Here is a 288,358-nt window from a genome sequence, read left to right as displayed (position 1 = left end):
TCATTTACATATACATAAATGATATACAGTTGGACTTTACACCATTGTGACATCGGCGTGTTGATCAATCAGGCGCGTAGCAAGCCATGATATACAGTTGGACTTTACACCATTGTGACATCGCTGTGTTGATCAATCAGGCGAGTAGCAAGCCAATTTTTGTCGTGTAAGCCCATTAGGTTGCAAAGCGTAGTATTAAGGGCTTGCCCAACCTTTCCAGCAACAATCATGTGCAAGCCCGGGCTTTTTTATTGTGGTAGCTATACGCCCCTGTCAGTACAGCAATTCCTCCATATCATTGCAAAGACGCTGTTCTCTGGCTGTTTGCCAGTCTCGGGAATTTGATTTCAGTTTCTCTAGCACCACATAATTTTGTCACGCGTTTTCAATACCCCCACGAGATTGTCACACCTCACTAGTCCGAATTTTCTGTACGTTCAAAGATAAGAATCCCAAGGTATCCTTTTTAAATTAAATGACGTTATTTGTTTCAGCCATTATTGGTCGGGTTTTGATGTTGGAGGTCAGCACCTATGTCAACTATCTGTGACTGACTCACTGACTAGGGACAAAATCAAAAAATGAAAAAGACGGGCAGCATACAGAAAAATGGCAGCATACAATGCCATGTCTTAGTCCAGTTCCTCATCATAATCCACATCAACCAATTTATCTCTCTGTAGTGTGTTTACTTTTTATTGGTGTAACGGTAACACTTAATTAAACAACAACACTAACACTACTACTATCACTACCACCACCAACACTACTAACACTGACACTACTACTATCACTACCACCAGAAACACTACTAACACTGACACTACTACTATCACTACCACCACCAACACTACTACTGACACTGCTATCACTACCACCACTAACACTGACGCTACTACTGCCACCACCAGAAAACACTACTAACACCATCACTACCACCACCCACCACCTAGCACTAACTGCTGCTACTGCCACCACCACCACCAACACTACTAACACTGACACTACTACTATCACTACCACCACTAACACTACTAACACTGACACTACTACTATCACTACCACCACCAACACTACTAACACAGACACTACTACTATCACTACCACCACCAACACTACTAACACTAACACTACTACTATCACTACCACCACCAACACTACTAACACTAACACTACTACTATCACTACTACTACTACACTACTCACTACTCACCACCACCACTACTACTAACACTACTGCTACTAACTACTAACACTACTACTATCACTACCACCACCACTACTACTACTACACTACTGACACTACTACTACTATCACTACCACCACCAACACTACTAACACTAACACTACTACTATCACTACCACCAGAAACACTACTAACACTAACACTACTACTATCACTACCACCACCAACACTACTAACACTGACACTACTACTATCACTACCACCACCAACACTACTAACACTAACACTACTACTATCACTACCACCACCAACACTACTAACACTAACACTACTACCACCACCAACACACTACTAACACTAACACTACTACTATCACTACCACCACCTAACACACTACTACCACCAACACTAACACTATCACTACTACCACTAACACTACTAACACTAACACTACTACTATCACTACCACCACCAACACTACAACACTACTACCACACTAACACTACACTACTACTATCACTACTAACACTAACACTACTACTATCACACACCACTAACACTAACACTACTACTATCACTACCACCACCAACACTACTAACACTAACACTACTACTATCACTACCACCACTAACACTACTAACACTAACACTACTACTATCACTACCACCACCAACACTACTAACACTAACACTACTACTATCACTACCACCACCAACACTACTAACACTAACACTACTACTATCACTACCACCACCAACACTACTAACACTAACACTACTACTATCACTACCACCACCAACACTACTAACACCAACACTACTACTATCACTACCACCACCAACACTACTAACACTGACACTACTACTATCACTACCACCACCAACACTACTAACACCAACACTACTAACATTGACACTAACAATACTACTATTACTACTATTATCACAACTACAGCTGCTACTGCTGCTACTACTACTACTACTACTACTACTACTACTACTACTACTACTACTACTACAACTACTACTATTACTACTATTATAGCAACTACAGCTACTACTACTACTACTACTACAACTACTACTATTACTACTCCTACTGCTGCTGCTGCTGCCACTATCTCAACCACTACCACGGCTACGTTTGGTTTTAAAATAAATGATCTAATATCTCAAACAGGCGTTCAAAACTGCAACGAAATGGTGTTTCTTGAACAACCAGTCCACTTACTACACTTCTAAAAGTACAAGCAACAGCATCAGTTCAGTTCATTCAAGTGTCAATACAAACAGTAGTTACACCATGCTCCGGTTACATGGCAAGTTTTTTATCAGCACGCCGGCAAATGCTGGTATTTCTCGAGAAACACAGTTCAGTTCCCGAAGAACCTGCAGGAAAGTGTGTCAAGTCAGTCTTCTGTACAACGAGCCGACCAGGGAAAGTGTGAAGCCTCGTTATACTGCTACGCTATAAGCCGCCTTAAATAACAAACTAAATTCATAATTCATTATAGCACAACCTTAAGCGATGTTTTCAGCAAGATCACATTGTGCACATATTTCTTTCTTAGTCCAGAAACACCACTGCAAAAACTGAATGTGATTCTTTATAGGTAAACATAAATAAACATTAATTGTGTCAGATCATGTTGGTATTTTGCAATTAAAATAGCACAAGCATTTATCTTCGCAACGCCTTCCTACAATACGCCATAATTAGGTATGTTGTATACATATCTGTAAGCCTTCCTACAATCCGCCATAATTAGCTATGTTGTATACATATCTGTAGGCCTTCCTCCAATACGCCATAATTAGGTATGTTGTACACATATCTGTAGGCCTTCCTACAATACGCCATAATTAGGTATGTTGTATACATATCTGTAGGCCTTCCTACAATCCGCCATAATTAGGTATGTTGTATACATATCTGTAGGCCTTCCTACAATACGCCATAATTAGCTATGTTGTATACATATCTGTAGGCCTTCCTACAATACGCCATAATTAGCTATGTTGTATACATATCTGTAGGCCTTCCTACAATACGCCATAATTAGGTATGTTGTATACATATCTGTAGGCCTTCCTACAATACGCCATAATTAGGTATGTTGTATACATATCTGTAGGCCTTCCTACAATACGCCATAATTAGGTATGTTGTTGTATACATATCTGTAGGCCTTCCTACAATACGCCATAATTAGCTATGTTGTATACATATCTGTAGGCCTTCCTACAAAACGACACAATTAGGCATGTTGTATACATATCTGTACGTCTTCCTACAAAACGACACAATTAGGTATGTTGTATACACATCTCAGTACGTCTTCCTACAATACGCCATAATTAGGTATGTTGTATACATATCTGTAGGCCTTCCTACAATCCGCGACACAATTAGGTATGTTGTATACATATCTGTAGGCCTTCCTACAATCCGCCATAATTAGGTATGTTGTATACATATCTGTAGGCCTTCCTACAATCCGCCATAATTAGCTATGTTGTATACATATCTGTAGGCCTTCCTACGCCATAATTAGGTATGTTGTATACATATCTGTAGGCTACAATCCGCCATAATTAGGTATGTTGTATACATATCTGTAGGCCTTCCTACAATACGCCATAATTAGGTATGTTGTATACATATCTGTAGGCCTTCCTACAATCCGCCATAATTAGGTATGTTGTATACATATCTGTAGGCCTTCCTACAATACGCCATAATTAGGTATGTTGTATACATATCTGTAGGCCTTCCTACAATACGCCATAATTAGGTATGTTGTATACATATCTGTAGGCCTTCCTACAATACGCCATAATTAGGTATGTTGTATACATATCTGTAGGCCTTCCTACAATCCGCCATAATTAGGTATGTTGTATACATATCTGTAGGCCTTCCTACAATCCGCCATAATTAGGTATGTTGTATACATATCTGTAGGCCTTCCTACAATCCGCCATAATTAGGTATGTTGTATACATATCTGTAGGCCTTCCTACAACCACAATACGCCATAATACAATCTGTATACATAGGTACGCCATAATTAGGTATGTTGTATACATATCTGTAGGCCTTCCTACAAAACGACACAATTAGGCATGTTGTATACATATCTGTACGCCTTCCTACAAAACGACACAATTAGGTATGTTGTATACATATCTGTACGTCTTCATACAAAACGACACAATTAGGTATGTTGTATACACATCTCAGTACGTCTTCCTACAATACGCCATAATTAGGTATTTGTATTTATATCTGTACGCCTTCCTACAATCCGCCATAATTAGGTATGTTGTATACATATCTGTATGCCTTCCTACAATCCGCCATAATTAGGTATGTTGTATATTTTTGCATTTAAACATTATTTATATAGCTCACATATCCACGCAACTAGTACATGTTGTGTATTCACGAGAATTGTTTGCATATTTGACACTCATAATACGCCATAACTAGTGTTATTTGAAAACAAGTCAAATTGAAACACACCAATGCTGTTGAGGGTGAACTATAAAAACAGCTGAAGCAGCTGGAGTTTCCAGGGCGGCATAGGTCCTCAGTAAAATATACTTGTCTTCGCCTATGGAAATTAAAGAGGAAATTTACATGGGGGATGGAATATTCTCCATGACTGATGAGAGTTGATGGACTTTGGATAGACGGCGATGTTGATGATGTATGTCAGAGTATACAGACGTTCTGTCGTCGCTAACTCCGCCAAGCGGGCAGTTGGTTTATCTACACTCATCATATTATCCGGTAGTTGCAAATATGCCTGGCTGACATTAAATTGCACTACCTCAGATCAACCACTTTACGACAACATGCTACTCTGACTAGGATCCATCACTTTACGACAACATGCTAATCTGACTAGGATCCATCACTTTACGACAACATGCTACTCTGACTAGGATCCATCACTTTACGACAACATGCTACTCTGACTAGGATCTATCACTTTATGACAATATGCTACTCTGACTAGGATCCATCACTTTACGACAATATGCTACTCTGACTAGGATCTATCACTTTACGACAATATGCTACTCTGACTAGGATCCATCACTTTACGACAATATGCTACTCTGACTAGGATCTATCACTTTACTGCACAACATGCTACTCTTGACTAGGATCTATCACTTTACGACAATATGCTAATCTGACTAGGATCTATCACTTTACCACAACATGCTACTCTGACTAGGATCCATCACTTTACGACAACATGCTAATCTGACTAGGATCCATCACTTTACGACAACATGCTAATCTGACTAGGATCCATCACTTTACGACAATATGCTACTCTGACTAGGATCCATCACTTTACGACAACATGCTACTCTGACTAGGATCTATCACTTTACGACAACATGCTACTCTGACTAGGATCCATCACTTTACGACAATATGCTACTCTGACTAGGATCTATCACTTTACGACAACATGCTACTCTGACTAGGATCCATCACTTTACGACAACATGCTACTCTGACTAGGATCTATCACTTTACGACAACATGCTACTCTGACTAGGATCTATCACTTTACGACAATATGCTAATCTGACTAGGATCTATCACTTTACGACAACATGCTACTCTGACTAGGATCCATCACTTTACGACAACATGCTACTCTGACTAGGATCCATCACTTTACGACAATATGCTACTCTGACTAGGATCCATCACTTTACGATAATATGCTACTCTGACTAGGATCCATCACTTTACGACAATATGCTAATCTGACTAGGATCTATCACTTTACGACAACATGCTACTCTGACTAGGATCTATCACTTTACGACAACATGCTACTCTGACTAGGATCTATCACTTTACGACAACATGCTACTCTGACTAGGATCCATCACTTTACGACAATATGCTACTCTGACTAGGATCCAACATACGCTAATCTGACTAGGATCTATCACTTTACGACAACATGCTTCTCTGACTAGGATCTATCACTTTACGACAATATGCTACTCTGACTAGGATCCATCACTTGACGACAACATGCTACTCTGACTAGGATCTATCACTTTACGACAACATGCTAATCTGACTAGGATCCATCACTTTACGACAACATGCTACTCTGACTAGGATCCATCACTTTACGACAACATGCTAATCTGACTAGGATCCATCACTTTACGACAACATGCTAATCTGACTAGGATCCATCACTTTATGACTATAGACGAGATGATGACTTATGAAGAGATGATGATGAGATTGATATCCACCACTTTGTAACGGGATGATAATCTGACTGGGAATCACCACTTTATGACAAAATGATAATCTGACTGGTATTATTGTTCTGCCGAACCATCAAGCAAGACTGAATGTTCAGATCAGACCCAAATAATGTCTTACATTCTCCACTTTCAAAAAAGGGGAAGTGTTATTCTTTGTTATCTGTTTATGGTTCCACATTTCCCCAGTACTCTTGGAACGCTGAACCTGAACTGCGAACTGTTTGAGCAGCAAATATGACATCCATGTAACTTTGTCTCATGCAAATGTGAACTCAAAGCAGTCATATGAACAAAAACATGTCACTGCTAGTCAGGGTTCACACAAGTTTCCCTGAGAACAAGCAGTGCTCTTGGAGAGTGGATGCCACAAAGCAGAGGAAGTAGCATACTGCATATGTGTGGCATGGTGCCCGGTAACAGTGGCGCCAGGATAACAACTTAGTCACGTGAATCTCCCAACTCATCGGGGCTCCTTTTCAAATTTCAATAGGTTTATTTGTTACTATCAGCGGTTGCTGAGCGGGTTAGGCGGCTGACTTTGTGTGCTGGCGATTAGGTGCCTGATTCTGAGGGTGTGGGTTCAAATACAGGATCGGGCTCAACCCAACAAAAAATACACGAATTTGTTCTTTACTGAGAAAGTGCAATCCCAAATATAACACATGTTACAGCAAAATAAAACATATTCAGGGACTAAGCGTTAGTCTAGGGCTGAGCATGGAGTTGCTTGGTTTTGTTGGTTTAATGGGGGTTGGGGTTTGGGGAGTGGGGGTTCCAGGAAAAAATACTGGTTTTACTTCTTGTAATAAAGTACATGATGTATAAATACATGTATATTCGTTTCTACAGCTCCGAGTGTACTTTGCCCTTAAGATATATCAGGTGTTTGAAACCAGCATAAAGGCACATTGATTTTGCAATGACAATGCATTTCAAGTTTACCTGCAAGCCACTAATGATTCATCGGGTTTGTCTGAGACGGGGTACGCCAATCTCCTATTCTCACGAAAGGACAGAGCCTTCTTCGTGAACTGAGGTCTCGTGACGTTGCATGTCGTTGTGTGCACTGACAAAGGTACGCTATGCACCATCTCAAACCAGATAATGCAGCGACACATTAGGCGCGTTAGTTACTTCAAATGGATACTACGATAGGGGATTCAACAAGCTTGAGTAGGAACCATAAAAACATAAATGGATGATCCACCATTGAGTGCATGAGCCCATCTTACCAGCTCCCTGGAACCCTATGTTCAACATGTAACTCATCGTCTTCTATTATGTAAATTCCCTATAACCCTATATCATATATAACCCAATTCCCTTAAATCCTGTGCCCACATTGCAACCCCAACCAGAACATTTCCTTAAACCTCGTGCCCATCAGAACCCCACTCCTTCCCATTTTCAAGAACCCATCTAATCTTATCCTGTACGTTTCCTATCAACCTGTGTAACCTCTTCTTCTAATGCCACTAGGAACCCATGCCCGCCCTACGAGCAACGAGTGCGGTCCACTCTTCAACCTGAAGCAAACAAAGCCATCAAGTGGACTGCTGTCCTCAATGTTGATTTTCGGAGAATCTCCCAGATCGTACAGCTATAGATAAGGGCAGGAACACTTTAGACAACACATTTGCCCAAAACCTTACGCCGCCTATCAACAAATGCCCCAGCTCCAAGCTTTGCAATATGACATAACATAGGCTCTTTAGAAACAGCAACACGACGTTAAAAATAAGCCAGTACGCAAGGCTTCACATGATGAAAGGAAAAGAGGCCCTTTTCTACAATGCTTCACTCTCCTCGTGGACACCCGGCAACCTCCGCTTCTGGTTCAAGGCGACGTGTGGTGCTGGACACCAGGTGTTCTGGCGTTGTTGATAATGGAGAGTAGCTGCGAGAGTCCTTACTGAAAATGTCACATCATCGGTTGTCTGGTCCAGACACATCATTTACAGCTGTCGTCGTATAGTTGGAATATTGCTGGTTGTGGAGGATACACTAAGAAACAAACATGATATTTCCATTTGACCTTCTCAGTCATACTCTCTCTAAAACAATTTCCTTGTCACTTTTGCTTTTCCTCCGCGTCCGCTCTGTTGCTGCTGGGTGACGGCGATGAACCACTTACAGTTTATCGGAAAGTGATGCCTTGCTGTAGATCAGGCAAAATCCCACAAACTGTCAGTCACATTGTAAATAACATATAACTCATAACGAATATACATGTCTGTCAAAACGTGGCGGGATAGTTGTAGGTCACGAATTACAACACAATTTGTCTGTTGTAGTTACTTAGTGCATACAACAATACACACCTGTCGAAACATGACGTCATAGTTGTACATGAGGGTGCCTTAGTACAGAAAAACCTTAGCGTTACGCATGGCGTACGTCACTGTGTAAAGGCATGGGAGTTAGACCACCTTAAACCTAAGATCGTTTTGTACGTCACCCAGGTATAATAAGATATAGCGTCAGTAGGAACGTGAAGTCCTAGATCGCGTATAACATAACAAATATGGACTGTTACTGACCGAATCATGCAACATGTAACATTGGCGTCCAAATAATCAAAAGAACCAATAAATGCTCCATTCATAATCGTTGTATAAGTGTTGAACTGAGAGTTGCAAATTCAGCAACCTTGGCTAAAAGGCGAATTTCTTGCTCATGTCTCTTTACTTTCATTGGATGGAAAAGACAAAGTAGGGGTGATGATTAAACGAATGGACAGCCGAAAGTCCGAGGTCATACCATGTGTTCATGAAATCCTTGACCATGTCCGACAGTAGGACGAGGACAAAGAAATGTAGTCTTTGTAGCGGGGTTCAATACCAACTGTTTTGGGCTTCCATGTGAACTGATATAAGAATTTATCAATAAGTTACTTCATGTTATGTAATAGGACTGACAGAGGCACAGATAAGCTGCCTATCTGCGTAAATTACGCAAATATTTATGTGAAAACTCAATTTATCAAGTCTATTGCGTACAAGTACGCTTGAAGCTTTGTAAATACTCAATAAATGTGATCTTGACAACTTTCAGTCTTTGTTATCGTTGCTCATATCACAGATCAAACATAAATAACAAATACTAAAATTTAAACTTTATCATATTTTAAATATTAATGGGAAATGGCAAAATGCCCAATTGAGTTTGAGTGAGATTAGTTCAATTTATTTGGTTACTCAAAGGAAAATTAGGATGCCCAATTGAGATGAACACAAGCGAGAGTATAACTCAATGACCCAAGAAGTTATCTGTAGCTCTGGGACTGGTTGAGGAAATGTGTTTGATAAATACTAGAGCCGATACTATCCCGGGACGAGATTTACGAAGTTTAGAGTTCAGTAGCTGTAATTGTTCAGTATGTTTAGCAACATCTGGAATATTATACCTGCGCTTGTTGACACAAAACCATCTAACAGCCTTGGAAAATTCAGGCATTCATCCCCGCGACGCCTATATGTGCCGCCTATATGTGTCGAGTGTATCCTGTTCTCTCCAGTGGTGTGTGCAATATGGTACAGAATGTGGAGAGTGTGGAGTTGAATTGACACTGGGTCAACGAACCTACGAGGAAAAGTTGGTTGTTTTGGCGTCCTCATCTCTTTCATTTTAGACATCAGGTGTGACTTGTCAAAATACGCACCCACAAGGCCTCAACAAAGAACTTACTTGTTGTGCGGTGTTCTTTGTTGCTGGGTGTTTGTTGCACAACGACACTCTCGGCAATATTATATGGATTAAAAGGAATCAATCCAGTGTAAACAATTCAGACAGAATCAGACAATCCAGTGTAAACAGTCCAGTCAGAATCAGACAATCCAGTGAAAACAGTCCAGTCAGAATCAGACAATCCAGAGTAAACAATCCAGTCAGAATCAGACAATCCAGTGAAAACAGTCCAGTCAGAATCAGACAATCCAGTGAAAACAGTCCAGTCAGAATCAGACAACCCAGTGAAAACAGCCCAGTCAGAATCAGACAATCCAGTGAAAACAGTCCAGTCAGAATCAGACAATCCAGTGTAAACAGTCCAGTCAGAATCAGACAATCCAGTGTAAACAGTCCAGACAGAATCAGACAATCCAGTGTAAACAGTCCAGACAGAATCAGACAATCCAGTGAAAACAGTCCAGGCAGAATCAGACAATCCAGTGAAAACAGTCCAGTCAGAATCAGACAATCTAGAGTAAACAATCCAGTCAGAATCAGACAATCCAGTGTAAACAGTCCCGTCAGAATCAGACAATCCAGTGAAAACAGTCCAGTCAGAATCCGACAATCCAGAGTAAACAATCCAGTCAGAATCCGACAATCCAGAGTAAACAATCCAGTCAGAATCAGACAATCCAGTGTAAACAGTCCAGTCAGAATCAGACAATCCAGTGTAAAGTATCCAGTCAGAATCAGACAATTCAGTGTAAAGAATCCAGTCAGAATCAGACAATCCAGTGTAAACAATCCAGTCAGAATCAGACAATCCAGTGTAAACAGTCCAGTCAGAATCAGACAATCCAGTGTAAACAGTCCAGTCAGAATGAGACAATCCAGTGTAAACAGTCCAGTCAAAATCAGACAATCCAGTGTAAACAATCCAGTCAGAATCAGACAATCCAGTGTAAACAACCCAGTCAGAATCAGACAATCCAGTGTAAACAGTCCAGACAGAATCAGACAATCCAGTGTAAACAGTCCAGACAGAATCAGACAATCCAGTGTAAACAGTCCAGTCAGAATCAGACAATCCAGTGTAAACAGTCCAGACAGAATCAGACAATCCAGTGTAAACAGTCCAGTCAGAATCAGACAATCAGACATGGTTGACATCGTGCTCACAGTTCTGCGAAAACTGGATACGACGACTTGCATCAGCTTCGTCTTCGTGTCCCTACTGGTAGATCCCTATTTCAGTCAAATAGATTGTTTGCAGACTGCCGTCAAGTACCTGGGAAATATTGCTTAATGCAATCAATCAATCAATCAATCAATCAATCAACCAATCAGTCAATCTTCGTATTTTCAATAACACGTCACTGAAACTGATTTAGATGAAATTTGTCGCCAAATATATACTCAGCAGCCAAAAAAACACCGTCAGTACGAATTCAAAATTAGATAAGCACTGTAATCAAATCATTACAGAAATAGACATATAAAGCGGATCAAAAACGTTTTTTGTGTAAAATATCTTGACACATCAATAATTAACTCAGCACAATTCCAAGACATTATGTGATCGTTTGCGGGCCATTCAAACCCTTGACTTCAGTATCTAGTGTGTCCACCACGAGCGACAATAACTGCAGCACAGTGTCTATGCATGGAGTGCACCAATCGATTGATGAAGGCCATTGGCACCTGAAACCACACTCTGAGAAAGGCCTGGCGCAATAAATCGGCTGTGTTCGGCCTTGGTTTGACATTATTCAGTCGCTTCTGAATTCCATCCCAAAGATGTTCAATTGGGTTTAAATCAGGACTAAGGGCTGACCACTGCATAATGTTGACACCATTCTGCTGTAGGAAGTCCCGTGTAGCTCTGGCAGTATGGGCCCGGGCGTTATCATACTGGAAAATGTTGTTCCGGTGTCGTGCGAAATGTGGTATGACTAGGGGTCTGAGAGCTTGGTCGATGTAGCGCACCGTTGTGATGCCGCCTCCTCTCTCTGGACCAAGGTTCTGGAACACCAGAGGAACCACTCTCTGGTTCAGGCCTATTCCACCCCATACCATGATGCTTGCACCTCCCCATGAGTCTCTTTCCATAACACATTGGTCTGAGTAACGCTGGCCACGTCGTCGCCATATTCTTGTTCTGCCATCTGCAGTTGATACACAGTACCGACTCTCATCTGTGAACAGAACAGTTCTCCATTGCCTGTATCGCCAGTTTTTGGTGTTGTAGAGCAAACTGTAGACGTTCACGCCGATGACGAGGGGTGAGGATAGGTCCACGGTAAGGTCTACGGCAATGGAGGTTCCCGCCGTTAAGACGTAGGCGTACTGTATCAGTACTGATTGGTTTTCCGTGTGTTCCCACTGTCTGGCGTGCTGTTTCAAATGCCTGCATGAAGTGATTCTGTACATGCTGTCGCACAACATGGCGGTCTTGTCGTCTTGTGGTTACCCTTGGTCTGCCAGTACGGGGGCGATCATGTGTGGTGTTGGTGGCACGGAAACGTTGCTGCAGCCTGTAGATGGTCCGAACGTTGACCTGGAAGTGATTGGCAACAGCTTGTGCAGTGAGGCCAGCTTCAAGTCTTCCTAGCGCCTGGTTCCTCTGAGCTATCGTGAGTCGCGGCATCCTGCTGACGTTGTCATGTGAATGTTTCAACCAGGTTTGGGGGCGCATTTTATAGGGTTGGTCCTTGTGAACAGCACGTGCAGCATGAGTTGCATGAAAAACATGGAGAACACCGTACATCTCCGTGATCAGGTTGCGTTTTTGAGACCATTTCCTGGGTTCAATTCTGAGTTTGGGAAGGAATGTCTTTGCTCAGATAAAGTTGGAGATGTTGTCAAAAATATACAATCAAAACATTAAATGAGTTTACAGTTATACGTTTATGTGAAGGAAAATTCCAAACTGACGTTTCTTTTGCTGCTTAGTATACTTACAGGTCACACGCAGGAAATGATCATATGAACTTATGATTGGTCGGGGATTTTGCACTAAGATCTGCACTATGGAAAGGCTGTTTCGTCATTTGACTTAGTAGTTATTTTGTAAAATGAATCATATCTATTTGGCTCATTATGCACCATGACACAACACTCAAATGCACGGTCTTTTGTCAACATCACAACGCTGTAAATGTGCCAACAGCACAACGCTGATCTGTCGGAATTTGTGATTGTGTCAATAGCACAATGCTTAAATGCCAGAAATTTAACGTGTCAACAACACAACGCCGAACTGTCAGGAATGTAAATGTGTGAATAGCACAACGCTGATTTGTTCAAAGTAGATCTGTTAGGAATGTACATGTGTCAATAGCTCAACGCTGATTTGTACAACGTAGATCTGTTAGGAATGTAAATGTGTCAATAGCTCAACGCTGATTTGTACAACGTAGATCTGTTAGGAATGTAAATGTGTCAATACCACAACGCTGATCTGTCATGAATGTAAATGTGTCAACAGTACAACGCTGTACTGCCAGAATGTGTAATTGTGTCAACAGTACACCGCTGATCTGAATGGTCGTGTAAAGAATCAAAAGAAGTTGTTATCCATGAAAACGTGTCATGTATTCAAGTATGTACCCAAAAAGAGACGGCGGTGTGCCCCTATTGGCTCAACTTTCACTTTCGAGTTCTAAGAAAGACCCGACAGTTACCTTATTCAGCTCACCGTTGTATTAGTTATTGATGATTCCGAGAACCCGGTGTGGTGTTACAAAGCAGTCGCCTCCCCTAACGTTAAATCAGGGTCACGGGCTCCCGTCTCCATCGCTCACAAGATTTGGAATAGATTCGGCTACCTTCATGTTTTGTAAAACCGGAAATCCAGTTTACCACTTTGTGGAAGGGTAAATGTTGTACGATAAGATAAACCACTATGTTTAATGGCAGAGAGTTTCTAGGACTTCTATCCTGACCCACAACGGGACACACATGTGGTCTCACCTTAAGCAAGTGAGTTTGTTCACAATTGCCTCTGTTCACCCAGCAGAAAATGGGTACCCGGTGGCATAAGTCATATGACTACTAACCTTCTAGCGCCTCACAGACAGCTTGGGTTATCTGGGGTGGTAATGTCCAGCATGTTGTAGCACTTAGAGCATGTCCCTGCGGTGTGGAGGTCAGCGCTGTATAAGTGGCCAAATTGTTATTATTAATGGACACATTGACATCGCGAAGTGTTATATTTTCATTCTCAGTAAGACCACGAGTGAGTGAGTGAGTTTAAGTTTTACGCCGCTTTTAGCAATATTCCAGCAATATCTCGGCGGGGGACTCCAGAAATGGGCTTTACACATTGTACCCATGTGGGGAAGTTAGACCAAGACATTACCTTGGGTAGAAACAAGATGTTGATGTTAAGCTGTCGAATACTTGGCCCATATTAAAAAACACCCCAATACACAGTCAAGCAGAAACGTCATGTTGTGTAACAATGGTGGAGCAAACGCCGTAATGTAATACGTCAGACCACCATGCAAGCTGAATACACTGCCATTCCCCACACTACTCCAGATTGTAATAGATATGTAGTCCATTTCGCTCAAGAGATTTCAGCGACCAATGTCAGGTACTGAAACATGACCTCATTTGCGTGATTCATGTAGGATTTGACAATAGGTCATTAACCTTGTTGATTGTAACAATAGAGTATATCTGCAGGGTTCTCCAGACCAGCTCAGTGACCTCAGTACCGAAAAAACAACATAAACTCAAATCAATATTTCATATTTTTATTTCAGTCACATCCTTCTTACACAGAACGGCAGCACAGTCGCGGGAATATTGAACACAATAAGGGAGTCGCCAGTGCAAACGAATTTAGATTATATTAGTCATACTACTAATAATAGTAAAAGATCAACATAAGCCATGATACAAGCATGAATGCAAAAATATGGACGGAAATGAAAAATGAAAATTTCATTAAGCCTGCCCTATTCAAATCTGACTTACATTATATGCAGGGTTCTTCCATGCAAAGTTCCATAGTCCCAAAGTTAAGTCGAAATGCTGTAAAGATATAGAAATGGAGGTATGTGCCATGTTTAAAACTGGCTTTTATTGAACCAAAGAGGCATCATTGCAAGAGAATGTTTGTATGAGTTGCTTTGGCTTCGTGGCTTCAGGGGAGATTACGGTAATATATATACAGTATATATACTGAATAGAAGGGTACGGCGCATGACACGTATGAAAGTTATAAAAAGTGTATCATGCATATCAGTTGATTCCTTCAGCAGCCATACTGACACCTAGGCAAGTGTTTGATCGTAGATTTGTTCTCCAAATTAGAATTAAATCTCTAATCAGGTTGTACGGTGAAACATCCAGTGTTTTCCGGGAATGTACATAACAGTGTTTTCGCTGAAGTACTGTTACGACCTCACAGTTGTCTACATAGAAGGGCAATCAGTGCCTATCAGTATCATTCTGTGTTATACCATGGAGAAGTGTTTACTGCCCAAATACAGATGTTTGTCCCACAATTTCGAGAACCTTACAAAAATAGTGGATACAGGCTCGAGAGCTTCAGTTAACCAGATAAATATCTGACACGGTTAGAACTTGGGGAGTATTAGCTTAGGTAGATAGGGATGTACTTGTAGAACTTGTTCACCTGTTGATTGAACCGGGCTACATTCAGTGTGGAAAGTGAGGTTATCAATGTTAAAGCTTAGCTCAGTTGCTCTGTCAGAATGAAATAGAGCGTTGGCGCTGTCAAAGTAACTTGGCGGATATTTACGTGTTAGATCCGCTGTATCAATGTACTTTTAAATCCTCGTAGAACCATTATAATGTCGAACCCATTGGAGAGTTCCGCCTTCTCAAGTCTCGGAAACGTTCAAGTGGTGTTTACATCATGGCGGTAAGATAGTGGTTGACAGTACGTTCTAGCTGACGCACGATCAGGACAACATATGGGAACATGAGTACTGCAATGTTTATCTCAGACAAATAGAACAGCCGATACAGTGCTTAGTAACAGTACATGGGACATGGTGGGGTATGTCTGCGAGTAAGCACAATCGTAGCAACGGTGGTGTATGTCTGGGGGTAAGCACATGGCAACGGTGGGGTATGTCTGGGGGTAAGCACATGGGGGAACACGGGGAACGGTGGTGTATGTCTGGGGGTAAGCACATGGCAACGGTGGTGTATGTCTGGGGGTAAGCACATGGGAGACACGGGGAACGGTGGTGTATGTCTGGGGGTAAGCACATGGGGGACACGGGGAACGGTGGTGTATGTCTGGGGTAAGTGGGGGTAAGCACATGGGCAACGGTGGTGTATGTCTGGGGGTAAGCACATGGGGAACACGGGGAACGGTGGTGTATGTCTGGGGTAAGCACATGGGGAACACGGGGAACGGTGGTGTATGTCTTGGGGTAAGTACACGGCAACGGTGGTGTATGTCTGGGGGTAAACACACGGGGGAACACGGGGAACGGTGGTGTATGTCTGGGGGGTAAGCACATGGGGAACACGGGGAACGGTGGTGTATGTCTGGGGGTAAGCACATGGGGGACACGGGGAACGGTGGTTTATGTCTGGGGGTAAGCACATGGCAACGGTGGTGTATGTCTGGGGTAAGCACATGGGGACACGGGGAACGGTGGTGTATGTCTGGGGGTAAGCACGGCAACGGTGGTGTATGTCTGGAGGTAAGCACATGGGGACACGGGGAATGGTGGTGTATGTCTGGGGGTAAAGCACATGGCAACGGTGGTGTGTCTGGGGTAGCACAGGGGACACGGGGAACGGTGGTGTATGTCTGGGGTAAGCACATGGGGACACGGGGAACGGTGGGTATGTCTGGGGTAAGCACATGGGGAACACGGGGAACGGTGGTGTATGTCTGGGGGTAAGCACATGGGGACACGGGGAACGGTGGTGTATGTCTGGGGGTAAGCACATGGCAACGGTGGTGTATGTCTGGAGGTAAGCACATGGGGGACACGGGGAACGGTGGTTTATGTCTGGGGGTAAGCACATGGGGACACGGGGAACGGTGGTTTATGTCTGGGGGGTACACATGGCAACGGTGGGTATGTCTGGGGGTAAGCACATGGGGACACGGGGAACGGTGGGGTATGTCTGGGGGTAAGCACATGGCAACGGTGGTGTATGTCTGGGGGTAAGCACATGGGAGACACGGGGAACGGTGGTGTATGTCTGGGGGTAAGCACATGGCAACGGTGGGGTATGTCTGGGGGTAAGCACATGGGGAACACGGGAACGGTGGTGTATGTCTGGGGGTAAGCACATGGCAACGGTGGGGTATGTCTGGGGGTAAACACATCGCAACGGTGGTGTATATCTGGGGGTAAGCACATTGCAACACATGGGGAGCTTCAGCGTCTAATATGGCTCTAATAGGGTACCTAGCGGGAGTTAACTTTGACGCTGTTATAGGGTACCCGACTGCAGTTAACACTGACACTCTAGTAGGGTCCCCAGCGGCAGTTAACATTGACAGTCCCCATCACAAGTCGTATATAGAGATGTCGGATACGGATACAAAGGTAAAGTTGAGATCTTACTGATGGACACACTAGTGGTGAATCTACATCAGTTATACTGTCATGTTCTGTCATTATAGAAGTCACAACCAAGTCAACAGTGCATTTCAATTCTATATTTAAACTATTTGTAGGAGGAAATAGCACTGATAAAAAGTCATCCTGACTCTTAATTATGCAAATTAAGGTTTGTAGAACGTCCATGTCGAGAACACGACAGACCGTGCACAGTTTGCAGCTCGACGAGTGATCCAAATCTGTGACACTACTGGATTCTAACACACTAACGAAAACATCATTTATTCGTGTGACCCAATAACACGGTGAGAGGTCTCCTCTCTATTTCTCGATACTGTACTTCCCAGAGTATAGCGTACTATAGGTGACAGTCGGTCGTGATATAGTTGTCAGTAAAACTTACTTGAGGTCGCAACAATCCGCGTTGAACTTAATGAAAAATCCCATGAATTGTTACATATTTGAGATACGGATCTTAAGTGAATTCGAAGAAAAACGATCCCTCTTCCAATCCCAACAGTAACATACAAAGTGCGTTACTAGCCACATACGATTACAGCATAATGTCATGCGCTGCTGAATTCCAATGTTGAGTCACGAGGACACCGGACGTATATACAATCTTAAATACAGTACAGCCGTGTATTGATACTACCGGGTACACTTAACACTAGGTCAACCCGGAAGTGTTGATCAAAACGCTCATGTGAAGTAAGATTTGAGATTTAAACAGTTTTCTGATAAAAACGTATGTAATTATAACGAATGATCGATGGACAGTGCAGAAACAACATGCGTTAAGTTATATTTGGAAATCCTGTTTTTTCATCATTTCAATTAATGGAAGTGACAGTCAACGCGATCGTGATTTCTCTTTGGAAAGCATGGGGAATATTTTTGTACTTTACCCCAAACGAAACACCCTAGTGACGGTTAGTTTGGGCTATTTTAGAAACTGGCGAGTAAGTTTGGTTTCACACTGCTTTTAACAAGATTCCTGCCATATCACAACGAGGGCCACCAGAAACGGGCTTCACACATTGCACCCACGTGGGGATCGAACCCACGGTCTGTGACGAGCGAACAGTGTGTTTACAAGGCCTCCCCGCTGCTCCTTAGAAACTAAATTAACCTGAACATTTTATAGACTTGACCATAGGCGGATCCAGAAATTTTCAAAAGGGTGTGTGTGGTGTGGTGTGGTGTGGTGTGTGTGTGTGCGTGCGTGCGTGTGTGTTCAGGGGGATCTGCCATTGCAAACATTAACTTCAATGTGGTCTTTAGTGATTTTCAAAAGGGGGGCGAATCCCCCACCCCACCCCAGCCACTGTTGGCGGTATTATATGTAGCATAAACATATGCCCAGCGTCAGTGATTCGACTCCTCAAACGGGAACACTTTCAGGAGACCATTTATTGTGATACCAGCCAGAAACGGCGTAGGCCATACTCACTCATTCATGCGAGTAACGGGTGATTATGGCGAAGTCTACCGATGACTGACTTTCTTACATTATTGTTATCATGCTTGACAACGAGCATAAACATATGTGATGTTATCACCTAAACCACATACATACTGCATACGACATCGAACATGAACATATTGCTGAAACACACGTATTAGTGATACACGACTGCATGGTCAGTAGTTAGCAGACCTTTCCAATATAACAGCCACGAATATGACTGACTGACTGACTGAGTTTGGTTTTACGCCGCTTTTAGCAATATTCCAGCAACATCACGGCGGGGGACACCAGAAATGGGCTTCACACATTGTGCCCATGTGGGGATTCGAACCCGGGTCTTCGGCGTGACGAGCCAACGCTTTAACCATTAGGATACCCCACCGCCCCACGAATATTAGCCAGTAATGTTTAACGCCGCAGTCAGCATAGGTAAATGGAGATAAATAACAGCGGCCCAAAAATAAGGTTTGATTTGGACTAGACATACTGTTGACTGAAAGCCAGCGTGGATACAGGTAGACCTGTACCACTCTCAAACTTGACAGTCCAGATTGCCTAAATCACCTGATCTCCCAAACTGTCAAACCTAGCTACGGCAAATAGTGGATCCTAAAGGTGTACTCTCGAGGATTTCTCCATGAAGCACGAGATAAGGGGGCAATGTAAGGGGAACCATCGCAAGGACCACATAGCGTTTGTCTTGATGTTAATCACTGGTTTGTGTGGTTTGACCAATTACAAGTCGTCATGAACAGAAAAGAATATCGCTGTTTAAAAAGAAACCAACAACGAAACATTATCGATAGGGTTAGTTTCGTCATGAAAGAACTCTCAAGAAATGTCAGGTCTATCGGCATGCGAGGGGGTTCGAATCCCACATAACCGATACAATCAGCCCGGATGTAGCCCGCTTCAGGCTTGATATTGTTAGATACTGCGTCACGTGAACCTTGTGGCTGTCTGGGTATTCCCACTTTCCAAATCTAAAAGGGACTTGGGACATATCTATTGATATTGCCTTTTCAAGGAAATACAATGCGCTCTCGGGTTAAACTAAAAATATGTTTGCGTAATACGACAGAACACGTTCCTGAATTTCCGAAAAGAGGTGTGTTACGTAAGAACAACATCAGCTGTACTGCCGCAAGTTTCTGCACAAGGATGTACGTTTTCACGGGGACTGATTAAGAACTCGATGGGACTAAATGTGTACCTTTACTACCTGCATCCTTCTACAAGGCACATTTCTCTGTAGTCGACGCCGCCCGCCCTGTGTAAACGCTATCTGTGTCAGCTTTGCCCACTGGTACATGTTTGAGCAAGATTGTGTTTTTTATACTCTCTCTTGAAATGAATAGTCCACATGAGTACCATGTGTGATGTCTATTTCTGATGTGCCTCGCCGTCATATCGCTGAGGTATTGCTGAAAAGAATAATAATACTCACTCACTCACTCTTCTTAATTAAAAAGGAAAACAGTTTGAGCTAGTTTTTCCTGGCATTTACCTCACGTGGTATTTGTAATCTAGTCCAGCTATAATCTATGGTAGAGATAAATTAATACATGACTGGCCATGCAGCGGATATGCCACAAACAGAGTTAGTTAGATAGGTTAGTGTGTCTCACAGTCCCTGAACTACATTATTTTCCCTACTGCCCAGCCCTCCCTGCAGTGCTAAAGCCCTAAATGAAGCAAGTCTAGATTTTCTCAGGTTCAGATTCTGAATCTCCCATCTCACTGGAGCTCCTTTTCAATTTAAATATGTCTGTTTGTTACTATCACATGATATATTTTTCAGAGACGAAGTTTGTCTGATGGTAGATTGAGACACGCAGATCTATAAGAGGTTCACACTTCGGCAAGTAAGAATGCATGTAAATACAAGTGCTTCAATTATTGCTGCAAGCATGTGTATAGATCACTTGGGTACAGTCGGGGTAGAAATCGATAGCATGCGGTCATATTTAGCTGTGAACTTGGTCAAAACGTAAGAAATACCAGATTACAACTTCTTTCAGTTTGCGTTGGCGATGGAGGTTAGCTGCGCATGCTGCTAAATATAGCCTTTAGCAGTCGAGTGTCACGATGACCACACGATCCAAACTCAATGACGACTTTTTCGCTAGAAAACTGGATCTTTCCAGAAAAAAGCGTACTTTGCTATTTCTGTCATTCATGTTAGTCAAATTAATCATCCCCTGAAAATCTTGTTTTTACCTTTGAAGTGGAAGCACTCCTGCAGATATCTTTGTTAAATTAATCACCGCGACATTTCCTGACTATTTCGGCATGAACCACAGACCTGTTCAAATATTAAGGCATGCATAGTAACACAATCACACATCATTATGGCATGCATAGTTACACAATCAAACATCATTGCGGCATGTATAGTAACACAATCACACATCATTCCAGCATGTATAGTAACACAATCACACATCATTGCAGCATGTATAGTAACACAATCACACATCATTGCGGCATGTATAGTAAGACAATCACACATCACTGCAGCATGCATAGTTACACAATCACACATCATTGAAGCATGTACAGTAACACAATCACATCATTACGGCATGTATAGTTACACAATCACACATCACTGCGGCATGCATGGTATCACAATCACACATCATTGCAGCATGTTTAGTAACACAAACACACATCATTGCAGCATGTATAGTAACACAATCACACATCATTGCAGCATGTATAGTAACACAATCACACATCATTTCAGCATGTATAGTAACACAATCACACATCATTGCAGCATGTATAGTAACACAATCACACATCATTGCAGCATGTATAGTAACACAATCACACATCATTGCGGCATGTATAGTAACACAATCACACATCATTTCAGCATGTATAGTAACACAATCACACATCATTGCGGCATGTATAGTAACACAATCACACATCATTTCAGCATGTATAGTAACACAATCACACATCATTGCAGCATGTATGGTAACACAATCACACATCATTTGCAGCATGTATAGTAACACAATCACACATCATTGCAGCATGTATCAGTAACACAATCACACATCACACATCATTCAGCATGTATAGTAACACAATCACACATCATTGCAGCATGTATAGTAACACAATCACACATCATTGCAGCATGTATAGTAACACAATCACACATCAGTCACACATCATTGTGGCATCACACATCATTTCATATGTATAGTAACACAATCACACATCATTACAGCATGTATAGTAACACAATCACACATCATTGCAGCATGTATAGTAACACAATCACACATCATTGCGGCATGTATAGTAACACAATCACACATCATTGCGGCATGTATAGTAACACAATCACACATCATTACGGCATCACACATCATAGTAACACAATCACACATCATTGCGGCATGCATACACAGTAACACAATCAACATCATTGCGGCATGTATAGTAACACAATCACACATCATTGCGGCATGTATAGTAACACAATCACACATCATTGCGGCATGTATAGTAACACAATCACACATCATTGCGGCATGCATAGTAACACAATCACACATCATTGCGGCATGCATAGTAACACAATCACACATCATTGCAGCATGCATAGTAACACAATCACACATCATTGCGGCATAACACAATCACACATCATTGCGGCATGCATAGGTAACACAAATCACACACATCATCACACATCATGCGGCATGCATAGTAACACTCAAATTATTTGCGGCATGCATAGTAACACAATCACACATCATTGCGGCATGCATAGTAACACAATCACATCACACATCATAGTAACGGCATCACATCATTGCGGCATGCATAACACAATCAAATCAAATTATTGTAACACGGCATGCATGGTAACACAATCACACATCATTGCGGCATGCATAGTAACACAATCACTCATTATTACGGCATGCATAGTAACACAATCACACATCATTGCGGCATGCATAGTAACTAAATCACACATTATTGCGGCATGCATGGTAACACAATCAAATTATTGCGGCATGCATGGTAACACAATCACACATCATTGCGGCATGCACAATAGTAACACAATCACACATCACACATCATTGGCATGCATAGTAACTAATCACAATTATCACACATGCATTGCGGCATGCATAGTAACACAATCACACATCATTGCGGCATGCATGGTAACACAATCAAATTATTGCGGCATGCATCACACATCATAGAGGCATGCAATCACACATCAAATTGCGGCATGCATAGTAACACAATCACACATCATTGCGGCATGCATGGTAACACAATCAACATTATTGCGGCATGCATGGTAACACAATCACATTGCGGCATGCATGGTAATTGCGGCATGCATGGTAACTAAATCACACATCATTGCGGCATGCATGGTAACACTCAAATTATTGCGGCATGCATGGTAACACAATCACACATCATAGAGGCATGCATGGTAACACAATCAAATTATTGCGGCATGCATAGTAACACAATCACACATCATTGCGGCATGCATAGTAACTAAATCACACATCACTGCGGCATGCACAGTAACACAATCACACATCATTGCGGCATGCACAGTAACTAAATCACACATCATTACGGCATGCATAGTAACACAATCACACATCATTGCGGCATCCATAACACAATCAAATTATTGCGGCATGCGTGGTAACACAATCACACATTATTGCGGCATGCATGGTACCACAGTAGAATAAAACAGGAACACCTAGTTCGTCAAACAGTTCTTAAATACGAATCAATCATAAGACCTGTAAAGATCCGGATTAGCATTGTTTTTCCCCATGCCTGTCGTCAAGAAGCGACTAACGGGGCAAGAGATAAGGCTTGCTCACCTGGTTGATACGTGTCAATGTATCTCAACTGTGATGCTCTTAATGTCAATCACTGAGTATGTCTAGTCCAGACACAGATATTTATTATATATCCATGTAAACTTAGGATAGAAATACAGGGGTGCAATACGGATGACGTGGTCAAATTCCGTATTGAACCCCACATTCCGTATTGAACCCCAGCCGATTTGTTCTATTAAGTAACAGATTAATGCAAGATAAGAGGGTATATAGTAAATATAGAACGTCATACCAGTGCTTTTGGATGTTTTGTATTGAACTCGAAGAAGTCACGGGAGAAGAGAAACAACGATTTGGAAGAACTGTACTGTATGTACACATAGACAGCTGTCATACAGCAGCAGTATGTCAACAAACAAAAGAACAAGAATCAATTAAAAAATGAATAAAATGACAACCAAACATATACAGAAATTTAAAAATAAAAAAACTTTATTAATACTACGAATTTAAATATGGGACGCAGTGTAGCAGATTCTGACTGTATTTGCGCACTGCTGTTATCGTCGCTAAGAATCGCCTAGCTGTTATTAATTTTGAACGGTTGCCTATTTCTTGGAAATCACCCTTTGCCCTGCATACATACGCCTTCATCTAATCTGATACGACAGGTGGTAGGCGACGCAAAAGCACTTCTCAGCTACCGACTCAAGTTGGATTTTTTATTAAAGTATGTTAAACAAAATTGGCGGAAGTTTAATGATAATATTCACGGATCGGCAGGGAAGGGCATCTTATTGCCAGTCAATTTAGTTTCAATGAATACGGCACACCTTAAAATCAGACGGATACGACAATTACAATGCCTAACGTGTGTGAGTGGATACATGTTGCAATGACATACACCTTATTGCGGCACCTCTCCCATATCAGGATCGACATACGTGGCCACAACTTTTATACAACGTGGTATCGCATAGTACTCACAAAACAGTCATACAAACAATACAGGAATAGCCCTAAAAACAAAATAAAACAGACATAAATTCGAGTGTAGATCTATCGTTACTGACTGCGACGTTGAGTCGATAGGCGAGGCAGTGCCGAGACTATTTTTAGCTCAGCGCACTTTTCTCACACGTCAAAGGCACAGCAACAAATCTACAGAATTATTAATCCTTGGCAGGTCTAAAAACATTTCTCCGATATCGAAGCCCATTCATTTTAGACTGAGCGACCACATCTTTTTCTTTTGCTTTCGGGAAGCTATCAAAACGTGTCGGAGATTTAGCATGAAACCCACTTGCCATATTGCGGTGAGCGCACATGCGCAGTAGCGGCCTTTCTGCGAAATCGGGATTTCCCAATAACTGCTAAAGGATTTCCTCGAAATGTCTCTAGGTAGTTTCACTGGTGAGCGGTGTTATTGATAGAGCGTCCACAGCGATGGAAACGGTCAGTATGAATTTAACTCTGACTGAGTTCTCATCTCTGAAGTCGATCAAGACGGGTAGTCGAGCAGTACATTGTGTATCGGAATGCCCCCTTCAAGCTGCGACCCAGTTCACAAGGCAATGTGTAACACCCTCGACAGAGACTTGGGCCGCGCGGACTTAACCGAGTGGGGCAGTTGTGTTGATGTTCACATCCATGACATAACGAAATCTTCACGCAGAACTCTGGCGAGTCCAACACGAGAGCCACAGAAGAGAGCAACTGATGTATCGAAAGAAAATAAGGATTATGTTTATCAAAAAGTGACATCTGAAACAGACTTCAACATCGTCTTAAAGAGTTTGTGCGATGCAAAAGACAGCTGCTGGTATTATGGCGATTGTTCCAGTGCGGAGGCAAAGACTGTCCTCAAGCACCAACCTAGAGGTACGTTTATTATCAGGAACAGCTCTGATTCAAAATATTTATTTGCTCTGAGTGTGAAAACAGAGAGAGGACCGACGAGTGTGAGAATTCGGTATTCTCGTGGTTTATTTCAGCTGGACTGCGAGGACCATTTAAAGAACAAATTACCAAAGTGTGAAAGTGTGGTGGGACTTGTAAATTTCCATATAGCTCTGAGTAAAAGTGAGGTGTTCAAGGATTGTCGATGGTTGGAGAAATCAGGAAGCAGAGACATGCCAGTGTACCTCACACAACCGAGACGGAACCAGGTCCCCTCTCTGCAGCATCTATGTAGACTTCAAGTGAACTCCTCGATGACAGATTTACACTTCCCAGAAAGATCGACTCGAAGACTTCCTTTGCCCAAGACTATGAAAACCTTCCTGGAGGATTACCCTTACACTATATGAAAGACGTAAGGACTTCAGACTTCTAGTTATTGTGATCATTATGTTGTTGTTAAAGACTCCTGATGATAAGGTGCGAGTCAATAGGAGCAATCGGCGGTGGACTATGATTCTTCGAAAACAGTCAGATCCAGGAACTCTTCCCAGAATACACGTAATTATGTCACACGATGTAAATGCAGAGAGACGCATGGAATATGTGTAGAGATAAGCAGACGGTACGATGTACAGACAACCACGAGGGTACAGTGTACGGACAACCATTGGAGTAGTGTACGGACGTATTAACGTACTAACGAGATGGGATATGTTTCTGTACAGAGGGGATACTATGTGGTACAGTACGTGTCTACAAACACCAGGTGTTCAGACTCCTATCTAACGAGAGACCATGTGTTTTTCACTGATGTGGATACGTAGTCCATGACAACCCCCTGAGGTAATATACGTGCGTACGTCTGTCCTCATCACCCATCAATACACGAACACTGGTCAACCTCATTGCTAGATTCAATCAAAATAAGCAGACAATCGACCATGATAGTACACGGGTGCCCCTTAAAGCCACCTTAAAGCACTCCATTGTAAACTTGCCATTTCATTTTAATTTATATTGTATCGGGAATGTTGTAAATGCTATTGAACCACATTGTACATATTTACTTCGTGTGTAACTGTCAGTGCATGTATAATGAGACGCGAGAATGAAAATGCTCTTTGCCGTCGTTGTCACAAATAGTCGATGTGGTCAGACGCGAGATTGAAAATGCTTGTTGTGGTCGTTGCTAGGTGGATGAGTGTTTTGGTGGTGTTTTGATGTTTATGAATGTATGGAGATGTGAATCACTTGAAATTAAAAACAAGAAACATGTCACTTCATTATCTTATTATTTCAATTCCGCTATGGTACGGCGTGGATTCGTGTTCGTCCTTCCGTCAGCGAGGTGATTAACATAGCGATGACCATACACAGTACTGAAAACTGTATATATACTGTACAGTGTACAGACCTATTAACGTACTAATATATAATCTAGTTTCATGGTACCGAGTAGAGCATACAAAAATACTAGTAAATGTGGATAAGGTAGGGCACAGGGTGAAATTAGATTTACAAGTGTTAACCGTTAGTGGTTACCTCGTAGTCACTTTTATAAGAGCTGATACCAATATGACAGTCCCTTTAAATGGCCACGTTACGTCAATCGATCCGCGGCTGGGTATGGCCTGCCTTTTATGGTATCGTCCTGGGTGTACTACGGCGAATGTTGCATGTGCGTCACAACTAATTATATATACATCCGAAACATCCTAGTGTCCCTGTTGCTATGACAGTGTGAGCACCATCAATTCAGGGTGGACACATGGTGGGGTGTATTATTATCCTTGTTGCTATCACAACAGAGCCGGGGTGTCCAGTCTGAAAACTTGTCACCTACATTCGCGATTTGTAACAAATATACTCTTTACTATCGTGCGAACACAATCCGAGGCAAAGCCACACACAGCCAATAAAATCGGGTTGTAATTAAAGAAATAAAGTTTTGATTAGGGTCGGGTAAGTTCTTTACAATATAGTTTACAAGTGACACGTCGTACGACTGTGCACAATGTTATACTTTATACAATGCGTGTATCTGTTGTGAATAGACACTAAATAATGATTGCCAACGGTCTTATGTAGGCTATGCGATTATTTAATCTTTCAGGTAAACTGTGATGGTCACTACAAAGAAAAATTAAATCATAAAAGCTTAATCATTTTTCTTTTTATACTATTACGTCGAGTAATTGTCAGCTTTTTAACATATTATCAATTACAATTCATGACTGACTTTGCGAATAGATATGAGCTTATGACAGTTTAGTGTCTAAACCCGTGGAGATCCGGGTTATAATGGGCTTGCAGCAACCCATGCTTGCCAAGAAGGGAGGGTGGTCCGACTTGTTGATTTGGTTGATTCATGTTACCGTCTCTCAATTACGTAACTCGATGACCATACTGTCAGTCACTGGATTGTCTGTTCCGGACTCAGCTATTGACATGGAGCTGAAATATTGTGCGGCGCAAAACGACAAACAGTGTAGTGCATTTCCAGGGGTCATGGTGGAGACTATCACCTAAACGGATTCTAGGGGCGGTGGGGTAGCCTAGTGGTTAAAGCGTTCGCTCATCAGGCTGATAACCCGGGTTCGATTCCCCTCATGGGTACAGTGTGTCACTTTGAAGCGTAATTCTGGTATCCCCGCCGTAGTATTGATGTAATATTGCGAAAAGCGGCGTAAACGTATGCTCACTAACTAGACGGTTCCTCGATTCGCTATTTCTTGTATAACAGGATATGAAACCCTTTAAGCCTTTAGCTCAAGGTTAGGTATTCTTACTAACCCATCCGGGAAAAGGTGCAGGCTTATATATGGAATTACATAGAAGCTTGAGTACGCCTGCACGAACCCCAGCGTATCCGGCATTGGAGAGCATCCTTAAAGATGGATAGTATGAGATGGAGGATATGACGAACAACGACTCCGTCTGATTCAGTTGCTATCGGCAAATGTGAATACACGAATCACAACACACGTGTATGGCAGAAAAACCGTATTTCACAAAATTCATACATAATTATTTTAAGTAACAAATTTGACTGCGAAGAAACAAACGGATTTTACACGATTGAGATGATTTCACGAATGTGCATTTCGTTGGCTTGTGATATGTGAATAATACTATACTTACAGGGCTGAGAAACACACACGCACAAACACACACACACATACATTCATACATACATGTAAAAACTGTAAATATGTGTACAGCACCGACAAGGATTACAGGTATTTTATGTATACATGAACAGGTATATACTAAAGTTTATTACGGGCAGGCGGTGTAAGTCGGGCTGAGTGCTGAGTGCTGAGTGGACTGGTTCTGGCCAATCACACCGCTCCGCTGAGTTGTCTATGTACAAGGAAGTGAGGGAATCCCTGGGAGGGTACACAACCGGAGGGGTGGGGCGTCCTATGTGTTGGAGTGAAACGTCAATGTTACAGAAAATTAACGATCTGAAGTGATTGTGTGTGGACTTGAATGACGCAACGGGAAAGAGAATATTAACCAGTGCTTGTCCGTATTCACCAATGAATGACGATACAATGTGACCACAAACTACATGTATCAACGCATGTTAGAATATAATCATTTGATACGAAGCGATAAAAGTTACAAGACTGAGATAATTAGCTTATTTGAGCGGCTAAGATAACGGAGACCTCGCCACTCTTCACACCTCTAACAATATATCACGTGTTATCACCCCTGCGGTTAGAGGTCAGTTACTTTTCTGAGAACGCCCTGAAGATAGTGTTTATGCTACCTTCAGTTTCAATGCTATATTTCTAAGAAAAGGCTCTGCATAAAAAACCAGCTGACTTGGTCGCCATGATACTCCTTTGTAAGCGTGTGTATGTGCCTACCATACACGACAGTATTGTACAGGCACAACTTTGCTTGGAGTTAGCCGTATTGTCGGGATTAGTAGCACTCATCCCCACAGAACAGATTATCCGTAAATTACTCATAGCTCGTTGCTTATTCCCAAATAAGCCTACCGGAATTACCGAGATTATTTGTCCCGGATGAATTAATTGTGTACCTTTCAAGCCTTAGAGGACGGTGGGGTAGCCTAGTGGTTAAGGCGTTCGCTCGTCACGCTGAAGACCCGGGTTCGATTCCCACATGGGCACATTGTGTGAAGCCCATTTTTTATGTCCCCCACCGTGATTTGCTGGAATATTGCTAAAAGCGGCTTAAAACCAAACTCACTCACTCCGACCCTTAAAATACGTTATTTGTCGGATTAATCATCGTCTTTTTCTCGAGAAATTGTAGAACAAAATGGTTCCTGATCTCATGCATGGCACCCCTACAAAGTAACCTGTTGTTTGAACGTCATCACATTAAACAGCCACGATGTCATGATAAATTGACACCATCTTCAATTATTGTCAACATTACGTTATATGACCAGCATTTAAGCAAACAATGAAAACAATGGGCCAAGTGTTCTAATGCTCAGGGTAAATCATTATTGATAATTTAAGCTATATCCGTTTCCTTATTGGTGGTGTATGCTTATTTCACACGCTATTTCACAAGCTATAATTTGTAATAACTGCCTCACTTCACGATGATATCGGGATTTTCCGCAAACGTATTTGAGTTATAAGCTATATCACAGTGTTCCGTTATCTGCCGAATTCATAGTATTCACGTGACACCGTGTATGACGCTGGTCTGAGCGAGCGCTCTAGGAAAACCACCACGTTATATCCGCGACAGACAGGTATCGTGTGAAACTGATATAAATCCTGTTGAATGACGTTTTCTGTGGCAGTCGATCACCACTGGAATACAATGTGGGTTGAGGAAGGTATTTCTCAGATGTTATGGTACTTATTAGTTTATCATTGTGTTTTAGAGGGTGGCGAAGGGAGAGGTTGCACTGAAAGTTTTCAAACCTAATTATAACTGTTATCAACTGTAATGTAACGAATCATTTGAAAAGATTTTTTATTGATTGTATGTTATAGAGTACAGACATACACTTGCCATGCAGCTTTAAAAACACAATTTCGATAATCCACATTATATATTTCGTTGACTGAGCATGTTATATAGTACCTTAAGAAACAACTGCACTATTTATGTTCCGTTGTTTGAGAAACGGAATTTCAGAACGGCATGATATGACAAAGACATTGTCACATTTGTGTGTTTTGAGATCAGGTATATCATGTAATGACAATAAACACGACATTGAGAACACGATAACAAAACACACTTACGTATAGAAGTATAGAAAGCACGTCCTTTTTCATAGAAAATGCGTATATCGTACGTACTATGGATTTCAACAGGGAGTTTACATATGTTTGTATATTACATTAGTGCAACTAAAGTAGTATATCTAAATCTTCACGGTGCATAAGACATATGAAATGACAGCAGATTGGCTGTTGTTATGATGGACCTCAGTACAGCCACGAGCTTCGGGCTTGACTAGCACATGATGCTGGCACAGTGATAAATATTGTGAATAGCGGAGTGACCCAACTCACTTTAGTCATATATATTGTTGAATATGCCTCGATTTGAAACTGCGATAATTCATATGTTACAAATATAAAGCGTCGAGCAGAGATTAGTACAGAAACTTAACGGACCCCAACTTACCATTGTAACAAACTGTTTTCATACACACTCTGCATAGTCAAAGAACGTTGTTAGAAGGCCCCCAAGCTGCAGAGTGCCGTGCGCAGTTGTTCCCCTTATTCGAAATGGATCGGCTAGGCATCTACGTTTCTTGGTCATCCTGTTCACAGATAGCACCAGTGATTACAAACCTGACACATTCCTATCAGCAAGCTTTCATGTCGCGGGGCGGTGGGGTAGCCTAGTGGTTAAAGCGTTCGCTCGTCACTCCTAAGACCCAGGTTCGATTCCCCACATGGGTACAATATGTGTAGCCCATTTCTGATGTCCCCCGTCGTGATATTGCTGGACTATTGCCAAAAGCGGCGTAAAACTAAACACACTCACACATGACGCGTCAGAAATACTGCAAGAAGCGGCGCTACACAAGGCTACTCCAGTACCCAGCTTGCTACCCACCACTGCCTACCTCCAGTTGCGCAGCTACTACAACAGGGGTCTGTCGTTCTGAGTAAACAATGAAATGTTATCGCCCTCTGTGGTTACAATAACCGGGAAAGGTACAAGTGTCACAGGGCGAGTTTATGGAACTTTGTTTTGAAAAGGTATTATATTTTAAAGATAATAGCTTTTCGGCTATTTCACGTTTGTAAAGCGTTGAGTTTCGTCTCGTAATTTAGACTACTTCACACTGTGCAATAACAATCTTTATTATGACAACCTTCATTGGTTAACGTATGTCATATTTGGGATCACACTTTCGCAGTAAAGTACAGATTCTAGTACTTTTGATGGGTTGAGTCCATCCGAGATTCGAACCCACACAGCCACAATCAGGCACCTGATTGGCCATCCTCTAGGCTATGTCTGCCATCACATCAATTAGTCTAAGGTAATGCTACTGTTTCCATGTCTGTCCATTGCCTATAACTATATAAATGTTCACATCTATACTGTCTTACAGCCTGGCACTCCGACTGCACCTGTATGTACGGCCGTGAGTAGGATAACCCTGCTTGCTGGACTAGTCCCATCGTAGTAAAGTTATGATCACTGCTGGAATGTAATCTATGACCAACTAAACAAGTTAGGACTTAACGTATTCGTCTTTCCGAAAAGTGTTGTTAGGGCATCATTTTCTTTATGTGTTTCACGTAGCCACCAAGTTCTGAACATGGGTCGGTCGGTCGTGAAAAAACTTTAAAAAACTTAATAAAGACAAAATTATCTGAATAATGTTCTTGATTCTCATTTTGTAATTCTTATTACAATTTTTTGAACTTGTGGCAGCGTCTGATTAAAAGATAAACATTTTATATGACGTAGCGGGACGTTTTAGGTTTGAGTCGGCGGTGTTGGAATGAAAACAGTTTTTTGGGGTGGTCGGCAATAAAATTAGAAGGGTCGGTTGGACGATAAGAAACACAAAAAATAAAAATACTGCCCTTATCTCCCTTTGAAAAGTAATTTAGAGTTAAGTCCCCTTAACGTCATCCACCTCAGCAGAGTATTCCCAGAAAATGGCGTCTGACGTGATACATCTAGATGAACAATTTCATGAAATGACAGTAAAGGAGTTACGTCACTACAACGTATAATGCTGAGCTACCCCTGTCGACGTGTGCGTGTTGACACAATTATCCCCAAACAAACAGATGGAGTGTGTTTAAAGTATAGTAGTTGCATAGCTAAATTAACATTGAGGGACAATAGCCATAACTTTCAATATTCTTACTGTACGGCTTATGTCTGTATATATGGCGGTGTCTGTCTGTCATAACACAATAATTACCGATTGTGTCGGCATTATATACACCACCCTAAAGCTATAGTGGAATGGCCTTTTCGACATTAAATGTCACTCCACTCATCTTCAACATGTCACGCCACTAATCTTCTACGTGGCATGTACAGTAAGCGGATACGGGTGTTGGATCGTGTATATATTGCCAGAGGAAACCCTTTGATCAGGTGACACAATGTTAACTCTGATCTTTATAACATGTTATATGAACAGTAAGCGGATCCGGGTGTTTGATTATTTTTACGTGGAACCGTCATCTTCCAACAAAACCAACTTCTCTGTTATAAAAGCAATGGTACCACGATCTTTGAGTAGCGAACTATGAGGCCTGCTGTGCGGGTGAAACACGAGGTTAGTCCGTCAGATATTTGAATATCATAAATAAATAACAAACAAACGAGGTAGGTTTGTTTATTATCGATTTATTCATGCACTATATGTTACGTTGGTCGACAATCCTTACATGACCGAAAACCGAATACACAAGGATACTGACAATAAACGGCACCCAGTGAACAAAGTCCACTTGAGGAAACAAGCGGTTCTGTGCTTTACTGGAAACGGTATTCGTCCTCATGTAATTACCAGCGCTAGGATTTGCTTTTCCTGGTAAATACTGACAAGGAAATCAGTTTTACCTTATCGAGCCACACAGGTGCTTCTTAGAAATAAGTGCGAGCTCTTTGAAAATAGCAACACCGTGTGACCGAACTTTACCACGTGACATCTATTTGCCTGGTGATTTCTGAATTTAATGCGTAGTTTGTTTCGTTTGTTGCGTTCACGTATACATAATCAAACTAATCACACATCATATCATACTAGCATGGTCATAAATACCCGGACAAAAGACATTATGCATTGGAATTTATCAATACATTACAAATGTTATCATTATGCTCAAAAGAGTCGCCGAAACTCGATGATATGAGAGATGTCTTGGTAGACGGAATGCAATGTGTACGAATTAGTGTGCATATCGATTAACACCAAACAACCTCCGTGGCTGACGACAGTGGTATAGGAAGTATACTGTACAAGTTAACGTTGAACACTCGTCTTAAATGACATACACTAGGAATTTTACTTTAAGAGAGGGTTTGTACATTTGTTTTTCGAAACTTGAAATTTCAAGTATTTACCCGTTGCTTCGAGTATTTTCTTGTTACTTCAAGTTTTTGAAAGAAAGTTGAAGGAACGAGAAAATTCTCGAAGCAACGATATATTAATCGAAGTAACGAAAAATAATTGACGTAACGAAAAAATACTCGTACGTTGAAACGAGTGAGTACTCGAAATTTCTTGTTTTTCAAAGAAACTCGCAGCAACGATAAATTAATCGAAGCAACGAAAAAATAATTGATGTAACGAGAAAATACTCAAAGCAACGAGTAAATACTCGCAGCAACGAGAATTGTCCTTGAATAAATATTTTGTGGTACAAAAGTGGCAGCATGAGGCTTTCGTGTGTCAGAACATTATACATTGAGAAATATAATGTTATATGCTTTTTGTTGCTATAACTTTTTGCCTGTGTGAACAAACCCGTCGCTTCAACGTTCGAATCACATCCCTATATTTATGTTCAGTAGAGCTGGTAGTGAAATTCCTGATTGAGAGCAGCGGTTCCAAGGAACTTGACACCATATATGGTCATTATACTTAAAAGGGACATGTACGTTCTAATTTTGATGCTTATGAAATCAGCCCGTGTCATGACGAACAAACTCTCAGTCGTATACAAAGCATGATTTGGGGATATGACTGCATACATTCGGAACTAGATGCTCAGCGTGAACATAGTCCGACGTCATGTTTGAGAAAGCGAGCTCCGTCTGTGTACGCAGCCATTATTACACACAGATGTAGATAAAGCGATAGGCCTACTGTATTTGTGTGTGGCATCCTGTTTCTCTTAGCTTTTCAGCCAGTGCAATATTATTGATCATGGAAAAGTTCGAATATGTGTAACATATATATTACTTGTGAGGCCTGCGTTGCTGAGGCTGGTCCGGATGTTCAGACTGGGTGCTTAGATACGCCATGGGTGGAGTCACTGTCTACACAGTACATGTAGGCGGTATCAACTGTAGGTTGATGCTTAACGCCGCATGCAGTAGGTTGTTATTTGTGTTACGGCGACCTGGCAATAATCCAGTCTGGACCAGATAATCGAGTGATTGATATTGAAAGCAATAATCCACGCAGTCGACGTGTGCGTGTTGACACAAGTATGCCCAAACAAACAGATGGAGTGTGTTTAAAGTATAGTAGCTGCATAGCTAAATTAACATTGAGGAACAATAGCCATAACTTTCAATATTCTTACTGTACGGCTTATGTCTGTATATATGGCGGTGTCTGTCATAACACAATAATTACCGATTGTGTCGGCAATATATACAACACCCTAAAGCTATAGTGGAATGGCCTTTTCGACATTAAATGTCACTCCACTCATCTTCAACATGTCACGCCACTAATCTTCTACGTGGCATGTACAGTAAGCGGATACGGATGTTGGATCGTGTATATATTTGCCAGACGAAACCCTTTGATCAGGTGACACAATGTTAACTCCGATCTTTATAACATGTTATATGAACAGTAAGCGGATCCGGGTGTTTGATTATTTTTACGTGGAACCGTCATCTTCCAACAAAACCAACTTCTCTGTTATAAAAGCAATGGCACTGACAATAAACGGCGCATTGTGAACAAAGTCCACTTGAAGAAACAAGCGGTTCTGTGTATTACTGGAAACGGTATTCGTCCTCATGTACATACCATGTCTAGGATATGCTTTTCCTGGTAAATACTGACAAGGAAATCAGTTTTACCTTATCGAGCCACACAGGTGCTTCTTAGAAATAAGTGCGAGCTCTTTGAAAATAGCAACACCATGTGACCGAACTTTACCACGTGACATTTATTTGCCTGGTGATTTCTGAATTTAATGCGTAGTTTGTTTCGTTTGTTGCGTTCACGTATACATAATCAAACTAATCACACGTCATTTCATACTAGCATGGTCATAAATACCCGGACAAAAGACATTATGCATTGGAATTTATCCATACATTACAAATGTTATCATCATGCTCAAAAACGTCGCCGAAACTCGATGATATGAGAGGTAGACGGAATGCAATGTGTACGAATTAGTGTGCATGTCGATTAACACCAAACAACCTCCGTGGCTGGCGACAGTGGTATAGGAAGTATACTGTACAAGTTAACGTTGAACACTCGTCTTAAATGACATACACTAGGAATTTTACTTTAAGACAGGGTTTGTACATTTGTTTTTCGAAAACTTGAAATTTCAAGTATTTACCCGTTGCTTCGAGTATTTTCTTGTTACTTCAAGTTTTTGAAAGAAAGTTGAAGGAACGAGAAAATTCTCGAAGCAACGATAAATTAATCGAAGTAACGAAAAATAATTGACGTAACGAAAACATACTCGTAGAAACGAGTGAGTACTCGAAATTTCTTGTTTTTCAAAGAAACTCGCAGCAACGATAAATTAATCGAAGCAACGAAAAAATAATTGAAGTAACGAGAAAATACTCGCAGCAACGACTGACTGACTGACTGGCTGACTGAGTTAGGTTTTACGCCGCTTTTAGCAATATTCCAGCAACATCACGGCGGGGGACACCAGAAATGGGCTTCACACAATGTACCCATGTGGGGAATCGAACCCGGGTCTTCGGGATGACGAGCCAAAGCTTTAACCACTAGGCTACCCCACCGCCCCGCAGCAACGAGAATTTTCGCTGAAAAATATTTTGTGGTACAAAAGTGGCAGCATGAGGCTTTCGTGTGTCAGAACATTATACATTGAGAAATATAATATTATATGCTTTTTGTTGCTATAACTTTTCGCCTGTGTGAACAAACCCGTCGCTTCAACGTTCGAATCACATCCCTATATTTATGTTCAGTCGAACTGGTAGTAAAATTCGTGCTTGAGAGCAGCGATTCCAAGGAACTTGACACCATATATGGTCATTATACTTAAAAGGGACATGTACGTTCTAATTTTGATGCTTATGAAATCAGCCCGTGTCATGACGAACAAACTCTCAGTCGTATACAAAGCATGATTTGGGGATATGACTGCATACATTCGGAACTAGATGCTCAGCGTGAACATAGTCCGACATCATGTTTGAGAAAGCGAGCTCCGTCTGTGTACGCAGCCATTATTACACACAGATGTAGATAAAGCGATAGGCCTACTGTATTTGTGTGGTGCATCCTGTTTCTCTTAGCTTGTCAGCCAGTGCAATATTATTGATCATGGAAAAGTTCGAATTTTTGTAACTATTGCATCAGACTTATATTGACTTGTGAGGCCTGCGTTGCTGAGGCTGGTCCGGTTGTTCAGACTGGGTGCTTAGATACGCCATGGGTGGAGTCACTGTCTACACAGTACATGTAGGCGGTATCGACTGTAGGTTGATGCTTAACGCCGCATGCAGTAGGTTGTTATTTGTGTTACGGCGACCTGGCAATAATCCAGTCTGGACCAGATAATCGAGTGATTGATATTGAAAGCAATAATCCACGCAGTCGTGAGGCCATGACGTAACCGAGTCCCCGAGTGGGTCATTGTAACCCCCACTTGAGATACCGGGTACCTGTGCCCCCCTAGGATGTGCATGATGTATATATAGAGTCGGCGTGATCAATAGAATGTAAATGTCATACATGATCTGGAGGTCTTTAGGGTATAATGACAAACAGGGTATACAAGATATGTAGGCTACTTTATATAGAGGATAGATCTGCTTGATATATATGTACTACAAGATATATGGGGTCTACAATATTGATGATTTATAGAGTGTTTTGATACATGACGTCTACATGATATACAGATAATTATTATAACTATATAATGGTTTTGCCTGACATACATGATACATAGGGTCTGTGTGATATACAAGACATACATGTTCTCCGTGATATATAGGATCTGTATCATATACACGATACGTTAGGTTTATATGATACAAAGGATATGGATGCTCTAAAGGAATTTATCGGATGTTTGGGATACGCTTGACATGTGGGTCTATGTAGACTAAGGCTTAGTCTCTGAATATATATAATTTTGATAGTAACAAACAAGCCTATTTAAATTGAAAAGGAGCCCTAGAGACACTTCGTTTAGGGCTTTAGCACTACGGGGAAGGCTAGGCTGTAGGGAAAATAATGTGGTTCAGGGACTGTGAGACAGACTAGGGTCTATGTTATGTACATGGTCGACATGATATAGGGGATATATAGCGTAAATGATATCTACTTTACATATAGTACATACATTATGTAGATCAGCTCTGTGCTGCCAGCTATGAATGATTATGTTAGAATGGGTTGTTACGTAGTGTTTTCCTTACATATTATCAATTCGGAACAAACCTGCCTAAATGTACTTGAACGGAAATCCCACAAAAAACAATACGATTCGCTTCCAAAATGACTTGCCTGAAATTATGTGGAATCACGTGCTCAGCTTTGCGATCGCACGTGCACTGGAATACAAACACAGATTTTGCTAAATAGGAAAACGCATTACCGGACAACGCTTCGTCCCTTACGGCAGTACTGACGCGCAACTGCTCACGTAACGCCGGTATTGACGTCATGGGCTGACCTTCCCCTTCACCAGACTTGAACCCGAACAAACACAATTGGGATGAGTTGGGGGGACAAGTACGACAGCAGATGAATCAACCCCAGACCTTGCAAGAACTTAGGCAGTTACTCGTTGACCAATCGTGACGACTTTTGGGTAGAGTGTTCCGACAGGTTCTCCTGTGAACGGAGGGCGGTGTGTTACCATCAAGGCCGCCAAAGGCTGACACACTCGTAACTTATTTCTTCTGTTCCAACATTTTATCAGTGTTATATTTACGTAAAGGAGTTGAAACGTCATTTATTACATTCCCAATTATGCCACAATCCACTTTTTTCATCCAATTCGTCTGTATTTCTACTTTGACGACAGCAGCACGATAAACCTATATTTTCATAATAATGCACACACTACTCCCATTCTAAGAATCAAGTTAACAAGCGTAAAGATGACAGTTAACGTCCCTCATACAGAACAAGGAACTTCTAGACTTCCAGAAAGTACATACTTTGACCAGAAGGGTGGACATGACCGTCCCAACGATAAAACGGTACCTGACCTAAACTATCTGGTTACCCTAGGATTACTAGAAATAACAGGTATAAAAACACCCTGGAAATACGTTTAGATCGGTAACACCAAAATCGCCCCCTAAATAATACTTCTGGCGAAACTAAGTTTCGACCTGACCTGTCAGTAATAGAACGACCCACGAGGGCATAGCAGTGCCTTTGCTCGAAAGGGTCCCGATTTTTATATCCGATGTGCGGACATCGAAGGAGACAATCTGCCCTGGCCAGTTGGAGCCTTTAAAAGCACCAGGAAATAACTGCGATTGTGTTTTCTAAAATAAAAAAAACACAACTAGCAAACTAGTAACTAAACGACAAGGGGAGCTGAGAGGACTGGGATATAGAGCTCAATATATGCTACCCAAGGTACCAATAAACATTTACAATCAAATATCTACACTTTGTACCATAAATACATAAACATGTCTATACAACATAGATAATCCCACTAAAGCGTGATAATCAAAGTTACTGAAACGTCTTCAACACATGAAAAAGCTAGCCCATCCATTTATAATTATAATTTATATCAAAATAATGCATGATGGGAGTGTGCAAGGTTTTGTTTTACTTTTCTAATAGTGATGTAAACGCAATTTTTATCTATGTCCGGTCTCAAGAACGTTTTGAGCCTTGCCATGAGCGAAGTGAGCCCATGCTGCTATTTATAGTAATAGGTGTTTCCCCACGTCGTGCAGGTAGACCAGGAAGTAGCAACCGTTACGTGTTTCATGGAAACATCAATATGTATTCTGGGAAGTGTTTAACTGATCATACCATATCATTCGACTGTTTTAGTTAACAGTTGATATACTATGCTTACAATGCATTATTTATATATGATACGGGATTTCATGAATATATTTTGAGCTTCTACATAAAAATCGTTTTGGGGAGATCAAGAGATATTTCCTGAGATAAATAGTTTAAATTGATCACATCGCTTGGTAGACGATCATGGCGTCAACGAATACATGACGTCACAATGGAATGGCACATTAGTTTTCCACTGTAGCTGGTTGCCAGTGCCTTTTACAATGTTTTCTTTATTTTTTGCACATTGAGAAAGTTACAAGAATATGTTTGGGTGATTAGAATCTAATTGATGTGTCTTCTTGTATCAGATATATCATCACTCATCAAAAAGGTTTAAACTCCTCGACAAACCTATCGTGTTTATATAGTTGATATGACATGACACTCTGGTGAGATTAGATGCAAAAGAGCGAAACAGAAGTTGTCATATCAGTTCTGTTCACGTAGCTGTTTGCCATCTTGGAGATAACGGGCACTACACAAACACGATTAACGAGGCCACACACATAAGGCTAGAAGGCTTCCCTACATGTACATGTATACATGTGTCAAAACCTGACGCAGGGGAATCCCCTAAAGGAGGGATACAGTCCCTGCCAATCAATATCGGCCCCACGCTTGCATATTGTCAACAGATCCGATCCTACAGATAACACAATAAAAAATAGTAGGGCAGTTAAAGCACAGGTGTGCAAGAAAGAAAGACATCAGATCATGAGACGAGTTCATCATAGATAAGATAAGATGAGATAATTCTTTATTGTCCCAAGTGAAATTTGTTTTGCATCATACGTTCTCCAGTTTTTCATTCATAAAGCAGCCATACATAACATTGCAATTGGTAATCATGAAATAATCAGGATATAAATACATCAATTTAGTACACAAACATAGATATTGAATAGAATTTGGACAATTAAAAGACAAGTCATTCACAGAATTTGTTGTTAATGCATCTAATACTAGCTGGAACAAATGTGTGGCGAACCCTGTTTGTTCTAAAAGTCGGCATACGCAGCCTGCGTCCAGAAGGTAATTTTAAATTTGCTGCTCATAACAACTGCCGATACTTTCGATAGGAAGCCCAATAATTTTAGACGCAGTGTTTACGATTTTTGAAAGTTTGTTTTTATTCTGAAGAGACAGGTTCCCGAACCAACTCAAGAAATTAAAGTTTATGACACTTTGAATAAAGGTTTTGTAAAATAACATCATGATAGTTTGGTCGATTTTAAAATGTTTCAACTTTATATATTTTCTCAGTGTTTTCGTTCTAGGAGAGTTTCGAATCTAAGACAGTAGCCAAATATTTGTATTTAGTTACTCTTTCGATTTCATTATCTTCAATAGTTACAGCATTTATTGTTGACTTAGCTTTTCTAAAATCTATGATCATTTCTTTGTTTTTTTGCACATTCAAAAATAAAATATTTGATTTACACCATTCTACAAATTTAGAAATTTCAGCTCTGAAATTTCATGTGACAAATGATGGGAAGTACAAACACAGGTCACTCCGCGTGAAGTTGTGAGACAATATCCAGCCCACACAGTGTGCAGGTAATGACACAGGTAGATCTTAAAAGGTTTTCTGAATTCAGGATTAGTCATGAAAATAGGACAATTTTTTCTTTCAGCTTGGCAAAATGAAAAAACCCCGTTTGCATAGGGTTTGGTTTAAAAGACAAATTTGCTTTACTGAAGTTGTCTGTCTTGGCTTTCTGTCAGTTTCTCTTTTGTCTTTTAACATCGTTACTAAATACTACATAAGCCCCTTGAAATCTGATGCAGAATACTGACACGCATACGTCTTGGTCAACAAATCCGGAGCTCAGATGACGGCGTTGTGTATTTATGTACATTAAAGGGTAATCGTTCCCAGTTCCCTGCGTAGTCTGCGTACTGGAAATAGATGTATGGAAAGTGAAAACAAGACACCTCGATATATAACGTCACTATCTACAGTTGAGTGGCTTGTCCCTTTGCAACCTTAACGTGAGAGAAAATGGACAAGCATTCAAGTAGTGAAAGCACGGTGAATCAGATTACCGGAGCACAATGGTAGCACTGTAGAGAACAATGTGAACGTTTAAATAGGGCAGTAAAACGACGTCTCGATAATGGGCTTGCAAAACTAACATATCTTTTAATCGTTTGTCTTGATTTTCTTTCGAGCACAAGGACTGAACATATACTTAACTGAACATTGATCAAATCAGTAACTGTGCTATCGTGCCCCTGCATTTTCTAGCCCACCATTCATCTAGGGTGTTCACTGGCCTTTGCATGGCAAGAGTACCGCTATGCGGCATCAGACAGCAAACTCTAGTCGTTTTGTGCTGATTGTAAGAGTGGCGGTACCGGGTAGGGCAAAGTATGCTTGCCCTTTCCGGGAAAACTGGGTGTCATCACGTTTTTCAGCTATCCATTCCCATATTTTTCACAGCTATTTTGCCTTCTACACCCATTAGAATCTGTTTTATCAGATACAGGAACTACCGTTATAACCAGTGATGTCTGTTTGTTATAGAATCGTTGCAGACATTTCGAATAAAATCTACTAAGTGGCCGGTACTGGAATTTGTTTAAAAACATACAAATATTGGATCATCTCTATGTGTTAAGAAATAACCTCGAATTATGTCACTTTGTCTCTTTCGCAACTACCCGGTATAGTATTATGCCTCTATGTATTGTACATCCGTGTATCCTGGGATTACAGAATAATTTCACAGCCGTTGCCGTGTCCAGTGCGTCATACTGTGTAAAAGGCAAGTCTTCTGAGAATCCGGGCATCTGTTTCAAGGAAGTTGGTCACACGTCTTCAACGTCGGCAACACACACTACAACGTCTGTCAACGTTACTCAACATCGAAAGTTTCCATAAGGTTCAAGGTTACATTTGCCTTCGTTTATTTTGGCTGGTAGTTATACAGACATGTGACTGTGTGATTCATTCGCCCACACTGGAATTAGAAAAGTTATGATAGATTTCCATACTACTCAAATGTTGTTAAAAAATGAGTGAGTGGCGCACCCAGAAATATTCCAGCTCGATGGCGGCTGGGTTAAGAGAATTAAAAGAATCATGAAACAGTAGTTAATCTTACATGCCTTACATATTAACTGCTTTGGAAGAAACGTGATGATGAGTGTGATGCACTATGTCTTCTAACATTATACATGTACATGTAATGTATCTTCCAACGTTATGCATTTATTATGGCATTTATTCCCATTAATTTGTAAAGGACGCCATCGGCAGTCAAAGGCTGGACCACGTACCGTGGTCACAATATCCACTTTCTGCACACGACACCAGTGTTATAAACCGTCAACGCGAGACTCAGTCTCGTTCATGTATTATGTACCAGAACAGATTCCACTATGCATAAAAGGCAAAATGGGGGCGAAAATGACACAAAATGATTATTTAACGTAAGTGATTACTCTGAATGTTTGAGAAACAGGTAAGCATTTCCTGCCGTAACGATAACAACAGCTAATCACTGTAGCTACAGTTTAGTACTTGCCTGCACCTAACCCTACATAATGTAAGCCACAGCATGACACCAAGCAGCGTTTGGAAAGAACGGTCGATGACTGTCTTTAATGGATGTACTGTGATGGTTTGGTATTTGTGCATGCTATAATCCATATTATGTACTACATGGCATGGCAACGTCGTTACGGTTGTTCGTTCTCACGTCAGTGGCTTCAAATACCCAAACGAGTTAACCATCGCCTTCTTCATATTCCGAATTTACATGCATTTGGAGGAAATATTTAAATATTATATTGATACCATGTTGATAAACATCTAAGATACCGCCAAAACCAGACGAAAAGGGGATGTACCAAAACCGAGAAAATTGTAAATTTCCAAAATTGTAATAGGTATAAGTTCCTGTACGATAACACTGAACACGGTGGGAAGACATTGCATCCAGTGGTCTGACAGTTGATGTAATGACCACATTTGATCCGGACTGATCGTTGTGGACTCTCAGGCAGCTGACCACAAGGAAGTTATATGTCGTTTAGTGTTTATATATTCAAGAGAGACAGTGTTCAACTTACACCATCATGTTAGTCGAAGTCTCAAATATATCTGTGTTGCTTTGTACAGTTACAGGTCCGACGCTTGCCAAACCTGTATACCCGGTACATGTGGATCGTTATATATATACGATCGGCATGGCAACACGTATAAGGACGTCACAATATTCTTTAAAAAAGTTTGTTCAATGTTCTTCTAGGGTATCGTGTGTCCAGTTAAGTCAGCCCCCACACTTGCCTGGTTTGTGTTACTGGAGGCTGGGTGATGGCAAGCAGGACGGGTGTACATCCATATTCGGATTGCATGCCCTCGATCCCCTGGTTGACAAATCAATTCTTGGAACAGCTGCAACCTGAGGCGTTTCCACGAACGACCTTTCGTTTTCCAAGAGAAATAGGATGATATATGGTCATATGAATAGCTTACAATCGGTACAAATGTAGAACTCCTTTCAAGTGTTGACCTTCTCCTGTTGGCTGAAAACGGCAATATATTCGTCGTCACCCTTCAGAGGACTTTAAAACTGTTTGTCATGATATAACCCAGGTATCGTCTGTAGCGTCTGCTCATTGAATTCCAACATAAGTAATATTGATTTACACCTGTATTAGGCTCTTAACTCTGAGGTTAAATAGTTCTAAGGATTTGCTTTACGCAATGACAAACACCTGGTCACTTACATAAGATCTTACATCAGGTCTATTGCCTGGTCACTTACATCAGGTCTATTGCCTGGCAACTCACATCAGATCTATTGCCTGGCCACTTATATCAGGTCTATTTCCTGGCCACTTACATCAGGTCTGTTGCCTGGTCACTTACAGCAGGTCTTACATCAGGTCTATTGCCTGGCCACTTACATCAGGTCTACTGTCTGGCCACCTACAGTAGGTCTATTGCCTGGTCACTTATATCAGGTCTATTGCCTGGCCACTTACATCAGGTCTATTGCCTGGTCACTTATATCAGGTCTATTGCCTGGCCACTTACATCAGGTCTATTGCCTGGCCACTTACATCAGGTCAATTGCCTGGCCACTTACATCAGGTCAATTGCCTGGCCACTTACATCAGGTCTATTGCCTGGCCACTTACATCAGGTCTATTGCCTGGTCACTTACATAAGGTCTGGCATTGCCTGGCCACTTACATCAGGTCTATTGCCTGGCCACTTAAAGCAGGTCTATTGCCTGGTCACTTACATCAGGTCTATTGCCTGGTCACTTACAGCAGGTCTATTGCCTGGTCACTTACAGCAGGTCAATTGCCTGGCCACTTACATCAGGTTTATTGCATGGTCACTTACAGCAGGTCTATTGCCTGGCCACTAACATCAGGACTTACATCAGGTTTATTGCATCAGGTCTACTGTCTGGCCACTTACATCAGGTCTATTGCCTGGTCACTTATATCAGGTCTATTGCCTGGCGACTTATATCAGGTCTATTGCCTGGTCACTTCCATCAGGTCTATTGCCTGGTCACTTACATCAGGTCTGTTGCCTGGTCACTTACATCAGGTCTACTGTCTGGCCACTTACATCAGGTCTATTGCCTGGCCACTTACATCAGGTCTATTTCCTGGTCACTTACAGCAGGTCTATTGCCTGATCACTTACAGCAAGTCTTACATCAGGTCTATTGATTGGCCACTTACATCAGGTCTATTGCCTGGTCACTTAAAGCAGGTCTATTGCCTGGTCACTTACATCAGGTCTATTGCCTGGCCACTTACAGCAGGTCTATTGCCTGGTCACTTACATCAGGTCTATTGCCTGGCCACTTACATCAGGTCTATTGCCTGGCCACTTACATCAGGTCTATTGCCTGGTCACTTACATCAGGTCTATTGCCTGGTCACTTACATCAGGTCTATTGCCTGGCCACTTACAGCAGGTCTATTGCCTGGCCACTTACATCAGGTATATTGCCTGGCCACTTAAAGCAGGTCTATTGCCTGGTCACTTACATCAGGTCTATTGCCTGGTCACTTACATCAGGTCTATTGCCTGGCCACTAACAGCAGGTCTATTGCCTGGCCACTTACATCAGGTTTATTGCATCAGGTCTACTGTCTGGCCACTTACATCAGGTCTATTGCCTGGTCACTTACATCAGGTCTATTGCCTGGTCACTTACATCAGGTCTATTGCCTGGTCACTTACATCAGGTCTATTGCCTGGCCACTAACAGCAGGTCTATTGCCTGGCCACTTACATCAGGACTTACATCAGGTTTATTGCATCAGGTCTACTGTCTGGCCACTTACATCATGTCTATTGCCTGGTCACTTACATCAGGTCTATTGCCTGGTCACTTACATCAAGTCTATTGCCTGGCCACTTACACCAGGTCTATTGCCTGGTCACTTACATCAGGGTCTATTGCCTGGTCACTTACAGCAGGTCTGTTGCCTGGTCACTTACATCAGGTCTACTGTCTGGCCACTTACATCAGGTCTATTGCCTGGCCACTTACATCAGGTCTATTGCCTGGTCACTCACATCAGGTCTACTGTCTGGCCACTTACATCAGGTCTTACATCAGGTCTACTGTGAACACAGTGCTTGTGAAAACCAGGGTAAGGTGAACAGCAGTGCTTAAGATCTCTACGGTAAGGTGAACACCAGGGAAAAGTGAAAACCAGTGCATGGGAACACCAGGGTAAGGTGAACACCAGTTCTTGGGAACACCTGGTTAATTTGAACATCAGGGTAATGTGAACACCAGTGCTAGGGAACACTATGGTAAGGTGAACACCAGTGCTAGGGAACACTAGGGTAAGGTGAACACCAGTGCTTGGGAACACCAGGGTAAGCTGAACACCAGTGCTGGGAACACCTGGTTAAGTTGAACACCAGGGTAAGGTGAACACCAGTGCTAGGGAACACCAGGGTAAGGTGAACATCAGTGCTTGGGAACACCAGGGTAAGATGAACACCAGTGCTTTTGAACTCCAGGGAAAAGTGAACACCAGTGCTTGGGAACAATATGGTAAGCTGAACATCAGTGCTAGAGAATAACCAGGGTAAGGTGAACACTAGTGCATGGGAACACCAGGGTAAGGTGAACACCAGTGCTTAGGATCACAGGGGTAAGGTGAACACCAGGGTAAGGTGAACACCAGTGCTTGGGAACACCTGGTTAAGGTGAACATGAGTGCTTGTGAATATATGCCCCCAAAGACACAGGATACGGTAATAACTGGTATCATCACTGTTAGATGGTCATGCATCAATACACGTGTATGCTTAAAATACAGCCCGAATCGTAAAGAGACACTAGAGCAGAGAATGTTTTGTATTATATAGAAATTATTTTGCTGCATTTCAGGATTTAGCGTGTCACGCGGAACACTATCGGATCAACGACTTTGACAGGTGTTAGAGGACGCAGCTGTGTCATCTGATAGTCTGAGGTGACACATGATAAACCGGATGGTATGATGGTAGCCCAGGAGACTGCTGATGTGGCAAGAGTATTGCCGCTGTTATAAATATGTCCAGGAACCTTCTATCTATAAAAGCATATTCCTAGAAAGAATGAAATTTGGAATACATGTACTATTACTAACAACTAGTGACATGCGAGGTGGAGGTGTAGTTGAGTCGATATATATTATAGCTGAGTCGTTTCAATATAATTTATGTAAATAGAGGCGGTGGAGTAGCCCAGCGGTTGAAGCCGAAGACACGGGTTCGATTATTCGAACGTGTGCTTGTATAGCAGGACCGGCGCATTAAGGACTCTCCCGGTACAACTGCAGGGGACAGTCATCCATCCAGCGTTACATTAGTCTTATTTGTACCAATACATATGACCAGGAACCACCATCAAACTTGGTTGTCCCATTGTTTGTTGTCCCAGCCCAAATAACTCGGACAGGGACAGCTGCAACGCGCGCACACTTCCCATTGTGGAGATACCCTCTCTATAAAAATTGCGTCACTAACGTCCATGAAAGATAATTAAATTTACAAATAATGGGTACACACACTTAAGAAATCTGCCAATGCATACTATGGTAATGGCCTGTACGTACAGACATTGCCTACCACTAACGTTCACAGCAACAGCAGTTTTCTGTCCCAGGCACCTCTTGTGTACAAGTCAAAGTTTACTAAACATCGCCACTTCGGTTATACGTCAAAATTGTGTGCATCTGTGGAAATGCTGATCACACTTTGGCCGACGCCATTAGCATTAGCACCGTGATGTTGTGTTGACTAAGTCTCAAGCATGACCATGAATTTCCATAATTCTTTGGTCGTCAAACCATGGGTTTGACGCTGAGGTGCCTTCAGTTGTTCGGTACAAGGTAGTAACTGTTGTTGTGCTCTCTGAAAATGATGTGCAATGATTTTCACGATGCATCAAAGCACAGGTTTTCAAACCCTTCGAGAATACAGTGCCATTACCACAGTCTCTGTCCATTCTTCCTGAAACTCACGTCCTATTGGGGCTACTCAATCATTGTGTACATGGCAATTTCTACTTGTGGTATGAACTTTAATATACTTCTCTTCAAAAGTTTAGACTCACTTAAAACACTCACTATATGTTATGTGTGTGTGTGTGTGTGTGTGTGTGTGTGTGTGTGTACTCAGCAGCAAAAAAAACGTCAGTACGCATTCAAAATTAGATAGGCACTGTAATCAAATCATTACAGAAATGGACATAACAAGCGGATCAAAAACATTTTTAGTGTACAATATCTTGACACATCAATGAATAACTCGTTTGCAGTCCATTCACTGCAGACTTCAGTATCTAGTGTGCCCACCACGAGCGGCTATAACTCCAGCACAGCGTCTATGCATGGAGTGCACCAATCGATTGATGTAGGCCATTGGCACCTGGAACCACACTCTGAGAAAGGCCTGGCGCAATAAAACGGCTGAGTGAAAACCAAAGCTGTCAGCACAGCGTTGTCCGTGTAAGGAAAAGCACCAAGGCTTGTCGCTGTTATAAACTGGGGCAGAAATACCTTAGTTATACAATAGTGACTTCGCGCTCCTGCACTTGGTTTCTGTCTTTCCTAAAGAACATTCTGGATATCTCTACCACGGCCTTCAGCTTGTCTAACAAACAATAGATGGTAATCGGAGTTGGCTCTTACGATACGATCTCAGGGGTCTTTGAACCTGGCATATCTAGGTTGCTGCTATGCTCACGTTGACTTACATTACTATTGACCTGCATTTTCTGAGCCATACTTCCCGATTTGGCTTGCTTCAACCCAATGACTTGCTGATTGTCGTCTCTGGGGTACCCATCTCCCATGCACTGACGTTGGTGTTGTGATTATAGAGCGGGTTTTTGTTGGCTTTCCTGGTTGGTCAGTCAGCAAAGAATGTTAATGAATGGCTGCAAGCAGTTTATGGCACGTTTGTCCCATCGTATAACCAAAAAATACAACATCGAGTGAAGGAATTTCAGCGTGGGAGAAAGACGACCACCTTGTCCGTCGAACCACCACCAGTACCACAAAAACACAACACCCATACCGCCACCAACTTGGTAATTAGCAATAGGCATTCTCCTTGAGTTAGAAATGACTAGAAGCTGCTCTTATGGACCAATAGAAACAATTCCTCGTGAACATCTATCTGGGGGTCATGACTCATCAGTGCTTACAAGTCGCGAAACACATTTCCTATGAGAGGCGATGAACATGGAATGTTCATGATCAAAGTCAGAACCTTTGGAACCCAGTGAAACCAATTCATGCCTAGTTCATTCCCCTAAGTTCTTTACTTCCCCATGAGAGATACAGGTCACCTTCTCTGACACATAGTTAAAGGATCATTGACCATGTCTCTGGATTCTAAAACAAGGACAAGACTACTGAAACTAATGTTTCATGTGGCCTAAGATGTGATCTTTATCCTAAGTCGTCCATTCTTAAAAGACTTGTTTGGTAAGTGATGTAAATAGTACCAAGAACTGGTTGCTGCTGAGGAGGATTGGTTAACAGAACCATAATTTCTATCTTGACATATCCACATTGGATTTCAGTGTAACACAACACGACATGCTTAAATACCATGTTGTCTGATATACACTCCAAGGTTGAGTGAGTGAGTTTAGTTTTACGCAATACAGCAATATTCCAGCTATATGGCGGCGGTCTGTAAATAATCGGATCTGGACCAGACAATCAACAGAAGGAACATCAATCTACGCAATTGGGATACGATGACATGTGTCAACCCAGTCAGCGAGCCTGCCAACCCTTCAATACTTCAGATAGTGGTTCGGTACCACAAAAACAACACACCATACGCAGCTACACACAAAGAGAAATCAGGAGGCCAAACTAGACGAGACATTTGATGATGCATAATGAGAGGTTATTAGGCACACAGACATATGTTGCAAGCATTGGCATGTTTGTGATCCTGTCGGGCGATGTGCTGTAGTAATAATTTTCCTACAATGCCTACAGCTCAATGCTGGTTATCTTTGCCACAAATTGCCTCTCTTCATGCCTCCTTCCAAAGAAAAAAATGTATACTGGACTGGTCTTATCTATCATTGAAAAGGGTTCCATAAAATGTGTCCCTTGGTCTTTCGTATGTTCTCATCAGTCTTCAAACTCGGGCTTCAGCAACCAATGAACAGTGTATGAGACGTGTTAGTGGTTCAGGAGACTGAGTGGACTGTGTTGTTATGTCCCTGCATGGGACATCACTCAATATATTACATTACTAGTTCATCTATGACAGACTTGATCAGCTGGACTGCAGGGCTCACAGTAATTCAGCAATGCCCTTAATGTCTGAAATGAAAATGACAACTCTCAAATGACAACAAAAAACATGAAAAATATTATCCTTTAATAGATTCTTTTCATTTCATGTTTTGTTCCTACAAAGCATATACACTACTTCTGACATATATTTAACAATGTCATATTGTCAATACCTACAGCCCATATATACTCGATAACATACATCCTTCAAGGTGTACATGGTCCGATGTTCACTGTACTATACACCAGGTAGGGGCGTGGTCCAAGGTTAACTGTACTATACACCAGCAAGGGGCATGGTCCAAGGTTAATTGTACCATACACTAGGTAGGGGCATGGTCCAAGGTTAATTGTACCATACACTAGGTAGGGGCATGGTCCAAGGTTAACTGTACTATAAACCGGCAAGGGGCATGGTCCAAGGTTAATTGTACCATACACTAGGTAGGGGCATGGTCCAAGGTTAATTGTACCATACACTAGGTAGGGGCTTGGTCTAAGATTAATTGTATATACACCAGGTAACAAAACAGTGCCATTGTGCAGTACGTCCTTGAAGTGGTGCAGTTGTACAGTGTGTCTTTGAAGAATTCTTGGACAGGAGATGCATGATTGTAGGGTGAGTTGGAAGCAGAGTAAGACAGATTTACTAATAAGAACTACCATCATAATGTGAGTTTGAACCAGGGTGGGACAGGAGACGTACCATGATAAAGTATGCCCTGAGGCTGGCTAATCATAGATGTATGTTACACTTAAGGAAACAGGATCGCAAAGGAAATCAACAGTTTGTTTTAGAAGCTGTAAGGAGTAATACAAGTTTCTTAAGGAACTGAGCTAGGGTGGATATAGAAGATGACCACTTTCTAAATGGCTTTGTGTATTCAAGTTATAACCCACATATTTTACCCCCATTCTACTTAAAGTCAAACATTTCACACTATACATGAATATAATCCTAAACCTGAAAAGTGTGTCAATGAGTTTATTGACAGTGAATAATACACCACACAAAACAGTTAAAAAACACAAGTTTTCATATGACCATAGTCACTCTGCCATTAACATGATATATTCACTATAGTCTTATGAAACTATCAGTTGTCATAACGTCTTTGGAGTGGTATATGAAGAAATTGACAGCATATTTACCATGTATATGTAAAGGCAAGACCATTGTCAACAGAAGGCTGATAAAGTGTCGTATTTCCCTGCCACACTTCATCCCAAGCACTGTCTGTTCCTTTTCATCCACTGCTAGGCCACTACTAAAAATAGTTTTTCGCCATCTTCCATACACATTTTTCAGTCACTGTCCGAGAACCAGCTGAGTGTTTTTGTACAGCCATATATATTGGTTAAGTTATGAGAAACGTAGGTGTATAAGTTAAGGTACTATATACAGTATGTACAGATTACATACACATATGCATAATATTCTTTGCTAGCAAAATCTGTCTAAGACACATGTTGTTTTTGCGGAAAAAAACAGAGCATAACATCTAAAAATATCACAGGTTCAAATAATTAAATCTAAAATGTGTCTTTGTTCTGATACATCCTCTATACGGCAGACTATAAAACATATGCTACAATCTAAAATACAAACTTCAAAAGACAATTGGACTTGTTTCATCTATGCTTTGCTCTGGTACAAGGAACAAATGAACAAGAGATCTACGTGCTTTGTGAATTGTACACGGTTCAACCCAATTCTAAAAATAAGACAAAAAATATTACATAAATATTTGATTATGATGGCAACCAGTGGAATCATATTTCAAACGTAAAAGCATAATTAAGGTATCATTATCAAAACTTATTTTTTGTTAAGAATACCGGTACATCAAGTGTTTATGGTAAATCATTCTACATCATGACACATGTAAACAGATGCAACGTACAGAAATAACAAACACCAACAAAATCATCCATACAAAAGTTGAAACCTGTCTGAAATTCAATTCATTATTAACTTATAGATATATTTTCTCACTTTGAAGAATGAGATGTATAAAATATATGATTGTTGTTCAAAGGAAAGCATGTCAGTAGGTACAATCTCATGCTGTTTTCAGAAATCTTCCAACTTTATCATAGCATGGAACACTGGAAATGGGCATCCAACACTGACCCATCTGTGGAATTAAACCCTGGTGTATTATGTGATGAGTGAAGACGTCAACCATGTATTGCATTGTTACTAATGTGACCACACTTCAACATGCCGCCCTGTGTGATTGAGTGACAACAGCCAAACACACCCATCTGGGACTGGAGATTGCGACACTATGTAGCCATCACTTCAACATGCCGCCCTGTGTGATTGAGTGACAACAGCCAAATACACCCATCTGGGACTGGAGATTGTGACACTAAGTAGCCATCACTTCAACATGCCGCCCTGTGTGATTGAGTGACAACAGCCAAACACACCCATCTGGGACTGGAGATTGTGACCCTGCCCTGTGTGGTTGAGTGACAACAGCCAAACACACCCATCTGGGACTTGAGATTGTGACACCGCCCTGTGTGGTTGAGTGACAACAGCCAAACACACCCATCTGGGACTGGAGATTGTGACACTAAGTAGCCATCACTTCAACATGTCCGCCCTGTGTGGTTGAGTGACAACAGCCAAACACACCCATCTGGGACTGGGATTGTGACACTATGTGATCATCAACATGCGCCTCTGTGTGGTTGAGTGAGCCAAACACACCCATCTGACTGGAGATTGTGACACTATGCCCTGTGTGGTTGAGTGACAACAGCCAAACACACCCATCTGGGACTTGAGATTGTGACACTATGTAGCCATCACTTCAACATGCCGCCCTGTGTGGTTGAGTGACAACAGCCAAACACACCCATCTGGGACTGGAGATTGTGACACTAAGTAGCCATCACTTCAACATGCCGCCCTGTGTGGTTGAGTGACAACAGCCAAACACACCCATCTGGGACTGGAGATTGTGACACTAAGTAGCCATCACTTCAACCCGCCCTGTGTGGTTGAGTGACAACAGCCAAACACACCCATCTGGGACTGGAGATTGTGACACTGCCAAACACACCCTAAGTAGCCATCACTTCAAAACATGCTGGGACTTGAGATTGTGGTTGTGGTTGAGTGACAACAGCCAAACACACCCATCTGGGACTGGAGATTGTGACACTATGTAGCCATCACTTCAACATGCCGCCCTGTGTGGTTGAGTGACAACAGCCAAACACACCCATCTGGGACTGGAGATTGTGACACTAAGTAGCCATCACTTCAACATGTCGCCCTGTGTGGTTGAGTGACAACAGCCAAACACACCCATCTGGGACTGGAGATTGTGACACTATGTAGCCATCACTTCAACATGCTGACCTGTGTGGTTGAGTGACAACAGCCAAACACACCCATCTGGGACTGGAGATTGTGACACTATGTAGCCATCACTTCAACATGCCGCCCTGTGTGGTTGAGTGACAACAGCCAAACACACCCATCTGGGACTGGAGATTGTGACACTATGTAGCCATCACTTCAACATGCTGATCTGTGTGGTTGAGTGACAACAGCCAAACACACCCATCTGGGACTGGAGATTGTGACACTATGTAGCCATCACTTCAACATGCCGCCCTGTGTGGTTGAGTGACAACAGCCAAACACACCCATCTGGGACTGGAGATTGTGACACTATGTAGCCATCACTTCAACATGTCAGCCCTGTGTGGTTGAGTGACAACAGCCAAACACACCCATCTGGGACTGGAGATTGTGACACTATGTAGCCATCACTTCAACATGCTGACCTGTGTGGTTTAGTGACAACAGCCAAACACACCCATCTGGGACTGGAGATTGTGACACTATGTAGCCATCACTTCAACATGCCGCCCTGTGTGGTTGAGTGACAACAGCCAAACACACCCATCTGGGACTGGAGATTGTGACACTATGTAGCCATCACTTCAACATGCCGCCCTGTGTGGTTGAGTGACAACAGCCAAACACACACCCATCTGGGACTGGAGATTGTGACACTATGTAGCCATCACTTCAACATGCTGCCCTGTGTGGTTGAGTGACAACAGCCAAACACACCCATCTGGGACTGGAGAGATTGTGACACTCAACATGTTGAGTGACAACAGCCATGGGACACTATGTAGCCATCACTTCAACATGCCGCCCTGTGTGTGGTTGAGTGACAACAGCCAAACACACCCATCTGGGACTGGAGACTATGTAGCCATCACTTCAACATGCCCTGTGTGGTTGAGTGACAACAGCCAAACACACCCATCTGGGACTGGAGATTGTGACACTATGTAGCCATCACTTCAACATGTCGCCCTGTGTGGTTGAGTGACAACAGCCAAACACACCCATCTGGGACTGGAGATTGTGACACTATGTAGCCATCACTTCAACATGCCGCCCTGTGTGGTTGAGTGACAACAGCCAAACACACCCATCTGGGACTGAGATTGTGTGTGGTTGAGTGACAACAGACACTGGAGATTGTGACACTATGTAGCCATCACTGCAGCCCTGTGTGGTTGAGTTGGCAACAGCCAAACAACATGACTGGAGATTGTGACACCTGTGTGGTTGAGTGACAACAGCCAAACACACCCATCTGGGACTGGAGATTGTGACACTATGTAGCCATCACTTCAACATGCTGCCCTGTGTGGTTGAGTGACAACAGCCAAACACACCCATCTGGGACTGGAGATTGCGACACTATGTAGCCATCACTTCAACATGCCGCCCTGTGTGGTTGAGTGACAACAGCCAAACACACCCATCTGGGACTGGAGATTGTGACACTATGTAGCCATCACTTCAACATGCTGCCCTGTGTGGTTGAGTGACAACAGCCAAACACACCCATCTGGGACTGGAGATTGCGACACTATGTAGCCATCACTTCAACATGCTGCCCTGTGTGGTTGAGTGACAACAGCCAAACACACCCATCTGGGACTGGAGATTGTGACACTATGTAGCCATCACTTCAACATGCCGCCCTGTGTGGTTGAGTGACAACAGCCAAACACACCCATCTGGGACTGGAGATTGCGACACTATGTAGCCATCACTTCAACATGCCGCCCTGTGTGGTTGAGTGACAACAGCCAAACACACCCATCTGGGACTGGAGATTGTGACACTATGTAGCCATCACTTCAACATGCCGCCCTGTGTGGTTGAGTGACAACAGCCAAACACACCCATCTGGGACTGGAGATTGTGACACTATGCAGATATCACTTCAACATGCTGACCTGTGTGGTTTAGTGACAACAGCCAAACACACCCATCTGGTACTGGAGATTGCGACACTATGTAGCCATCACTTCAGGAGACAGTTGGTGGGGCAGCATGGAGATCAGCCACCATCTTGCTTTAATCCCTTATGTTATAGACAAAAATTAAATGATAAATCTTGATCTTTCAATTTTGTATGTGGCCTAATTTTCAGTATCCCATGACTGCATAGGAAGTCCATTTATAAATACAGTACACGAATATTTACAGGCCATATGTTATTATGCATGGTTAACCTTGTATTTTACATTCTGAGCAACTATTAAAATTCAAACATAAATAAAGAAAATGCATGTGTTACCCAAGCATTTGACTGGCTATAATGGTATTCTATTAGCATTAGGTCATTACCCCTGACCGCCTACTGTTTCCCTGAAACTAGAATGTGTGGGGCTTGTGTTGAACAATGTTGCTGTCCTCGCCCTGTTGTGTTCTCTCTACTTTTCACAAACTTCCCTCTCTGAAAGCAATGAACCTACTATTTCACATCCTATTGCATACATACTCATTATACCAATACACATAACTAACCATATTACATTCATAAATAACATGGACATCTGTATATTTAGACTGTGATAAAGAATAGGCTATATGTACCATGATTTATAACCACTTGACTTTTTCAAATTGGTTGACACGACCTTAACTTGAATACATTACACTGCATTTTGTCGAAACCACCCTACATAAAGGCCAACACACAGAAAAATATAATTGGCTCTTAGCAAATTTTTCACGGGTAGTTGGGCACACTGAAAGATACAAGTAAATGTATTCATGTGGCTAAAGTGTAAGGTGGTGCAAACTGCACTGCATGGAGTGCACGCATGCAGAGTCTGTTGAGCATGGCACAGGCACACATAGATGATTATAACACGTCTTTTTATGTCTCATTTCAGCAAAATATCATCTTGTCAGCCTAAATATTTCTCATTGAAAGTTATTTTGGCTATAATTTTTTGTCACATTGTTCTTAAATGATTATTTCAAGAATCTCTAATTACATTAAATACAAATTTCATCATCTTATCCAAACTTATTCCTTTTCCTTTTCAAATGCCTACTGATGTTTTTCTCTAAAACGTGTCTCCTGTCAAACTTATTTCACATGTCAAATCACGTGAAGTGCATTTTGTAATATCTGTAAAGAAATCTTCAACAAACAACAATACAAACAGACAAAAATCACAGAAATAAGATAATAGCATGAAAATTACTGAAACAATGACGTTGGGTGTAACTACCCTTTCAAATTATATACATGAATTCCAGACAAAACAAACAGCACAGTATCAGCCACAAGGAACTAGCTTCACAGCCTTGCCCCGTCAGGCAATGTACATGATTATTTACACAAAGGTTCTTCAGTGTTCATGGGCATTGACTGCTTGTGTACATGAGATGCACTTCACAGTGCATCCTTATCCTGGGTAATTACACATATATTAACACACATGGGAGAAGACTAGTCATCAGGAGAAGTGTCCAATCACCAACAACTTACAAGTCATGTGACTTACTGATGCATTAGGAATCAGTATGTACACTAAGGGTCTAGGATACATGTTATCTCGTGCAGTGTACGTTCCAAGTCTTCCTTAGAGATGAAGGTGTGTAAGTACAAAGGGATACGTGCTAAATCAGAGTTGCCAAGGAGAAAGATAACTTACAACAGCTGTATAATTTGACACTAACATGATTTTCTCAAAAATGTAGATGCAGAGAACTTTCATTTGAATGAGTATGAATACTTCTGCTGTCACTGGACACAATGTATTCATGATTGTACTATTTACAATGAAGCAGAAACTCTAATTCTGGTGTGTACAAAGCCTTTTCAGTATACAAATCCTGAAGAAAGAGCGTAGTGTACATCCTTTGTATGACAGTACATCTCCTGAAAGAAGAACGACTAAAGATCATCTCCCTCTTAACCCACAGACTAAAGACATAAAGTCTCAAAACATAGGACTAAAGTACACTCCTATCGTAATGTCTGTATATCCAGAGGAGCCATACTATGGTATAATCCTTTCTTCTTATTAGTACACCCAGAGAAGGAATGAGTAAGTGAGTTTGGTTTTAAGCTGCTTTTAGCAATATTCCAGCAATATCACGGCAGTGGACGCCAGAAAGGACTTCACACATTGTACCCATTTGGGGAATCAAACCCTGGTCTTCGGCGTGACGAGTGAACACTTTAACCACTAGGCTACCCCACTGACCTCCCATAAAAGACAGACTGTGGTATTCCTCACACAGATGTTGTGTACCCCTGCTTCATAATGGTAAACCATGATGTGATGAGGAAGAAAGGCTACAAAAACGCCCCCTCTCCCCATCCCCAAGATACATGTACAATGTAAACCTGTAGCCATCATCCTGATACAGCCCTAGAGATTAATGAAGAAAGGCTAAGATCACTCTCCATCCCTTCCTACTGGTGCAACTTTGAAGGAAAAATTGCTTTGATACACAGACAGAAGAAGAAAGGGTCCAGTAAACTAACAGAAGCAGAAAGGGTTCAGTAAACTAACAGAAGGAGAAAGGTTTCAGTAAACTACCAGAAGGAGAAAGGCTTCAGTAAACTACCAGAAGGAGAAAGGCTTCAGTAAACTAACAGAAGGAGAAAGGCTTCAGTAAACTAACAGAAGGAGAAAGGCTTCAGTAAACTACCAGAAGGAGAAAGGCTTCAGTAAACTAACAGAAGGAGAAAGGGTTCAGTAAACTAACAGAAGGAGAAAGGCTTCAGTAAACTAACAGAAGGATTAAGGCTTCAGTAAACTAAAAGGAGAAAGGCTTCAGTAAATTAACAGAAGAAGAAAGGCTTCAATAAACTAACAGAAGGAGAAAGGCTTCAGTAAACTAACAGAAGGAGAAGGCTTCAGTAAACTAACAGAAGGAGAAAGGCTTCAGTACATCCTGCAAAGAAAACTTAAGTAAAGTATGGTCTGCTCCTGGTTCAATCAGCCAGACTCATCTTCAGGTTCTACAATCTGTTCTCCCGAATAGCTGTAGTGTTCTGACACCATCTGAGCAAGTTTAGCTAGTTGCTCTGATGTCGAGGCAGTCCTCGGCCTTGACTGTGCCATGGTTGTTGAGGCTTCACTCTGGATACCCGAGTCACTCACACTAACACTACTGTCCTCATTAGAGTCTGATGATATTTTGGAGTCACACGACCGAGTGTCTTGTGGCAGAGCTTCATCATTGGAGTCTGCCTGAACAGTGTCTTTGTCGCTGCTGGAACTCATCTCCACAACATGGTGGATAGTTTGTTGGTCTGCAGGTGGAACCAGTATTGGTGAATCCACAGCTGCAACGCTTACCATGTCTGCAATTCCCTGCTGAGGAAGAAGAGAGAGAGTTGGTGCCTCTGCTGGCCTCAAAGACTTGGGGGACTGTCCTGAGTGACTACGTGAGCGTTCATATGCCTCAGGGCTGTCATCTGATGATGATCCACTCTTTGGTCTGGAGGAAGAGGAGGATACAGGAATTGGGTTGCTCTTGCTGTGAGGCCTATCAGTAACAATTGTTAAACTTGTCTGTTTCACTTTTGCTTTGAATGTCTGAGGGCCAGAAAGTCTCCGACTCTCCTTCTTTATAGATACAGAAGCTTCTTTGACCCTGCGAGGACTGTGGCTATGACTTCTATGTCTGTCATGCTTGTTATGGTCTAAACGCAATGATTTGGCCCGGCTGTCAAGGGAGCCACTCCTGTGCTTGCTCTTCACAGACAGATCCTCCATGGGAATCTCCTGCACTTGAGGGTTGATCTTGGGCCCCGATGAGGATCTCTGTGCTGCCTTGCCAGTGCTGGGTCTGCGTCCACTGTCTTGATTGAGAGACTGGAAGGCTGTGGCTGAGGTGGCCTCCTCTGCTTCTTCCACCTCATCTCGATTGGACATTCGGTTCTTTGCAGGTACACTGGGCACTGTTCCTTGTTTGCCACCACGGATCTTCTTTGGCTCACCAGCTGCTGATGTCCGTTGTTTGGGTCGAGCACCCTGACTCCCTCCTGAGAGGACTTTGGCTTTTTGTCTGTTCACCCTCCTTGACTGCTCTAACAGGATGACTCCGACCTGCAACACACAACACACATATACTTCCACATGAATACTTTCTCCTTGGCATAAACAGTGCAAATGGTACAGAGTAATGAAATATAGCAATGTCATCATATATTGGAATATCAACAAACTGATACAAATTTGTGATTATTGATACTAAATTACTAATTCACTGCCAGAAAAAGGTTTACATTTATTAAGATCATTATGGCTAAGATAATGAGAAGGGATCAGCCAAGGTTCACTTTTACCATAAAAACATTAAATGCAGATCTACATGTGTAGATGCACTGAACAATTATTTTTTACATGAATTGTGACATGAATATCATCACATCATGATACATTTGATTAAAAATATCGATATTATAATTCCCAATGGATGACACCTCTAATTTCATATTTCCACATTACAATATATCAAGTGTACTTGTTAACACATCACTCCATGATATTATATCAAAATGACAGCAGCCTGCAAACAAGTGCAGAAGTGAGCACAGCTCACATACCCCTGCTTCCCACTTTGGGACATGGATATGACTGATATTGATATATATAATGTGACAAGGATCAGCAGCTCACAAGACTTTCCCCTTGACTCTACTAAACTTTATATACATGTTAGATAATTGTTTTGCCATGTACTGATTACAGTAATAATTTATGGAAACATTACTTTTTTGTGTTTTCCGTGGAAACCTGACATACAATTGAACTTGTTGCACACAATGAAGTGGACGTAGATGAAGATTGTTATTTTTTAGCACATGGCATATCTGTGGGTCATGATTAACTTGTGTATTAAGTTTGGTGAACCTAGCATGTATAGTTTCGATGATATGCTGTGGCCAGGTAACCATCAAACACATTTAGCACCAAGTGATGTTTCCATGGAAACAACAACAAAACAAATTCTGAAAAACTTTAAAATAGCAAAAGGCACATCAATGGGTAATGATTAACATGTGTGTGAAGTTTGGTGAACCTAGCATGTAAACTTTAAGAGATATGATCCGGACAAAAACCACCAAACACATTTGGCACTAAGTCGTGTTTCCATGGTAACAGCAAAAAAACAAAATTCTGAAAAAAACCTTTAAAATAGCAAAAGGCACATGAATAGGTAATGATTAACATGTGTGTGAAGTTTGGTGAACCTAGCATGTAAACTTTAGGAGATATGCTCCGGACAAAACCATCAAACACATTTGGTACCAAGTCGTGTTTCCATGGAAACAGCAATAAAACAAAATTCTGAAAAAAAAAAAAAATAGCAAAAGGCCCACCAATGGGTAATGATTAACATGTGTGTGAAGTTTGGTGAACCTAGCATGTAAACTTTAAGAGATATGCTCCGGACAAAGTTTCGGGACGGACGGACGGACAGAATGAACGCTATATGAACGGTTTATAATCAAATTGGGGTAGACAAGTGCTACATTCATAAGCAGCATCCCAACTTATCACACACATTATGGCAACATACACCAAGTTACTGCCTCTGACCACTAGATCCTGATAACTGTAAGTATTATCTACTAATAATTTGCTAACAATTTGCCATTCAGAAATTGATTAACAATCACACTGCTGGAAGTGAATGTCAGAAAAGATTTGCTCATTTTTATGATGCCTTTGATGCTATCCTTACATCTGTACATTTGTTGGGAATGTCAAGTATGTAAGCAGTTTGTTCAGCCATCAACACTTCATGCACTATCAGTACAGAAACCTCCCAAATTGTTGTCATCACCAAGTCCCTAGTGACATGCATCCTCTCTGAAGAACAAGCATATCAGCAATGCCATCTGATAGTCCCTTATCACATCCTGGCCCCTGCTGATGTCAAGATCAGGTTGGCAGCGTGCGAAATTTACGCTGGTCCTGTGGTCCCTGGCTAGTAAAAATGAATCAGGACCACTAAATTATAAGTTTGCAGTGGTCCTGGTAAATTTTGTATTGACAGTTAAGTAAATCTATGAATGTTATCTTGGACCACTGAAGTACAAACAGGACCACTAATTATTGTTCACTCACTGGTCCTGTGGTCTAGTGGAAAATTTTGAAAGGTTTCTTTCCCTGGTTGGGTGCATAAATTTATGTGTGCAGCAGTGAATCCTTGAAGTGTTTGTGGATCTCCAGTCAAGCCTACCTGGAATAGGTCCTGATCTGGTGAAGCTACCCGGTGACCCTGACCGAACAGCTTGACCAGTGATGTCCAGGAGCAGCTCAATAGTCTGCATCTTCTGCTGTCTAGCCTTGAGGCGGCCCTTGATGAGGCGCTGCTTTGCTGCCATACATCGGATGTGGTCATCGAAGATGAACCTGGCTGACAGGAGAGGGTGAGAACGGGCATGGATGGATGATGATGGTTTGTGGACGACCACATGGAGAGACCGACTGTCATCCTTGTCACCCGTCACTTCGATGTCCTGGAACAGAATGCGAATTTGTATTCATTTTTAAAAACTTTTGTTATAATGGAAATATATCATGTTAGGTTATTTGAATCCTTCACTATGAAAAACTGACTGTCCAGTTTGAAGTTCATTTTCTTATTTCTGCACAAGCAAATGGAGGAACTACAGCAACATGCATTCAAATCAGATATCTGACAAAACACCACATCTTCCCAACCTGCTGGCATTAACTGGAAGTAATTATAAGTGTGAATGGATGAGCAATGTCCCAGCCCACCTGCAGGAATGCCACAAATCCCACAATGCCCCAGCCCAAAAACACCCTACAGTACCCACCTGCAGGAATGCCACAAATCTCACAATGCCCCAGCCCAGAAACACCCTACAGTACCCACCTGCAGGAATGCCACAAATCTCACAATGCCCCAGCCCAGAAACACCCTACAGTACCCACCTGCAGGAATGCCACAAATCTCACAATGCCCCAGCCCAGAAACACCCTACAGTACCCACCTGCAGGAATGCCACAAATCTCACAATGCCCCAGCCCAGAAACACCCTACAGTACCCACCTGCAGGAATGCCACAAATCTCACAATGCCCCAGCCCAGAAACACCCTACAGTACCCACCTGCAGGAATGCCACAAATCTCACAATGCCCCAGCCCAGCCTCTTGTTATCAGGTTCCACGAGGATCAGCTGTAGCGGGTCAATCACCAGGAACCGACGCTCTTGTTTACGACTGAAACATCCCACAAATCAATGTCTGCATGGAATGACAGTGAGGATTTATTTAACTCCATCCAACAAAGTTCCTAGGTCTAATTTACGTATTGTGAAAAATATGATTAACTAGAAGGAGCATGGTCTTGGTCTCAGTAGGGTTTAACACTGGATTCATAGGTGCATTCGGAGGATACAAGTAGAAAATTTGAACAGTGTTGCTAAACTGCATCAGACAGTTAACACATTCAGTACACATCTCCATGACTAAAACTAATAAACCCTTCCTTAAAGATGTGACCACTGCAACACTGTATAAGTGTAATGGAAGATCCATATTGACTGAGTTTAGTTTTACGGGGCACTCAGCAATATTACAGCTGTAAGGAGGCAGTCTGTAAATAATCGAGTCTGGACCAGAAAATCCAGTGATCAACAGCATGAGCTTCAGTCTACGCAATTGGGATACGATGACATGTGTCAACCAAGTCAGCGAGTCTGACCACCTGATACCGTTAGTCGCCTGTTACGACAAGCATGGGTTTCTGAATATCAATTACAAAATCTGGGCTACTAGATGAGTCTCCACAATAATCATATTGTTGGAGACATGAAAAAAGACATTGATCAATTTACGAAAACCACAAACGCTGATAAGATCCTACTATGAATGAAAAACCTCGCTACCTACCTGTCTCGGGTCATGACAGTGCAAGCTATCAGATCGCTGTTGTCTGCAAACAAAATATAGTTGTCACCTTACTGAAGCAACAAACTTCAAAGTGTCGTAACAGTGTTTGAAATTAAGGTAGGTCCTGGCATCTTTGAAGTATAGTGCCTAAACAAGCAGGGATTGAGCTTAACAATGAACGTCTGCTAGCCTGAATAATGATAAACGCCTTAGGTCCTCAAGATGCTGGTGAGTGCCAGCAGGATAGTGCTAACTTTCAATACTGACCTGGGGACCCTCTGTTATATTTACAGGATATGACAATAACCTCTTATTTGTATGCTTAATTTCAATGCTGACTGATGTTGATTTCTAACATGGAATAAACTATATGGATGTGCCTCACACTAAACCACCATGGAGAGTGAGGATGACCTTAAACCACTGTGTATAAGGATATAATCATATTAAACCACTGTGAATAATGATACAATCACATTAAACCACTGTACATAATGACACAATCATATTAAACCACTGTGCATGACACAATCATATCAAACCACTGTGTATAAGGATATAATCATACCACTGTGCATAATGACACAATCACATTAAACCACTGTGCACAATGACACAATCACATTAAACCACTGTACATAATGACACAATCATATTAAACCACTGTGCATGACACAATCATATTAAACCACTGTGCATAATGACACAATCATATTAAACCACTGTGCACAATGACACAATCATATTAAACCACTGTGCATAATGACACAATCACATTAAACCACTGTGCATAATGACACAATCATATTAAACCACTGTGCATGACACAATCATATTAAATGCATAATGACAATCATATTAAACCACTGTGCATAATGACACAATCACATTAAACCACTGTGCATAATGACACAATCACATTAAACCACTGTGCATAATGATACAATCATATTAAACCACTGTGCATAATGACACAATCATATTAAACCACTGTGCATAATGACACAATCATATTAAACCCTGTGCATAATGACACAATCATATTAAATTGCTAGCCCGTGATACAATCACAAAATTGTTTAGTGTAGCTGTGACATTCTATCAGGTATATCATAAGTAATATTTAGATCTATCAATCATTCAAATGAATTAGTAATATGATTTTCCCACATACAAATACATGACTACAAAGCTGGTCATATTGAATAATAATAATATTCAGCATTGAGGTATTTGGAGGGACACCTTTCCACTGAATATGTTTCCACACAAACTCCAACCACATGTCACACAGACTTGACTGAATCAATAATAAACCAGTTCCCAACAATGTACTTTTCAAACAATAATGCAATATGTTTCCTCTGTTCTATTACATTGGGTACAAACTATATTACATTGTTTCATTTAATCATTTAACCTAAAATCTACACAGATATTCATTCACTAAGGATATTCCCACTGTAATTAACTGATGAAATGGCGAAAATGGCGAAAGCGTGAATGTGATTTTTCTCTCACAGGCACAGTGAATGCAGCCCATGCTGTCTTTGCTATCAGATTATTTACATCAACATGCAGAAAACATCATCTATATCTTGACTCAAATCAAACACTTCAGCTCCCAATATATCCCAGGTATGTATCCCTATGCAGGTACTTCTAGCGTATTGCAATACAATGTAAGTCACAGTTCTGTTCAAACAGTATGTCACATTAGTCCAACTTCGATCAATTACGATCAAACCACTACTGACATTATCCTGATAACTGGAACATATTAACAATGATAAAAATTCTTAGAATATTACCTCTAACATTTGACTACCTTTTTTCCAGTGGGCAGATGTTTTTTAGCAATAGAGGGGTGTATTTGTAGCTTGAGTTTTGGAACATTATAACAAAAATATTAATTCTTACAACATTACTTCAAACACTTGGTAAAGGCCCACCCATCCTTCCCCAGAAATACAACAGCACCTTAGGAAATATATTATGGTTTCCTGTGCTTCTGCTAGGAAAGAAAACTCCAGCAGAAAGCTTGGAGGACCACAACATAAAACCATGGACTTTAAGAATTATATTCAAGCTAAACCAGTGGATTCAGAAATAAATTCAGGAAAAACGCAATAAAGTGTTTTTCTGCCTTTAGTGTAATGACAATGATTTATGGAGCTGATCATACCCTGAATATACCATATGTGGACATGATGGTAATGTACGTATTCGGAAATGTTATCTTCTGTTTCTTCAGATTGGAACATCAGCTACAAACGAAGCCAGGACTTATTTATATGTATATCAAACAATCAGCAGGACGAGAGATCTACACAAGCCTGCAAGCCTACATCACTGCTGGGCAGTACTGCTATGTGTTATTTCTATTCTGGTTATTATGGTTTTCTTGGCTAATTTGTGACCTTGAAACAGGAACATCATGAATAATTCAGGAACTGTATGTGCATACAGTAAACTGGTTATGCAAATGACAAAATAGACAATATGAATATAATTAGTGTTAACAATATTGTTTTCCCTGAAACTAATCTCTATGTATTTCCAAGAAATCACTGTGGAGGACAGAGCCCATGATCAGTGTGATCTGAATCATACACAGATAATGCTGATCAAGCAGATTGTTGCTTCTTTCCTTATTTATATCATCATCCATGAGGCATCACACAATGTGTCCTCACAGGACAGGGCTGGAGGGGCTGGATCCACAGCAGGGGATGTTATCAGTACAAACACTTCTAACCTAGCAATAACACCACACTTTCAGTTTTAGAATTCCTGGAAAACTAGCTTACATAAGGAACATATATATATATAAGGGCAGAGGTGACGGACTGGATGAGTCCATGTGATTCAAACTTTCAAACTGTGTGTCTGTTTACAAATAAAATAGGTTCAGCCCGTCATATGGTAGATTTAGATAAGGTCGTCAAAAGGAAATGAAGGATAAATGTGAAAGGACAGCTCCTTTGAGGACTGCATTGCTGAATCTGTTTTGACTCAATGCTTTTCTCATATTCAAGAAGTTTTAAACATGTTATTTTAATATGTTGGATATACAAAGGTACAGAAAGACACCAACGTGTAAAATTTAGAAAGCATAATTTAATTAACATTTATACAAGCACTGTTGCCAACATAATTCTTCCTGTATGTCTTGAGTCTACTCTACTACCATGATTACCTAAAGCTTTATCACCTATACTATGGACATAAATATAATATTGACAAACTTTATGTATAACAACCTTTTCTATTTTGTGAATGCGATATTTTTCGATACAGATTCTTGTAAATAAGTTGTTATCCAAAAAGTTTGTCAATATTGCACTTCCCAACTTTTAAAATGCCACTCAAAAGAGTTTCATAAATATATTTTTTAATTTCTCAACATTCAACAACATCAGTTGTCAAGAGAGTAGTGTATCAGACAATGGTTTACTATGCTCTCCATTTACTGTGACAGACAGTGTCGTTAAATACACAAGCCCCTTCTCAGGTGTTTGACTCACTGAGGTCCAGCTTGTCCCCGACTTTAACACAGCGGTCCTCATTGGTTAGCGGCAGCTGAGTCTCTGGTTGGTCCATTAGCATCAAGGACAGAGCTCGCACCACAAAGAATACACGGATGGCCTGAAACAAAAACGGATATCCTTAGGATGTGCATGCCTTGCAGTAGTTACTCACTGTTACTAACGTATATACCCTATAATATACTCGGGGTGGGGTAAGGGGGTAGTGGGGTAGGAGGGTAGTGTTGGTAGGGTGGGTAGTGGAGCAAGTCAAGGGATAGTTGTGGAGGGAAGGAGCAGGAGGAAGCATGGCTAGAGAGTAGTGGGTGAAAGCGGATGGGATTTTTGAAAAGACTAATATTTAGTCACTGAAATATTTGTTCATTGCTTTAACACTTGCCAACACTTCTGCATTTCAGGACATTCAACATTTCCAAAAACAAATTTATCTGTTTTTGTAACACAGGTTTTTTAATTTTCGTTTTTTTCCCCAAAACTTTCAAAATGCCTAGACTCACTGCTTTATGATAGATGTAACATCACTTTGTATGACAAGCTTCTAATGTACTGTATACAAACAACTCACGGCATTTTGATGGGTTCATATTCTAGGGCTGTTCTCAGCCAAAATCCTTTTCAAATTTGTATAAACTTCACTCAAACCAAACATGAAAATATCCCAACAGAAACATATAACAAAAATCTGGAGTTGCAGGTGATTTGATGCAAAGTTTCAACTTAACATCAAGTTTCATTTGCATGAGCAGTCTATGCAGAAACTCCATACTATCTATAACTAAGACTGTTCCCAAGCTGGGATAGAGCCTCATGTGCAGATCAACTGTAAGATTCTCAAGCATACTGTGGGCCTATGAAATAATAGAAGCACAATTAACTTGTGGACTCCACAAATCAATTGCCCTTTACTGGAAATGTGAGATAACACCATGAAGGGCGACTTTCAAAGATTTCCACCTTATCACAACTACTCAACACTTCCAGCACTATGATATCAATTATCTGCACAATCACCACCTCAGCATACACAATGAATACATGTAAAACTAACATCATTTCAGTTTTTAACAGTCATGTTTTCAGACTACTATTACACCAAGAAACAATAATTCATGTAATTAATCATTCCTTCACAACAGTGTAAAGTCAAAAAGAAATTCCATGTGAAAACATTACAAGGTATTTTTGTGCAGTGCAGCTTGCATGTGTGACCTGGCAACCCAGTATATCGACAGCTAGGTATACAGTCCCTGGCGGAGGATTTCTCAGAAATAGGCTACAGCCCCACCACCAGCACAACTCAACACAGATGAGATCATTTGGCATTCCCGGGAAACCCAAACAGAAAGTAGGTCTACCAGAACAGCTGTCCTTGAAAGGTTGTTGCTCTGATTACATCTGATAGCTGACAACAGGGCCATTTTGTTTACCGGTAATCTCACAGTAGATTTACTCCTTCCTTTGATTATTTGTCCAAGCTAATATATTATCACTATGAATTAATGTTACACATGCACTACATAATTAGAGTGATTCTGATTTCAAGTCTTAGTTTTTCACAAACCTGTTTCAACACAGAGATCATATCTGCTTAATTTCTCCTTCAATCATGATTCACTAAGAAAAGGACATTTCAAAGTTACATGAAGAAAGGGACTAATCACTGTGGAGCATACCTCTGTATTTGATGTTGTTTTCTTTGATCAACATTCAGGAGATAAATAACAGATAAACATTCTGAATGTCTTAAACGGTTGCATATTTGACAAATAAACTGGTGTATATGTGCATATCCTTGTTACAAATGGAAATGTTTACTTTTATTGAGCTAGAAATGAAGTGACTTCATGGCATCAACATTCAGATAGTAAAGGAAACAAACCAGCGAGTTTGTTTCGACACAGGAATATCTCCTTAAACGCAAGTCTTCTTAAAGAGGTTGTCAGATTCACATGACTTTAAAAACACAGGTCAGAAAATACCTGAAGACATAAGTAAAATTTCTACGTGTTTTCTTTACTGCAAACCCACATTTTCAGCACATAAAACAAATGTGAATGTCAAACTGTCAGGCCAATTAGACTTCCTAAATTTGCATTGTCCTGAAGCCAACATATTCATTGATCCCAGGAACAAGATATATGTATCTATATATCTGTCTATATCTATATCTGTATCCATACAACAGTTTTTGTCTTGTCTTGTCTTGTCGTGCAGAAGTTTGAGATTATTGCCCTTATGTACACTGAGACCACTAAGACATTTGTGCCCTGACTGAAAAGGGGACCTCCTTCACATGCTAGTATTAGTACCAGTTGGTCTGAGATCACTCGGATACTCATGCCCTGGCTGACAAGGGGACCTCCTTCACATGCTAGTATTAGTACCAGTTGGTCTGAGATCACTCGGATACTCATGCCTGACTGACAAGGGACCTCCTTCACATGCTAGTATTAGTACCAGTTGGTCTGAGATCACTCGGACACTCATGCCTGACTGACAAGGGGACCTCCTTCACATGCTAGTATTAGTACCAGTTGGTCTGAGATCACTCGGATACTCATGCCCTGGCTGACAAGGGGACCTCCTTCACATGCTAGTATTAGTACCAGTTGGTCTGAGATCACTCGGACACTCATGCCTGACTGACAAGGGGACCTCCTTCACATGCTAGTATTAGTACCAGTTGGTCTGAGATCACTCGGACACATGCCTGACTGACAAGGGGACCTCCTTCACATGCTAGTATTAGTACCAGTTGGTCTGAGATCACTCGGACACTCATGCCTGACTGACAAGGGGACCTCCTTCACATGCTAGGATTAGTACCAGTTGGTCTGAGATCACTCGGACACTCATGCCCTGGCTGACAAGGGGACCTCCTTCACATGCTAGTATTAGTACCAGTTGGTCTGAGATCACTTTCGGACACTCATGCCTGACTGACAAGGGGACCTCCTTCACATGCTAGTATTAGTACCAGTTGGTCTGAGATCTTTCGGACACTCATGCCTGACTGACAAGGGGACCTCCTTCACATGCTAGTATTAGTACCAGTTGGTCTGAGATCACTCGGACACTCATGCCCTGGCTGACAAGGGGACCTCCTTCACATGCTAGTATTAGTACCAGTTGGTCTGAGATCACTCGGACACTCATGCCCTGGCTGACAAGGGGACCTCCTTCACATGCTAGTATTAGTACCAGTTGGTCTGAGATCACTCGGACACTCATGCCCTGACTGACAAGGGGACCTCCTTCACATGCTAGTATTAGTACCAGTTGGTCTGAGATCACTCGGACACTCATGCCCTGGCTGACAAGGGGACCTCCTTCACATGCTAGTATTAGTACCAGTTGGTCTGAGATCACTCAGACACTCATGCCCTGGCTGACAAGGGGACCTCCTTCACATGCTAGTATTAGTACCAGTTGGTCTGAGATCACTCGGACACTCATGCCCTGGCTGACAAAGGGGACCTCCTTCACATGCTAGTATTAGTACCAGTTGGTCTGAGATCACTCGGACACTCATGCCCTGGCTGACAAGGGACCTCCTTCACATGCTAGTATTAGTACCAGTTGGTCTGAGATCACTCGGACACTCATGCCTGACTGACAAGGGGACCTCCTTCACATGCTAGTATTAGTACCAGTTGGTCTGAGATCACTCGGACACTCATGCCCTGACTGACAAGGGGACCTCCTTCACATGCTAGTATTAGTACCAGTTGGACTGAGATCACTCAGACACTCATGCCTGACTGACAAGGGACCTCCTTCACATGGTAGTATTAGTACCAGTTGGTCTGAGATCACTCAGACACTCATGCCTGACTGACAAGGGACCTCCTTCACATGGTAGCATCAGTACCAGTTGGTCTTGAGCCAGATGACACAGGATATGCTGACACAGCAAAACATTTCTATGCCGATGTTATCTCCATTTGCAAATGCACATGATCAACTTTCATAGCAGGTATTGTCACTAAGTCATGCATCAGCTTTCATACCACAGTATGACAACCATCTTTTTATTATAGTGTCGTTCTCTTTTCTACACATTGACGGGCATGTCAACTGATCCGGCTTCATGTAACAGGCCTCCTTAGACAAATAACTGAAGCCAAGTTGATAAAAATATATCATTAGTCATTATTTTCTCCAAACCAGACTAAGAGCGCAAAACTGTTATACATTTATCTACAGGCATCTCAGACAAAAGTTCTGATGTATAACGACCAGAACTTGGTTGGACGGGCAAGTGGGAGGAGTTTATGTCGCTGTGAACAATATTCCTGCTGTACAATAATGTGGGAAGGAAGCCTGAAGTGATGCAGGTCTATAACATGTACTGCCTAGATGAAAACACGTACAGTATGGAGCTGACAAGCATAATAATAATAGTTCTCTGACACCCCAAGGTATTACCATGCTGCACAATGAACCTAGATGACTGGGCCTGCCATGACCCTCCTCACATCCTCCTCAGTTAGCTATGGTTGTGAAGTTACTAACAGAGCTTCATTATTTGAACAGGTTTATATTTTCCTAAAAACACATTTAATGTGAAATAATTTGAACAACATTACAATGTATAAAATCTGTCATTTTCAACATGGGTACAATGTGTGAAGCCCATTTCTTGTGGCCCCTGACGTTGCTGAATTATAGCTAAAAGGGCGTAAAACTAAACTCACTCACTCACTCCATATAATCATTAAAGTAAACAACATATTTCCAGTCAATGACAAGCATTATATGATGTAATTATATTTTGAAATATGGACTCTGCAGAACAGGGAGGAAAAAGCCACTCTGGGTACAGCAATAGGCACTGACACTATGACAATGCATTGTGGGTGAGAGATGTGGAGGATGTGCCCACTTCAGTTGTCCAGGCCTTCCCAAAGAATACACTGAATTTGTAGGACCATTCAGCAAGAATAGGTTTGATGGAATGAGTAGTGAGATCCACTAGAACACTCCACTTATATAGTGACTGACACATGTGTTGTGTTGTAAACAGCATATTGACTCACATAGGGCCAATAAGTAGCTCAGGACACTTGGCGAGACCTTAGTACTCCCGGTGACAAACAATGTTTCATACCATGGTTGTCAGTAGACACTCAGGAACCGATAATCCTTGTAGGAATACCAAAATTTCCGATCTAACCCAAATTAGCCATATATTATGACTGTCAGCAGCTGTGACAGCCAAGCATGAGTGTACACTTGGTCCGCTCTCATATTTGTGGTAGCGTGGTCCTGTGCACAGAGCTCAGGTCACGAATCAGTTGAAGTTAAGCAACGTCGAGCTCGGACAAAACTTGTAAATTGCTGTTGTTTAAAAATACTTAGTCTAATGTTTGCCTGTTAACTGCTCAGTGCTGACTAAATACCTGACCTGCCTTACCTTGTTTTTGTCGTTTTGAAACAATCATAGTTGATGTCTTGATTAATGTTCCAAACTGAAGTTGACTCCCTAAAACATGTCCATGACACCAGGGAGTCATGATGATTTGTAAATTTTTATGCCCAGGGCAAACACTGAGCTTAGTACCGGAAGTAGAGCCTCGCGAGACTTACAGGCCCTATTGAGCTGGTCAGATGCTCCATCCACTAGACCATGTTTGCTGCCGGAAGTAGCGCCTGGCGAGTCTTACAGGCCCTGTTGAGCTGGTCAGATGCTCCATCCACTAGACCATGTTTGCTGCGAAGAAGCTACCGCCATAAAGACTTACAGGCCCTATTGAGCTGGTCAGATGCTCCATCCACTAGACCATGTTTGCTGCCGGAAGTAGCGCCTCGCAAGACTTACAGGCCCTGTTGAGCTGGTCAGATGCTCCATCCACTAGACCATGTTTGCTGCCGGAAGTAGCGCCTCGCGAGACTTACAGGCCCTATAGAGCTGGTCAGATGCTCCATCCACTAGACCATGTTTGCTGCGGAAGTAGCCTCGCCATGAGACTTACAGGCCCTATAGAGCTGGTCAGATGCTCCATCCACTAGACCATGTTTGCTGCGAGGAAGTAGCCTTGAAGACTTACAGGCACTATTGAGCTGGTCAGATGCTCCATCCACTAGACCATGTTTGCTGCGACAGGCCCTATCGCTGGAGCCTTACAGGCCCTATAGAGACTGGTCAGATGCTCCATCCACTAGACCATGTTTGCTGCCGAAGAGTAAGCCTGCATAGAACTTACAGGCCCTATTGAGCTGGTCAGATGCTCCATCCACTAGACCATGTTTGCTGCGGAAGTAGCCTCATGAGAACTTACAGGCCCTATAGAGCTGGTCAGATGCTCCATCCACTAGACCATGTTTGCTGCGGAAGTAAGCAGCCTGGCGAGTCTTACAGGGCCCTATAGAGCTGGTCAGATGCTCCATCCACTAGACCATGTTTGCTGCGGAAGTAGCCTCGCCAAGACTTACAGGCCCTATTGAGCTGGTCAGATGCTCCATCCACTAGACCATGTTTGCTGCGGAGTAGTGGCGCCTCGGCCGAGACTTACAGGCCCTATAGAGTTGGTCAGATGCTCCATCCACTAGACCATGTTTGCTGCGAGTAGCTGGTCAGATGCTCCATCCACTAGAGTCTTACAGGCCCTATTGAGCTGGTCAGATGCTCCATCCACTAGACCATGTTTGCTGCGAGAAGTAAGCCTCCTGAGAGTCTTACAGGCCCTATAGAGCTGGTCAGATGCTCCATCCACTAGACCATGTTTGCTGCGAGGAAGTAGCGCCTGGCGGAGTCTTACAGGCCCTATTGAGCTGGTCAGATGCTCCATCCACTAGACCATGTTTGCTGCGAGTAAGCGCCTCGGCAAGACTTACAGGCCCTATTGAGCTGGTCAGATGCTCCATCCACTAGACCATGTTTGCTGCGGAAGTAGGCGCCTGTGAACTTACAGGCCCTATAGAGCTGGTCAGATGCTCCATCCACTAGACCATGTTTGCTGCCGGAAGTAGCGCCTCCACGAGTCTTACAGGCCCTATTGAGCTGGTCAGATGCTCCATCCACTAGACCATGTTTGCTGCCGAAGTAAGCGCCCTTGAGTCTTACAGGCCCTATAGAGCTGGTCAGATGCTCCATCCACTAGACCATGTTTGCTGCGGAAGTAGCCTGCCATAAGACTTACAGGCCCTATTGAGCTGGTCAGATGCTCCATCCACTAGACCATGTTTGCTGCGGAAGGAAGTAGCCTTGAGACTTACAGGCCCTATAGAGCTGGTCAGATGCTCCATCCACTAGAACATGTTTGCTGCCGGAAGTATCGCCTCACGAGTCTTACAGGCCCTATAGAGCTGGTCAGATGCTCCATCCACTAGACCATGTTTGCTGCCGGAAGTAGCGCCTGGCGAGTCTTACAGGCCCTATTGAGCTGGTCAGATGCTCCATCCACTAGACCATGTTTGCTGCCAGAAGTAGCGCCTCGCTGAGACTTACAGGCCCTATTGAGCTGGTCAGATGCTCCATCCACTAGACCATGTTTGCTGCGGAGTGGCGCCTCCGAGACTTACAGGCCCTATAGAGCTGGTCAGATGCTCCATCCACTAGACCATGTTTGCTGCCGGAAGTAGAGCCTCGCGAGACTTACAGGCCCTATAGAGCTGGTCAGATGCTCCATCCACTAGACCATGTTTGCTGCCCAGGCTTCCTCAATATTGGTTCAAATTGAGCAACAGTGGTATTTAATTAAATGGTAAGTCAGACTACTGTAAAACTAATAGTTGAAGTGTTGAAACATTCCAACTAACAGGTTTACTTTTAAATCAATTATGTATTATTGTTGAACTTGAAGATACCACAGTGTTAGGGTACTGGCAAAACTGACACAGGTTATGAACTTTTGTACTGAAGGATATGAACACTTTGTGTCCGGAAGTGATGGCTGTGGATAGGAAATATCTTGTCAAGAAAATAGTAAGATGTCATTTGTCACTGATTTTTATCGGAGGTGATCCCTGGAAAATAGCCTGTCCTCTCTTTTGCAAGTCACTCATATCACTGGAATTGAAGCTGAATAGAACAAAATGATATAAAAAATATTCATATAGATTTCCATTTACAAAGTTAAATTCTCTCGGAATTGCTAGACAGTTGAAAATACATATCAAACTTTCATGATTCTCAGACTAGAAAACTGGCTTTGTCAAACTGTCGTTATTTGAATGATTATTGAATCTGTTGAAATTTTGATTGTCATGAATATATTTGGAACTAAATATGACAAATGCAAGTACAAAATTGTCCTTTAAAGAACAAACATATGAACCTGAAGTGCAATGCTATTGATGCTAAAATGCAAACTCAACATTAACTTGTAAATCTGAGAAAAGACTTAATGAGAACGGTGTATTTTCTTGCCAGTGTCATTGGTCAACGTCATATGTACGCTGTCAGCCTTACTTCAGACTTCTGTGTAAATACAATGAACATATATTAGCAGGCGTTGAGTAGCAGATTAAGGCCATGTTATTGCACACTAGGAAGTTGTAAGTGGCCTATAGTGTTGGTGAGTGCTTGCGGAAGCAGAGATGCCAACCCTGAATCAAATGAAAGCGCAGTCATGCCTTGCTAAAAGCAATTCCCGAGCCCTGAAGGTGCGAGTTGGGGGTGAGCGTGAGAGGGGGTCGGGCCCCTTTTGACGGTGGGGGTCTGGGGGACCTCCCCTATGAAAATCTTTAGATTTAGCCTGGAAATATTTATATAGATATTTGTATTTTCTAAAAAACGGAGTGTGGATTTTGTATTTGAAAATCGGAGTAACTCCTCCAAAATCGGAGTGGTTGGCATCTCTGCGGAAGGTTCATGACAAACCTAACAGCCTCTTGTTTCTTTTATTATCCTTTCAAGGGACCGTTCATAATAAATGGCCTGGGGGGAGGGGGGTGGAGGGAGAGAGACGATGATTTTTTATGGAGAAGCATGTACAATGTGAATTACCCCCCCCCCTAAAATTTACAAATGTACAAAGTAAGTGACCCCGTCCAGCATGTCATGTACAAAATCAATGACCCCCCCCTCTACCTACCAATATTTTTTAAGCACAATTTTAAAATATTATTACATTACCAAAATTGCTGACCCCCTAGGAACATGTGTACAAAATTGACAACCCCCTACCTCATCAGAACAAAATGGGTGAACCAACCCCAACCCAACACACACACCCACCCACCCCCTTAAAAAAAAATCATCACCACCCCTAGTCATAAATTATGAACGGTCCCTAATCACCATGACACGACAATCTTTCATTGTTCTTTTGGCCAGAGGAAGGTCTGTGTCCAAAAAATTCTTTTAAAAAGATGGCTTTAAAGGAGGATAAAACATTGTTATTATCATATAACAACTGAAGACTAAACTCAATGACTAAACTAAACTTATGTCAAGTACAATTATAGTACTGTCAGAAATAGAAAAAATCTGTTTTTAGGCTCTTACTCTGTAACCCTAAATTTTACACAACTGCAAATAGCATATGTCGAAATAACCCACTTCGGCCTAACTTGATATTCAGTGGGATGCGTAATAGAATATCCAGAAAAGCATGTTTACTCGTAAAATCGGGCAAAACTTACGAAATATGACTGACTGACTGAGTATGGTTTTACGCCGCTTTTAGCAATATTCCAGCAACATCAAGGCAGGGGACACCAGAAATGGGCTTCACACATAGTACCCATGTGGGGATTCGAACCCGGGTCTTCGGCGTGACGAGCCAACGCTTTAACCGCTAGGGTGCCCCTACGAAATACGAATAGCTGCTGAAAACAATAGATCAGACTATAGATGGCAATTAGGTCGCTCAGCCAGGTATGGCGATGGACCGTCAACTCACCTGGCGTTAAATGCATGTGCTGCCTACAGGCGTCCAAGGGGTCATCTCAAAGATATATTGTGTTTTTTCATGTGTGTTGACTATGCCTCATCTATTGATTAACAGCTTAAGTGTCTTTCTTTCATAAAGTTTATGTTGAGATATGTAAAAGAGTTTGATACCTGATAACAATAGAAACGCATCGTATTAAATGTCTCAAAATATATAGGTGGCATGACCACCCGATTGCGAAGATCGACAGGACTGGATATTATTTGTAAATTGTTATGACATGCCGTGTACTTCCCCAGTATAATTGCCCTTAAGGATTATCGTATCTTAGCTGATATGTCTATCCCCAAGCCCAACCCCAACGATCATCTGCGACACCCGTCCAGGTTTTGCTTTTGAGACGAACCCTCCTATCTGTTTCTTTCTATAGTGACAGTGAGACTCCATGGTAGCTACATCCTTAATAGTTTCAGCATGAAAGTTATTATTTTTTACGCCAGCTATCGTTTATAATGAAGCTACGTCTAATTTCAAATTGGTCACTTAAAAAGTGTCCTTTATAATACAATATCGTCGCACACTAATTTGCATACAGCCATGGTCTGTTCCAAAAAATTTGTTCGCATTGCTCATTTCTGCACTTATCTCTCCTAAGTAAAGTCCTTTTTCTACGTTTCTTGTGTCCCGACCATTAAGACTATAGTTAGGCCGAACTTAGTTTAAGAGATATTTCACACTTGCACATATCAACTACATAAATTGTAGAGATAAATGAGAAAATACAGTTTTTTCTATTTCCGACAGTACTATAGTGCTGGATATCGCTCACAACATGCAGATAAATAATTGGAGCTTAGTAATAGAGCGTCCGCCTGGAGAGCGGAAAGTCGTGGGTTCGATCCCCGACCGCGTCATACCAAAAGACTTTGAAACATGCTACTTGTTGGACCCTGCCTGGCGCTCAGCATTAATGGGTACAACAAAGACTGGTCGGCTCGGAGTCAGTATAATGTGTCTGAGTGGGGTATTCATGCTTCACTGTGGCATAGTATCTCAGTGGGCTAGCACTATAAAACCAGCTTAAGTCTGGGCTAGTACAAGCAGCTGCACATACACACACACACACACACACACACACACAGAGGCATGCACGTCGTCATATGAGCGAAATATTCTCAAGCACGACGTTAAACCCAATTTCACCTCACCTCACAAAACTCATTTGGGCAATAACAGCACACTGTCATAACACAAAGCGAAAACAAAGGACAATGCTACTATAAAGACAACCGAGGACTCTTTCTGCTGAAACGGGCATGCCAGTATTGTTTTACATTGCAGTTTTACGAGTCAGGAAACTGCACCAGTTGTTTATGTCTTGATTTAACAAACATAACAATAAGAAACATACTTTCTTAAGTTTAATTTGATGTTTCATTTTTTAAGCACTATACAGAATTGTACAATAAAATTCTTATGGTGTTATGGATATATCAAATGTGAGAATGTGTGATACCTTTCACTTACCTTAGAGTGAGTGAGTATGGTTTTACGCCGCTTTTAGCAATATTCCTGCAATATCACGGCGGGGGACACCAGAAATGGGCTTCACACAATGTGCCCATGTGGGGATTCGAACCCGGGTCCTCGGCATGACGAGTTTCATTGTGCAGCTAGCAATATTCTAACAATATCATGACACTGGTCTTCATTAGCAGACATGGGCATTGTAACCCATATGTGGAATCACATTTATCTACTAGGCTATCCTGGGGGTTCCCTAGCTTATCATGTTTGTTACCTGGTTCTGCAGGTGTACTTGTCATGCATGTTACCTGATACAGGTGTACTTGTCATGTTTGTTACCTGGTACCAGGTAATGAACATGACAAGTACACCTGCTGTACCAGGTAGCAAACATGACAAGTACACCTGTATCAGGTAACATGCATGACAAGTACACCTGCTGTACCAGGTAACAAACATGACAAGTACACCTGTATCAGGTAACATGCATGACAAGTACAGCTGCTGTACCAGGTAATGAACATGACAAGTACACCTGCTGTACCAGGTAACGGACATGACAAGTATATCTGCACCTGCTGTACCAGGTAACAAACATGACAAGTACACCTGTACCAGGTAACGGACATGACAAGTATATCTGCTGTACCAGGTAGCGAACATGACAAGTACACCTGCTGTACCAGGTAATGGACATGACAAGTACACCTGCTGTACCAGGTAACGGACATGACAAGTACACCTGTATCAGGTAACATGCATGACAAGTACACCTGCTGTACCAGGTAACAAACATGACAAGTACACCTGTGTCAGGTAACATGCATGACAAGTACACCTGCAGAACCAGGTAATGAACATGACAAGTACACCTGCTGTACCAGGTAACGGACATGACAAGTACATCTGCTGTACCAGGTAGCAAACATGACAAGTACACCTGCTGTACCAGGTAATGGACATGACAAGTACACCTGCTGTACCAGGTAACGGACATGACAAGTACACCTGCTGTACCAGGTAACTTACATGACAAGACCATTGTGTATTTCATAGCTTTCGGCCGTGGGAGCCGTGCCAATTAACACTTATCAGAGGGGTACACAAAGTCCGCAGTCTAGTACCAGTTGTCCGACTTCCATTTTTGTGGAAGCCGCGGTGGCTGAGTGGTCTAGGCATCTGACTTTGTGTGCTGGCGATTAGGTGCCTGACTCTGAGGGTGTGGGTTCGAATCCCGGATGGGACTCAACCCCCAAAAAGTACAAGAATCTTTACTTTACTGTGAAAGTGTAATCCCAAATATAACATATGTTACATTTGAACACTTTCTAAAATGGCATTGTGTATTTAGTAGCTTTCGACCGTGGGAGCCATGCCAATTAACACTTATCAGAGGGGTACACATAGTCCGCAGTCTAGACTACCAGTTGTCCGACTTCCATTTTTGTGGAAGCCGCGGTGGCTGAGCGGTCTAGGCGTCTGACTTTATGTGTTGGCGATTAGGTGCCTGACTCTGAGGGTGTGGGTTCGAATCCCGCATGGGACTCAACCCAAAAAAGTACAAGAATCTGTACTTTACTGAGAAAGTGTAATCCCAAACATAACATATGTTCTGCAGCGTTGGTCTTCCACTTCACACACGACATACGTCGGGGCACAGTATTATCATAACACGAAAGGAATGCAAGAAGGGAAAGAAAATAATCTTACATGATTTGAAAGAGAGAATCATAATTACACTGCTTTTGACCAGCAAAAATTCTACAACATTACAAAAATGTAATTTTCTGAATAAAATTGATATTTTATACTTATCCTGACTCATGCTATTTGCTTGTCTTCTTCTTCTTGAGAACACAGTGGAACACTTGTATCTCCCAATTGAAGTTCCCTTCAATGTAAAATCACTAATTAGTACTCACCACGAGTAATCTGTCCCCTCAAAAGCGCGGGAACGAGGGCGCCACCTCCTGCCATGTGCCTCACTCTCTCCTCCTATAGCGAGCCCAACACTTGAATTTTCAGGGAAATCCAAAGTGTTATGTGGGGAGGACGGGAGGGCTTACCTCATGAGTCAGGATAAGTATAAAATATCAATTTTATTCAGAAAATTACATATTTTTCCTTATCCTGACTCATGCTATTTTGCTTGTAGAATCCGACGGAAACGGAGGTGGGAATACAGAATACTTTGGATTTAGATAATTAGTGATTTGATAACTGTAATAACTGTAATAACCCCTATGGGAACTTCATAAAGGCACTGAATTGATGAATTCTTGCTGCTAACTTATCAGCTGCCATATATGGGTTATTACAATATAAATATTATGATAAAAGTATATACAACATGAATACTATGCTTAAGACGAAATAGACTTAAGCTTGACAATATGATAGCATAAACTTCATAGAGTTTGTAAGCTAATATACTTTTATGATATAACTATAGTACTGAGCTTAAGATATGATTAAACTTAAGCTAAAAAATATAATAGCAACAAACTCCGTAGAGTTTGTTAGCTAATATACTTTTATGATATAAACATAGTACTGAGCTTAAGATATGATTAAACTTAAGCTACATATATAATAGCAAAAACCCAGTAGAGTTTGTTAGCTAATATACTTTTATGATATAACCATAGTACTGAGCTTAAGATATGATTAAACTTAAGCTACATATATAATAGCAAAAACTCAGTAGAGTTTGTTAGCTAATATACTTTTATGATATAACCATAGTACTGAGCTTAAGATATGATTAAACTTAAGCTACATATATAATAGCAAAAACTCAGTAGAGTTTGTAAGCTAATATACTTTTATGATATAACCATAATACTGAGCTTAAGATATGAATAACTTAAGCTATATATATAATAGCAAAACTCCGTAGAGTTTGTTAGCTAATATATTTTTATGATAGGAGTATAGTACTGTGCTTAAAGGTCACATGCAACGTAAAACACAACTTTGCAGATTCTGATACCTTTAGGTATGGACATACCGAAACAAATCGTCAAAAATGCAAATTCAACTTATAAAGTTGAAAAATAACGCGATGAAAAAAACCGCGCGAAATCGGAGTTCAAACGATTCACTAATTTTCCCCCGACTTTTCTGGGGAAAGCGGGTTTCAACAGCTGAATAAGCTCATAGCATGTGCGCAAGTAAATAGGTTTTTGCGCAGCTTGGAAGCCGGGTTGTCGGGTGAATACTCGGTGAAGGCTTTGGTGTGAGCTATTTTTCTAATGTTTTGTTGATATCTCACAGGCGCGAGCTTTTTATATGTTATGACAGTAAATTAACTGTTTATATTTCATTTGTCTATTTCACCACACGTTCTTCTTACCGAGACACTTTCTCAGTTCTTTACTTAAAAGCAATGTCATTATTTAGCGTTGACAGAATTTCTAACTGTGATATAGATATGTCGTTGTCACAGACAAAACTCAATGTCTTGTTTTATTGACACCTGTGTGTCTGCCTGCCTGTCTGCTAATGACAATATTCAATACACAGCTGCTATCACTGACCACATGCAATTTGAACTTAACACCAATCAGGCTATACACCATAAACAAAATGCATTGATTTATGGCCCGAGTTCGGTCTCTGTCACATTATGTAATTACACAGACAGGCAGGTGTGATACTTGAACACATGACATGTTATGATGTCTGTTGATTGCAAAATGTTATACACAAAAAATGAGCATGTATTTACAAAACCCAACATCTCTCTCTCTCTCTCTATATATATACACACAATTAGCCGTGAAGGCATCTGCAAATGAACCAGCCACTACACTTGAGTGCACACCCACCCGCTCTGACTGGGTTCGGTATCCCGGCTGCTTCGTTTCTTGGGAAGTAAACCGAAGTACACAATTTTGCACTTTCGATTTGCGATTGTACGCTTATAATTTTGTTTATATATTTTTTCATAACCAGCAATGTATATTATATGTCATGAATAAGTGATAATTGTGTTTTAATTATGTTTGATTTTTTGGTTGCATGTGACCTTTAAGATATAATTAACTTAAGCTACATATATAATAGCAAAACCTCCGTAGAGTTTGTTAGCTAATACATTTATAATGTAACCATAATACTGAGCTTAAGATATGATTAAACTTAAGCTAAATATATAATAGCAAACTCCGTAGAGTTGTTAGCTAATATATTGTATGATATAACAACCATAGTACTGAGCTTAAGATAATAAAAGAACTTAAGCAAAATATATATAGCATGTAGCTATTTAGTACTGTTATAAGATAAGTAGAAATCTGTAAGATTGACTTATCTTCTCCGAGGAACTGTCAACTGTTGAGCGAGGACCATGGGACCGAATTGGTGGATACCTGAGACGTCCTTGGTGATATCTCTCAGATAGTGGTTGGCAAACACCATATCGGATCTCCAGAAACAACCCTCCATTATGGTATTCAAAGAGCAGTTGCCGTGTAGAGCAAGTGTTGATGCTAGCGCTCTAATTTCATGAGGATTAGATGCTCTTGGAGGGTCGAGTCCTGCAGCCTTGTAGGCACGTAGTATGACAGTTCTGATCCAAATGGAGATAGTAGTACGTGAGACTTCAGTCTGCGTAGCTGTTGATAGAGGAATAAATAATCTCTTGAATTTTGCCCTCCTCTGTTTGGATCGGTGGAGATATATTTTCAGTGCTCTTAATGGGCATAGTGATAGATCCATCGTATCATGAGGTCCAAGTATAGATGAGAGAGCTGGGACGTGGAATAATCTGTCTGGTTGACCTGGCAATTGGTTCTTGGCGATAAAATCCCAGCGTAGTCCCAGATGCATTATGTTATGAATATCATCAAAGCGTGTTCTCTCGTAATCCAATGCGTGAATCTCTGACATCCTGGCAGCCGTAGCTAGAGATAACAGGAACAAGGTTTTCTGAGTCAGAGATTCAAACGATGTAGATTCTAACGGTTCATAAGCCTCACTTGTGAGGTGTTGGAGCACTATATTCAGATCCCAAGCTGGCGCGTGAAACTTCCGTTTTGATCCTCCAATCGGAATGCTTTCGTAGCAAGGCGAGAGTAAACTCTGGGGTCTTGGTTAACTTGGCCCGTTCTCATAGTTATGACAGAGCTTATTGCTGCAAGATAAGTGGACAAAGTTGAGCCTTTAGATTCTTAGTCTGGACGTAGATAACATAAGTAGTCAGCCACTTGAGGATGAGTAGCATATCTAGCTGTAAATCCTTTCTTTGCAGCATAATTGACAAAACTGTGCCATTTGTCATCGTATAAGTTCTTGAGTTGAGTTACGAGGGCAAAGCGTGACTGCTTTTGCCGCCCTGGCTGAATAACCTCTCTTATTCAGACACGCCTTGATACAATCCATGCATTGAAGTTGGAATATTTCTGGTGTGCTTGTTTGGTGTGCGGATGTATTAACAGATTCGAGCACTCTGGAAGTTGCAGTAGTATTGGTTGTCCGCTGGAGTAGAGCGCGATTGAATGACTGATTTTGAGTAAGTTGGGAAACCACGTTGAGTCCTTCGCTGGCCAGTAGGGTGACTGCCATCGTTGAACTTTATCAAAATCTGAGATGTCTCTAATCTCATGAGCAGCTCATGAAGGTTCGTTTAACTGACTGTAATGATTTTGAGTAAGACTTGAATGGGACTATATCGACCTCGCTGGTTGGCGGGAACAAGGCATTTTGATTCTGTATAGCGCACTTGAGTCCTTCCATTAGATATGCTTATCCGATGTTTGAGCGTTAATGTAGGTGAGCAACCATGCTGGGTGACTGCCATCGCTGAACTTTATGTAAAATCGCCTGACTGCCGCGAACATCGTTGATGCCCTTGATGTAGGTAGTTGACCTCTCGCACCAATGCTTCCTGTACTTGACAGGGCATTGGTGCTGCAGGTCCTTCCATAAGTACTATCTGACGGTAAGTGCTGCAGCTCCTTCCATAAGTACTATCTGACGGTAAGTGCTGCAGGTCCTTCCATAAGTACTATCTGACAGTAAGTGCTACAGCAGAACCTTAGTTATGATTATCATTATTTAACATTTTGTAGCAAAACCTACAATTAAAATAACACAGAGGGTAAAATAAAAGAGTATTTTTCGAATTACAAATTACTGCATTAATTTATTTCCGTTATACTATTGGGGTGTGGTTAAACTAAATCACGAGTAGTTTTGGGGGGAAAGGGAGATTTGGGGGAGAGAAACGTGCACAGCTGACTGCTATTTATGGTAATCTTAATCCCTGCATATTATTATTGTATATGCATTGTATTATGCCTAGCAGAAACATATTAGATTAGGGGTGGATAAGGTAAATCTCAGTGTCTCTAGTAATCGTGGGTACCTGCAAAGTTGACATCTCTACTGATTAAGTTGTTTCTTTTGTTCGTCCCTACAAAGTGTTGTTTTTAAGGTACTCAAATTTGACCTATCTGATGTCATATATGGTAATTCAATGCTGCAAATGAGATACAGTGACATGCATCCACCAGACAAGCGAGTCGTACCACCCAATCACATAAGTCACCTCTCATGGCAAGCGTTGGCTACTGAAAAACAATTGTAACCTAGATCTTCACAAAGACTCTTTGCTGGCCCCCGACGGTTGTACACTAAGTTCTTAACTCTTATCTCGGTGGGTCATGTAAAGGCGTCATGATGTGGCGGGACAAAAAGAGTTATAATAAATGATTCCAAAGTCTGGAGATACAAAACCAACATGATTTATTTGCTGTGCATGAGCCAATCAATGGTTTCTGTACAGGGGTTGCACTGTCCTATAAAAAGCATATATCCCTGGCTGAAACCTCTTTGTGTTAAAGGCAGGAACATATGATCAGCGTGCACTTTCAGGGCATTATCAGGGCAAAAGCATAAGGTCCTGCAACAAGGCAGGCAGTTAAACATCTGCAGATGTTGCATGTTCCCTCATGTAGATCGCTGGTGTTTTCCATCATAATAAATACTCAGAACTGATAATAGTGATATATATCACTCACTCAAGTGTGCAAGTTGGCAGCGCCCTACAGATACATACAGCTGCCCTGTTTCATTCATCTCTTAAAACATTTGTGTTGAAGGTAGCCACATCAGGTATGCAGGAAGCATCACAATTTCTTTCTTTTTTTGTCATCCACAAAACCTTGTCTGCAGTTAACAACATACTGCACAAAAATAAAATGGTTGCACTACTTATACTATACAATAAAAAAAAACCCAACCAGTTGTCACTCAGGTGACATAATCCCCCACCGCAAATTATCAAATCAAACTTAAAAAGTAATGAAAGTGAAGGTTGTAGTTTAAGATGAAGTTAAATGTCAACAAAAGCATGACTAGTCAACCTGCACCTTCCAATATGATGCTTTGTGTCAAATATGAAGAAAATACAGTGAATCGTTTGTGAGATGTCATGCTGACAATGTGAACATGTAAATGATGTATGTTAACAAACTGAAATCTTCAAAGTGTCGCAGTGACCTTGAAAACTATGTGAAGGTCACCAAAATCAACTGGGCCCAGCGCCTTCCTTAGATGAAGCTTGGTGACAAATATGAAGGAAATCCAGTGAATGGTTCTTGAGATATCTCACTGACAAGCTTAACATGCAGGTTAACATGCTGAAATCTTCAAAGTGTTGCTGTGACCTTGAAAATTATGTGAAGGTCACCAAAATGAAGAAAATCCCGTGAACGGTTCTTGAGATATCGCACTGACAAAGTAATATGTGAAAGTCCCCTTGTGACCTTGAAATGAAGGTCAAGGCCACCAAACCTGACAAAGAATCTAGTCCACAGTTCTTAAGATATTCCAATTCGTACGTATGGATGGACATACAGATGGACAGAGCCTAACAGTAATACTGTATCCCCTGCCGCATGTGGGGGGATAAAAAGACATGCTATGTCTCCTTTCTGTTGTCTGATGGCCAGATCAGATAGTAATCAGGTTGAGTTGGATATGGCCAACAAACAGATTATAACTGTCTCTCTGGATCATGGAAGTATGAGCAACAGGGTTTGACTGGAGTTGGGGGTTTGATAGCTACATTCTGTAGTGTTAGATATAAATTAGTACTAAGAGTGTAGAACCTCAGAGCTGATCACACCAAATCAGTCAAGTCATGGGAAATTCATGTTACTGCAACCAAGCTTTAAAACACTCTCAGGTTCAACATACACATCGGCAAACAACGTGTGTAACAACATCGCTGCCATGATCACATCCTCTACAGTATAGAGTCACTATCATTAATGTATTATTTAAATTGTTGATATAATATACACTGTACCAAAGGTGATGTACCAAACACACGTTACCAGCATCCCAACATTGCGGGCAGGTAAGATTGCTTGGCGATTATTCCCCTCGAATTAGCAGTCTTCCACTTGTATAATCAACATTATTTAGCACACTGATAAACTTTGCTCAGCGAAAAAGCTCTCAGCGTAATGGACAATGGGCACACACATCTAAACCTGTTCAAGTTCAATGAAACGCCACCTAAATAGTGTGATTAAACACACCCTGCTTCATATAGTTAATGTAGCGGCAGTACACACCTGTGTAAAACATAACAACTGATATTAGTATCTCCTTTGTATTTAAACATAAATTGATAATTTCTGTTTACCGACTATAGCAGGGCCCCCGTTCCTCAAAGCGATCGTAACCGTAAGATGATCGTAACTCCCATATTTTAACATAGGCTTACGACAATCATAGCGCTACGATCGCTTTGAGGAACTGGGCCCAGGACAGTATGAGTTACCAGCATCATTCATTGCATGTTACCAACATCCAGACTTTGAGTTACCGACATCCTCGCGCGATATTAAAAATGCTTATTCTTGAACACATAGACATTAATAAGCAAATTCAGTACATTCAATGTATTCACACCATCAAAGTGTGCTAAATAATGTTGATTACCAGCACCACCTTAGGTACAGTGATATAGAGACCATTGGTGCTGTAGTATAAAGACTAGTGTTTGCTGTACAATAGAAACTATTGATGAGGTAACTCTTTCTTATCATTTGCATGACAATGGCGTTAGGAACTACACCGAAACATCGCATCTATTGCATTAAAGAAGTTGTCTATCCATAAATAGTGTTCCTCTTTATTGTTGAGGTATACGGAGACTATCTTCTATATAGAAACCATTTTTGTATACTGTAGAGACTATATTTATTGTTATATAGAAACTATTGATGACGTAATGCAGGCACATTAATTACAGTAAAGTGTACAGAGTAATAATAATTGAAATTACAGCCAATGGTTAAGTGTTGAAATCATCCGAACAATGCAAGTTTTACAACACAGAATACACAATCCCAGCTAACCATAAAGTATAGATATTAACAAAACTGCTATGAGGTGTACATCTCAGATTATCAGGTTGGTTGTTTAGTAATGTTCACTTACTCTTCTTGCCCTCTCCACCTCTCCACAAGGAAGCCTCTTATCGAAGTCAATACCGGTGAGTGGCGTGCCAAGAGGTGGCAGGAGAATGGATGCATCCATCATCAGGTACTCCACGTTCAAGGGACGGTTCTAGAAGATGTAATCTGACAGTTAGGGTCAAGAAACAACATTACCAGCTACATGCATCATAAGCAATATGATAGATGAGAGGTGTAACCTGGCAAGTATACTGAGTGATGTTTTGACATCATGATATCACTACAAGCTGTTTAACTGAGCTGCATGGGTTCTTCCAGACAATGACTTAACAATCAGTCTGCTAAATTGTATAATGCGCTATTATAATCTTTCACATCTTTCACATATGTTCAATAATGAATCAGTCTTCATACATGTTCCTTATATGTATACATTTATACTTGATGCTAGATGCCAGGCAGCATAGAGAAACACACCAAAACTTCTGTCAGTCTGTTATAGAACACCAAACTGGGCAATATTCCAGCAGGTGAGTAGCCTGTAAATAATCCACCAATCTAAACAAGGCAAACCAGTGCTTGATATCATGAGCAACCTCCCATGCAATCGGAGTACAATGGCCAGGAAACAACCCAGTTACCAAGTCGGACTCACACACATTTACACATCTCATACAGAAGATCATCTTTCTCCACACCTAAATTCTCACAGAGAATCTCGATCAGGGCTTTTAGAGTGGAATACGTGGTTTTATAGAAGTTTATGTATAGAGATAAACACTGATGCAAATTATCTTCCTGTTGACGACATATAAAACTGCTTCATACTTACCATCATATCCCTGTACTCATCCTCAAACATGTCTAAGAAAATTTCTTCACTCTGTAACAAAAATAATAATAATCATTATCATTTAGACAAAGATATACAGCCGTGTAACTTAAAAGAACAATGTTTCAGGCACTTTCCAGTCTTGGCTGATTCTATTCCATGATTTTCACCACTACTATAGCAACAAGTAACTAACGTCTAGAAGACACTGCACCAGAATTTAATAAGCACAAGGATAAAAGTCAGATTATTTTCAGCAATCATCACTGAACACTGTAATTCCTCCTTCATTCTGGTTGACTAATTCAGTAAAACTGTTCCTTAAGTTTTATTGTTTTTGAGGATTTAACATATCAAAAGAATAAAAATGAATAACACAAAAGTAACTTCGCAGCTCATATACGATTCTCCAAGTACCTTGTAGAAGTTCCTGAGCATCTGTGTGCTGCATTCCCTGGCGTTCTCTATACAGGCCAGATGGCGGTCCTGCAGGAAGGACTTGCCCTCCTGTATCACCAGCTGCTTCAGGAACTTGATGCTCAGCTGCAGTGTGGCTAGTCGAACCTTGCTGCCTGAGAGTACAGAAAGTTGTGAAACAATGGAAAACAGCCGAGGAATACCAGAAATAGTTCACTGGCTCTTGGAACAATATCTCACAATTTTCAGTTACATCAGTACACGTCAGTTTGTTGTGGGAAAGGCCTTAAGGGATGCCTGTGGAAGACCTTTCCCATTATATGAGGACAGGTTTAGTGCTGACACACCAGGGATCATGATCATAATCAAGTTGAGACTTGTGTTAGTGACAATCAACAGTGACATGTAACTATAAATATTGCATATAGTTTAATAATTTCCTGTCTATTCATATGCATTCAAAACTGCAGCATTTTATTGACATTTCTCTAAGGCAAACAAATGCTGCATCAGCCACTATGGCCTCAAGAGTTATCTCCCCTTAACATGCCTTAGCATTCACTATACATGTATATACCATGCCATATTTCTGATATAGTAAATATTCATACCTCTTTGGTATAAGGTAGATGGTAAGTATTTTCTATAATAACCAATATACCAATAATAATATGTTTCAATTAAATAAACCCATATTTAGAACGGAAAGCACTTACTTGCTTGACAGGCCAGCGTAATGATCCTGATAAGCCGTTCCACCAGGGCAATGTTGTAGTGGTCCTTTACCTGTAAACATGTCATCACACAATAACTTATTACAGTGACATGATACAAGACCTGGGTCATGTTACATTCTAACTCATCTATTTTAACATCGACTTGTCTTTGTGCCATGGTCACTGCCTTGGTCAAGCATTATGAATCACCATGAAGTACACTTGCCACCCATACAACATGTCTCCTGACAGATATACACATGACTGGAATCACTGAGTTGCTGTGTACTCATCTCCCTGTAACTCTACATCTAAGGGTTTGTTTGTGCATGATATATGTTCCATGTGGAGTACCCACCTCAGACCTCTCTGTGGGCATCAGGACACTGTCCAGCAGCTGTTGGGAGATACCTGCAACCCATACATGTAATACAGTGGTACTATTGTCACACAGTTGAACACTTGCCATACAGATAGAGGGGTACACTTGTCATACAGATAGAGGGGTACACTTGTCATACAGATAGAGGGGTACACTTGTCATACTTTGGAACACTTGTCACACAGTGGTGCACTATTTAGATAGTGGTACACTAGCAATACAGTGGTACATTTGTCCTACAGAAGTACACTTGTCCTACAGAAGTACACTTGTCATACAGTGGTACACTTGTGGTACACTTGTCCTAGAGAAGTACACTTGCCCTACAGAAGTACACTTGTCATACAGCGGTACACTTGTCATCAGTGGTACAGAAGTACACTTGTCATACAATGGTACACTTGTGGTACACTTGTCATACAGAGAAGTCATGGTACACTTGTCATACAGAAGTACACTTGTCATACAGTGGTACAGCACACTTGTCATACAGTGGTACACTTGTCATACACTTGTCATACAGAAGTACACTTGTCATACAATGGTACATTTGTCACACAGTGGTACATCTGTCATACAGTGGTACACTTGTCCTACAGAAGTACACTTGTCATACAGTGGTACACTTGTCCTAGAGAAGTACACTTGTCATACCGTGGTACACTTGTCCTACAGAAGTACACTTGTCATACAGTGGTACATTTGTTACACAGTTGTACATTTGTCATACAGTGGTACACTTGTCACACAGTGGTACTCTTGTCATACAGTGGAACACTTGTCATACAGTGGAACACTTGTCATATAGAAGAACACTTGTCATACAGTGGAACACTTGTCATATAGAAGTACACTTGTCATACAGTGGTACACTTGTCTTACAATGGTACACTTGTCATACTAGGGTACACTTCTCATACAGTGGTACATTTGTCCTACAGAAGTACACTTGTCCTAGAAAAGTACACTTGTCCTACAGAAGTACACTTGTCATACAGTGGTACACTTGTCATACAGAAGTACACTTGTCTTACAGTGGTACACTTGTCATACATTAGCGCACATGTCATACAGTGGTACACTTGTCATACGTTGATACACTTGTCATACAGTGGTACACTTGTCAGAAGTACACTTGTCATACAGTGGTACACTTGTTATACAGAAGTACACTTGTCCTACAATGATACACTTGTCATACAGTGGTACACTTGTTATACAGAAGTACACTTGTCCTACAGTGATACACTTGTCATACAATGACACTTGTCATAGACGCTTGTCATACAGTGGTACACTTGTCATACAGATACTGGAGTACACTTGTCATACAGTGGTACACTTGTCATACAGTGGTACACTTGTCATACAGAACACTTGTCATACAGAAGTACACTTGTCATTCAGTGGTACATTTGTCATACAGTGGTACACTTGTCCTACAGAAGTACACTTGTCATACAGTGGTACACTTGTCATACAGTGGTACACTTGTCATACAGTGGTACACTTGTCATGGTACAGTGGTACACTTGTCATAGAATGGTACACCTGTCATACAGTGGTACACTTGTCATACAGTGGAACACATGTCATACAATAGTACACTTTTCCTACAGAAGTACACTTGGCATACAGAAGGACGCTTGTCATACAGTGGTACACTTGCCATACAGATACTTGAGTACTTGTCATACAGTGGTATACACTTGTCATACAGTGGTACACTTGTCATACAGTACACTTGGTGGTACACTAGTACACTTGTCCTACAGTGGTACACTTGTCCTACAGAAGTACACTTGTCATTCAGTGGTACACTTTTCCTACAGAAGTACACTTGGCATACAGAAGGACACTTGTCATACAGTGGTACACTTGTTATACAGAGGTACACTTGTCATACAGTGGTACACTTGTCATACAGATGATACAGTACACTTGTCATACAGTGGTACACTTGTCCTACAGAAGTACACTTGTCATACAGTGGTACACTTGTCATACAGTGGTACACTTGTCATACAGAGGGACACTTGTCATACAGTGGTACACTTGTCATACAGTGGTACACTTGTCATACAATGGTACACTTGTCATACAATGGTTCACTTGACATACAGTGGTACACTTGTTACACAGTGGTACACTTGTCCTACAGCAGTACACTTGTCACACTAAATTACACTTGTCATACTATGTCCACTTGTCCTACAGGACGCTTGTCATACAGTGGTACACTTGTCATACAGATCCTGGAGTACACTTGTCATACAGTGGTACACTTGTCATTCAGATACTGGAGTACACATGTCATAAGATACTGGAGTACACATGTCATACAGGTACTGGAGTACACATGTCATACATATACTGGAGTACACTTGTCATACAGATACAGGAGTACACTTGTCATACAGTGGTACACTTGTCATACAGATCCTACACTTGTCATACAGATCCTGGGTACACTTGTCATACAATGGTACAATTGTCATATTGATACTGGAGTACACTTGTCATACAGATACTGGAGTACACTTGTCATACAGATACTGGAGTACACTTGTCATACAGATACTGGAGTACACTTGTCATACAGATACTGGAGTACACTTGTCATACAGTGGTACACTTGTCATACAGATCCTGGGGTACACTTGTCATACAATGGTACAATTGTCATATTGATACTGGAGTACACTTGTCATACAGATACTGGAGTACACTTGTCATACAGATACTGGAGTACACTTGTCATACAGTGTTACACTAGTCATACATTGGTACACTTGTCACACAGATACTGGAGTACACTTGTCATACAGTGGTAGAAATATCATATACAGGAATCTACTTTTATATTAAAAAAGCTAGACACATGATTTGACTACCAAGAGTCTCAACTCGTTTTGACTAGATGTTGATATAAAAACCAAAACTAGATTCTGTTGTACCAAGGCTGGAGTACCAATAGCTCTATCTATCCCATTAAAGAGGTGACGCTTTCAACAAGGTGCCAGTCCTGCCACAGGTACTCACCATCATTCTTGCCCATGGCAAACAGCAGACACAAGGCAAACAGAGCAGCGTAGTCATTCTCCGTACACTCCAGGGCGTTGAACACTGACTCCAAGTACGGCCTGTACAGATATATGGTACTGTATTAACAATGTGAGCTCAGAGACACTGAGTGTATCAATACTATCATACAACGTTCACTTGAACACGGCAAATGACTCATCCTCTCATGATAGAAGATAAGTTGTCTTGTCACAGCGTCCTACTGACAGAACAATGAAATGAATGTTGTTTAACTTCAATGTTAAGATGGCCAAGTAGCAATATATGGCAGCGATATCACAACAGTAATGAAATATTTATGCCTTATCCAGGCAAACATATAGCAATTTTTCCAACTCTCGTCCAACATTTCCAATATGGTCAAAATTTCTCCATCAAATGTGGGGAGCTAATCTGTTCATACAGACAGGAAACAGGAACATACTACAGTCATGGAACACTGGGGACCTAATCTGTTCCTACAGTCTACAGTGACGGGACAGACACAAGACAGTACCTGTTCTCAAGTGTGAAGGCTGCCTGTTGCCTCTCGGAGATGCTTGCTGAGACTATCCCCATCCTTTGCACAAGCTTCTCCTCATCTGTGGAGTTCTGGTTCGGGCTAGAGATGTCAGTGTCCCCGGAGTAGATCTCACTGCTGGGGCTCAGAGCTCCCTCTGCATATACAGATCAATATAAAGGGTCACACTTGTCTAGCTTACAGCATTCATGATCATGTTTGTCTGTTTGAATACCACACACAGAAATACAGCAACTATATCATGTATGTCACAGTAGCTGTATATCATCAAGTCTGGTCCGGACAATCCAGTGATCTGTATTCTAAGCAACAATCTATGTCATTAGGCTACAAGATCATGCTATCAACAAGTTTGCACAGGTTGTTGGGTCACAACTTTCTAAATGACATACCCATGACTTGATAAATAATTTACCGTGCAGGACATTCTGTAGTTAAACTGTTCCATACTGTTGTATCACCAACCAGTCAGTTGTATTAATTCTATGTAATGAAAGCTTTATAATAGTGAGATTGTTATTGCTCACAGTGAATTACAATACAGGTGCATATCTTAAAGTTGTATGTCTTGGCAACCTTTGTTCACATATACATATTATTGTGCCCCTGACTTTTTCCATGTGTATATGCATAACCATGGGCTCAGCAAGAGATGTGGCCTGCAATGCTGCTGATGTCACTGTACCTGTGGAGGGTGTAGACACACCATCTGCTACAGCTGCTTCGTCCCGCTGTAGATAGAAGGTAGAGTTCCCCTCAGTTGTAGATGGTCCATGGCTCTCATCGCCTGGTGCCTGGCCGTACCGGATCTTGGGGCGATTGTTCTCCAGAGTCTTCTCCAGGGTTTCTGCAGGAGCTCGGAACTCGCGAATTCTCTGCATGTCGGACATTCGTTTCATTGAATATGTGTTCTCTCTTGTGCAATGTTAGAACAGTGTGTCATGTAACAGTAAACAGACAAATTACCATTCTTATTCCATCATTCTTATGTCTCAATGAACAGAGCAATCCCCTCAGATATCGGTTCAGTATGTCAAAAGAGTGACGTCTCTATGACTCTCAAATAGGCAACAATAGCAAGAAGGTTTTATTTCTTTGTTTTTTAATGCCACCCTCAACAAAACTGAAAGGACATGATGGGGGCTGTAACAATTGGTTATGGGTGATTGATGATGTGAGTAATGTTACCTCCTATTAAAGGTGAGGTGAAATTGGGTTTAATGTCATGCTTGAGAATATTTCGAACATATGACGACGTGCATGAGTGTGTATGTGTATGTGCGGCTGCTTGTACTAGCCCAGATTGAAGCTGGTCTTATAGTGCTAGCCCACCGAGATACCATGCCGCAGTGAAGCATGAATACCCCACTCAGACACATTATACTGACTCCGAGCCGACCAGTCCTTGTTGTACCCATTAATGCCGAGAGCCAGGCCGGGACCAACAAGTACCATATTTTAACGTCTTTTGGTATGACGCGGTCGGGGATCGAACCCGATACCTTCCGCTCTCCGGGCGGACGCTCTAACCACTACACCATGGAGGCGGTCACCTCCTATTAAATGTTCACTAACTTATAGCCTACCAGTTTGGGGGAGTCATGATGGCTGCCAGTGCGAGTGAGACTTATGTCACCCTGGAAGATGACCTCGGCCAGCTGTTGTACCAGGGGTGGTGACTGGATGATGAGAAACACCTACAAAAGCAACAAAAACCTTGATGAAGAGAACCCCATAAATGTTAGATGGGGTTTAGATCTGGGGACCTTGAGGGCCATGCCAGTACTTGGGTGTTGTGGTTATTCAATAAGTCCGCTTTCAGTCTTGCCATGTGTGGTTGGGCATTGTCGTGTTGTAATATGACATTTGTCTGCTGTATAAGGGGAAAGATGTGTGGCTGAAGAATTTTATATGTTGTACCATTAAATTGATCTGGATTTGGACGGAAAAGCAAAATCCTTGACACTAAACCAAACATGTCTCCATCATTGATGTGGCCTTACTCCGAGGCCTTGACATCATTGATGTGGCCATACTCCGAGGCCTTGACACCATTGATGTGGCCTTACTCCGAGGCCTTGACATCATTGATGTGGCCATACTCCGAGGCCTTGACACCATTGATGTGGCCATACTCCGAGGCCTTGACACCATTGATGTGGCCATACTCCGAGGCCTTGACATCATTGATGTGGCCATACTCCGAGGCCTTGATGTGGCCCATTGATGTGACATCATTGATGTGGCCATCTCCGAGGCCTTGACATCATTGATGTGGCCATACTCCGAGGCCTTGACACCATTGATGTGGCCATACACCATTGATGTGGCCATACTCCGAGGCCTTGACACCATTGATGTGGCCATACTCCGAGGCCTTGACACCATTGATGTGGCCATACTCCGAGGCCTTGACACCATTGATGTTGTAGTCAACTAGGCAAAGCAGAAAGAATGATCCCTCAAACTGGTCGTGTCCAGCATATATCTGTGGTGTGTAGACAGTTTCCTTACTGCCTGGGCTGAAACGTTATGAAATCCTGTTATTGTTGTAGCTGTACAGGTGGCTGTCATGAGTCGCAAGTGAGGACTGACTGACTGAGTTTGGTTTTACGCCGCTTTTAGCAATATTCCAGCAATATCACGGCGGGGAACACCAGAAATGGGCTTAACAAATTGTGCCCATGTGGGGAATCGAACCCGGGTCTTCGGCGTGACGAGCCAACGCTTTAACCACTAGGCTACCCCACCGCCCCCGCAAGTGAGGAACCCGTGTGAACCAATCCTGAACTGTGAGATGTGGTTGAATGTATCATGTTAGGTCATGTGTTGACCCATGCTTTTGATACCCGTTCCATAGTTTATAATGGTGCTTGGTGATGCATGCCTGTGTTGTCAGTCGTGGCATGTTTTCACTTTTCACAATTGTGATGACAGACAAATGAAAACCCATCATTTCCACAGCCCAACAATTATTGTTACATGCTGATTTCATGTTGATGTGTTTAGTCACCATGCTACTAAATGGTAAAACACATGTACATACAGGTTCTTACACTTATACGTCCAAAGGTGCCAAACAAAGTTGGGTATTTTCTTAACTGATTCAGGTGCTAGTGATCCGCTGAAACATCTAAGAGACCATCATAGTGACCCAGATTGTGATGGGTTATATCACAACACATGCTACAACTTGAGCAAGGGGTTCACAGTCTTACTTGCAGCTTGTATGGAGGTTTATGATAAAATTCCATGAACACTATCACCATCAACATGCTTCAAATTTTGTTCACTGACTGGTTCATGAAAACATATTCCTGTCATCAGCATATTTAAATCTGCGTTAACTTATTCACATCAAAAGACCAAATAGCTGAGCGATAAGTCAAATCCCAACACTAAAAACTATTTCCTGTATTTCTTATGAAACAAGCACTGTCAAAAATGAAATGCACTCCTCTAAATGTTTTCAATGTCAAATAATAAATGAAAGCTGACATTATATGTTATCAATGGTTTCATTTCAACCTGTAATGTTTCTGGCACATAGAAACTCACCTGAGACAGCAGGAAAAGGGAGACAACTGAGCTGACATGCTTCTTATCCGTCTGAAACACAAGGGGATGATTATCAGTAATAATATAACATACATCTACCATCATATCATTAAACATATCTACAAGGTTAAGGTCATTAGACTAACCCCTGTATTACAGTGTATACGTCAACATGTATGTTCCTATGATGAGGCGGCTACAGTTTCATACCTGTACATCTGCATACTTCTTCCTCTTTGTCAGGGAGTACACGTAGAGTGGGATGAGGAGTCTGTTGAGGAGCTGGTCAGTAAGGACCTCGTTCAGGGCATCTATGTTGATACAGAGGATGTCGTTCAGGTAATGGAGGTGGTCCAGGTGTTCAGCTACCAGGTCCGACAGACGGTCGCGACTACGATGACTGCAGAAAATCAAGCATGTATCTTAAACTGACTGACTGACTGAGTTTGGTTTTACGCCGCTTTTAGCAATATTCCAGCAACATCACGGCGGGGGACACCAGAAATGGGCTTCACACATTGTACCCATGTGGGGATTCAAACCCGGGTCTTCGGGATGGCGAGCCAACGCTTTAACCACTAGGCTACCCCACCGCCCCCCATGTATCTTAGAAGCGTAAACAAAGAGACCCATCAGTTGGATAACTTCAACACATTTATTTAATGAGAAGGAAACATGAAGATGAAATGGCATACTTACTCAGAGTCATTTCTGACACAAAGGTCAAGGTCAAGTATATGTTGACCAATGAACCACACCAAGTTAGAGAAGTACGGGGCAGCTGTCCGGTCTCGTATATAACGCAGCATTGCCTTGTCGTCAACTACAAAGGATAAAGCAAAATCTTAAATATTAGAATAAAGTGGCCTTAGGCTCTTTATAACAACACAATCATCGTGCCATTATTACATTGTGAGAGTAATGGGTTAACCCCTTCAGTCCTACTGCCTGCTTACCTCTGAACACATTGAGCGTGATGGTTCGCACTGCTATCCGGACCATGGTCTCTGAGTGGTTAAAGAACTTTATTGCTTCTGTGTACAAGGCAAAGTCATTTGTGTGCTGAAACAAACAGAGATTACATAAGAACCTGTCAACACACAGGTACACAGCCTGCTAAAGCAAACCGAAGCTGGATGTTACAGAGATTACACACGATACTATGAAAGTTACTGTGGTGTCCCGTGAACTGTTACATCTACTGTACTTTAACACTACATGGATTGGTTTTCACTGAATTATCTTAAAATCTACATAAACAAAATCTGAAAAAGATTTCACTTACTTCGTTGTAGAAGAAGTGTATGGTGTGCCTGTTGAGCTTGAGAGACAGCGTCTTGAGGAAGGAGATGTAGTAGGCCATCACCTGTACAGACATAGGTCAACAATCAGCACTAGGAGACAGGCACAGTGTCCATAACAAGCACCTGCATGCCAGTCTGGGCCTGGTGCAGACAAAGCAGACATCAGATGCTTGATGGGCATTTAGAAGTTGGGAGGTAACACAACAACGTATGGTATGGATTACAACTTCTTTAATATTTACTTTTCATCGCTATATGGCTGTAATATTGCTGATGCGATGTAAAATTTTAACTCACTCACTCACTTTAATATTTACAACACAACGTTTCTGGGCTACTTCTTGCCCCTTCATCATTCACCTGATGAAGAGGCAAGAAGTAGCCCAGAAACGCTTGTGTTGTAAATATTAAAGAAGTTGTTGTAATCCCAGGGCTACAGATAAAGGGCGACAGGCGTAATGTACGCCTCAAAAATCAATTAAGTACGAGATATGCCTCAAAATCAATTAAGTAGACGACATAATATAAGATTTGCGGAACTGCCAGCTGTCTCTTTATGCAGCATAAATACCTTTGTCAAGCGGCGCTTACTCCAACTATTTAATATTCACGTAATCCGTTTATCGGAAGAGATGCAAATGGAAATCTATTTCAGGATAAATACTTGTCAAGTTTCTTTGAAATATAAACACAGATTTGACACATGAGGAAACCCCGACAGTAGGAATCACTTTCGCGAAACGCGATTTGACACATGAGGAAACCCGCGTTGCCATGCAGCGATATCGTCACTATTTTTCGATTGGCTAAAAACTACACTGTTCCTATTTATATCCAGTCTGACCTGACATTTCGCTCATCACACGGTCGCTCAGTTATTTCTCACACATCTTCAAATACAAATATATGGTTGGAAATAGTGATCGATGAATTGTCCAGACAAACCACATCACCAACTCGCTCACACAAAAACATGTCAGTACTCCTTCAAAATTCTCAGTACACCTCCACTTGCAATATGATGTGTAAGTACACTCACACCCCCAAAAGTTATCTGGAGCCCTGAATCCATACTATACGTTGTTGTGAAACCAGTAACATGTTGTAACAATCAAACCAAACCATACACACTGCATCATATCTGTACACCCAGCACTCAAACATCATGGTGGCCTGTGAATGACAAAGTCTCAGTCACACTCTTGTTCATATTGAAAATAAATGAGAACAATTAATTTTTGTTATTTCATAAATATTTACCTCCTCATCAGAGAAGTCAAACTTGTGGACGATGATGGAGTTGATGTGGTTGTTGGACAACAGGTAATCTGGGAGTGAGAGAGGACCATACAGACAACACATCAACACGGGTAGCAATACGTTTACAGTGGAACCCAAACATGTGCGGGTGTGAACATTCTTCCGGCTGATGGACCTCCACTATATAGTCAATGACAGAGGTCTATCTCTCAGTGTGAAGGGTTTCCAGTTTAGACCAGCTTCAAAATCTTAACATGTAAACCTGATGTTCCGAAAAGAGGCAAAGTTTGGCTTAATTCTGTCACCTATAGTGCTCTGAAAAGAATATTCTGTTTACCAAACAGGTTCTTGCATTCACATTACAACTGATTACTAAAATGGTATTAAAATCCAAGAAATTGATGCTCAGAACAATGGATGCCTTGACAAGTCACAGTAATGGCTGATACTGTACGGAGGCAAAATGAGAGATAACAACCATTCCATATTATCACTCATAAAAGTTCTATCAACGTTAACTGGCTATCAGTTCTGACACATGGATACTGAAAATACACCCATCCTTATGAATATCATGAGCATAGTGCAGGAGTAAGATATATAACATCCTGAGACATTGGACCAAACCCGAGTTAACACCACACTGTCACAGAGTTCTCACTCACATAGAGATGTCTCGTTGCTGATGTTCTCAAACAGGATGTTGAGTGTCTGCAGCAGCTGCACACAGATGTAGCGGCCGCCCTTCTGCTGGAGGTAGCGCAGGAAGAAGGACAGCATGTTCTTCTCCAGGAAGAAGCTGAAACACAGAGCACATGCAGGATCTAAACATCCAAGGGCAGGCATGGAGATAGGCACAACCCTTCATACAGGAAATAGCAAAGATTCACAATATATTGTTTTCTGATCGTACAGAAACAAGTCATGACTTTTATATTGTTTACTAAACCAACAAATTAAACACTACTTGAATTGTATATATACAGTACACAAGTATTAGAAGTGACTATTCTGTTCCATCTACAGCCTGGCAGATGAATGATTTTAATTTCTCTGCAACTAATCTATGCCACATTCCCTCTCTGTTATGTGGAAAGGCAGAGAAACTACTTACAACCTCAACATTTTTGCATACAAGTTCATGTTTTACCTTTTTAACACAAACTTTTAACAAAAAGTTATAATTACAAAACAGTATAATTTGTATATGTTAATGTGAAATCATCTTAGAACTTTTCACAGTTGTCACAAGATTGGACTGTGGGTACCGAATACCTGACATGTCGTAAAACGGAATGATGGTGGACTTTAACCATGCAGTAAGAGCACTCGATACACGACAGTTGGACAGTGTCACAAACAAAAAATATAGCAGAAAAGATTGTCAAAACAGATACAAACAAACCATATCTGTCACGTCAAAATGGTTATCCAACCTTTCCTCAGACTATGTCTACCAGAAACAGCTGTCTTTGAGTCTCATATACCTGTATACTATTCAAATAAGGTTACAAAACATGCCATTTCTTATCAAGACAGGTTAGCTATAGTCTCATGAGAACATCAAACATCCTTTAACCTGTTTTGAGTCAAATACTTCAGGTCCACCAACTACACCTCACTTGGGCAAACATGGTTCAGGTGACATTACTGACAACCCAAATGTAACCTAACCCATACAAACAGCACATATCAATACTGGATTTATGTAGTATTCTCAAGTAAGTCTTCTCAAAAGAGGCAAAAAGTCCTTCTGTAAATGTATAAAATCTTTCTTACCTAAAACTTGAAATTTTATCATTGATTTCAATCCATTAGTGTCACACCAAACATCCATGGCAAACTCTTTTATACTTTTATTGATTACTTTTACAGACTTTCTCAAACTACTGTACCCCATGCTGCCTTGTCACATGGCAGAAACTCAACAAATCAACAGACATGCCGTGTGCTGAAGATGATATACCAATGGTGGAGATGTATGTCACCTGTGGTTCAAAGACTGACATAGTAGACCTCGTCGTGCTAGACATTCCTTTGTACAAAGGCTTAATGTAAACTGATGAGGAACATGCATGACAAATGTAACTACTTCCGCATGTAACGGTCATAGTTAGAAGAAATCACAATGACCTGGCAGCAAACACAAAATACTTCAGGCATTTCTGCTGGCAGGATTATAAAAAACAAGTGAATTTAGGGGCGAATATAGGACATTAATCGTGTTAATTTTGAAAGGTGTACATTTTGAAAATCATCTCAACAGTAAAAACTGGTAAAGCATTGAACAAAGAGCTAAATCAGCAATACATACCGCAGGGCAGAAGCTGAATCAGCAATACATACCGCAGGGCAGAAGCTGAATCAGCAATACATACCGCAGGGCAGAAGCTGAATCAGCAAATGCGTGCCGGGGCAGAAGCTGAATGGGGCAGAAGCTGAATCAGCAATACATACCAGAAGCTGAATCAGCAATACATACTGCAGGGCAGAAGCTGAATCAGCAATACATACCACAGGGCAGAAGCTGAATCAGCAATACATACCGCAGGGCAGAAGCTGAATCAGCAATACATACCGCAGGGCAGAAGCTGAATCAGCAATACATACCGCAGGGCAGAAGCTGAATCAGCAATACATACCGCAGGGCAGAAGGAATCAGAAGCACAGGGCAGAAAATCAGCAATACATACATACCATGCAGGGCAGAAGCTGAATCAGCAATACATACAGGGCAGAAGCTGAATCAGCAATACATACCACAGGGCAGAAGCTGAATCAGCAATACATACCGCAGGGCAGAAGCTGAATCAGCTTATTGCATGGATAATAAAAATGATTCAGCAATTACATCTTTTTTCTGACAGGATGTGACAAAATAGGACTTTGGACTTGTGAGAGCAGAGTTTCAACTTATGTAACTGCTGTATTGATTTCTTACTCAAAGACACAGCTGTCATTCTGGTCGCCCCAGATGAGGATCTCGGAGATGGAGCGGAGAGTCTCTATAAGCAGTCCTCGATTGTTGTCTGTGATGGCCTGGTTCTTACACAGCACTGTGTACAGAAACCTGCAAGGAGACAAAGCGCAGAATGTTACACTAGATATCACACATAATGAACTATCAACTATTGACAAAAAGCAATCAACTAAAAAATATTCTAAACACTGTCCGGTTTGTGACTGATCTGGAATCAGATCTCTAACTCACTTTAGTATTTGGGTATGTTGCAAAGCAGTCTGACATTGTGGTGTTGATGTGTGGTACATTGATGTGTAGTATGTTGCTGTGTGAAGTGCTGCTGAGTGGTGCGGCTCAGTGTGTGTGTTGGTGTGGCTCTGTGTATGTTGGCATGGCATTGTGAGTGTGTGTATGTTGGTGTGGCTATGTGTGTGCTGGTGTGGCTGAGTGTGTGTATGTTGGTACGGCCATGTGTGTGTGTTGGTGTTGCCATGTGTGTGTATCTTGGTGTGGCTGTTTGTGTTGGTGTGGCTCTCTGTGTGTGTGTGTGTGTGTGTGGCTCTGTGTTGGTGTGGCCTGTCTGTGTTGGTGTGGCTCTGTGTGTGTTGGTGTGGTGTGTGTGTGTGTGTGTGTGATGTGTGTGTGTGGATGTGTGTGTGTGTGTGGCTCTGTCTGTGTTGTGTGTGGCTGTGTGTGTGTGTGTGGTGTGTGTGTGTGTGTGTGTGTGTGTGTGTGTGTGTGGTGTGTGTGTGTGTGTGTTGGTGTGGCTGTGTGTGTGTGTGGTGTGTGTGTGTGTGTGTGTGTGTGTGTGTGTGTGTGTGTGTGTGTGTGTGTGTGTGTGTGTGTGTGTGTGTGTGGCTGTGTGTGTGTGTGTGTGTGTGTGTGTGTGTGTGTGTGTGTGTGTGTGTGTGTGTGTGTGTGTGTGTGACTGTGTGTGTGCCTGTGTGTGTGTGTGGCTGTGTGTGTGTGTGTGTGTGTGTGTGTGTGTGTGTGTGTGTGTGTGTGTGTGTGTGTTGTGTGGTGTGTGTGTGTTGTGTGGATGTGTGTGTATGTTGGTGTGTGTGTGTGTTGGTGTGGCTCTGTCTGTGTGTGTGGCTGTGTGTAGCTGGCTGTGTGTATGTGGTGGATGTGTGTGTGGCTGTGTGTATTGGTGTGGCTGTGTGTATGTGTGTGGCTCTGTGTGTGTTTGTGTGTGTGTAGCTGATGAGTGTTGGTGTGGATGTATGTGGCTGGCTGTGTGTGTGGCTGTGTGTGTGTGTGGTCTGTGTATGCTGTGTAGCTCTGTGTGTGTTGGTGTGGCTGTGTGTGTAGCTCTGTGTGTTGGTGTGGCTGTGTGTATGTGTAGCTCTGTGTGTATGTTGGTGTGACTGAGTGTTGGTGTGGCTCTGTGTGTGTCGGTGTGGCTCTGTGTGTTTGTGTGGCTGTGTGTGTAGCTCTGTGTATGTTGGTGTGGCTATGGGTGTGTTGGTGTGGCACTGTGTTTTGTTACGGTTGTGTGTGTGTGTGTGTGTGTGTGTGTGTGTGTGTGTGTGTGTGTGTGTGTGGCTGTGTGTGTGTTGGTGTGTTGTATTCTCTGTGCTCATGTTGTTTTCATCATGTTCATAGTTCTAACCCTCTGAGATACCATGCTGCAGTTTGACATGCACATCATGTTGAATATATGACCTTCAGATTTCCAGGCAGAATAAATCAATGCATATCAGTTACATTATACAACCTTGTTGGTCAGGGATGTTAATTCAGCTGCCCAGATCCATACATCACAATGAGAAAATTAAACACAAATGATTTGCATTTGTTCCTTTTTAGGCAACCAACCTATTTTCATAAATACAAAAACAGCATGATGCATCTACTAACATTTAAATAAGAACATCTCATAATTTTGTCCATGTCCAGTTGAACAAGCTCAGAAAATTCATACCAGACAAGCAAAGTTCGCATCACAACAGTTTAGTAAGGTCCTGTTCATGACTCACTTTCTGGCTTTTGAATATGTTGAGGTATACTAACTAGTTAGCTGGTAGAATGACTGCCACATGATATATGTACCCTTTCAGTCCACAGTCTCAAGCAAATGTTGGTATGAAATTAAATATCCAAATTCAGGTCACAATAAATCTCTTCTTACATAAGTATATATTATAACTTGGAATAAGTGACATATTTTAATAATATGTACCTTGGAACATGCTGAATGTACCGGTAATGATTTTTCAACATCACTAAAGTTCCCAATTTGGGATTAAAAATAATGCATTCAAAATTTTCCCACCACAGCATTCTGACTATAATCTTAAATAACAGGACAAAACATTTGATGAAACATACCAGCTGCCATTACTTCAAATGAAATGTCTGCAAACAGTGTTAAGATAAGGGCCCTATGTTTTAAGGCTCATTGCCACCACATTTGACCAGAACCACTAATACTTTAAATTTTAACGTGTTTAACATTATCATTGTCAAAGATCTTTGACTTCAGTCTCAAATTCAAACAGTATTACACATGCTAATGTCATTTTATAGGAATATTCTACCAAATTAAGCAAAATGTATGGTGACAGTGATGTGTCCTTGTTTGAACATAATTGATTAACGTCCATGGCCTCTGTGCATTGAGACACTTGAGATATGGGAAACCCATAATCAGGATCCAAGTTATCACACTTCCCACAGGTTAGGGTATCATTAGGCCCGGAATCCAGTGTTACATGATATTCAGCCAGCATCCAGGCAAAGTCCTTACATGACATCCTATCCCTGCCCTCATGCAGTAATGTCTGCTTCAAGTATCAGGTCAACTTGGTCAAGTGTACAGATCCTGTGACCTACATTCCAACTTACAGTCCCTACACACTACACAGAACATGTAGGATGTGGGATATCAGTGAGTTTGCATGGGATACTTTGGATCTGGATATTTAATCAATTTTTATAGGTTATAACTTATTATGAAAAACTCTTCTGGATATTTAGGATGACAATCCTGTCCAAAACATTAGACAAACTGAAAACCTGGAACTTGTACACATGTATGCCTGAACATTACTACTTTCCTACCCACTGGTGTCACATGGAACAGGACCTGTGAAGATTCAGGATAGAATTGATCTTCAGTAACCCATGCTTGTCGTAAGAGGCGAGTAACGGGATCAGGTGGTCAGGTTTGCTGACTGGTAAACACATGTCATTGTATGCTAATTGCATAGATCGATGATCATGATTGATGTTGATCACTGGATTATCTGGTCCAGACTTGATTTATTTTAACAACCAACCAACCACATGGTATAGGTAAAACCTGTACTTTTGCCATGAGCCACACAATCCCATTTAATTACTCTAATTAAGAGGAGCTGTTTCACTACCATTTACGGGGATCAATACTCTAAAGATACTTAAGATAACAATGAATGATGCACAGTTATCGATACTAATTACTGGCAGAGTTTTGGACTGAGACTAATAATGTGCTAATGAGTTGCTCATATGTTTGCTAGCAAATCCTTCTGTGTCATTACCACACAGTTTAGATGACAGTCAGACAATGTACTGGAAAATGAACTGATCAGCAACATGTATGAAATACACAAGAGTAAGCTTGGTCAGGTTAAAGTGCAAGCTGTGCAACTGAACGCTGAACGCTGACCTAATTAATTAATCATTCAGCGGGTGTCAGATGTCTAAACTCTCAAATTAGCATTGTATAAGAAATTAGGATGTTGTCAGTAAGGGTGTGTATGATGATGAAATAATATGTCATACTACATCGACATTAACTGACACATTTCCATGTCTTTCAGGAAGCCATGCATGGTTAACAGCAAAACATTAACTGATACAGTTAACATGCACAAAAACTTGTAAATGTATTAACAGTAAATACAACACATGGAAAGGTATTTTTTGCTAAGAGTTCCAGTTGTACCTTTAACTAAAAACCTCCATAAACTGTACGCATTATCATTGTGATTGCCAAATAGTTTCTCTCACTCCCCGATGACACTCTTACAGTGTAACTAGCTTCAGTTTTCTTACTTCTTGTTTTCTATGTACATTTGTGCCCAAAACATTTGTGCCGAACTATTGGCCCAAATACATAGGTGTATGTTTACAGTGTGGTAACTGGTATCTGATATGCTGGGACATTGTAATAACACTCAGCGTATGCTCTCACTCACGGAACACTTGCCATATGCTATGTGACAACCCAGTACATTTTACAACATGACAGATTGCAGAGATTCTCCATAATTTTTACAACTGGCTATTGGTACAGATCATGGAGATGGGTAATTGTTAACTAAAATTCCATTGATTATCGACAAATATTGGACTAGTAAAATTGAGCAAAAATGAAAAAAAGGTCCAAGCAAATCCAGATATTTTTAAGTCACTGGTCATTGGCAACACATTTATGCATGGATTACTGACCAAAAAACAGCATAGTTTAGAATAGCCGAGAGCCGATGAGGACCGCATCGCGGCTCTCGGCTAGGTTTAGAAGTGACTAATGATTAAAGAAAAAACTTTATATATTGACACTTTACATTTAAACTCCATTCTACCATTTTTTTAAAATGTAAGATATAATCGATGACACAATGTTCATGTGCATAATACACAATTCTTTCCACTGACAATATTACCCATAATATGTATCAAATTCCTGTTGTCTGTAAACACAAATAGATTTAAAACGCTAACAGATCGTCACGACTACCAAACAATACAAAACACAAGAGGGCAAAACAACAACAGACATTGCCTATATTGACTGGAAAAAGTAGATAGGGTATAACATTAACAAAGGTAACAAAAAAGAAAAACGCCAAATTATAAATAACTCTTCGGCTGTACACACAAGTCGGCCTGAAAAAACCCCACTAAGACAGCAACGAGCACCTGTTGGGTGTTCGTACTGTATAGTGTGAATATTGACATTTTTCAGTCGGTGACAGGAAAAGCAAAGCCACTCACTTGAGATGATCTAAAGAATGAAGATTTTTCGGTTTCCAAATGGCCTGTGTCAGCCAGCTCTTCGGTTTGTTAAACATTCTGAAAAATTGAGGTCGATTTCCAAGTAATTCAACAACAAACAAGTTCAAAATTTTGTAGGCGCTGATAAATGTTCAACATCTTGTGACGACGATGTTTTCCAAGTGATGTCGCCATCTTGGATACAGGCGCCCTCTGCGTAATTAGAGTTACTCCCCTTTGACCGCAATTCATTATTTACTGTTGTAATACGTAACAGTAAAAGCGTCCTTCAGGGAGGAAGTTGTAACAGCCACATGATTTATGGTAGTTGGTTAATAAAACAATAATAACCATCTTTATTGTCTATATAAGGAGGTCCCTTTGTGTATATGACTGGTTTATTATCTATATTGTATTGTTAGATCTGTGCCATTTGCCCTCGTGGTGTGCAATGCATAATGGGCTTTTGGGGGAGAGTTGAAAAGACGAAAGTTGGTTGGTTTAGAAAAGTTTGAGATGTTATAAAACTACCTTTCCAGCCAGTTTCCTTATGTCTCTGGCATTTTGTGGCCTTGTTGCAAACTCCCAGACAAAAGGAAGTAGCCTATACAATTTGATATGAAACAAAAACTGATAAACGTTATCAAAACCTGATTAGGGTTAAAAGTCAGCAAGACACTGTAAACTAAGGTTTAAAACACAACTATGTGACCCGTGTCAAAGACATTACCATCGAACCGGTTTTGTTGGGGTTTTTCCTGTTTCATATATGTTTAGTCGCTATCAGGCATGTGTGAGTGAGTTAGGTTTTACGCCGCACTCAACAATATTCCAGCTATATGGCGGCGGTTTGTAAATAAGCGAGTCTGGATCAGGCACCCCAGCGATCAACAGCATGAGCATCTCTCTACGTAATTGTGACACGATGACATGTGTCAACCAAGTCAGCGAGTCTGACCATCTGATCCCATTAGTCGACTTTTACGACAAGCATGGGTTACTGATCATGAAGATCAATTCTAACCCGGATCTTCACGGGTCTATCAGCCATGGGTGTATACTTTCTTCTGTCCAGGATTACATATTAACAAACAACATTATATTTGGTTAAGCGATTGACCAGCTAGTTTTCAGCAAGTTCATTTCAAACAAGATGGATATTTCGAATCTTGTCTGTCTGTATCCCCTTTTCACCCACACCACTCACATGTAAACTATCACTATAGATTTGTGAATATGCCATACTTTACTACAAGGAACATGTATATTCTGTATTTGCTTTTATACAATATATATTTCGGAAAAAAATTATTTTGGCAACAGACATATAACAAAATATTATGAAAGACTTCTACCTTACAAAATAACAAATATACACATGACAGTAAAGCAGTCTTGAAGATTAGAAAATAAAATCCATGTTCTGTAATTGAAGACATTATTATCATTAAAATATATTAAATTAGCCTAGCAACATCTTTTTGTGAGGGCAATGTAGTTATGTACAGAATCAATCAATTTAACATCAATATGATCTTGTAGATTAGTATATCTCCAAACAAGACGCAGTTGACGTAAACATAACATGTTGATCTAATATCGCAATAACTTTAGCATTTGAATAATTATATAACATAGACTGTCTTCGTGTGTGTGACAACTTAACTGTGTGTAGGATAATCATTGAGGAATCTGCGTGTGTTTAAACAGCTACAACCTAGGATTAATGTACAGGGAATAATTTGATTAAATCTGTTACCAAATGGTATAAATTATCTATGATCATTACATAAGAGAAACAATCCGCGATTTTCTAAATTCTGTGAAAGATTCAGTACAACGGTATTTATTATCCAAACTATTCCAGTACAAATAGCAGAATGCAACAATTATTTTTATTCAGTGCGGGAAAGAAAGAGTATTCTGGAGTGTGTCGGATTTTATCTAGTATCATGTGAGGAAGATGTAGATACATTCAGTGACGTTCGATCTGATAGGTGTGTTGGCATGTTTATAGAAAAACAATTTCTGGAAAACACCCATTTTGCAATTTCTGAGACGATTACTTCAGGTGCATAACCAGTGTCATCGTGTCATACTAAATGACTGACGCCTCTGACGGAGGCCAGGTGTAAACTTTTCAAACGTTCTTGCTCTGTTATACCAAATATGATCACATGTTGTAGACAGGGGGGGTATAGACCTAAAATGACGTCATCATCGAACAATCACAATATTCATATGTAGGTAAGATGAAAGAGTTATGCACTATTTGAAGGCTATCTCTTCGCAGGCGATACTATACATTTCATAAACAATTAATCTTTGGGCTTAGAAACAACATCGTGATTTATCTCTGACAATCACTCTGGAGAGTTACCCCAAGATACCCTTTTTGACGTTATTTTGATAATTCAGTAAAGAAACAGGAAAGAGAAATTCAGAATTTCGTTTTCTAGAAAGAAAAAAATGATTCGGTTTTACTTTAAAGATAAAAATGGTTCGGTTTTACTTCTAAAGATAATCGAAGAGTGTCCGGAAATGATTTAATATCGTTTGTTAGTCTTAATTTAGATGCATATTCTATGATGTGGGATCGTCGATAATAACACGAAGACGTGTCGTCCGGACATGATTTAATATTAAACTGGAAATCATCCATAAATACAAATAAGGATTATGCGGTCAAGCTAACGCATGTCATATTTATGTACGGTCACGTCATGTGCCATGTTTAGTAACGCTAACATGTCATATTTATGTACAGTCACGCTAACATGTGCCATGTTTATGTACGGTCACAGTAACATGTGTGATGTTTATATATAACATGTGCCATGTTTATGGTCACGCTAATGTGCCATGTGTGTGCCATGTTTATGTATATAACATGTGCCATGGTCGGTCACCTAACATGTGTCATGTGCCAGTTTTAACGTACATGTGCCATGTTTATATTCGATGTGTCAAGTTAACGTACAGCTATATTCGATGTGTCATTTGTATGTACAGCGACACTTACACGTGTTATGTTCATGTACGGCTACATTAAATGTGTCATTTTTATGTTCGGCGACACGTACATGTATCATGTTTAAGCACGGGCATACATAAGTGTGTTAAGTTCATGCACGACCGGCTCTCAAGCGTGCCATGGCCATGTTCGACCATCCTTCGCTGGTGCCATGTTTACTCATTGTCAACGTTGAGGGTGTCCGAGACTCTTTCAGTAAAGGCATCAGTTTGGCTTTTCAGGAACGGTTTCAGTGATGACACGTGAGGGCCATTTTCCCGTTGATATACGTTGTGTTGGGCGACAAAACGTTAGTACCACAAGTTAATGATGCTCAAGTGAACAGTGAATGATACACGTGTCATCAGTCAGTGATGTACGTTTGACCAATTAATACTGCACGTGTCAACAGTCAGTGATGTACGTTTCACCAATTAATACTACACGTGTCATCAGTCCGTGATGTAGGTTTCACCAATTAATACTGCACGTGTCATCAGTCCGTGATGTAGGTTTCACTAATTAATACTGCACGTGTCATCAGTCCGTGATGTACGATTCACCAATAAATACTACACGTGTCATCAGTCCGTGATGTAGGTTTCACCAATTAATACTGCACGTGTCATCAGTGATATGCGTTTCACCAATAAATACACGTGTCATCAGTGATATGCGTTTCATCCAATTCACCAATACTACACGTGTCATCAGTCCGTGATGTAGGTTTCGCCAATTAATACTGCAAATGTCATCCGTGATGTAGGTTTCACCAATTAATACTGCACGTGTCATCAGTCCGTGATGTACGATTCACCAATAAATACTACACGTGTCATCAGTCCGTGATGTGATGGTTTCACCAATTAATACTACTGTCATCAGTCAGTGATGTCATCAGTCCGTGATGTAGGTTTCACACCAATTGAATACTCACAGTCCGTGATGTAGGTTTCACCAATTGATACTGCACGTGTCATCAGTCAGTGATGTACGTTTCACCAATTAATACTACAGTCAGTGATGTACGTTTCATCAAGTGTTGAGTGATAGACGATTCATCAATAAAAACTGCACGTGTCATCAGTCAGTGATACACCAACACAAACAAATACATACAAACACACAGACTCACAGACACACAGACACACAACACACACACACACACACACACACACACACACACACACACACACACACACACACACACACACACACACACACACACACACACACACACACACACACACACACACTAACCGTACAATAATCTTGAACGTGACTACACCCCACTTCCCAACGACACCCGCTGTGGTGATGCTGCTGGATGTCCTTCTTCCTGCCTGATTCTTGACACGTTCCACTAAATGATCATCAACCAGATAAATACACTCAATTCGCAGAACACGATCAAAACCGGCCGACGGACAACCGCCAAATTAATCAGCCCCGAAAAGTGATTAACATATATATATGGAATAACTACAACAAGGGTGGAACTTGATGTTCTGGTAAAAATAGCACGTGACTGTAATAACAAAACAGTTCTGAGACTCCGCGATTTGCTGGCGGTTTCTTCAGTTCGAGTTGTGAAACTTCGGTATATGATGTGTGGTATGACCACATGCGGCCTCATGCTATCTGCATGACATCTGACATGTCTATATGACAGCTGGTATATCAACATAACGCATAGCGTGTCAACATGACGCTTGGTATGTCGCCATGACGCCAGGCGTGTCATTGGCCAATGATATCTTCTCAAATCTTTAGACGATAATGGAAGACATAACTGGGTGTCGGAGGTCAGATTTCTGCTCCTTTAATTTCAACAGGTTTCGCATGGAGTTGTTATCCAGGTTGGTGAGGAGAAGCTATTTATCAGCACTTTCAAACAGGTTACAGGATATGTTTATCCAGGACTGGCATTTATCTATTTCTACCTCAAGTTATCTGCTATTATACTCTAGATTTAAAACTGAATTTAACACAGAAACATATATTACCTGCCTCCAAGACAAGTCTTTGGTACGTGCATTCTGTAAATTCAGAATAGCACTGAACAATCTGAAGGTAAATGCATACAGGAAGGAGAAACAACAGTACGACTATAACCATGATAACATCTGCTGAAGTTCACATACTATTTTCCTGTCCAAAATATTCTTCATCAAACTTATTTCTTCACAGAATCAACAAACAATCAACTTAATATCATTATATTTGAAGCATGTATTTAATGCACGCCGTTCATAAATTTAACAGGCAGATTTGATCCAAAATAATTTCTTCATATGACACATACTGTTTAACAATGATTGTCGTTATTTCTCGTTTTTTGCAACATTTATATATCATTCACATTGTACATTCATCATGACATGTTTACTCTTCCTTCCATTGTATCCCGGAGCGGTATTCATATACGCTTATTCTTGTTTACCAATCCGGTTCCTTTCTTTGGAAATAAATATGTTTTAATCAATGCACGCCGTTCTTATTAGTTTTGTTCATTATATCACATCCACGTGACAAAATAATATGTTCTGGTGAAATTGTACCTTAGGTCATATGGCCTGCAGTATTGAATAAACAAGTCTGCGTCTGAGTCTGATATGTCTACAGGAATCCAGATGTGTCTTAAGAACACCTGGTGTGTCTACCTGCTGCACGTTGTGTCACCATGTGTAGATGAGGCATGGTGTGTGTCTACCTGCTGCACGTTGTGTCACCATGTGTAGATGAGGCATGGTGTGTGTCCACCTGCTGCACGTTGTGTCACCATGTGTAGATGAGGCATGGTGTGTGTCTACCTGCTGCACGTTGTGTCACCATGTGTAGATGAGGCATGGTGTGTGTCTACCTGCTGCACGTTGTGTCACCATGTGTAGATGAGGCATGGTGTGTGTCTACCTGCTGCACGTTGTGTCACCATGTGTAGATGAGGCATGGTGTGTGTCTACCTGCTGCACGTTGTGTCACCATGTGTAGATGAGGCATGGTGTGTGTCTACCTGCTGCACGTTGTGTCACCATGTGTAGATGAGGGCATGGTGTGTGTCTACCTGCTGCACGTTGTGTCACCATGTGTAGATGAGGCATGGTGTGTGTCTACCTGCTGCACGTTGTGTCACCATGTGTAGATGAGGCATGGTGTGTGTCTACCTGCTGCACGTTGTGTCACCATGTGTAGATGAGGCATGGTGTGTGTCTACCTGCTGCACGTTGTGTCACCATGTGTAGATGAGGCATGGTGTGTGTCTACCTGCTGCACGTTGTGTCACCACGTGTAGATGAGGCATGGTGTGTGTCTACCTGCTGCACGTTGTGTCACCATGTGTAGATGAGGCATGTGTAGATGCGTTGGCATGATGAGGCATGGTGTGTGTCTACCTGCTGCACGTTGTGTCACCACGTGTAGATGAGGCATGGTGTGTGTCTACCTGCTGCACGTTGTGTCACCATGTGTAGATGAGGCATGGTGTGTGTCTACCTGCTGCACGTTGTGTCACCACGTGTAGATGAGGCATGGTGTGTGTCTACCTGCTGCACGTTGTGTCACCATGTGTAGATGAGGCATGGTGTGTGTCTACCTGCTGCACGTTGTGTCACCATGTGTAGATGAGGCATGGTGTGTGTCTACCTGCTGCACGTTGAGGCACCACGTGTAGATGAGACATGGTGTGTGTCTACCTGCTGCACGTTGTGTCACCATGTGTAGATGAGGTATGGTGTGTGTCTACCTGCTGCACGTTGTGTCACCATGTGTAGATGAGGTATGGTGTGTGTCTACATGACGCTGTTCATGTTTACATGACGCTTGGCGTTTTTATATTACACACGTGTTTTCATGATGCTTTATATGTTTACATCACGGTAGGTATGTCTACATGCATATGACGCATGGTGTGTCTCCGCGATTCGTGGTATAAATATATGCCACACGGCGTGTTTTCATGACGCTTGGTACATTTACAACATGGGTGGTATGTTTACATTACGTTTGGTATGTTGATAGACATGTGCTATGTCTACATGACGACTGGTATGTTTACACGACATATGGATTGTTTTCATGATGGTTTTATACGTTGAAATGATATGACAGTGTATTTACACGATGCTTTCACATTCTTACATAACACATGGTGCGTCTGCGTAACGCGTGGCATATTTACATAAGAAAAGGTGTGTCTACATAACAATTGGCATGTTTACATGACGCACGGCGTGTCTCTATGATGGGTTGACGGCAAACATGTTTTGATGTACCGTGTCTGGGCGCTGTACCACAAGTGCCACCATTTACAACCATCGACTATACCAAAGTCGCCTTAAGAACTAACTGTCTGAGCAGATTAATGTCAACACGCTTCAGCGCAATGGCAATATTCCCGTTTCAACGTCAATGCATCATAATGCATAACGGTACCACATGCACATGGGAGGAAAGAATCCCTTTCTTTGGCTCATGATCTCCAATTGCCCTAAATCATATTGCCACCGGACACTTGTATTCGGCGATAGGAAATATTTTCATTCCCGCAAATACTACCAGTGGTCTGCTGAAACATACTCTCCTTTTCAAGGCAGACAGTTTGCTAAATATGTAAATTGTGGATCTGTGAGAAAGCAAAACGCCAATGGGGATATTGGGCGAGTATCGAGTTAGTCCTGCTGAATATTGACTTTGTAGTCTATGAGATCTCGAGACACATCTGAGCTGACCGACACAAATAGTAGTTACATGTTGCCCCGAGCTGCTTGCGCCATACGAAATACCCAGCCCTTTGACCAGGGGGAGTAATTGTAAGCGACCAGGCTGTCTAATTTGACAGCTTATAAGAAGAAGAGGATGATCTTCTTGTACAGTCCGTATTGTAGGCAATATTGATCTAACCTTGTTAGCATCTCTGTCGTGGTCAGGTCGTCCATTCAGCCTATTAATTGGACCGCTGACTACCAGGCAAACTGCCTCTCATCTACTACAGCCACCACAACCCAAACATGGGAGGTTGAGACCATGGCCGGCAGAGTCGGGTCCGGGATCATTTCTGGAGGGACGCCGTCGACGTTAATCAGGGAACGTCGACAGTCGCACCCGGTTCCGCAGACAATTGGTGTGGTCGCGCGGGTTCGTTTTCTCTGCAATCAGGTTCATCCGCATTTTGTTAAGATTGTATACGGCAATCAACCCTATTTGGTAGGTCGGAGAGTAAATTCTACGATAATATCTACGACGGGATGATTTGGAAAGAATAGTAGATTTAGCAGTGATTAAGTGTGCGAGACAGTTTGTTACAAAGTCGGGGAAGTATTCAGCTGCCGTCATAGAGTTATGGATAGTGTAGTTTAACGTGAATGCGGTTATCGATCGTAGACAACGGTGCATGTGACCACGTTCACAGACTGTAAACTCTTTGTGTTTGGAACGGGCAAACCACTCCCATAGATCCACACTGTGGGGGTCCGACGGGATCCTACGTCAGCCTGGACATACAGAGAGCGTGTGCATAGATCCACACTGTGCGGGTCCGGGGGGATGCTAAGTCAGCCAGGACATACAGAGAGCGTGTGCATAGATCCTCCTAGTGCGGGTCCGGGGGGATGCTAAGTCAGCCAGGACATACATATAGCGTGTGCATAGATCCACACTGTGGGGGTCCGTGGGGATACTAAGTCAGCCAGGACATACAGATAGCGTGTGCATAGATCCACACTGTGGGGGTCCGGGGGGATGCTAAGTTAGCCAGGACATACAGATAGCGTGTGCATAGATCCACACTGTGGGGGTCCGTGGGGATCCTACGTCAGCCAGGACATAGAGATAGCGTGTGCATAGATCCACACTGTGGGGGTCCGTGGGGATGCTAAGTTAGCCAGGACATACAAATAGCGTGTACATAGATCCAAGCCGTGCTCGTTCTTCACTTATGTCCAGTTGATCAGTTGCGTGCCGCAGTTCTCAGTTGTAGATTATTATCGGACTCACCGATTAATAGGGGAGACATGGCAAGACATTTCCATACAAGAAGTCATCTCATATATTGACCAGATTTAATTACTTTCCGGGGGTTGTCTGAAAAAGAGACCACAAGATTTCCATTTCATCGTGGGGCTTTTTTGCCTGGGAGGTCCCTAGATCTGCAGGAAGATGTGTATTTGTGTTGCCCGTCATTATAAGACTTACGCATCGACATGTTAATAAACTGATGCTGGTACCATGACCTTGGCAGACCATTTTTATCCATCATGTGTCACGTGACTTTATCCTTGCCAGCCGTCGTAGGAGATCCGCGTCATCGGCCATCAACCGACGCCTGTATTATGGGGGACCCATCTCTGAGGTCACAGGGGGACGACTCGTGGCAGCCACTTTGAACATGTTAGCAAGTCGCATACGGACATTGACGTGCTAACTGATCATGATAAATGGCCCCTGTATGTAAATACGACTTACCTTCATGATGATTGAGCGCGTAAAGCACAGTATCGGACAGTTCCGGACTCTCCAGGCTTGTGACGGCGAAAGGTCGCACATCGCGTTATTGCAACTGGCAAACCTATCTACATAACTACAAATAAGACTCAATCAAATCAGAAATACAGATGTAAAACTGGTTCTTAGAGCCGGCATTAAATTTAATGAACCCAGAAAAAAGATGTTTCTGATATAATTATCTTCGAGCGTCGCGAGATATCCTATTGGTATGTGGGGTTATCAGATTAGGAATCCTGGTGAGGACTTGAGTCCATCATTCATGTCATCGTTCATGAAATATTCATAATCGTCAATCCCACAGCGGAACGCTGTGACACAGTATTAACTAGGGCCACGGGTGGCCATGTCGTCTGAAGCACCGCAATTAGCTGAACAGAGTTGCGTCCCTTGGGCACACCACAAACCTATAATAGAGGGTTCGAATCCCGGTTCTGGTCTCATGTTTGTAGGTTTGTCAGTACAGTTGTGTTTGTGGGTTTAACCATAATGGTAAAAGGCTGAGGGCTGTATAGTGGTCTCACCGCCATGATATACCTGAAATACTGTTCAGAGCACTCACTCACTCAACAATATCAGTTTGTATATCCGAGACCCCTGTTGATAATATGGAATTCGTGACAACAATGACAGTCCAAAAAGACTTGTTAAGCCATGGCCTCGATGACCTCCGAGCGTTGGAACTGACGTTGTAATTGTACTAACGAGCTATAATATATACATCCAGCCGTATGCCATAATCCTTATCCCACTTCCGTTTAGTATATTACGATTTAATGTATTATAAGGGAAATTTCGAAACAAACCTACAATATGAAAATATTTAATGACTGACTGTGTATTTGTTTTGGTTCATTGAGGTATGAATCGAAAATCCAATGCACAGACTGTATAATCTGCCACGAATAGCATGTTCTACTAATTTGTAATCATTATTGTATCTTAGAAGGAAATATATACCATATAACCTTATAGTTAATGCGTTGACCCGAGATCGATTCCTCACATGGGTAGCATGTGTGAAGCCCATTTCTGGTGCCCCCTGCCGTGATATTGCTGGAATATTGCTGAAAGTGGCGTAAAACCATACTCTCACCCATGCTCTTATGGAGAGGCATGTTGTTAAACATCGTATATACTTGCAATGTGGGCCTGTTGCCTTCAGTTCTGCACTAAGAGAACAATGCCAGAGCAATCCCAGAACAATCCCAGAACAATCCCTATAATAAATTACGCAATAATGCCCAGATATATCACAGCTATAGCAAGACACATTCCAGTTGGAATATGGAATTGTGTTTGATACAAGCTGTAGAGCTGCACTGTTGCTGTGAACAAGGATACATTTATACTGTGTGTATTTGCGCTTCAGTTTTTCGTTGCCTGATGTTCTACAAGTGACAGGGATTTAAAATCTCTCAGGCATTAACATTTAAATTTGTCTTTGAGCTGTGAAACTACCGAACAGAAGGGAATGGATTATAAACGATCGATGGGCAAAGTCTGTCAGGCAGTGTTTCTTGGTGTGCACAGCAAGGAGTAACAATGGGGCGACAGGGGACGAGGAGTCGTAGGGATCTGTAAGTAATCTGCAAATAACGAGAAATGTTTGCAACATTATAGATCAAACCCTCCCACTGAGCTTGGTTTTATGTCACTTCCCAGAGTGTCTAACTTTTATAATATGGGAGGAAATAGCATAGCGATGCTGGGGTCGACGCTTACAACTTTGCTGAAACTAACGAACACGGATATCAAGCCATGGATGGAATCGAAATGGATCCGGGATTCCGCATATATAAGTAAACCTTGGCACTTGACAAAAGTATATATACATACTGTCGTAGCGTCCAAAGACACCGGATCTCTCCAAAATGAGAAACATATTGATTGTGGTATGTGCAGGACAGACGTTTACGTCAAACATTGACTCTGAATCTGCAGCAATTCCGCCACGCTCTTCAGGGACAACAGGCTATCATTCCACAACATGTCCAAAGTTCCATGCCCCATGCTTCATGCTTTATTCACTCCAGTGGTTGACACACGTGGTAACATGCTGTCATTCACTCCAGTGGTTGACACACGTGGTAACATGCAGTCATTCACTCCAGTGGTTGACACACGTGGTAGCATGCTGTCATTCACTCCAGTGTTTGACACACGTGGTAGTATGCAGTCATTCACTCCAGTGGTTGACATACGTGGTAACATGCTGTCATCCACTCCAGGGGATGACATACGTGGTAACATGCAGTCATTCACTCCAGTGGTTGACACACGTGGTAACATGCAGTCATTCACTCCAGTGGTTGACATACGTGGTAGCATGCTGTCATTCACTCCAGTGGTTGACACACGTGTTAACATGCAGTCATTCACTCCAGTGGTTGACACACGTGGAAGTATGCGTGGTAGTATGCAGTCATTCACTCCAGTCATTCACTCCAGTGGTTGACATACGTGGTAGCATGCAGTCATTCACTCCAGTGGTCGTGGTAGTATGCAGTCATTCACTCCAGTGGTTGACATACGTGGTAACATGCAATCATTCACTCCAGTGGTTGACACACGTGGTAGCATGCAGTCATTCACTCCAGTGGTTGACACACGTGGTAGTATGCAGTCATTCACTCAGTGGTTGACACGTGGTAGCATGCTGTCATTCACTCCAGTGGTTGACACGTGGTAGCATGCAGTCATTCACTCCAGTGGTTGACACACGTGGTAACATGCAGTCATTCACTCCAGTGGATGACATACGTGGTAACATGCAGTCATTCACTCCAGTGGTTGACACACGTGGTAACATGCAGTCATTCACTCCAGTGGTTGGTAACATGCAGTCATTCGTCCAGTGGTTGACATACGTGTTATGCAGTCATTCACTCCAGTGGTTGGTTGCAGTCATACGTGGTACGTGGTAACATGCAGTCATTCACTCCAGTGGTTGACACGTGGTAACATGCAGTCATTCACTCCAGTGGTTGACACACGTGGTAACATGCAGTCATTCACTCCAGTGGTTGACATACGTGGTAGCATGCAGTCATTCACTCCAGTGGTTGACACGTGGTAGTATGCAGTCATTCACTCCAGTGGTTGACATACGTGGTAGCATGCAGTCATTCACTCCAGTGGTTGACACACGTGGTAGCATGCAGTCATTCACTCCAGTGGTTGACACACGTGGTAGCATGCAGTCATTCACTCCAGTGGTTGACATACGTGGTAGCATGCTGTCATTCACTCCAGTGGTTGACACACGTGGAAGTATGCAGTCATTCACTCCAGTGGTTGACACACGTGGTAGCATGCAGTCATTCACTCCAGTGATTGACATACGTGGTAGCATGCAGTCATTCACTCCAGTGGTTGACACACGTGGTAGTATGCAGTCATTCACTCCAGTGGTTGACATACGTGGTAACATGCAATCATTCACTCCAGTGGTTGACACACGTGGTAGCATGCAGTCATTCACTCCAGTGGTTGACACACGTGGTAGTATGCAGTCATTCACTCCAGTGGTTGACACACGTGGTAGTATGCAGTCATTCACTCCAGTGGTTGACACACGTGGTAGCATGCAGTCATTCACTCCAGTGGTTGACACACGTGGTAACATGTAGTCATTCACTCCAGTGGTTGACACACGTGGTAGCATGCAGTCATTCACTCCAGTGGTTGACATACGTGGTAGCATGCAGTCATTCACTCCAGTGGTTGACACACTTGGAAGCCCATTCAGCCCAGTGGTTGACACACGTGGTAACATGCTGTCATTCACTCCAGTGGTTGACACACGTGGTAACATGCAGTCATTCACTCCAGTGGTTGACACACGTGGTAGTATGCAGTCATTCACTCCAGTGGTTGACACACGTGGTAGTATGCAGTCATTCACTCCAGTGGTTGACACACGTGGTAGCATGCAGTCATTCACTCCAGTGGTTGACACACGTGGTAACATGCAGTCATTCACTCCAGTGGTTGACACACATGGTAACATGCAGTCATTCACTCCAGTGGTTGACACACGTGGTAGTATGCAGTCATTCACTCCAGTGGTTGACACACGTGGTAGTATGCAGTCATTCACTCCAGTGGTTGACACACGTGGTAACATGCAGTCATTCACTCCAGTGGTTGACACACATGGTAACATGCAGTCATTCACTCCAGTGGTTGACACACGTGGTAACATGCAGTCATTCACTCCAGTGGTTGACACACGTGGTAGTATGCAGTCATTCACTCCAGTGGTTGACACGTGGTAGTATGCAGTCATTCACTCCAGTGGTTGACACACACGTGGTAGTATGCAGTCATTCACTCCAGTGGTTGACACACGTGGTAACATGCAGTCATTCACTCCAGTGGTTGACATACGTGGTAGTATGCAGTCATTCACTCCAGTGGTTGACACACGTGGTAGTATGCAGTCATTCACTCCAGTGGTTGACACACGTGGTAGTATGCAGTCATTCACTCCAGTGGTTGACACACGTGGTAGTATGCAGTCAGTCATTCACTCCAGTGGTTGACACACGTGGTAGTATGCAGTCATTCACTCCAGTGGTTGACACACGTGGTAGTATGCAGTCATTCACTCCAGTGGTTGACACACGTGGTAGTATGCAGTCATTCACTCCAGTGGTTGACACACGTGGTGGTAGTCATTCACTCCATGCAGTCATTCACTCCAGTGGTTGACACACGTGGTAGTATGCAGTCATTCACTCCAGTGGTTGACACACGTGGTAGTATGCAGTCATTCACTCCAGTGGTTGACACACGTGGTAGTATGCAGTCATTCACTCCAGTGGTTGACACACGTGGTAGTATGCAGTCATTCACTCCAGTGGTTGACACACGTGGTAGTATGCAGTCATTCACTCCAGTGGTTGACACACGTGGTAGTATGCAGTCATTCACTCCAGTGGTTGACATACGTGGTAGTATGCAGTCATTCACTCCAGTGGTTGACACACGTGGTAGTATGCAGTCATTCACTCCAGTGGTTGACACACGTGGTAGTATGCAGTCATTCACTCCAGTGGTTGACATACATGATAGTAGGTTTTACGACTGTCATGCTAGTAATGAAACCGACAAATACAAAGTCTTCGCTTGAATTTGTAATCAACATTGTATATGTCACAGAATGAATCTCTTGAGAATGACATACAGGTATTTCTTTTTTTTTAGGATGTATATACTGAGACTCAAAAGAAAGTATAGGACTAAGGTTTTCATGTAACTGAAAAATGAAAGAGCTGCTTTTAAGTTCGATTGTGTCTGTTCACCTGATACTTATTTTTACATGAGCTTGGAAAACCTTATCTGTGGCTTTGTAAGATTGTGTAAAAATAGACTGGTTCAAAGAAGACTGGGGTAGGAATGACCTTGTAACCACATGCTCCCTGTTATGTTTGAAGCAGTTATGTGCCGAAAAAAACACAAATTCATTGATTTTCAAAGATAACATGTCGAGTATACTCGCCAGCAGTGGTGTCTTGGGAAATTTCTTTCACATTTTTATTATTTTTAACCAAATTACATTTTCATATCGGGAAGAAGCATTCATTTCGGCCATGGTATTGTCAACAAGATCTGGGAATCGTCAGTAGGATGGTTGCGGGGGAACATATCTTCGGAGGATACCGGTATCACTTAAAGACAAAGTTACGACCACCTTGTATGATCGAAACAACGGTGTCGTCGCGCTCTTGTTTAACACCGAATCAGATTTAGGTGGCTCCATTGCTGGGATCCTTGTGATTCTTGCGAAAATATCAAAACTGTAAACATTTTCCAAGATGAACAATATGCTGTAAGATAAGCTGCTGTTTAGAGCAGTAAAAATAACATTCCGAGTGACAAAATCTGAATATTGTGTTTCAAGCAATTTTAATGTACTGATTAATTACAACGCTTTTATACACACGTAATCTTCTAAAATAAACTGTTTGAAAAAGTATCTATAGTGTATTTAAACATATATGCGGTAATAAAAATCTGATTGATAATGAATACAAATACTCTACGTAACATGGACAAAATATATGAACTGTTATAACAATATTAATGACACATGATAAACTTTAAAAATATGACAAAATGCAAAGAGAAAATACAAGGGGATTCGCCATAGTATATAAAGGCGGACAGGTGAACCTTACACCAAGCATGCATTGCACAATAGGGGCTGTGGCTACTGACGGGGACTTCCCTAGGGGCCGATGGTCGGGCACCCCATGAGATTGAACACAAATACCGTTACCACGGTCCGGTTCCATAAAGCGATCCTAGCGTCGAGGCTAATTAACTGCGGTAGTCTTGTCTAAGATCGACTTGTTGAACGAGATACAGGCCCTTGCGAAACATTATGTGCAGTGTAGAGAGAAAATATCATTACTTCAAATCCTCTATAATCCGGACGATTGCATTGGGTACTTGTTCGGATTAGCCAGGTTTCACTGTATTCGAGAATGGCGTACCTATTTTGCAAGGTCTGGAAGAAAACACGCCACGTTTTCGTGTCACAGAGTATGTCTTGGTGAAATATAACATCACGAATTCACGTCACATGGCTCGTTTTAGTCACGAACGTCACAACTCACAGTCAACATCGATGACTGGTCACATAACAGACACTAGACACTTGAATGAGTTTTACGTACTTACTTATCCATTTGTCTGACATGCGTTTGTTGTGTTTGCCCAAAACGGCTCTTTTGTGTAGCTTTGTAAAATGCTTCCAATGTCAGTCGGGGAAATGACTCCTTTGTTACGTTATTTGCAGTTTTCTATATTGCGAAGTCGTGCAAAGAAATGTCCTATCTTGTACGTTGATCGAATGCCAAGGTCAAGGTCATTCTGCGACGGAGATTGGCTGTAAGTACGAATCATTGTTAAGCGTGGCGCTATGTTGGAAGGCGATCCATGTGATACATGAATGTAGATATTTTCGTCACTAACCTTCAAGTTCTATACTACCGGTGATTATTAAGGTGATATACATAACTGACGTGTGAACATGGCGTTAATACATATACTGCCCAAACTGATCAAGATTCACGTTAATGGGGGTGACGTATGGCGACAACGTTGACTGACGAATATGACAGAATGAAGCCTGAACTGTAAAACGAGTTCTTGAAACTGCCGTCGGTACGTACCTTGGCTGACTGGCGTAGTTATACGTCACCGTTATCGAAGTACCTCCAAATCATGCCGCCTAGAATTTGACGAATTTGAAAACATATTCTCTTGAAAAAAACAGTAAAATACCTTCATCTTGAGAGTACAACCGAGAGACTATCAAATAAACAACAGGATCACGAATCCGAATGTCATGTGAGTCACGTGAAAGTACAAGTTCCTATAAGGATTTAGGGATATGAGAATGATAAAAATAATATCTGAACGCTATTTGCACAATCATACTTCTTAACAGGTTACGACCGGAACAAAATATCAGTTTTGTAAAATGGTCCAATTGTCCAATCACGAAGACGACACGTGACATTGTTTAAAGAACACTGACACCTAAAGGTGCTGGGATTGCATTCTTGAAGCCCGATCCACAGAACGTTCGTAGCACTACGACATTCGTAAACCTATGATAAACTGTTGAGTTACGACAGGTCGTAAGGTTACGAATGCTTTGTGGATCGGTACCCTGGTTCAGAGTCCTAGAGAACCATCTTTACACTAAACTGTTATCATTCATTTAAGTAATTAAAGACAAATATAATGCAAAGGTGACTTTTGAAACGATCCCTGACAGTACCAACGGAAGTTATGCTGTACACACAGGTCGTTAGCTAATTGTTTGACTGCAGTAAGGTACGGGGTCAGGTGTCAGTCTCCTTGCACGGACGTGTAGACGTCAATGGTGGTGTGGACGTGCATGGGATGAGTATTGACTCCCAATTACTATATCTGTGTTAACAGTCCTCTCTAAAACCCGAACATGTTTACTCATATTGAACATTTTGAAAACAAATGCATCGAAACTGAAATCAAGTTACATACATGACCTCATATGAAACACACTTAATGATTACGAACAAAACACATGTTTAGCCTTTCGTAAAAAACAAGGGTATATAACGTTATTGTGTTTCAACCAGCTGAAGGTCAGTCTTGGACCATATCATATCAGGTAGTAATTTGGTTTCAAATAATGTATGACAATACTGTCTCACAACCTACAACATTTACTGCGCATGCGTGTGCAACCGAAACAGAAATACCCGGATGTGGCATTTGCTGAGTTGACATTAAATGTACAAAACATAATCAATATGATTCAAACGCATGATACTATCCACAATGCAGGCTCAGTCTAATGTGAAATAACATTTTTACAGCCAACCAAAGACAGGGCTCACATTACACCACTGTCCACTGAAACAGGAGAATCACACCCGTGCATTGAGGGAATATAGATTCAACTGAAATGCAAAAATGGCTCTGAAATGTTAATTACCAATATGTGCCACCAAATGTACTTTCAACAGGCTTTCCCCTGAATGCTGTTTGGCATCACGTCAGAATGTAGCATGTAATAGCAGCTCCTTGCAGTGGTAGCCGAGAGTGGAATCACACACCGACAAATGCCGTTATTTTGATGCTTAACTGTTTGCGTCATAGCCAGGTTAATGAAATATTCAGGAAACGTTCGGCGGCATGTTTCATGCTTGACACACTGACGCTGTGTTAACGTGTTGATGATGTCATCGCCACAGCTCCATATAAAACCGTCAACAGACACAATCCATTATGGTGTCATAGTTATACCTCGAATGCACAACACGGAAATACCAGTTCTGCTGGTGTTAGAAGAATCCTGCCCCTCATGGGTATCCATGTTTGGGGCTTCAGTGTCATTAGTTATTCTGTATGGCAATAATGCAACCTTTATTGTAATAGGACATGTTTCTGATTCTAGAGTTTGAGCAAGTTGTTCAGCTGACGGAGTGGGAGTGGTCACTCCCTCCCATCCTCAGCGTCTCCCGTAGTCCACGTCCATCACGAGGGGTCGGTGTTGTTGGAGATTACCTCGTTTATCCAGTTAACATAAAGGGGAAGTTCCGTGTATACTCCCGGGGCGTTAGGGATGGCGCACCCTATCCCCCACGACACTATCCCCGCCTGGAACCACACGTCGGTTGTGTTGGGCTTCATACACACGAACGGACCGCCACTGTCGCCCTGCAAGTGCAAGAACATGGTCAAGTCAATGCACCCTAACCATTACTCTACAAATGTACTATATATATACTCATGGAAACTTATAAGGGAACACATGAAAGTGCAAGTCTTCCTTTATTCTTTTCCAGGTTTCTGCGTGGGACACACCTACCAACATAATCGGGAAAGGGAGTTGAGGACCGGGATTCGAACCCAAGTCATAGTTTTTCTGTTGTGCCCAAAGGATGCAAACTAGCACATCGAATTGCGGCGCCTCGGACGACTGGGTTTGGCCCACCCCTCATCCATTAAAGGAGAATACTAGACAATTGCAATAATTTGCTGGGGGAAAGATAAAGTCATGAGAAACATGTACCCCAATTTTATTTCAAACATACGGTTTATTATGCTTTTATCGCGAAAACAGTTTCTGTTATCTGAGCTTCGGGCATTGTGCACATTCGCTGGAACTCACGTGACCTTTCTGCTCGTGACGTCATATGTGACAAGCGCCCGCCATATTGCCAAAAAACAAGCGCTACAGTAATACAAATCGTGTCGTTTCTGTCGTTTTTGTAAATGGTACGATGGTGTATTCCGTTGCCTGGGATGCACGGAATCATCGAACAATGGAAAGAGCCACCATTTCTTCCGTTTTCCAAGTAAAGAGACAGATTAGGCAGGAGAAACGCTCCGATCATTCCCAGGAGGACGCATATGAAAGAGACATGCACACATGGGAAATGAAAATCCCAAAGCTAGGCTGAAGAAGGAAGAAGTACCCACGAGATTAATTTAAACTCCATCATTCGATGTTAAACTTGCTGTCAGTGGTATTTTTAACATAAGTCCGATTGCCAGTCGAATTGCTCTCGCTACAAATTACCCCAGCAAATTAAGTCAAATTGCCCCTGTTTTGGTCAAATTGCCCCAGGGGGTAGTCAATATTCCCAAATATATTTAAAATGATTAAATATAGGCCATAAATGCATAGTTTTGTCAACTTTGATATTATGTTCTTCATATAAACGTATATACATAGTTATGAGTTTACCAATGGAACATTTATCAGAAATATTACTTGGTAATAACCTTTATATAAAGGACATAATATCAAAGTTGACAAAAACTATGCATTTAGGGCATATGTTTAATCATTTTAAATAAATTTGACCAAATTAGAATGAATGACTAAATTTGCTGGGGCATTTTGTAGCTGGGGCAGTTCGACTGGTAACCATGAGATATATTATTAAAATCAGTAAGAGATTTCACATGAGCTTGAAAATGTTCCGCTATAACGTTTTTTCGGTTTGGAGCCCTAAATGCTGCAGTCTACCCGAAACATTGCCGAATACAACGACAAATCATGAAGTACTTGTTGCTTTCATTGTTTTCCATTTTGTCCAATTACGTCGGCATCAGACTCGTTATTTGTCAGTAGTGTGTGCCGTGAAAGTTGTTCTGTATTCTCATTGGCTGACAGGATGTCATTCTAAGGCCAAGACAGAGTATCATAACTATTTCAATAAACATACACTGGGGAAACATGCATTGTCCTGACTAGTATTTTATAATTCACCAGTTTTCGGGGAATAACCTATCTGCGTCGCGAATATTATCTCTGCTTGACCAGGCTGGGATCTTGTATGGAGACTTGATACGTTATTAATGAGAACTAGGATCCTAATTTTTTCAACAAAATAATTCCTTTGTAATTTTTGTAGCAAATAATTTCTATTTTTCCGCCGACTGACCCTACACAAAAGGACTGCAACACATTTTTTTTTAAATAATTCTTAGGGACTGGTCATATATTTATAGGGGTGGGTTTGCTGGTTGGAACTGTATCACATTTTGCTGACAAATAGTATTCTTGTTAAACGATATGGTCTATTAAATTATTTAAATTTATTTTGACCTCAATCGGTGCCTCCGTTTCGCTTGATTCTTCTTCTTCGTCTTCGTCAGGCTCGCTGACTTGGTTGACACGTCATCGGTTCCCAATTGCGCAGATCGATGTTCATGCTGTTGATCACTGGATTGTCTGGTCCAGACTCGATTATTTACAGACCGCCGCCATATAGCTGGAAAATTGCTGAGTGCGGCGTAAAACTCAACTCACTCACTCACTCACTCTTTTCGTCTTCACTGGAAGATTGTCTGGCAAGATGTAAAATCGGATCGTATTGATAAATTCAGAAATGACACCAGGAACAAGTTTTACAGCTTCAGAATCCATGGTCACTGTTAAGTTGTGAGGTAAAATCAAAGAGGAAGCCATCAGCAACAGGTACATATGACGTCCTGTCACGTGATACCCCTCTGCTCATTAACTGTCGGGTGTTTCCGTAATAGGCGGAAGTACGAGTACGTTTTTTGTGTTTTTATTGCTATTTTACAAACCTTTTGCTCAATTTTAATCACGGAAGGTGACTTTTAGATTATCCATTACAACATATCAAAAGTTTTGTTTTCGTTCGTATTCTCCTTTAACACTAACGACACTCGTTGCAAAGTCCACTTTGTAAATTGGGGCCGTGGTCCTAACAATAAATCATATTATTACCACATGAACATACACATATGATCTTACCGCGCATGCGTCAAATCCATCCGACCCCCCAGCACAGATCATGTTATCGGTCAGTTTGTAGGGCACCTGCTTCTCTGCCCGCTGGACAACCGCCTCACAGCTGTGCCAGTCAGCAATGTCCAACTGTACCTGGCGGGCTGCAGGCTCGTAGTCCAAGGCTGGAAACATCATTAGGATACTTTGTACATGTGCATATTTCATAACAAAGTTTGGAATTTGGATACTCAGCGCAACTGACCATCAATATAATACACTTAATACGATATGAGTTATGTACAACGTGTTTTTATTTAAATTATATTTGTTTGTTTGTTTTTAAAGATATGCTCAGCATTATTCCAGGTATATGACGACGATCTGTAAACAAATCGAGCCTGGACGAGATAATCCCCTGATTGACATCAACAGCATCGATCTATGCAGTTGGGATACGATTGCATGCATCAACAAGTCAGCCTGACCATTCGGCTGTCAATCGCCACTATGACAAGTACAACTTATTTTAGTAAATAACCGATGAAAAAATGTACTTGTAAGTAGTGTCATGCACAAGTGCGGATACAGCTTTTTGAGAAGGGGTGGGTGGGCACACTTTTGAGAAAGAGTGGGTGTACACTTCATTTTCCCGTGAGTTTCAATGGTCATTTAATAAACTTTCAGGACAAAACAGGGGGTGCGCACCCCTGCACCCCTCCTCTGGGTCCGCCAATGAACTGCAGTGGTCACTTCAAATGAAGGCCAAGCTACGATGCAAACGTCAGTACAATGATTCAGTGAAAGTATCAAAAACATATGGTCGTGTTGAATTCAGAACGAAAATCAGGAAGTAGTAAAAGGAGGTGTTAACAGGGCTAAGCTACATAAAGCTGGTACCTGTATCACTGGACTTGCCCCAGCCTGCAGAGATGCACCTCGTCCCGACAGGTATCACCTGGCCCTGCTTGGGAAGACAGATTGGTCGCAGGTAGTCACTGAAAGTGAGGGGCTCGTCCAACATGATGATGGCGATGTCGTTCTCAACAGTGTAGTGGTTGTAGCCAGGGTAGGTGAAAAACTTCAGTCCTTTCCTGACTTGTCGGTATCTGGAGTAGGTGTCTTTCCGCGTGTGTCCGGCTTGAATAGTCCACTGTAGAAACGGCACACCGCTACATGCAAACAGAATAACTGCTGTCAATGTGTTTAACTAACATCCGTTCTGAATGATGTCGAGATGTTTTTTAGAAAATGTCCTAGATGTCAAAATGAAACCCAAAAACAAAACATCTAGATACTAATGCGGAGGTTGGGATGATATTGGATATTCGAGAAAAAGATCATCCTATTATTTTCTGAAGTACAGTTTGTGAGTATGAAGGTCCTGCGTAGTGGGCAGATACTGACAGAGAGCGGACTGTGGTTTGATTTGTATGCATGCAGGCCGGACGATGTTTGCTTGTACTTTATTGATACCCAGCCACATATACCGTTAGAACATTGGAAATTGTTCTGTGGAAATACATTCTTGTACAAACATAACTTTACTCATGTATATAAATGCTTCACCCGCAGTAATATATATCACTTGCTTGATAACAGTGTCAGCGTCTACACCGAAACGTTGTATATATTGTGATAAAGAAGTTGTATATCCACATAGAAATATCTCCCTTGTTCATCATACCATCTTCTAAACGCACATGTTTGTGTTCAAATACAACTTCTATTTTACTTTGATGGACTTTTTGTTTATGAAAGTGTCCTTCAAATAGTTGTAGGTTAATGTTGAGGCCACTACACGGTATTGTAGTGATACTACGGCAATGTCAGCGTTAACACGTGGGAAGAAAAGGTTGTTGGGGGTCACGATTGTTGAAACACAAGAACATTGGGAAGGTGAAAACAGACACTTGAAGACAATCTGTTTCTGAAAAAAGCAATCCGCGGATCCATTTGCAGCTAAGCGAAGCAACTCTACACAAACATGGTAATCAGACCACAGGACCATCCGTATCCTTGAAATATCGAATGCAGGACTTACCCTCCCCAATACAGTGGGCCGCAGTCAGGATGAACAGTTCATTGATGACGCTGCCCCCACAGAAGAACTTCTGGCCCGAGCCCCCGTGGAGGGAGACCAACCAGGGCCACGTCCCAGGCCGCACCTCGTCCCCTCCCACAATCCTTAGCGGGTTCGGGTACACCGCCGGTCGGGTGCCACAGACTGAAGATCAGACATGCATCCGTTACACATGTAACACATACCGTACAAAGTATCACCCATGTAGAAGAGAGTACACGTGTGTTTATTGGATTTGACGTCAACAAAACGTTACCAGGTTGAAAACAGTCACCGAAACTCTTTAAATGCACGAGACACATCACAACTATGACATCCGTATCAAATACGTCAGCTCCAAATAACCGTGTCTTGTTTGTTTCATCTTTAGTCACCATCAAGCATGGGAGTACATGTTTTTGTCCTGTAGTGTATCTGTACATCCACGCTATGATGTATGTTAAGAACATAGAGGCGTGTCTCGCTTAGAAACAGCGTTAGAAAGACATATAGGTGTATAGGCCCTACCCTATTACTTGTCTCGCTTAGAAACAGCGTTAGAAAGACATATAGGTGTATAGGCCCTACCCTATTACTTGTCTCGCTTAGAAACAGCGTTAGAAAGACATATAGGTGTATAGACCCTACCCTATTACTTGTCTCGCTTAGAAACAGCGTTAGAAAGACATAAAGGTGTATAGGCCCTACCCCTATTACTTGTCTCTGCTTAGAAACAGCGTTAGAAAGACATATAGGTGTACAAACCCTACCCCATTACTTGTCTCGCTTAGAAACAGCGTTAGAAAGACATAAAGGTGTATAGGCCCTACCCTATTACTTGTCTCGCTTAGAAACAGCGTTAGAAAGACATATAGGTGTATAGACCCTACCCTATTACTTGTCTCGCTTAGAAACAGCGTTAGAAAGACATATAGGTGTATAGACCCTACCCTATTACTTGTCTCGCTTAGAAACAGCGTTAGAAAGACATATAGGTGTATAGACCCTACCCTATTACTTGTCTCGCTTAGAAACAGCGTTAGAAAGACATATAGGTGTACAGACCCTACCCTATTACTTGTCTCGCTTAGAAACAGCGTTAGAAAGACATATAGGTGTACAGACCCTACCCTATTACTTATATATAGTAATAGGGAAGGGTCTATACACCTGTGTGTCTTTCTAACGCTGTTTCTAAGCGAGACACGCCCCTATGGTTAAGACATGAATGTATCACACTGGCCTCTCAACGTGGCGTCACATGGACACTGGTGTTAAACCGATACTCACTGCTATCGTGGAGGTATTGGTATGTGTCGACAGGCTGAATTAGGGAATGTCTTCTCTCAAATGGAGAATCAATTTATTTAAATTTGGAAGTTATCGAGTTATCTCGTGGTGAATATCGTCTGAGAGGAAAAAGAAAGTATATCGACTCCGCTTTTTATGTAATTGACAATTGAAAAACTGTTGTTAAATTTGATTTAGTCTATTTAAACGTCAGTCATTCCTGCAACAATTTGTAAAGATCTGTGGCTTGGTAATTGTGTGTAAAAATATATTGGTTCAGTGAACACTGGGATATGAAATGAATTTCAACCACATGCCCCCTCAATGTGGCATGGTAAATTTGAAATTTGGGAATTACGAAGGGAACATTGATTTTGAATATATGATGTAAGATATGCCAATGAACAGTTGTGCATTTTGCCATGTTTAAAAACAACTCTCAAAGTTTTAAGTAAAATAAAGCCATGTTAAAGTATTCGTTGAGGGCGGACTAAGCGCTCATTAGTTTGTTAAAGTTTCTTGTTCGGATATAATATTCTTTACTTAAGATGTTTCTTAAATCAAGCATATCAACAAACAGGTACAGTTTATTTTGCTCTTCGGGTAATGAATGTTGAATGAGATGCAAGGAATCACTGACACAGGTTGATGACCAATGTGCAAAATAGTCACTAGCCCGCTAGCCCGTGGCCTAGTGAAAAAAAACAATCGGGCCAGTAATCTCGACAATCTCCGCTGGCCCGACTGGCTAGTGAAATTTCATAGGGTCATTTTGTTAATATATCACTCTCTCCGGCTTGTTAATTTATAACACACTTTTAAATCATGCAAGATGATGGCCTGATAAAAATGTTCATCATACTAGCAGCTTATTGATGCAAACCGTGTCTACATTTCGGGCTAGTGATCCCTGAATTATTTTGTGGGCTAGCAACTTTCATAGCTATCCCGACTGGCTATCAACATTTGGAAACTATTTCGCACCCTGTTGATGACCTTGACCACTTTGATCCTGAATACAGATGAAGCGCCGACAAACCACGGATAATAATCGGGGAACAGCAGATCCTAACAAGTGTAAGGGAAATAACTTCAACCACTTTTGCCCAGGTCCATCGACGGCAATGGCAGTAAAGATCGCGTTTTTAATCTAATACATGGTTATGCGGTCGATATTGATGCGAAAGTGCACAATCAATAAATCCACATTGATTAATTTTCGAAATTTTATCCAAATTTTCCGCGATCCAAAGTTGTAACGACTCTCAAAAAGGAAAGAGAATTACAAGCAGTGCGCTATTCAGCGATAATTAAATGCAGTACATCAAATGACAAGAGCCTGGAATTTTCAATAAAGTACGATTTTACGAAAGGTAGTCGATTAAACTCGCTGCATCACAAGCTACCGCGTGCAACGGCAAATCCATACGGTGTACGCTGCATGGAGCTGAGACAAATCCGGTGAGGTGTTTATGTGTATGGAAAGAATTGGGGCAATGTTTCTGGGTATTAGTGTGGTTTAACACGACATTTAATAAGCCTGTCAATATCCCTGATTCAGCGTGAGAGGACAGAGATTCACATGAGATGGGCAGTGATCTTCTCTTTAATCAGCAAATCTAATATTAAAAACCCGGGGATTAGGTTTAAGAGATTAAAATTTTCCAACCGATCAACGTGCTTTGCGGTCATACTCTTTTCCAAGTTGTAGTTACACGAAATTTGAAAGACTTGATAATATTACATGATTCCTTTTGAAAATGTGAGAAAAAGAAACTGGAGTTCAAGATAAACATGCATAACTGACGACCAACTGTTAATATCTGATACATACTGGGTTGTTTATACACTAGATTGCCCACAAAGGTGTGTTGTAAAGTCGAGTTTCCCTCAATAACTGATGAGGTCAATGATGTTGTTGATACTGTTACGTAAAGGTAATGACCAGGGGACCCTTTCACAAAGCACTAAGGTGATCTTAAGTCACTAAGGTAACCTAAGTGCAATGTTAAAGAATGGGAGTTAAGGTTAAGGTTAATTAACCATAGTAAAGGTTATAATTAATTTATGATAACAAAAAATGACATGAATCTGAACATGTTTCGATTCAATGGAAAGCGAATACAGTTCGCGTGAAATTAATCCGAACAATAATTCATATTCAAATCCCATAACCAAATTACTACTTAGTGGATTTAAAACGGAAGTATCTAGAACGGTGAGAAATACAGGTTACTTGTAGCTGCGTCGTCATTCTCTGTTCATACGAACTAAATGCCTGCACTACAGTGCTGAGCTAAAACAAACTATACACAATTGGATTTGGCCAAATACAAAGGTTCTGCGAGCCCTACTCGGCTGGAAACACTCGCCAAAACACAACATAACTAATGCGTGAAATACAATTGTGGTATCCGATACATAACCATCGAATAACCATAGACTTGTTTGTTTCTTCATTACCACCATCAAACGTCGGTATATACTTGTATATTTTGCCCGGGTGTATTTACGCTTAATTTCTACCTGTGGGAATCCAGCAGTCGATACATCTCTAAACGCAATTACAGATAATTATCCTTCAAGGCCGAGCATGTCTTACTCTTTCAGCCGGGTATTGGGTATATGTAAACCTAATCACGCCATTGTCAGATAATTACACATATCTCTCTTCTCAGCCGCTTTGTGTCATTTACTCAGATCACTCGAAAATGTTGTCTGTTTGTATATAATTATATATCAATCTGAGAAATGCCAGTTGCTGTTGTCCAAGCTTTAGAGACCGTACACACGCATGTCCTTGATTGGAATATACATATACATATGAGATCCAGTCTGTATATTAACAGGGAGTCGATAATTATATCGTTTTGGTAAGCAGTGCCCATTTATCATGATACACGTCAAAAAGTATTTTTGTCCAATCGTCACGCTTATGATTTACTGAGTTGTGTCAAATAAAGACGTCGACGATGAAGCGGCCATTACGAAGACAGGTAGCTTAAGGAAACGTGATATGACTTACTTGGATCTTCACACATGATGTTCACATGCTCATTGTTTGAGCAGGTAGACCTGAAAATAACAATGACCATTAACTTTCAAACAAGACATACATATACGACAATTTGAAGCCTATTTGTTCATATAAAACCTCTCGGTTCAAAACCGGTTCGAAGGACAATCCAGACTGGTCCTTGAGTAGACATATTAGATATCAAGATGTGTCTGTTAAAGTAGAGATTTGTATTTTTTACAAGAATGTGGTTAATTTTGAACTACGAATCAGGTGAGGCCAAATGGAGTGGGTGTGAGTGAACTCACGTCCAGTTGAAATAGCTCTGTATTTTCCGCGGGTCCTGGTTCTTGTTGCGTGGTTGCAGGACAACAGTCGGTCGACTTGAGCCTGCCTTAAACACCGTGCTGTGTACGATCCTAGCAACAAACACAGAGAAGGGTTAGTGAGTAGTTGACACGTCAACATCACGAGCCCATGATTCGTCATGAACTGAAACTTATGCAAATCATCCGGACACTTTGCTTTAACAATGTTCATTGTATCATAACAACACGAGACCTATGGTATGGATTTACAACTTCTTTATTATTTAAAACACGACGTTTCTGGGCTCCTTCTTGCCCCTTCATTAGGTTTTCATTTTCTTTATTAGTCATTTTGTTCTCAGAGTGTATGTTTTTAGCCTTCAATGCATCACTCACACCATGTATACCACCCATTGTCTCATAGGGAAAGCATTCCTGGGCTAAACAAATGTACCCGTGTTTACCTGTAGCCGACCTGATTAAATGATGATGTTGCTGAGAAACTGATAAGTATTTACCCGTAATTTTGCAGATAACAGACGATGGTGCTGGTCGACATCGACGTATTTACTTGTAACCCAATTTGATTACAGACAATGTTGCTGAACGGCATTAAAGTAGCAAAGTTACCTGTAACCTAGTTGATTACAGACAATGTTGCTGAATGGCATTAAAGTAGTTACCTGTAACCTAGTTGATTACAGACAATGTTGCTGAATGGCATTAAAGTAGTTACTTGTAACCTAGTTGATTACAGACAATGTTGCTGAATGGCATTAAAGTAGTTACCTGTGACCTAGTTGATTACAGACAATGTTGCTGAACGGCATTAAAGTAGTTACTTGTACCCTAGTTGATTACAAACAATGTTGCTGAATGGCATTAAAGTAGCTACCTGTAACCCATTTGATTACAGACAATGTTGCTGAACGGCATTAAAGTAGTTACCTGTAACCTAGTTGATTACAAACAATGTTGCTGAATGGCATTAAAGTAGCTACCTGTAACCTAGTTGATTACAGACAATGTTGCTGAATGGCATTAAAGCATTACTAAAAGCTACCTGTAAGTTACCTGTAACCTAGTTGATTACAGACAATGTTGCTGAATGGCATTAAAGTAGCTACCTGTAACCTAGTTGATTACAGACAATGTTGCTGAATGGCATTAAAGTAGTTACCTGTAACCCAGTTGATTACAGACAATGTTGCTGAATGGCATTAAAGTAGCTACCTGTAACCCAGTTGATTACAGACAATGTTGCTGAATGGCATTAAAGTAGCTACCTGACATTGAAACAATGTTGCTGAAATGGCATTAAAGTAGTTACCTGTAACCTAGTTGATTACAGACAATGTTGCTGAATGGCATTAAAGTAGCTACCTGTAACCTAGTTGATTACAGACAATGTTGCTGAATGGCATTAAAGTAGCTACCTGTAACCTAGTTGATTACAGACAATGTTGCTGAATGGAATACCTGTAACCCATTTGACAATTAAATGGCATTAAAGTAGCTACCTGTAACCTAGTTGATTACAGACAATGTTGCTGAATGGCATTAAAGTAGCTACCTGTAACCTAGTTGATTACAGACAATGTTGCTGAATGGCATTAAAGTAGTTACATGTAACCCTAGTTGATTACAGACAATGTTGCTGAATGGCATTAAAGTAGCTACCTGTAACCTAGTTGATTACAGACAATGTTGCTGAATGGCATTAAAGTAGTTACCTGTAACCCAGTTGATTACAGACAATGTTGCTGAACGGCATTAAAGTAGCTACCTGTAACCTAGTTGATTACAGACAATGTTGCTGAATGGCATTAAAGTAGTTACCTGTAACCCATTTGATTACAGACAATGTTGCTGAATGGCATTGAAGTAGTTACCTGTAACCTAGTTGATTACAGACAATGTTGCTGAATGGCATTAAAGTAGCTACCTGTAACCCAGTTGATTACAGACAATGTTGCTGAATGGCATTAAAGTAGCTACCTGTAACCTAGTTGATTACAGACAATGTTGCTGAATGGCATTAAAGTAGCTACCTACCTATAACCTAGTTGATTACAGACAATGTTGCTGAATGGCATTAAAGTAGTTACCTGTAACCTAGTTGATTACAGACAATGTTGCTGAATGGCATTAAAGTAGCTACCTGTAACCCATTTGATTACAGACAATGTTGCTGAATGGCATTAAAGTAGCTACCTGTAACCCATTTGATTAAAGACAATGTTGCTGAACGGCATTAAAGTAGTTACCTGTAACCCATTTGATTACAGACAATGTTGCTGAATGGCGTGAAAGTTTTTACCTGTAGCCCAGTTGATTACAGACGATGTTGCTGAAGGTCATGTTCCAGCCGTCCGAGCACACGGGGTGCCACTTGTTCGTGTCCGGGTTCCTGGCCTCCACCACCTTCTGTTGGGCGCGTGTCCCCAGGCGAACTGTAGCCAGCAATGTTGGAATTTATTAATCGTAGGTGGCTTTGTTCGCTATTTTGTTCCCATATTGGGCTAAGCATACCTTTCACCTGTATAACAAACTCAAACATACATTTGGGAGAAAATAGAAAAATGAAGGTGTGTAAGTTATAAACTAATTGATTACCTTAAATATAAAAAGAATTCTAAGAAAGATACAATTCTGTATAAATATTCGTAATGTCCAAAATGACACCGGTTTTACTTCATGAGTGATGGTGGCATCACACTTGGTGTTATTACTGATCTTCAACTATCCATTCATTCGATGTTTATGTAATTTCCCCTCTTTACGCCCAGTGGAATCGGTTTCAGCGGAGAACCGAGACTTGTTTGTTGTTAACTTTTTATACAGCATTGTTCTTTAGCTACCTATAGAAATGAAAACAACAAAAACCAACGCTTGTCAGTGGTTTCATTATCGTGACAATCCCAGTTGCCCGATCAGTCTTTTTAACCTACCGCACTCCGATTCTTCCACAGCGCCGACACAGTCAGTGACGCCGTCACAGACGGAGTTCTTGTTGACGCACATCCTGTTTCCGGAGCACAGATGCTCATTGGAAGCGCAAGTTGCTGAAAAGACGAGAAAACCTTCATATGAGGCATCAATACGGCGCCAAAGTTATGCTGCCTGTTGAAATTTTCCAAATGCAGATATATTATCTAAAAACGCTGACCCCAAACCTTGCAATCTGCAAGGCAGCAACAGCAACTTTATGATCTTAGAATTATACAAACAAATCGCTGTCTATACCAGCTGTCACACAATAAAAAGATACCAGCTCTTCTTGAAGTGTGTGATAAAACCTTGATTTCAAGAAAAGAATGAAATAGACATGTGCTAAACTGACGTAGAAAAGAAAGTACACACCTGGGGTTTTAGGATTATTTGAAAAGTGTTGTGATTTTGACTGTCAACTTCGCAATTGGGCACGATATCTGTAGTGTTTTGGCAACATATTAGGAAAGTCTGTGACTTATATATCATTGTAAAAACTCTTTTCACAACATTTACGTCGCTTTTTGGAAAGTAATCCAAAAGCACCAGGTGTGTACTTTCTTTTGTACGCCAGTTTACTTGTTTTCTAAACCCGATGAGACATACGGTTCACGTTCACGTTCTTGTGTCTGGACACATCGTGCAGGAAAACTATCACCAAATGTCCACCCAAGACATACCCAGCAACCCGTTTACCTCATACATCCACACCCTCTTGGGATAGAATACCCCATTCTGGTGCTCACCGCAGTGGTGCTCGTCCATGTTGTCGGCGCAGTCTTGGTAGCCGTCGCATACCCAGAGGGTGGAGATACACGTGCCGTTGTCACATCGGAATTCGTCACGCTTACATGCTGGAATGAGATCACACTCTATTTACTCTGGATTTACTGACGAGTAGTGTGAATAAAGTTTGTGTGAACAAACTGGAAAAGCAATAAATATGAAACGAATATCTTAACGAAATGAAGTTCTTTGGCGATTCACACAAACTTCTTGCAGCTGTGTGCTTAGTGCAAACCTGCGTCTGATTATTTGTATGAGGCACGGCTGGCCCACTAGTCTCATGTTCTGTGTAGGACTGCTACCCCCGAAGACGACAGAAACATATGATTATGGGTTCAATTCCAGTTTTTCGGTTTGTCTGCACCATACCCGTGTGCATCAAGAGCGTGGGTTTCGTCAAAGTTATTAGACCTACATCACATTGTGTTACCTCCCAAGTTCAGCCCCCACGTCGTGATGTAACTGGAATACAGTTTAAAGTGCCATAAAACCCGACTGACTCACTCATCCCATTGTGCAGGCTGTGTCACAAACAAACCGGTGTAAACCAGTGTGGTGTAAGTTATCCGACATGCCGACATTCTGAATTAAAACACTAGTTTGTTTCCACTGATAAAACATACATACATCCAGACACTCTTCCAATTCTAAGTACTTGCAGTTTGTTAGTTGTTTAACACCGGTTTAGCGGCATTCTGTAAATTATAGACTCTGGACGAGATAGTCTAGTGATAGAAATCATGAGCATCGATTTACCAATCTGGGATACGATGACATGTGCCAAACACGTCAGCGAACCTTACCACCCGATTCCGTTAGTCGCCACTTAAGACAACAAGGGTTGCCCAGGATCAATTGTAAACATGATCAGCAGCGCTATAGGTATTTGCAATGTGTCTACGCGGGCTACCACTCGATAAGAACAACATCTCACGGGCTAGTATGTCCCTTCGGATTTGAGTATCTGCATTTTTACGGCAAAGGAACATATTTGTACAGAAGACTGTCCCAGTGTAAACCGAGACCCAATAAGACTTCTTAAAGCCGGCGTCAGAACGCCGCATCCCGCGCATTGCGGCTGGAACCGCTAGATGCTTGGCAAACACCACCCAGAGCTTCGCTATCAACTACCCATCAAGCATGTCTTATGTCCACTTGGTGTAGCCCTAAGTTCCCAACAATGTCTTGCTGTCATTATTTAGCCATTCCTCAAACTCGGCGAGGGGTCGGATCTTTGGTGTTACCGTTGATTGGAAAACAATGTGAAAGCAATTCTGGTCCCCGCTTGTTCGTGTTTTCATCAAGGGACATAAAGCCTCGTGTTTTACCCAGTATTAATATAATGGGACTGCGGGTAACATCAGATAAATAGTCAAAATGGAAGCTGCTTATGTACTAATAAAGTATTTAATTAAAGCTGCCTGGAAGGAGGTGTAGTTGTAGCCAATGTCCTCACACAACTCTTCCTGCACTGGTATACACTTCCTGGAGAAGTATACTCGCTGGAGAAATATACAGAAAATATGTCACTGTTTCTATTTGCATACTGACTGTTTCAGTGAGTGAAGAAGGTTTAATGCTCTGTATACCATATTCCAGTGACAAAGTGACGTTTACCAATGTCGTGAAATTCAGGACAAAAGGTTTGGTACTGATAAACCTGAAACATAATCGAATCGACCCAGAATTAATATGTACTGCCTCTAGAAATCCATCACCGATAGCCTCGTTATGGGACTGCGGGTAACATCAGATAAATTGTCAAAGTGAAGGTGCTTATGTACTAATAAAGTATTTAGTTAGAGCTACCTAAAAGCTAATCAAATGAAATGTTACTCCTAAAGCTCTTTTGTGAGTGAGTTAGATAGTTGCCGCTCTGTATCACAGCATCAGTTCAAATAAGGGAGGAAAAACCATTTTGGTGAGCCGACAAACCTTGAACCATGATCGCGAAATGGGATTCGAACCCACAACCATGGGTGTCCAGTGCACCCAAGTGACACGACTCAAATGGCGGCACTTTAGGCAACTGGGGCTCTCGTCAGGAATCATGGACAATTTGAGGGAATGGGAGTGAATATTCAAAAATATTCACGATTCCTAACTTCTTTAGTTCAGTATATAGCGAGTGATGAATTAAACTGAGCAGCAAACGAAACTACTACTTTCGGTTGATGTTAACAATGTTCGAATGAAAATATCTTAAGTCCATACCCGAGAAATGAACTGTCCTTGTGCTTAGCGTTCAACGATAATACTTCAACATCGTTCTATATTTTAAAGTACTTTTAGACTTATTTTTAAAAATTGAAAGATATTGTTCGCATACCCGCTGGTGGTTAATTGTACATATCTTACGTTTGAAAATCAATAAATTAGCTTTTTTCGGCATAGATTCAGAAAAATTCTAACATAATAGCACTCATTTTGTTGCAAATTCATTTCTTGCCCAAGTCCTCACTGAACTGATTTCTTTTTACACACAATTACCTTTCCACAGTTTACTTTTCTGCAAAATGTTGGAGAAAAGAATATTTATAAAAGAGACATAATCGAATTTAACAGCAGTTCCAGCAATTTTCAAGTACAATGTACATAAAAACCTGATTTGGTATACTTGTTTTGCTCTTCAGTTTACAGTATATAGTTGAACAAGTAAAGTTGAGTGAAACAACATCTTCAGCCTGCCCCAAGGACACTGTGGCTTTCAGAGTAACCACACCGAGAATCGATAAACATGTAATTCTAAAGTAAAGTAAATATCCATACATTCCTAAATAGGCCAATTTCAAATAATGTAGTCATCCATTAATGCAATTACCCTGTACGGGTTGTTTTACTGACATGAACATCGATCTACGCAATTGGGATACGATGACATGCATCAGCCACGTCAGAGAGCCTGACCAACCGATCTCGTTTGTCGCCCTTACGACAAGCACGGGTTGCTGAATATGAATTGTAACCCGGATCTTCACGGGTATTTGAGTGGATCTAGTCTAGAAGAGACACTACTGGCCTCACCTCCCTTCTCCGGTATTTCGTGGGCCTCATCGTAGCCAATACAGATGTTTTCATCCGGGGAATCTGGGAAGGCGGAACAGTTCATACCGGGAGGCCACCCAAGGTAGAAGATGTGCAGGTAGATCTCACAGCGGGACTTGAACTCTATAATGACAGCAAAGTATTGATGGTATACAGAAAGTGTGGCCAAAATATATAAAGTATCACCCATGTGTGAGTTCCGCTTTTTCCCCACAAAAGCGCCTCACTGATTCAAGTATTACCTTATTTAAATTAAACCATTTCCTCTCAATACGGCTCCAAATCTCGAAACCACTGTTTCCAACGTTGACCCTCACGTTGAGTGACGATGTCTTTATCATGAGTGAGTGTGTCTCAGACAATGAACAAAGAATCAAATAACGCAAAAATAACTAATGGTGCTTCTTACCTTCGCACAGACTGCGACAGGGCGGGATGATGTGATTGGGCACGTGACCTGTCCCACTGCATTTGGGGACGAAGGCAGCACAGATGAACAGTCGGGCGTATTTGAAGCAGTGGGTGGCAAACTGGATTCCCTTGATAATCAAGGTCAGGTTGCTTTTGACTTCCTTCTCCCCGTAGCTGCCCACGGTGTTGGGGAAGGAGGTGTAATTGTAGCCAATGTCCTCACACAGCTCTTCCTGCACTGGTATACACTTCCCCGCTGGAGAAATATACAGAAAATATGTTTCAGTTTCTATCTGCATACTGACTGTTTCAGTGAGTGAAGAGGGTTTGATGCCTATTCCAGTGACAAAGTGACCTTTACCAATGTGGTGAAATTCATGAAAAGGTTTGGTACTGATAAACCTGAAACATAGTCCATGCGAACTGGGATTCGAATCTATAAGCAAAGGTTCCTAGTGTGCCCGAAGGGACGTAACTCTAACAGCGAATTGCAGCGCTTACTGGGCCACCAGCATCCCATCCCAACTCACATCATGATTTTGATAAAAGTATATACCGAATGCAGGATAGTCTGACAACAGGAAAACGTTTACAGTCCACTTATATCCGGATAATGGGTACAATGTGTGAAGACCTAGTGTCCCCCGCCGTGGCTGGAATATTGCTAAAAGCGGCGTAAAACTAAACTCATTCACTCACTCCATATATCCGGGTCGTACTTACGTTTGTACAAGCTTGGCCTGCACACTGTGGGGTTGGAGGACTCGGGCAGCCTGGAGCAGTCAACGGGGAATGTGATGTTGGCAGAGTAAGCACCCACACACCGGGACCGCACCTCTGACAATACACACAAACACAAGGCTTGTTTTCAAATAATGCTGGTGTGATGAAGTATTTGGAAATAACCAAAGAGTGTTCATCCCGATTCTCATATGACACTGACACAGTTATCGCCGGTTTGGAATTACGATTTGTTCAAGTACCTGTCGTATTGGGTTGTACAAGTAACGCTTACGATCAAAATAACTCCGACAAGGATGTATGGACCTATCCAAGTAACATTCACCCTCACAGTAACTCCGACAAGGAGGTATGGACCTATTCAAGTAACACTTACCCTCACAGTAACTCCGACCAGGAGGTATGGATTTATTCAAGTAACATTCACCCTCACAGTTACTCGGACAAGGAGGTGTGTGCCTATTCAAGTAACACTCACCCTCACAGTAACTCCGACAAGGAGGTATGGGCCTATTCAAGTAGCACTCGGGAGTGTAAGCAGAACAGAAGAAATCAGTTGCGTATGCATGACATGGAATGTCAAAGAAGTCTTTGTAGTGGTTGTATCGTGCTATGGCCTGAGACTGAGTGACGTCGCCAAACACGTTAGGGTACATGGTGCTGTGGTAGTCCGTCCCGTTGATACACGGGTGGAGACGCATCGGCTCGCATGATGCTGGAAGAGAAACACACATTTGCCTGATTCATCAAATAAGGTTGACGATGCTAAAATGGGGTCTAATCGGGGATTCAAACCTGTGACCAAAGGTATCTGACACGCATCAGACATAATCGGGGCGAACCGAGAATCGAACCGGATGACCATATGTTCTGATGGGCAGCTCTGCACAGCCAACTGCGGCAGAAGCCAGGCTCACCCCTGTGCCCTTCTACATGTGCAAATAGACGGTGCAGCGTTACCAAGTTTAGACACATTGACATACAGTGTCCGCTTGAACATCATACATGTCGTATTGAGGTATCTAAGTACTCTCTTGAACATTGATTTCCGAAATTGAACGCGTTCTACCTTGCAATTGAATGAATGCTGTAATAAAAATGGCTTGAAATCTTTTCCAGAGACGCTCTTACACATCAAACGTTGTCCAGTCAATTTCATTTTATGGATCATTATCGCTTCTTGTTTTTAATGCTTCGACATGTAATAAGGAAAGGTTTTGTGTGATCGGTGATGTATGTTCTTGACGCGTATCTTCCAGTTTTAGCCTGCGTGTGGGAGACAACTAAACTTACTTGCAGGGATTGCCGGGCCTTCCGTAGTTAATGGCACTGAAAATATAACATAATCACGTAAAAGTGGAGATATGTTATACATAAATGGATGACCATAACAGTATGCTTCGTGTTGTCGACTTAGTCGGTTTTATAATTACGTTTAAAAACATTAGCAATGGCCAAGCAGGAAACGCGACAGGTACTGTAGACAAATAAGTAGTAGAACATGAACCGTAGGAAAAAGGTTAAATAACATGGACTTTAGGCAAATAGGTAACAGAACATGAACCGTAGGCAATAGGCAACAGAACATGAACCGGGGTAATAGGTAACACAACATGAACCGTAGGCAATAGGCAACAGAGCATGAACCGTAGGCAATAGGTAACAGAACATGAACCGTAGGCAATTGGTAACAGAACATGAACCGAAGGCAATAGGTAATAAAACATGAACTGTAGACAATAGGTAATATAACATGAACCGTAGGTAATAGATAACAGAACGTGAACCGTAGGCAATAGGTAACAGAACATGAACCGTGGGAAATATATAGCAGAACGTGAACCGTAGGCAATAGGCAACAGAACATGAACCGTAGGCAATAGGTAACAGAACATGAACTGGAGACAAATAGGTGACAGAACATAAATAGTAGGCAAATAGGTGACAAAACATAACAATAGGCAAATAGGTGACAGAACATAAATAGCAGGCAAACAGGTGACAGAACATAACAATAGGCAAATAGGTGACAGAACATAAATAGTAGGCAAATAGGTCACAGAACATGAACTGTAGGCAAGTAGGTAGCAGAATAGAAACTGTAATCAAATGGGTGACAGAACATGAACTGTTGGCAAATAGATAGTAGAACATGAAATGCAAGTACATTAGTTACATTATATGCGATCTGAACAGATTAAGGATGGTGATATCTATATGACATCTAATGGCATCACCATATGTAGAGACCTCAACAGTTTGCGTAATAACCTGCCATGGTCGTGGTCGAGCGCTGTGAAGAAATGTATCTGAAAACTGCACTCTAATATGATTCCTGCTTCGGTTCTTACATATTTTGTCCCTGACAACGCCCAGAAAAAAACACAACTCAACACATATATACCCCTATGTACGATATTTCTCCCCACAAGAGCAAGGTTAAATATCAAAAGGTGTCACTCACCTTCGAGATAAATCTTCAGTGAAGACGGATCTATTTTGAATATGGAACCTTCCAAGCCTGTATGTATTACACTGGTGACGTGATCTACTGTGTCACGTGTAATACCTAATGATGTCTTGAAGTCGAGTACAAAACTAATAATTACACTACCGGGCCTGAAACATACAAAACAGGAAATGAGAATAAGTGACCGTCGAAGCTCTGGAGAAACATGAGGATTATGGTGGGAAACGACCAAACGATAATCGCATAACTCGCTAACAACTCATTGGGTAATGATGGACGTCTATATTTTATGTGATCCAAATATTTCATGCCTCAAGTGACAACTAATGGTTTTTATTCATGTAACTATTGACTATAGTGGTTTATACATGTGACCAATGACAACTGTTGTTTGTTTACATGTGACCTGTGAACTGACACTGTGAACTGTTGTTTATACATGTGACCACTGAAAAACTGTTGTTTATACATGTGACCCTGAACTGTTGACAAACTGTTGTTTTAATACATGTGACCACAACAACTGTTGTTTATATACACTGTGACAACTGTGATCTGTTGTTTATACATGTGACCACTGTGAACTGTTGTTAATACATGTGACCACTGTGAACTGTTGTTTATATATGTGGCCACTAACACCTGTTGTTTATACATGTGACCACTGAAAACTGTTGTTTATACACGTGACAACTGACAACTGTTGTTTATACATGTGACCACCAACAACTGTTGTTTATACGTGTGGCCACTGGATACTGTTGTTTATACATGTGACCGCTGAAAATTGTTGTTAGTACATGTGACCACTGTGAACTGTTGTTTTTACATGTGACCACTGTGAACTGTTGTTAATACATGTGACCACTGTGAACTGTTGTTTATATATGTGGCCACTACAACTATGAAACCACTGGGAACTGTTGTTAATACATGTGACCACTGTGAACCACTAACAACTGTGGAACTGTGGCCACTAACAACTGTTGTTTATACATGTGACCGCTGTGAACTGTTGTTTATACGTGTGGCCACTAACAACTGTGGAACTGTTGTGGCCACTAACAACCGTGGAACCACTGGGAACTGTTGTTAATACATGTGACCACTGTGAACTGTTGTTAATACATGTGAGGGGTGAACTGTTGTTAATACATGTGACCACTGTGAACTTTGTTAATATTTGTGACCAGGGTGTGAACTGTTGTAAATACATGTGACCACTGTGAACTTTGTTTATACGTGTGACCACTGGCAACTGTTCTTTGTACAGGTGAGCAAAGATACTGTGTGACCAATGGCAACTGTTGTTATACGTGTGACCGCTGACAAATGTTGTTTATACGTGTGACAAGTGATAACTGTTGTTTATACATGTGACCACTGAATACTGTTGTTTATACACGTGACCTCTGACAAATGTTGTTATGGATGTGGCCACCAACAACTGTTGTTTATACACGTGACCACTCACAACTGTTGTTTATACATGTGACCACTGAAAACTGTTGTTTATACATGTGACAGCTGACAACTGTTGTTTATACATGTGACCACCAACAACTGTTGTTTATACGTGTGGCCACTGAATACTGTTGTTTATACATGTGACCACTGTGAACTGTTGTTTATACATGTGACCACTGTGAACTGTTGTTTATACATGTGACCACTGTGAACTGTTGTTTATACATGTGACCACTGAAAACTGTTGTTAATACATGTGACCACTGTGAACTGTTGTTAATACAATGACCGACCACTGACCACTGTGAACTGTTGTTTATACATGTGACCACCACTGTGACCACTGAACTGTTGAACTGTTGTTTTATACATGTGACCACTGTGAACTGTTTTGTACATGTGATACATGTGACCACTGTGAACTGTTGTTTATATATGTGACCACTAACAACTGTTGTTTATACATGTGACCACTGTGAAATGTTGTTTATAACTGTTGTTGTTAATACATGTGACCACTGTGAACTGTTGTTAATACATGTGACCACTGTGAACTGTTGTTTATATATGTGGCCACTAACACCTGTTGTTTATACATGTGACCACTGAAAACTGTTGTTTATACACGTGACAACTGACAACTGTTGTTTATACATGTGACCACCAACAACTGTTGTTTATACGTGTGGCCACTGGATACTGTTGTTTATACATGTGACCGCTGAAAATTGTTGTTAGTACATGTGACCACTGTGAACTGTTGTTTTTACATGTGACCACTGTGAACTGTTGTTAATACATGTGACCACTGTGAACTGTTGTTTATATATGTGGCCACTACAACTATGAAACCACTGGGAACTGTTGTTAATACATGTGACCACTGTGAACCACTAACAACTGTGGAACTGTTGTGGCCACTAACAACTGTTGTTTATACATGTGACCGCTGTGAACTGTTGTTTATACGTGTGGCCACTAACAACTGTGGAACTGTTGTGGCCACTAACAACTGTGGAACCACTGGGAACTGTTGTTAATACATGTGACCACTGTGAACTGTTGTTAATATATGTGACCAGGGAGTGAACTGTTGTTAATACATGTGACCACTGTGAACTTTTGTTAATATTTGTGACCAGGGTGTGAACTGTTGTAAATACATGTGACCACTGTGAACTTTTGTTTATACGTGTGACCACTGGCAACTGTTCTTTGTACAGGTGAGCAAAGATAAATGTTGTTTATACATGTGACCAATGGCAACTGTTCTTTGTACAGGTGAGCAAAGACAACTGTTGTTTATACGTGTGACCACTGTGACCGCTGACAACTGTTGTTTATACGTGTGACAACTGACAACTGTTGTTTATACGTGTGACCGCTGACAACTGTTGTTTATACATGTGACCAAAGACAACTGTTGTTTATACGTGTGACCACTGTGACCGCTGACAACTGTTGTTTATACGTGTGACAACTGACAACTGTTGTTTATACACGTGACCAAAGACAACTGTTGTTTATACGTGTGACAACTGACAACTGTTGTTTATACACGTGACCAAAGACAACTGTTGTTTATACGTGTGACAACTGACAACTGTTGTTTATACACGTGACCAAAGACAACTGTTGTTTTACACGTGACCAAAGACAACTGTTTTTTATACGTGTGACCGCTGACAACTGTTGTTTATACATGTGACCAAAGACAACTGTTGTTTATACGTGTGACCACTGTGACCGCTGACAACTGTTGTTTATACGTGTGACAACTGACAACTGTTGTTTATACACGTGACCAAAGACAACTGTTGTTTATACGTGTGACAACTGACAACTGTTGTTTATACACGTGACCAAAGACAACTGTTGTTTATACGTGTGACAACTGACAACTGTTGTTTTACACGTGACCAAAGACAACTGTTGTTTTACACGTGACCAAAGACAACTGTTGTTTATACATGTGACCACTGACAACTGTTGTTTATACACGTGATCAAACACAATTGTTGTTTATACATGTGACCAGTGGCAACTGTTGTTTATACATGTGACCAAAGACAACTCTTGTTTATACACGTGACCAAATACTACTGTTGTTTATACATGTGACCACTGGCAACTGTTGTTTATACATGTGGCCAAAGACATCTGTTGTTTATACATGTGACAAAAAACAACTGTGGTTTGTACATGTGACCACTGGCAACTGTTGTTTATACATGTGACCACTGTGAACTGTTGTTTATACATGTGACCACTGACAACTGTTGTTTATACATGTGACCACTGTGAACTGTTGTTTATACGTGTGATCACTGACAACAGTTGTTTATACATGTGATCACTGTAAACTGTTGTTTATACATGTGATCACTGACAACAGTTGTTTATACTTGTGATCACTGACAACTGTTGTTTATACATGTGACCACTGACAACTCTGGTCTCTAAGGCTGGTGAGAACACTGTCGTGATATATATGTGACGTGACCTTCAACGTCTCCACCTCTACATGACGGCATTTAGTCCGCACACAGTAGGCTGCGGAAAGAACCCTGAGTGTTGTGAAGTAACTCGGGGCATTGTGTGGAAAGTCTTTCTCTAATAATGGAGGATGCAGTGACGAAAGAGCACTGAACTTGTCCACTGTGAGCGTTGCGCAAGTGCTTGCATACCACCGATCTCAAATGATTGCTCTCTAATATAGCCTTAATGCTATTTCCTGCAGAAATATTTACACTGTACTAAATCTTTATTTTCTAATTTTGGCTGACATTGAAGGGAACACGGATCGATAAGGTATTGACAGGCAATTTTCATGTTGCCTCATACGTGAGACAAAGCACCCTGTGAAATGGTGGCGACAAGAGCTTCAGGGGTCGTCTCAAAGATTAAGTACACATTATGATTAACTTAAACATATGATGTCATACATGCAGAGATTGTTATTGCATGTTCAGAACGGGACAATGATCGTGGTATTTTGAGACTGATATTGTCCCAAATTGATATCCATGAAAACAAAAGTGTTCAGTGTCCAGTGTTCCACGCTAACTGATATTCTTAAATAACACAGCATGGCTTTGGAATTCTGTGCGTGCCAAATGAGAATTTGAGGCGACATTTTTACATCGTGATTTTTTAAAGTTTTCTTTTCTTTCAAAAAAAAGGGTGACGATGTTCTGTTTCTGTTCTTTCAGTCAACACATGAACGTGTTTGAGACGCTGTGTGGGAATTAGAATTAAATGAGTGCTCTTTCGACAAAGATCCAAACGTAATTCGTAAGAGAATAAGTAAACTGCCTGCCGTTATGCAATCGGATGTTAGAAATCCTGATAACTGTGGAGGAGACCATGGACAGGGTGAACACGGAAACTCTTCTAGGTAATTTAACAGGAATATTCAAACACGACCACGCTAAGTTCAATTCAGATTATCAATTATTCAAGAAGTCGGCTGTCAAAGCTGCAACACTTCGAACCCTTGGCCAGAAGGACAACATACATCCTGACAATCGATTGTCAGCTTCGGAGTGAGTGAGTATGGTTTTACGCCGCTTTTAGCAATATTCCAGCAATTTTACGGCGGGGGACACAAGAAATGGGCTTCACACATTGTACCTATGTGGGAAATCGAACCCGGGTCTTCGGCGTGACGAGCGAACGCTTTAACCACTGGCCTTCCCCACCTCGGAAACAATGAAATGACCAAATACGTCGTGATACCATCCTTGTGATATTTTCCTTACAACTTGTAAACATTAGGCAAAAAACTACTTGTCCGTAATGAGAAGATAGAAATAATAACAGAACGCCTTCGTCTTACCTTATTTGTAATATAGCTGTATCATTATACAAATCTCTCAAATCACTGTCCCGGAAAACACCCATCATCTGAAACAGAAGAGGAAGCCTCATTCACAAGATGAAGAGAACAATAATATGTCGTAAAGAGAACACTTTTCCTGTCAGGGTGACGACAAGCCGACAACACATTATTTCAGCCTTAGAGGCAGCAAGTGTACAACACATTCTATTTACGCCCGAGTCTCCGTAAACCGATTTGTAATACCGGTACTGAGCCTAAGAATCCAGGCAACCAAGATCACAGCATCTGTAATGTTTTGTGTGTTTACTCTAGAAAGCAAAATGTCATTCATGAACCATCAAATATCAGGATATTATTGACCCTGAAACCAAACCACTCGTCTTGGAAGTACACTGTATCCGTTCAGGCTTTCCTCGGAGGCCAAGCCGTGATGTGAGTGAGTGAGTTTAAGTTTACGCCGCACACAGCAATATTCCAGCTATACGGCGGCGGTCTGTAAATAATCGAGTCTGGACCAGACAATACAGTGATCAACAGCATGAGCATCGATCTGCGCAATTAGGAACCGATGACATGTGTCAACCAAGTCAGCGAGCCTGACTACCTGATCCCGTTAGTCGCCTCTTACGACAAGCATGGGTTACTGAAGATCAATATTCTAACCCGACCTGCAAGGGTCGGAAGCCGTGATGTAAATGGAATACTGTTCGAAGCAGTGTTACTCAACTCATCCACTCACTCACTCATTCGCTCATTCACTTCCCCAGGCATTCATTCAATCACTCACTCACATATTGTTGAATACTTTAACTATTTATTCATGCAATATACGCGGGTAACGGTGGTGTAGTGGTTAGCATGCTGGCCTCTCACGCCAAAGGCCCGGGTTCGAATCCCGGAGGTGACACTAAAATGTGTGACCTGGGTCTCATACTGTGTTGTGTCCCTGGGCAAGGCACTTCGTCCACATTGCACTCAGTCCACCCAGCTGTTCAAAATGGGTACCTGAGAAGCGGACATACGGACCTATATGGTCGCGCGATGCGCTTAGTAGCAGCTTTGAAAGTACAATTCCGTCAGGGTAATATTGTAACGCCCGAGAGCAGCATCGTGTTGGATTCTAGGCGCAAAATTAGCATTATTATTATTAACGGTCTAATCTGAAACAATTCTACAAAGAATTACTTCCCCTGAGGGGTTAAGGATTCTATGATAGTGAGTACCAGTCTCCGTTATATCTGTACCATATGTTTGCTGGTAGGTTCCACCAAATTGGTTAACGCCTTACTCACTCACTCCAAAGTGGTAAACGTTTCAGGCCCGGATCACTTCGGGCTTTCATCCCACACTAAGTTACACGTCGTGATATAATTGGAATACCACTGAAAGCGGTGCGATACCCGACTCATATCCAGTAATACACAGAGAGACATAAAACATAAAATCAAGTGCCACTTTATTCGAACAGAACACATTCTATACACACTGTCGGAATCAGAGTGATCAAATCTCCACCGGTATTCAGGCATCGGTCTAATATCAGTTATCAATCTTCCTACACATGTAAGCGACACTGATGCATTTTCCACCGCAGCACATACATTATTCACATGGTATTACAATGTTCTGTTCACAAACGGAATATTTTAAGCTTTCCAACATCCATAAATGAACTTGTGCGATAACTTCCATCTAAAACTCATTATAAGGCCATCGGCTCACTGGTGTCGGCAGCTCTAAGGTTACATAATGGCCTCAGCATCGACAGATTGCGGGGGCGACCTAGCTATATCTGTCCTGTTAGATGGAGAAAGACAGGGTCCGTGATAAAACGCTTACTTATTAAGGTATACATTAACACAATAGATGTGAATAATGGACCTACTTATAGGTGATTTGTTGACTTCTATCGATTGATTAGCTTCATTTCGGAGTTGAGTGGCTGTACCAAGTAATTGTTAAATACTGAATTAAGTTATAAGCGTATTACGCCCCTTGCGTCCAAGTTAAGCAGCCATCAATATATGATCAAGATTTGATGAAAATCCCATCATAGCATCTCAGATAAACGTTTTTCTATTACTGCTATTTCCTCCCACAACGCCGTTAGCTTCGACTAATAGAATCCAGCATCCCATAGCTTCTTCAAGTGCGGAGACGTGCTGATGCGGTCGTAGACGATACTAGTCTAACTGAGCAGCGTCTCAGAGCCTGAAGAAGCTTACATCTTGTATAGCCTTTGAAATCGTCAAAAACAATCGGTGATTCGGTGCTTCATGCAAAACCGAAAGAGAAGAAACATATATATTTCTTTCTAAAACCGAAAGTAAAGATGCATATGTTCACACAGAAACTTTTGGTCCATTACTGGGTTTTTGTGTCAAATCTCGTCGAACTTCGATTGGTACAGACTGCGTCGTATGACTACGACCTGATGTGTCAGGCAGTAAGCCCTTACTTTTTCATGAAATTGTGTAAGTGGGGGTCCTACCATTAGTGCACGACACGCTTAACCTCTCTGCGAACACCTGGTTTCATCACTGATCAGTGGTCCACTCACATAACTTTCACCGCTGTGTTTTTACGCCCTGTAAACCAGGTTATCCTGACTGATTGTTCCCCGACGCTGATGCTTGGTATATATGAGGTATTTATAGAAAACCGGAAGTAAAGAAATATACTGAATTAAGATTAATTTAAATATATTTTTATATTCCGTTTTTCATGGTGCACAGAAGGAAAAGAAAAATACATTCCTTTTTTGGAACATATTGCTAAAAAGAAGGTGAAGAAGCATATCTTAATTCATATAGTCGGTTCTACAGAGAATACAAACACACTGAGCTTCATCATATGGGGTTAACATGTTGTACTGAGAATGGAAAGTCAATACATACGTTGTACGTACGTGGAGAGGTTGTATTCTGAATGATGTGAGTGTAACAGGCACAACCTGTGCAACATATATCACTTCCGGTTTTTCTCCGACATTAAGCTAACCGAGGTATGTAACCTAAGTTCTGCTCCAGGCGTTGAGTAGTATACACAATTGGGCTACGGGGCCAGGTCCCCACCAAGGGCTCAGTTTTTAAATTGAGCCCTTGGGAGTACCTAATCGCGTAGCCCCATTGTGTATACTACTACTGAGGTGCATGGAAACTTTGATGAAAATCGGTCGAATAGTTTTATGAAATGTTGACTTTTTGTCGTAATTAAGTCTTAATTAATCTAATGAAGTCATCGAGAGTGTTCCCAATGCCGTTTTGCTATAGCGTAACCATCTGCCGAGATGCATGCAAAATTTCACGGAAATCGGTCAAATAGTTTAGGAAATAATCACTTTTTAGTGAGCATGGGGGTCGGTCTGGTGAAAGGCTAACAATCCAACGTATTGTCGTACTTGTTATATATTATCGAGGCGAGAGGTGTTTTTAGCTGAATGAAACGCAGGTCTCGGCAATCATCACCTCGCTACCGTCTCGGGGGGTTGCTTTGAGCGAGCGCCGTGGACGAGTATAAGTGTGTGCGCGTGTGTGTTTCGGCTCGGCTATGATGATGATGCACGGCCGGCTGACTAGCGAGGCTACAGATGTCTGAAAGTGAATGAAACGCATCTCTCGGCAGTTTCCTCTCCGGGTTGTCGTCTCGGTATCACCGAGCGAGCGCTGTGGGCGAGTCGCAGTGTGTGGCTCGGCTCGGCTTGTACAGCCAACTGGCTGGCTGGCTGGCAACGTTACGTTTATTTCCACTGGATCATACCAGCAATCTCGGCAGTTTCCCCGGGTCGACCCGCTGCCATCTCGGTAGCATTGAGCAAGCGCTGTGGGCGAGGCGCAGTGTGTGTGTCTCGGCTCAGCTATTTACCTATAGCTCGCTGAGATGGCTGGCTATGTTGATGTCCGCGAAACAGTTCATTGTGAATCTCCTATGATTTGTTTGGTTGTCGTAATGAAGGCTTGTCAGGCCTGTTGCTTCGTTAACAGCGTTTTTACGAGACTTGGTCGGAATCTCTTGTTTCATTCTGTGATATTTAAATATGTCTGATAGCACCAAACGAAACTCTTCTTCAGAGATTTTAGAGTCGGTGAGCGCGATGGAATTTTGATCGTCTATCGTGTTTAACTTCGCTCCGGCTAGAATTCTAATTTCGTCGTGTTTCAATGCTTTACGTTGCAGTCTGCGAGACACATACTTAAGGGTCAATCCCATCTACCCTGCCACTTCGACTGTTATTTCAATGCCTAGCACCACGGGTGCGGCCACGATGGTGGATAGTAAACCGATACCTGCTAAGCCTAATCCCATGCTGACTGAAACCAGAGCGCTGTCAACACCGTCCACGGAATTGACGGCCCTGTGATATTTTTTCTTTAATGCCAACCACGTATCGCGTTCATGTTCTAGTTGTTGTTTGTAGCGTTTGTAAATGCTGTCTTTCAGTTGCAAGGTGTACAGTTTGCCATTGACTCTGGGTTCGTCGAATCCGCGTGTGTCCACGAGGTCGGAGATTGCTATGTTGGTGCATTTTGTAACGCGTGTTCCTGGACCACGAGACTCAGTGCCGTAGGTGCAGCGTCGCGCTGAGATATCCTATACTTATGGGATCGTGTTTAATGTCTAAAACCGATATTTTCAATTCGGTGATGTTGAACGACACTCGTCTTGATGCGCTGAGTCGGTCTGTATTCTCGTTTCACGTGTACTACCAGATCAGACGTATCCTGAAAGAAATCAGAGCCCCGATTCCGCAGGACAAGGCGTGGAATGTCGTTAACAATCCATACGATCGACGTGCGTACGAACGCGTTTGGGATGAATTCAAACTAGATCCGAAGACGAACAAGTGGAACAACTTGTACATGGCTTTCAACGACAGCAAGGATTACCGCGTTTGGAGGTTTGAGCAGGGACCCGCGGACGATTGGAAAATGTTCATCCTGGACACTTCGAAAGGGTTTACTCATGTCGGTGTTTTGAACGTTGGCCGTGCTGGGCGCTCAGACGCAAATGCGTTCCAGCATCGTGGGTCCTGAAGGACGGCTTACGACGCGCAGAAACAGTTCGTGGCTAACGTCGAGGATGCCATTGCTAGACCGGTTGATCTACCGAGTGCCATCAAACGCAATCAAAACGCCCTAGAATATATTCGGTCGAAAGTCGACTACGTGTTTGGCGCGAGACTGTACATGGTTCCAAGCAACATGCGACTGAGGGTGAACAGAGTGGTGGGCTACAACAAAGGCGTCATTGCCACCAGCGTTCAAAAGTTGGGTTTGAACCAGGATGTCAATACGCGAGTCGAGTCATGTCGCAGTAAGAAACGGGCATCGTGGCACCGACACCGGAAGAAGTAGCACCACCGACGCCAACAACAGCAGCAGCTGCCCCCGCAAGTGCAGGCAAACAATCAGCGGCACGTCAATCGCAAAACGGCGCTGGTGGTCAGCAGGATCGCGGATGGACTGTGCCTCATTTGGTTAAAAATTCCTTAGCTGTGACGTACACCAGACCCGCCACGGCGACGACAAGTGTCTGTTCCCATAAATCTTTAAGCACCGAGTTGAATTTCTGAGCCATGCCGGGGACGATGACGTCATTCGCACCCAGGTTGGGGAATCGAACCAGCAGTGTTTGGTTTTGATCGATCATGCTCGGATTGTGGGTGATGGTCACCGACTGAACTACGGCTTTAACACCCAGGGGTTCTCTCAATCTTCGGAAAGGATCTAGCTTTCGTCCGTATTGTGACATTGTTTATATTGAAACTATGTATATTATAAGTTTAATAAAAAATTAAAATGGCTGACGATATTCCCATGGACGATTTCGACGTACACCAGCTGAGCGAAAATGATGCAGCAACAGCCATGGACACCTCGTTCATGGGGGACACCGTGGAGAGCTTTTAAAGCAGGCTGTGGACGAGTATTACAATGCTTTAAAGCACGATAAAAATTACGTCGAACCATTTGGTTGCCACTATCCGAAGTTCAAAATCGACAATGAAGGAAATGCTGCGATTGAAAGCCCATCCGGAGGTCAATCTCATAAACGAACACACGAGAAAACTGCTCACCCTGTCAACGCTAGGCGAGATTACGGCGGCGCTCGACCCAAACAACTTCCCCCGAAGGTCGTCCGAGATCTGCAAAATGTAAGGACTGAACTCGGTCATGCTGTCGCTGATCCGAGAGAAATGCCCGAGCGCTCCAAAGAAGCTTTGGACGAAATCGAAAAAATATTGGTCTTCCTCTTATTCGAATTTCCTCTTAGGAAACTTCCGGGTCTAGACGAAGCCTTGAAAAACGTGCACGGAGAACTCGTGAACAACATAGGTAAACTGAACGAAATCGACGAGCACATCGCTCACGAGAAAGAAAACTCAGGATCGTGGACAACGAAGCCCTGAAATACATCATCGAGAAAAGATTGTGTGACCTGGAAGACGACACCACGTTGGCTGACAGGATCCGAATTCTGTTCCGGGAAAAAGGAATCACCATCGGCAGCGTTCTCACTGCTTTGGGCTGCATCATATCGACCATGGTCGTATCGCTGACGGGCGGTGGTGGTACACCACCAACACCAACAAGCCCATCATCAGGCGACGACATCAGTGACTGGATGAAAAACATTTGAAATCTCTCCACGAAGCCCTGGCTAAACTGGCCGGCAAAGCCGCCGAAGCGCTGACTGGCATCGCTTCTTAGGCTTCTTGTCGAAAATGGTGGGCTTTCGTCATCGCCATGGCGGGTCTGGTGTATGTCGCAGCTAAGGAATTTTTAACCAAATGAGGCACAGTCCATCCACGATCCCGCCGACCACCAGCGACGTCTTGCGATTGACGTGCCGCTGATTGTTTGCCTGCACTTGCGGGGGCAGCTGCTGCTGTTGTTGGCGTGGTGGTGCTACTTCTTCCGGTGTCAGTGCCACGATGCCCATTTCGTACTGCGACATGACTCGACTCGCGTTATTGATGTCCTGGTTCAAACCCAACTTTTGATCGCTGGTGGGGATGACGCTTTTGTTGTTGTAAACCACCACTCTGTTCACCCTCAGTCGCATGTTGCTTGGAGCTATGTACAGTCTCGCGCCAAACACGTAGTCGACTTTCTGCCGAATACATTCTAGCGCGTTTTGATAGCGTTCGATTGCACTCGGTAGATCAACCTGGTCTAGCATGTTGCTTGGAGCCATGTACAGTCTCGCGCCAAACACGTAGTTGACTTTCGACTGAATGTATTCTAGCGTGTTTTGATAGCATTCGATGGCACTCGGTAGATCAACCGGTCCAGCAACGTTAGCCTTGACGTTAGCCATGAACTGTTTCTGCGCGTCGTAAGCCGTCCTTCACGACCCACGATGCTGTAACCCCAATCTTTCACTAGCTGTTTGCTGGCTTCCACGAGAGACATGTTGTGAACAATGGGAATGCCCAAACCGTGGCTCGGACCCGGCAAACACCAATCGACCCTCTTCGGATCTAGTTCGAATTCATTGCAAACGCGTTCGTACGCACGTCGATCGTATGGATTGTTTACAACATTCCACGCCTTGTCCTGCGGAATCGGGGCTCTGATTTCTTTCAGGATACGTCTGATCTGGTAGTACACGTGAAACGAGAATACAGACCGACTCAGCGCATCAAGACGAGTGTCGTTCAACATCACCGAATTGAAAATATCGGTTTTAGACATGAAACACGATCCCATAAGTATAGGATATCTCAGCACGACACTGCACATACGGCAATGACGGAGTCTCATGGTCCAGGAACACGCGTTACAAAATGCACCACCATAGCAATCTCCGACCTCGTGGACACACGCAGATTCGACGAACCCAGAGTCAATGGCAAACTGTACACCTTGCAACTGAAAGACAGCATTTACAAACGCTACAAACAACAACTAGAACGTGAACGCGATACGCGGTTGGCATTAAAGAAAAAATATCACAGGGCCGTCAATTCCGTGGACGGTGTTGACAGCGCTCTGGTTTCAGTCAGCATGGGATTAGGCATAGCAGGTATCGGTTTACTATCCACCATCGTGGCCGCACCCATGGTGCTAGGCATTGAAATAACAGCGGGAGTGGCAGGGTAGATGGGATTGACCCTTAAGTATGTGTCTCGCAGACTGCAACGTAAAGCATTGAAACACGACGAAATTAGATTTCTAGCCAAAGCGAAGTTAAACACGATAGACGATCAAAATTCCATTGGGCTCACCGACTCTAAAATCTCTGAAGAAGAGTTTCGTTTTGTGCTATCAGACATCGCAAAATATCACAGAATGAAACAAGAGGTTCCGACCAAGTCTCGTAAAAACGCAGTCATTTGCGAAGACGAGAAAAAAAATTCATAGAACAAGGGAAGCAACAGGCCCGACAAGCCTTCATTACGACAACCAAACAAATCATAGGAGATTCACAATGAACTGTTTCGCGGACATCAACATAAGTAGCCAGCCATCTCAGCGAGCTATAGGTAAATAGCTGAGCCGAGACACACACACTGCGACTCGCCCACAGCGCTTGCTCAATGCTACCAAGACGACAGCGAGTCGACCCAGGGGAACTGCTGAGAGATGCGGTATGATCTAGTCGAAATCAACATAACGTTGGACACAGATTCCCTGCTGATGGAAATTCAGACCGAGGACGTGTACGAGGACATGAAGAAACACATGAAGAAACACGACACTAGCGACTACCCTAAAAATCACCCTATGCACAGCCAAGTCAACAAAAAAGAGCTCTGCAAGATGAAGGACGAATGCGCGGGCACGCCGATCGACGAGTAAGTCGGCTTGAGACCCAAGATGTATTCCATCAAGAAAGCCGACGACGATGAAATCCGAAAGGGGAAAGGCGTGAAAAAACATGTGGTCAAAAAACACATCAAACACGCCAGATTCAAGGAAGCCCTGTTCAAGAATAAATCGCTCAAACACCAGATGAACATGCTGAGAAGCGACGGACACAGGATATACGGACTGAGAATCAACAAGACGTTGCTGTCACCCATGGACACGAAACGATGGATCGCCATCGATGGAATCACCACTTACGCGTACGGACACACGCACATATTACGTAATTAAAACGCACGCAATACATACATCATGGAGAAAATTTATTACAGCCCACGCCTGTACTGGAAAGGTGCGGATGCCATCCCGAAACTCGCTAAAGCCGCTAGAGTATCGGAAGCTTGGCTTAAAAAACAAACCATCTGGCAAGTTTACCTGCCGGCGCCTCGGTACATCCCGAGAAGAAAATTCGACATTTCAACGCCGAATCGTGTTCACCAAGCCGACCTCATGTTTCTACCTCACGACAGGGTGAGGCGTAAAACCTACAAGTACGCCCTGACAGTCGTCGACGTCGCCAGTCGCTACAAGGAAGCCGAACCGTTGATGACCAAAGATTCAAACGAAGTCGCCAAAGCCTTAGAACGCACATACAAACGCAGTCGCTTGACCTGGCCTGCCATATTGCAAATTGATCCCGGACGCGAGTTCATAGGAGCCGTGTCACAACTGCTGGCCAAGCACAAAGTCCAGGTGAGATGAGGTGTGGCGGGAGCTCACCGAAGCCAAGTGATAGTCGAGAGATTCAATCGCACCTTAGCCAAAGGCCTGTTCTCAAATCAGTACTCGCAGGATTTAATGGATCCCCAAAACAGAAACACGGAATGGGTCGTACGCTTACCGCGAGTGGTGAATGCCATATTAACGAAGTCACCAGACTCGTGGGCAAGAGACCCGTCAAAGCCATCAAAATGAAATCCGTCGAATTGTCGTCGGCAGCGGCACGTCGCGATAAAACAGAGAAGACATTACCGGACCGGGTCAGCGTTAGGTACTTGTACCAGCCGTGAGAATACGAGGGAGACAGCAGAAAACGCGCCAACCGATCCGATATGGTCCATGAAAATGTACATTCTAGACCTTGTCGACATCAAAGACTGCGAACCGAACTTGTACTACTTGAAAGACGGATCGCCGAGAGCATTCGTCAGAAAGGATGTTGATGATCGTACCTCACGACACAGTCCCTCTTAGATCGCAGACTGTATGATAATTCTCATGATTATTTGTATGTGCTATTAGGTTGTGGTATGCTATGTGGCCATCCAGCTATACAGCGAGCTGCACATGGTGAATAATAGCTGATCCGAGACACACACACACTGCGACTTGCCCATAGCGCTCGCTCGGTGATACCGAGACCCGGGGAGGAACTGCCGAGAGATGCGTTTCATTCACTTTCAGACATCTGTAGCCTCGCTAGTCAGTCGGCCGTGCATCATCATCATAGCCGAGCCGAAACACACACTCGCACACACTTATACTCGTCCACGGCGCTCGCTCAAAGCAACCCCCCGAGAAGGTAGCGAGGTGATGACTGCCGAGACCTGCGTTTCATTCAGCTAAAAACACCTTATTATTTCCTAAACTATTTGACCGATTTCCGTGAAATTTTGCATGCATCTCGGCAGATGGTTACGCTATAGCAAAACGGCATTGGGAACACTCTCGATGACTTCATTATATTAATTAAGACTTAATTACGACAAAAAGTTGGACATTTTGCATTTTCCCGACCGACCCCATGCTCACTTAAAAGTTAACATTTCATAAAACTATTTGACCGATTTTCATCAAATTTGGCAAGCACCTCAGTAGTAGTATACACAATGGGGCTACGCGATTAGGGACTTCTCAAGGGCTCAATTTAAAAATTGGGGGGACCTGGTCCCGTAGCCCCATTGTGTATACTACTCGTTGTTTTCATTCTCTCACAACACGTGTGAACTTCTATATTGTGTACTTTAGTATCTATATTGGAGGTCATATATCTTGCAGTCTGTCCATTTGCATTATTAAATAGAACTTTACCCATGGCAATGAGACTTTGTTTGGTAGAATCCATTGGTAATCTCTTTCGTGTGGCAGTGTTCTTCACGTGTGGCAGATAGCGTAATTGGCTATCGAATAACCGAAAGTCATTCATGCCGCGTGCCCTCAGGATTAGTGACCTATGAACATTCGCTTTGGCGACCTTGACCATTCAAAATGATGGCATCATCTATAGGCACCGTCAGTCCATGCACATACTCTCGACACACAGCTTCATAACTATTTCCGTTAACCATACATGTGCAGCCTTAAATACAAAGCAAAAACATAAACGTAAAGTCACACACACACACACACACACAACACACACACACACACACACACATACACACACACACACACACACACACATACACACACATACACACATACATACACATGCATACATACATACATACATACATACATACAGTCATACATACATACAGTCATACATACATACATACATACATACACATACATACATACATCATACATACATACATACAGTCACACATACATACATACATACATACATACATACATACATACATACATACATACAGTCATACATACATACATACATACACACATACATACACACATATACATACATACATACATACATACATACATACATACAGTCACACATACATACATACATACATACATACATACATACATACATACATACAGTCATACATACAGTCATACATACATACATACATACATACATACATACATACATACATACATACATACACACATACACACACATACATACATACATAAAGTCATACATACAGTCATACATACATACACACACATACACACATACACACATAAAGTCATACATACAGTCATACATACAGTCATACATACATACATACATACAGACAGACATACAGGCGGGCATACAGTCACTGGTAGACATGAAACTATAGATCGCCTTTCCATCACGAGGTAATGTGACCATGAATCTCTTTCATTATGGCTTGGATGATACCAAATGCGCCGATGAAATATCTGATATATTTATAACCACATAGGCATGTTAAGATCTACTTAATATTTCCTATAACCCATATGTGCAGAAGCGTCCCATCTGTGATAGGTTGAATATTCCACTTAAATGACATTACCTGGCTGTACCCATCTAGATTGTACACGTGTATGTGGTATCAGCAGATCCCCAGTCGGCTATATCGTTCACTAAACAACGCCATAACAAAAGTGTACCAGTCAGCTCAGAAACAGAGAGGTAATCAATGGCGCCACCACACGTTTACAATTCTCAAATTTAGTTTCGTATGACCATTACCAGTGTATGAAATAAGCAAAAAACCCAGCCAGACACCAGGGCTAGTAACTTCAAAATGTTACCAGCCCAAAACGGATTTAACGAGACCAGACACCAAGCAAGATTTGGTGAATTTACTCAGATGTATGGAGTATTTTTACCAGACCACCAGGCTGGCTAGCTGTAAATCTAGACCGTCCGTCAGATAGGCCTTATTTCATACACTGCCATTAACATATTTAACATCATTACTTTAAATTTAACTTGTAAATCCACATACAATCACAACTTCTTAGGCGTAAAATCTGTTGTTGATATTAAATTGCACTAATGCTTCACAAGGTAAGCTAAGAAGTTGCTTAATAGAAGTGATCTTTGATCTGTTCTCTAAACTGACGTAAAAGTCAATGTTCAAGAATACCTTATTTTGTTGCTCATTTTATATAGGAATCATATGATCAAAGAGAGGCCTGGGCCAGACGCTGTCTGGTTACGTCACTTGTCCACGAACCGTGCCACTGTCGTGTTTGAACTGTCGGTGTTCATCTATAGAACAACCATAACGATGAAAGTTGAAACACTTGTGGCTATTTTCAACTCTAATGCCAAGAAAGACCATACGTATTCGAAACAGTTTAAATAGCAGTATGGATATTTGAACATAAAGGACGAAGCTGTTAACCAGATTGACATAATAAGCTGAATCTCAGGAACCTAGAAGAAACTAAATATAGGACTGTTTCCGTTTAATAGCCTTATGCCACCTTGTTGAGTGTGTCCGCGAGGTCCTGTGACCGTCAGTATGTGCTGTATGTTGCCCTACAGTAACCAACCAAACACTAGACCCTACAAGCTTGCCGATAAACTAATGTGATCGGTTTGTGGCTACGGCTGGGGAAATATTTGCTGTATAGATCGAACTGCTCTGGCAGTCTGGTTGACAAGTCCCTTTGAGATCCGACGGGTTGTCTTTTCGATAACGTTGAGAACCAAGATGCGTTTTCTTGGAATAGCTTGGCTTGATGGGGATATAAAGTTTGAAAATCTTGAAGTTCAGGTGTCTGTTTGTCGTTGTGTTGCTGTGAAAGCAAGGTCTATATTGATTACAAACATAACGTCTTCTAAGGTTGAATACGTTTGAATATTACAGTGGCGCGTTACTGCATCTTTGGGTGGAAGCACCATAGCTTAGACGTGTACCACGGGTATGGTACGGAACAACAGAGAATTATTAGTAGAATCCTGGCGAAACGAAGGGACGCAACTCTGTACAGCGCATGGGAAACTGGGCCAGGAGTACTTACTACCAGAGCAGTGTGGGTTTTGTGACGTGAAGATTGTGTATTTTTACTGAATATCCTGGTGTGCGAATACAGATAAGTAACGATAGTGAATAAAAATGCAGAACTGTATTGGGTGTCAAATCACTGTTGTCTTAATTATCCTGAACTACAGTGGTATAATTGCCGACTAAACTGAAGGTGATATTGTACTCTATTTCGCTGGAACTCGCCGTGAAGATGTAACAAACTGTGCATAGGGGGCCATATCACACGAATTATTAAAGCTACCAAGATGGACGTCTTACGTCATCGCCTTATAATGATCGCATTGCAATGGTGTCCATTACCGGCAGGATAAGGCCAGACCCCTGATTTGTGCGGAACGTCTTTGTAGCCAACAACGTTCCCCAGCCATGTCCTCTATAGTACACCTCTGGGTTGACATGGATCGTAGTGTTAGCCACCACGCCCCCCAGCCAACCGACAGGAACTAGTCCAGGCACTCCAAGAAGATAGGCTTCGTATTCCGCGTGACGTCACAAGATGACTGACTATTTCTGTGCGCCGGAATTGTTTTGCGTGTCTTGTAGCAGGGGTGGTCCTACACGTTATAAATGTGGCGAGTCACTCTACATCGGTTGCTTCATGACTATCATTTATAAATATCGTGGATATTTTAATCTTTTTGATACTATTTACTTCATACATCTATAATTTGTGTGTTGGGGGTGTTGGGGGTGTGTTGGGGGTCGCGTTGCGTTCAGCTGTATTGATTTAATACTATCGTAAAGTTTTTGGGGCGTCAGTTTATCATATCCCATTGTTTGATACACTGTAGAACACTGGTGTTTCGCAATTACGTAATATTGCTCTTTTGGGGCATTTCTTAACGTGAATGGAAATAGCAACAACATGTCACAACTTGCCAGCTAATCGCGCGAGGTACTTTGATGACGATTGTTCAAGAACATCACGGTATTTGTGGATTACAAAGGAACTGGTGATGATTAAATGTCATGGAATCAAGGTAACCGTACTTGCGAGGTAAGTGAGATTCAGTGTTAGACATACATCAAAGCGGAGGTGACACAACACCGGCCCATTTGTGCAAGAACCGTGTGACGTGTATCCCATGCCGGTTCCACCATATACCTCGTTCTGACGCACACCAAGTCATTCGATCACTCGCTGTGTGACACAAGGGAACCTGCAACTCCATATTCACAAACCACGATGTTATAGTTCGACTAAAATAATAATGATGGTGTTAACGTATTATTATTTACGAGATAAACACACTGTGCCTTCACCGGAGAGCTAGGTTACCCGTAGATGTGAGCGCACCAAACTAAACTTGGAGCAGAATTCAGCGCGCAAGACAAAATTCACCGCGAGTTCTTTGGTGTCAGCGACGATATTGCTGGGTTTTTTTCAGTCGGTTGTGGCCCCGAATAACGGAAACACCGACAACACCGAGCCCTTTAAACAAGGTATTTGTTCAGTTATACTTTACTAGCATATAGGACAGGTACTGAATACCAACGATCCCCGCAACCGCCTTACATCAGAACACCTCTACCAATGTAATGTTGGCCTTCAAAGTTTTGTTATACATTTCTCTTCACAAGTATGACGTCATACCATTCACTATGGCGCATATCTGAATTCTGGTTGGATACAGAGAAACTCCACATACCAAGCTCCATGTTGTCCCCAAAACTTAAAATCACTCTATTAGAAGATTTCTATCGTGGTTACTCCCAAAACTGCCAGACATATTTTGAATCTAGCAGTAAGCGAAACTTTTCATTTTGTAAATCATACACACATATCATTATGTCAAAATGCCTAGCGACGATGAATGGGATAGAAGTATTTTTCCGTAAACATTAGCTTCCCCGGTGATGCGGCTGTTAAATCGTCTGTTTAAATCAGCGGTGGAGATTGGGATTTGATACCTCTGAAACTTACCAGTTAATGCTAGATTATTATTGAAAAGATATAAAAATACACGTAATTGTATCCCAGCTTACTAAGTATGTACATGTTCAACTCTGGAAGCAGCCGTGTCAAGTCACTCTTCCGATATGTGTCAAGTCTTGTTTATGTATAACCATAAATACAAATACCTGTCCGTCAACAACAAGTTACAACCCTTCGGTCAGTGAGTGAGTGAGTTTAGTTTTACGCCGCACTTAGCAATATTCCAGCTATATGGCGGCGGTCTGTAAATAATCGAGTCTGGACCAGACAGTCCAGTGATCAACAGCATGAGCATCGATCTGCGCAATTAGGAACCGATGACATGTGTCAACCAAGTCAGCGAGACTGACCACCCGATCCCGTCGGTCAATGAAGCATTATTGTAAGCATATATCATTAAAGCATCATAGGTATGTATGACTCATCTATGACGCTAACATCTATGGATGGAGACTAAAGACGTCACATGTCGTGGCTATGGTTACATGTCTACGGACCAACCACGCTCCCTCTACAACTAGCCTACATTTGCCCTCAAGCACAAACATGTGTCTACTTTGTCATCGTCTACGTCACGTGACTGTCATCAATTGTCACTGTCTTTATTGTTGGCTACAATTCCGTTATGTGTTTGATAGCCAAACATAGTCAAAATTGGAGGTCGTTTCAATATAACGTACTTATACGTGTCTTGCAAGTTTAAAGATTAAAGTGTTTCATATTTTTACACAAAGTGGAAAACGTTTAATGCTGTTTGTATTTCAGCGAGTATGAATAAGAATCATGTAAGAGGTCCCATGGTGTAATGGTTAGCACTCTGGACTTTGAATCCAGCGATCCGAGTTCAAATCTCGGTGGGACCTTGTTTTAAAATGTCGTAACATTTTCGATATGTTCAGTGCATACGTACAAACATAATATAATATGCACGGTTTCAAGTAATAAAAATATTTTGGCAGAATACAGTAAATTTTCGGAACGTTTTATACAAATTTCTAAAAGCATATACAGAATGATGTCAATATGCATGGGCGACCTGAACCATGGTTAACTTAACTAGGTCATGATGTTGATCACTGGATTGTCTGGTCCAGACTCGATTATTTACAGACCGCCGCCATTGCGTTAAACAACAAACCAAAAACCAAATTTCCCCAGGGGTTGGGGGAGCTGGTTAAATAGTTTGAACCTACATGAGTGAGTTCGGTTTTACGCCACATTAACCAATATTCCAGCAATATCACGGTGGGCGACACTATAAATGGGCTATATATATGGTAATCAGCTTACTTGTGGCATTATGTGTATCTGGTTATCATAACATGCGGTGGCCAAGTGATTAAAGCGTTCGCTCGTCCCACCGAACGTCCAGTGTCAATGCCCTTACAATCAGCCTTAAAACCTCTCAGGTATTACAATAAAAGTTCCAATAACAACACATATTTTGAACACCGGGTGTCAATCAAAGTGTTCTACCATTTCTCTCTTTCAGCTGCAGTCATAAATCATTCAGTGAAGGCGATATTACAGTGAGTAACTATACGAGGGGCAGAGCAAGAAGGAACATCTACTGTAACAGCAAAGTAATTACAACAATGTCTAACACGTAACATATGTTATATTTGGAATTACACTTTCTTCCAAATATAACATATTACATTTGACCACTTTCTAAATAGCATTGCGCAATCAATGTCTAACACATTGGCTAAAACAAAGTCATGTGACAGAGGCGAATATGAGCTGGTTAGGTAAATAGGGCTTAACGTCGAGTTCAAAATTATTGCCCAGGCGCACCGTATACGTGTGTGTCTGTGTGTGCGTGCGTGAGTGTGTGTGTGTGTGCGTGCGTGCGTGCGTGCGTGCGTGCGTGTGTGACTTAATAGATAATGAGATACCACATAGCAGTTTGGTATGGTATCCCTTTCAGACCAAGATTACCAACCCAGACCCAGTCTTTGTTTTATGCAGGCTGGGCAACAACAAGTACCACCCTTTAACATCTTTCGTTAAGATGTGACCAGAGAATATCGAATACATTTGACTGTCCGAGCAGATGCCGTATCAACTTGTCCACAGAATTCATAGATGTGGATACTAACATAGATATGCTGATATCATTTCCGAGACATTAAAACACAACCATGCTGCTGGAATACAGCATATAGTCTGCACTGAGAATATGAGAACCCTGCAGAAAGCTCTTGTCTGCCAACTCCAACCACGTGTCAATAGGGTTGTAAAGGCCGGTGATGTGCTCCCCTCTATACACGTGGTAATCTGCTGCAATCCAATTACATCCTGCAAATTGAGGGCCCCTCATCACCAACAAAGGAAAGGAATAAGGGAATAATGTGGTGACATTGAGACGAGAGCTTCTATTGTTGGGGTGTGTGTGATACTCAGGGTCCAGTAGATGACAAATAGCTGGAATTGGATGTTGGATGGGGTCAGTGTTGTAATTGATGGCCCTAGCTACTTAGTACCGCATCATGCTAATGCAAGGCAGATTCGATTAGCGGCGTTCATCATAACAAATTTGTATCTCCGGACAACGAAATGCCAGCACGATGGCCACAAGTCTCGTGCTATAGCAACATATACATGGATGTATAAATCGACTGGTATAGAAGCAGATGGCCGAGTAATCAGACAGGGTCTGCATTTCTTAGCTGTCTGATAGTAAAGCCTACTTAGCATGGACTCATTAAACCCCAAATCCTATCTGCAAATGGAAGCAGCACATAGAATGCTTGATGGAATATATAAACGATCGTCAATCTGATATTCGGGCGAGTGAATAAATGGAACGTAAATGTCCCTCGTTCTCATATGCAAACGTTCTTTTTGACGTAAACAAATGCATAGAATCGAAAAACACCCATCCCAAGGTCGCCGGATACCGAACTCGGAGCTCCCTGAGAATATAATGTCCATTGCAGTGATAACATTTTCGGTGCACCATATATGGCAGTGTGTAGCAGGGGTAGCTATCTGCAAACACGTGGTCTCTCACTCATGTATACAATTATACAAGTGGGTATTCCACACTGTGGTGTGACCTTATGCAACAACTTGAACTGCTAAACTGACATACATAGAGAATCTCATCCAAGTGTCTTCTGATATCAAATATATCAACGCGAGTTGATTAAAGTTACAAACATCCGAGGCTTGCCGAGGTTATTTTTACGTTAACCAACGAGTGTTGATATATTTGATATCAGACGACACGAGGGTGAGGTTATATTTATCATCAAAAACATTCTTCATCAGTTATCAGTAAAAGAATGAATTTATCTGAACGCAAAACTGCCATTGGGCTTCTTGAGCAGTGATCTCAGTGATCTCAGTGAGGTTATAGCATCAGCTGACGTCATCAGCTTAACATTGTGATGTCATCAACTTTGTGACGTCATAGCATTGTCGGCTGTGTTATTAGTGATGTCAAAGCATTGTGAGGTCATAACTGATGATGTAATAGCATTATGACTGTTCAGTTGTTGCGATATCTACAATGTAATCTACTATGTAGATATCGCTTGTAGATATCGCTAGATCTCCCACAAGCGATATCTACTGTGGGAGCCAGTTCTGGTTGATAATATGGTTTAGAACTTGACACAACTAAACACCGAAATTGTAATGTTATGCCTAACACTAAGCACTAAAATATTATCCTGTAACTAATACGTGACACTGCTAAACACATGTAATATTTCACACTACAGAGTACAGAAACACAAATATGTGATTCATTACATTACTACACACCAAAATAGTAATACGTAATACTACACAATGCTAAGCAATTGATTGACGAATTATGTATTTATCGTTTTTTAACGCCGCACTCAGCAATATTCCAGCTGTATGGCGGCGGTCTGTAAATAATCCAGTGATCAAAAGCGTAAGCGGCATCATTCTAAGCAATTGGGATACGATGACATGTGTCAACCAACCAACAACAATCTCGTTGGTCGACTCCCACGACAAGCATAGGTTACCGATGCCCAATTCTAACCCGGATCTTCACGGGCTCAATACTAAACAATACTTGACATGACTCAACAAGAACATGTTTATTAATAATACGGGACACTAATCAATACTCATAAGTATTATGTAGTATTTGATATTACTAATACTGAATTACCAATATGCAATACTTGACACTACTAAACACTGAAATATGCATGTGTAATACCCGGCAATAACGAGAGATAACGAGACAATGGTACCTCTTGACACATGGTGGGACAAACTAGCTTCCACCTGAAAGTTTCACCAGCGAGAAACAGTTACCCCAAAGTAAATGAATTGAACTGATTCAACACAGGAATCCTACTCCGACAGGTTCTAAAACACCCCGAGAAACAGGCTTTCCTAAACCTGTAAGGGATACAGGGAACAATCCGTGTGATACAGGTGTTCCCATACTTCAGGAACCTTCACAACAGCAACTATTGTGAACAGGATCTGGAATAATTGAAAAAGGTTTTGACTTCTTCACGAAGCCGATAAGACCTACTTGAGGTAATGAATAGGCATGTTAGGACAAACTGCATTGCCGAGATTGTATTCACTCTGTACTGAGTCGGTCGACCCGAGGACAATGTGTGGGGGGAACGCAGAGGGAACGCAGGGGGAAGAGGACCAGAAAGACCTGTTATTGAATGGAAGTTTGAAGAACTACTAGTTAATGCCATCCAGGAAAATCTGAGCTGTTTGGAGATCAATTAACGGACCTCCCGACGTCAAGAGAAAACAAGGTGGGCCAGATGCAGTCGCATTGTGTTGTTTAAGTCAATACATAGTCTACTAGAGCCAACATCAAGACCCGGATCAATGGACTCGTCACGTGACATAGTCTCGAAGCTAACATGTTGCCTAGCGCTCATGACTTCCGGCTCAAGTCTCAACTTCCCGTCAGACATCTCCAAAACTTCCGAGCAGTGATACATTACTTTGTCGAATGACTTCTGGATGCAATCCGGCACCTAAGGGTTTTCTTCACTGTATCGGAATTGACATCAAATATGATAAATCGAGCAAGAAATGTATGCTCTGAATATCCTTTGATGGAGAAAGAATACATTGATCGACAATGTTTAACGTTAATGCATCCTAAAATAAGATTGTGTTCAAATTTACTCGGACGCCAATGATGAAAACCTGTGACATATCACTATCAATATAGCAGAAAAGAATGTACTCACCAGATACCTAAAGGATCCTTTTATATCTATAAAGGCGTCGGTTCTGACGTCCTGGTACGCATTCCGGTATTTGGAAAAAGGTCCATCCACTATCCGTAGGCTGCCTTTTAACTTATCAGATCTGTATATCACTGTAAAATACATAATATAGCTCAGTTATATAAGGTTAGTAGACATTTTGTTAAAGAGCGATTATGTCACGTCTAGATATAGTCACTGTTATTGGTGCCACGAGTGAAACTGGCACATTGGTGTAATTACCGCTTGGCTGAAATACATCATATATCAGATGAGAAAGTGTAATCCATAATATAACATGTGTAATCATATATATGAATAAGAATAAGACTGGGGTTTGACTCACTTGTTACAGTTATATATTATTCCATTAAAGCAGTTTTGATATTTGATTCTTTGATAGATCCCCAAGAGATGATAAAATTTCTTTCAAGAAGAATATAGCAAACGGCGCACTATAACCGACTTAAAAACTTTCTCAACTTGCAGTGACTGTCTTTAACGCCAACTTGACCCAAGTCAACAGTCCTAGCAAGTCCAAGGTCGTTGTTCATTGATAGTGAACAACTGTGTGCGTTGACAACATATAAGGAAACTTTCTGATATATATAGGACAAGGAAACTATTTCTTTCTAACTATGATATGTGAATACTGCTTTCCAGACTGAAATGTTTGCAAATGACAACACGGCTTTAAAACTTACCAGGAGAGGAGGTGGAGCGAATGGGCTGTGACGTCTTGTCTTCCTCTGAAAATATACACAAATTACCGATAAGTTTCAACACTTAGTCAAGTTGTACCTTCACACAAACACTCACAACACGTTATATTTGACTTTAACTATCTTAACTCTATGTTGTTAGGAAAGTATGCTGATGTGTATGTTACCATTTCATTTTGAGCAAGACATGTGAGTGTGTGTGCATGTTTTGAGCAAGGCATGTAAGGTTGTGCATGTTTTGAGCTTGCATGCGAGTGTGTGCATGTTTTGAGCAAGGCATGTGAGTGTGTGCATGTGTTGAGCTTGCGTGTGAGTGTGTGCATGTTTTGAACAAGGCATGTGAGTGTGTGCATGTTTTGAGCTTGCGTGTGAGTGTGTCCATGTTTTGCGCAAGGCATGTGAGTGTGTGCATGTTTTGAACTAGGCATGTGAGTGTGTGCATGTTTTGAGCTTGCGTGTGAGTGTGTGCATGTTTTGAGCTTGCGTGTGAGTGTGTGCATGTTTTGAGCTTGCGTGTGAGTGTGTGCATGTTTTGAACAAGGCATGTGAGTGTGTGCATGTTTTGAGCTTGCGTGTGAGTGTGTGCATGTTTTGAGCTTGCGTGTGAGTGTGTGCATGTTTTGAACAAGGCATGTGAGTGTGTGCATGTTTTGAGCTTGCGTGTGAGTGTGTGCATGTTTTGAGCAAGGCATGTGAGTGTGTGCATGTTTTGAGCAAGGCACGTGAGTGTGTGCATGTTTTGAGCAAGGCATGTGAGTGTGTGCATGTTTTGAGCAAGACACGTGAGTGTGTGCATGTATTGAACAAGGCATGTGAGTGTGTGCATGTTTTGAGCAAGGCATGTGTTTTGAACTTATGTGTGAGCGTGTGCATGTGTCTACATGTTAGTGTGTGCACGTATGCTTTTTTTGCGTGCGTATGCATGTGGTTTGCCCTAGTGTGTACATCTGACATATACTTTGACCTTGCCTGTGAGTTTGTGTGCGTGTCTGTTTCAAGCCGGCGTGAGAATGCATGCATGTTTTGGAATAAGCACATATATAGACATTGTCACATATTACTTTGAGATGCTGGGATGAAAGACACGACTGCCTCACTACTTCCATACCAGCAAACCCACATCAACTGGTGTTCAATCAGGTCTTAGAGAAAACGACAACAACTTCATTAACGGTGGGTCTATATTCGTGGAATAAGATCCAATCCTTTCTTGTAATCTATTTCTAGAATCTCATGAGAAGTAATTTAGCTGGATCGAGCAGGCTGCCTCCCATAATAATCCCCGCTGACTCTCGTGAACTTGTGCACATGATATTAGAAAGGTATTGTCAAATTGTGAGGTGTTTAGACGTCTACACCTACATCCGGGAGATCTGATGCTCCATCCCCAGACCAGCAAAAATTTTAAATACACCTTGTTATCCCTAGCTAGGGGGTCGATATAAATATAATCCTGTATGCATTACAGTTTCTGGAACTACTGATATCAATTAATTGCATTTCCAGTCTAGTTAAAACAGTTCTCCCTCTCTGATGACAGACATATTGTGAATGTTAGTATAACATTTCTGTCGTATCTCGCTGGCTTGGTTGACACATGTCATCGGTTCCCAATTGCGCAGATCGATGCTCATGCTGTTGATCACTGGATTGTCTTGTCCAGACTCGATTATTTACAGACCGCCGCCACATAGCTGGAATATTGCTGGGTGCGGCGTAGAACTAACTCACTCACTCACTCTATAGCGAGATCGGTATGCTATAGTGTGAGTATTGTATTCGCGGCCTGTGGAATATTATATGGAGATGTACTGATTATAATTGTTTCTTTCTTTTCCAACATGAAATCATGGCTATGTCACTTAAGTCAGAATGTTTCTTATGAGTGCCGCCATATAGCTGGACTATTGCTGAGTGCGGCGTAAAATAAACTCACTCACTCTTAACCTGTGGAAACGCTTGACTGTCGTATCAAACAACGCCTGCTGTCGTCACTGATGTTCAGTGATCCATTCCTGACACGCATTGCCTGCTTTGCCTTTTACACCCAGAATAATCTTTGTCGGTGGAGAGTCAAGACTGGTTATTGTTTGGCGCTGACGTTAATATTTAGTTAACAAGAAAATGTCCGAGCAGTGAGCTTTTGGGTATGACCCGTTTCGCCATAACGTTGGTGTTCATATTTTCGCCTGCCTAAAATGGCCACATAATTCATCATTATCATTTGAAGACAAAACAGGATCAATTACTTAAATTCTTGGTCCATTTCAAGGTTGAAAATAATGGCCAGCTAATACACGGCATATACATCTCTCCCTTAAGGACGTTGTCTCAGTGAATTGTCAGTATAGCTGGTGGCAAATGGCCACCTCACTCCCGCAATGAGCACTATCACCTTCACTGTCATCCAGTGGTCAGCTCGGACTGCCAATTACAGTCATCACTTCCAGCATGATTCGCACACAAGTGCTTGTACATTACACTGATTCCTATCGACTGCACAAAATACCGCAGTGCTTTCTTCTAATTACATCAGCGTTAAGCTTCGACACTTTTTCTCTCTCTGTCTGTAATTGATTGAGACAGAGTCGATCTCCATACAAGTTCTCGCTGACAAAGGTGTGTTACTTCACAGTCCTGGAGGTAGATGCCACGAAACATGAAACGTCCAGACTTGATGGTGTGCTTGCATCAAGGTACACAGGTGATAAAGACATCCAGGTATGTGTATTCAGGTAGACGGGTGAAATAGAGGTGAGGTGAGGTGAAATTGGGTTTTACGTCGTGCTTGAGAATATTTCGCTCATATGACGACGTGCGGGTGAACTAGACATACAGTTATACATATTCAGGTTGACGGGTGAAATAGACATACAAGTATACATATTCAGGTAGACAAGTGAAATAGACATACAGGTACACATAATCAGATCAGCAGGTGAAATAGACATACAGGTACATACATTCAGATACACAGGCGATTAGACTCATGTACCTACATTCAGGTGGACAGCTGAAGCAGACATACATATACATGTTTTCAAATAAACAGGTAAATAGACATACAGCAAGTAAAAAATCAAGTCTACAGGTGAAGGACATACAGGTACATACTTTCAGGTAGATAGGTAATATAGGCACAAACGTTCACTTATTCAAATCAGCGGGACAAATAGACACACAGGTACATTATATTCAAATACACAGGTGATGTAGACACACATACAAACAGTACAACCAGAAATTATTGGGAATTTAAAGATTGTAATTTTTATTTTTTTCACTCATTACTCACGTGTTAAATGTGAATATTAGCAGAACATAACTCCAGATTCAAAGACAGGTGAACAGTTAGTATTTTGTCAAGTAACCATGGGCAGCAATGCAGGCTTCAATGCGGCGGGGCATACTACTGATCAAAGAAGTTAGAAAGTCGTGGTCCATGCTGTCCCAATATCGGACCACCTCTTCTTTCATTTCAGCAATATTTGTCAGATATTTCTTATTGACAATTTCCTTCATAAGTCCCCAAACATTTTCTATTGGATTTAGGTCAGGGCTATAGCTTGGCCAATCTAATAATGTCATATTTTGGGTCGTTGTCCTGCTGGAAAATCAAAACATTTCCATAGAACACGTGAGCAGATGGAAGTAAATGTCCCTCGACAATATATGTGTACCGCTCACTGTTCATATTCCCTTCAAATACACAGAGGGGCGTTGCCCCTAACACAGATATGCCACCCCACACGTTAAATTTCGGACTGTACTTTGGGCGCTGATACAAAGTTTTTTTCAGTTTGTTTGGTCCAGAATTTCAGTGTATTAGGAAACAGCCACACAGAACTTTCATCTGAGAAAATCACATTGTCCCAGTTAAAATTTCTATGCTGTAAGCACCAGTTCAACCTTCGCTCCTTTTCTTCAGGTTTCATGATCGGTGATGGAATTCCTCGACTTTTCTGACAACCCATTGCATGCAGCTCAGTTCTAATTGTCTCCTTACAGACAGACACAGTTCCTCTATCAATCATATCCAGCCTTAAGTTTTCTAAACTCCTTCGTTTGTTTTTAGAAACAAGAATACCAAGCCGCCTCCTGTCACCGACAGTCAATTATCTGGGCCTACCTGCGCCTCCCTGGTGCTCTATGCCATATCCATTTCCAATATTTTTCAAAACACGATAAACAGTGGAAAAAGGGATGCCTGTTCTACTTGAAATCACTTTAGCTGATCTGATGTCCTTGTTATAATACTCTTATATCAACTTCCTCTTCTCTAAATCATCCATACTGAGGATCACTGAAAATGTCGTCTGCTAGCAAGTAAACAAAGGGGGATAACTCTTCACAAACTAATGAAAAAGGATTAACGGAGTTGTCTCTCTTGAATGAAACCAAGCACTTGATAGCTGGTCAACGTTGGTTATACTAGAAATCCAATTAAACATATTCCTAAAATTCTCAATAATTTCTGGTCATACTATATATTCAGGTGGACAGGTGAGAACGAAATACAGGTATATCTATCCCAATGGACAGGTTAAATAAACATACAGATTCGAACAATTCCAAATGACGGATGGCCAACGAAATAGATCAAGCAAACAGGTGAAAAAGACGAGCAGGTATATGGATTCGGGCGATAGTCACACAGGTACATACATTCAGGAACACAGAAGAAATCATACAGGTTTCACGCTTGAGTGACTGCGATAAAAGAGTATATAACAGTGCCGTGACATCAAGGGGGAATCACGTGGTATAGGAGTGCCGTGACATCAAGGGGGAATCACGTGGTATAGGAGTGCCGTGACATCAAGGGGGAAAAACGTGGTATAGGAGTGCCGTGACATCAAGGGGGAAACACGTGGTAGGTATGCAAAAAGTTATTACAAAAGTGAAAAATACGAGCACACCCATTTGGATTCGACTGCATTCGACCATCAAATGATTTGAATGTTCAGGTGGCAGCTCTAGTAATTGTTCATTAGTGAGCATACGTAGCAGGCTTGTAGAGCTTAAGCAGATTAGGGAGATACCCTCGGGCGGAAAGTATTTTAAATTCAACATGTTCAAACAGTGCTAGATCTTCGGTATATGTCAAGAGAAGGATCATAGCAAACATACATCTAGGTAATATACCCAGACACTCCAAAATGTTTTGAAGATAACCCATGGCCTAAGGGTAGCGTATGGCAACGTGGTCCGTGGAATCATTCCGTAGACGGTGTTGGCGCGAGTACAGTGCGCTGTCACCAGGCGAGATATAGATTCAACGTGTCGACACTCTCCATAAATATACTTCGAATCGATGCAATCAACATAAATCAGGTGCATTTAGTGTTTTTCTCATTTAATCGCTACCTGTCTTTTCACAGCCGTGATAAACAATACATGATTAAGCTCAAATGTGATCCATCGCCAGATAAATCTGTTTAGAAGTGACTCTCTATCCCCCACGTTGTAAATACCCTTCGCCGCCTTCTGTGTAGCTATAGTGTTCCCCCTGAGTGATTCCGATACAATCGCGCCCAGAACGGAATAGATCTAGACCCTAGAGTTGACATTATTAAATGCCCAAATGTCAGCTTCTTTTATAGTCAGCCCGCATGTTTACACCCAACACTGAAACTTTTCAGAACGAGGATATTGTATAGAACCTCCCGCACAAGATGTGTTTTATATCTGTGCTATTCCGGTTGGTATAAACTACCATAACGATCTTCAATATTGGTTTTCGTGCAAAATGATCCAATTTCAGTCTTCAAGTTTAGTTTGGTCAAATGGAGGTAATAAAGTATGACCTCTCCCGACTCCCAGAGTGGACAACATACAGTTTATTAACACCATGACTTGGTACAAAGACATTCATTTAGAGGCTGCGGTGATGTATTCTGTCGCTGTGTTAGGGAATGGAGGACATATTGGCGAGTTTAGTCGACGCGGCTACATTCGAAAGACTTCACTTATTGAAGAAATAAAGAAAACTAAGCTGGTGAGGCAATAAGGAAAAAAAGAGCGTGAAGAAAACAGACATTGTAATAAATTGACTGTAATTAATAGGACGGAGCAGTTTGACGAGTGATGTCGATTCGTCAGTAAGGGAGTCATGTTGGGAGGGAGGCTGAGGGGCGATAAAATCTACCGAGGGGCTGGCTTAATTGTGGACCCACGTCATTCCGTCAATTGACGGTCATAGATCGATCATTGCTCTTCAACACTTTTAATCGAGCAAAAGCGACATTCCACAACTCCGAGAAACAAATTGGTCTAAAACTGGAACAGTTGAATGATGTGTTTAGGTAACGCAATTTAAATGTACAGAAAGGGTATGTGCTATAACGGGGGTCCTCTTAGCGACTCAACGGCTGTAGTCTTTCACATCACCAGTTTAACAGTAAATTCACAAAAGAGCCACCACTGTCAGGTGACGAACAATGCTATAAGATTTGACGTACGTTCAATACCTTTGACATTTACTAGTATATAGGACATACTTTCAATTCTCACATGAATGAATAATAATATACATGTTCTCATTTTATAACATGTTCCATAGATAAAGTGTCCAAGTACAACAGTATATGGATATCAATATACTGCTTCATGCAACATGCTTAAAGTTTTAAATTCAGACACAACAATGGCAGGCTGCAAATAAGCCATCGATGTAGCGGATTTGTTTGTTATCGATTTCCTAGGGAGAGTGAGTGCAGAAATTAATTTAATCAGAGTTTAAGTCGCCGAGAGAAACTAGAAATAGACTAGTTGCCTTAATGACAAAATCCTGGTCGACAAAGTTGTGTGTGTATGACGCATGTTCAGGAGAATCGTGCTTTGCCGGGATACATTCCGACTTCAGACTTGGATGGTCAATGTCTGGATACAAGATTAAACCTTCCTAAGTCAAGGTCAAACGCTAGGTAGAGTACAGACAATGGATTAACTCTGGGGCAAGTCAGACATGTTGGAGAAGCATAAGACATGGTTTAACTTGCTTGGCACAGCTAGCACGTGAAGTACTCAATAGAACTGGCCCGGATTAGGAACAGCCATTGTGTTGAAAGCGGGTGGCGCCACCCACAGGCAGACTGGTATAGCAGGGTGGGAAAGTAGTCATTGTGGCGCCAGGAACTCACTGATGACAAGATGACAGATCTCATGATTGATTTATGCCGGGTTTATCTCGAGGTTAAATCTGTTCGGTTTGGAGATTCGATTTATTTCGAATGTTCTGTTGTGTTCCCTTTGATGTTTCCCTTTATGGAACGTGTTGTATTAATAATGCATGTTTCATTGTAGTAATTGAAATGTACGTTTTATTGGACACCTTGGACAAGAGCTCGTTAATTGAGCACCAAACCTGAGGCTACAGACATGTCAGTGTGTCATAGAGAATACACATCGACGGTGGTGTTCATTGATGGATTACAATACACTGTCCGCATGTATTATTGATATATCAAATCCAATCAACAACCGATTCGTGATGAAACCATAATGCTTATTGTCACCTTAGCACAAGATAAAATTAGGGAGAATGACTAATTAAGATATCGCCAGTTTATAAGTTGACAAGTTGTGCTGGAAGATTTATTAGGTTTCGAAAAGGCACCCATCTACTTGTGGGTGGTCGGTGGGTGTGTTTGTGTCCCTCACTGGACCATTGTGTGTTCCTAACTTGCCACTGCCAGACAATGTTTGGTGAAGTAGAAACTAGAGTCATTCCACAACAAGGGTTGGTGTTAGAGAAACCAGAATCATTCCTAAACAGGGTTAGTGAAGTAGAAACTAGAGTCATTCCCAACAACAGAGGGTCATTTAAACAGGGTTTAGTGTAGGAGAAACTAGAGTCATTCCTAAACAGGGTTTAGTGTAGGAGAAACTAGAGTCATTCCTAAACAGGGTTTAGTGTAGGAGAAATAGGAGTCATTCCCTAACAAGGGTTAGTGTAGGAGACTAACAACAGTGTAGGAGAAACTAGAGTCATTCCCTAACAAGGGTTAGTGTAGGAGAAACTAGAGTCATTCCTAAACAGGGTTTAGTGTAGGAGAAACTAGAGTCATTCCCTAACAAGGGTTAGTGTAGGAGAAACTAGAGTCATTCCCTAACAAGGGTTAGTGTAGGAGAAACTAGAGTCATTCCTAAACAGGGTTAGTGTAGGAGAAACTAGAGTCATTCCCTAACAAGGGATAGTGTAAGAGAAACTAGAGTCATTCCCTAACAAGGGTTAGTGTAGGAGAAACTAGAGTCATTCCTAAACAGGGTTTAGTGTAGGAGAAACTAGAGAGTCATTCCTAACAAGGGTTAGTGTAGGAGAAACTAGAGTCCCTAACAAGGGTTAGTAGGAGTAGGAGAAACTAGGGAGTCATTCCTAAAGGGTTACAGGAGAAACTAGAGTCATTCCCAAACAAGGGTTAGTGTAGGAGAAACTAGAGTCATTCCTAAACAGGGTTAGTGTAGGAGAAACTAGAGTCATTCCCAAACAAGGGTTAGTGTAGGAGAAACTAGAGTCATTCCTAAACAAGGGTTAGTGTAGGAGAAACTAGAGTCATTCCCTAACAAGGGTTAGTGTAGGAGAAACTAGAGTCATTCCTAAAAAGGGTTTAGTGTAGGAGAAACTAGAGTCATTCCCTAACAAGGGTTAGTGTAGGAGAAACTAGAGTCATTTGTAGGAGAAACTAGAGTCATTCCCTAACAAGGGGTTAGTGTAGGAGAAACTAGAGTCATTCCTAAACAGGGTTTAGTGTAGAGTCATTCCTAAACAGGGTTTAGGAGAAACTAGAGTCATTCCCTAACAAGGGTTAGTGTAGGAGAAACTAGAGTCATTCCTAAACAGGGTTTAGTGTAGGAGAAACTAGAGTCATTCCCTAACAAGGGTTAGTGTAGGAGAAACTAGAGTCATTCCTAAACAAGGGTTAGTGTAGGAGAAACTAGAGTCATTCCCTAAACAGGGGTTAGTGTAGGAGAAACTAGAGTCATTCCTAAACAGGGTTTAGTGTAGGAGAAGTCATTCCCTAGAGTGTAGGAGAAACTAGAGTCATTCCCTAACAAGGGTTTTAGTGTAGGAGAAACTAGAGTCATTCCCTAACAAGGGTTAGTGTAGGAGAAACTAGAGTCATTCCCTAACAAGGGTTAGTGCAGGAGAAACTAGAGTCATTCCTAAACAGGGTTTAGTGTAGGAGAAACTAGAGTCATTCCCTAACAAGGGTTAGTGTAGGAGAAACTAGAGTCATTCCCTAACAAGGGTTGGTGTAGGAGAAACTAGAGTCATTCCCTAACAAGGGTTAGTGCAGGAGAAACTAGAGTCATTCCCTAACAAGGGTTAGTGTAGGAGAAACTAGAGTCATTCCCTAACAAGGGTTAGTGCAGGGGAAACTAACGTCACTAGTAACTAAATAGCTTGATATAGGATGTACTTGTGTCACTGCTCGACCAGATGAGGATAAAGTGTCCTGCACAATATTGCTTGTGCCGGGACAGGGATGTTTCTCCAAAGATAATGTGATATGAGTTGTATTGCAATAATACCCAAAACTGCGGCTCTGTTGTGGGAAGACGCAGTGTCATCACTATTTTATAACGAATTGATAATACTAGCTAAAGAAAAGTTCGACTGTTTTAGCCGAGATTTCTCTGATTATGGAACGAAGGTTGTCACGACCTTGCAAATAACTATAGTGGTTGGAATATGTGCGCATTCAACATAAACTTCATATTCGAGTTGTACTAAAATTTGTTTTTATTTGATTTTGGCCAAAGTGAAAAAGGCTTTATATAGGAGAGGATAATACATTAAGACGTAGCATATTTATCTTACACAATTGGGAGCATATGAAACATATAGCTGGGTATTGATTGTATAACCCGAGAACTTCTGTTCTAAACATTTCACACTGAAAAGGTCTCGAAATTATGAATAAAACTTGCTTTACCTTTTAACTCCTGTTTACAAAAAGAACACTCAATATTATCTAAAAGCATGAACGCTTTCCATCGCATATGTTATGTGATTTAGGTGTCATAAACATGACCGTTCTTCGTGGTCAAATGTACCCCACTATCCCAAGGGCTTTAATATCAGCCTGGATGATTTACGACACGGAATCGGTAGAGGTACCGCGGCTTCATACAGATTGACCAGCAGTCATCCAAGCATTTGTTCACTCGCAAATGTCTACAGGACCAAACGTTTTTGCCTCGATAAGTGCTTTAGATTCGACCAATCCTTACCTTCATTTGGTACGAGGCACTGAGTGCAAAGTAACCAAATATTCCAAGTGGTTTGAAAGCCCTACAGTCAGGACAGTGGTGTTTTTTCTTCAAGGAATTTTCCCCCTTTACAGAAAAGCCGATATCGGAGTATTTTTATTTTCTCTCTGTAGTGGTTAAGCCTGCTCTAGAAAGTGATTCTTTCACTAGATCATCAATACCGCAGTTACACCAGTGCGGTATGTAATCAGAAGGGTACAGGCAAACCACTACTCGAGAGTATCGACCAGAGAGCCCCAGGGGGAACATGACATGCGGAATCTGTCACGTCAGGTCACAGCTGTCTCCGACTTCATCCCATCCTCATGCTGAACAAGTTTGGTGCGTGTTTGTTCACGAACATATTAAAGAAGCAAGGCGGCAAAACCTGCCACACGGAACTTTAACAACAATAGCCCATAACACCTGAACGGAACCCTCTGATGACTGTGCTCACTGACGTGAATGTTATACCCGATTTGTCAATAATATCATGTCTTAAACTGTATCAGATTTCTGTTTATCAATACTTATTAAATGCCAAGTTCTGTAAAACTTATCGTATGGGATATTCAAGAAGCCTGAGATTTATTTCTGAAAGCATTTGTCATCTATAATTAGCATCTAAATACGTGAATTCCGTCTATCTGGCGTTAATGACTGCTGTCGAACACGTTACATCAAACGAGTACTTCATGTGTCTTTTTGCCTGAAATAGTTGAAAGAATTTATCGCTGCGTTTTCGTATTCGCTGTCATGTTCCAGCATGCTGTGAATCCGGGCATCAAAAGTGTCCTAATGGTGCAAGGGAGGCTCGTGTAATCTGGGGTGAGGAACAGCCGGCACGGGGGTGGCGAGGCGAGTGATTCAAACACCATCGCTCCATTACCTGGTCTGCGTGGGGGGACCTTCTGGCTGTAGCGTTCACTAGATCTTCAAATGTTTCCACTCGAGTGTAAGCGGCTGCAGTATACTCACACCTCCAGGGAAGGTGGTTGTTGGATCCAGTGATGGAATGGAGCACTGGTAGTTAACTCCTCGTCTCTGACAGGACGCAGTAATTCTCAGATTCTTCACAGCGAACTGGCCTATCCGTTTGTTGATAACCCTACACTGCATATAACTGCTGTTAAACAGATCTTGCTCAGATAGGTGTATAGGTGGAACTGCTTCATAGGTTTCAAATACATTCGTTTGTCCGAACAATTCAATAAGAAAACAAAGTGTTCGGATAAACGAGTTCTGACTGTAACAATAACCATCCATGATTGCAGCAAATAATTTCAAATTGTTTATTCATGGATAAGACATCCCTTTCTCGATCACTGCAGGCAGACATTTTAAAACACATCACACTGCGGTTATAACGAACTCACGGGCCAGTAATTTTCCTTCGTCACAGCCGTAGGTCATTATACATATTTTGACTATATGCAGGAAGTGATAGTTACCAAAATATAACAGTTCGTCACATCCATTAGTTCGTTTTAAGCGTGTTCATTATAAACGTAGTTCACTGTAAGGGCATGTACATCTGTAAGCTACAAAATGCAGGATGGCGGTTACTGCACTATCCAACTATGACGTCTTGTATTTTGTGTCACAATAACTGATGTGATAATGGTGATGTCCAGTATAAAGCTAAAGCTAACAAGGCTTGCGTAAATGTCTTTTCTAATGCCCATTTCTTGTTGGTTAAGGAAGTAGCGGTGCTACATACCTTCGATGCGTATTGCATATGCGAGTAAATATTAATGTTACATTGTTTGGTTGTATTTTCTGTCGCAATTACTGTGTTCCAAGCTATTATTTAAGTTTCCAGATTGGAACTGACCGAAGACTTGGAATCATCTGATACTGCTTCTCTCAACATATTCGACAACTCGGAGAACTTCGCGTTATCAATTTGTCATTTGGTGAAATAGGGACGTTTGAAACTGTGGTTTTGTGTTTTCAATTTAGCGCGGTTAATCTACAGCTCTACACTGAAAACACAACATGCTCATCATCAATAATTATAATCACTGTAAAGGTATCTGACCACCTATGTCAGCGGAACTATGTCAACAGACTAAATATAGCTGTTTACAGCTGAAATAAATACATCAGTGCCTCGTTTTTCTATGTTGGTTTCTGTTTGCGACACAAGTATGTACTGTTTGAGAGGCATTTTATAGTTTAATAGGCATTGGATTGTATAGTTTTACGCCGCTTTTAGCAATAGTCCATCAATATCACGGCAAGGACACCAGCAACGGACTTCACCGGGAATCGAACCCAGACCTTCAGCGTGACGAGCGAACGCTCTAACCACAAGGCTAACTGACCGCAATCATATTCAAACGCAATGTGTCTGTGAGTCATGTATCAGATACATATCAACATGCATCTTTACCTATGACGTCATCACGTTACCGCAAATCAAGGTGGCGGTTTTCAGAGGTTTACTTGGCAGTCGATATTGTGAGACCGTCATTTCACAGATCAGAGCGACTTGGCCGTAAGAAGCTCAACTGTAACAACTCTGCACCTCCTAAGGCTAAGTTATCAATCTCTGCAGAAACCAATTAGTTGCCTGCATGTTTTCATACAAAAGTTTGGGGCAAAAATCGTTTACGTGAATTACGTAATTAGGGGTAATTCCTCCTTCCCATATCAGTTTGTCAGACAAGTGTTATGAGAACGCCCCGCGACGATAAAACCGCACCTAAACGAGTTGTCGCACACATCCAGCACACGCAGACCATCAGCAAAGCAATTTCTGATTGTATTTCTGTCACCATTCCATCACTTCTCCAAGATGATGGAATAACGGTAATACCCCAAACAGCCCATTAACCTCCCAATTGTACCCTATCTAGTTCAGGGCTGTATAAGAATAGACACATTGGCTATATACAGAGTTACACATTGATGAACGGGTCCGTATCCCTCAGCTGTATACCGATGACAAATACAATGCATTACTTTATGGAATTCCGTTTGGCTATAAACAGTGAGATATAGTTTACATAGGGTTTGTGAACACAACACTCCTGTGCAGATGTTCCTTCAGAGATAATAACACATTTCCAACGGGCAAATATTGTTCTTTGATTTTCAGTCGAGCTTCCAGTTTCTGCGTTCTAGCGAGGAAAAGCTGACTTATATGCATCTTAGACCCATGTTTGGGGATCCAATGGGAAGTGCGTATTCTAGACATGTGACCCACGTCCTGGGTGAGTGAGTTTGTTAAGGTCTACATCACACCAGCTGAAATCCAACAGTGGATCAGTGGAAACATATTATATATAATTCACATTATATGTACTGTAAGGTTGAAACTGACTTGATGATGAAGGAATTGTCTAATATGATTGTGATAAGGAGGCAAACTGGAGGCAAACAATCATTGTTATATATTTCAATATTCACGTGATCTGCATACTGTTTTTACAAAGCAATCATGTTATCAAAGTGCATAAATACATTCAACAAATCCATCTAAAATTAAAGGTCTATAGCATCGTTACAAAATCAAACCTAGATACGGATCAAAGTTTAGAAAAAGAAACAACGGTATCGCTGAGAAGTATTTGAATATTGTATTATGGGGTTATTTATTGGTGAAAGGGTGAGTTTAGCTTTACGCTGCTTTTAGCAATATTCCAACAATATCACGACGGGGGACAACAGAAATGGGCTTCACATATTGTACCCATATGGAGAATCGAACCCGGGGTTTTCGGCATGACAAGCGGCGTTTTAACCATTAGGCTACCAAACCGCCCGGTTATTTATAGAGACTGTGACAGCAAGGTAAGGGTGTAGACATAGCACTGTACTGTATGTACTTCGTAGTGAAGGTGGTGGTATATACGGTAAAACAGCGGACAGTCAAGGACAGTATGACAGCGGACAGTCATGGACGGTATAACAGCGGACAGTCAAGGACGGTATGAGAGCGGACAGTCAAGGATGGTATAAGAGCGGACAGTCAAGGACGGTACATAACAGCCGACAGTCAAGGAGTGTAAAACAGCGGACAGTCAAGGATGGTAAAACAGCGGACAGTCAAGGATGGTATAACAGAGTACAAGCAAGGATGGTATAAGAGCGGACAGTCAAGGACGGTATATAACAGCGGACAGTCAAGGACAGGAAACAGCGGACAGTCAAGTATGGTAAAACAGCGGACAGTCAAGGACGGTATAACAGCGGAAAGTCAGAGCTGACAGTCAAGCATGGTATAAAAACGGACAGTCAAGGGCGGTGTATAACAGCGGACAGTCAAGGAGAGTAAAACAGCGGACAGTCAAGGATGGTATGACAGCGGACAGTCAAGGACAGTAAAACAGCGGACAGTCAAGGACGGTAAAACAGCGGACAGTCAAGGACGGTATAACAGAGTACAAGCAGGACGGTATATAACAGCGGACAGTCAAGGATGTAAACAGCGGACAGTCAAAGATGGTATGACAGCGGACAGACAAGGACGGTATAACAGCGGACAGTCAAGGACGGTAAACAGCGGACAGTCAAGGACGGTAAAACAGCGGACAGTCAAGGACGGTATAACAGCGGACAGTCAAGGACGGTATAACAGCGGACAGTCAAGGACGGTAAAACAGTGGACAGTCAAGGACAGTAAAACAGCGGACAGTCAAGGACGGTAACAGCGGACAGTCAAGGACGGTATAACAGCGGACAGTCAAGGACGGTAAAACAGCGGACAGTCAAGGACGGTATAACAGAGGACAGTCAAGGACGGTATAACAGCGGACAGTCAAGGACGGTATAACAGCGGACAGTCAAGGACGGTATAACAGCGGACAGTCAAGGAAACAGCGGACAGTCAAGGACGGTATTGAACAGAGGACAGTCAAGGACGGTACAACAGCGGACAGTCAAGGAAGGTAAAACAGCGGACAGTCAAGGACGGTATAACAGCAGACAGTCACAACGGAGTCAAGGACGGTATGACAGCGGACAGTCAAGGAAGGACGGTATGACAGCAGGACAGTCAAGGACGGTATGACAGCGGACAGTCAAGGACGGTATGACAGCGGACAGTCAAGGACGGTATAACAGCGGACGGGACAGTCAAGGACGACGGTATAACAGCGGACAGTCAAAGTCAAGGACGGTATAACAGCGGACAGTCAAACGGGACGGCGGTATAACAGCGGACAGTCAAGGACGGTATAACAGCGGACAGTCAAGGACGGTATGACAGCGGACAGTCAAGGACGGTGACAGCGGACATGAAACAGCGGACAGCAGAGAACACAGGACAGAATAAAACAGTCAAGGACGGTATAGAACAGCGGACAGTCAAGGACGGTATGACGGCGGGCAGTCAAAGATATGACAGCGGATAGTCAAGGACGGTATAACAACGGACTGTCAAGGATGGTATAACAGCGGACAGTCAAGGACGGTATGACAGTGGGCAATCAAGGACGGTATAACAGCGGACAGTCAAGGACGGTATAACAGCAGACAGTCAAGGACGGTATGACAGCAGACAGTCAAGGACGGTATAACAGTAGACAGTCAAGGACGGTATGACAGCGGACAGTCAAGGACGGTATAGCAGCCGAGGAATAGGAACCGACAGTCAAGGACGGTATAACAGCGGACAGTCAAGGAAACAGCGGACAGTCAAGGACGGTAAAACAGCGGACAGTCAAGGGAGCATTGTCAAAGGCTGTCCTCCACGTGAGTTTACAAACAGACATAGTTTGTGTAGCAAATACCGCTTATAGCATTCCCGTCTTGCCTTGCAATTAGAGTGTATAGATTAGGGATGTACACACGCGCAAGCACGCACACACACACGTGCTCAAGCGGGCGGGCGCACGAATGCATCTAACGGTATTTGAAGTTTGGCTGAATATATTGGTATTCTATTTCAATATTTTAAGGGACAATTTTTAGTTAGCACTGGTATATTATCCATCCATTACCATAATATATTCTATGTAAACCTCCCTGTGCTGTTCTAAAGTGTCCTTGTTTTCTGGTTCTCGACATTATTCGTATTTTCAGAGTACGCCCAACGAATCCTAAAATAATCTCCACAACATTATTCCAGCTAGGAGTATAGGAGTAGCGTCTGTAGATACTGTGATGACTTTGCCAATTAAATATAACAATCGGGACTGTCATTTCATATTTACAAACTTCAAACACTTTTCTCCTGGGTTATTGCAACCAGCCCATCTGGGGTGTGAGGGGAAAACATGGTTGAGAATTGGTACATGAATAAGTCATGTTGCCTCAACCTTAGGGCGACGTGGCATGGTAGCTTGCACTTCCAACCGAAACAAATTCTGTTGCTTAATTATTCACTGACACCAGGAAGCAGCAATATTCAGGTATAATGTTTGGCACTAGTATCACAATAGGACATTTGTGTCAATCATTGTGATGTAATGAAACAGCTTATTGATGTTACACCACTATATGTGTTCGAGTAACATCCATGTACTTCGGGAAATGATACCACAACAAATATACCTCATAACATTCAAACTGCAGAAGTGATTATGTTATTGTCGGGGAAGTATCAAATTGAAGGTTTGAAAGAAGAATACTCGTTACTGAAGGAATGATTAAGATTGAAGGGAAATATTGTTCTAACCTGCAAACCAAAATATGCGGCGATGGGAAAGTGTGTAAATCGTTCGTTCCTCGCGACGATGTCTCGAGTTCGAATCTAAAATAGAGATGTGTGTAGTCATTCATTCATCCATCCACCCACCCGTCCGTCCCTCCGTCCGTTTTTTCGTTCGTTCATTCAATATGATGCGACCATATGGGTTTAATAAAAGCCGGCATTTCCCTGTGCATGCAGTACAGCATGGCCCTTCAGGTGTTCACGATGTACAGAGAAATCTGACTGCGGCATTACATCGATTGACATGGGACGAGTCGCATGCCATGTGCATGTCAGTTGTCAATAAACAACACAGATTCCTGAGTGAGATCAACAGGACTTCCATGTATTTATGGGATATTAACGTGTACCAAGAGAGTGAGTTGGCCTGTTCACACAAATCAAGGTGTGGACACCAACAATATACTTCAGAATTGTACAGCAAATATGAATCGATGCCCGGATGTCGATTATGATGTTTCAACACCCTGGTTACCCGAATTAACACAGTTACGATGTGCCAGGAGGAAAGATCAATATTTTCTTTAAAATAAATAATGGTCTTTTGATAATGATCGAAACGAGTTAAAGACAAATTTGCCTCTTGGCAGTAACTTTAGCACATTAAATATGCCTATGCAAAGACCCTACAGCAGAGTAGCATACCAGGTTACTCGAGACAGGGGGCAGTCCCTGATAGTGACGTTGTGTACAAGCCAGTTAATAATGTCAGTATCAGGCGTGTCCATCACTTGCCTTGATACAGACTAGGCAACAGCGTCGTACTGAGCATACCAAATGTTTGAAAACAACACGGCGAATGTTGTTTCAAATGACAGCCAAAGATTGGCCCCACTGAGTGAACGTTTCCGGCTGGTTCTGGAAGGCATTGTTCCATCTTATCCAAAACAACCGGCAATGGCACTACAGAAATGGTATGCTGCATCCAAACATGTATTACAACCCGTGCAATATGTGAACGGGCATTAGTCTGCTGCAGCTTTACGTCCCTGCGTGGACACAAAGGGTAGAACACGCCGTCTCGAACCACGCCGTCCCGGTAGCTCACACCATGAAAATAACCCGTTGTGTTATCAGGCAGGTATAATGTCATCCCATACCATTACAACTCCTGTCACCCAACCTGGCGACGTAACGCAAGCGTCACTATGCGTCACCTGGACGTCGGAAACACCATTGGTGTTTAAATAAAACCCGGACTGTGAACGGTGTACGTTACCATATTCTGAAGCTCAGATACTGCCTACAACAGGTAATGGGTACCTGAACCTGGCGTGGCAGCAAAACTAGGTCTATCCCTGTCCGTCGAGGCCGGATTTGTGCGCCCTAAGGGAACCTCAATTAAACCAAGACGTTAATGTGTCAGTTTGGTATCGATTCCGTAGATGCATAGACCGAGCATGGTTGCCTTACTTACATGACGTCACACGTGAACGACCATCGAGTGTGTGTTGCCTGATGCAACTTACCCCCTCAAAGAGGGGATGAACATTAACATCTCTGGCACCTTTCTGTTTGCAAGCATACCCATCGACTCATTATCCTTGATTTTGAGCAAGCCGCTGCATTGTGTAAATGATATGTACGGTCAAACAAAAGTGTATTTATGAACATCACGGTGTGCTGCTGACACGTTTAACACGTATGGCACGTATGTGGTATCAAAACACCAAACACGTGTGTGCTGTACTGGGCACGTGACAAATTATTGATCATAACTTTAAAGTATATATGTCTTCATGAATATATTTTGAAAGATGAATAACATATTGACCATCATATGAAGCACAATGACGTCATTCAATAAGTAATGCGTAATGCACGGTTTTAATTATTTCTTATTTTGATGTCAGTTTGTCCACATAACTGGCATTTGCGAATGCTCATGACATTGTTGGAATCCAACAGTGGACACTGTTCTTAACAGATTTCTTGTGGATATGGGGATGTGTTTTGTTGCTTTTATTTATGATCAAAGATGTTCTCTTCATTACTTTATTGGACTTTATTCTCAAATTGAGACTGTGGTCGTTTTGAATTTGTAATATCTTTAAGATATTTGGTGAATGGTTGCAGTACACTTTCTGCGTCAAACAAACATTAAAGCAGGAAAGTCAAAGTTCAATTGTATAAACTGTTTTTTTCATTTTTAATTCGCAAGTGTTGTACTGCTCAAGGTTTCCAGAACATGAGAATGGCTACAATAAGTAGCCGACTTCCAACTTCATGAGAAATTCTAACTGTGTTCTTGCCTTCAGATGATTCCTCCATCTCCATCTCCTTCTCCTATCAAACGTTGTACTCCGTATACCTACAACTTCTAAAGCTTGGGGTTAACATTTACTCATCTCCACATTTTTAAGAATGTTTCTTAAAATCATCCGTTTTGCCGCTTTCATACGTATACATTTTGTGCTATTGGTGCAAAATCATTTGGTTTTGAAATTTACGAAAAAACATTTCCATTGAAATAAACATATCTGAATAAATGTTGCATATTTTGCTAATATGTTGATGCTGTCCCTGTAAAAAGGACCTTAAGGTATCTTACCCTTCCTGATACTGTGTTACACAACAAATTCATTTACAGTGCAGTTTAACGGATACTACGATCTTATGTTTTCCTATAGCAGTTGAAGGTTGTATATAATAACTGGATGTCAGTTACAAGCCTGGGGATCATTACAGTGAATGGGTCTGAGACAAAATACTCCGGGGCTGACTCATGGGCACAAAACAGTATTGAAGTTCACCCGCTTGGATTTCTGAAGCATAAGAAGTTTTCTCGGTATCAATTTCTAAAGACAAATACACATATCGTGTAGTTACTCCATTTGGTTCAGTGTGTGCAACCAGTGCGCCACGTCATGGATACCTGTTATAGGATACCTGTTTATGTGCAATTCATGTTTCAAATTATGAATACACATTGCCACTTAGAAATGTTTAGATCTAACGTATAATATATTTGGGATTACACTTGCTTAGTAGAGTACTGATTCTGTTACTTTTGTTAGGTTGAGTCCTATCCGGGATTCGAACCCACACTGTCAGAAGCAGGCACCTAATCGTCAGCACAACAGTCGTGTTTGTGAGAGAGCTGGGCTGTATGTATCAGCATTTCATCTATTTAATCACCACGTGTTATATAAAATATGATATGTCAAAAATACCCAAGCCACGTGTTCACAGACCAAGCTCCATATCCACGGCATCTCAGCACACATAGCCCAGCAGTACAAAGAGAAGTGAGAAAAAATTCCATGGATTCGAAAATGAAAAGGTTTTAAGTATGTATGAAGCCTCTGATATGTCATCACAGGAGTTCTTTCATGATAAGTTCCCCAGTACGCATGAATACTTTTCATCAGGAAAATCCACTGATTTCTCACGAATATCAGAAAGAAGACTTGGACAAAACCCGAGCTTCACCGTGTATATCTATATGAAAGGAATCTGAACATTCCTGTCTTTGTGAGCTATGTCAGATAAATTTAGTTCCGATATGAGTGATTTACGTCAGCATATTAGACTCTTGGGGAGTTGAAAGGCGGTTCTTAATAAACTCGCAATCTGCGTTGTTAAATGGGCAGGTCAAGTTAGGATCAACAATTTCTGATTTGTCCTTAATTGACAAGTCCGCTAAGCGTGACTTTATCTGATTCTTGTAGCTCAGGTTTGATGTGGCGGTCGAACCGAAGAATAAAAATACACACTGTGAAGGAGCTGCTGAGACAAACGGGGCCGCTCATTGATCAACTGAATTGAATCTTTCATTCATTATCTGAGAGAAACGATCCCAGTGATAAACAAGCTTTTGCCTGATGCTGGGATGTTTCATGTCAGCTGTTCTCTCGGGTCAACGTGCCTTCCGCTGGGAACGTTTCTAATGGCCTCCGTGACCACGCAGGGGATGTTGCCGACCATCCTGCTTATCTGTCTATCGTTGTGACCCCAGGTAGTTTGTCCACCGAAATGACCCTCAGTAAGCTGGCCACCGTAGGGACCCAGTTTAAGGTGTCCATCGTAGGGACCCAGAGTAGGCTGGCCACCGTAGGGACCCAGAATAGGATGTCCACCATAGGGACCAAGAGTAGGTAGTCCGCCTTAGTGACTCCAAGTAAGCTGTCCACCAAAGGAACCCAGAGTTGGTAGTCTACCGTAGGGACCTAGAGTTGCCTGTCCACCATAGGGAACCTAGAGTAGACTGTCAACGAAGGGACCTAGAGTAGGCTGTGCCCAACAGGGACCAAGGGTAGGCTGTCCATCTTAGCGACCTAGAGTTGGCTGTCCACCAGAGGGACCTAGAGGAGGCAGTCCACCACAGGGACCTAGAGTAGGCTGTCCACCTTAGCGACCTAGAGTTGGCTGTCCACCGAAGTGACCTAGAGTAGGCTGTCCACCATAGGGACCTAGAGTAGTCTGTCCACCGAAGGGACCTAGAGTAGGCAGCTAGGGGACCTAGAGACCTAGAGTAGGCAGTCCACCATAAGGACCTAGAGTTGGCAGTTCACAATATACGGACCTAGAGTAGGCTGTCCACCTTAGGGACCTAGAGTAGGCAGTCCACCTTAGGGACCTAGAGTAGGCTTTCCACCATAGGGACCAAGAGTAGGCTGTCCACCTTAGGGACCTAGAGTTGGCTGTCCACCTTAGGGAGTTGGCTGTCCACCTTAGTGTCTCCAAGTAAGCTGTCCACCGAAGGGACCTAGAGTTGGCTGTCCACCGTAGGGACCTAGAGTTGGCTGTCCACCATAGGGACCTAGAGTTGGCATCACATAGGGACCTAGAGTAGGCTGTCCACCTTAGGGACCTAGAGCTGGCTGTGCACCGAAGGGACCTAGAGTAGGCTGTCCACCTTAGTGACTCCGAGTAAACTATCCACCGAAGGGACCTAGAGTAGGCTGTCCACCGAAGGGACCTAGAGTTGGCTGTCCACCATAGGGACCTAAATGTTGGCTGTCCACCTTAGTGTCTCCAAGTAAGCTGTCCACCGAAGGGACCTAGAGTAAGTGGTCCACCTTAGTGACTCCAAGTAAACTATCCACCGAAGTGACCTAGAGTAGGCTGTCCACCGTAGGGACCTAGAGTTGGCTGTCCACCATAGGGACCTAGAGTTGGCAGTTCACAATAGGGACCTAGAGTAGGCTGTCCACCTTAGGGACCTAGAGCTGGCTGTCCACCTTAGTGACTCCAAGTAAACTATCCACCAGAAAGAGTAGAGTAGGCTGTCCACCGAAGGGACCTAGAGTTGGCTGTCCACCATAGGGACCTAAATGTTGGCTGACCTTAGTGTCCTAGAGTAAGCTGTCCACCATAAGTGGTCCACCAGTGACTGTAAACTATCCACCATAGGGACCAAGAGTAGGCTGTCCATCTTAGGACCCTAGAGTAGGCTGTCCATCTTAGGGACCTAGAGTTGGCTGTCCACCGAAGTGACCTACAGTAGGCTGTCCACCATAGGGACCTAAAGTTGGCTGTCCACCTTAGGGACCTATAGTAGGCTGTCCACCGAGGGGAGAGTTGGTTGTCCACCTTAGGGACCTAGAGTTGGCTGTCCACCTTAGGTACCTAGAGTTGGCTGTCCACCATAGGGACCTAGAGGTAGCTGTCCAACATAGGGACCTAGAGTAGGCTGTCCACCATAGGGACCTAGAGTAGGATGTCCACCATAGGGACCTAGAGATGGCTGCCCAACGAAGGGCCCAGAGTCGGCTGTCCACATTAGTGACTCCAAGTAAGCTGCCCACCTCAGGGACCTAGAGTAGACTGTCCATCGACGGGACCTAGAGGTGGCTGTCCACCTCAGGGACCTAGAGTAAGCTGTCCACCTTAGTGACTCCAAGTCAACTGTCCACCGACGGGACCCTGAGTAGGCTGTCCACCGACGGGACCTAGAGTAGGCTGTCAACCTTAGGGACCTAGATTTGGCAGTCCACCATAGGGACCAAGAGTAGGCTATCCACGTTGCATGGTTAAATCAGACAGTGGGTAATGTAACTCTTTTTCTTAAACGTTTCCGAGAACAGTCAGTAAATATGTTCCATCAAGAATGGCATTCGACTCTCGAAAATAGTTCAAGGTATGATCTATATAAGTCCTTTAAGAGCCTTATCCAACCAGAAATATATTTATCTGTATTGACATCAGGAAATATCAGACGCACATTTGTTCAGCTCCGACTAGGTCTATTAGATTTAAGTATTAATAAAGGTAGAAGATTGTCTATAGAAAGAAATATGAGAATTTGTCCATTATGCAGTTCATCTATTGAAGATGAAATTCATTTTATATTTGTATGTTCACATTATGATGATCTTAGAAGAAAATATATTTCAAGTAATTATCTATCAAACTATCCAACAATAGCCTTTGTCTCGATTCTCGCTTCCAGAAATGAAACTGTTATCCGTAACCTTTCTCATTTGTAAAACATGCTGTTGTCTTGAGAAATGATAGGTTATCCAAGTAATTACATAAATGCCATTGTATTATGTATTATAGTTATGTATATGTATGTAACTCCTTGTATATGGGCCGGAGGCCTTGAATACAATAAACTTGACTTGACTTGACCTTAGGGACCTAGAGTTGGCTGTCCACCTTAGGGACCTAGAGTAGGCTGTCCACCTTAGTGAATCCAAGTAAACTGTCCACCGACGGGACATAGAGAAGGCTGTCCACCATAGGGGCCTAGAGTTTGCTGTCCACCTTAGGAACCTAGAGTAGGATGTCCACCATAGGGGACCTAGAGTAGGCTGTCCAAAATAGGGACCAATAGTAGGCTGTCCGCCTTAGGGACCTAGAGTAGGCTGTCCACCGAAGGGACCTAGAGTTGGCTGTCCACCATAGGGACCTAGAGTAGGCTGTCCAACATAGGGACCAAGAGTAGGATGTGCATCGATGGGAGCTAGAGTAGGCTGTCCACCTTAGGGACCTAGAGTTGGCTGTCTACCTTAGGGACCTAGAGTTGGCTGTCCACCATAGGGACCTAGAGGTAGCTGTCCAACATAGGGACCTAGAGTAGGCTGTCCACCATAGGGACCTAGAGTAGGATGTCCACCATAGGGACCTAGAGTAGGCTGTCCAACATAGGGACCTAGAGTAGGCAGTTCACAATAGGTGCCTAGAGTAGGCTGTCCACCTAAGGGACCTAGAGTAGGCTGTTCACCATAGGGACCAACAGTAAGCTGTCCACCTTAGTGACTCCAAGTAAGCTGTCCACCGAAGCTACCAAGTGTAGGATGTCACTGAGTAAGCTACACATAACTGGGACATCGAAAGCTGTCAAAGGACACCGGAATAATCTGTTCACAACAAGTCCACCGTGAGGATGTAAAGGGACCAGGCAACTTTTCAGTAACAAAATGGTGATGATCTTTTTCACATTTATATTATAACGATGTAGAGATGCGTGGTGAAAATAGAAGTGGTACCAAACCAAAATAGCGTAACAGCAGTTTGTTGTGACGAAGGAATATATATTATTTCAATAACTGATTTCTGTAAGGAAATGTTCTGTGGTGAAATCAACGAGCGAGTACGATTTTACGCCGCTTTTAGCGATATTGAATCTACATCACGGAACGGAAGCCAGAAATTAGCCCACGACGTGTACCCCTGTGGGAAATCCAACAGGGATCGAACGCTTCAGCTTGAACCACTAGCTTTATACATCGGCTCACATACGGCTGAAGAATACTTGCACCATGGGGCACTATTTCAGTCACGTGGTATCACATTGCCCACAGCCTTGACAAAGGAAAGCTGTCGTATAAAATACTACTGTGACATAAATCTTGGAACTTATTAACATGAGAGTAGCAGGCAGACATGTCTGAAGGAAATGGGATTTTTAATACACTCTTTCATTCTAGTGCATTTTGTGTCTTGTGATATTAGGAATTACAGATTCTAGGAAATTTATATCTGGTTGACAGATGCTGAAAACTCTCGACGTAAAACTGACAACGAAGAAAACGGAATATTCGCTCACTTGTCAACGTGTGCTTCGTGTTAAAATGATTTTTTTCACCATCAGAACTATTCGTTTAGTAATCTCAGCAACTCAGGAATGTTGAAGACAGCCTCTCAAAAGCACATGTATGTGTTTGATTATTTTAGAATACCGTATGGACGCCGTGAAATGAAATGGCCAGACGACCTTTGTAATGGACAAGGATGCACAGCCACTCCTTGATGAATTACATACCAACAATAACCGCCCGACAATGGCTTTTCTTGGTGTTCATCATCAGTCAAACCTGGACGAAAACGAAAGGATTTGAGAGAGGATGAAGAAAAAGTTACTATTTTTGTAAACTGTCGAAGATCCCATTGTTGACGTGTTTTGTCAGCAATAGAGAGAAAATATAAGCGAAAACACATGCGTGGCATCAAATAATGATGGAGTTGTCCACAACAAGGTGAAGGTCAACAGAGGACAATGGAACGACGCATTAAGTCCAGCACTCGGCACAAACGACACGGTTTGTTTATTTGTTGTTCAACGCCGCACTCAATATTCCAGCTGCATGACCATCTCTATATAATGCAGACTGTATCAGAAAACCCAGCCATTGACACATGACATACATCAACCAAGTCAGCCCAACTAGTCCCAGTTCCGCAATACGCGCTTCGATTCAAATAAGTCCATGTTTAATCATGGCACTTACGATCCGCTTACCACTACGAATGTTTCGTGGTGCGGGTCCTGACCACCCAATCCCTTTAGTTGCCTCGTACGGCAATCGGGAGTTGGTGAGGACCACTTGCAGCCCTGATCTTCACGGGGCAGTTGTCATGTGTAACAAACATATTATATTCGTGGACACCAGCTGAAACAAATCCGGCTAATTCAAACTGCAGACAGGGTCAATCGTGGCGCAATGAATGTCGACACCTGTCTTTATTCACTCACATTATAACATGTAAGTAAAGTAACTTCGGCATGTTCGTTCCAGAAAGTTCCAAAAGCGTCAGAGCGGGCGGCAAAACCAACAGACTATGTATAAGAATTGACTAATATTATTGGCGTTTATGGAGGTGGAAACTTAAAATCCGGTTTGCATTCTTCGTAAATCCGAGTTAAGTGGAGGATTTACGCGAAATGTGGACATGGGCTTTTACGGGGTAATCCCATGTAGCTGGTCGGGTAATCCCAAGTAATCCGGATTAACGGTATACATGGGTGGTTGGACGGCAATAGTCTGGTCTGGTGAAAGGTCCATTAGTCAAATGACGTCAGCCTGTTATCAGTTATTTTCACTGACCAACTGACCGGAATTAAGATTACCAAACCAAACACTGGCACTTATAAGTGACCACATTTTGGACAGATACAGATTAAACTAATTTAAGTTAACAAATATATTCAGGCGGCGGATACGTATGAGACGGTCATGATCGTTGCATGTCATTATGAAAGAACGCACAAGAGTCTCGCTGTATTTCAAACAGCCGTGCAGGAGAGTATTCTGCTTCAGCTCCACATTCACTATCAAGTCAAGAAACGGACACTGAATCCACTTTCACAGGCGAACAATTCCACCATCTACAATGTAGACTACCTCGTCACCACCTGCAGCACCTACACCTGAACCAACTCTTAGACTGTATACACAATACTATGGAAACAAGCGCGGTCGGGCACCCCGTTTAACACCGCCTTGATGTAAAAAATGTATATCTTGTCAATATTATATTGAATTTGACATTTTGAGGTAAGGTGAAATTGGGTTTAACGTCGTGCTTGAGAATATTTCGCTCATATGACGACGTGCATGCGTGTACATGTGTATGTGCGGCTGCTTGTACTAGCCCAGACTTAAGCTGGTTTTATAGTGCTAGCCCACTGAGATACCATGCCGCAGTGAAGCATGAATACCCCACTCAGACACATTATAATGACTCCGAGCAGACAAGTCCTTGTCGTACCCATTAATGCCGAGCGCCAGGCAGGGACCAACAAGTACCATATTTAACGTCTTTTGGTATGACGCGGTTGGGGATCGAACCCGCGACCTTCCGCTCTCCGGGCGGACGCTCAAACCACTACACCACGGAGGCGGTCTTGACATATTTGACATCCAAGGTTATAGTCTAGGCACATGTTGATCACAACCTACGAATTATCTGTCAGCACCTCAAAGAAACCGACTTTAACGGGCGATCAATCAACGACATTAACGCATACATATATTGAAGTTAATTCTAATGATAACTAAACATGTGAACAAAAACTTCTCCGCCTATTTATCAAATCATTAACACAAAATAAACATCTTTCAACCGAATACTGCAACATCAGCCATGCCTTTCTGTCACCAGCCGGTCAATAATCATTAGTCCCATTGGGAATGTGGCCTAAAATATGTCGGCAGAAATAATTTCCTTGAAAGGCATCCATATGCAACTGAATCTCTTCCAATGTATTTATAGTGCAGCATGTACTTCAGACAATACATTAAACGTCCATCACATTTGAGCTGAAGTAACCCGGATTTATCCCACAGCTCTTCCAATTTATTTCTCTATTGAATATGATATATATAATCATACGCATACTGTATTGAACAAGACCATGAATATCTCGGAGGATATGTTCCAGAACGTGTGTGGTCTATCTGCACTACAAAATATGACGTCATTGGAAAAGAGTACCTTGTCTTGACTACCCTCAGAAATAGATTCTTGAACTTCGTATTTTATCCCTTTTGACTATTAGAAATTGTTGCAATTTTCCAGCTATATGACAGCGATGGAGTAAGCATACACTCCGAAACGTCGTGTTATTCACAATAAAGAAATTGACATCCATAAATCTTGCTTTTCTTAAATGACAGCGGTCTGTAAATAATCGAGTCTGGACCAAACAAACCAGTGACGTCACGAGCATCGATCTACACAGTTGGGATTCGATGATATGTGTCAATCAAGTCAGCAAGCCTGACCACCCGATCCCGTTAACCACCTCTAACCCGGATCTTCACTGGAAGGCTACGTAGATTGTCGTTTGAAGTGACGACCTCATTATCAACCCATTTAATCCTGTGTCAAGCATTTTTGGTTTTGACCAAGCGGCTTAACGGTAATTACTACAGTTTCATAACAAATCTAATACTGCTCACTCACATCAAGTCACATAGCCAACAGTTCTATGAGCCGATCATCTCCGCAAACAACGAACCTTGTTTGATATTACTAAGCTAGATTTCACTGTTGAATGCAGGTGTTTCTAAGTGGGTGATGTTTGTGGTAAGCCTTTCATCAACAATGTTTGGATCTTATATTTCATCAAATCAATCTCGGTCCGTGGTCGGATCACCACTTAAACATTTTGTATGTTTACTTTACTTGCATACTAGCAATGTGGGTTTTTTTCAACGCTGAATTTAAATAGTAGGCCAAAATAACAGTTTGTAACGAGGACTGCTTTGATATTCTACATAAACACAACCGTAAATATCTAAGGTGACCTTTTTTAAAATAAAAAAGATTAACCGTCGACATATTCAATAAACCCTCATACCCGGCCGGCCAATTCTTCCAGCTGTCTGGGTCCCCACGGTACACATCCAAGACGCATCCACCCCCTCATTACAAGGCTTTCAGGAAATAACGGAACTCTAAAAACGTCCAGACGTTCCAGCACTTCCTCACTTACACCGCCCCTAACTAAACCTTACTGACAACAACTATTTTTGTGTCATGGTTCGGCCTATATGGTAATTACGATGAATGTCCAAGCAGTGTTAAAATGAAAAGAAAAAACGAGTGGGAGTATTAGCAATGTTGCAGCAATATCGCGGTGCCTGACACGAGTCAGCGCTGTATATATCTGCTTTTGTCTTCACGCCCTGGAACTGACCTGATGGAGATACGGTGAGGGAGCATGCACGTCTACGTCATTACTACGTCACACACTATACATGGCTCGGTGTGATGAATACGTTGGTAAAATGAACACAACGCTGATGAAACAGGCCTTTGAAGATCAACTTTTGGACACAATTAGAGTCTTCTACAAATGTCAGAACGTCGTCAACGTCACAGTGCCAGTGGTGAGAGGTGTTAGCAGAAGTAAGTTCCTGTTACTCAATGTCCACATAAGTGTACCACGTGACAACATCACGGTATTAGCGGTATTAGCGGCGTCTCCATAGAAGCTAAAACAAGCTCTACTTATACCTTGAGAATATGTACGTGAATACTTAAAACTAAAACGCCAGTTTCCTGGTTCTACCTGGACCTTAAATTACAGCTTTTGACAAATGCAATCCTACGTCCTTTACACACACACACACACACACGCACGCACGCACGCACGCACGCACGCACGCACGCACACACACACTCACTCAGAGGGAAACGCACAGACGGAAAAAAAAAAGATACATAGATAGATAGAAATATAGATGTGATTGTTTCAATCAACATTCAATAGTTGAAATGGGAATTCAGAATCATGAATTTCAACTGTGGTGAATAAGAAGCAGCCTGAACTATTACAACACATTTTGAAGTATATTTGACACCACTTCGTGAAGTGGTAATAATGATATAAAAAAACATGAAATAGATAGCATGATATGTGATTGTATTAATCTCTCACTGTTGAAGACGTAGGGCCAGCTATCAGTGTTTGTGAGTAGCATCTCGGGTGCGGCACGGACCACTGAGCAGTGTGTTAATTTGTCACTGTTGAAGTAGTAGGGCCAGCTATCAGTGTTTGTGAGTAGCATCTCGGGTGCGGCACGGAACACTGAGCAGTGTGTAGTAGACACATCACGATGTTAGGGTACAGATCACAATCTGTGACAGGCACTTACACAAGAGGAACAAGAGACAATCTTGTTTTCCATCTCAGGATTTCTTAATGGTTACTGAAGCAACGGTCGTGATTCAGAACCATGTACAACGCTGGATGGCCCTGATGAACAAGCACTGACCAAGGTTTGCCCCAATTATAATGGGTTGACCCAAAGCGTCTAGGTAGCTTCATCAGTAAAGCTAATCATTTAGATTGGTTTTCAATAATGAAATAAAATATTTAAGTGAAAATAACTTTCTTGTCGGTTTCATGTATAACTTAGAAAAGTTACAATTAAAGCGTTGTCAAGTCATAATAAAATAACAATAACAATAAAATACACGATTACCTCTGACAGTCGTGTTTTCAGAAATATGTAATTTATTTGTTTCTTCTTCTCCAGGAAGCCATTTTGTATTATGTCTGAAAATTGTTTTATTTTGGGCACTTGTTCTAAGTTATCCATTGATTAACACTAGTTAAATCTGTTTGAAATGAACCCAATCATCTTGCCAGAAATGTGGGACCTGTTCATTCAGGTCCCTCAGATTTTACTTTGGAAGGAAGTACTGCGTGTTTAGTAGTAGTTTAGCGACGCGTTGAAATATTCCAGCTACGATGGCTTGAAAGAAATCAATCAGATTCCATTTGTGTATATGCTCATAGGCAGCGTTGCGCCTGTTATTGTAATATATATTATAATAATCACACTATTCAACTCCATATTGTTTACAAACATTTCGTTGTGAATATCATATTACTTTCAACAGAAGCTATAAATCAAAGATAAGACCGCAGTAACAGATCCTGAATCTATGGACATATTTCTCTGGAGCAATTTAGAAAGCCAGGTGTGTTTTCACGATAAGCGCGTTGACAGACTTGAAGAGAGTAATGTAGATACCTGTTCGTGGATTGCATGCAGGACAAACAAATCAGGATGACTTTGGGAAAGCCGTGGTTAAATCGTTCTCATTTCTCAACTCTTGCAATGAACCTCCTGAGTTTAGGACCGTGACGCGGCGTGGATCGATGCTGACATTATCCATCACTGGTTTAATTAGTTCCTGCAGACTACACTTCCGGTCGCCGTGATGTAACTGCGATATGAAGATCATCCCTATATGCTTACTACCTTTCATTACGAACATTTTTCATGGCAACATTCATGTGTATTACGAAACGTGACAGATCCTTCTACTTAAGCATGCAAATAGCATGCATTTCAGTCTTTAATGTGTCTCGGAACCCCTGTCCATGCAATACAGGAAACAACAGACTAGAAACAGACAACATACGGGACAAGCTTACGTCAGTGACTTATGTAATTAGGTACTTTCTGATAGCGTCCGGCATCGAGTGGACTAATTGCCATATCTCTTAACATGCATTAGGATTGATCTTAAACAAATAATAGAAGGGGTGTGAAGTACCTACTAAGTGAATCAGTATGATGTGAGATCTCTGGCGAGTTTACCGACATAGAATCTCGCCGGTACATAGCACTCACGTCATCCAGCAGAAACCATTAGACAACAAACACAATTAAACACAGCATCACAACATGCGACTATTGACTTGGCTGGCTTCGAGTTCAGTATGTGTTCATGTGTTAAAGGACGCATCTTATTCTGTGCTGGGTGAAAGCCTGGATGATGGGGTTTTTCACAGTATGACTTTAGCAATGGCTTGTTGGAGGCAAAAGATGAATGAAGTTTTAAATGTTACGTTTTTTTATCTTACTGTCTGACTTTCGGAGAGCGTGTGGGGAGGCCGTTCTTCAAAAGCTATCACAGTGGATAAGCCATGTTAGAGACGTTATGTGCTGAGCATGATGGCCTGAGGTCCGTCCACCCAGCAGACTCATACATCATGCCAGCGGCCATGTCAGATTTACTGCGGTGACCACAATCCCCTAAAACCCATTGACTTGTTCTTTCGTGGTATAAGAGATTAATCCATCCTTGACTACATGCACTACGCTGAGGCGAGTTACTACTACAGTGAATGGACTGCGAGCACATAGAGAGAGTTTATTTAGAGGACAGCTATTCCGTTTGGTTGTTCTGTTTCGTAAAAGCCACGTTGGAAAAGCTTTCAGAGGTTGTGCAATTATGGGGACGACAGAGTAATGATAGCATTTTAAAATAACCTTCCGTTTATGATTACAATAAATACACCTGTTTGAGTCTTACACAGTACTATATTAGATTTTAAAATGATGATTTCTAAAGTTGATCAAGGCAGGTTTCAAACCAAAGGTAATTCTTGAAAGCTTTTAATCTAAATTTGACATATCACTGGAATTTGATCATACTTAATAGCCAGCCCATGTCGAACGGGATTCCCCTTATACACGATAATGACTAGTTGACAGGTACCGACGGATGCTCTAGCATAGACTTTTCTCTGAAATAAAAAGTATCCGACTGACACTAACCCCGCAATACAGGACCACTGGAAAGCGCAATGTACATGATATTCATATGCTTATGGCCACTCATTCTACCTTCGTTCATAGCACATTACAATAACATTACTTGAGCCAGGTTAATTGGTAGGATATAGTTCTGGACAGCAGTTTCCTCCTTGGGAAATCATAAATGATGTTTGCTTAAACTGGCCGCAGTACTCTATGCTTGAGAACGTACGTTCCTCTACCGTAGCTCTCGGCAAAGAACATCAAATGACCTAATTCCGGTTTAGAACCCCCAGGCGGGCCGCAGTGTATATACCGGAAGCGGAAGTTCTACAGTGATAAAATGTCTTTGTCAGTGATTTTGGAAGGTGTTAATTACAGGGGAACTTTTGGTTTTCTTGTTCCTCTTTGGTGGTGTTTGGGGAAAAGGCTTACGGAATATTTCCTTATACAATATATACATTTTGAGGTAGAACAAGCGTGTTTTATGTAAAAGTTCTGCTAGATCTATGGATCTGTGATACATGTTATATGTACAATGTTGCTGTATAATGTGCCAAAAAACAAACGAAAATGTACTCACTGAGGAAGTGGACAAGCAGCCCAACGACGACAGCGACGATGGCGACGGCGAGAATGACGAAGGCGATAATCCATATGTGACGTCGTCGGCTAGATTTTGGTGATTTGAAGGTGATCTGTTCATGAGGCTGGGGGGGTCGGCAGTGCATATAGTCCTTGGCACGTGCAGCCTGCGCCTTCTGGTCCGCGGCGGAGGGGGGTGGGGTTTTATTACCCCGACACCCCTTACCATCGTTCTCCTCAAACAGTGGGTTGTCGTAACAGGCCTGAAGTAGAGTAACATGTTCATCACCCGAGCGCCTATGTAGCACCTTTAAGGGAATATCCCGAATAAAGTGAGTCGCCATTCCTGGCAGATGGGGCATCAAGCCGCCGAAGAAACTGTTTTAGACCTAGTTTGAAAATTTCCACAAGCTATATTCCAGTAGAGATCATTCCTCACACTTTTTGGCAAATTAACACCAATCAGCTCACGAACTATCGCGCCTCGGCGTTCTGAAGACTTCTCCTAAGGAATATTGACTAAGATCCAACGCCTAACAAGTCAAACAGAGCAGACGACACGCCGCCCCGTCGCCAGGTGGAAGCGAACGTTCCGTCACTGGACTATCGTCAAGCACGACTGACTACTATCTCTCTCCCTCCCTCTCTCTCCCTCTTTCACTCTCTCTTTCTCTCTCGCACCCTCTGATGTAGGCAGGTGTGCTTGACGCCCCGTGGGACTGATCGTGTCGGAGACGAGAGCCTGGGTTGAGGGTGTTACGGGCCGGAGTGAGGGCGGGAGCCGTGAGTTAGGAGACAGGCTGACAGTCGATCGGAATTGTCTCTTTCCCCCTCTCTCTCTCTCCGTCCGCCGCTCGGGGGAGACTAGCTATCGATGGGAGTGTAATTCTTCCAGGCTAGATTGTCTCAGCGTATTTTCATTTGCACAGCTATTAAGTTGGGCCGATGGTGCATATATACGGCACTGTTGAACAGTTCGTCCATGTAGAAAATGTCTCGTTTCGTTCCAGCCTGCCAACATTGACATTAATCTACATATCGTAAATATGGAAATATGAATTCTACAATAGTGGCTTGATGAAGGCAGAGATTGTTATCTAACCGTATTCATCGAGAGAGCATGATCAATGACAGGATGAAGGTTTGATGAGAGCGCGGATGCCCACTGTCATGGCCCCGGATGGTATTATTCCGACCTGGGTTAATAACACGTTCACATCGGCAGCGGGGACAAGCTCCATACGGCAACACTGGTACTGGCGTAGATCAACGGAACTATGGGGGCGGGGAGGGAAGGAAAATGGGGAGGGGGGCCTTTTAAGACGAACTTAGGGTAGTAGGTGAGGCGAAGGGTCCTGAAGCCATATACGAAGTAGAGATGTCTGCCGTCCGACTGATGGGGACACAGCAAGTTACTTTGGGCACACAAGTTACTTTGGGCAAAGCAAGTTACTTTACTACCCGACTCTACTGGTCTGCCTTACAGTTTGGAGCCAATACACAGTATTGCAAGCCTAATCACATCGGTAGTCATAACCGCATTAATGCTTCTTGAATAGTACTCTTATATATACGTTATTGACTAAACGTTCATCAAATTATTCTGTAATTATTTCAAAAAACGTTTTATACAGTAGGTCTTTCAAAAGATATCAATCATCTTGGGATTGACAAGAAGTGGGAATAATCTCATATTTTGATAAGACTAGTTATAGAATATTAAAGACAAATTTCTCACATTATTTACAGCATCATTAAGTATGAAAACGTCGCACACGAAGGACAGGGCTGTAACTGTAATACCGGTATGAAGACGTCACAGCATGGACCCTATATCACTACAGTTAGATGCTTATGACCTCTTTCCCATAGAGGGCAGTCGGGTAGCCTCATGGTTAAGCGTTCGTTCCTCACACTGAAGACCCGGGTTCGATTCCCCACATAGGTACAATGTATGAAGCCCCTTTCTGATGATATAGCTAGAATATTGCTAAAAGCGGGGTAAAACCATTCTTACTCAATCATTCACTCACTTTCACAAAAGCGTGCTACTTTTTATTCTTGGATGGATTGAGAGCCCAATACTTCCGATTATTTGACAATGCGCGTTATGTGGTTGAATTTGTGGGGAATGGTCAGCACAGTATCCATTGCATAACAGGGTGCCGTGTTGTTGAGATACGAGTTAATTGAAAACAGATCTTCCTTGTATTTATTGTAAACCTTTACCTTTTCCTTCTATTTTATTTTAACTTGTGGCTATGTCTGACATCTCTCTCAAAGTGCCCCGAGCGTTATGGGTCAGTGACAAGTGTTGAGCTTTGACTGTGAGCGAGTCCGACCTGTGAGAAATTGTATGCTATGTTTATTCATTACATCGCATTGATTCTCCGGCGGCGGTGAAGACTTTCCGACATCTCGGGTATCCTTCCAGACTAGCGCACACGGTGTTACATAACGTCACCGTGCCCACCTCCCACTGGGTCGTTACACTGCATATCTCCCTGATCCCTGACTCTGTTTAATAACTTCACTCTCCCACCTCCCTGGTGCCGCTATGTAACATCTGTACCCCGACCTCACTCGTGCCGCTACATACCACCTCTCTCCCACCTCCCTGGTGCCGCTATATAACATCGCTATCTCCCCCACCCTCCTAGCTCTCAATACCCCTCGCCTTACCTCCTTGGCGTTGCTATATAACATCTCTCTCCCACCCCCTTGATACCGCTTTGTAACACGTTTATCCCATCTCACAGATGCCGCTATAGAACATGTATCTCCCACCCCCCAGATACCGCTTTGTAACACGTTTATCCCACCTCATAGATGCCGCTATATAACACGTTTATCCCACCTCATAGATGCCGCTATAGAACATGTATCTCCCATCCCCCCAGATACCGCTTTGTAACACGTTTATCCCACCTCACAGATGCCGCTATATAACACGTTTATCCCACCTCATAGATGCCGCTATAGAACATGTATCTCCCACCCCCCAGATACCGCTTTGTAACACGTTTATCCCACCTCATAGATGCCGCTATATAACATGTTTACCCCACCTCACAGATGCCGTTATATAAGACGTTTATCCCACCTCACAGATGCCGCTATATAACACGTTTACCCCACCTCACATATGCCGTTATATAACACGTTTTCCCACCTCACAGATGCCGCTATATAACATGTTTATCCCACCCTCCAGATAACGCTATATAACACGTTTATCCCACCTCATAGATGCCGCTATAGAACATGTTTATCCCACCTCATAGATGCCGCTATAGAACATGTATCTCCCACCCCCCAGATACCGCTTTGTAACACGTTTATCCCACCTCATAGATGCCGCTATATAACATGTTTATCCCACCTCATAGATGCCGCTATAGAACATGTATCTCCCACCCCCCAGATACCGCTTTGTAACACGTTTATCCCACCTCATAGATGCCGCTATATAACATGTTTACCCCACCTCACAGATGCCGTTATATAAGACGTTTATCCCACCTCACAGATGCCGCTATATAACACGTTTACCCCACCTCACAGATGCCGTTATATAACACGTTTTCCCACCTCACAGATGCCGCTATATAACACGCTTATCCTACGTCATAGATGCCGCTATATAAGATATTTATCCCGCCTCACAGATGCCGCTATATCACATATGACATGGTTCTCCTGTGACCTGTTTCAGAAGTTGATGACTTATAAGAAAGGTATGATACTTTATGGATAACAATTTCTATATTATACATAATATAACATCAACTTTTTTTTATTATATACTCATGCCAATAATGGTTGTCACCCCCTTCAATTTTTTAATTTGTGAGGGGGTGTGGGATGAGGTGTGTGTTGGGTTGGGGTGGGGAGGGGGGTGACTACCATTATTGGCATGAGTATACATAACATAATTTTTTTTAAAGTTGTTATCCATAAAAGTATCATACCTGTCTTATTAGTCATCAGTTTCTAAAATGCCACCCGCTTTCCCGGTGCCGCTATATAACATGTCTCGCCCACACCCTTGGTGCCTTCGATACGGTCATGTTTTTTGCAAAGGATATCAAGGTAATGTAGTATTTTTCTTTAGAGTATATATAAGTATATAAAATGTTACAGATAGTGTAGCAGCTGGCTCGGAGAAAGCCCGTCCTTTCTATGAAAAGTGTGGCGTACGACAAGGTTGTGTGTGAAGTCCAGAACTATTTAACTTCTTAGTTAATATATCAGTATTTGTCATGCATGACAGCTGACATGGAGGTGTATTATTAAACCAGTCAAAACAAAAGTAGATATGAAGGACACAGTGTCAACCTCCAAAGACAATTAAATATTTTGAGTGATTTTTAAAGCAGGTGTGTAGAGTTTTGTTGTGTCCCGCAATGGAGGTATTTCTCTACGGAAGATCCATGTATGGTGTGATGATGTTGTGTCAGTTAGTAAGCATCTGCGTTGAATAGGCATTAAGTGTCTGAGTGGTTACACAAAACGTGGCATTCAGCATTAGTCAGGACTAGTACAAGCACGCACACCCACACGTATACGCTTGCACACACGCACACACACGCACCAAATATCACAGACCGACAGGGGAGCAAAATAAGAAGTTCACCCTTTGTTCTCAGGGATTATCGCGCTCCACTGATCTAGAAGCTTTAAACAATAGGTACCGGACAAGTGGGAAGACCCCACGAACACACACATGCGTGTCTGTATAAAAGAGCCACAATCTCACCTCACCTCACCTCACCTTATCTCATCTCATCTCACCTCAGCTATATAAAAACATCAGCATGTGCTTCTTTTCAAGTATTCAATGTGCGACAGGATATTTCAAAAACATTAGATATGAAGGTTTTAAGGGCAATCGAAAATGTGTGAGTTGGTTACATGACTCCAACTAAAGTAACAGCATCACCAACGATGGCGTTGATCAAACGTAAATCGTTGATCGTATAAACACATAGCAATTCGAAAATAAAATGAAATTTCGCATGTCTTACTTTCATTGTTAACCCTGCTCAACATTCAAAAGGACTTCTATGGACCGTGTGTTGGTTGTGCACACAGTGTATTGTGATATTAAAAACGTTTAAAACCATTAATTATAGTCATTATCATTTAGTCAAAATGTGACAAAACCTCAAAATAATTGGTACAGAAATGATTTGAGTGTTTTCAACATGTTTAAGTTATAACTAATGAGTATTAAAAAGTCCTCCCTTGAAATATGATGCTAAGTCCTATTTTGGGGCGTAAAAAGTTTAAACATTGGAATCTTCAGTAAATAAATTTTAAAATCTCATATTGAGACACAAGTTTACCTTTTTATATATATTTTCAAAGAGTACTCAAGGTACTACCAATAGATGAATTAGAAAAATCAAATAATGTTATCCGAAGTCCTATTTTGGGGTAAAAAGTTAAATAATTGAAATTTTCAGAGAATATTTAACAAAAGTTCATATTGAGACACAAATGTACTTTTTATGGATATTTTCAAAGAGAACACAAGGTTTTACTAATACATGGGTTATAAAAGTCTAATAGATGTATGCTAAATCCTATTGTTAGGTAAACAATCGAAAAGTTAAAATTTTCAGAGAATAAATTCTAAAATCTCATTAGGAGACCCATGTGTACTTTTATATGCACATTTTCAAAGAGGGCACATGGAACTACTCATACATGGACTGGAAAAAGTCATAATTTGAATAAAATCATAGATAAAAGACTTTTCAGAGCATATATTTTCTATTTTCAAGGGTAAAATAAACACAACTTCAGGAACAAGCAATTTAGTTCCACTCAAGGTTATCATTAATCTGAAAGGGAACTATCCTCTATCAATATGGAGAAGCTGTTATATCTCTAAAACTAACACATATTCATTCATAAACTTTGAACAGAGAGAGATATCAAATTATGAACTTGAACCCTGTGCTATTTTAAGATGTTGAAATGTGTATTTATTGTTTCCTTGGCAATACGTTTGACCTTGTCCATGGTAGTATACTTGCAACGGCTATATCCAAAGCCAATAGGAGTTCAATTAAGAAACTAAGTGGTGCCTTTGCTGTCCAGGTGTTTGTCCATCTCACCAGGTTTAGGTTTACTATTAAAAGAGTGTATTTATTGCTAAAGACTGAAATCCACATTAATACTTTTCTGCTGTAACCTCATGGAACCGATTGAAGTACAGGGGACTACATCATGCATGATGGAACTTCCATGTCAAGATATGGGTGACACATTCTCACAGTAAACCCATTACAGTGTCCTATGTGAGATATTATCTGTCAAATACAACCAGCTGACTTCCACGTGTAGATTACTTGACTCTGGTTAACCTAATATACTGGCCACAGAAAGAAACTGTGCACACAGAAAATATAAAGATAGGCAGACAGTGTCTTTATGCATAAATAAAGGTGTGAACATAGCAAGTATTGGAGACAATCAAACGCTCATGCAGGTGCCAGGCGACGTGACGTCATTGATGGTGGCCTATGGACTTGCAATGTGTTACTGCACGTGCAGCCTGTGCAGCTGCACACAACATGTGAAACTCAGAAATTGATGTCACTGTCGAAAGCTTGATTTTTGGTCATTCAAACGTTCACAAATTCACATGAAAAGTCACATGCACATCATGCCAAGACTAACATGTGCTCAACGTCAAGAAGCCATTGGAATGGTTCGAGCACGATATCTGCATTGGTCAGGCGTTAGGGAAACAGTAATGACGTCGCCGACCACCCACGTTCTGGGCGTCCCCGAGTAACGACGCCAAGACAGGACAGATGGATTCGGGTGACTCATATCAGACACAGGTTCCAGACGGCAGTGATCACGTCCCAAACCATTCCCCAGGCCTTCATTTGGAAAATTTGGTAGCCTCTATGCGTCGTCGATGCACTGCTGTGCTTCACGCGCATGATGGTCATACCCGTTATTGACTTTGTGACTTCGACGTGTGACCCCCGACTCAATTTTGAAATTCTGACGTCATCGTTACGGATATTGTTCATGTTCTTTTGACACGTTGTTAAGGCCCGATACTTCAGCTTATAAAGTGTCTACATCATGTCGTCTTTCCTGTGTTGTATTCCAATTTTGAAGGAATTTTTTGTGTGCACAGTTTCTTTATGTGGCTAGTATATATGTAGCTTGTCAAAATGTGTACCGACATTGTACGTCTCTGTCTTGGCCGCTCCCAAACACATACGTTGAGCAAATACAGCTTTTTGAGTCTGGGATTCAGGTTGATCATAGGCACGAAGGTGACATAACTCAATACTGAGAATGATACAATCCAGTACTTCATTTTATATTCTACATAAATTGTCCAAGACATCAAGCAATTTGATTCAGTAACTCCGTAACATATGAACCCAGGACATATGAACCCATCCCTTTTAGCGCATCAACAGCTCAGCATTCTTGACCCTGTGTACACCCATGTTCGGAAGCGTTGCACTCAGCTCCTTCTTCTGTAACTAGAGATTGTAATAATGAACAAATTATTAATTAACATGTCGGTTGGCTTGAACTATAGTGATGGTGACCCAGAACACCAAGGGCTTGACAGAGATACCTTTGGTCTCATAGTCTGTATATTTGAATTAATTCTGAGTATCATGCTTGGTGACAATGCTATTCCAAGATATTCTGAATGAAGGAAGTCCAATAATTTGAAGGGTTGTGTTCAGGCTAACTTGAATATTTGAGATGTGGTTGGGTGAGGTGATTTGATTCAACGGTGCTTGCAATAGATTTTCACTTACTGGTACATTGAATTGTACATGATTTCATGACAGTTACCCCCCAACGACACGTAATACCATGGGATATATAGTCATCCCTCTGTCAGTCAGAGATCTTTTCCTGAGCAAAATTTAAAGATGGTTGATAAACAAGCATGTACCACCTATTATTTAAGTATTTGAAATTCTTTAAGTATTTGTCCATTAGTTATTTCAGTTTCATATATACCGGCAGTAAAAAAGGACAATTCTGGTTGTGCTTTCAAAACCTTTCTAAAGCTTTGATCAAGTAGCCCAGCACCCGTGAAAATCTAGTTTAGAATTGATCTTCAGCAACCCATGCTTGTCGTAAGATCGGATCGGGTGGTCAGACTCGCTGACTCGCATCGTATTCCATTTGCGTAGATCGATGCTCATGCTGTTGATCACTGGATTGTCTGGTCCAGACTTTATTATTTACAGACCGCCGCCATAGCTGGAATATTGCTGAGTGCAGCGTAAAACTAAACTCACTCACTACAAGGAGCCTAAGTTAATGATTTTTCAAATTTTAAGAAAAAGATGTTTTTCAGTAAAAATATGTGTTATATATCTAATTTATGTGAATCATTTTCAAGTTTTTCATGAAGATTTCAGTCCGTTTTTTAAATGTTGCTGAGATTTCAAACCAGATTTAAAAAAATACCAGTTATACTATAAATATTTCCAAGGGTTCACTCAATTCTGCTCACATAAAGGGTAGCCTAGTGTTTAAAGCTTTCGCTCGTTATGCCGAAGACCCGGGTTCGATTCCCCACATGGATACAATGTGTGAAGCCCATTTGTATTGTCCCCCACCGTGATATTGCTGGAATATTGCTAAAAGCGGCGTAAAAACATACTCACTCGCTCGTGCGTAGTCTAACACGCCTGCAGTGCATATAGTTCTGTGGGCTAATTATGGGAGCAGAATCACCTCAGTGTTCCTCCTCATCTCTTTTAATTGTAGCTTTTAGCTGTCTTTTTTTATCCTTTATCTATTTGGCTAACTATAGCCTCATCTATAGAGTTTTATAAAAGCTACATTCTGCTACTTCAATACATGTACTAGTATATTGTAAACAAAGGGGAGATAACTCTCATTTACTTGTTTCCAGTTTGCTGGAGTGTCCAAAATCCAAGTTCAAACCTCATGTTATAATTTTTTTAAAGCTTTAATTTTCTTTATTTACTATTTTGTACACTTCATTTCTATGTTTTGCAAGATTTTATACCATTTTCTCGACTTATTTTCAGATTTTAAAAAATATTTGAAAAATACCATTTTTCATAGTTTTTACCCCCAAAAAAGCCACTTAGCATAAACATCCAAGGGAGGGCTTTATATATATTGTTTACATAACTATTGCAAACGATATTAAAACAAAACGATTTCTGTACCAATTTTTTGGAGGTTCAGTGATTTTTCCACTAATTTGACTGGACTAATTACCAATAATATCAAGTTTCAGCTCTGTACCGTTTAATCCCGTTATCTCGAATTTACCGATATCCCGACCGCCGTACTATATAAATACATATAAATGTATGAATTCAAAATGAAAAGACATGGTACTATTTCGAATGTCCGAATATTTCAGTCAAGTTAGGCTCGAGATAATGGGATTTCTTAATATATTTAAGTAAACCTGAGTATGCGTACTACCTTCATGGTAATAGGTTGTGTTTTCAATAATTGTCTTCAGCCAAAAAACACAGGAACTAAGAGAATCCTACCACGTGTGTGTCTATTAGTGAAGGTCAAGATGCAGATCTAGGTATTCGACTTTGATACTTCTGTACTGTCAAGAACAAGACTTAGTATTGGTTAAATGTTCTTTGACAAAATCACTTCCTTTTGAACGCCGTTATGATATTGAACTCCTACTGCAGCATGTGTTCTCCTGGAGCTCTTTCCACTCATTACTCGCCTCCTCGCACAACCTCGGTACACAGCAGGAATACAATCATGTTAAAGGTCGGTCGTACAGTAACTTGAGATTACATGCATTTGTTTAATGACTTGCAATGCAAGGAATACACTTAAGAGAATATAAAGGATTATTAATCATTTTAATGTTTCAACTCATCCATGATTCAGACGCCTTTCTCTTTAACATCCCATAGTAATAATAACCACACGAAGATAATGATAGACCTCCAGGCATTACGTCAACGCGACCAACATAGACACCCTTCTAGTCCTCAGTAAGATAAACACAACCGTCTAGTTCTCGCATCCACGCGACAATAACCACAGACGTTCATTCCTTACATCCTTGCGACTAGACTAACACTTAGTCTCTGAAATTTGTAATTTTGAACAAAAATTTAAATAATGGGCGACGCTATGAGATGGGAGATTCAGAACCTGGCGAAAGACTAGACTTACTTTATTTGGAGTTTTTGCATTTTGGAAAGGGCTGGACGGAAAAGGAATTATATTGATCAGGGACGTAGACAGACTACCATGTGACATGAACAGTGCCAATTCTGAAGACCATTTACCGACCAAGCTAAATCAATAGTACCAGAACAGAGGTTTCAGTGACCACTACCGATGCAGGTGGATAAAATCAGTAGATATTTGAATATTTAGTACCTGAGCATTTCGTTAACAGGGAAAATATGTGTGATACCTTTTCGAATTCTACCTTAAAAGAAACTGTTACCGTATCCGCAGCATACTGGCTATAATGTTTTTAAATACACTTTCAAATACTTTACTATTTTCAAATTATGTTGATTTATTTTCCTTTAATACTACTGTCCCTGGTACTGATGCTTGTCCTAACGATGCGGTCTTGTAGCTAACTTTGGCTGTAACGTTGAGAAACCAATTACACTATGCTTCAATCCGGAATTTCTATCAGTGGTTTCTTATCGCTGTTGCAGGAAGAATGATTTGTTTAATTGCCATGTGATTCAGATAGCAAGGTTTGCACTTTTGTTTCATTCCAATGGTCTAATGTTGGTTGTCCCGAGTGAGGAGATAGCGGGGCGTCCGCAAACTGCTGCAGATGCTAGTGATACGTATCCGATGACGGTGTAATGTCATTTTCTATAAAGACGAATCTTATGCTTTGACTTTTTGTCTGCGGGCTATTTAGGTTGTTTTGGATTATTCTGTTAAGTGAACGAGAGAATTCCTCTGTGGTCGAGGTAATCAACGCCAAAGTGGAATGGGGAGATTCCTATGCTCAAACTTTAAACAAGCATTGAAAGGCATAACTAGTCTGTGTTTCAGGCTTTGCCTGGAAGACAAAGTAAACCTTTACACGCTTCAGATACTACTTATGTAGCTGAGAGAACATTTCTATGCTCAAGTTGGTAAACGACACACAACCAATATCAAATACGTCAGAAAGGTCGACTGAAAGTAGAGACCAATGTACGATTCCGACATCATGATTATCAGTTAGTTTTGAAACCAGATATTCGTGAAAAGTTGGGCGTTTCAGAACCTGTTGGTTGCACCAGAAACTAATACACCCAAAGCCAAGTCAAATGTTCAGCTGAAACGGTTCGCCTTTATTGACGCCTTGACTCCGATTGCAAAAAGTTTTGAGTAAGAGTCGTATGACGCTCTCTGAAATCTTCGTAGAAAGATTTACTGTCTTAAAATGACAGGTGTCAGATTTCAAACGATTAAGCGAATTATTTGAGGATCTAAGATTCTACATGGCATTAGTTCCACTCAAATTGGTTCTGTGAATATAAAGTCCTAGACTGAAGGAAGGTTTATGGTTAGTCTTCGAGGCAGGGATTTGGTGGTATGAAGGCTAGACCCAGCAATACATATGTCAGGGATTTGGTGGTATGAAGGCTAGACCCAGCAATACATATGTCTTTCCATGGATTTCGTTGGAGCTTTGAAATCCTCCACTGGCAGGAAATGGAACTCTTCTATGCCCAAGGTTACACCAATGCGAAAGAGAGAATTCGTTGTGTGTAAACAATAACGTCAACTACAGAACTATCCACTCATGCAATGAGAGAATATTCATGTTTAAGGTACCACCGATGTGGAAGAGAGAATTATTCTATGCCCGGATAAAGCATATTTTAACAGAGGTTACCTGTCAGCACCGGGAAAGACAGTCGAATGTAATCTTCCAGACAAAACTGTGTCCTACTTCAAACTAGGTCAGCTCCTAACAAAGGTTACTGATGGTGAAAGCCGCAGTAGCGAGGTTGTGGAAGGTGACTGGTAATGAAACTTGCGCTAGCGACTTATCTTCTTTTTTTATGATTCATCGGACATAGTTCGAAGCCAGATCCGGTCCTATCTAGGGGACTGTCTGCCACAAAGATACAGCAGGGAACTGACACACACACCGGGAGAGAGAGGGAGGGAAGGAAGGGGGGAGACACACCCAGACATATACAGACGCTACCCACACGCTACACTACGCGTGAAGATCAGGGTTAGAATTGGTCTTCAGTAACCCATGCCTGTGGTGAGAGACGACTAACGGGATCCTTGACACATGTCATCGTCTCCCAATTGCGTAGATCGATGCTCATGTAGTTGATCCCTGGGTTGTCTGGTCCAGATCCGATTATTTACAGACCGCCGCCATATAGCTGGAATACTGCGGAGTGCGGCGTAAAACTAAACTCACTCACACACCACACCCATACACGTGAAGATCTCAGTGAGTGAGTACGCCCCATAGAAATAGATTGGGGGGGGGGGGGTTAGTCCGATTGTTTGACGAATGTGGTGCGCGTCCTTGATAAAAAATCTGTTATTACGAAAAGAAGACAGCAAATCTACACCTCACAGAGCAAATAGCGCATTCCTTTCAAACACAACGCTGACTCAATGATGTCTGTTACAGTAACAACGGCAACTACTTCGTGTGCGATGTGGCAACCATGCACTCCATGATACTTCTTCACGGCGGGACCAACATCGCCGTCTCTTGCTGAGTCTGCTACTCGGTGTTGAGGGCGGCGGTCCACACACCCAGGGGGCCTGCCTGCAGGACCAACTACGTCAGTAACAACAGTCACTTCAGCCACGCCCACACACACAGTAGTCTGACGTCGCGACACGGTCAATTAGGTGTTGCAGTCAGTTGACCCTACGACAAAACATGTTTAAGGACAGCAAACTTATGTGCGTATTATTGATATTTGATATTGATATTGCAGCGGTGTAGTGGTTAGATCGTCCGCCCGGAGAGCGGAAGGTCGCGGGTTCGATCCCCGGCCGCGTCATACCAAAAGACGTTAAAATATGGTACTTGTTGGATCGCCCGTTAAAGTCGGTTTCTTTGAGGTGCTGACAGATAATTCGTAGGTTGTGATCAACATGTGCCTAGACTATAACCTTGGATGTCAAATATGTCAAGACCGCCTCCGTGGTGTAGTGGTTTGAGCGTGCGCCCGGAGAGCGGAAGGTCGCGGGTTCGATCCCCAACCGCGTCATACCAAAAGACGTTAAAATATGGTACTTGTTGGTCCCTGCCTGGCGCTCGGCATTAATGGGCACAACAAGGACTGGTCGGCTCGGAGTCAGTATAATGTGTCTGAGTGGGGCATTCATGCTTCACTGCGGCATGGTATCTCAGTGGGCTAGCACTATAAAACCAGCTTAAGTCTGGGCTAGTACAAGCAGCCGCACATACACATACACACTCATGCACGTCGTCATATGAGCGAAATATTCTCAAGCACGATGTTAAACCCAATTTCACTTCACTTCACTTGATATTGATACTGACAATTTCATCGGATCACATCAAATCAAACCCCAGATACCAAATAACCTGGTGGCATCACCATTCATGTGAACAATTCAACTAACTTCAGCAAACCCCAGACACCAAATAACCCGAACTGGCATCACCATTCATGTGAACAATCAGACTAACTTCAGCAAACCAAACTCACCCAAGCCATTTACATCAAACGCGAATCCCGAGATCAAGGATATTTCATTCCAGACAGACAAACAAAGAGACAGGATATTTCATTCCATCCGCTTATGATGCATTCAAAACATATCATAACATATCACTCTAAAATGTCCCGAACTATGGACAGGTTGTTGTTGCGGCTGTTGTTGTTGTTGTTGTTGTTGTTGTTGTTGTTATTTGCATATCTGTTTGCTGTTTGAAGGCGCACTCAGCAACATTCCAGCCATGTAACAAAGGTAGTAAACAATCGCCTTTCCTGTGATTGACATCATGAGCATCTGCGCATGCAGTTGAGAAGTCAGCGAGCCTGATCACCCGATCCCGTTAGTCGCCACTTACGAAAAGTATGGTTTGCCGGGGATCAGTGTTGAATTACATTCCCCACAAGTTTTACTGTGAAAATATATATGACGTGTTTTGTATTGTTTCATTAAACACCAAACACACACACTCTCAAAATGAAAGAAACTGCAGACCTGTGAAATGGACTACCTATGACTTTCACATTAACTGAAGCGGACGTACAATATCGCGAGATACCAAGTCGACTTGGGGAGTTCTCCCAACAGAATCTTCAAAATGTCTTGCAATTGTTGGGCCATTTATGTAGGTATTTATAACACAAAGATAAGCCTGCTGCCAATGAAGAACGGTACTTGAAAGTAAACTACATGTATTCATGTATGTCAATATTACCATAGAGTTTGACATTGGTTCAGTGGAATGATACACACAAGACGAGTTTACACAAACGTTGCGGCTTCAGGTGTCGTGGACAAATATTTAGACACACTTTAATTTTATGTACTGACATAACTGACTGCAGTCGTTACCTGTCATAAAGTATTGAGGACATGTCTGCAATGAAGCGTCAATGTGCCAGCTGATGGAAGTGGACGTAAAATCCCACACAGTGGCCATTCGTCAAGTTCATCACTGATAAACTAATTTGCACAAAATATCATGTGATGGTATCGACTGTAGACACTGCATTTACTGTTGGCAACCTTTGTCAATAGATCCTTAGGTCTTTCGATTATGCCCTTGTAATGTCCGATTTAACAAGACCACTATATTTAGATTGTATGATTTGAATGTTCTTGAGTGACTTGAAAAGGGGGAGACAACTCTTCAAGGAATATACTCATTGGCGTCTAAAGCAAGGTTGCATAATGGATGTGAAACATACCTCATTTCAAAGCATTATAGATGTTGTCATTTGGATAAGTACAGACGACAATGATGGATAAGTGGGCGCTTAGGCTCCTGAATATTACTCAAGCAAGTCTTGGTTTGGTTAATATTTGGTTTTGCTAAACGTCCTACTTATCAATATTGCATCTATGTGACGGACTAGCCAATCCAGTACTCGATAGCAATTAGCGCCGATGCTGCACACGACAATACCCAATGAATCGGCCCTCCTCACCCTATCCAGCCTCTTTCGACAAATTAGGGTAGACGTCTACAGCATCATTTTCCTCAGACAATAAACTGCTATGCCTATGTATGCGTGGTCATCACACAAAGGCGTATCGTATCGGAGGATCCAGCAGCGTAAAACTCACACACACACTCTGTGCCTGGTGCATACCATGTTGATAACATAGGTAGTCCTTTGAAATCATGAGTTTACTTTATCGGACTTGGTACCTTACAAAACTGTTAATACTTACAACTATATAATATCATTATTGTAATAGAGAGAATTTCATCAACAAGAAGTCACAATGACAGTTGACGCCATGTAAATCTAACCATCAAATGTACATAAGAAAAAGAAAGCATGAGATGAACGAAACATCTTTTAAGCCTGTTCCTTTATTACCCGGTTTCTTACCTTGTGGCGTGTGCATGTTATACACAGAGAGAGACAATTGTTTATTAGCGTGTCGACAGTTATACAAACATCCATAAAATCTAGACAAATAACTCACCCCTAGTAAAACACACGGCCATCTTTGACACTGTAAAATCCATAACACATCCTCATCATATCAGTAATAAAATATGAAAACACATACAGCCATACATAACGTGCACGCGTCTAAATACCATTCACATCATAAATAAAACCCAACATACATACACAACCATACACACACACACACATGCACACAATCATACCATCAAAATACAATATAAATACATTTACAATCATACACACTTACTTACTGACATACACAAACACAACCATCCTCACACACAGCCATCCTCACACACACATACAAGCACGCACACACATACACACACTTACATACACATACATACATAGCTGCATACAACCAAACACCAATACATATATACATGCACACATACATACCTACCTACCTACATCCATCCATCCATCCATCCATCCATCCATCCATACATACATACATACATACAGTCATACATACATACACACACACGCACATAATGAGTACATTACCAAATGTCTTCTAGCAACAGCTGTTGCATACATTCCAGTAACTTCTTTCCGACCATATCTTAACCCTGGCTGGAAGAGAGACAATATTAAACCCCCTCCATGTTGATATGCGAAGAAGACGTAAGATTTGGGTAGAAAAGGGTAAACCACGCTCAACAGATGATGTTTCATATGTACAATATAAACAAGCAAAGTCTGTGTTCAGAAGAATGTTTAGAACATCTAAGCGAAAATCGGAAAATGAAAAGCTACAGGAAGTTTATAATGCTGCTGAATTGGACATAAACGACTTTTTTAGAACAACCAAACGATTGAAAAATAAAAAGGGGCATATAAGAACCCTAACTTTTGAATCTGAAATTAGCAGCACTTCTCAAGAGATATGTAACTCATTTGGCAAATATTTCTGTAAACTTGCTACACCTTCTGAACTAGACGATTATGACCATGATTTTCAAAAGGGTGTTTGTGAGTAAATGTCTTCTATTGTTCACAACAAGCAAGATATTTTCCAAGAAATATTGGATGTTCCATTTACCAGTGATGAAATCGTCTCTTCATTAAAACGCCTTAAGAATGGCAAATCTCCTGGCCCTGATAGCTTGTGTAATGAGCACTTAAAGTATGCAGGCAGGTCCCTAACATCCCAGCTCTGTGTCCTGTTTAATAACATCTTAAAGTATGAGTATATCCCAGAGATATATAATATTGGACATATCATACCAATACATAAAGGGAAAGGGAAGAGTAAATGCGACCCTCCAATTACCGTGGGATAACCCTTACATCAACTATAGGCAAACTATTTGAACGTCTCATTTTGTCTAGAATTGAAAGATGGGCTTCACTTAAGCTAAGTAACTATCCACATCGCCTCCAGTTTGGGTTTCGAAAACATCTTGGAGCTGATACAGCTGCACTGACCTTGATAGAAACCATTTCATACTATAGAGAAAGAAAATCCCCAGTGTTTTGTGTATTTCTCGATAATGAGAAGGCCTTTGACCGAGTTTGGTTGGATGGATTGTTTCTCAAACTGTATAATCTCGGTATAAGAGGTAAAATCTGGAGACTGCTTCGAATGTCATACTTGTCCATGCAATCATGTGTTTCCTATGCTGGTTTCCTGTCTGATAGCTTTAGAATCAGTCAAGGTGTAGGACAGGGCGAGTCATTTCCGCTTGGCTATTCAGCCTGTACATCAACGATCTAATGCAGAGTTTAGATAAGTCGGGTCTAGGTCTCCAGCTTCCATGGGGACACTGTCCAGGTATTCTTCTTGCTGATGATACTACTTTAACCTCCAGCAATCCACATAATTCTCAGACTCTTCTAGAAGCTGTGTACGATTATGGTTTGAAGTGGAAATTGAAGTATAACGTCAGTAAAAGTGCCTTGCTTGTATTCAATACAGACAGATATCTTACACCAGTTAGTCTGTATCTTGGTTCTGTGGCCATCCCTCTCATGCAATCTGTTACGTACGCTGGAGTTCAGTTGTCTTCATGTAATAAATCGTATGATAGAACAATGTCATCATGTGAAAAGCACGTAAACTGGTTAATATGTATCATGACCTTGGCTTGTGCTATGGTTCACTCAATCCTATTTGTGCTTGTCGTATATGGAACAATGTCATTTTACCATGTGCTTTATATGGTTGTACTGTCTGGAGCAGCTTAACGTCAAAAGAATTGGACGTGTTGGAGTTAACACAAAGGTATTTCTGTAGAAAGGTACAAGGTCTGCCTAAACGCACTGCTTCTCCTGTGGTTCTAGATACCCTGGGCCTACTGCCAATTCAAGGGTATATAGAAAAATCTTGTTTGCTTATGTTTGGTAGAATCTGCCGTCTAAATGATGCCTATGTTGTTAAACAATTATTTCTTCATCGTCTATTTGAATCCAGATGTATGACTACCATTGGTAAATCCCCGTCACCTATCCTGTACATGGTTAAGCTCGTAAACAAGTATGGCTTGTTTGACGCTGTTAATACATACATCACAACAGGGGTTATATGTACTAAAGCAAAATGGAATGATATTGTTAAATCCAGAATCTGTGATGCTTACGAGAGTCTGTTGTGTCATCAGATAGCAGTGAGAGAGGATCTCTCCAGATATTGCCTTATCCGAGAGCCTTTTAATCCAAGTAGACTGTGGGAACTAGCCTTGATTAAAAAGCCTAAATTTTACAAACTCTCTCATATTATTCACATTGGCTGTAAAAAGATTGAATCCAGAGAGTGTATATGTGGAATAGTAGCTTCTGATATTGTTAAACATGTTATTATGTCCTGTACACATCTTAATGATTTGAGAAATGAAATGTTTGAAAGGATTTGTGATATTATATCAATATCTGATTTTGTTGACTTTTGGGAAAATGATGACGATGTAATAATTGCTGATTTACTTGGTGGATCTTGTACAACACTTGGTAACTTAAATATGACAGAATGGGCGGAAGTTATGTTATTAGTGGCTGAGTTTATGTCAGTCTGTCATTCTAAAATATCTGCACAATTAACTGTCTACTGAGTCATTGTATATTCAACTTGACACTTTGTTGTAACATGAAACAATCTTCATATTTTTGGAGGAAATAAAGATAATCTATCTATCATACATACATACATACATACATACATACATACATACATACATACATACATACATACATACATACATACATACATACATACATACATACATACATACACACACACATACATACACACATACACACACACATACACACATACATACATACATACATACATACATACATACATACATACATACATACATACATACATACATACATACATACATACATACATACATACATACCATCCACACATACTGACACATACATACAGGCACATACATACATACATCATCCAGACATCTGTATATAACACATACAGGTCTGTATATAGCATCCTGATATCTGAGTATAACACCTACAGGTCTGTATATAGATATCTGTATATAACACATACAGGTCTATATAGATATCTGTATATAACACCTACAGGTCTGTATATAGATATCTGTATATAACACCTACAGGTCTGTATATAGCATCCAGATATCTGTATATAACACATATAGGTCTGTATAAAGATATCTCTATATAACACCTACAGTTCTGTATATAGCATCCAGACATCTGTATATAACACCTGCAGGTCTGTATATAGATATCTGTATATAACACATACAGGTCTGTACATAGCATCCAGATATCTGTATATAACGAATACAGGTCTGTATATAGATATCTGTATATAACACCTACAGGTCTGTATATAGCATCCAGACATCTGTTTATAACACATACAGGTCTGTATATAGCATCCAGATATCTGAATATAACACCTACAGGTCTGTATATAGATATATGTATATAACACCTACAGGTCTGTATATAGCATCCAGACATCTGTTTATAACACATGCAGGTCTGTATATAGCATCCAGATATCTGTATATAACACCTACAGGTCTGTATATAGATATCTGTATATAACACCTACAGGTCTGTATAAAGCATCCAGACATCTGTTTATAACACATACAGGTCTGTATATAGCATCCAGATATCTGTATATAACACCTACAGGACTGTATATAGATATCTGTATATAACACCTACAGGTCTGTATACAGCATCCTGATATCTGAATATAACACCTACAGGTTTGTTATATAGCATCCTGATATCTGAGTATAACACCTACAGGTCTGTGTATAGATATCTGTATATAACACCTACAGGTCTGTATATAGATATCTGTATATAACACCTACAGGTCTGTATACAGCATCCAGACATCTGTATATAACACCTACAGGTCTGTATATAGCATCCAGATATCTGAATATAACACCTACAGGTCTGTATATATAGCATCCAGATATCTGTATATAACACCTACAGGTCTGTATATAGCATCCAGATATCTGAATATAACACCTACAGGTCTGTATATAGCATCCATATATCTGTATATAACACCTGCAGGTCTGTATATAGATATCTGTATATAACACCTACAGGTCTGTATACAGCATCCAGACATCTGTATATAACACCTACAGGTCTGTATATAGCATCCTGATATCTGAATATAACACCTACAGGTCTGTATATAGCATCCAGATATCTGTATATAACACATACAGGTCTGTATGTAGCATCCATATATCTTAATATAACACCTACAGGTCTGTATATAGCATCCAGACATCTTAATATAACAGCTATTGGTCTGTATATAACATCCAGACACCTTAATATAACACCTACAGGTCTGTATATAGCATCCAGACATCTTAATATAACACGTACAGGTCTGTATATATGTCATCCAGACATCTTAATATAACACCTACAGGTCTGTATGTAGCATCCAGATATCTGTATAGAACATCTACAGGTCTGTATATAGCATCCAGATATCTGTATATAACACCTACATGTCTGTATATAGCGTCCAGATATCTTAAAATAACACCTACAGGTCTGTACATAGCATCTAGATATCTGTATGTAAAACCTATAGGTATTTATATACTGCCCACAGGTCTGTCAACACCACCTCCAGGTCTGTGTTTACCACCTACAGGGCTGTATATACCACCCACGTCACAGTTTTGTAGTCACAACCTACAAGCCTGTATATCGATATCCAACTTACAGGACTGAATATAGCACATACGTTTTAGGAATCAATTTCGGCCAGAGCTGATTCTGCTTCACAGCTGACAGGTATTATTGGATTATCCGAGATGTAATACCTGTCGCTGCCTGATTGCTGAAAAAGTCAATCTTATTACGAGGTTTCCAATTTATATCATATCCAAAACTGTTAAATCGCTACTAAACTGGGCGGTGATTATGTATTGGTGAGTTCTATTTATGCGATTATGACCAACTATGATCATAATTTCCTCATCAGTCAGGTAGAAGGGACCTTGTTTGAAGTTGGTTAGACTAGTATAACTATTAATCCCTAAGGGGTATCGGCGTGCACTGTGAATGTAGTGAGTGAGTGAGTATGGTTTTACGCCGCTTTTAGCTATATTCCAGCAATATCACGGCTGGGGACACCAGAAATGGGCTTCACACGTTGTACCCATGTAGGGAATCGAACCCGGGTCTTCAGCGTGACGAGCGAACGCTTTAACCACTAGGCTACCCCACCGCCCCAAATACTGCTTCAGTACCCTAGTAAAGCAAAAATGTCGGCACTTTGAAATATGATATATGAAGGTACTAGTGTAGCATTTTAAAAAAAAAACTTAAACATGTTGAAAGCTATGTTCATATATTGTGTTTGTTTTTAGATATATCCTATCAATAATTATTTACTTTCGTAAGACTAAAATTGGACATGTGCTTGAAACCACCTCTCACTGCCTTTACTGAACACGTTTTAGTGACTGAATCACTTCTTATTACAACACAATAACCTGTGAATAGTTTTATGAATCGCTCTAATCCCTACCCGTTACCAAGACAATTTCTCGATCCAGTCTCGTTGATAACTGTACAAACTATCTTTACTATACAAAAAGAACATATTTCGAACAGTCCAGGTATTGATGTGATTATGAAAACCTTACTCTGTGTCACGTCACCTCTGAAATGCCATGTAAATATCCTGTGACCTTTCATAAAAATTCTAAAATGCCGTATACATTGCTTGTCTTCAAGACATAGAAGACAGACACTGGGGAACAGACACTGGGAAATCTTTGGTGCACGTTAATCAGGAGACGCTAAACACTAGACGAGTTTCACACTTACGACCAGCCCCTGAAAATACCATTCAACTTTGATAGAAACAAGTACATTACATTAATAAGAAGCCTGAATGAGATGGGAAATTCAGAGGACAATCTAGACTTGCTTCAATAATCGTCATGGCGTTACAGGAAGGGCTGCGCGGAAGGGAAAACATCATAAGTGAAGGAGTGAGAGAAGCAGACTTTGTCGTTAGTTCTGCTGACATCTATTCAAGGTGGCCTTCCTCCCTGCCAATGATCGTTAGACCCAATGTATGTCTAATCCAGACCGTTCCCTATTGAACACGACTGTCCAGACTTTGTCCTTTCACTCGGTCTATCCGGTAGGCCTACTTCCATCCAAACAGACACGCCCGAGTAGCGACTACACAAAGGGCTATGTCTTGACAGGACTCGGCTAGTTTACTCTATCCTTTAATGGGTTAATCTGATGTGTATGATTCTTAAAGACACGATATTTTTCACCATTATCTAGCAGTAGTACAGATTTTTACTAGAGAAATAAGGTGATTATTGTCTTCTGAATGAATGTATTACACGCAAGGTTCATTGTTTTATTGTGCTGGGTTTCACAAAAATGGTAAACATTCACATGGTAATCCCAAATACAACATGTGTTACATCTTTGAGTGGCATTTAGAAGTATTAATATGAGCGACGTTTCGGTGTAATGTTACATCAGCGTTCGAAATAACTGCCTGCCCGACCGCCCGGGCCGGTTTACTTAAACACGGACTGCCAGATTCTCAAAATTTAGACATGTATATGAAGATATTCATCATATTTGAGGGTAATAAAACATTATTAATTCACTCGTAAAAATAAATGATGAATTCCAATTGGATGATAAACTACACCGCTCGTCAAACCTAAAGTATTTGCGGGCAGGTAAGTTTTGGTCAGGGCTGGCAACTTTTAAATCTAACCGGCCCTGTGGTCTGGCTGAATTGTTTGGAAGTTTCATACCCTGGTTACATTTGACCACTTTCTAAATGGCAATGTGCATTTATAAGTGGTAAACGCTACAGATTTGCACACTTTGGGGGCTTTCCTCCCATATTTGTTTTACGCCCTTGTGTAACTGGAATATACTTGTCAAAGGGGCGTTACACCTGACTTCGAAACCATCACACCTTGCACGGTATCTATGTCAACACTGCCTCTTCGATGTAATCCCGTGTACCGTGTACAAATTCTCAGTCCATAGTCTGTGATCACTTATTCTTTATTTTCTCAATATGCTGTGACAAATCGCCCATGTTTAGTAAGCATGTGTCTGTAATTTTCTTTGTTTGGTAATTTTTGTAGAAAGAAATTTTGTTAAAACAGTGATAAAAAGTAATATCGTCGGTGTAATGATGATATTAATCATCATGAGTACTTGTATTTATTCAACAAAATAATGGAAGTTAAATTGTTTTCGTACTTGTTACCAGGTTTGGTTGTGCTCAAGGGACGAAGCAAAGCAGCAACGACATCAACGACGTGAAATGGGTTGGTCTAGAGACGTGACAGCAATCGGTTCTCGAACACGAGAACATATTCCTTCGCACTACTACCATGATCTCCCGATCAAAACACGAAACCTCAACACCGGTTACAACTGTGTCACAATACACTTCTTTTGATGCCACCAATAAGTTATATGTTATTGGAAAGTTGTATTTGGAAAAAACCCGTGAATGTAATCGTTCCTGCTAGGATCTGCTATTACAGTCTAGGTTTGTCCACTTGGTTTGCACTTGGTGGAAACTCTTGTCGTGTTTTTTCAATTTAAGATAATTATAACTTATTATTAGTAAGCCTTTAATAATATCTGGACTTACAAAGCTCTACGAACCCTTTGTGCCCTGCACAGCTGGTACAGAGTATGTGTGGCGCTTTCACTGTCGTAAATAATGTCGTAAATAAGATGTTGACAGTACTGATGCTATTATCGCTTTGTCAAAGCTGACACACAAGAACTGCTTAACGTCCACGTTGGGACAGATGCAACGATTCCGACATTAATTTGTTGTTTACATATTTGTTGTCAATGTCAATAAACGTTTGTAAGTTATGTATTGGCTTTCGCTTTCTAATGCCTCTACCATTCTCAGTGTCTTGGTGATGAAATATAACGTGAGCATGATTTTCGGTCAGTTTTTCAAATAAATGATCAGACACTTTTGTATAAACTGACTGAAATACTCAGATATTTTGTGTTTGCCTACGTGAATCTGGCAGTTTTCAAACTGACTAGAAATTTCAGGCAATTTATTAATTGGCTGATTTTACATATGACTGTAATAAATATATCTGGCGTCAATCACGATATAGCAGAATGATAAGTAGAGCCAGATGTGATAGGGAATAAATATGTTGACACTGGGAATGAAACATTGTGTGCTATTGCCTTCCATCGAGCGGTTATTAATTCAAGGCCATATGTCGGCGGCCCGGGGGGTAGGTGTGTAAGTATAATGAGTATTCAAGACGTGGGGTTGTGGCCGCGGGACCCCCCTCACGTGGACAGGAGTACGGCTGCCGTGCAGAAGGAAATTACCCTTGCGTTGTCTCCCAGGAACACGCTCATTTTCCCCCCCAGATCGATGGGAATGTCATGTTTACACAGCCGTGTGGCATTTAAAGGTGTTACTTAGCCGTATTTGAGTGGAAGCCAGGCTTATCTTCTGCTGCAAGGGGTTAATGATCATATGTTATAATGGCGGATAAACGACCAACCAAATGTGCAGCAAGACAAAACAGAGTAGGGAGTCAAAACAAAGGAGAAACGTGTCGCTTATTGAGAGTGATGTATGGAGTACTGCAGTCAGTCAAAACATTGGAGTTGCGTGTGACTAAATAATCGACATCTTGAGTGCCATTAATCATATGTCGGTTATCACTATACAAGATGGCTAGCACAAGCCATGCCCTCAAGCGTTTCATAACAACCGAATGTGTGTCGTCCAAGTGCGAAAATAACAAGCGTAAGACACGCTCAATCATCTTTGTCTTATAAACAAATATTCCACAGCACTTATTACTTCTGTGGAAAATAATGGGCTCATTTTGGGATGGCAAATTCAAATACTTCTCGGAGCAATTGGTGGATTCAAAGTTTGGCCATTCTGTTGAAATCATACAAACACCTTAAGTAATAATTAAGTTACGTTTACATTTAGTCAGCCTTGTCGACTTCTACATATATAAATGTTTAGTGTGTAAACAAGCAAGTGCTAGTCTTAGCAAGTTTAAGGCATGTTTCTATTTAGATTTGTTCATACAATATTGTCAAGACATAAGACGTCTTCGAATGTTTCGTAATTGCTATACGAATTCCAATTTGTAAATGGGTCTTTGAAAATCACTGAAATCTAATTTCATGATTCGTCAACAGATAAAACCAAGAGGGTCACTTGGCTGTGGGGAATTCACACTTGTCCCTCAAACGTCGATGAAAATCGCTTCAGCTTTGTCGTTATCTGGTGTGGGAGTATTGCTATCCTATCCAGATTTCTAACACAGTCAGTGAAAAGAACCTGGGACTGTCCAACACTAAGAGATGAAACATTTGCCTTGTTCCGCTTATCACGTGTACCAATCAACATGGCTTCTGTCTTGTCTGTGTTTATTTTCAACATGTTTGTGTTCATCCAACACTGAATGTTGCTGGTGCAGATACCCATTTGAGAGGCAGCAGTATGGGCGTTCTGAGGCAGGAAGGAATCAAGTAACTGAGTGTCATCAGCGTAGAAATGGTGACCAATATTCATGGATTCATATACAAGTATTGCTCTTCTGTCCAGAAGATGTAACAATTTGATATTTGTACACATAGCTCTAAGCACTGCTCTCTGTCCAGAAGATGTAACAGTTTGATGTCTGTACACATAGAAGTATTGCTCTCCTGTCCAGAAGATGTAACAATTTGATGTTTGTACACATAGCTCTAAGCACTGCTCCCCTGTCCAGTAGATGTAACAGTTTGATGTCTGTACATATAGCTCTAAGCACTGCTCTCCTGTCCAGTAGATGTAACAGTTTGATGTCTGTACATATAGCTCTAAGCACTGCTCTCCTGTCCAGTAGACGTAACAGTTTGATGTCTGTACACATAGAAGTATTGCTCTCCTGTCCAGAAGATGTAACAGTTTGATGTCTGTACATATAGAAGTATTGCTCTCCTGTCCAGTAGACGTAACAGTTTGATGTCTGTACATATAGAAGTATTGCGCTTCTGTCCAGAAGATGTAACAGTTTGATGTCTGTACATATAGAAGTATTGCTCTCCTGTCCAGAAGATGTAACAATTTGATGTTTGTACACATAGCACTAAGCACTGCTCTCCTGTCCAGTAGATGTAACAGTTTGATGTCTGTACATATAGCTCTAAGCACTGCTCTCCTGTCCAGTAGACGTAACAGTTTGATGTCTGTACATAAAGAAAGTATTGCTCTCTGTCCAGAAGATGTAATAATTTGATGTGTGTACATATAGAAGTATTGCTCTCCTGTCCAGAAGATGTAACAGTTTGATGTCTGTACATATAGAAGTATTGCTCTCCTGTCCAGAAGATGTAACAGTTTGATGTGTGTACATATAGAAGTATTGCTCTCCTGTCCAGAAGATGTAACAGTTTGATATTTGTACACATAGCTCTAAGCACTGCTCTCCTGTCCAGAAGATGTAACAGTTTGATGTCTGTACATATAGAAGTAATGCTCTCTGTCCAGAAGATGTAACAGTTTGATGTGTGTACATATAGAAGTATTGCTCTCCTGTCCAGAAGATGTAACAGTTTGATGTCTGTACATATAGAAGTAATGCTCTCTGTCCAGAAGATGTAACAGTTTGATGTGTGTACATATAGAAGTATTGCTCACCTGTCCAGAAGATGTAACAGTTTGATGTCTGTACATATAGAAGTATTGCTCTCTGTCCAGAAGATGTAACAATTTGATGTTTGTACACATAACTCTAAGCACTGCTCTCCTGTCCAGAAGATGTAACAGTTTGATGTCTGTACATATAGAAGTATTGCTCTCCTGTCCTGAAGATGTAACAGTTTGATGTGTGTACATATAGAAGTATTGCTCTCCTGTCCAGAAGATGTAACAGTTTGATATTTGTACACATAGCTCTAAGCACTGCTCTCCTGTCCAGAAGATGTAACAGTTTGATGTCTGTACATATAGAAGTAATGCTCTCTGTCCAGAAGATGTAACAGTTTGATGTGTGTACATATAGAAGTATTGCTCTCCTGTCCAGAAGATGTAACAGTTTGATGTCTGTACATATAGAAGTAATGCTCTCTGTCCAGAAGATGTAACAGTTTGATGTGTGTACATATAGAAGTATTGCTCTCCTGTCCAGAAGATGTAACAGTTTGATGTCTGTACATATAGAAGTATTGCTCTCTGTCCAGAAGATGTAACAATTTGATGTTTGTACACATAACTCTAAGCACTGCTCTCCTGTCCAGAAGATGTAACAGTTTGATGTCTGTACATATAGAAGTATTGCGTACATATAGAAGTATTGCTCTCCTGTCCAGAAGATGTAACAGTTTGATGTGTGTACATATAGAAGTATTGCTCTCCTGTCCAGAAGATGTAACAGTTTGATATTTGTACACATAGCTCTAAGCACTGCTCTCCTGTCCAGAAGATGTAACAGTTTGATGTCTGTACATATAGAAGTAATGCTCTCTGCCCAGAAGATGTAACAGTTTGATGTGTGTACATATAGAAGTATTGCTCTCCTGTCCAGAAGATGTAACAGTTTGATGTCTGTACACATAGACGTATTGCGCACCTGTCCAGGAGATGTAACTGTTTGATGTCTGTACATATATAAGTATTGCTCTCTGTCAAGAAGATTTTGTCTGTACATATGCACATATGGAAGCATCCTCCCCAAGACGATTACTTAGTTACCCTTTTGGGGAACACTTGGTGTCATCACTGACTTTCAGTGATCCATTCTTTTCACAACTATTTTTCCATTTACACTAAACGGATCCTTTTTTCTGAGAGTAGTACAGGCTGCGTATGCAATGACGTTCTATATTATATTCCTCATACTATCTCTAAGCTTTAAGATTATCTGAATAGTCACAAGATTTCGTTCATGTGTTTGGTTTTCCGAGATCTGCTACAGCATATATTCAGGATAAATTAGTTGTTTATCTGTATAGCTTAATATGTGTTAGAGTGAGTAAGATAGGTTTGACTTTGAAAATGTCTTCAGCTTAATTTGGTAAGAAAACTCAAAGTGATGCTGGTCTGAGACGTTTATCGTTTAGGGTTAATGAATGAGCTCGGGTATGGTGCGACTGACTGACTGACTGAGTTTGGTTTTACGCCGCTTTTAGCAATATTCCAGCAAAATCACGGCGGGTGACACCAGAAATGGGCTTCACACATTGTACCCATGTGGGGATTCGAACCCGGGTCTTCGGCGTGACGAGCCAACGCTTGGGTATGGTGCGAACAAACCCGGGAATAGATACTGTTGCCAATATGGAACTGGAACCTACAATCACATGTTACTGACACACCTAAAAGACGCAACTCTACACAACTTATGCCCAATGTAGATGAGGTGGTGGGTAGTAGCAGTAGTAGTAGTAGTAGTAGTAGTAGTAGTAGTAGTAGTAGCAGTAGTAGTAGTAGTAGTAGTAGTAGTAGTAGTAGTAGTTGATGACTAACAGATAAGTTGCATCAGGGGTTTGTTTGTTTGCTTGTTTGTTGTTTTACGCCGCACTTAGTAATATTCCAGCTATTTGGCGACGGTCTGTAAATAATCGGGTCTCTACCAGACAATCCAGTGATCAACAGCATGAGCATCGACCTACGCAACTGGCATACGATGACGTGTGTCAAGAAGAAGAGGGTAGCGTAGCAGAAGAAGTGGTAATAGTATTAGTGTTCCAGTGGTAATAGTATTAGTGTTCAAGTGGTAATAGTATTAGTGTTCCAGTGGTAATAGTATTAGTGTTCCAGTGGTAATAGTATTAGTGTTCCAGTGGTAATAGTATTAGTGTTCCTGTGGTAATAGTAAAAATAATTAGTGCTCAAGTTGTAATAGTATTAGTGTTCCTGTGGTAATAGAATTAGTGTTCCAGTGGTAATAGTATTAGTGTTCCAGTGGCAATAGTAAAAATAATTAGTGTTCAAGTTGTAATAGTATTAGTGTTCCAGTGGTAATAGTATTAGTGTTCCAGTGGTAATAGTATTAGTGTTCCAGTTGTAACAGTGTTAGTGTTCCAGTGGCAATAGTATTAGTGTTCCAGTGGCAATAGTATTAGTGTTCCAGTGGCAATAGTAAAAATAATTAGTGTTCAAGTTGTAATAGTATTAGTGTTCAAGTGGTAATAGTAAAAATAATTAGTGTTCAAGTGGTAATAGTATTAGTGTTCCAGTGGTAACAGTGTTAGTGTTCCAGTGGCAATAGTATTAGTGTTCCAGTGGCAATAGTAAAAATAATTAGTGTTCAAGTGGTAATAGTGTTAGTGTTCCAGTGGTAATAGTAAAAATAATTAGTGTTCCAGTGGTAATAGTATTAGTGTTCCAGTGGTAATAGTATTAGTGTTCCAGTGGTGATAGTATTACTGTTCCAGTGGTAATAGTATTAGTGTTCCAGTGGTAATAGTAAAAATAATTAGTGTCCAAGTGGTAATAGTATTAGTGTTCAAGTGGTAATAGTAAAAATAATTAGTGTTCAAGTGGTAATAGTATTAGTATTCCAGTGGTAATAGTATTAGTGTTCCAGTGGTAATAGTATTAGTGTTCCAGTGGTAATAGTAGAAATAATTAGTGTTCAAGTGGTAATAGTATTAGTGTTCCAGTAGTAATATTATTAGTATTCCTGTGGTAATAGTAGAAATAATTAGTGTTCCAGTGGTAATAGTATTAGTAACGACAGTACGTATATGAGTAGTAGTTGTGGTCACAGTTGCAGCAGTAAGACTCCTCTACAGGATATCTCATATATCTTAATACACGTTGTTCTTTAATAGTATCATTATCGATCGTGAGGTGAGTGCACTTTGACTGCCTTGTATGACGGGCATAACGTGACAGAATCAATACACATCCATAAACAACGTCCACGGGAACAATAATTAGAACACATATTTTGATAACCTCCACAAGGAAATATATGGGCTATAAAATGACTCGGTGATGACAAAAGCTTTCTGTTACACGACAAAAAAATATGAAACATTTCAAAAGATGGACGAAATGTTCAGTTTAAACCAAATTTCAATCACATAGCCTTAATGAAGAAATATTACTCCGTGTTAATTTTCGTAAAACTGTCAATTGATAGTTAGTTTGAATTTTCTTCAAAGTGCTGATCGATTTTATTTGACAAAGACATATTTCTTTCTTTAATCATGAGAAGGAAGCTCACAGCTATCCAATTTTCCGGGCATAATTGGGTGAGTTATCACATGAGCACGGGTTGGCGCTCGGGTCTGCCTCCCAGCAACTCACCAGAAATGAGCAAATATTCATTCCGGAAATGATTTGCTCTATGCGTGCAACGACCGCTTATAAATTACGTTTTCTTTGAAACAGTATCACCTAGCATTCATAACCCGGAGAAGCTGATTGGGCAAAACGCGATTACACTAAATTCTATGAAGGTAATCCATAATTCTTTAGTTGCCGCTAGGTGGCACCCATCTCTGCCAGGTCACATTTTTCCTCGTAAAATATTTTAGTCTCGTGAGGCTTGGATTCCTACATAGATACAACGGGTAAAGAAACAAGTTATGATTGGCAAGTTTTCATTGATGGGAAGGGTAGCTGGGCAAATAATAACCTGTCTGCTATCAATCTGCTATTTGATGCATGGTTGAAATGGCGTTATGGCAAAGTATATAACATGCTTTGACATTCCGTTCATATTTATTACCTTCCGAATTGTTTTGTTTGTCAGTGTGGCGAACGCCGTATAGAGACTTCGGGGCAGATTTGGGTACATTTGGCCATAGTGACATGGTAAATAGTGATGTCGGGCAAGTGCAAATATTTGTGGAACAAAACGTGGGTGAGACACATGTAGATGGTTCCACTGGATGAAACCCGCGATAATGAGTGCCCACATTCCCAGAAAATATACTAAATACTGTACACAAGAGAACACCTGACATCCTACACCACATCTAGAACCAACGTAATACAATGTACCCATAGAACAATGGAACAAGGTGTTCCATGCAACAGCCAAACACTTCAACAAATAGGATGATACATAATCCGGGCCCCTTTTAATAAACCAGTCTTAGGACAAAGTCATGTTAGAGTCAGGTTGGATACCGACATTATCAGCCGCCGATTTGTCAACTCTGTTCGCTGTTAGGATTGGAACCACGGACATTTTTTGAAGGCATTGTCACCATAATTGGAGAGACTTGATCTTGTCTGCAATATGTAAAACAACTCGACACCCTGCTTCATAATCTTGGGGTAATGGTGGTAGGTAGCCTCGTGATTGACGTGTCGGAACAAGGATCAGCGTTCGAATCCCTACATAGATTCACACGTGAGTCCTAAATTCTGTCGTACCCGCCGTGAGACCCTCTTACTCGCTCACTCACTCACACACGCTAACCCATACAATCCCTCACGCCCTCACTCTCGATTTAATACACATTATTTCACGCATCCACAGTGTGTGTGTCCACGTATTTGGGTCCGGAGAGTCCCCGCTAACGCTGCATGTTTACGACTACGCTATAGGACAGGGTGATTAAGCACTGTTATTCCCCTATAACCTCCATCTCCACACTCCGGGGGGAATAATGAGATGTGTAAATCTTTATAACGGTTACAGGACGCGATCTGTCATTATGACACACGGGACATTGACTCAGTGATGGCTTTCATAGTTTATTTATTAGCTTCCTTGCTTCTTTACCTGCTTCAGATGTGATCGTTTGACCTCCAGAAACGACAAGGTCAGGAGTAAACATCAGAGTGTTATTGAATCTGACAGCTCACCTAAACTTAGAGTGTATACATTACTTTAAGTAATGAAGTGTAAAGGTTCACGCTGTAGGAATCGATCCACACCAACATTTCAGAACATAAAATGAGGAACTCTTAGACTCCACGGAAATTGTTATGATATGTGTATAAATACACGAGTGCGCATGCGCATCCAGTGACTTCCTGAAGTAAATATTCCAGCTTGTACTTAAAGACCAATTAAGTTAACTTTTCAAAGGACCGAAGTTACTCCAGAAACTCTTGTTATCTGAGGTATTGCCCCTCAACACGAAATTTATGCCGGGAATGTGCCCAATCTGGTGCCAGGCCAGGTTGTGTGAGATACTTCACGATGACCCCGAGAGTACCGTGAAGGAAATATTCGTGTTTCCCAATTATGTGAAGCTTTCGAGCTCCACCAAACATTCTGGGAAACGATAATACCTCATTAGTGGCGTTTCAATAACATTCATTGTAGTATTCCACTCTGACGTTAAGCTCGCCACCAGCTTGCTGGGTCTGGGCCAACAGTTTACATAACGTACAACCACTACAGACGTAGCCACGATACGGTTCAAGGAATCAGTAGGAAGTACAATATTAAACATAATCCTGTAGACCAACATGGGCGTTGTTTGAACAGTAACCTTCTCCTCGTGTAACGCCGATAAATAACATACGAAGGTTGATAAAAAAGTACGTAGCCTAACTTCAATGTTTGAAAAGCTTCCATTTTATTTTGAAGGCATCGTTAGCAAAGCCATATTCAAAATTTCACATGTGGGGGTAATGTGGTTAACAAGATTTTTGTCATCACAACACATTGGGGTAATATATTTTTAACAAATTTGCAGAAAATGAAAAACGATTTGTCTTTTGGTACCTCTTGGATAATGGTATGCCCTCAAATAATGCCATATAAAATATGTTCAATATAGTATTGGATGACTTCCCGTCATGATCAACAGTCAAAGATTTGGATTGCCTGATCTATATCTAGTCGGGGGCTATTTTGTAAGGCCACCCCCATTTTAATATTTTAAAAACATTGTGTCCAGATATTCAAGCTGGCACTGTTTACAATATATTGTGAGCTGACACTTCTGTGACCATCCAGTATTTAGTTTGAACCCTTGGCATTATGTATGCATATGTGAAAACATTAGAATAAGCTATGCTTTTATGATTACGTCATCTGCAAGGGGGATGGGTAGTGTCTCCAAAACAAGCTCTTTCAGTCAACATGAAGGGGGGAGTCACTTTAACAAGCGATTGTAATTTCAAATTGCTTTTTTATGAACTTTAATATCTAAGTGTGATTCTAGGGGACTTCAATCAATCTCAAACACATGAAACTATTTGTTGCATATTTTGTTTCCTGAAATTTCTGATGCATTTATTGTAGATTTTGCGGGGTTTTTTAGGGTACCAAGGTAAAAGGTCAAACAAAATGGGGATCGTGAGACTGGAACATAGCAAAACCAAATTGCTTGAGCTTGACAGATAATATGTAGAAATAAAACATAAAAGTAACTGCATTTGTATCGTTTTCTTGGTGATTCTACATACTTCACACTTCATTTTCAACCGTTTTTTCAATGGTCATTTAATAACATTTCAGGACAGAAAGGAGGGGGTGCTCACGCTTGTCACAAGAGCAGACACAAGCTCCATCTCGCAACTGTGCAATTGAGCCCTGACATTGTGGATCGTATAGTCACTGGTTGTCTGGTCTAGATTCGAGTAGTTACACAGGGGACATCGCTGTCGTATTGGTGACTGTTGAAATACACATTGGTGACTGTTGAAATACACATTGGTGACTGTTGAAATACACATTAGTGACTGTTGAAATACACATTGCTGACTGTTGAAATACACATTGCTGACTGTTGAAATACACATTGCTGACTGTTGAAATACACATTGGTGACTGTACTTCTTGTCATAGAGTAAACTGTCACAGCAGTGGTGTACAGCTTTAGATGCAGTCTTCCTGTGGCCAGCGAGTAAAGCTCTCCGCGAAAATAGTTGTGTTAAACAATGGATGAGAATTTTATCTGTCCCTGGTGTGAGTAACGTAGAGTACTCTTTGGTGAACTTCTTGAAACTGTGTGATACTCACTGTCCACAAATAGTTCGTTAACTACATTTGTTAGGTGTTATCTATAGTGAGCTACTCTTCAGGCCGCCTGTTAACAGGTGGCTCGATAATGCCATGGATCTCTGACCGAGTTCCATCTAATGAGATGACAAATGGGGTAATGTTCAGCCTTTCCTACTGTCATGATCCTTGGGGGATATCAATATAACGTCTTTGTGATTCTCATATTCTTCTAATGCAATATATACACTGTTCACTTAAATTTAAGTTTAACAACAGCTCAACCCGTTAATCGGGACAACAGGGTTTCCCTAGAGAACATCCGGAATCACGAATGGTAACAAAGTTGTGTTGTATTGTTCCGATATAACCATTCCAAGCGTCAACGTCCCAGAGGTTTCCATATTAACAGAGTCCGGAATAACGAGGTTTCACTGTATAATGATCAGTTGTCGTGAAAACTATATCAAACTGCTGTCAACACAACTTGGTCAAGAGTGAGTGAGGGAGTTTGGTTAAAGGAAACAGTGCAGGACTCGATGTCCATTGTTCATCAGGATCAAGACGTTGTGATCAATGACCTGTTTGAAATCGAAAGATCGCCCGTTCGAACCAATCATTAACAGATAAAGTGTTCTATAATGTATACAAGTTTGCAGACATACATGGTAGCGTTAGAGAGACATCGTTTCTGCGGACCAATCTTCACAGATAGGGTTTTCTATGATATAGCAGACAAACTGTTAGTACCGTTAGACAGACATCGCTTCTATGTACTGAACATTATCTAATAAATTTTCCTATGTCATAACATTTATCAGACAGAGATGGTAGCTTTATAAGGACAAGAATACAAGTTGCTACAAGCTGCTCACTGCAAACTGAAGTGAGCCTCGTTAATGCCGCCATGAACGGTATTACCCGGCCTGTCGGCTTCACATCAACAAAACCAGTGAAGATCCAGGTTAGAATTGATCTTCAGTAGCCCGCGCTTGTCGTAAGAGGCGACTAACGGGATCGGGTGGTCAGGCTCGCTTACTTGGTTGACACATGTTATCGTATCCCAATTGCGTAGATCGATGCTCATGTTGTTGATCACAGGATTGTCTGGTCCAGACTCGATTATTGACAAACCGCCGCCATATAACTGGAATATTGCTGTGTGCGGCGTAAAACTCACTCACTCACTTACTCGTGTAAAACAATTCAGACATCATGTCGTCGACCTTCCATGACAGCGAGACCCATTAGTAGGAGTAAGGTGTTGATAGAGCCCGACCCTCATCAGGAATAATCTGGGGGTGAGACGGTATCGCCACGAAGCACCTCGCACAGTGAATTTCAGCCCCTTAAACTATTGGGTTCCCCATACAAACAGCGGCAAGCTCGATTGCAAGCTCCACTCAGGGTCGGCAGGTATACGTGTAGACGTAGTCTATGATCAGAAAAATAGTCAACCCTGCTCTACAATCTTAAAAGAGAATGAATTTATTCTTTTTACAGAAAGGCTGACGTTTAATCGCATCAGTTTTCATGCGTTTGAATTTCTTCAATTTTCACAGTATCAAAGAATGACTGTTCGTAAGTTGCATCAATTCTGGCGTTCGTGGGAGAAGGTTCCCCGTGAATGAAACTCCTTTTGATGCGGCTTATCATTACCGCTGAAAGATTCAATCTGCCGGATCTCCCACAGATTAATTTGGCTCCTAACTGCCGAACTCCGCGGCAGCATCCCCTTGACGATCATACACTCCAACGGCTGCACCAACTTTAAACACTGTTTGCATGTGAAAGAGGAACTAGATTCAGAGGATTTAAATCAGGTCATTCAACAGAACTTAGCTTGTCTTCTAGCACATGTTTTATAACCCGAATTCAAGTCGTAATGTACCACTCGTCCTGATCACTCACGGCGCCCTTTTCAATGTCTTGACCTCGTTTAAATATGATCAAAGGTACTCTAAACTGACATGTGATATTTTGAGAATTCAGTACGCCGATCAGTATTATCGAACCATTCTGTATCTCGTCATAGTTCTTTTTAACCACAAGTATGTGTAGATCGAATACAGACATATGTCTATTGAAGAAAGGAATGAATAAGATTGCACGCAGGTTTAGCAAAACCGAGGCGTCAATTTATAATACGGCTTATCACATTGTATGTCGAACCCGGAGTGACGCTTCAGTATCAGCAACAAAGGCATGTTCTATTACCCTAAGAATCTACCATAAGCATCTTTTATGATCAAATATTGAAAACACCAGAAGTTCGGGAAAATAAGGACCACAAGGTCAAACCACCGCCCGTTAATTACAGAAGAAAAGTATCATTTACAAGGTAACACAAGAGACATGACTCGATGAAGTGACATATGTCTTTGTTTAGATACATAATAAAATCAAAATGTATTGCATCATATGGCGTCCCCAGTATAAAACTGCCAATCACTATCAGACACGCAAAATTCAACTAGTCGAAAGAGCCTCAAAAATATTTGCAAGCAAACGAGGCTCGAGATATGCCGATGGTCCTAGTGGATTTCATTTATTTACCTGGGCCTCGTTTCACTAAGGTGATCGTTAACCTTAGTGCAATGTAAAAGAATGGGTGTTAAGGTTAACCTTAGTAAAGGTTGTTTCGTGAAAAAAGCCCCAGGTCAGAAAGCCGAAAGTGACATTTAAGTACGGTACGGTACAGTTACAAGGTGGCGGTGAGGTAGCCTCGTGGTTAAAGCGTTCGCTCGTCACGCTGAAGGATAGGGTTCGATTCTCTACATCGGTACAATGTGTGAAGCCCATTTCTGGTGTCTCCCGCCGGAATATTGCTAAAAGCGGCGTAAAACCCAGCTCACTCACTCACTGTTACAAAGTACAGGCATTCGGGGTTTCAGGTGGCGCACTTGTGGGTTACGACAGTTTCTCCACTTTACTCTGAGGGTGTGGGTTCGAATCCCGGATGGGACTCAACCCCAAAAGTACTAGAATCTGTACTTTACTGAGAAAGTGTAATCCCAAATATAACATATGTTACATTTGACCACTTTCTAAAATGGCATTGTGTATTTCATAGCTTTCGGCCGTGGGAGCCGTGCCAATTAACACTTATCAGAGGGGTACACAAAGTCCGCAGTCTAGACTACGAGTTGTCCGACTTCCATTTTTGTGGAAGCCGCGGTGGCTGAGCGGTCTAGGCGTCTGACTTTGTGTGCTGGCGACTAGTTGACTGACTCTGAGGGTGTGGGTTCGAATCCCGGATGGGACTCAACCCAAAAAGTACTAGAATCTGTACTTTACTAAGAAAGTGTAATCCTAAATATAACATATGTTACTTTACATGTGTTCGGGGGCTTCACATAGAGATATATCTAACACCAGTTAACTGTTCACCAGTACAAGCCATCGGTTCGAGGAGCTGTTCAGGGGGTAAGGAACAGTAGCTGTGCATTTTCGGAATGTTTTGTACAGATGTCAGTCACAAAATCTTTGAATCCAGATTAAATATTTCCTAGAATTTGCCCTCAAATTGTTAAACTGTTAATGGACTGTTGTCAGACTTTCAATGAGAGAACGTGGGAGATACCACTGTTGTCATGAAAGAGCCTACAAAGCACTAGTGGCGGCAGATGTGAACAAGTCAATATTCTTGACTGCATACAGACTAAAGTAGAGGAGGGAAAACTTAAAGCTCTATCATATAGATACGAACGAAAGTTTGATTTACCTCGTAAACAAACTGGTGATAATGGCATACGGTACATTTGATATAAACGAGTACAATGTTCCAGTTGAAACAATTCATTAACAGAATACTCAGAGTGAGTGAGTGAGTTAATCGCATCGGCATTTTCAGCCATAGAGCGAAAATCCTCAGAGTGAGGAGCTGGGCATAACGCCGCTTGGAACAGTGTGTCATTTTTATTCATCTTTAAACCTGCCTGGTCAGTGAGAGACCAGATGAGACAACTGGAGTGAGTGAGTGAATTGGTTTTACGCAGTTTTTAGCAATATTCCAGCAATATCACGGCGGGGGACACCAGAAATGGGCTTCACACATTGTACCCATGTGGGGAATCGAACCCGGATCTTCGGCGTGACGAGCGAACGGTTTAACTACGGGGCTACCCAACCGCCCCGAGACAACTGGAAACTACACTGGTCAGTGAACTAGATTGGACAACTGGATACTGAACGATAAGACATCATGGGACAATTGGAGACTCTTATAGACAGGGAGAAACCAGGATGGACAGTTTGACTGAATGACTTGACTGGATTGGACATTTGGAGATTCCACTGTACTTGGTGACTAGACTAGCCAGAGACTAGACTGGACAATGAGAGGCCATGAAATAGACAATGCCATTTAGAAAGTGGTCAAATGTAACATATGTTATATTTGGGATTACACTTTCTTAGTAAAGTACAGATTCTAGTACTTTTGTTGGGTTGAGTCCCATCCGGGATTCGAACCCACACCCCCAGAGTCAGGCACCTAATCGCCAGCACACAAAGTCAGACGCCTAGATCGCTCAGCCACCGCGGCTTCCACAAAAATGGAAGTCGGATAACTGGTAGTCAAGACTGCGGACTTTGTGTACCCCTCTGAAGCCAGACTAAACATTTGGAGACTAGACTGGACCATGAGAGACCACACTGGACATCGGGTACTAGACTGCACAGCAGGAGACAGCACAGGTCAGTGAACCAGGTTGGAGAACTCGAGACTAGACTGGACAGTGGCAGATCAGACTGGACAATCCAAAGCGAGAAAGGAGGGATAAGTAAGAAAATCAAACTATTCCTTGTTCTATATAAGTCGGAGGTACGAAAGACTAATCATGACATCGTTTATGTTCTTCTGATATGACGTCACTAGTCATAGCCAGATTGATGTGATTCCGAGGGCGTGGTTCGACGTATGCTTATAGGCTTCTCGTCCACAAGCGTGAGTTATGTACGCATCAGTCGGACCTTATCCTTACAATTTGAAACTTTTCAAAAAAACTTCATTATTTCAACAAGTATCAAACTTTTTCATGCCTTTCTTGAACAGACACTACCTGCATCAATCGGAACTATTTAGATCGATACAAATACTGCCATGAATGAGACTCTGGAGAATCCTAAATCGTTGTACGTTATAAATCTGTTCTTTGAAGTCTGTGTTCCACTGGACAGTGACTGGAGTCAAACGTCACTTCTATCATCCGTCTTATTGAGGTTTTTCATCTCCCAGACGTCACGGCCTCACACCAACACGTGCGCTGATAGGTTGAAGCTGTGGTCACCAATGTTGTGTGATACACAATCACCACTAATTAACACTAATACCTCAGGACTAAGTCACCATGATATGTGAGGATTATTGATCCTAAATAGAAAAGATATATCGGTTTTGTACTTAGTACAATTACACTAATGCCTTACAACGACAAGAACATACATTTCTTCACAACATTCTGAGTCATTTGTCAACAAATCTTACATCTAACTATTGCATGCCTTTCTGTAGTGCTTAACGATTTCCAAACCATCATCTGATTGGTTTGTTAATCAATCTGATTACATGAATATGAATTGTACCATTTAGTGAAAACGACATTCAATTTTCAAACGTACTGCTATGATCTGAGAATCTTTTGAAATGAATATCTCCAAAGGCCCCTAATGGCTTACTTCCGACACAGGGTATGAATTGGTATTATATGAAAGTGCAGACTTCATAAAGAATATTGTATGTTATCACACAGCAAAGTGTTATTGTATCAGACCATTACACGAACAATACATTCGCTTTGAAAGGTCTTGGGGGAAGACTTTTATTATGTTTACTCAGTGCCGTAAATCGTTCAATATCCTGCCGACTTTTGGTGTTGCGACAACTCTGCCACTCGGCCATCCTCTTCCGCTGCAGGATCGATCCCTGCCGGGGACTGACACGGGACTTAGGTATCAATTATCCGTCAGCCTTTTGATGCAAACAACTTTGATATCGCTAGTCGATCTGATGAAAATTCCTCTCCAACATTTAATGGATAAAAGATGATTTTATACATAGTGGTCGGGTAATACAATGTGCAGATAGTAAACGCGGCGTGAATCTACCGCAGGCTCTTGGCGGTGTGATTTACAACTGATCATTTTCTCCTTGTTCTCGTTAGTCAACAGCTTGGCCAGATAATGTTTTATTGATGTTCAGGCGATTTTTACAATCAATGAGCCATTTCTAACACTCGACCTTTAATCTTTATGTGGCAGAAACATTTGATACCCGTCTTTGACGGAACATAACTGCCGGCACTTGGACACTGTTCGGTAGATGGTCTTCAGTCAGAGATACTGTTGTTCAAAGTATATAGATTCTTCAGTCGCCTTATATGGCACTACGCACAGGTGGAACGTACGCAAGTTCCCATACTATGTGCATATCTGTACACCGAACGGTAGTACACCGGTATACTGAAGGGTAGTACACACACCATGTGCAGACGCCACAGTGCCGCGAAGACTCTGGTACAATATCTGGTGCTGTTCAGACTGAATACGGAAACAGCTTGCTCTTGGGTGTATCCAAATCATCACTTCAAAAGCTCCAGAGAATTGAAAATGTCTCAGCCAGGATCACATCCAGATTTGATCACATCCCCCCTGTGTTGGTGTCCCTACACTGCTCCCAGTAGAAGCAAGGATTCAGTTTAATATTCTGTGCGTGTGTACAAGTCACACCATGGTCAAGCTCCATCACTTGTCTTCTTGTCCAGTCTGCTCCAACACTACACATCAGCTGGATCACTGAGCTCACAGCCCAGTGTCGTCTTACAGTTCCAAATTTCAAACTAGCAACATTTGGTATACAATCTTTTCCTGTCCAGTCAGCAAAATTGTGGAGTGAGCTGCTCTCTGACTTAAGACATGCGCCATCAATTGATTCATTCAGAACTTAGCTCAAGACCCATCTGTTCAGAATATCTTATGATCTTTAATTTGTATGCGCTTTGAGCATGCACTTGGTGTTTGGAAATTAGCGCTACAGAAGTACGTTACCCTCCTTCCTTAATGACGGAGGTACCTATCTTCAGCTGGCGTTGTGATGCGTGGATGTCCATTTCGTGGTCTGTCTGCGGTGACCCCAGACTGTCTGAAGCCCTGAATAAGTCTTATAACCGTGATACGGTGGCATCCGAGGGCGTTACCAACAGCATCGTATGTCGACCCCATCTCCACTATCCCAATGGCTCTTTCTCTCTCTTCAGCTGTTCATCATGGCATATGTCTCGTACTTGTGTATCATATCTTTCAGTCTAGTCTCTCTTCATACCCTATAAAATCATTCTACATGTGAAATGGATGCAAATACTGCTTGAATATTGCTGTGTTTTGGCGATTGATATCGCTATGTGTAAACAGAAAATGGAAAAATGTTACTTTGCAAGCAAAAATGTTAACAAAGATAATTTTAGATGTTCCTAAACATGTTTTCACAATATCAAAGACACGTTTTACTTGTTTTCACTAATGCAAATCAGCAGAAAATGTTTTAAAAGACTGAAATAATAGGAATGATTATTTTACAATTATACACACTTTACAACAGTTGTTTCTTGTTTTAATAGTTGAAAATGGTGACTTTAAAGGGTTTATCTTTGTCTCAAACCAGAATTTTATTTCATCCTTTCTTTTGGACATCTAAATCACTGTACACATCGGTATACTGAATGGTAGTACACATCGGTATACTGAATGGTAGTACACATCGGTATACTGAAGGGTAGTATACATCGGTATACTGAAGGGTAGTATACATCGGTATACTGAAGGGTAGTAAACATCGGTATACTGAAGGGTAGTATACATCGGTATACTGAAGGGTAGTACACATCGGTATACTGAAGGGTAGTATACATCGGTATACTGAAGGGTAGTATACATCGGTATACTGAAGGGTAGTAAACATCGGTATACTGAAGGGTAGTATACATCGGTATACTGAAGGGTAGTATACATCGGTATACTGAAGGGTAGTATACATGGGTATGCTGAAGGGTAGTATACATCGGTATACCGGAAGGGTATACATCGGTATACTGAAGGGGTATACATCGGTATACTGAAGGGTAGTATACATGGGTATACTGAAGGGTAGTATACATGGGTATACTAAATGGTAGTACACATCGGCATACTGAAGGGTAGTATACATGGGTATACTGAAGGGTAGTACACATCGGTATACAGAAGGGTAGTATACATGGGTAAACTGAATGGTAGTACACATCGGCATAGTGAAGGGTAGTATACATGGGTATACTGAAGGGTAGTATACATGGGTATACTGAAGGGTAGTACACATCGGTATACTGAAGGGTAGTACACACCGGTATACTGAAGGGTAGTATACATGGGTATACTGAATGGTAGTACACATCGGTATACTGAAGGGTAGTATACATCGGTATACTGAAGGGTAGTATACATCGGTATACTGAATGGTAGTACACATCGGTATACTGAAGGGTAGTATACATCGGTATACTGAAGGGTAGTACACATCGGTATACTGAAGGGTAGTATACATGGGTATACTGAATGGTAGTACACATCGGTATACTGAAGGGTAGTATACATGGGTATACTGAATGGTACTTAGTACACATCGGTATACTGAAGGGTAGTATACATGGGTATACTGAAGGGTAGTAAACACCGCTATACTAAAGGGTAGTACACACTGGTATACTGAAGGGTAATACACACTGGTATACTGAATGGTAGTATACATGGGTATACTGAATGGTAGTACACACAATTTGCACATCGGTAAACCGAAATCAGGTCGTGATGCCTCAAGTGTGAATTGCATGTAATTGTAGATAGGAAGCCACTCATATGTAAACCTAGCCAGACACAAATTTACTATGACAATTTATTCACTGGACTTGGGTGCCTGTGAGTTATGCTGCACTCTGCTGATTGTAAGTGTCCACATCGCAGTGTCGGGATAGTTTACCACCAGCTGATGTCCAGGTGATGCTGAATGTACTTCAGCTGCACGATAGAGGCACAGAGTTAACAGGTCGAGCAACATAACTGACATCGGGATGCTACACCGGTTTAACCACTCCTTATTGTGGTGTAAACTCGAATAACATTGTTAAAGTCAAAAATGGAGAAGTCACCTTTGATCATATTACCTGTAGGTGTCCAGCAGTATAGCGAGTATTGATAGTCATACGTGTAGACGAGAATTTCAGGAGCTCCCGAGTATAAGCTCTGATACTCGTTCCAATGATTCAACAGATTTCAATGTGTGAATGTTAACATCAGTTGCCCTGTCTAAAAATTTCAATTTCAAGAATATGCAGTCTTTGTCGGATTTGGCCAAACGTTCCAAAGCAATATAACGACCTCATATATATGTGAATATGTCAAATCAGTGATTTTTTATAATCACTGAAAATTTCAGGGATTTTATAAAATTCCTGATTCACTCGGTGGTTTCACAAAATCCCTGGAATTCTGGTCGAAACTGTGTGGTTTTACCGTTGCAGACCGACCCATCAGCATGAGGTGTTGGAGTCCGACCCATCAGCAAGAGGTGTGGGAGTCCTTTCATTCAAGGACACAGGGTATAGTCTTCTTAGTTTGTGCAGTCCTAGTTGTTCCTAAAGGACAAACTACAAATCTTCCAATCAACGGTATCACTTGGTCCTTTCTTGTCACCATGGCTGGGTCGACGACCTTGGGATGCTGGAGCAAGACTCAGAACACTGGCGCAGACAGTTCGTTTATTAGACAGACTGTCAGAGTTGTTAGTTTTGTCAGTTTGTATTGATGTACGCAACAGTCGCATCCAACGAGTTTCTGTGATTTTCTAAAAGGTTTTAGGACTACTAGGGGAACTGTATATTGCTGCTGATGCCCGATCTATGCTGAATGGCTCTTGTTGATAATTTCTGCTGAGTTTCTCCAACATAAATCAATCCACAAAAAGTACATTCAATGTATTTATGACGTTTTACGTTTGACATGAGTGGTCGTCAATAGGTTTTGGACAAGAAATTTTAACTGTAAAGTTGGTTTTCAATTTAGGATCAAGGACAAGTTTGGCAATTGTAACGCCATATGAAGACACACAGCATGGAAATGGGTCCCCAAGTAAACTGTCCTTTAACCTCACTGAACATTCTTAAAGGAAGCATGTAAATAGAACTTGCCATGTCGATTTCATGACATTCCAAAGGAGTGCTGTCTGAACCATATGGTGCAGCAAGCCTGAATTCAACAGGTTGTCATTGTAAGTGACTTCAGGTTTGTTGGCAGTCCAAGTTGTTAGTGTCTTGCTGAGTCCTCCTGGACTTTTAACGTCATGGAGCCAAAGTCTCTGTTTACCGAATGTTGTGTAAAGGTCACATGCTCTTGTAACACATTCTTAGTGTCATGTTAGAACTGAAAGGTTCCACAGATACAGTTAAGAGGCTAGCATTTGGGTCATTTTATTTGATAGTTGTGTATCCAGTAAATGTCAAATCAATTGTCCCTATATGTCCAAGCAGTAGGCCTTACATTCCAATATTAGTAGTTCGCCCGTCACAGTTGCTGGCAAAAGACAACAAACATTTTTTAAAAAGGACTTCACAAAACTATTGCAAAACGTGATTTGGCTGGAAAAAAGTCGCCGAAACACTTCTAACTTGAGGTGAAAACATCACTATGATTCAAATACTTCAGATGGGAAAAACAAAATCTTGATTCTTTTGTTGCCATAACCTGTATTCCAGCAATACCATTGTGCTCAAATAGTCAACTGAACCAGATTTTAGTTATATGAAACGGTGGAGCGCCGTAGCCACTCGGCTCAGCACTCTCCCAACACATTATTACATACAAACGACGTTGGCGTATTTCAAGTGCATCGTATGATTCAACGACTGACGGCCAGAAATGGAGTTCTGCTACGAGTTCTCTTACGTTTGAGATAATTCTAAACACGCGTGTAGGAGCCAGCACAAGGGACAATAGTGACTTAAAGCACATATTTTGTCTCAAGAATAATAAGGCATGAAGGAGAAAGTGATCACTGTGAGACCAAGCCACAAGCATTCTGAAGAGACACACAATGAACCTTGCTAATATAAATCTCGGAGAATATATATATGATCACGGAGATTATGTAGGTTCGTAGCAAGTCCGGTTTTTCAACATGTCCAGAGTAACCCCAAAGTCCCTTCGGTTCTTACAACTTAAAAGGTCGGGGTACACACACACACAAAAACTGTTTTTCAACTCTGAAACAGGATAACGTATATATGTCAAGCATCATGAAGCATGTATGTAATAGTGCCGCCGAATAGACGTGAAGCAGTCTGATTGTCTGGGCGCTGCCACTATGTGGAAGTGCAATGAAGAAACTGTCATATTGTCTCAGTGTAATTAGGTTTCGTGTTCTATTCCTGCCCATAGTATAACCTGACTCGAGAAAAAATGACTTGGATTAAACCTGCTAGGACTGGCAACTGACCTGTGGATAGTCTCGCTTCAAGACGCAACAAACACATTCATAAAAGAACATATTGGCAGCAAAAACGATTGGTATTGGACAATTGGTGCAGGGTACTTTCTTCTTCGTTAGGTTTACAATCTCTTTGTCTTAGCACTAACAGTCAATACATGGTGACTCTGTTCTGTATGGGATCCTCAAGACGCCTGCCACCCAACAATTCTACATGTACAGTTTCGCCTTGCGACATCCTAATCTTAGATCTGGTCTGCCATGAAGGTATTCGCTTGTCTTTCAACACACAGAACAGGAACACACACCAGTCACACACTGAAAACATAAACACTCTACTTTGAAACCTTTTTATCAAAAGTGGGGCAGATAAAGAATTTATAATTCAGGGCATATTGTTATCACTTCTTATGCCCTAATACTTCCAGTCCGATTCTTAGACAACATCTGTCGTTGGCAGCGCTCCGAATGCAACAGATAAGGGCATTGCAGACACAACAGGGAGGGCGAATACTGCAGTGTGCAATACACCTGTCGATCGTGAACGCTGTGCGGGACGTTAACAACCGTCATATCTACCCGTAAATGTGCATTCCTAACCCAGCATCTTTGGGAAGCCGTAAAGACTTTCAGCTCTCTCTATCTCAATGCTTATGAGTTCTGTTATTGATAAATATATATCTACAAATGTGAACTAAATATAGAGCCAGGGAAATGTTTCATTTTTGCCGAGGCATCATGGATTCTTTATTTATTCTCTAGGGACTGTTAGTATTATATCCACTTCCGTCTGCAAGGAACAATGTGGCTACACCTGTGTGTGGTTGCAGTGAATTACGGGTAAAGGGTTATCCAGATTGTGATGGGTCGGCCACGTATAGACACGTTCTGGTCTCACATTAACAGCATCAGAATCGGCAATGTTTCAGAACAGAGACATCAATGTAGACTATTACAGGTGTTCTGTTACCCTGGTCTAATGATCATATTTTGGAGCTCATTGTACATTCGTCATTCCATAATCTTGTCTTAACATTGAAGAGAATAATTGAGGGAAAGGACCTTGTTGGCCAACGGGGAATGTCATGTATACGTTAAGGGAAACATTGAAATATTGGCCTGCACTGTTCACACACGTTTAAATATTTTGCTCTTATTACAGCAACTTTATTTTTTCTATTTCTATTTTTTTTAGCAATGATCATGTCATTGACAGAACTTATATTTTTACTGTGTGGTTGCGTTGTATCATCATTTAATTAATTAGTTTGGATAAAATACTTGCTTATGTTCTGTGATATCTTTCTCTACAACGTTGTATCATACCTACACTGTGTACTTCAAGTTCTTCTGGATGGTAAGCATCCTTCATAGTCTATTCTGTTGTCACTATATTATTCATTTTCCTTTGCGTTTCTTTAATCTAACATATAAGATAGTTCTGATGTCTCTGTCATACTCTTCACCTTCTCAACAAGAACTTTAACCTTAATCTTTTTCAAAAGTGTTCTGACCTTCCCAAACAGTCTACATTTCCTTATTTATGCATAATTCAACGGTATTCTTTCTTTGTTAAATTGAACTATTTATCTCGCTAACGGTTTGGTTAGGAATAGATTTATTGTATTGTGAAAGCAAATATCAAATCATAGAAACATGAAAATAATTATTTCAGTACCATAATATTGCAGCGTCGTCTATGACTTTAGCATCCGCCGGACTCGTGTCTGTTTTAGTGGGACCGAGATGCCATTCCGCCACATTACGTGGAATGGAACGCACCTGATAATGTTATGTAGGCTGAAATGGGGTTAGCGTTCAGTTCAACATTATTGCATTTACATCGCAACGCACATGCACATGTGTGTGTATGTGTGTGCATGAGTACTTTCGTGCTTATGTGTACATGTGCATGTGTGTGCATGTGTGTATGTGCGTGTGTATTTGTGTCTACTTGTACTGTTCCGAACTTGAGCCAAGTCTAAAGTGCTAGCCCACTGAGATACCAGGCCGCAATGTAACACACATACCCCGCTCAGGGTCCGTATATTGACGTTGAGCCGACTACGCCCTCAATACCTAGCGCCAGGCAGGGTAACAAGAAGTACCACAATTTAACATCTTTACGTAAGAAACGATAATCCACCCAGCAACGTGTGCTGTGTGATACTTGAATCTTTCCAAGAATTTACAACATCAATTGCTACGTGCTCGGTTGACGGCAGTTATTAAAGCTTCATTGACATCATAGTTCATCTGAGCCCAATTTACCGAACAACATAAACAGTTGGATATTTCCGCACACACAAAAACAGTTTGTTGATCTTTTCAATTAATCCACTCCCAGGCGCGTTGATGGTAAACATGATTCTTTGTTCAAAGAGTTACCAGTGTAGGTTTATAGCGATTGCCCATGCCTGTGTAAATAGAGCGGTTAAATACAAGCAAACGTTCATACCGCAGTCATTCGGGCGTAGAAATGCCTGTGAGTGCCCAGCTAGTTACCAGGGTCAGTTGACAGGAATCCCCGTGACTATAAGGGATAATGCCCAGCGTAAATATTAATAGAAATTATAGTAGAAGTATTTAAGGCTTGACCGGACGCTCTGTCAGCTGGGGACTGCCTTACAACCGTCAACCAAGAAAGGGTCATGCAATTACCAGAGACATTAAATGAAGGTTTGTGCAGATATTAACTCGACCTTAGACATGTCAGCCATCTAAGCTACGCCACACAGAGTATCAAGAGGCATATAGTCGTTCACAATGAAAACTCTAATACTTCGAATAATGAAATATAACGAAATATGATTTGTTTTAAATTACATTATATAATATTAATATAGAAGGATGTAAGGGTTACAAAGGCAACTGTACTATGATATTAACTCTTGAAAATCCCAGAAACAGTCATTCGCAACGAAAACCCCGATATTGAAAATAATTAAATAGAAAGATTTTTAAATTATGGGGTATACTATGATTACACTGGTATATGCGTGTGTTGCTACGGCCTACCTGTAAGCACAGCCCCATTAGTTTGCGGAGTGTGAAGTCGTCATTCCGCATACTATGAGTCCGTAAGTCCGTCTGTCCACCTGTGGCTCAACACCTGGCGCCATTACATTGTAGTAACACACCACGTAAACTGCTGTCATACACACGTTACATCCGTGCAAGATCCCGTGTTTGAACGCCAGCGACGACAGTACCAACCCTGCAGGATCCCGCGCACATGGGCATGTAATGACAGTACTGCCGCTGGCTTCTTTCCGATTCTGTTCCCACCAATCGGCTTAGCCTTACTTCACTTATCACTGTATTGACTGCAGAATGCTAAATAGCGTTTCCATTTAGCAAATCAACCTGGTCAATGATAAAGATGGTGTATGTACGACACCTATTAGTTTCCACTTGTAGAGTCTAGCGGCCTTCATCAATGCTGTTAGGCCACGAGAAGTGGTTGTAGGATCCAGCGTCTACCATCAGCTACGTCAGCCACCTGTTCTGAGATGGGCCGTTTGTATCGAACGCAGCTTGTATGACAGGGTCTGTAGAAGTGCCGGACAGCGTAGAAAGCGAAGCATTACATACTATTGTGCCGGCAGTGTACACCGTATGGTGGTGTGTGGAGTACACACTGTAGCTAGCCTTGTACAGGTAAAAGTGATGACATGTTCCTAGTTTCATGAAAGTAAACCAATTGCCTTTGGGCGTCAGTCGTCGACGAGTCCTAATGCATATTATATGGTCCACCATCTATCCACACGCCCCTTTGACAATAGCCAGAGAAAGTACTGACGCCTCAAGCGAGTCTGTATCTATATGTCTTCATTAGATTAGTTCAAGGGTCAACCAATGTGTACGCGGTATTGTAATAACACACAGTACTAATACTATATTCTTATACATTATCACTAGCCTTTATGTTTGTCGGGAGACCGGGTGCTGTGAGTAAATCTCTGTTGACCTGTTGACCACAGCTTGACCAACGGTGTGACGGCTGCGTCTCGCGACAACACACAGTGAGGCTCACTTACTCTTATTGCTATGCTTACCCTAAGATTTATACAAGAAACAATTTCCGCCTCGCTAAATGTTCAGGCAGACAGGATTATTTCGTATAATCATTTATTCGTAAGTAGACAACTTTTATCGGGAGAGAGGTGTCATGGCGCCAAAGGCACTTACTTTCCTTGAAGACACATCTCGCCATACAGAGACCAGTTATATAATAACTGCACTCACGTACATGTGGCCGTCAAATCCAGATTCCATGGGTCACCTTTACCTGCACCATCACCACAAATGTCTTGTAGCTACTTTTGCAGCAAATTGAGGATACATGTCAGACTCACTTATATGAACAGTATTGAAATTGCTCTGACATTTACAACCAGTCTCTAGAACAGGTTCATGGTATCGACATGTCTCCTCACCACCGAAGATTGTCGCTGCTGAGTTAATTTTACCCGAATTGAAAAAGAGAAAGTTTTAATACAATTTCAAAGCGCCCAGAAGCTATTCAGGTGTCAACAAGAGTTCACGGGTATTCGGGCTGAAACTTTTGCAACCAAAATTCTTCGAATGATATCAAATACAAGTCCATGTAATTATATATCACGGCCACAATCTTTGAAAAATTGTTTATGGACCTACAAGGAATATGTATGGAGAGTTTTCTGATCACAGCAACTATATCACAAGTTTTATTGATTGATTAATATCTTTCGTATTTGTATAAAAATTAAAACAAGATTGAAACTACTTTTACTGCTGATTACTATTTATAATATGTATTGATTACGTCGGTTTTTCCAATACTTTGATTGATTAGTTCATTACGAATTGCCGAATATACTCCATTACTCGTTGTATCTTATCTGTATTGTGTTGTGATAAATAGGTCGGTGGAGTAGCCAAGAGGTTAAAGCGTTCGCTCGTCACTCCGAAGAAGGTTCGATTCCCACATGGGTACAATGTGTAAAGAATATTTCTAGTGTCCTCCGCCGTGATATTGGTGGGAAAATGCTAAAAACGGCGTAAAACCAAACTCACTCATTTATGATAAATACCTTGAAGTCATGAGCTACACATGCCTACAGAAAGCCGCTGTATAATGAAGGCTGTATAATGATAAGGAAGAGAAACTATGCCTCTGAGTTGATCTTATCGTGTGTAATTTTCAGCTGAAAATATCTTGAGCTAGGTACACGAACAACGTTCTGACATTCAGTCAGCAATCAAATAATACTTGTACAAGGTTTTGGTTTGCTAAATGAAATTCACAATGTGGTTGAATACACAACTTTTGGTGGGCATGTTAGACGTCTTATCTGAAATATTTTTCGGCACTAACATAGTAGAGGTCATGGGGTTTTTTTTCCTATTTTTTACCCCAATGTTTACTGAACGAATCTTTTACACAAAATTACCCAGCCTTAGATTGCTGCAGGACTTCAGGTGTGGTTACATGGACGTAGTCCTATTTAACAACACTTCTTTCTTCTTTCCATCAAACATAACAACACTTCTTTCTGCTTTCCATCAAACATAACAACACTTCTTTCTGCTTTCCATCAAACATAACAACACTTCTTTCTGCTTTCCATCAAACATAACAACACTTCTTTCTGCTTTCCATCAAACATAACAACACTTCTTTCTGCTTTCCATCAAACATAACAACACTTCTTTCTGCTTCCATCAAACATAACAACACTTCTTTCTGCTTTCCATCAAACATAACAACACTTCTTTCTGCTTTCCATCAAAACATAACAACACTTCTTTCTGCTTTCCATCAAACATAACAACACTTCTTTCTGCTTTCCATCAAACATAACAACACTTCTTTCTGCTTTCCATCAAACATAACAACACTTCTCTCTGCTTTCCATCAAACATAACAACACTTCTTTCTGCTTTCCATCAAACATAACAACACTTCTTTCTGCTTTCCATCAAACATAACAACACTTCTTTCTGCTTTCCATCAAACATAACAACACTTCTTTCTGCTTTCCATCAAACATAACAACACTTCTTTCTGCTTTCCATCAAACATAACAACACTTCTTTCTGCTTTCCATCAAACATAACAACACTTCTTTCTGCTCTCCATCAAACATAACAACACTCCTGATACCCCCTGTGCATTGCATCATTCAATTTCCACTTTAACAGTTCGTTATATATCCAGGTACACTATTTCTAGTATGGTAGTCGGTGGGGTAGCCTAGCGGTTAAAGCGTCCTCTCGTCACACCGAAGACCCGGGTTCGATTCTCCACATGGGTACAATGTAAAGCCCATTTCTGGTGTTTCACTGCCGTAACATTGCTGGAATATTGCTAAAAGTGCCGTAAAACTAAACTCACTCACTCGCTCACTCACTCACTCCAACCCCGTTAAAATGCCCTCGCCTGATCGGGTTTCCAGGGTTATGAGCGCTGTAACCGTGCAATGTAGGTTTCTCCAAATTTGCGTTGTAGGGTTCCCGAATTCGTAACCGTCTAAGTCCTGCTTTGCTTCGGACTTGCCTCCATCGTGGACCTAACACACCGTCATGTAACCAAACTCACTGACTTGCCTCCATCGTGGACCTAACACACCGTCATGTAACCAAACTCACGGACTTATGTAAGAGTTGTATATGACACCAACAACAGTGACCTTAACCCGTCCCTAATCAGACACCAGGAAGGCGTTATAACAGCATCGACCCACACATACACACATACTACGACGTAACGTGATATGTTGCTAATACCCCGTGTGCTTAATACGGACTTTATACCATAGATAGCGCTCGTCAATATTTCCATGTACGTAATGTTTGTTTCAACTGTCCATTTGATTAGCTTTTGTTCTGTTTGTGTTAATGTTATACCCTTGGTCCTAATTAGGTTATGAGAAATGATCACCCTGATCTGTTAATGTCCTCGATGTTGTATATAGTCTCAGCTTTGAATAATCTTTTTCCTCCTTGGGGGAAGACTTTTAGACTTAAGATCCCCTTGCAACCATTTAAAGTGTGTCCTTCTCTTCAGTTACTTGTTTTTGCATATGCATACAGATTGCGAATTCTAGTTACTGCCGTGCCCCTAGCCAGGCTATATGTAACTAATATTACCCACACGTTCACCTGATGACAGAGCCACTAATACCAAGTGACCCGCTCGCGTGCAGGACACTATTACACGGCGACCCCAGGGGAATAAGACGTCCACTGCCAATACAAATACTAACGGAGAGTCTGACATTTGTGCTCAAAATGCAAATTTCTGACTTGAATTTAGATGAGAAGGAGTATATAATCTATAAGAACAGGAAAGGTCACTCGTGGTCAGGGGTTTAACGAACTACGGGTTTCAGTGAACTGCTATTTATAGTTAAAGAAGAAGTATGTTACGCTCATAGGGCCCAGACAGAACATTCAAAAGAGGTCAACTCTCACTTATCATAGTATATAGATAGAGTCATACATGGTGACATATTGCAGCGAACAGGTACAGCAGTGCATGATAGATATTGTAGCATCTAATCTGAATAGTGTCATACATGGTATGTATTGCAGCGAACAAATGGTTTAGTGCATGACATATATTGCAACTTCAAATACAAATGCATGCCTTTGACAAATTCTTCCATGTTCCTGTTCCGCACAACAGAGAACCATACCAGTGAATCTAAAAGTGGTCATGCGTACTACTTATTTACGTTGTTTATCTATTGTTTTCGGATATTCAATAATCGGATAGGAATGATACAAATGCTTGAGTCAAGACAATACAGTGTGAGCAGGGGAGCACCAGGTAAACATATAACAATCGGGTCACAAGTTCAATTATAACATACTAACAAGATTGAAGCAGCGACGCGCCATAGATCTCCACTTTGCCCAAGGATAGAAATACCTTGAACAAATAGCATCTTTCCTTTCGTCCTACCAACCAGCGGCTGGGTGAGTCGCGACCAGCAGCTGCGTCATGTTGGAAGTAATCTGGGAGCTGATTCGATTATTCAGTAACCCAAACCCGGTAAAATGAAAAACCTAATTGTACTCTTATTATATTCACCGTAGATAATTATTAAATGAGTTCTTATCATATCTAGGCTATCGCAGTTCCATTAGCGTCGCTTTTTTTAATTAGGGAACCGGCGGCGAACAGGTCCGCCATATCACAGCGATATGGCTGTCACGCATAGTTGAAAGGGGAGCCTTCTCCTCCTCTCCATCTTCCAACAAGGCCGAAGGTAGGCACACAGATGTAGAATAAAGATATTTTAAACATTACCGAAGCATTCACAGTTACATATTTGGAATATCACACATTCTGGGGTCGACAGCAAGTAAGTGATTTCGTGAGTGCATTACGCTGCTTCCACTTTGGTCCACAAATATTTCAAGTACCGCGGATAATGCACATAGCTTTAAGTTAACCTTGTGTTTAAACATTGCGGTGAGGATACAATAGATTCTGCTACGTTCATGACGACTTTCCACATACATCGTGAAGTACATCACTGGACGAGGTCTTCGCCTGCCGACGTTAATATTTGTTTGTTGTTGACGTCATCATCACTAGTCCAGCTGCAGTGCGACAGGTCTGGACCAGACAAACTATAACGCCCGCACACATAAAGTCGTCAGTCCTGACCACTCGATCCACAGTTAGTCGTTGGTTGGTTGGTTGGTTGGTTGATTGGTTAACGCCGCACTCAGCAGTATTCCAGCTATATGGCGGCGTAAATAATCGAGTCTGGGCCAGACAACCCAGTGATCAACAGCATGAGCATCAACTTACACAACTGGGATACGATGACATGTGTTAACCAAGTCAGCGAGCCTGACCACCCGATCCCGTTAGTCGCCTGTTACTACAAGCATATTACTGAACACCAGGGCGGTGGGGTAGCCTGGTGGTTAAAGCGTTCGCTCGTCACGCCGAAGACCCGGGTTCGATTCCCCACATGGGTACAATGTGTGAAGCCCATTTCGGGTGTGCCCCACCGTGATATTGCTGAAATATTGCTAAAAGCGGCGTAACACTAAACTCACTCACTCACTGAAGACCAATTGAGACCCGGATCTTCACGGGTGCCACAGTTTTCTCACGGCCAGTGTAGGTTACTTACCGGATTCTTACACTGAACTCCCTGTAGTTATCTAGTTATATAAACCGAATGACAAAAAATATATATATATATATCATCGACCCAAAAATAATAACGATATTAAACCGTTACTGGGCTGAAACAAATTCCAAAACCCACAGCCCAAGACTTGACACCCGTATGAAATACATCACCATTGAAATACAAGTTTCTGTTAGCTTCTGTTTCAGCTACCATCAAGTACCTTAGGCGACCGTACCACCTGGTGCCCTTTTTGTGTATCAGAACCCGTCATGAATACCTGGTTGTTTATACATCACGCGAACTGTTATATATCTCACAGATAATTGGGAGATAATGTGTCGAGGAGCATAACCACCACACAACAAAATGTTCTCAAGGAGAATGATGGAAAAATTCCATACGCATATATTCCCTCGTATATAAAAGTTTGTAAAGCTTGAACACAAGACTTTAAATGCCGCTGAATACGTTTCCGGGACAAGCTTGGATGTAAGCGAGATACTACAGAATCGTGATATAACTGTTCGCCGGTTCATGCGCTGCAATAACCACATCTTTCAGATGAAGGGTTACGACGCGTTCTCCTCTTCCTCTAAAGTTTGCAGAGAAGCTCGGGCATAAGATATAAACCAACTGCCACCACCATAAATCTGGAGAATTCTTCATGCATGAGAAAAAAGTGAGTTGCCATTAATTTCAAAGAAAAACAATCGAGCGTCTGAGTTATTTCCGGACAGTGAAGGATAGGGTCGTTTTGGTAGCCGACCCAGACCAATGTGAGAATCGACATTGAGGGCTGATTACATTTCAAAATGGACGATCAATACAAGAGAAATTATTTCTGCTGTAACAAATTACGATGCCGATCACCAGGGGTTCACTGATAAAGAAAATAACCTGCCTCAACAGGTCTCATGCAGTTTCAAATATTTCAGTTTTCAAAGGCAGTTATTTTTAAACGTCAGCTTAGTTTCCTATCGAGTTGTAAATATCCTATGGTAGATATGATTTGGAGTTTGCATTACTGATTATCATATTGTTTTACTACTTTCCTTCCCTGTAATACCAAATACCAAAGCGTTAGTTCCAAGACACATTCAGTGCGACATCATTGTGAAAGTTTCGGGTAATTTCAATGTGGTCACTGGGTAATATTTACAATACGGGTACTGTGACCAGTGAAGAAGCACATCTACTGTATGTTCTCGAAGTGATGTGATATCAGTGTACATCATGAGAGACTTGCGCATTTAGAGAACTAATCAGTCTCCCGATCTTGCTATTTCCACCCGTTATTTAAATCTAGGCGAATGAACAGAAACTCCAAATTTACCTTACCATTACACAGTTGAAGAGTGAGGACTATATTTTATGGATATACAACTTCTTTATTCTGTATAGGCGACGTTTCAAGCAAGTGTCAAACAACGACATTAGAATCTATGTCGAAACGTCGCCTATACAGAATAAAGAAGTTGTATATCCATAAAAATAGTCCTCATTCTTCATCTACCCAACTTCTAGGATGCCAGTCAAAGAAGACATTAGACAATTACACTGAAGGATTTGATGAGAGAATATAAAAATAGATATTAAGCTACGCCAAAGTATGGTTGTACTCATAACTAAACCTGATATAATGTATTGCAGGTTATTGGGCCAGTAGAGCAGCAACTGTCTTCTCTTGGTAATCGTCTTGGCTGTATAAATACGCCCATTGTACAGCTCAAGCTAAACTGCTTATCGCAAACACTCCGCGCATCCCTACCGAGCACATACGGGCACCTAGCGGCATGTAAGAAACGTGCAGCAAATCATTGTAGCAAGATAACTCCGTACTGACAACGGGCTACCCCCTGACGGGTCGATAACTCTCTGATTTTATGAGCTTGTCTGCAATCCCCGTATCGTTGATTTGGCTGGAGCTTGTAGTCCGTGCAATGACGTCTCGGGCACGTTCACGTCGTGGTAATAAAGATTACTGTAACCATCAATGTAGCTATCATCGATCGCGTGTCAGAACTCGTCAACAACGTGCTATCAGTGAACGAGCACTTGTTTTTGTGGTTTAGCGATTTCGTGGCGATCATAAACATTAAATATTGCCCAGTGAAACCGACACCAATATAGGCCAATGGAAAACGGTTGCCACACATTAGACGCCAAGTTCACATGTAATTGTCAGCAAGGGTCGTGCTTGCGTGTATTGCTTTCATAGATGGAGATCAACCTCATGATATGGGATTCATAACTCATAAATATCAATAGGTACATTACACCAACCCGACGTCCCAGTCCAAACACATTACCATTCTGTACTTAATTGAACATCTGATATATGGTCATAATGATCACAATATACTTTTATAGAACGTATGAAAAAACATAATACTAACTTCATAATATGACACGAAACGTTTACCGAAAGTATAGACGTGAAAATTGATTGCAAGCAAAATGACAAACCTTATCAAAACGTTACAAGGTTGGAAACAGTCGGAGAAACACTGCAATAAGGTCTACAGCAGCGGTAAGACACCGCTCTTAAATAAGCCGTCACCGACTGACCATGCTTTGCTTTGATTCTTTACGTGAGTTTGAATTTTCTTCAGAATTTGTGAATATATGCCGGCACACCAGGAGTCGCCTGCGGTACACAAGGTCGTCAGTTTGGGGGTGGAAGTGTAAAAGCATGGGTGACATCACAACACATGGCACAACCCAACTCATCATTGCTAACCGTAGTCTCAACTCATTTTTGAGGTATGGTAACACTGACGTTCTGCCATGGCCGGTTGTTTCTCTGGATCTTATCCCGATAGACCTCGTCTGGGATGAGATGTAACGATGCCTACGATAGGACCAGAACCAGTCGGTAACGGGCCATTTGTTTGACATTTAGAACACCACGCCACAGGAGTAACCTCTGGACTCCACAATGCACTGATCCTGTCTCACATGCATGGAAGGGAGTTGTAGTCGCACCTGACATTGACGTGTTCATCGTCTATCGTGACACTTTTCGTCGTCTTGAAACAGATCCAGCTTGTTTACAGCGTTTTGGAAGTATGAATGAGACTTGAGTTCATGCTGTCAGCCAGACAATAACACACAGTCAAGGCAGCGAAAACATATTCTGTCCGCTCCATCAGCTGACAAGCAGAGGACTTCTGTCCTTTCGATTCCAAAAGAGTTGTTCTAGTGGACTTCCGCACGAATGTCAAGCCATGAATGGCCACTAATCTGCTAATCTGGTAAGGTAACTGTGTTAGAATATCAAGGCTAGACATCGTGGATAACTCACTAAAAGTGTTCTATACACAGATCTGTTATCGCCAAGGCTATATTGCATGACTGGCTTGGAATATTGAATATCCTCCTTATTTACCAGATTTGGAACCTTCAAATGCCCACCTTTTCCCAAACTTGAAGGAAGAATTGGCAAACATTGTACACACGGTGTTGAGGCTATTCCTGCTGCCAGAGATCACATCACAATACGCCAGCCTTCTACGCTAGGGAGATACAGGCACTCCCTCATTGTTGGCATAAATGTGTGGAGTGAGTGAGTGAGTATATTTTTACGCCGCTTTTTGCAATATTTCAGCAATATCACGGCGGGTGACACCAACAATGGGCTTCACACATTGTACCCACATGGTATAATTGTGTGGAAAACGAAGTGGATTTTGCTGAAAACTTAGCAATCCCGATCATAAGGGAATCATATTTTTGTATGTGTTTCCTTAGTCACCAAATTCTGGACATGGGTCGGTCAGAAAAAACCCAAAACTTAATAAAGACAAAATTATCTGCATAATGTTCTTGATTCTCATTTATTATTATTCTTGTTTATTTATTTCTCTCTTGATTCGCAATTTCTTGCGATCTTTGGACTTGTGGCAGCGACTGATTAAAAAAATAAACATTTTCTATGACGAGGAGGTACGTTTTAGGTTCGAGTCGAGTAACAAATTGACGGTAGTAATGTGTGTTTTTTATACTTCACCGTCTAATTGGATGAAGATATAATTCTGAAATTGAAAATCGCTTCTTAAAACCGAGTTTGGGGGCTTTCCATGAGAAAAATATTGTGGGTTTTTTTTTTGTTCATCGCAAAAATGTATATTATATCTTAACTAATAAATATGTTACACATGCCCCTGTAAATAGAACACACGGTATATACACATACACACAAAAATAACAGTGTTAGGTGGAGTTAGGCAGTCAGAGTGGGTGGGTCGTAGTGGGTACTAGCTCCAAGTTGGAGAGATCAGTTATGGACAATCCTAGACTACATATATCAATAACACTTGGCAGTGAGAGTGGGTGGGTCGTAAGTGGGTACTAGCTCCAAGTTGGAGAGATCAGTTAAGGACAATCCTAGACTACATATATCAATAACACTTGGCAGTGAGAGTGGGTGGGTCGTAGTGGGTACTAGCTCCAAGTTGGAGAGATCAGTTATGGACAAATCCCAGACTACATATATCAATAACACTTGGCAGTGAGAGTGGGTGGGTCGTAGTGGGTACTAGTTCCAAGTTGGAGAGATCAGTTATGGACAAATCCCAGACTACATATATCAATAACACTTGGCAGTGAGAATGGGTGGGTCGTAGTGGGTACTAGCTCTAAGTTGGAGAGATCAGTTAAGGACAATCCTAGACTACATATATCAATAACCCTTGGCAGTCAGAGTGGGTGGGTCGTAGTGGGTACTAGCTCCAAGTTGGAGAGATCAGTTATGGACAAATCCCAGACTACATATATCAATAACACTTGGCAGTGAGAGTGGGTGGGTCGTAGGGTACTAGTTCCAAGTTGGAGAGATCAGTTATGGACAAATCCCAGACTACATATATCAATAACACTTGGCAGTGAGAATGGGTGGGTCGTAGTGGGTACTAGCTCCAAGTTGGAGAGATCAGTTAAGGACAATCCTAGACTACATATATCAATAACACTTGGCAGTCACAGTGGGTGGGTCGTAGTGGGTACTAGCTCCAGGTTGGAGAGATCAGTTAAGGACAAATCCTAGACTACATATATCAATAACCCTTGGCAGTCAGAGTGGGTGGGTCGTAGTGGGTACTAGCTCCAAGTTGGAGAGATCAGTTATGGACAATCCTAGACTACATATATCAATAACCCTTGGCAGTCAGAGTGGGTGGGTCGTAGTGGGTACTAGCTCCAAGTTGGAGAGATCAGTTAAGGACAAATCCTAGACTACATATATCAATAACCCTTGGCAGTCAGAGTTGGTGGGTCGTAGTGGGTACTAGCTCCAAGTTGGAGAGATCAGTTAATGACAATCCTAGACTACATATATCAATAACCCTTGGCAGTCGGATAGGGCTTCAACGAGTCCATTTTTTGGACTCGAGTACTCGAGGGGTGAGACTCGACTCGGACCCGAGTACTCGAAATTCATACCTTTCAAGCAAACGATAGCGTAACCGGCATGACATGTGTTCCGATTACACAAGTGAACACTTACTTCTTTCCGACTTCATATCGTCATGTGACTAACATTTCCTATTGGTCAGAATCAGTATTTGGATGTTTACTTGACAAACGTTTTTTTTCTTCGTACTTCTTGTACTGCCTGCAAAACGCAGTGAGATACCGCACAGGCGGCATTTGGTTATTTTGCTCTTTTCACTATCCAGATCAAGATACGCCAATAAATTTGATTTTTTATCTTTCTCCATGTCTATCAATTGTCAAGATAGTTACCTAATCATTTTAAAAAGTGAAAACTCAAACGATGTATCATATTTACTCTCATCTGCAGACTTGTAGCAACTAATACCATACAGCCACACCGTGTGAGGAGTAAACTATTTAATCTAGGTGTTAATAAAAACATTTATATCAGATGGGTTAAAGAATTCAGGGTACATAGGACTCAGTATGTCAGTGTCAATGGCTATCAATCTTCTTTGCTGTCAACCTCTACTGGAGATCCACATGGCTGTGTTCCTTCATCCGTACTCTTCGTTTTGTATACCAATGACTGTTACTTGTCAATATATGACTTGTTCACTGTGAAATTTGGAGATGATGCCACTGTTACTGGCCTAATTTCTGATTCTGAACATTATTATCGTCAAGGCATTGACAAAACCGTAATGACAGTTTTTTATCAAACCTTTATTCAAAGTGTGTTGACCTACAATTTGCTATGTTGGTATGGGGATCTGTCTCATCGCAACAAAAACAAACTTTTCAAAATTGTTAATACTGCTTGCAAAATTTCTGGGGTGTCTTTCGAGTATACTCCCTTTATCTATGAGCGCCAGATTGTCAAAAAGGGAGCTAAAATTAGATTTGATAGTTGATATATTTGATCTCACCATTTTGAACTACTTCCTTGTGAACTGTGTATATATTCATTTTGAGATAGTTTGGATGTATAAGAATTTCCTCCGGGATAATAAAGTTATATCTTATCTTAATATTAGACGTTAACGGCCGCTCATGCTTAGCACATGGCAGACAGTCTGTCAACGTCAAATAATCCGAGTTATCTTCCCTTTTCGAGTCCTCGAGTCCTTGAAAATGGACTCGAGTCCAGCTAGACCCGAGTACTCGAGTACCCGTTGAAGCCCTACAGTCAGAGTGGGTGGGTCGTAGTGGGTACTAGCTCCAAGTTGGAGAGATCAGTTAAGGACAATCCTAGACTACATATATCAATAACCCTTGGCAGTCAGAGTGGGTGGGTCGTAGTGGGTACTAGCTCCAAGTTGGAGAGATCAGTTAAGGACAATCCTAGACTACATATATCAATAACCCTTGGCAGTCAGAGTGGGTGGGTCGTAGTGGGTACTAGCTCCAGAGTTGGAGAGATCAGTTAAGGACAATCCTAGACTACATATATCAATAACACTTGGCAGTGAGAATGGGTGGGTCGTAGTGGGTACTAGCTCCAAGTTGGAGAGATCAGTTATGGACAAATCCCAGACTACATATATCAATAACCCTTGCGGAGCAGCCCATGTTTAATCCCAGTTTAAACTGAGCACACACAAAAAAACAAGAAAGAAAACTTTCAATTGAAGCTACGTGTGTGCTGATCACCCATGCATGATGTTTCATTAAATTCGTACAACAGAGTGGTAATCCTAGCCACGCCAGCATTTTGTCATCACGAAATGTAATTCACGTTTCCTGCGTTAAACCGTCTTTGAAGTTACACGTTCAACTAGGTCATCGGTTGTACAATCTCGTGTTGATATGAGATCAAAACGTATGACCTTCCAAGAGAATATTCCATTGTATGTTTTTCATAGTTTCATGGTTGTGTGATATAATCGAAGGAATCAGTTTCTGGGGATAAACATTGCATTAGGTGTAGGGATACACTCACAGGTATTGGTGTAAAGATACAACTAGAGGCATCAGTTCATAGGTGCAACACAGGTATCGATCTATAGAAACACCCATATATATCTATTTACGGGTATAAACACATTTATCATCCAAACCTGTTTTGACAGTAGATTTCGTACAATGTCCTGACAATGGTATGACGTCATGAACATGATGACGTCACAATGGTAAGACATCGTTGCACTAATTATAATGGCAGTACCGTGTTCAGAGATGTACACTCTTCATTGAAAACTAATGAGGAGTGATTTTAGATGATAAATATCTACAGAATGTCAAACTCGTGTCTTCTTATATCAAATATATCAACACTCGTTCATTAAAGTAAAAATATCCTCGGCAAACCTCGTGTTCATATATCTGATATCAGAACATACTTGGGTGAGTTCCTCTATATATTCTTTCTGGATACAATCATGAATACAGTCACAGGTATCGGTTTGTGATATAATCACGTAACTACTCTTGGCCAACGTTTCGCGAACACCTGATATCATCACTATTTGGTAGCGACTCATATTATGGTAAAGTCAGAATCGTACAATGGACTCTGTCATTAGCAGAAATATCTTATGATTACGGCCAGTGTGTTGTGGCTTTTGTTTGCCGACGGTAAGCTTCCTGCGAGTGTCTCCAGAAGACGAGGAGGAGATGTGGAATCAGAAGGGATTGCTAGCCATGACAGGGATGACAGCTGATGAATTATTGTGACAGTCTACCAGCTCATCAAGGGGTGTTCTCCGAAACATCTTCACTGGGAGAAAAGACGTGGTCATGAGTTGCAAACAAGTCGAAGTATTTAAATCGAGCTTCGTTTTGAGCCTTGTGTTTTGAACAACGAGAGGGGTTTCCCTGGTAACAGGTACTTGGTCTTTTCAGTTCCATGCATATGACACGTTGCAAGTGTCGGCGACTTAGCGTCATTGTGTTCCGACGGTGGGACCAGTGTTCCCAATACGATTCATAGGTTGTCTGGTCCAGACTTGGTTACAGACAGTCCGCCGTCAAGGTGCGTCGTTGAACAAGCAAACATGCAACCATCGCACGTACCATTAAAGTGAGTCAAAGCCGGAAAGTTATAAAACACCTTTCATTTTCAAATACGCTTAATTTAGCAGAAAGATCACTCAAAACATATTATGAATTAGATGATATTCAAAATTCATCATGGATACCAATAATTCGTACAACGCTGTACCACACAGGATCCACATTTTCTACAAGACATGTGCAAATCACGAATGTCCTGGAAGGTCCACTGACGTCTGCTACAGCTGGTGCCTGTTAACTGGATAGCATCTGTGACACATGGACAAGCAGCATCAGCCGTTCTTCGAGAGAGGGATGATTACCTCGTCCCCAGCCATACATAACCAACAAGACCCTACATACTTCAAAGGAAAATTGTTAGGGAAAATAGGTTTCCTTGTCTGTAAACAAATAAATAGTACCATCAACTGTCGTCGTTGATGGCAATTATGTGGGCAGTATTGATTGCCCCCACGGCAGTTTTAACGAAGCGTTACTACCTCACTTTTGGTATACTTGTAATTTCTCGTCAAAAGAATATTGACCGTGTCTAAGTTCTACTATATTTTGTGAATCTCTTCCCTTTGCTTAAATTAGTGCCTGGAAAATACATTACTGTTTCTAATGTGCGTTATTAATTACAGAATACAACCATTGCTAAGCTCAAGACCAAAATGTAACACGTTTACATATACGTGAAGTATGTAGAAAAATAATTTGCGGACGGTTAAGCCATAAAACATTAAAGGCATGTGCTTCAAAATTCAGAAGAGACCCTATGCTACTATATTTCCTATTTGAATGCCATTTTACGTAAGGGCCATGTTTAACTGGTGTAGGTGTCAAGCAATCATACAACACCTGTTTCGTTGGTTCAGTTGAGGTGGGCCATCCTCTGACCTTTGGTCGTGTAGCGTTATTTCTCATCGAACTATGTTTGTGCTTATCTTTTATCAGGCCATGCCTATGGGCTACTTCCGGTATTAGCTGGTCCCCGGCTCCCTTTGCGCGCGCCAGCTTGCGATATCTGAGACGGGGCCCAGCTTAATTCCGGTACCGGATTAGAGGTGACAACCGTACATTCAAGACGCGACCGGACCGCCAAATATGACTTTACTAGATCGTTAAAACTGTTTACAGTCATAATAGTTGGCTAATTTGGGGATGGTTAGATCGGAAATTTGTTATTCCTGCAAGGATTATCGGTTCCTTATTGTCAACTGACAACCATGAGACAATTCAAAAAGGTATGAAACGTTTGTCACCGGAAGTTCTAAGGTCTCGCGATGTGCCGTGACCTGCTTGCGGGCCCTATTGACCTACTGGGACAGAATCAATGTCATGGTCTCAGTAACGCTGCTATTGTGGGTATGTTCGGGCACAGCTGGTTACTTGGTTCCTTATGAATGCCGTAAGTGCTTATCGTGTGCCATCATGTACGTGTCCTTACCTGAGTTACGAGTGGTGACTGAACGGTTCTGAGACTAACTGTCATGGGTTGAGTTTATTAAGTTGCCTATGATGAAAACTAATCCCTCCAGAATCTATCCACTTTTTCGAATGATTCTCAAGTGTGTGGATCTAGTTGGTGTATCGGGTTTCCTGCTTGCACTGTCAAAAGTCTTTCACAGCAGAAATGATGTCATTGTTTGTAGGTAGGTTGTCTCTGGCTGACAGTGGTGAACCAAAGGGCAAACCATCTGTACGAATCACACAACAGGTTCAGCTGGGACTGATTCATAATGGCGCTACCTATCACGGAAGTCGATAAAGCTAAAGCGCCACCGCTATGCTTTGTTAACCTGCCCCCTCCACTAGGTATGCTGGTAGATTCTCTTTTCTTGTTTGTGTGTGCGCGCGCGCGTGTGTGTGTGTGTGTGGTGGGGGAATAATTTTATTCTTCTTATATTTTTTATTGTGTGTGCTTGCGATCCCGCATAGTTCATTCACACTGTATCTGCTATGTGGTATGTGTTCGTTCAAAGGTATATCTGTGTATCATGTGTCATGGCAGTGTAGATCAATAGTAATCTGTGCCCCTACATGGCAGTGTAGATCAAAGAGGAGACATATTCATGGCAGTGTAGATCAATAGTATATCTGTGCCCCTAAGACGGAGACATATTCATGGCAGTGTAGATCAATAGTATATCTGTGCCCCTAAGACGGAGACATATTCATGGCAGTGTAGATCAATAGTATATCTGTGCCCCTAAGACGGAGACATATTCATGGCAGTGTAGATCAATAGTATATCTGTGCCCCTAAGACGGAGACATATTCATGGCAGTGTAGATCAATAGTATATCTCTGTGCCCCTAAGACGGAGACATATTCATGGCAGTGTAGATCAATAGTATATCTGTGCCACTAAGACGGAGACATATTCATGGCAGTGTAGATCAATAGTATATCTGTGCCACTAAGACGGAGACATATTCATGGCAGTGTAGATCAATAGTATATCTGTGCCACTAAGACGGAGACATATTCATGGCAGTGTAGATCAATAGTATATCTGTGCCCTAAGACGGAGACATATTCATGGCAGTGTAGATCAATAGTATATCTGTGCCCCTAAGACGGAGACATATTCATGGCAGTGTAGATCAATAGTATATCTGTGCCCCTAAGACGGAGACATATTCATGGCAGTGTAGATCAATAGTATATCTGTGCCCCTAAGACGGAGACATATTCATGGCAGTGTAGATCAATAGTATATCTGTGCCCCTAAGACGGAGACATATTCATGGCAGTGTAGATCAATAGTATATCTGTGCCCCTAAGACGGAGACATATTCATGGCAGTGTAGATCAATAGTATATCTGTGCCCCTAAGACGGAGACATATTCATGGCAGTGTAGATCAATAGATCAATATATCTGTCTAAGACGGAGACATATTCATGGCAGTGTAGATCAATAGTATATCTGTGCCACTAAGACGGAGACATATTCATGGCAGTGTAGATCAATCAATAGTATATCTGTGCCCCTAAGACGGAGACATATTCATGGCAGTGTAGATCAATAGTATATCTGTGCCCCTAAGACGGAGACATATTCATGGCAGTGTAGATCAATAGTATATCTGTGCCCCTAAGACGGAGACATATTCATGGCAGTGTAGATCAATAGTATATCAGTGTGTGCTGTGCCCTAAGACGGAGACATATTCATGGCAGTGTAGATCAATAGTATATCTGTGCCCCTAAGACGGAGACATATTCATGGCAGTGTAGATCAATAGTATATCTGTGCCCTAAGACGGAGACATATTCATGGCAGTGTAGATCAATAGTATATCTGTGCCCCTAAGACGGAGACATATTCATGGCAGTGTAGATCAATAGTATATCTGTGCCCCTAAGACGGAGACATACATATTCATGGCAGTGTAGATCAATAGTATATCTGTGCCCTAAGACGGAGACATATTCATGGCAGTGTAGATCAATAGTATATCTGTGCCACTAAGACGGAGACATATTCATGGCAGTGTAGATCAATAGTATATCTGTAGCCACTAAGACGGAGACATATTCATGGCAGTGTAGATCAATAGTATATCTGTGCCACTAAGACGGAGACATATTCATGGCAATAGTCAATAGTATATCTGTGCCACTAAGACGGAGACATATTCATGGCAGTGTAGATCAATTCATGGCAGTGTAGTATATCTGGGCCCCTAAGACGGAGACATATTCATGGCAGTGTAGATCAATAGTATATCTAAGACGGAGACATATTCATGGCAGTGTAGTGCTAAGACGGAGACATATTCCTAAGACGTATAGACTAAGATTCATGGCAGTGTAGATCAAAAGTATATCTGTGCCCCTAAGACGGAGACATATTCATGGCAGTGTAGATCAATAGTATATCTGTGCCCCTAAGACGGAGACATATTCATGGCAGTGTAGATCAATAGTATATCTGTGCCACTAAGACAGACGCATATTGATAGCAGAGATCGATCGGAAGAATAATGTTTGACAGTAAAAACAAAAGAGCGCAGGTATCAATTAGACGTATAAAAGTAGCGGTATTACCATGCCGTCTGCCTCAGTGATCGATGAGGTATAAAAGTGTCTGTATAATACTTCTTCATGATGGTGAGCCATCCAAAGATATGCCGCATAGTCGTGACGAATCGGATGATATGACAATCGATTCTTTTCGTGTCTCGGTACATCATAGTGGACTGATTTGACAAGTATTTGTCACATACTTATACATTGAAGATGAGTTAGAGAAGGACACATTTCTTTGTAAGTTGTATTAGAAAAAGAGGGCATAGTCGATCAACGCTTCCTGAGAAAATGTCTTTAATCGTTGTCGACGTGGCAAAGCGGTGTTGTTGCATACGGAGTTGCTGTGTCGTCGAGCTGCCACACAAGTGGCTTAAATTCACTGAAATAAGTCTTTTAGTTGACGGACTCGCACGAGCGTGTGGTGCGGGCATCGGTGGTGGAGCTTGTTAGCTGAGTGCAGTAGAGGTCGCTGTCGCCCCACTGCCCTCTGTTCCACCCTTCCTGACACCGGCTTGGCGTTTCTCATCTTTCACGTCTTAGGTTTCATCAATATTCAATTCACTAAATCGTGATCAACGATTAATCGAAGTAAATTATTTTGGTTTTCACCACGCTTGTTACAGCAGGTCAGTCGAGTCAAGGTTGTCAGTGTCCTGAATGTATCAATTAAGATCATTTCAGGAAGTTCGTATGCATAGGCCATTTTGGGTATAGGCTGAGTAACGCCGAATGAATGCCACATTCGCACTCCAGCTCAGGGAATAATGGAGAACATACTCGAACATCGAATTCCCTAAAATGATACGACATAATTCCCTAAACAGACACATCAGAGAACCGACTGCCTTAGAGTCTCGCCCCTTGCTGACTCTCCAAGAAGATAGAACAGACAGTATGACAACCCCACTTTTCTCTGACACTAGCAGATCATGGAACAGACAGTATGATAGATCCGCTCTTCACTGACGCTAGCAGTTCATGGAACAGACAGTATGAAAACCCACTCATCACTGACACCAGCAGATCATGGAACAGACAGTAAGACAACCCCACTCTTCTCTGATGCTAGTAGATCATGGAACAGACAGTAAGACAACCCTGCATCACTCTTCTCTGATGCTAGTAGATCATGGAACAGACAGTAAGACAACCCCACTCTTCACTGACGCTAGTAGATCATGGAACAGACAGTATGACAACCCACTCTTCACTGACGCTAGTAGATCATGGAACAGACAGTAAGACAACCCCACTCTTCTCTGACGCTAGTAGATCATGGAACAGACAGTAAGACAACCCACTCTTCACTGACGCTAGTAGATCATGGAACAGACAGTAACACAACCCCGCTCTTCACTGACGCTAGTAGATCATGGAACAGAGAGTGTAAGACAACCCTATCGCTAGTAGATCATCAGACTGACACTAGTAGATCATGGAACAGACAGTAAGACAACCCCACTCTTCACTGACGCTAGTAGATCATGGAACAGACAGTAAGACAACCCACTCTTCACTGACGCTAGTAGATCATGGAACAGACAGTAACACAACCCCGCTCTTCACTGACGCTAGTAGATCATGGAACAGACAGTAAGACAACCCCACTCTTCACTGACGCTAGTAGATCATGGAACAGACAGTAAGACAACCCCACTCTTCACTGACGCTAGTAGATCATGGAACAGACAGTAAGACAACCCCACTCTTCACTGACGCTAGTAGATCATGGAACAGACAGTAAGACAACCCCACTCTTCACTGACGCTAGTAGATCATGGAACAGACAGTAAGACAACCCCACTCTTCACTGGCGCTAGTAGATCATGGAACAGACAGTAAGACAACCCCGCTCTTCACTGACGCTAGTAGATCATGGAACAGACAGTAAGACAACCCACTCTTCACTGACGCTAGTAGATCATGGAACAGACAGTAAGACAACCCCACTCTTCACTGACGCTAGTAGATCATGGAACAGACAGTAAGACAACCCCACTCTTCACTGACGCTAGTAGATCATGGAACAGACAGTAAGACAACCCCACTCTTCACTGACGCTAGTAGATCATGGAACAGACAGTAAGACAACCCACTCTTCACTGACGCTAGTAGATCATGGAACAGACAGTAAGACAACCCCGCTCTTCACTGACGCTAGTAGATCATGGAACAGACAGTAAGACAACCCCACTCTTCACTGACGCTAGTAGATCATGGAACAGACAGTAAGACAACCCCACTCTTCACTGACGCTAGTAGATCATGGAACAGACAGTAAGACAACTCCACTCTTCACTGACGCTAGTAGATCATGGAACAGACAGTAAGACAACCCCACTCTTCACTGACGCTAGTAGATCATGGAACAGACTAGTAAGACAACAACCCCACTCTTCACTGACGCTAGTAGATCATGGAACAGACAGTAAGACAACCCCACTCTTCACTGACGCTAGTAGATCATGGAACAGACAGTAAGACAACCCACTCTTCACTGACGCTAGTAGATCATGGAACAGACAGTAAGACAACCCCACTCTTCACTGACGCTAGTAGATCATGGAACAGACAGTAAGACAACCCCACTCTTCACTGACGCTAGTAGATCATGGAACAGACAGTAAGACAACCCACTCTTCACTGACGCTAGTAGATCATGGAACAGACAGTAAGACAACCCCACTCTTCACTGACGCTAGTAGATCATGGAACAGACAGTAAGACAACCCGCTCTTCACTGACGCTAGTAGATCATGGAACAGACAGTAAGACAACCCCACTCTTCACTGACGCTAGTAGATCATGGAACAGACAGTAAGACAACCCCACTCTTCACTGACGCTAGTAGATCATGGAACAGACAGTAAGACAACCCCACTCTTCACTGACGCTAGTAGATCATGGAACAGACAGTAGACAACCCCACTCTTCACTGACGCTAGTAGATCATGGAACAGACAGTAAGACAACCCACTCTTCACTGACGCTAGTAGATCATGGAACAGACAGTAAGACACACCCGCTCTTCACTGACGCTAGTAGATCATGGAACAGACAGTATGATAACCAACTCTTCACTGACGCTAGTAGATTCAGACAGTATGGTAGATCCGCTCTTCACTGACGCTAGTAGATCATGGAACAGACAGTATGATAGACCAGCTCTTCACTGACGCTAGTAGATCATGGAACAGACAGTAAGACAACCCCACTCTTCACTGACGCTAGTAGATCATGGAACAGACAGTAAGACAACTCCACTCTTCACTGACGCTAGTAGATCATGGAACAGACTGTAAGACAACCCCGCTCTTCACTGACGCTAGTAGATCATGGAACAGACAGTAAGACAACCCCACTCTTCACTGACGCTAGTAGATCATGGAACAGACAGTAAGACAACCCCGCTCTTCACTGACGCTAGTAGATCATGGAACAGACAGTAAGACAACCCCACTCTTCACTGACGCTAGTAGATCATGGAACAGACAGTAAGACAACCCCACTCTTCACTGACGCTAGTAGATCATGGAACAGACAGTAAGACAACCCCGCTCTTCACTGACGCTAGTAGATCATGGAACAGACAGTAAGACAACCCCGCTCTTCACTGACGCTAGTAGATCATGGAACAGACAGTAAGACAACCCCGCTCTTCACTGACGCTAGTAGATCATGGAACAGACAGTATGACAACCCCACTCTTCACTGACGCTAGTAGATCATGGAACAGACAGCATGATAACCCCACTCTTCACTGACGCTAGTAGATCATGGAACAGACAGAATGATGCACCCGCTCTTCACTGACGCTAGTAGATCATGGAACAGACAGCATGATAGACCGGTTCTTCACTGACGCTAGTAGATCATGTAACACCCTGTATGACACACACGCTCTTCACTGACGCTAGTAGATCATGGAACAGACGGTATGATAGACCAGCTCTTCACTGACGCTAGTAGTTCATGGAACAGACAGTATGGTAGCCCCACTCTTCACTGACGCTAGGAGATCATGGAACCGACAGCATGATAGACCAGTTCTTCACTGACGCTAGTAGATCATGGAACAGACAGTATGATAGACCCACCCTTCACTGACGCTAGTAGATCATGGAACAGACTGTAAGACAACCCCACTCTTCACTGGCGCTAGTAGATCATGGAACAGACTGTAAGACAACCCCGCTCTTCACTGACGCTAGTAGATCATGGAACAGACAGTAAGACAACCCCGCTCTTCACTGACGCTAGTAGATCATGGAACAGACAGTAAGACAACCCGCTCTTCACTGACGCTAGTAGATCATGGAACAGACAGTAAGACAACCCGCTCTTCACTGATGCTAGTAGATCATGGAACAGACAGTAAGACAACCCCACTCTTCACTGACGCTAGTAGATCATGGAACAGACAGTAAGACAACCCCACTCTTCACTGACGCTAGTAGATCATGGAACAGACAGTAAGACAACCCCACTCTTCACTGACGCTAGTAGATCATGGAACAGACAGTAAGACAACCCCACTCTTCACTGACGCTAGTAGATCATGGAACAGACAGCATGACAACTCCCTGACTCTTCTTCACTGACGCTAGTAGATAGATCATGGAACAGACAGAATGATGCTCCCGCTCTTCACTGACGCTAGTAGATCATGGAACAGACAGTATGACAACCCCACTCTTCACTGACGCTAGTAGATCATGGAACAGACTGTATGATACACACGCTCTTCACTGACGCTAGTAGATCATGGAACAGACAGTATGATAGACCAGCTCTTCACTGACGCTAGTAGATCATGGAACAGTACACCCTGTATGGTACCCCACTCTTCACTGACGCTAGTAGATCATGGAACCGACAGTATGACAGTAGCCCCACTCTTCACTGACGCTAGGAGATCATGGAACCGACAGCATGATAGACCAGTTCTTCACTGACGCTAGTAGATCATGGAACAGACAGTATGATAGACCCACCCTTCACTGACGCTAGTAGATCATGGAACAGACTGTAAGACAACCCACTCTTCACTGGCGCTAGTAGATCATGGAACAGACTGTAAGACAACCCCGCTCTTCACTGACGCTAGTAGATCATGGAACAGACAGTAAGACAACCCCACTCTTCACTGACGCTAGTAGATCATGGAACAGACAGTAAGACAACCCCACTCTTCACTGACGCTAGTAGATCATGGAACAGACAGTAAGACAACCCCACTCTTCACTGACGCTAGTAGATCATGGAACAGACAGTAAGACAACCCCACTCTTCACTGACGCTAGTAGATCATGGAACAGACAGTAAGACAACCCCGCTCTTCACTGACGCTAGTAGATCATGGAACAGACAGTAAGACAACACCCGCTCTTCACACTGACGCTAGTAGATCATGGAACAGGCAGTAAGACAGCCCCACTCTTCACTGACGCTAGTAGTAGATCATGGAATCACAGACAGTAAGATAATCTCCGCATCTTCACTAGCCAAGTAGATCATGGAACAGAAGTAAGACACGCCCACTCTTCACTCGTTTTGCGTAGATCATGAACATTGAAAGAACGCATTCTTTATTGCACGCTAGTAGATCATGGAACAGAAGGCTCCAAACCCGCTCTTCACTGACGCTCAGTAGATTCATGGAACAGACAGTAAGACAACCCACTCTTCACTGACGCTAGTAGATCATGGAACAGACAGTAAGACAACCCCACTCTTCACTGACGCTAGTAGATCATGGAACAGACAGTATGATAGACCCGCTCTTCACTGACGCTAGTAGATCATGGAACAGACAGTAAGACAACCCCACTCTTCACTGACGCTAGTAGATCATGGAACAGACAGTAAGACAACCCACTCTTCACTGACGCTAGTAGATCATGGAACAGACAGTATGATACAACCCCGCTCTTCACTGACGCTAGTAGATCATGGAACAGACAGTAAGACAACCCCACTCTTCACTGACGCTAGTAGATCATGGAACAGACAGTAAGACAACCCCGCTCTTCACTGGCGCTAGTAGATCATGGAACAGACTGTAAGACAACCCCGCTCTTCACTGACGCTAGTAGATCATGGAACAGACAGTAAGACAACCCCACTCTTCACTGACGCTAGTAGATCATGGAACAGACAGTATGACAACCCCACTCTTCACTGACGCTAGTAGATCATGGAACAGACAGTATGATACTCCCGCTCTTCACTGACGCTAGTAGATCATGGAACAGACAGCATGATAGACCCGCTCTTCACTGACGCTAGTAGATCATGGAACAGACTGTATGACACACCACGCTCTTCACTGACGCTAGTAGATCATGGAACAGACAGTATGATAGACCCACTCTTCACTGACGCTAGTAGATCATGGAACAGACAGTAAGACAACCCCACTCTTCACTGGCGCTAGTAGATCATGGAACAGACTGTAAGACAACCCCGCTCTTCACTGACGCTAGTAGATCATGGAACAGACAGTAAGACAACCCCACTCTTCACTGACGCTAGTAGATCATGGAACAGACAGTATGACAGCCCCACTCTTCACTGACGCTAGTAGATCATGGAACAGACAGCATGATAACCCACTCTTCACTGACGCTAGTAGATCATGGAACAGACTGTAAGACAACCCCACTCTTCACTGACGCTAGTAGATCATGGAACAGACAGTATGACAAACCCGCTCTTCACTGACGCTAGTAGATCATGGAACAGACAGTATGATAGACCCGCTCTTCACTGACGCTAGTAGATCATGGAACAGACAGTATGATAGCCCCACTCTTCACTGACGCTAGTAGATCACGCCTCCAAATAATAATCTCACTGACGCTATATCATGGAACAGCCAAAAATAATTTCAAAACAATACGCTCGTTCACTTTTGCGCTAGTAGATATGAACATTGAAAGAACGCCTGAATGAAAGAAGTACTAAAACGATGTTTATGCGAATGATTCGGCTTATTATTAAATAATGCCACCAGAAGGCTCCAAATGCTCCTGAAAATCACTAAACTTCATTTTCGGGGCGGGGGTAGCCCCCAACCAGGGCATCGCCCTCGACATGATCCCGGCTTATTTTTTTTTCGGTCTCACTCTAAACCATCTTTAGGGGTTGACAGAACAGACTGTAATGATAGACCCGCTCTTCACTGACGCTAGTAGATCATGGAACAGACTGTAAGACAACCCCGCTCTTCACTGACGCTAGTAGATCATGGAACAGACAGCATGACAACCCACTCTTCACTGACGCTAGTAGATCATGGAACAGACAGTATGACAACCCCGCTCTTCACTGACGCTAGTAGATCATGGAACAGACAGTATGAACAACCCACTCTTCACTGACGCTAGTAGATCATGGAAACAGACTGTATGACAACCCCACTCTTCACTGACGCTAGTAGATCATGGAACAGACTGTATGACAACCCCTCTCTTCACTGACGCTAGTAGATCATGGAACAGACAGTGAAGACAACCCCAACCTCTTCACTGACGCTAGTAGATCATGGAACAGACAGCATGATAGACCGGTTTTTCACTGACGCTAGTAGATCATGGAACACGTCTTCCTTTACAGCCTCAATGATAGACCTATATAACCGCGACTCTTCTGACTGGAGACAATAACAAAGCAAAATGATATTCTGTAGCGCTATCATGGAACAGACAACATCGATAACCCCTCTCTTCCCATGATCCAGTAGGCTGGATGTCTCCGCTGCCTACCGCAGGGGAAAATCAGTATACGATGGTGATTTTCATATGTGCGCCGCAGAAAAATGAGTAATTACCGTGACTCTTAAACTGCCTGGCACTGATATATTATGCGTCCCAGAGTGGAACAGACTGGTACAGCATGATAGACCAGTTCTCTTCACTGACGCTAGTAGATCATGGAACAGACAGTATGATAGACCCACCCTTCACTGACGCTAGTAGATCATGGAACAGACTGTAAGACAACCCCACTCTTCACTGGCGCTAGTAGATCATGGAACAGACTGTAAGACAACCCCGCTCTTCACTGACGCTAGTAGATCATGGAACAAACAGTAAAACAACCCCAATCTTCACTGACGCTAGTAGATCATGAAACAGGCAGTATGGTAGCCCCACTCTTCACTGACGCTAGGAGATCATGGAACCGACAGCATGATAGACCAGTTCTTCACTGACGCTAGTAGATCATGGAACAGACTGTATGACAACCCCACTCTTCACTTACGCTAGTAGATCATGGAACAGACAGCATGACAACCCCTCTCTTCACTGACGCTAGTGGATCATGGAACAGACAGTATGATACACCCGCTCTTCACTGACGCTAGTAGATCATGAAACAGGCAGTATGGTAGCCCCACTCTTCATTGACGCTAGTAAATCATGGAAGAGACTGATTGATAGACCCACCCTTCACTGACGCTAGTAGATCATGGAACAAACAGTATGATAACCCCACTCTTCAGCGACGTTAGTGGATCATGAAACAGACTGTATGATAGACCCGCTCTTCTCTGACGCTAGTATATCATGGAACAGACTGCATACCTGTCAACTCTCACGCATTTGGCGTGAGTCTCACGCTTTATTGACAAATGTCACGCTCTCACGCCTCCAAATAATAATCTCACGCATATCTGGTAGCCAAAAATAATTTCAAAATTAATACGCATTTTCGTTCGTTTTTGCGTAAAGTTGAACATTGAAAGAACGCCTGAATGAAAGAAGTACTAAAACGATGTTTATGCGAATGATTCGGCTTATTATTATTTATTAGCATGCATCTTTTAGTGTCAAAATAATGCCACCAGAAGGCTCCAAATGCTCCTGAAAATCACTAAACTTCATTTTCGGGGGCGGGGGGCTTCGCCCCCCCACCAGGGCATCGCCCTCGACATGATCCCGGCTTATTTTTTTCGGTCTCACTCTAAACCATCTTTAGGGGTTGACAGCTCTGAGACTGTATGATAGACCCGCTCTTCTCTGATGCTAGTAGATCATGGAACGGACTGTATGACAACCCCGCTCTTCACTGACGCTAGTAGATCATGGAACAGACAGCATGACAACCCCTCTCTTAACTGACGCTAGTAGATCATGGAACAGACTGTATGATAGATCCGCTCTTCTCTGACGCTAGTAGATCATGGAACAGACAGTATAACAACCTCACTCTTCACTGACACTAACAGATCATGAAACAGACTTTATGACAACCCCACCCTTCACTGACACTCCATGATCGTGGAACAGACTGTTTGATTGGACCCCCTTCTCACCCTCTTCAAGGTCGCTGCTATATAGTGGAACACACTGTGTGATTGGACCCCCCTCTCACCCTCTTCAAGGTCGCTTCTATATAGTGGAACAGGTTGTGTGGAAGGTTTTAGTCGTAATTATATAACTGTCTAACTATGCTGAACAGTGACAACTTAAAGTATCAAATAGAGTTACACGTCTTCCTTTACAGCCTCAACCGTGGTCAAAATAGACTTTCTATATAACCGCGACATTAGCTTCACGACTGGAGACAATATCAAAGTATCACTTTATCAAAATATCACAATTCTGTGCGACGGCACTATGGCAGTCTGAAGCACCCTGGGGAAAAGCATCGCTAACCTCCTCCATCCCATGGGAGATCCAGTAGGCTGATGTCTCCGCACTGCCTACTGCAGGGGAAAATCAGTATACGATGGTGATTTTGTTATGTGCGTGTACAGAAAATGAGTAATTACCGTGACTTTAAACTGCCTGGCACTGATATATTGCGTCCAAGAGTGGCACAGACTGGGAGTATACATACAATTCATTACTAATTGCTTTCATCTTCTGTCAGCGTAGCGTCCTTTCTTCTCCGAATCAACAAGCTTTTAACTTACGAGTAAAGGCTGCTTCGACACGCAACGTGGGACGGCCTTGGTGGCGTCTCTGCATTGCTGACGTCAACGGCGTGGGCGGCGAACACTTACGTTTGTGGCGACATCGCACACGTCGAGCAATGGGATCATCATCATCATCATCATCATCATCCTCATCATCATCATCATCACCATCATCATCACGTACTTATCAACCTCATTTTAAAAAATGCTGCTTACGCCTTTAATAACTTCTAGTATATATAAATTGTTGCGCTAAGAAATACAGCTTCTGTATAACTGTGCAGTCCGTCAATTCTAAACGTACAATATGTTCAACACGTATCGTACGGTTATACATTGGTATCGAACATGACAATCGTAGTACATGTAGATGCCGACTGTGAGTGAAACATGACAACGGTAAAGGTTGTCTAATGTAGAAACATGCTACACATATCATACAATCTAGTGTCTGGCAGAATGAGCATCGATCTACACAACTGGGATTCGATGAGATGCGTGTACCGTACCAGCGACCCTGACCATCCGATCCCGTCAGATGGGTCCACGACACACATTGGTTGCTGAATTTTATAGCAGACCAGAAAAGAGTTACTTATGGCAGACCATAACAAGGTTACACATAGCAGATCTTAACAGGGTTACTTATAGCAGACCTTAACAGGGTAACTTATGGCAGACCTTAACAGGGTTACTTATATCAGATCTTAACATGGTTGCTTATAGCAGACCTTAACAGGGTTACTTATGGCAGACCTTAACAGGGTTACTTATAGCAGATCTTAACAGGGTTACTTATAGCAGATCTTAACAGGGTTACACATAGCAGATCTTAACAGGGTTACTTATAGCAGACCTTAACAGGGTTACTTATAGCAGATCTTAACAGGGTTACTTATATCAGATCTTAACATGGTTGCTTATAGCAGACCTTAACAGGGTTACTTATGGCAGACCATAACAGGGTTACACATAGCAGATCTTAACAGGGTTACTTATGGCAGACCTTAACAGGGTTACTTATGGCAGACCTTAACAGGGTTACACATAGCAGATCTTAACAGGGTTACTTATGGCAGACCTTAACAGGGTAACTTATGGCAGACCTTAACAGGGTTACACATAGCAGATCTTAACAGGGTTACTTATGGCAACCTTAACAGGGGTTAACAGGGTTACTTATAGCAGATCTTAACACCTTTAACAGCAGACCTTAACAGGGTTACTTATGGCAGATCTTAACAGGGTTACTTATGGCAGACCTTAACAGGGTTACTTATGGCAGACCTTAACAGGGTTACTTATAGCAGATCTTAACAGGGTTACTTATGGCAGACCCTTAACAGGGTTACTTATGGCAGATCTTAACAGGGTTACTTATAGCAGATCTTAACAGGGCTACCTGTGGCAAACTTAACAGGGTTACTTATAGCAGATCTTAACAGGGTTACCTATGGCAAACTTAACAGGGTTACTTATATCAGATCTTAACAGGGTTATCTTATAGCAGACCCAAACAGGGTTACTTATAGCAGACCTAAACAGGGTTACTTATGGCAGACCTTAACAGAGTTACTTATGGCAAACCACAACAGGGTTACTTATGGCAGACCTTAACAGAGTTACTTATGGCAAACCACAACAGGGTTACTTATGGCAGACCACAACAGACCTTAACAGGGTTACTTAGCAGTAACAGAGTTACTTATGACAGACCTTAACAGGGTTAACAGGGTTACTTATGGCAGATCTTAACAGGGTTACTTATGGCAGACCATAACAGGGTTACTTATAGCAGACCTTAACAGGGTTACCTATGGTAAACCACAACAGGGTTACTTATAGCAGACCTTAACAGAGTTACTTATAGCAGATCTTAACAGGGTTTACTTATGGCAGACCATAACAGGGGTTACTTATAGGAGACCTTAACAGGGTTACTTAGAGCAGATCTTAACAGAGTTACTTATAGCAGATCTTAACAGGGTTTACTTATGGCAGAGCATAACAGGGGTTACTTATGGCAAACCACAACAGGGTTACTTATAGCAGACCTTAACAGGGTTACTTACAGCAGACCTTAACAGCGTTACTTATGGCAGGCCATAACAGGGTAACTTATAGCGGACCATAACAGGGTTACCTATGGCAGACCTTAACAGGGTTACCTATGGCAGACCATAACAGGGTTACTTATGGCAGACCTTAACAGGTTACTTATGGCAAATCTTCACAGGGTTACCTATGGCAAACATAACAGGGTTACTTATGGCAGACCTTAACAGGGTACTTATAGCAGATCTTAACAGGGTTACCTATGGCAAACATAACACGGTTACATATAGGAGATCTTAACAAGGTTACTTGTAGCAGACCTTAACAGGGTTACTTATAGCAGATGTTAATAGGGTTACTTGTAGCAGACCTTAACAGGGTTACTTATGGCAGACCATAACAGGGTAACTTATAGCAGACCATAACAGGGTTACCTATGGCAGACCATAACAGGGTTACTTATGGCAGACCTTAACAGGTTACTTATGGCAAATCTTCACATGGTTACCTATGGCAAACATAACAGGGTTACTTATGGCAGACCTTAACAGGTTACTTATAGCAGATCTTAACAGGGTTACCTATGGCAAACATAACACGGTTACATATAGGAGATCTTAACAAGGTTACTTGTAGCAGACCTTAACAGGGTTACTTATAGCAGATGTTAATAGGGTTACTTGTAGCAGACCTTAACAGAGTTACTTATAGCAGACCTTAACAGGGTACCTATAGCAGATGTTAATAGAGTTACTTTTAGCAGATCCTGACAGGGTTACTTACATCAAACTTTAACAGGGTTACTAACAGCATACTTGAAGAGGATTGCCTATAGCGGATCATAAAGGCTATTTATAGACTGTTCTGCACCGTTCTGCAATAGCAAGACTCAAGGCCAGCTTGCACAAATACAGAGGTTCCAAATTACCAAGTTATCTTTCCATCCGTTTCGTAGAGCACAACCACATTTCCTTTTAATCATGGTTTGGTGTGAACTGATGGTGCTTTGACATTCAATAATTATTAAATTGCGAATTGGATTCTTGAACTAAGCCTAAATTTGTGGAATTTGATTGATGTAAACACAAAACGTTATTGTCACCGAATCAAACTATGTCCACTGTTGTTCAATATGAAACCAAGAAACACCATGATAATTACGTTTTCGCCATGTTTTTAACGAATGCAAATGTTATCAACAACGGACCTGTTGCACAAAGGATCTTTTGGCAACGACTGTCAAAGACAAGCGGAATCTTCTTATTTTAGCTTCCTAAAGATAATCCAGTTTGAAGCATATTCAGTACAGGGTTGACTCCATGTCAAAGTACCGTTTAATCGTACATATTGATGGAATTTCAGCGTGCTGCTGGTTTTGGTGCTGTCTCTGGTGACTGTTGCTGTAATAATTCACCACTAAACATGACAAACGTCCTCGTCAAATACATGATGGGTTTGACGTGTCATCGACCTGTGGAGTGAGCGTGCAATCAGCGTCGCAGCATAGATTCCTCTATTTTTAACCGCAGCTAAAGAATGTCCTTCAGCACAAGTTCAGATGCGGGATGGAAACCAGAGCAACTCTCTCATCCAATAGTTGGCCCTGGTATCAGGCGCATATCTGATCACAGGCAGGGGTATTGGCTGGACTCTCATAACTATATCTCGGATTTCATCTCATGCCCCACCTAGGTAGATCTGTCGGTATCTAATGCGAAATGAAATACCCAATATCACAGAAATACCTCCCAAGAGAATGTTTATATACACAATGTGAGCAGGGGGTCTGAACGCCGTATAACCATCGGTGAATGTGACCTTGGATGTATCGGAGCATGAACGGTCTCATTGTCGATACACAAGGATTTATACCGATTAACAGCTCATACCAACCGACAAAACTGCTTTTGCGCTAAATATATTGCGAATAAATATTAACACAACCGAGGGTCAAGCGCGGACCTGCCAAGGCAGGGTGGAGGGGCGGAATGGTGTGTCGGTTGACATTACTAGAAGACACAAACATTCCTTAACGTGGTTAGTTATGAGGGTTGCATACAGATCAAAGTGGGGCATTGTACATCACTAACACCGATAGTACAGATCAAAGTGGGACATATAACATCACTAATACCGATAGTACAGATCAAAGAGGGACATTTTACATCACTAACACCGCAAAGTACAGATCAAAGTGGGATATTGAACATCACTAATACCAATAGTACAGATGAAAGTGGGGCATTGTAGATCACTAATACCGATAGTACAGATCAAAGTGAGACATTTTACATCACTAACACCGCAAAGTACAGATCAAAGTGGGATATTGAACATCACTAATACCGATAGTACAGATCAAAGTGGGACATAGAACATCACAAATGCCGATAGTACAGATCAAAGTGGGACATAGAACATCACAAATACCGATAGTACAGATC

At 41.7% G+C, this 288,358-nt stretch overlaps 4 protein-coding genes and 2 non-coding genes across 6 annotated transcripts; 3 read left to right on the top strand and 3 right to left on the bottom strand.

The window, feature by feature from the left end:
• The first annotated feature begins 25,446 nt into the window (after positions 1–25,446).
• Positions 25,447–27,255, top strand: LOC124282818 (suppressor of cytokine signaling 2-like). The gene has a single exon (XM_046718852.1). The coding sequence runs from the start codon at positions 25,618–25,620 to the stop codon at positions 26,386–26,388; it is 771 nt and encodes a 256-aa protein (XP_046574808.1). The 5' UTR covers positions 25,447–25,617; the 3' UTR covers positions 26,389–27,255.
• A 32,297-nt stretch (positions 27,256–59,552) lies between these two features.
• On the bottom strand, positions 59,553–60,494 carry LOC124282835. The gene has a single exon (XM_046718874.1). The coding sequence runs from the start codon at positions 60,492–60,494 to the stop codon at positions 59,553–59,555; it is 942 nt and encodes a 313-aa protein (XP_046574830.1).
• LOC124282817 (protein CLEC16A-like) lies at positions 60,413–109,064 on the bottom strand. Its single transcript, XM_046718851.1, has 23 exons — positions 108,864–109,064; positions 103,860–103,988; positions 101,584–101,717; positions 100,919–100,986; positions 99,640–99,720; positions 99,311–99,416; positions 99,054–99,177; positions 98,565–98,754; positions 98,355–98,405; positions 96,383–96,493; positions 95,482–95,671; positions 94,773–94,932; positions 94,235–94,335; positions 91,169–91,221; positions 90,811–90,880; positions 90,095–90,249; positions 89,678–89,728; positions 88,868–88,996; positions 68,022–68,142; positions 64,495–64,537; positions 63,711–63,822; positions 62,812–63,091; positions 60,413–60,668 (listed from the first exon to the last, which is right to left on the bottom strand). Exons 1-23 carry the CDS (start codon positions 108,938–108,940, stop codon positions 60,556–60,558), a joined length of 2,649 nt encoding a protein of 882 aa, XP_046574807.1. The 5' UTR covers positions 108,941–109,064; the 3' UTR covers positions 60,413–60,555.
• A 15,206-nt stretch (positions 109,065–124,270) lies between these two features.
• Positions 124,271–207,081, bottom strand: LOC124282844 (atrial natriuretic peptide-converting enzyme-like). Its single transcript, XM_046718881.1, is given in 20 exon segments — positions 124,271–127,599; positions 130,175–130,332; positions 131,048–131,237; positions 131,240–131,319; positions 132,192–132,374; positions 136,525–136,574; positions 136,824–136,934; positions 139,144–139,276; positions 139,775–139,888; positions 140,561–140,668; positions 143,625–143,768; positions 144,055–144,312; positions 144,780–144,893; positions 145,276–145,512; positions 146,091–146,126; positions 147,262–147,416; positions 152,573–152,640; positions 173,265–173,395; positions 173,987–174,031; positions 206,736–207,081. Coding segments are annotated over 20 exon segments (2,844 nt in total). The 3' UTR covers positions 124,271–127,416.
• On the top strand, positions 153,411–153,482 carry Trnae-cuc. Its single transcript has one exon. It is a non-coding gene; the product is annotated as a tRNA-Glu (tRNA).
• Positions 168,837–168,908, top strand: Trnaq-uug. Its single transcript has one exon. It is a non-coding gene; the product is annotated as a tRNA-Gln (tRNA).
• Positions 207,082–288,358: the final 81,277 nt, after the last annotated feature.

The sequence above is a fragment of the Haliotis rubra genome, unplaced genomic scaffold, assembly GCF_003918875.1.
Source record: "Haliotis rubra isolate DU_JTF1 unplaced genomic scaffold, ASM391887v1 Scf304, whole genome shotgun sequence".
Taxonomy (NCBI): Eukaryota; Metazoa; Mollusca; class Gastropoda; order Lepetellida; family Haliotidae; genus Haliotis; species Haliotis rubra.
This window is presented reverse-complemented; position numbering and strand designations above follow the sequence as displayed.

Excerpts from the sequence above, each read along its gene's own strand:
- LOC124282835 (XM_046718874.1), bottom strand. The coding sequence starts at position 60,494 with ATGTCCAATCGAGATGAGGTGGAAGAAGCAGAGGAGGCCACCTCAGCC.
- LOC124282817 (XM_046718851.1), bottom strand. The coding sequence starts at position 108,940 with ATGTTTAACAAACCGAAGAGCTGGCTGACACAGGCCATTTGGAAACCG. Across the intron at positions 99,721-100,918 it reads TTGACTTCTCTGATGAGGAG|GTGATGGCCTACTACATCTC; the intron begins GTAAATATTTAT and ends ATGTCTGTACAG. Across the intron at positions 90,250-90,810 it reads TACGCTGGCCTGTCAAGCAA|GCAGCAAGGTTCGACTAGCC; the intron begins GTAAGTGCTTTC and ends CTGTACTCTCAG.
- LOC124282818 (XM_046718852.1), top strand. The coding sequence starts at position 25,618 with ATGCCCCCTTCAAGCTGCGACCCAGTTCACAAGGCAATGTGTAACACC.